Source organism: Hirundo rustica, chromosome 2 (assembly GCF_015227805.2).
Source record: "Hirundo rustica isolate bHirRus1 chromosome 2, bHirRus1.pri.v3, whole genome shotgun sequence".
In the NCBI taxonomy this organism is placed as follows: domain Eukaryota; kingdom Metazoa; phylum Chordata; class Aves; order Passeriformes; family Hirundinidae; genus Hirundo; species Hirundo rustica.
In genome coordinates this window covers 116,452,378-116,707,494 of record NC_053451.1, presented here as the reverse complement: position 1 = coordinate 116,707,494, position 255,117 = coordinate 116,452,378, and the positions used below count along the sequence as shown (strand labels likewise).

General features: G+C 45.0%; 1 protein-coding gene and 1 long non-coding RNA gene across 3 annotated transcripts; one reads left to right on the top strand and one right to left on the bottom strand.

The window, feature by feature from the left end:
* Nucleotides 1-13,026: 13,026 nt before the first annotated feature.
* Nucleotides 13,027-172,184, bottom strand: KCNJ6 (potassium inwardly rectifying channel subfamily J member 6). Of its 2 annotated transcripts, XM_040055395.2 has the most exons (4): nucleotides 172,102-172,184; nucleotides 120,349-120,397; nucleotides 47,814-48,734; nucleotides 13,027-16,104 (listed from the first exon to the last, which is right to left on the bottom strand). In XM_040055395.2, exons 2-4 carry the CDS (start codon nucleotides 120,371-120,373, stop codon nucleotides 15,779-15,781), a joined length of 1,272 nt encoding a protein of 423 aa, XP_039911329.1. In that variant the 5' UTR covers nucleotides 120,374-120,397; nucleotides 172,102-172,184; the 3' UTR covers nucleotides 13,027-15,778. The 2 variants fall into 2 exon arrangements, with proteins under 2 accessions (XP_039911329.1, XP_039911330.1); XM_040055396.2 differs by lacking the exon at nucleotides 120,349-120,397 and having other exon boundaries at nucleotides 172,102-172,163.
* A 14,722-nt stretch (nucleotides 172,185-186,906) lies between these two features.
* On the top strand, nucleotides 186,907-188,595 carry LOC120749249 (uncharacterized). Its single transcript, XR_005699592.1, has 3 exons — nucleotides 186,907-187,007; nucleotides 187,267-187,354; nucleotides 187,524-188,595. It is a non-coding gene; the product is annotated as an uncharacterized LOC120749249 (long non-coding RNA).
* The last annotated feature ends 66,522 nt before the right edge of the window (nucleotides 188,596-255,117 follow it).

Here is a 255,117-nt window from a genome sequence, read left to right as displayed (position 1 = left end):
GGGGAAGGGGAAGGGAAGGGAATGGAAAAGGGAAAGGGGCAATTGCTTTCCACCTTTCCCTTTCCCTTTCCCTTTCCCTTTCCCTTTCCCTTCCTTGTAACTCTTCCTGCTTATTTTCACTCCTTTGCAGGTCTTTTTCTCCCTCCATCCTTTTCTTTATTCTCACTTCTGAGGAAGGAAAGAACATCTTTTTTTGGTGCTTTTTCCCCCCTATTTAATTCTAATTAGATTCTACTGGACCGGTAAATGCTCCATTAATTCTCTTTAGTTCTCTTTCAACTATTTCCCCGTTTTCTGTTTAGTTTCTCGTCCTTATAAACTTTTGTTTTACAGGTGCGAAAATGGTTGAGAGAACTTTTCTCCCTAAATTGAAAATTTCCTAAGGAAAAGGGGATTACCCAGGGAAAAGATTTGGGAGTCACAACCTCTCCTGGTGCAAAGCAGAGCTGTAATTTCCCCTCCTGGGCGGTGCTGAAATCCAGACTTCTCTCATTTTCTGTATCCCCACCAGACATTTGGGAAGGGGGTGATGGCAAATCCCATAAATGACGTGGCGAACTGGGACAAAGTTCAGGAAAGCTGGGAGAAACGTGAGAAACCTCCCCAAGGCTGGAATCCAAGGAATGGCACGTGGGATATCTGCAGCTCCATGGAAAGGCGCAGGGGGGAAGGACTTGGAGAAAAAAGGATGAAGGGAGTGGAGACTGGAAAGAGTCAGGCTGATAATGACAAAAGACAAAAAAAAAAACCCCACAAAAATTAAAAATAACCCTGGAGTGGTGTAGCCAGACCTTCTACACAACTTTATCTTTGTGAGGTGAAGTTTTGCTTGAAAAGTTGAAGTGGGATCAAATTTGTGAGTGGGAAAATGCAAATTTTCCCTCATCCCATGTGATGTAACTCGCTGCCACGAGTCCCGCCGGATCCACTGGAAAAGCGTGGGAGAGCTGATGGATGGATAAAGGCCAATCACAATTAACACACTGAAGAGAACAGGCACCCTCAGCCCTAAGGCCATCAGTCCTAATTATTGAAGGTTAGGAAAAACTTCCTGGCTACTTCCAGGCACAGAAAATGCACAAAAAGCCACTGAAAGCATCCTTGCTCCCTTTGGAATTCGGCTGCGGCTGTGGCTGGGGAGAAGATCCCGCAGGAGATCCAGTTCTGTGGCCGTGGAAGGGTTCCCAAGGGCTGCCTGTCCTGCGGCTCCTCCTCATCCCAGATCCAGGTCCAGCCTCAGCTGCATCGCAGGAAAAGCTCCTTGTCCCTCTTTTTTTTTTTTTTTTTTTGAATATTGGCCTGCTGGGAGCTGGTGCGGGCGTGTTTTAAAATCCAATCAAGGATTTCGGAGGGGTGACAGGAGGAGGAGGAAAAATCTGAGCAGGCCCATTTCTCCCCACTTGTTTTTCCTCAAGTTCGGAAAAAATTCTGACCAGTAACTCTCCATCATTCATTATCTAAAATAAACTTCACTCTGGCTGGGTGGAAGGGCCTACTTGAAAAACATCACAAATATTTAAGTTGCACTGGGTTCTTGACACATCTGACATGGGCTGTCCGGGTCTAATTTTAGCTGCTGCTCTTCCAGCCCTCATCACTCCCAAATCCTGAGGCTATCTTTAGAAGCAGCAGCCTTCCAAATTCTAATGGGCCTCATGCTTTGCATTGAGGCTGCAGAAGTTAAAGGCAATTAAAACAAGTTCTTTTCACTTTTAGTTGGTTTAACTTCACCTGAAGGGAAAATTGGAATGAGATCTGGTTTGGCCCTGGACACTGACGGTGCATTTTTAAATTGGGATGATGTTTAATCCCACACAAACCTCGTGGGATTTCCCCTCAAGTATTAATTTAGGAGAAGGAGAGAATGTTTCTTAGCCGTGCCTTCATCCAGAGCAGTGTGAGCAGCAGGAAGGGGATTGGGATTGTGCCCCTGTGCCCCTGAGGTGAGAGCCCAGCTGCAGAGCTGGGATCCAGCACAGGGAGGACGTGGAGCTGCTGGAGAGAGCCCAGAGGAGGCAGCAGGATGAGCAGAGGGATGGAGCAGCCCTGCTGGGAGGAAAGGCTGGCAGAGCTGGCATTGTTCAGCCTGGTCAGGAGAAGCTTTGGGCTGAGCTCAGGGTGGCCTTGCAGGGCCTGAAGGAGCCCCAGGAAAGCTGGAGAGAGACAATTCCCAAGGGCTGCAGGGACAGGACACAGGGAATGGCCTCAAACTGGAAAATGACAAATTTAGGTGGGATCTTGGGAAAAAATCCTTCCCTGGCAGGGTGTTGAGGGCTGGGCTGGAATTCCCAGAGCAGCTGTGGCTGCCCCTGGATCCCTGGCAGTGCCCAAGGCCAGGTTGGACACTGGGGCTTGGAGCAGCCTGGGACAGTGGGAGGTGTCCCTGCCATGGCAGGGGTGGCACTGGGTGGGATTTAAGGTCCCTTCCCACTCAAACCATTCCACGATTCTATGAAAGGAAATGTCTTTGGATGCATCCCCTCATGGTGGGCAGTGTGAATTCAGTGTGTGCAGCCCCTTCCCCTCTGCTCAGGAGCTATGTCACCCCTGATTTTTGTGTGTGTGGGAGAAAGTTCAAGGCTCTGAGCTGATTCTTGACAATGAAGCTTCAGACAAACTCCTATGTCCGAGTTACAAACCCAGCTGCAAAAATCTGTGTTCAGGGAGCTTTTTATAAAAGGTTCTTTCAGTCCTGCGTCTTTCTGGTTGTGTTGGAATAATTTCTCTTTTGGGCACAAGCTGACCCAGCAAATAAGGCCAATTATTATAGTTCTGCTCCTTCCCTGTGGAAATGGGGAATATACTGAGGAGTTTGTGACTTAAGTAAAGAGAGGAAGGAAAAGCTCACAACGCTCTGCTGAAGAAACAAAAACCCCAGAGTGCAGCAGTTCTGGACTTCATCTGGGAGTTCCACGGGCAGAGAAACTTCACAAGGCTGAATTCCACAACTTGGGAAAACCAAAAAGACGTTCCGATGTTCACGAGGGAATTTCAAAAGCTCCAGTGCAGCAAAAATGGAAATTGTGCTGTTTCTGGGGGCAGGAAGGCGAAATCTCTAACTCAGACCACGACGCATCAGCAGAACGCAATTCCAGAAGGGGAAAGCCACGCTCGATGGATCAGATAAAGTGCAGAGGCTGCAACTGTCAACACAGAAATAACTGAGAGTGGATCTGAGGTAAGAGATCCGAAGGAGGAGCAGCTATTAATAATGAGGAGACATCGAAAAAAATCCCGCAGCCGCCCGGGGAGGGGAAACCTGAGAGCACAAATGCTGCGGGAAGGATTTGTGAAAATAGCAACGGCATCTTCGCAGGGGAACGCTTCTGAGCCGTGCCACGGCAGGAATGGAATACGAAATGCAACTTTCTAGAGCTGGAGGGTCCCTTGAAAGATTCCTGGTGCTGACCGAGCCCACAGCAGAGGAAAAACCTCGGAGAAACAGCTGAGCTGCTGTATCAGGTGACTGGATTTGATCCAGGGTGGAGAGCAGCAGCACCTGGGCACATCAGTCAAGAGTGGAACGTGACGGGAAGAGAGCGGAGGGGATGAAGATCAAAGAAAGTGGAGAATTTAAGGGAGCCACAAAAAAAGAGGAATAAAAACCCTTCTGAAATCCGTCCACCCTTCTCGTGCAATTAGGATTTTTAATAGGCAAGGACAGGGGTTTTCCCGGCCTTTGAGACAGGATGAGAATGTGGAAGGGAAAAAAAAAAAAGAGTGGAAAAGGGAACACCTGGCTGGCCTGGGTGGTAACAGGGATTTTTCCATCAAGTGCAGCTGAAGGAAGAGTCTGGCTGAGAGTTCCCTCTTTTCTTCCCAGTCAGGGTTAAATCTCTTTGCATGATTTGAGCTTCTCTGACTGGTTTGCACTTTGTAGGAGAAACATTTGCCAAAACCCCCCCACTTTCCTCTCCTTTTCAGTATTAATATAAAAATCCAGGATGTCAGGGAGGTGATGGAATCACTGGCTGTGGGAATGTTCAGGAGTCAGGATGTGGCCCTTGGGGACAGGGTTTGGGGTGATGCTGGTGCTGCTGGGGTGGCACTGGGCGATCCTGAAGATCTTTTCCCACCTCGATAATTCCATGTGAAAACGGTAAATTGTGAACCACGGGCACTTCCAAATACTCCAAATCTTAAGACTTTTAGAGGAAAACAACAATTTTCATGGATCAGAACAAGACCAAACATTAAAAAAAACCCTTAGAAATTAATTGTTTCACATAAAATCTCCTTGTATTTCCTGCTGTTCGCCGAGAACCACCGGGACTTCTCCAAACCAGCAACGTTTTCTTTATTTTGTTGTCGTTGCTCCAAATAACCCAAATTTACCCGGAATGATTTCAGCCAGCTCTGCTGGTGGCTCCTGCTCCTTGCATAACCTCCTCTCTCAGGGGCTGATCCCGTGGGCACAGGGAGCAGCCTGGCCCTGGAATGAGGCTGGAATTGTTCTGAGGGGAGCAAACTGGCGGCTCTGCAGCCCACCCAGCTCCGTGGGATCCAGGGATGTGTCATTCACCAAACCAGAAGCGTTTGAGGCCATCCCACGACGTGCTGAGCAGCTCTGGTGCCACTCCCAGGCTCTAATTTGGGAAAGGAATCCCCACACCCCCCTGATCTCAGCGCACCACTCCGCTCCCGAGCCTGAACACCAAATTTCCCGATTTGGTGTCACAACCACTTCAATTCCCAGAGGAAAAAAAACCCCAGAAACCAAAACCCCAAAAGCAAACAAACAAAAAACCCAACAACCCCCTCCCCCCCAAACTCTCCTCAAAAAACAAACAAAGACCCCAAAACAACAAAATAAACAGAATTGAAATACTGATTGAAATGTTGCTTTCTTGTTCTTCTTCCAGCACATTTTAGCAAAACATTTAACAGCAACGTCACTGTGTTAATGCAAATAACAAACCCCTGTTGTTTGGAGGGGGTGGGTTCATGATCTCTTTGTATAAAGGCAACTTTTCCCTGAGTTTTGTGCAAGATGATAATTTTCCATGGAAAGTTAGTGATTCTTTTTGCCGTCTTTGTCCCTTTTTCCAGGAGCTAATTTATGTGATGTAAAAGTCAGTGTGAAGGGATTCATAATCTGTTGACATCATATAAAACTATATCGGAGTGCACTCAGTTCTTTAATACCACTAGGGGACTGAATAATAGAAAATGCTGTTTCTCCTTTTTTTCCACCAAAAAAACCCAAAAACAAACCACTCAGAGCCTTATTTTCAGTTATTTTTATTTTGAATATATTAAGACCTTGGATGTGGGGCTCAGTTTGTGTTTTAATGATACGTAATCCCAAGATTGAGGCATTTTTTTGGTAGGTAGAATTTGCTGAAATTCTTACCCACTTTTCATGATTTTTATCAAGAAGGGTTTGAATCCAGTCATTCAATCTGAGTATTCAGTGTAGAGGGGATGTGGTGCTGTGCAGGAGTTTGATCTCCATTCCTATGGCATCACAGAATGGTTTGGGTTGGAAGAGACCTTAAAGCTCGTCCAGTTCCAGTTCCTTCCAGCTATTAATTTTTAAATATTATTCAAGCCCCCAGCTTTGTCTGCTCTGGCAATTATTGATTATCAGGCTGCCAGCTCCAGGTTTCTCTCCAATCCGTCTTCGCCTTGTCCGGCGCTCCCCTGTAGTTCAGATAAAGTTCAACCTCTGGCCTGGCAATTCTTACGTCAAGCAAACTTTCAAGCAATCCACAATTTTCAGCGTTTAGAGAAAGCTGAAAAGCAGCCAGAATTTTGGAGAACAGAAGAAATGGAAATGGAAAAGAACTTTTTTTTTCCCCCCCCCCCCTTTGTGTCTTAGGTTGCAATGCAGGATGTGACCAGCAGTTTGTGTTCTGTTTCCAGCTGTTAATCCAAGTGTGTCACCGCTCTTTATCCCTTCCAGGACCCCTCCTCCCTGCAGGGATCTCTGCTGTTCCTGGCCCATCCAGGCTCACTGCAGGGCTGAGACAATTCCATCCTCCATCGGGAGATGCTGCAGCCAGGGGAGGAGCCCGGCATTCCCGGCTGGATCACACCTGGCCTGGGAACAGCAGCACAGCCCGTGTGCACGGGATTGCCAGAGGAGCCCCGGAGCCATCCCAGCACCACGGGAGCTGCAGAGGGAAACTGCACCCTGCTGCAGGATCCCTGCTGCCAGAACCACATCTGTCACTGCAGGAGGCTGGGCTGGGCTGGGAGCAGCGCCCTGAGCAGCAGCGTGTCGGCTGCGCTCTCACCCGGGCAGGGCTCGCTTTTGGTTTGGTTGGTTTTTTCTACTACTACATTTTTAATTTCTAATTTTGCTATTAAATAACTGTTATTCCTATTTCCATATCTTTGCCTGAGAGCCCCTTAATTTCAAAATTACAATAAATCAGAGGGAGGGGGTTTGCATTCTCCATTCCAAGGGAGGCTCCAGCTTTCCCTGACAGACACCTGTCTTTCCAAACCAAGACACTTTGGTTCCCCTCCATCCCTGCCCCTGGAAGGGCTCCTGGCTGATCCCTCAGTCAGTTTTTGTTCTGACTCCTCCTTGTCTCCCGAGCTGTGTGGGTTTGGTGACATTTTATCCCAGCAGGAGCTCTCTCCACATCTCCCTCCTGCTGTTCCTCCCCGTGCTGTCCCTTGTCCCCTGCTCTCCCTGCAGCAGAAGGGAAGGGGGATCTTTCCCTGCAGGAGAATCCTGGAATGGTCCTGCGTGTGCCCCAGGTCACGTTGGAGCCTTTGGAACCTCCTGGTTTCTCCTTCCCTCTGGATTTCTGCAGTGGCGCCTCCTGGAGATCTTCCCTCTGGAGCTGCTCCTTCAGCTTTTCTGCAGAGGATTTCTCTCCAGAGTGTGCTGTGGGAGCTTCTTTGTTCTCCTGGATCCCTTCTCCCCTCCCCACCTGTCCCCGTTTCTGTCCCATCCCTCTCTCTCCTCCTACCTGGTCTGTTCCTACCGCTCCACTCAGACCTACGGCCCAACAATTTAAATGGAATTTGTATTTAAATGCAAACTTCTACAGTACAAATTAAAAGTGTAAACTATCAAAAGCCTTCTTTTCTTCCTCCCGTTTCTCTTCTGCATTGGAGAGTAGCTCTCCATGAATAATAAACATTTCAGTTTTATGTATAGGTTTAATTTTCCTCCTTGGAACTTCTACTTTTTTTGGCGACTGTTACAAAAACCTTAATAGTGGTGTTCACTGATATTGAAGCCTCGGCTAATGTAACAAAAATTCTCTATTACTGCCTTTTCTCTTCATATTGTTCTGTTATCTCTGTCTCTCTTTGCAGCTGAGATTTGTCTGCTGAGGAAATTTATCTAAATTTGCTGCTGGAACAATTTGACGTGGATTTGTTTGATTGCACAGCATCAGTTGGTGGCACTTCACTCAAAATTTCAACGGCTTCAATTCGGTTTATTCCACTCCAATTAATGATCAAATAAGGTTTAGACTTCGTTCTTATGGGCTTTTCAGGGGTAAATTCTAGAGGATTTGTACAATGAGGAGCAGGGATTGGCCTTGGGATGTGGTCCAAAGGATGGGCAGGATTTAGTGCAGGACAGGGACCAGAGAGACAAAAGGCTGAGTTCTCATTGAGAAAATGTGTTCTGGTAAATTAAAATTAAAATTTTCCCAATTATAAAGCACATTTAAAGAAATATTTCATCATTTGAAAGCTGATTATAGTGTTACATGATAACCTGGTGGTGCAACATTTAGAGGAGGTATAAAGAGAAATAAACATTGATGTAATGTGAGCAAAAGCTCCCTGAAACTGTGGAAAAGCAGCTTTCGAGATGTCCCAGAGACTGAGATCAACTCATTTTAAAGTAAATTATTTTCCTAGAACACATTTCCACATATTTTTTTTTGTTGGTTCTCTGAATACATTATTTCTATGTGCTTTTTAAATGGAATACTCTGATCTTTACCCACTGCCGGGTGTATTGGAATTATTTCTGCCTCCTCTCTGTTTTTACCTGGCAGAACAGTGCCAGGGACACAGCCAGGAGGTGACCTCACCTTCCCTGGAAGGGTTTTGCTGATTCCTGTTTATTTACTAAGATGATTTGAGCAAATAAAGCCCTATTGCTTCATCCCCAAACTTCTCTGTGAGCATTTTAAGGCAGATATGATTTCCCAAGTTTCTAACCTAGCCCTGTTAATATCCAGCTTCTGGGATTCGGGCAGAAATGCAGACAAAATGAGTTCGATATTTGGTTATACATTATTATTTCTTACTCTTGTGGGAATGAGTTTTTCTCCTTTGCTGTCTTCCCTTCTTTCCTTTCCCTTGTTTTGCATATTTTCATTTTTCCCTTTCCCCCTTCCTGCCCTTTACACCTTATTCCCTTTATCCCTTTTTTCCTACTTACCCCCCTCCCTTATTTCTCTTTTTCTTCCCCCCCTTTCCTTTTTTCTCTTTTCCTTTTTCCCTTTCCTTCTTTTGCTATTTTTCTTTCCTTTTTTTTTTTTTTTTTCATTTTCTCTTTTTTTTTTTTTTTTTCTTTTTTCCTCTTTCCCACCCTCCCCCTTTCCCCCCTTTTTAATTTTATCCCTTTTTAAATTTTCCTCCTGTTCTCCCCCCGGTCCTTTACCTTTTCTCTTTCTTTTTTCCTCTTTCCCCTTTCCCCCATTTTCCCTTCTTTTCTCCTTTTTCCTCCTCCACTTGGATCATTTGTACCCTGCCGGGTAGAACCTGCCAGGCGGGGAAGGAGACATGGTCTGATCATCTGCAATTCCATATTTAAGATAATCTAAGATTGAAAAACTCTCTCTGAGTCAGTTCCAGCAGGAATTTGAGCCTCCACTTCCTAAATCCCGAGTGGGTCCTTGATATTTTGGTCCAAGCCCTTCCCAAAATCCATTTTTTGGGGGGATGAAAATGTACGGCATGTCAGATTGGGAGTAGTTTAATTTTATCTGTGATCCAAGTCTGGCAGTGACTGACTCATTGAAGGGCAGATTTCCTAATTTCCAGATATCTCCAGCAGTGTATTTTATTAAAATAACAAATATTAATGCCTATTCCATTTTGCAGTAGGGAAACTGATTGAATTTGATGCCTGAATTCGTTCATTATCTGCAAAGTTGAGCAAAAATGGCTTGTTTCAACTTATTTCAAGCAAGTCTCCAGATGAACAAAACATTTGTTCTCATAGCAAAATGCTTCATTAATTTAATTTGGAAATGTGAAGGGGGGAAAATAAACCTTGTGAATGGAAGATTCTGTTCTGATCTGTGAAGTGCTGGGATTTAATTTTTGGGATTTTTTTTTTCTCTGAGACAGTTCACTGGATTGATCTTGCTGTAATTATCAGTTCTAATCCACGGATTCCTCAGTAATTAATAATTAAAGACCTAAAATAAATGACTTCTTTTTTTTTTTTTTTTACAAAACTAGAAATACTCTTGGAAGGTCGTATTTTTACGGCCGTGCAGATTTTTGGCAAATCAGTCAGAGCCGACACAAAGAGAGAACAAACACTCCCTAAAAAAGAAGATGGAATTCGTTTTTTGAATTTATGAAATAAAGCCACGCTTTTCTCTGCCAGTTTCCTGGGAAATTTCAGTCCCATTTTTGGCGACAAAAGGCAGTTGGAGTCTTGAGGAGAGCCAATGATTTTTGTGCATTGAAGATACCCCTCTTTCTTTTGAATCCAGGGAGTTTGGAGATGATGGCATCTCTCTTGGAGTTATTTTCCTGCATTTCACAAGGGGGAAAAAAATTCTGCTTGGGGTTGAAATGACGAATTTTCCCCCTTGCCTGTCCTCATCATGGAGATTCCACGGTGGTGATTCGTCGCGCAATAAATTTGGCCGTGCTTTATTTAATGCATTTGTTAATCGTGATTCTGTGGTGATGATTTGTCTGGCCAACATTTTTAAGGAATAATTCTGGTCATGCTTTATTTGGTATATTTATTAATAGGAGTTTTCTGCATATCAGAGAAATGACACATTAAGCTGTTAAAAAATGTCTCAGCGAGACCGAGCTCCAGACTCCTGATTCCACTGGCCCTGCCCTGTGCCCAGGAATTTTGTTGGCTTCATCTGTGGACTTTGCACTGTTTTTATTCCTCCTTTCCAGGAATCTTTTGTATTTCCATCCCTGGCAGTGCCCAAGGCCAGGTTGGACACTGGGGCCTGGAGCAGCCTGGGGCAGTGGAAGGTGTCCCTGCCATGGCAGAGGGGACACGGGGTGGGATTTAAGGTTCCTCCCAACCAATTCCAAGTGATTTTGGGAAGAGCTGGTCCATGTTCAGCATTCCTGAGGAGCAGGAGCAGAGATTCAGGAGGCAGCTCCATCATCCCATCCAGCTAAACCAAAAATGTTGCTGTGGAAAGGAAGTGAGTTCCACCATTATCTGAGCAGGATTCCTTTGGAATGACTCCAAAGTGGGACAGTTTGGGTTCCTCCGCCCGAATCTCATGGATATTCTCAGATTAGAGACTTCTCCTTGTGATAGCACAATCTTTTTTGAAAAAATGTCATTTTTAATTCGATCAGAGTTACATTTTGGGAAGATTTTGGAAGATTAAAGAGCTGTTGTGGGGATGTGATGCTCCAGTGAGGGATTCGGGGCAGTCCAGAGGACTCCAATCCAACACGTGGAGGAAAATTTGGTGGGATAACAGTTCTCCACCAGTTCTCACAGTTTAAATCCTCCAGGAAATTCAGTGCAAATGATTGCCTGTAATCATTTGAGGGAAAACAGCTTCAGCTGTGAGTTTCGAGCTGCTGCCCCTGATTCAAAAAAAAGAGAAAAGGAAAAACAGTCGGGAGAGCTCTCCCCATTTCTTCCCTCTGGGAAAAAAAGCCCTAAACGCAGCTGATGTTATCAGAAACTCTGAAGTTTTGACTCTGTGGGGATGACACATGAGCTGGGGAGAAGGAGGGACGAGCTGTGGTTTGTAGATTTGAATTTGCTTGGGATAGAAACCAGATTTCACACTTGAGGTGACACAGGAAGATCCGAGTCCCTCTGGAACGCTGTTTTTGGATATGATGTCTGTGGGCTCCCCATGGGAAACTCTTGGAGCATCAACAGGCAACAAACGGGGCAGTGGGAGTGGTAGAATAACTGCACCTTTGCACTGGAGTTGCCACTGGATTGTAATTCCTGGAAATCCAGAGGATCTGGTAAAATGGTGAGAATAAATCAGGAGGAAGAAGCTTGAGCTAAACCCACAAAATGAACTGTGAACATCTGACATCCCCTCCAAAATGCCAAACCCTAGGAGTTTAAAATCCGCTCAGGAGATGATTAACAAATAACAGCTTTCAGGTCTTGTCTTTAAGAATTATTTACAGCTCCAAGCCCAGGTTTGTGCCTGCTCTCCAAAGAGCTGTTTGGGAGCTGAGGGAGCAAGAGTGGAAGAGAAGCCAGCTCCTCGTGTTTTAGGTTTGATTTGTGACCTAAAAAGTAGGGAGACCTGGTGTTAAGGAGGCTGATATTCTGAAAAGGAAGAGGTTTTGGTGGGCAGGGAGCACCACGACAGCAAAAATTTGATGTGTGACGGCCAGAATCTCTGGTGGTGGCTGCTGAGGTGCCCAGAGCACGGGAGACAAATCATGTTTGAGCCTCTCATGCACACCCACATCGAAGAACTGGAGGGAGTGGCGTAAATTCACCACTTCAAATCTACAAAAAGCAGGAGGGGCAGATACCCCAGGTTTTTTTGGGAATAACACGGTGCATCCTCCCAGGGCCGTGCTCCGCTGGCCAGCGAAGATCAAACAGCTCCAGCTGAGGAGGTGAAAAACCTGGGAATTATTCCTGCCTCGGCCTGAGGGCTGTCACTTAGCTAGGAGATGCCTTGAGGGATCTAGGGTGGGCCCAGGGAATGAGGGATTTTCCATTCTCCCATTAAAAACCCCAAAGGTTCCACGCAATCCTAGGATTATAGGACTGTAGCATCCTAGAATGGCTTGGTTTTGAAGGCTCCTTAAAGATCCTCCAGTTCCAACCCCTCTGGCAGGGGCAGGCATCCTTCACACTCAAAGGTGGAAGTTGGGCTGTTGGGAGAATTCCAGAGCAAGCCAGCCCTTGGCAGAGGGGCTGGAGCCTGTGGGTGCTCTTGTGCCAGGGTTTGTCTTTTGGGAGAAGTGGGACGTGGCTTTGGACATCCCTGGGCTGAGGAGAGCCCTGACTCCAGGCCTTCCCCCTCCTAAACAGCCCAAAGCGGTGCCCTGTGGCTGGAACCAGAGCAGGGGTTTCAGGAATTTCATTCTTCCCGAGTTTTGGAAGGCCTGAACGACCTCTTTAACTTCAGCAGAGGAATAGGAGCAACCCAGAGTTGAAGCCAAACACTTGAAGTGAGCTTCAAACCGTCTGTTGATGCTCTTGGATTTTCCAGCACCTTGTCCCTCCTGGGTTTGGCAGCTGCTGGATTTGCTGGGATGGCTCCCGTGGGTTTGGTGTTGTAGGGTGAGGACGCAGATCAGAACAGCTATGGACACCGACCAGGACATCTGCGTTTTTTGGGCGATACTTCAAAATAATTTTGGTGACTTATTTTAATCCTGATAAGGTGGTATTTGTTGGGAAATGATAAACCTGGGGTGTTTGCTGAAGGTCACATTCTCACTCAGCAGCATTTCTGGTCAGTGAAGAAGGAATTGAGAGCTCCAGGAGATGACTGAGAGCTCGCCTTTACCTCTGGAAATCCTTTTCCTGCTAGGAAATCACAAGATATTCCAGGAAAAAAGCCATCAAAATATATTAGTGGATGGAATAGAGGTGTAATGGGTCTGGATTAATTCTGTAGCCAATTACATTAGGATGTTACATTATTCACATCCCTTAAATGTCCTTTGCCACAAATATTCCCATGGGGAATTGAGCTTTCCTCGAATGTTGTTCAGGATTAAGAGCTGAAGTTCCCTGGGTTAAATGATTTACCCTCAATGAAAACACCACTCAGGATATACGGCTTGAAAATCCATTGTTAATTAACAGCATTCAATTCTTAATTGTCTTTGTACCAATTCAGTTGAAATCATTGACATAAAATACATTGTTAAACTGCTTAATCAATCATTGTAGAAAAATAGAGGTGTTTGATAGGGACATTCTAGTACAAAGTTTACGTGAAGCTTCCCCGTTGAAAGCTTTGGAGGCTTCTATATATATATATATATTTTTTTAAAGCTTATGTTACAAAAAAAAAAAAGAGATCTCATAAACTTTACAGTCCGTACTACATGGATACCAAAGACAAGGAAATACAGGGTTGGGGGGAGAGAGAGAAAGAGACAAAACACACACACCTTAAGCTGTAAGTGCCCTATTCACAAAAATAAAGCTTACACATGCGCATGCCCCAGTGGCGGAAAGTCTCTTTTTTTTCCGTGCCGAAGGACACAAAAAGAAAAGGTTTCATCAGGGCCCTGAGCTGCTGTTGCGACCGACACAGAATTTTCTCAACCTGCAGCAACGACTTCTCGAGTGGCCCAGTGAATTCTGAGAGCGAAGAGCAGGTTTATCCTCCGAGGGAAAGCTTTGCTTTCGGCTCGTGCACCTTTGGCGGGATGGAGACGCTTCCAGAGGGGCGGGGGAGCCACTTTTCCCTAAAAACCCTCATCACCCCTCGTGGGGAGCCGTGGGGATGGTGGTGGATGGGCTGGAGCACGGGGCAGCCGGTGATGCTGGGGCGGGAGGACGAGCTTGGGAAGGGCTGTGGCCGAGGGGTGTCTGCCAGGAAGCGTCTCCAACCTTCACCGAGCATCCAGAATCATCCACCCCGGGTGGAGGGACCAAAATCCTCATCCTGCACCGTTCCTTGCATCCTGGGAAAGCTTTTCAGGGGAAAATGGTCAGCGCTGAAACCAAAAAAAAAAAGAAACCTCTTCCCATTCCAGCCTGATCTTCCCTTCGCCAGGCCCTGCTGTGCCCTCCTCACCTGGAGGCCACCCCCGGATCAGCCACTCTCTGAAAATTAGCAAGGGGCAGTTGTACCAGCAAAAAAAAAGAAAAAAATATTTAAAAAGAAAGGAAAAGAGGTGTGAATTTAATGCCAAAGCTATATCACAGTGCAAATTTTCCACCTGCCCGTGTTTCTCCTGAGGTTTATTTATTTTTTTTTTCTCTCTTTTATTTGAACGTAAATTTTTCGGTTTAAAAAAAAAAAAAAAAAAAGAAGAAGCTTCGGGTTCTCTTCAGTGTTTTCTTTCTTCCCGGAGTAGGCAGGCGTGAAAAAAACACCCAAAATTAAGGCTGCAGCCTCTCCTCCTTTGCTGGCAGAAATGCTGTTCTCGGTGGGGCTGAGCTCCCCCACTGCCGTGGGTGCTGCCGTGGAAGCGGTGCGAGTCCTCCCTGCCCCGTGGATGGAATGTCCCGGGCTTTTCCAGGGATTTACAACAACCAGGGAGCTACCCAAGGTGGAGAAACTCACTGAGGAGTCGCTCCCCTGAGCGTGGGTGGCAGGATCCGTGTGTTCTCCCGGGAATCCTGGCGGATGGACGCCCTCTGGGATGCTGCGCCCCCCGCGCCTCAGCACCAGCAAATTGCAAATCCCATGGATTCTGGCTCCACACAAAATCCAGTTGTTTCTTTCCCAGCTGGAGCAGCTGAAATCTACTGGCTGAGGTGCAACATTCATTTTTCAATGGCTTGTGTGTGGGAGTTTGGTTTCTGTTTTTTTTTTTTTTTTTTTGCGTGTAGCAAAGGACTCCTCCGGAATCCCGCGGTTCGGGTGGGGAGGAGGGAGCAGATTCCCTGGATATTGCGCGTTAAGGACAACACCTCCACACGACACACGCTCGTTATATGAAGAGTACACAGGAAATCCTGGTTAGCCACGAGTTTGCCACAGCCTCAATTTCTCGGTCGGACTGCCCCCCAAAAAAGAGTAACCGGGGAAGGGTTTTGCCTTGTGTGTAAACATTTTCACAGTATGTCAGGAGTACAATTCTCTACCCTGCCCTCTCCCAGACTTATGGCTTTTTAGAGTGAGTGAAACGATCTGTTTGGCCAACAGTGAGGTACTCTAAATAGCTGCCAGTCTGGTACACCGAAGAAAATGTTATGCACTAGAAGAGTCGCAGGGGGGAGGAGGAAAAAAAACCCAAAACCCCAAAAAACCCCTAAAATCAATTTTACGCTGCAAATATTTGAAGAGAAATGCCTACTTGATGGGTAGTTGGTTTTTGCATCCCAATATTTCTACAGCTCTGTTTCTAAACCTACATTAATTACACAGCTGTGTGCATTATTTAGAAGTCCTTTACTACAGTACTTTTGTACATGCGGCGTTTATTACTAAATGTAGAGAGAAATAGTTACATAAGGCATATGTACAGGGTCGTGTGGGGTTGCAGGTCCCTCTGCTCACCTTCCTCTTAAAGCTGCAAGGCCCAGTCTCTGAAACTGTCCTGGAACACATAAAAACCTCAGTCAAGGCCCATTGCTTTGATGAACATTAGTTCATTAATTAGTCTTTCCTTTTAAATCCCTCGTGGTCGTTTCCTTTTGCGTTCAGGGACTGGGTTTTGTGTTGTCGATGTGGATAAACCTGGAGGTCTCCACCGGAGAGGTGCCCTCAGTCAGTGCCAGGGGGAGATTCCACCGTCCCTGATGGGTGTTGCAGCTTTAACCCACGCCTTTGCTCAGTCTGGGAATCTCTCGGGTGGAAGTTGAGATCTGAAGTGTTTATTTCCTGCGAGTTACCGATAACAGGAAGAGAAAAAAAAAAAGAAAAAAATTAAAGGCGTGTCGCAGAAAGGAACAGGGAGCAGAGAGGGAGGAGACAAAGGAGGTGACGTGGCCTTTGTTTCTCCTCTGGTTCTACACTTTGGACTCGTTCTCCAAGTTGGCCACGTCTCCGTTTCTTTCGTTTTGGTCTTCTTGGTTCTTTTCCTCCTCCTCCGTTTCCAGCTCGGCGTGTTGGTCCAGCTTGCTGGAAACAGACCAGGTCAGGGGCAGTTCTGCTCGGCTGGCCATCTCTGCCAGCTCTTTGGCACTGTAAACGGGGGTGTTGGTCTCGTAGGTTTCATGAAAGCTGTTGTAGTCAACCTCGTAGAAGCCGTCCTCCAGCGTGAGCACGGGGGTGAAGCGATAGCCCCAGAGGATCTCGCTGGTGATGTAGGAGCTGCGAGCCTGGCAGGTCATCCCTGCAACAACAGAGAAGGAACAAGTGCTGTCATCAGGACCCACTGCTTCCCCAGGTCTTTAATTTATTATTATTTTTTTTTCTTTTTTTTTTTTTTTTTCTGTCTGTAAGAAGGTTGATGCCAGGACAGGACGAGGTTTGACATCGCACGAGGTGGAGCTCAGTTTTAGGGAGCATAAACTGTGGAGGATAAGAAGGGCTCAGCCTGTCGGCGAAGGTTTTGATAATAAATCGTTTGTCAGACGCTGCTGCTCTCCCTGTGTTTCACCAACTCACCTGCTGCCGGGTCTCAGGCGGCGTGGGGCGCCGTGCCACCTGTCCCCTGGCTGTCACAAAGCCAGGGCAACGGGAATTGTCACCAAAGCTGCTCTCTGCTGGAGCCCACCCTGATCCCATGATCCAAGGGTTCCCTTGGTCCCCTAAAGGTGGGAGTCCCCTTTTAGTTACCCTGACCTGAGAGCTGGGTTGGTGGGCAACGCATAAATGTCAATAAAACTCCTGCAGGATGTTGGGATAGTGTCTGGCGTAGAGCTGGGATAACTGGGATTAATTTCTTCGTTACCTTCTCTTCACTGCTCTGCTGAACCTCACCCTGCAGAGCAAAAATAGACCGTGCTCTGCCCAGAGGCACAAAAAGAGGTGCTGCTCCAAGCTCACTTCACATTCCAGAGTGTTCTCTGGGTGAAGAAATCCCTGGCAGTGGCAGGGAACTTGGTGACTTGGAACCTGCTCCATCCCAGACCCACAGCTCAGGGAAGCACTGCAATAAAATATGGATGCTCAGGAGTGGAAGGGAAAATCCCAGCTGCCCACGGAAAATCCCAGCTGCCCAGGAAAAATGGGAAACCCGGCTGCCCAGGCAAAAATACCAGGAGAAGCGAATTTAAGAGGCCAAAAATGATGCCAGCTTTAATTACTGCACATGGTTAGCATTGTGCTGCTGAGCTGAACAGAGTATATGGAATGTTTGGTAAATAAAATTGTTTAAGCCCTGGACAAGCCCGCCACATGTCAGATACTTAGAAGGCAGTCATGAACAGTTAAAAATGATAAATCTAGAGAGCACAAATGGCAGGCTGTCGAAATGCCCATGGTCTCTCTGCGCTGGTGGCACCATGGAAAGTCACGTGGAAGGTCCTGTGAAGAGCCAGCACTGGGAGTTTAACGTCCCAAATATTTCTCAGGGCTGTGATTACTGTTCCAGGTAATTCTGCCCTCGGTTTTTAAAGCCTTCCCTCCCAAGGTCTCATTTCTTCCTTCTGATGGCTGAAAACTGCTGCTCCTCTGTATTTCTCAGAGCCACCTTTAGGAAGACATTTACCAGCTGTCACCACACTGCGACATTGCTCCAGTGTTTCCCTGCCCTTCCTGCAGCACCTTGGACCCTGTGGAGTGGTGACTTCCAAAGAAAAATGTGGGAAATCTGCTGCCCTGGACCTCCCTGCTGCAGCCAGGCAGGAACACCACCTCAGCTCTCTTCCTTTAGGCCTGACACAAATATTGAAGCCTTCATTTTTCTCTTTGTTCTTCCAGGACAAGTTTGCATTTCAATTCTCAAATGAATGCACACGTGGAAATAAAAAGATCTTCCCGTTTTCCCGCTCTTTCACAGGTGAGAAGGGTGGGAGAAGCCAAGGCCTGTGACAAAATCACCTCTTGTGACATTTCCCCTGCGATTTTGAGTTCTGAAGGATGCTTTGTTTCAAAATGATGGAGGGTGAGGAACGTGGCAGCTCACAGGGCACTGGACACAACAGCCCCGTGGAGCTCCAGGCTGGGCAGAGGGGCTGGAAAAGCTGGAAAAGCCCTGGGGGTGCTGGTGACAGGGGCTGGACACGAGCCCAGGGGTGCCCAGGTGGGCAAGAGGCCCCTGGCACCTGGGCTGGATGAGGAATTGTGTGTCCAGCAGGAGCAGGGCTGGGATTGTCCCTCTGTGCTCCAGGGCTGTGTCCAGCTCTGGCTCCTGCAGGAGAGCCCTGGAGGGGCTGGAGCGTGTCCAGGGCAGGGAAGGGAGCTGGGGAAGGGGCTGGAGCCCCAGGAGGGGCTGAGGGAGCTGGGAAAGGGCTGAGCCTGGAGAAAAGGAGGCTCAGGGGGAACCTTGTGGCTCTGCACAAGCCCCTGACAGGAGGGGACAGCCGGGGGGGTCGGGCTGTGCTCCCAGGGAACAGGGACAGGAGCAGAGGGAACGGCCTCAGCCTGGGCCAGGGGAGGCTCAGCTCGGACAGCAGCAGGAATTTCCCCATGGAAAGGGGGCTCAGGCCTTGGCAGGGGCTGCCCAGGGAAGGGCTGCAATCACCACACCTGGAAACACCCAAACCTGTGTGGATGCGGCACCTGGGGACAATGTGAAGTGCTGAACGTGGGGCTGGTGCTGGTTGATGGTTGGCCTCGATGATCTGAAAGTTCTTTTCCAACCTAAGTTATTCCATGATTCTCTGATTCCCTGATCTGACCAGAGACCCCTGGATGGGTTTCCCCAAAGGATGGTGCCATTCCTAAGAGCCATCTTTTCCTAATCCCTTTACTGCTGAAATTCAGCTTGGAAGCGAGTGGGAAATTTGGAATTTTCATTACAAGGAAAACAAGTACTCAGGGATCCTGCTGATTTGGTTAGGAAAAATTGTTCTGCCTGGTGGGAAAGAGGAGGGACAATTTTCTGCAGAAATCAAGATTAATTGGACTGTGTGAAAGTTACAGCTCATTAAAAACAAACCCTCCTCTGAAATGTGGATCTCCATTTTTAATTTAGGCTCCCATTCAGCAATGATTTAATTCCCGTTCCTTTTCCACAGCTGGATGAAACCCTCTCAGTGCTAGAATGGAAGTTAGGATTTTTCAAGTCAGTGAAACCAATTTATGGGGATTGGCTGAAGGGGACTCTTAATTTTAGGCAGCCAAGCTACCTTGGCTTTTTGTTGTTTTATTATTATGTATTATTATTTAAAAAATTGTTTTGCTTTTAAATGGGACCAAGAAAGGTCTTTGCTTCTACAAGAAGCACTTAATTGAAGATTTCAGCTTTGACAATAAAATGTTGTGTCAGGCACTCGTGCCATGCAGCGTTTCCCTTTGGGACGGGAGCCATCGAAAATAAAATTATCGGAAATAAAATTATGGAAAATAAAATTATCGAAAATAAATCAGGGGGAAAAGGTTGCTTCAGAACCCAGGTATCAAATCCATGTTTGGGCTGAAATACAGCGATTTTCCAGCCCTGCCGTTTCCACACTGCGGCAGCCTCACGCAGCTTTTGTTTTACTCGAGACAGGCCAATTTTCACAACGGCACCTTTCCTTCTCAAATTCCATTTTTTGAATTAAAATTAAAAAAGGGCTCTCAGTGAAATGAGGAGCCAAGAATTATGGCCCACGACTGGCTGCGCCTCTCTGACACCTCGGGGTTCTGCAATTCGCTGCCGGCACTTGGCAGGACCAGGCAGACTTCCTGCTGCACCGAATTATCCGGGATATCCCGCAGGAGCGGCTGTTCTCAATCATTTCTTGGGAATTCTGCTTCACCGCTTCAGCCTGGAGTAAAACTCAGCAGCAAATCGTGCGTGGAGCACAGGGGTGTCCCCGTTTCTGGGCTGGGTGGGGTTTCTCTCGTGTGCAGGAGGACAAGATTTGGTCTGGGGTCTCCATTTGGGAGCTGAGGCTTCCGTGATGCTCCTGTCGAATTCCTTTCGCTCTGACTGTATCCGTAACAGCCTTTGCTGAGGTGTCCCTGCAGAGGTTTTGATCTCCTTCGTTAAAAGGCTCATTGGGATCATGAGAACCTTTTGAGACCACAACTGAAGGTGGAGGAAATTTGTGGACCCTCGGGACAAATTCCTGCAGCCTCCATGCGCTCATGATGGAGCTGTGGGAAGCAGAGAGCAGCAGAGGCACTGTCCTGAGGCTTCAGAGCTGAGCTTTGCACCTTGTCTGGGGCAAGGGGGAGAAGGTGGGAGAATTCGACCTCAGCACTGTGATCATAAATCAGATTGGTTTGGGTTGGAAGGGACATCAAAGGGGCATCAAAGATCTTCCAAAGGTCTGCCATGGGCAGGGACACCTCCCACTGTCCCAGGCTGCTCCAAGCCCCAGTGTCCAACCTGGCCTTGGGCACTGCCAGGGATCCAGGGGCAGCCACAGCTGCTTTGGGTATTCCATCCCAGCTCCTCTTCGCCCTGCCAGGGAACAATTCCTGATTCCCAATCTCCCATCCAGCCCTGCCCTCTGGCACTGGGAGCCATTCCCTGTGTCCTGTCCCTCCAGGGCGCTGTGAAAAGTCCCCGTGCAGAAAAGTCCCTCTCCAATGACACCAACATTGAGGGAACTGGATTGTAGCTCCAGGAAACCCAAGTGGATTTCCAGGATTCCATCCAGGATCCACCAGCGAGGCAGGGCCGCGCTCTCTGCCCCGGTGACCTTTTGCACTCCAGTGTATTTGGTGAGGGATTTCTCACTTGGCTATTTTTGGGGTGTTCAGGAGCAGAAGAAAGCAGCGTGGGCTATTAAAAACCAGCCAAAGGCTCGGAGTCAAGACCCCCTGCTTGATCCCTTGCTTCTCCTGCAGACACTGCGTGGGTTCTGGCAAATTCCCCAGCTCTGTTTCACTGCTGTGCCACCAGGAACACGCTGAGATGGAAAAGCAGGAGACGTGCTGGCAGTAGAGTCTCTTCCTCCTCTAGGATTTTTTTTTCTTTTTTTTTTTGCTGTCAAATTTGTACTAAACAGCTCTCCCTGGTGTGAAAATGATTGCCTCACAAAAAAAAAAAAAAAAAAAAAAAAAAAGGAGATTTGGCGTAAGATTTCCAGAGTGCCACCAAATCAGTGTCAGAAACATTCCATGGGAGTTAATTGGTCCTCCTTGATCAAGCTAAAAAGATGGAAGCAAAAAAGTCATGTTGGACCCTGAATTCGCTGCAGGATTTTAAAGCTGGAAGCATAAAATGGTAGAATTTAGGTTCAGCTGACAATAAAGCTGTGGTAGTTTTAGTTTATTTGAGTAAACACCTCACAAATATATATTTTATATAAATATTTATATATAAACTCTCATTCAGAGGTAGCAAAGGGGAATTTCCCAGGGGTTCTGAGAACTTGGTTCAGAGCACACGTGGAAACCGGATGTTTATCTCACCAAATGCCAAAACCTCCTGAAAGAAATCAAAACTGCGCAGGTGTTAAAAGGGAGCCTTTTCAATATTTTAAATATCTTTTCTGCAGCATGCCTGGCGTGAAACCCCCGTGTTGTGGGGGTGTGAGCTGAGTGGGGGAGGAAGGGAGTGAGGAGAGATTTTTTTTTTTATTCTTATAAGAATACAAGGAGTTAACTTTTGCTGGGTTTTGTTTGTTTTCTTCTCCCTTTCATAAGGTTAAAACTGGTGGGGTTTTTTTTTTGTTTTGTTTTGTTTTGTTTGGTTGGTTTTGTTTTTGCTTGTTTGGTTTTTTTCCCCCCTTGCAAACGATTTGTGTAATCCGGTATTTCTATTTTCACCTTTCCTACTCAATCAGCCTGAGGAGCAGACCACTAATCTCACTCTAGTTGAGATTTTATTCGCTGCCACCATCTGTGAATGCTGCTCAGGGCTCTCTGGGGTAGCTGAGGAGGGAGCAGGGACCAGCCCAATCCACGAAATCCAAATTGCCACGGAGTGAGTGGGCTGGAGCAGCTGCTCTGACCACCCCACCCCGCAAGAAAATCACAGCTCTGCAGGAGAACACGCAGATTATCAGCTCCCTTCTGCACAGAGAGGAACATGCAAAGGAAATTGAAGCCATAATTTCAAGTCAATTGAACTTTCTGACGCTCCGAATTCTATTTCTTCCTAAAACAAATAACGGGCATGGAAAAAAAAAAAAAAAAAAAAAAAAAAAAAAAAAGGAGTTCTTATTAAGTTAAATTCTAAGCAAAATCTGACTTGAATCAGTCAGAGCATTCTGGTTTCATTCTGACTTCTTCAAATGTGATGTGTTGTGTAATGCAACACCTAAATAAGGAAAAAAAATGGACACGCTTTAGTCTTTTACAAACTGTTAAAATGCATTTTTCCCCCCAGCAGGAGATTTCAATGCCGGTGAAATGATATTTCCTAGTGGAAAGGTGCTGAAGTAGAAATGTTTGATTTACTTGGTTACTGTTTCTCCTATCCGGAATTAAACACTGGGTAATTTGTGTCTAATTTCTTGCTTCTTGACAAGAGGGACCTGCTGAGGCAGGAGGGTTTGTCTGACCCAGCCTCGAATGCGCTGTCACTTTTAGCAAACTGCACCGACAGATTCTCAATAAACTGCTTGTAAAGAGATGGTAATTTTACAAAAAAAAAAAAAAAAAAAAAAAATTAACTGCAATTTTTCCATAAATCTACAATTCAGCCAATATTTAACCTCTACTTCTCCTCATATTCAGGCCGTGCCCAGCAAATCCTGATGTGACTGAATTTTGATGTTGTCTTTCAGCTGATCTTTTTCCAGCGGGTGATGATTTCATTTTTCCTGTCACCTAAATCTGGGACTGTATTATCTGTATTAAATCTGATAATGTCTGACCAGAGAGACAGAAGCTGATTCCAGAACTGGCACTTGGAGTCCTTGGAAACGGGGAGCTCAGTCCAGAGGAGCTGGAACATGAAATGCCAGGATTTTGTGCCCCGCTCTGTGTTTGGCTCTTGGGATACATTTACAGATCCAGACATCCGATCAGCATCTCACAGGAGCTTTATTTTTCCTACTGGGTGCCCACCACGGGGGGATTTATGGGAATTTTTGGTTAAAAGGAGCTGCAGCTCCGCTTTCCAAAGTGCTGAGCATGGACAAAGAGATGTCCTGACCTTTTAAGAACACACTGCTCCCAATCCAAGGGCAGAGGGGATGTTCTCCCCTGTCATGGTTCATGGGCATCCTGTTCCACAATTCCTTGATGATCAAAGAGGAACAGGCAGCCAGGCTCTGATTCCAGCTGCTGCCTCCCTGGAGAAGGGTCATGGGGGGGTTTCACTGAGCAGTGAGAGCTGAGCCACCAGAGTGAGGAGCTGAGATGATCCCGGGTGGATCTGGATGGAGCTGAGAGGATCCTGGGTGGATCTGGATGGAGCTGAGATGACCCTGGGTGGGTCTGGGTGGAGATGAGAGGATCCTGGGTGGATCTGGATGGAGCTGAGATGACCCTGGGTGGATCTGTTTGGAGCTGAGATGACCCTGGGTGGGTCTGGGTGGAGATGAGATGATTTGGGGTGGATCAGAAGCAGGTTTCCCTCTCTCCACTCCTTGCTGGGGAGCCAGCAGATGGGAACTGGGCACATATGAAATACAAGTAGGAAGTGATAAATAGGAAATACCTGACCCAGAAATGTGCATTTGCATCCTAGAAAGGCAAACGTGTCCTGAATCCAAATCAGGTGGGCAGCAGGAAAGGGATTGGGATTGTGTCCCTGTGCCCCTGAGGTGAGAGCCCAGCTGCAGAGCTGGGATCCAGCACAGGGAGCACCTGGAGCTGCTGGAGAGAGCCCAGAGGAGGCAGCAGGATGAGCAGAGGGATGGAGCAGCTCTGCTGGGAGCAAAGGCTGGCAGAGCTGGCATTGTTCAGCCTGGCCAGGAGAAGCTTTGGGCTGAGCTCAGGGTGGCCTTGCAGGGCCTGAAGGAGCCCCAGGAAAGCTGGAGAGAGACAATTCCCAAGGGCTGCAGGGACAGGACACAGGGAATGGCTCCCAGTGCCAGAGGGCAGGGCCGGATGGGAGATTGGGAATCAGGAATTGTTCCCTGGCAGGGTGAAGAGGAGCTGGGATGGAATTCCCGAAGAAGCTGTGGCTGCCCCTGGATCCCTGGCAGTGCCCAAGGCCAGGTTGGACACTGGGGCTTGGAGCAGCCTGGGACAGTGGAAGGTGCCCCTGCCATGGCTGGGGTGGCACTGGATGGGCTTTGATGTCCCTTCCTGTTGGAGTCCAGGGCATTCCTTTGGCTGCCCTGGAGGGTCAGGGACCTGGGCAGGGGGGTCTGGGACCCCAGCCCAGAGCTCAGAGAGACACTGGCTTTGATCTCAGTCCATGGGAGAGGATTCTTGCACTGCAGGAAGCATTGCAGGCCACAAGAGAGTGAAAAATAGTAGTTTAGTACATCACAGGGTGAAAAAACAGTGAGTTTGGGATTTTTGGCATTGAAGTGAATGGGGGCAAGATGGAGAATTTGGGGCGTTGTCTCCTTCTTCTTCCTTCTTGTTCCCTCACTCCATTTCAGCAGTGACGTTGGCACAAAGTAGTTAGTGAGGATTGGGTCAGAGTAAAGATGACCTTTTTAGTAATAGCGATAGACATTGGTAAGAAATAGTAAATAAAGAATACGTAGCAATTAGTATAAAAGATAAGGACAGCCCAGAGACAGGAGGAGTCACCAGATGTCCGAGCCGCGGCAAACATCTTTTGGACACTGAGAAAATTGTAAGATAAGAACTACTAAACGAAGCATGTGACCTTGAAGGCTCCGTCTTTTCCCGCGTTTGGCTCAGAGCTTTGCAGAGGGCCAGAACTCTAAAACCACCTGAATGCCGGGGAATTTAAACTCCTGAAAAGGAGCCCCCGACAACTGCCGTCCCTGAGTGGGCAGAAACACCTTCCAACACAAATTATTCTGTGATCCTGGGATTCTGTGAAATGCATTTGGCCTTGAAAAAAGATTGAACTTTTTTTGTCCAGGAGCTCTTCCAAGATGGCCTCCTTCAGGGGACGTGCATGGAGAGTCAATCTTTTGTGGGACAATCAACATAGCCCTCAACATCTGCACCTCTCCTGGGGAACAGGCACTGAGCACAGGCTTGGGCACTGCTGAATTCCCACTCATGGGAATTAATGCCAAGGGATGGCTGGGAGAAGAACTCTTTTCCTTGGAATGATGTTCACGGCGAAAGAAGCATTTTCTGTGACTCTCTGTGCCTGCTGTCACTTGTGGGATAAACATTCCATGAAAATAGAAGTGAGATCTATCCTGCCACTTCTTCCACACCTAATTCCAGTCTGCACGTTGGGATGGCTTTTGTTCCTCCCCTTAAAACGCCGGACATCTAAGGTTTGCTCCGTGCTGAGCTTCCCCGACTTGGAGCTTTTTATAAAAAAAAAAAAAGTCACATTTTTCCTGTGGAAATGTTTGCCACGCCAGGATTAAAGACAAAACAGCGTGAACACGCAGCTTGGCACGCTGTGAAATCCAGGGGATAAGGCAAGATCGGGAGCTTTTTGACAGCAAAATCTGTGAATCACCCGCTAAATATTCTGGGGGCTGTTTCGAGGTTTGTGGCTGAAGCCCGGCTGCTGCCAGAGCAGAGGGGGAGATGAAAGAGAGCTCAGGGTGAAACACTTGCTCCTGCCTGGCAGATGCTGCTGAGAAGTTTGGAAAAGCAGCGCAAGCAAAGGCTCCAAAATCCCTGGAATTCTGGGGAAGCAATGGCCCAGTTCAGTGGGGTCGCCCGGGTGCTTTCGTAATGCTGCATCCTTTTAGGTGGGCTGGGACAAGCCGCACGTGGGTGGGTGGAACTTGATTTTGGAAGAGAAAACTCGAAGAACTCGGCTCTTCTAAAGATATCCCGTGTTAAGAGATGATATTTTTGACTTCTGTTTCACCTGAAAGAGCAGCAAGAGGACTGGGGGAGAGGAGCACCACGGTTTGCAGAAGAAAGCTCCTAATCCCAAGTTCTGGGAGGAGGAGGAATATCTGGGCTGGTTTTGTCACTATTTTAAGTGATGGGCTTGGGTAGTTGATCTTGTCCCCTTTAATTTTCTTAGTGGGAGAGAATTTAAGCAACCAAACATTCGTTCATGTCATTATTTAATGCGATTGATCCAGCCCTTTATAAAAATCTCTTTAAGGGAAACCATTGAACACGTTAAACCCCGAGTTCATCTGACACAACAATGGTCTTTAATTAAAATTTAAATGAGGGCTTACTGATATCTCGATCATAACAAAAGACTCAGCCAATGCCAGGCTCCCTGCAGCTCTGATTTTTGATGAACTTTTGCAGGCCTTCTTGCAGTTCTGCACAGAAAATCATCTGAGCTCTAAAATTCTCCCACTGAGTAGCAAGTGGGTTTTGATTTTCATTCTGAGTTGGTTTTTTTTTTTTTTTTTTTTTTTTTGATTTGATTTGATTTGTTTTTTTGTTTTTTTCCTGTTCATGGGATGAGACTTATTTAGTTGATGCTTCCAGGTTAATAATATTTGGCTACCTGACAACTCGAGCAGCATATTTTTGAGCGGCAGGAGGGAGCAGAAGGTGGCTGCCTGGGGGAATGAGATGCAAAACCTTTCTGAATCGCTATTTAATATTTGAGTGACGTCAGATTTTGTGTCCATATTTGCCTGCTTGGCATCCTGTCCAGGAGAAGGGGCTATCAATGCTGGTAGGCCAATGACCGTTCTGGAAAAAAATTAATATTCATTTGGTTTTAATTGATTTTGGTTTTCTTGGAGGTGGTGTGTAAGAAGTTGATTGGGATCTTTAATTACTGCCTGCATTTAGTGGTGGGTCCAATAAGAGAGAAGAGCAGAAGTAGGGCTGGGATTTTAGGAAAGCTTCAGTTCTACTCTCCTGATATTTCTATTCTGGGAAAAAATTAGGAACAAACGCTTCAAGCTCTGGGCTTTTCAGCCTGGCACTCTCCTCAATGCCTGAATTAATTTAAAGCAGGGGGAGAGGGGACCAAAAACCAGCAAAAAGCTTTTTTTTTTTTCCTATTTTTTCATATTTAAACTGATAATATTTAATTGTTTCTGGAGGAGCACAGACAAATCAATCTGTGACAAAATGTGTCAGATTTTCTTCAAAAAGTCCAATCTGGTGATGGAGCAGAGAAATTCTAAGTCTGTTTGACACCTGCACCTCACTCGTGGAAGCAACAAAGAGTCATTTCGGACTTCTTGATCCTCCTTAGTTTAACAATAATTATCTCAGATGAAAAATTTAAGGAAAAAACTTGTTGGTTTTAGTAAGGGAAAAATAAAGGACTTGAGAAGAGTGTGTGGGGAAAGGGAAGCAAGGTGAGGGTGCTCACATCCAAACCGCAGAAATCCCAGAGGGGAGGTGCTTTAAGATGATAGAAATGAGTCTGAAATTAAATGAGGGGGCTTTCAAAGTGGGAAAAACTGGGCACAAAAGCCTCCATAACGTCAGCTCTCCCGAGTGATGAACCAACTCGTGCTCAGCGCTGGGTTTTGCGCTCAGCACAGCACCCAAACACGAGGTTTGGAGGGGGCTGATGGTCTCAGGGTGCTGGAGGAAAAGCTGCTGGGAGCCCAGGGCAGGAGCTGTGCCAGTCCTGCACGATCCCAGCCGCGCTGCTGGGGCTCAGCTCCATCCTCAGCATCAGTCATGAGGTGGCACTCTTCTCCCAGCAGAGATGCCTTGGAAGTGAGCCTGTGTCTAAGGGAAAAAAAAAAAAAAAAAAAAAAGGGGGAAAAAAATAGGGAAAAATTTTTTTTAAAAAGCATTTTTAAAAAGCAGAAATGCCTGGAAAACATCGCTAAGAGATTATTGCAAAAGTTGCTTTCGGAATGTCTGGGCAGGGGGGCAGTGAGGGGTCAGCAGGATGCCCTGTGGTGGAGGCAGGAATGGAGCATTTGAAGGATGTGCCTTGCTGAGCTCTCTCTGAGCTGTAGGATGGTGCTTTCCCTGATTTCCTTCTGCTTCCCACGTGGATTTGAGGAGTCATGGCACCAGCTGCAGCCCATAACCTCCTGCACGATGCCACAGCCTCTCTGCTGTAGCTTTTATTGCTGTTCCCAGAGCACTGCTGGCCTGGAACCCTTCCTTGATCCTGACATTGTCCGAGGAGCATTTGGCTAAATTTGGACATCCCTCACTCCCAGGTGTCCTGCCTCCCCAAAATCAAGGCTCCCAGGCTCAGAGGCAAACAGGGAAAGAACCAAACCTGGGCATTTCTGGCTAAAACCATCCATCTCTAACCTTTCATGCCAGTGTTTAATAAGAAGTTTTTAAATTTCCTGACTCTAGCCCCAGTCAGCAGCAGCTCAAACCAGCAGCATCTTCCACAGGGATTTCGCTGCTCCACACTCAGACCTGACTCAGCTTTAACTCAGTGTAAACTCCACAGTTTTACACCTCTTTCCTAAGTCCCAAGAAACAGATGTCTGCTGGTGGGGCAGCATCCCCTGGCTCCTGCTGCGCTCCCGAGCTGTGTTTAACCTCCAGGGTGGGGAAGGGAAATAACATTTGGCAAGGTCTCTTTGAAAACTTCCAAAATCTTTAGACAGGACAAGGGGAACGACTTGAAACTGACAGAAAGTGGGGTTAGATGGGATATCAGGGAGAAATCCTTCCCTGGCAGGGTGGGCAGGTGGCACAGGGTGCCCAGAGCAGCTGTGGCTGCCCCTGGATCCCTGGCAGTGCCCAGGGCCGGGCTGGATGGAGATCTGAACAACCTGGGATAGTGGAAACTGTCCCTGCCCATGGAAGAGGCCGGAACAAAATGATTTTCAAGATCCCTCCCAAGCCAAACCGTTCGGGGATTCCATGATTGTAAGCACGTGGTGAAACTGGACACAAAAATCACCACAAAACACCGTGGTGTGGCAGGATGAAACCAGCCAGCCCCATGAGCTGCGCCACCACAGCGCAGACACGCTTGGGGTTTTGTACTTTTGGTGAAGTCTAATGGCATTTCCTCACTGCCTCCCTCTCCCCGCTCACTAAAAAACCCCACATTTGTAGCGCTGAAGGCTTCGCTCGATTTCTAATTTGGGAAGGCGCCGTGGCAAAGCTCATAATTCCTTTTTTTTCTGGGGTTTAGCAGGGCAGTGTTACACAACTTGGCTACAAGGAATCCCCGTAATTAATGACAGCTCCTTCAGCCTCCTGGCAGCGTAAGGCCCAGCCATCAGTCTTGTGAATGTTCCCATAACCATCAAAAAGTTGAAATAATTTGGAACTGTGGCCTAACACATTATTATTATTAATCACAGAGCAAAGGGTTTGCTCTGGCCTCAGCAGGAATATTAATGTCCCCTCCTGTGAGTCTCTCGGATGGCAGAGCAGGGATAAAAGCCCGGCCAAGCAGGGGCTGCTCCCATGATTGGACACCGAACTCAAGGCCAGCGTTTCAGGGAGCATTCCTCAAAATCTGGTCAGCTCTGAAGGCTCTCACTTCATAAATCCCCTTGGGAACGTGGAGAGGTTGTCTGTGTGTCCATGGGGGTGTCTGTCACTGGAAGAGGAGGTGATGAATGCATTGTCCTGTGAACAGTGAGCCCAGAGGAGGCAGCAGGAGGAGCAGAGGCATGGAGCAGCTCTGCTGGGAGCAAAGGCTGGCAGAGCTGGCATTGTTCAGCCTGGCCAGGAGAAGCTTTGGGCTGAGCTCAGGGTGGCCTTGCAGGGCCTGAAGGAGCCCCAGGAAAGCTGGAGAGAGACAATTCCCAAGGGCTGCAGGGACAGGACACAGGGAATGGCTTCAAACTGAAAAATTACAGGCGTTGCCATGTTATGGGAGGTTTTGAGATGTTTACAGCTCTGTAGCTGGGTTCTCACGGTTTGTGCTGTAAACAATCGTGTTTTCCACATTCCTCTCTGATGAGAATCAACTGATGGACTTCTAGCCTGGCCAGTGGGGTGGAGAGGTGGTAACCTTGTTCTCCAATCCCTGGTCATTGTTCAGAATCTATATAAGCAAGGTCTCTGTAAATAATAAAAAGTTCTTCAGCCTTCATCTTCATAGAGTCAGACTCTATGAGCATCTTTTGTGTCCAGACAGGTTTCGGTGGGATGTTGGGAAAAAATCCTTCCCTGGCAGGGTGCTGAGGCGCTGGCACAGGGTGCCCAGAGCAGCTGTGGCTGCCCCTGGATCCCCGGCAGTGCCCAAGGCCAGGTTGGACACTGGGGCTTGGAGCAGCCTGGGACAGTGGGAGGTGTCCCTGCCATGGCAGGGGTGGCACTGGATGGGCTTTAAGGTCCCTTCCCACCCAACCATTCTGTGGCTCTGTGAGCTGTTTTTCCCTGTGCTCTGAACTGGGATTCCCATGTGAACACGCTGCTGGTGGTTGGCGTTCCTGGGCCCACCAGTGATTCCAGTGGGCCCTCCAGGCTTCCAGCCAGCCGAAGGATCCAAAGTTTCCAACAAGGCAAAGACCCAAACCAAGCCTCACAGAAGCCCAAAGTATCTTCCTGCTGCTCTACTTGGCTTTCAGAAGGGAGTGGATTCGTTCTGGATGACATCAGGCAGCAGAGCTCTCTACAGGAATGGAATCACTCCTCAGGATCCCATTTGGGATCTTTGGGGAATTCCTCCAGTTTTTCCTGTGGCTGCTCGATCACATGGATGTTCCTGAATACAGATGTGTCAGAGTGACAACAGAAAGAACCTTTCAGAGGAAATAACCCCAAGACGAGGATGCCAGGACTGGTGTCATTCAGCCCTGGAAGGTTTAATTCACCTCAGGAATAACGTGGCAACAATCCCACAGCTTTCCACTTTATCCTGTGCCGTGTTCAAGCCAAACCAGCCCGGCCTGCTGCTCTCGTATGGTACCTTGAACTAAATTGCTGTGAACAATTCTGTCCAAAGAGGGAGCACAGCCAGAGCCCTGACACTGCAAAACTCCGGGATAATGCTGGAGCTTGTTGCTAACAGGAGAAAGACGGAGATTAAGATGACAACCGCAGGAGAAAATCCACTTTGCAGCCTTTTTTCACCCTGCCATCTGTAGGAGAGAGAGCTCCGAGCACAGCTGATGAGGTGTGATGCTTTAGAGGAGGAGAGTTTGGATTTGCAAGGAGCTTTGAATGTCTTGTTTTCCCACCAGCGCTGCCATCTCCATTGATAAGCTCATTTCAGAAGCTAATGGACCAGATCCTTCCCTGTGCTAATGCTGCGCTGTGCCACTTCCGAGGGGCAAACCAGCCTCAAAGCAGCCTGCTCCTGCTCCTGCAGCTCTCCCCCTGTCCCAGGAAATATGGAACAGCCAGAAGGGATCATCCAAAAACCCAGAGTCTGGAGCAAACCCTTCTGGGGAAGGAGCGGGGTGAGAGGTGTCACCACCCCCTCTGATTATTCTCAGTGGCTGCTGCTTTGGGGCTCTAGGCTGAGGGCAAAAAAGATTTTATAAGCTTCTGATGGAAAAAATATTCCCAGGACTGGAAGAGTCCAAGTTTGGCATCACCAGCACTCCTCCACCCAAAGTAGGTCCCTGCTGCTCCGGACTGTGTGCTCAGAAGGAGGCGTGAAAAACAAGTGAGGGATAAATTCCTAGCTGAGGGTAATTCCCTCAGCTGTGCTGGCTAAACAGAAAATTCTCTCTCTTTTTTTGGTGGCTGTGGTCGGCACTGAGCAGGGCACCAGCAGCTCTGGGGTGTGAGGGGGAGGAGGATGACCCAGCAGGGCACTGCCTGCGACAACTTCAACTGGACAAGTTTAATTTTAACTTTAATTTTAATTTTAACTTTAATTTAAATTTTATTTTTAATTTTATTTTAATTTTCTGCTCTAAGTCAGACTCCAAGCCAGGGAGAGACGCTGAAAGAAGGGACTGTGAGAGCCCAAGTGCTGCTCTCTCTCTCTTTGGCTCACCCTTCCCCTGAGGACACAAACCAACCTGAGCACAGCAGCTAAATCAGGACACAGCAATGGGTCAAACCCCCTGCAGCTGGATTCTGCCTCTCCAGAGTCACACTGGATGTTTTCCAGCACAAGAGCTTAGAGGTTGTTGTTGCTGCTCTTCTACAGAAGGAAGAGTTCCATTGGAATTAGTCCAGAATTAAAGGTTTTGGGCAGGTGTCACGGACAGCTGGTGGCTCACTGCATTTCAGGTGAATCTACTGACTTTGGGCCCTTCTCCATCTCCCACCTGGGCAAGGCAAGACAGGCCATGAATCCAGGGGTCCAATCCACGCTGAATGCCAAACACCTCACCTGCCACTTCATCTCCAGAGAGAATGAAAACCTCTGCTTGTTTTCAAGCTGATCATTCCCTGAGACCCAAACAACTGGGGATTGTTTCCATCCTGGGGAAAGGTGGTCAAAATAGAACTTTTCTGTTTGTACACAGGTGAGGCTGAGGAATAAGCTCCTATGACAACTAAAACTCAATAGTTGCCATCAGAAGTGCTAGTTATTTTTGACCTTGTCTTTTTCATCCGAACGTGAAATAGAATGGATCAAAGTTTTAAAAAAAAAATATAAATAGCCATCACAACTAGCATACAATTCTGCTGATGAAGGGAAGGACCACTTCTGATATAAAAAAGCCCTTTTTTTCCTTTTCCTTTTTGTCTCTTCTTTTCTCTTTCCTCATCAGAGGGTGACGGGATGTCAGACTGAACCACCATCAGGTGTAATCCCGAGCTGAGTGAAGGCTGTCGTTTGATTAAGGGGCTCTGACAGGTTTTGAAACAACGAATGAATGAACCTGGAGGATTGAATTCATTCCGAGTGTAGGTGCTGCATAATGCAGCTCTCATAAACCTCTCCCGCTGCAGCAGCTGGGACATCCCTCCTCGTCCCGATCCTGCAGAATTCAGAGGGACTGAGCAGGGTTTGTGAAAGAGCAGCTAACGAGGGGACAATTCAGGGAGCTGGATTCAGCAAGCAAAGCCCTGCAGTGATCTGACAGCTGCCGAGAAAGCTGCTTGGAAAAGGAGCTGAAAACTCTCCCAAAACACTGAATTGCTTTGAGATTAATTCCTCTTCTCTCAGCTCCGATCTGTGGCACAAAATGAACAAACCACCGTCCCTGGACAAAGCCTGTGCTTGCACGGGAGGGGAAGCTGCAAAAACTTGTTGAAACTCAGTGAGGTTGATTAAAGCCCACGATGTGTCAGCACAGACACAGAGCTGGAGGTGAACAGCTGTAGGTCAGCACTGAAGGGATTTTTTTCCCAATTAAAGTATTAAAATTTCCTTCTTCTGTGTCCAATACGAGGGGCTTAGCAGCTGGGTGGGAATCAGGCAGTGGATTAGATCTAATTACTCTTGGCTGTAATAAATCAGGGCTCTGGATGGCGGATAAGGAGCCTCCAGGGGGACATTTGGATCATGCATCGCCTTCAGTGTTTTGGCTAGAAGACTTTGAACACATCAATACCCAAGTGTTTTTCCATTCATCCAGCGCCAGGAAGGACTGGTCCCCTGGTCCATAGTTGTTTCTTTTATTTCTTTCTTTTATTTATTCTTTTTCTGATGGAAATTCAGGTTTGGATCACTGGCCTCACTGTGGAACAGGCAGAACTTTCTGAGATGCTTTGCACACAGACAAAACATCACCATGAATACAGGTGTCTCCTGGCCCCAGAGAGAAGGGAGGCTCAATCCTCTGTTAGAAGCGAAGGAATCTCTTCTTCATTCCTGAGACTCGACTTCAGCAGCACCCACGCACCGCTCCTTGTGTTGGAAACTTTAATAACTTCACTTGAAAATCCTGCCTTTTTGACGGCAGTGGAAATAACATGACTTTTAAACAAGTAGAGGAGACTGTCATTGAAGTCGAGCCAGCTATGTGGGAGTCAGATGATTAAGGTAGATGTGGTGTAGGAGGGGAGAAATACTATCATTTGGGAAAAAAAAAATATACTGTATTTTGAACAGGTTTAATGTTCTCTTCCAGGAAAGTGGGGTTGTTATTATTAAGAGCATTACCAACATTAGATGCAGGGCTTGATTCTCTGTTGATGTGCCTTGGCTGTAATTGTTCCCATCCATGCAAATTGCCTAAAAACGAGTCTCAGCTACCGCTGAGCTGTGCAGCTCAAGTCTGGGGGAGCTGTGTGCTCACTTTTTTAGGTGTGGAAACCACGAGGCAGCAGGTGAGATGGGAGGGAGGGATCTGCTCTGTCCACCCAGGCCATGGCTGTGTCACGCCCAGGATCCATTCCTGATCCTGTCACAAAGTGTTCCATTCCTGTGGCCCCAGCTGAGTTTTACCCCAAGGCTGTGTGATGCTGTTCCCATTTTTTTGGGCAGACAGCAAGGATAACTGAGCACCTGCCCAAAGCTGGCTCCAGAGGAGCTGGAGCATTGGGAGGGCAGAGGAAGCAGTGTTGGGTTGATGCTGAAATGTTCTGTTCTTGTCTGAAGCAGGATCCACCTCTGAATCCACAGCTCCTTTGCTCTTCTCTTGGCTGCCCATCCTGCTTTTTGGAACACCTCCTCTCTCTTCTCCCCATCCTCATTTTTGCAGAATCTCCTCTCTTTTCTGTCCATCCTTTTTGCAGCATCTCCTCTCTCTCCTCCCCATCCTCCTTTTTGCAGCATCTCCTCTCTTTTCTGTCCATTCTTTTTGGAACATCTCCTCTCTCTCCTCCCCATCCTCATTTTTGCAGCATCTCCTCTCTTTTCTGTCCATTCTTTTTGCAGCATCTCCTCTCTCTCCTGCCCATCCTGCCTTTTGCAGCATGGCACCTGCACTGGGCTTGTCCCTATTTTCTCTCTTTGGGATCAGCCCAAGGCCAAACGAGGCCAAAAGACTCTGATCAGAGCATTTCCCCTGCTCAAAACCTTATTCCAATGTGGAAGAAAAGCGCTTTGTGCAAAATCTGTGCATTCACAACTTGAAGTACTGCTCACCTGGTCTCTTTTTTCCCCCCCCTAATCCAGTGATCTTGCATTCCATTGAGACAGAGGGGAGGAAGTAGAAAACCCGCACCAACCCCTAATATACAGAATATCTGAGAGAGATTTGGTGGGATTTCTTTTTGGTCTGGATGTAAAATCTCAGTGCAGTGATTATGCAAAAATCCCTGGCGATGACGTGGTTCGACTTGACTCAGAGCAAGGAATCTTTCTGCTGATTTGATGAACTCAAGTGCTCTCACATGCCCTGAAAACTGCTCCAACTCAGGATCTTGGCATCTTGAGACAAAACGTTGCAGCAATATCTCGTGTTTTACCACCAAAAACACCTTCTCCACCAGAAAAATTTCCTTTTTTTTTTTTTTTCCCTTCCTTGACAGACTTGTACAACTTTTAAACAGGTAGGAAAAGAAGATAAATCCTAATTTGTGCTCAAAACGCTTTACAGTGAGCTGACACTTCCTTCCTCAGACAATTATTGGTCTCTGAGCCTGCAGTGGAAGAACTGGTTGACCTTAAGCCATAACCCAAGTGACAGCCCCAAGATGCTCTGTGCTAGCAAGTGAATTTTGATTTACATCAACCCCTCTGCCCTTCTCCAACCTTTCTTCCCACACACCCACAAAAAAGAGTTAGAGGACCCTGTTACTCATTTTTGCTGGGGATTTGAGTGACCATGGGTATTTGAGTGCCCTCAGCCCAAGCCCTTTCCTGGTATTTATTGCAATCTTATGAACTCAGAGGTTTTCCAGCAACTTGTGTTTCAAAACTCACAGAGAAAATTACGTTTCTTCCTTGACAGATCCATACTGTTCCCAGGGTCTCTTTAACACCAGGCCTTCAGGCTCAAAATAATGAAAAAAAGCAAGATTTTACAGCCTGAAGAACAGAAGGGAACTACCCCAGCACAAATAATATATATATTTTTTTTACAAGATTTCCCAGCCTGAGCTGACTGTAATTACACGACATCTATGGAAAACACAGTTGCTGCCTAATGCCACCACCTGCTTGGAATATCCTCTTTATATCAGCATGGTTTCATCATTTCCTCGTAGTGTGATGCCACGGGGTCTCATGATAAAGACTTCATAACACATATTATAAACACCAGCACAGATTAATGGCACAACCTGCATTTTCTGGGCTTTCACAGTCCCCATTTGCAAACCAAGTGTCATTTCTGTGCCACTACACCTGCTCTCCTCCTGCTATTTCCTTCTCTTTTTGTCCAAACAATCTACAGGTATGTTGTGTATTTTTGTCCATTTCAGGAAGTTATGGCCATCCTCTATGAAATTGCTTTAAGATGGATTTTCCCTTATCTTCTCCAGCCCTGCAGTAAGTAGAATAGTGCAGATAAGGTCTCCTGTGCTGCGTGGTGCTGTTTTCACCTGGAAGGCGTCAGGCTGAAGGGCACTGCTCTCCCTGTGATATCCCCGTGCCGGTATTTTTTTTGGGGAATGGGGCTGAAGGATGCTGCTCCAGCTGCCTCAGCACTGCCAGGAGTTCTGAGGATTCCCAGGGGTGTGATCCCTCCTGCATCCCTGAAGGACAGGGCACAGATTTTGGTGTCCTCCCAGGTGCCTGGGGGAAACTGAGGCTGTGCTGAGGGAGGAGAGAGGGCCCGGTTATGTGACAGGGATGGTGTGAATAAAATATTGAACAATCATGGAGTGGTTTGGGTTGGAAGAGACCTTAAATCCCATCCAGTGCCACCCCTGCCATGGCAGGGACACCTCCCACTGTCCCAGGCTGCTCCAGCCCCAGTGTCCAACCTGGCCTTGGGCACTGCCAGGGATCCAGGGGCAGCCACAGCTGCTCTGGGAAACCCTCCCAGAGAACAATTCCTAATTCCCAGTATCCCATCTATCCCCACTCTCTTCCTTTTATCTTTTAATTCTTTTACCTTTCTCCTCAGCCACACAGAGATCCCCTTTACTCTCGGTGCAAATCAGCCAAGAATTTTCGCCTCTGCCTTGGCTGCTGCTGGGGATTTGTTTCTGCCCCCCAAAAGATGAACAGGCTCATTTGGTGCTCCCCTCACTCTGGTTTCCATGTCCCAGTTTCCAGATAAACCTGGAAATCAGGACTGGTTGAAGGGCGAGGGTTCAATGGCACCAGCTCATCGTGCCCTGGCTGTGGTGCAGACCTCGGGGGGAAGGGGCTGGGTAGAAAATGCTCTGATTATTTAAAGCTTTCCCTGCATTTGATTCTGCTCACTCTGTAGACATCAGTAAAGCCTGACTGGTGTATTTCCAGCATCAGAGGTAATTTCCAGCATCAGAGGCTCTTCAGAAGACTACTTTGAAATATTAGGATTCTCTGTCTACTGGGTCCTGCTAGCAAGAAGTGAAAGAGCTTCATCTGCACAAAAAAAAAATTCCAGGGCAACTTCTGGAAATGTTTTAATTTTTTGATTTTTTTTTCCTGCCCCTGCTATTCTGTTCTGCTGGGTGTGATATTTACACAATGTAATGAAAAGAGTTTTGGGAGAGACGTGATCTCTGTCTTGGCTGCCATGAAGAGAATCAGCCCTGAGATCTCTGCTTTCAGGGGTCTCTGCTCCCGTCCTGTTATCCTTCCAATGGAATTCTTAGCCCACGTTTGTAATGGACCTGCTGCACCTGCTGGAATTCCGGCTTTTTGGTTCCTTTCTTTGTAACAGGTTGAGCACCGAAGCACAGACGACAGGTGGAAAGTGTGGTGGGAGGGATGAGCTCAGAACCCAAGGAAGGGAGGCAGAGGAAGGAGAATTTCCATGGACTGAGAAGTTCTGTCCATTCCCGTGTCCCTGTCTGCCACGGACAGTTTGTACAATGAAACATTCCAGGTTTGTTGGGTCTGTCCCTGTGGAATGGCTCTTCCCATCCGTCTGCAGAAGGGACAGTGACTGCAGAGAGGAGAAAACTCAGGAATTCCTGAGGGCAGGATGCCCTGCATGGATCCACCCTTCCTCCCATGGCAGCGAAGCCACCTCAGATGCTGCAGAGCCAAAACTTCCAGTGTGGGTGCTTTATCTAAACAATAAACATTCATCTGCTTCTAATCTTCCGTTTGCCTCTTAATTAGAGCCTTAATTGCTTCTTCTCTGAGACCATTAAGGAGCTGACAGGCCCTGCACAGCTCAATTCAGCTCTTTGGGGTCCTGATTCAGAGGCCGCCAGAGACCGAGTCCCACTGCACAGGTTTGGGAGGGCTTTGGATCAGGCTCAAAAATGCACATTAAACCTCAGACCCACACTGAGAGGGGATGGCTTTGGACTGAATTTCTACCCCTGGTGGTTATTGAATGCTGGATGGTTGGTTGATATCCCTTTGGAGGGTAAAGGAAGACGTAGCAAGGTTAAAATTTATGTTTTATGCCTTAAAACTCAAACCTTGACTAATTATGAGGGGTTTAAAATCCTGGTGTGATCAAGCCCTGATGGGAGTGTCTGAGGGAGGAGATTTAGCCCTTGACTCATGGTAGGAGAAGACAGAAGAGCATTTTCTTTAAAATGCAAAGCCAAACCTCCTCCCCTTCACAGCCGTGGAGCTGTGGCTGCTGCCTTTGAAGCCGATTTTTGGCCAGACGGGAACCTTTGACTGCCTCAAAACCTTTGGCTTTGGACTTTTCAACAGTTTTTCACGGCATCTGTCACAGCCCTATTGGCATTTAGAGAGTCATTGCTGCACTTAATATCTGAAAGTGTGGCTAATTTGTTGTCTTCCCACTGGAGAAGGAGATTAATGGAAAAAGAATTGGAAAACGACGAATATGGATGGGGAGGGGCTTCCCACTCTGGAGATCTGGGTGTAATAAATTAATACTTCTTATGCAAGGTTGGAAAAAAAAAAAAAAAAAAGCTAATGGTTGGTTAAAAAAAAAAAGTAGTGCCAGCACAATTTAATTGGAGTGGCTGACTCATAAATATTTTAGTCTTTTTTTTGTTCTGGTGGTGCCTGGCAGCTCTGCCACAGTCAGATGGATTTTTTTTTTAAGGGAAGCCCCTCTCTCTCTCCCTCTCTCTCTCTCCAAGTCACGCTGGTCTGCACCAGCCAGAAATGGGGAATAAAAGCTGCAAACCTTGATGTTGCTTAAGGGACCCCCACAAAAAGTCTGGAATGTCCTGTTAGACACAAGTTCTGACGATGATAATGATGATGATAATAATGATAACAATGACACTAACGACAATTCAGCAGTTGTTTGTAGCTGGGTGTTTTGCTGGCAGCTGTTCCAGGGAGACAGGAGCAGGCAATCCATGGCCAATCCGTGCTGGACACTCATCTCAACCTCCAGAGGGCCAGGAAGATGCCAAAGATGCACAAACCACAATTTCTTCAGTGGTAACAGAGGACAAAAATAAAAGCTCTGAGCTGGGCTTAGGAATTTTCCCAACCATTTCCAACCAGCCATCCAATTCTTCACAACTATAAAAAACAAGGAAGAGCCAGCTTGGAGTTTTATAATCACAGGTAAATTTAGATTGGAGGGGACTTCTATCCACTCTTGTGAGATCAGGCACATCCTGATATCCTCTTGGATATCCTCACCCTCTTCCATCTCTGTTTGTTACGTCTCTGAATTCCCTGACAAATCTCCCCTTTTAGCCTTGGCCACTGCCATGGAGTGTCCTCCAGAAGAGATTTTGGCTGCTCTGACCTCACTCTGCTCCTGCTGGCAGATAAATCCTGATCAGACCTGCCAGTGGAAATCATTTGTCCAGTTCATCACTTTGTAAATTCAAACTGCTGGGAGAAGCCTGGGAGGAGCCCACGAAATACCTGAGTGTGAGTTACTCCCCCCACTACTCATTTCTGAGAAGTTAATGGCCTTCAGCCAAATATTCCCCCTGAATTCATTTTTCTAAGCCAATTTTAGCATTCCTCAGATGCCTCAAACACGTTCCTCATAACCGCTGGAAATTTGGTGTTGGAGATCTCCTTCCTTTTTTGCTTTGTTTCGAATGTTTCTTTAAATCAGTGTTGTGGTTTTTATTTTTTTTCTTTTTCTTTTTCTTTTTTTTTTCTTTTCTTTTTCTTTTTCTTTTTCTTTTTCTTTTTCTTTTTCTTTTTCTTTTTCTTTTTCTTTTTCTTTTTCTTTTTCTTTTTCTTTTTCTTTTTCTTTTTCTTTTTCTTTTTCTTTTTCTTTTTCTTTTTCTTTTTCCTGGTCTAAGGTGTAAGAATAGGATATCTCATATTCAACAATCCTGTTTTTATTAAAATCCCATTAAAAAAAAAAAATAAAATTAAGGGTTTATGTCGCTCTGCAGAAATCCCAACTAAAGAAAATTGCCAAAATCAGGAAGAAAATAAATCTTGGAGAGCATAGTGACGTTCTTTAAATCATTCTTGGGAATATTTGGAATGAAAGAGAGGGAGTGAGAGAGCAAGAGCATGGCAGTGAGCCCAAACTTTGTCTGATTTTCTTTGGGATCCTGCGATTGAGACCACTGAGATCACTGCGATTCTTTGTGAATCCTTTTTCCTTAAATCCCTTAAGGGCTTTTTTTTCAGTGGCCTTGGAAATCCCAGGAACTGTGCCATGATGGGAGATTTTAGTGCTGGCAGCTGCTCTCTAGGATAACAAATTTAGAACTCATAAATTTTCTGTATTTTTTTCACGTCCTTTGTGTAGCCAGAGGTGTTTCTACAGTCCATAGCCTTGTTCTTTTTTAATCTATCAACTGCTGAGTTTAAATTTCTGGTTCAATTCACAGCTTTGCCCATTCCTTAAACTTTTAGGTCACTTTTGGCTTTACAGTTGCTGCTCTGTTCAATTTTGTGAAAACTTTCTGCTGAAGGTGAATAATCTTTCTGCTCACATTCTTTAGGAACAGATGCGAGTATTTGTAATTTTAGAGGGACCTTCTGGTTATTGGGGAGTGCAATGCAAAATGTTAATCCTTAATTACAGTTCACGGAGACAGGAGGAAAAAATATCATACAGCTGGAAGTAGATAAGCGGCAAGGGGAGAAGTGAAAAGATCTTTTAGAAATATGGGAGGGAACAGAGTTCTCCAAAAAATACTTCCCAGGGTTTTGAACTGCAGGCTACCCAGACTGACTTCACATCTGAAAATCAAACTGAGCAAAAAAGGTAATCAGCATGAAAGAATCAGTTCATTCCAGCAAAATTCCGGGGGTGAGATCCTGTCCCGACTCAAATCTGTGCCTGCGATTTCACTGCCGTCGTCTCCAGGCAGGTAACAACCCTGGATGACCAAAAGTGAAAGTCTAAAATTAGAAATACCGGCAAAATATCTCATTTTCCGGGAAAACATTTCAGTGCTGACCCTTTCCTTACACGGTTCCCGGAGCAAGCTGAGCGTGCCCGAGCGGAGGCTGAGCACGTTCAGGTTCCTGGTGTCGTCTTGGGAAGCGCTCTGGAACGGAAAAGGCGCTTCAGAGGCCCCCAGCACGTCTGCGAGGGGCTCAGGAATGACATCTCCACTTGGAGAGCAGGTGGAACACTGCTAATCCTGCCTGGGGAACCCTCTGACCTGGCTGAGGCTGAGGTGCCCTTTGCAGAGAATCCTCCAGGTGCGGACTGTCCGTGCTGGACCCTCCTGTCGTTCCTGAGGGTTTCAGCTGGCTCTGGAGCTCCAAGGATTGAGCAGCAACACCTCTGCAGAGCCGGGATTCTGGGCTAAAACTGATGGGAAACTCGCTTTGAAAGGATGCTGGAAGCAGAGGAGATCAAGTGTCTGGAATCATGGGAAAAAGGAAGAGTTTGAGTGTCTGGAATCACGGGATACAAGGGAGAGTTTAAGTGTCTGGAATCACTGGATTCTAGGAAGAGTTTAAGTGCTTGGAATAATGGGATTTTGGGAAGAGTTTAAGTGTCTGGAATCATGGGGTTTTAGGAAGAGTTTAAGTGCTTGGAATAATGGGATTTTGGGAAGAGTTTAAGTGTCTGGAATCACGGGATTCTAGGAAGAGTTTAAGTGCTTGGAATAATGGGATTTTGGGAAGAGTTTAAGTGTCTGGAATCATGGGGTTTTAGGAAGAGTTTAAGTGTTTGGAATCGCGGGATTCTAGGAAGAGTTTAAGTGCCTGGAATCAGAGGATTTTAGGAAGTGTTTAAGTGTCTGGAATCACTGGATTTTAGGGTGTCTAAGTGCCTGGAATCATGGGATTCTAGGAAGAGTTTAAGTGTCTGGAATCATGGGATTATAAGAGGAGTTTAAGTGCCTAGAATCACAAGATTATAGGGAGAGTTTAAATGTCTGGAATCACAGGATTTTAGGAAGAGTTTAAGTGTCTGGAATCATGGGGTTTTAGGAAGAGTTAAAGTGTTTGGAATTGCGGGATTCTAGGAAGAGTTTAAGTGCCTGGAATCACGGGATTTTGGGAAGAGTTTAATTGCCTGGAATCAGACGATTTTAGGAAGAGTGTAAGTGTCTGGAATCAGAGGATTTTAGGAAGAGTTTAAGTGCCTGGAATCGTGGGGTTTTAGGGAGCCTCTGCTGGTCAATGAAGAGGGTGCCAGCCCAGCTTCCCACTGTGTCTTTCTTCTTGGAAAACAGGAGCAGGACCAGAGTTAAAGCAAATTTTGGGATCCTGTCATTCCTGTGGCCATGGAGATCAGGAGCCCTGCAGGGAATAAGCTGTGTGGGCTCAGGAGAGATGAGCAAGGACAGGATTTGGGGGCACCCCTCGGTGCCTGTCCCTGCTTTAGGAAGGAGCAGTGCTGGCAGTGGGACTCTGTGGGAATGTGGAAAGAACTGGGATCTGCCCTTTCTCCCTGCCCAGAGAGACTTTGGAGGGATTGCAAAGACGGGACGAGCAAAATGAAGATTTTCTTGTGCAAGTCTGATATGTGGCCAGCGCAGAATTATTTAATGATATCCCATCTGTTAGACACCTGTCTTTTAAAGATATTACCTTTTAATCTGAGTATTACATTTGAACGTTTCAGGGTGAGGGAGCAGCTGGAGTTGTGAAGAGCTGAGGAAGTATTTGGTGAGAAAAGTGTGAGAGATGGACAAAAAGCCATTATCAATCATTCATAACAGGTTTGCAAAGTGCAGCACTGCCCAGAGAATAAAGCTGTTGAACAAATGTGCGATCTCTTTCCCCTGAAAGTGAGATACAGCAAAATTTTTGGTTGAAATGCTCCTAATCGGCGTCTCTTTTTTATTTCCCACAAACGTTGCTCCCTGATTTCTTGCTATTCCTCGTAGTTTTGACTATTGTGAAATCGTAATTGCCTCCTTTATGTCTTCTGCTCCTCTTCAGCAGTAAAACTCATCTTTCCCACCTGTAGAGAAATCTTCCTTTAAGGAAACATCCCAATGGGATGGGAATGCCTTTCCCTGCTGGCATTTGGAACTCTCCCCCTGCTACTGCCTCTAATTTTCTGCGTTAGAATAAATAACAATGAAATGTTTTGTAAGAGGCAGTAAAATGAAAATGGGACAGAAGTGAAAGGAATTGCTGGCAGCTCCAGGGAAGCGGGGATGTGTGAGAAGTTAAACCTTGTCCAAGTCTAGCACCCAGCAGCAGGAGATGTTAAAACTCTTAAAATAGAAAGGAAAGCTGCAGACTGGAGAGCTCTTGGGTTCTGATCATCCCTGGAATGAAGATGAACCAGTTTGGAGCAGAAGCCACTTATTCCTGACCCAGCTCAAACTGCATTTCAATCAATTCAATTCAGCCGACGTGCTTTGGTCACATCCCGGAGCACAATGAAATCCACTTCTGTTCTTTGTCTTGCAGAAACACTCGGGTGGGAGAAATCCCGGCGTTTTTCTCCCTTTCACCTGCACCCCCCTAAGAAGCAGCTGGAGAGGATAAATATTTCTTGTCTGAAGAGCAGTAGAAAATTCAAGTGAGAAACTCTAACCCCAGCAACGTTTATTGAGAGAGAGAGAGAGAGCAAAGACTGCTGAGAGGTTATGAAGGGTTGAAACTGCTTCAATCCATATCAGAGGGAGATATTTGCTAGGGCTGGGTGAGGCTAAGGGGTAAATATTGCAATTCATCCCAGAGAAATCAAACCCACAATAAATCAGCCGGTCAAAGGGGCTGTAGGGAAGAGGGGAACAGCTTTAGATGATATTTGTCTGGTCAATAGCAGTGTTTACTGTATAAATAACCATCCGAGTGAACATTTTATTGCTTTGCACACATATTTTCCACAGCTGGCGAGTGTGGTTGTTTCTGTAGCTGTAAAACCTTCCGCAGACGCTGCTCTCAAATCTGCCCGTGTGTCAGGATTATAAATGCTCCCTATTCCAAGTTTATTTGTAAAATTATCCCTCTGAACACAAAGTTCTCCATCTGGCTCATCTTTCTGACAGCTATGAATGTGCAAGATCATTTCCTTCCCTTGGGACTGTTCAACGCTCAAATGTTTATTTTTAGTCAGAGGGAATCGCCAGAGCGTCACCAAGTGCACCCCACTGGGCAGACACAACTTCACAAGACTTGTTCAGAATTTTCCTCTTTTCTCACCATCTCTGTCTCTCTTTGAGTTTCTTTCTCTCGGTTTCTCTCGCTGTTGTAGCCTACCTGACCTTCCCACTGCACCTCCCAAATTTAAAAGGTTTTCCTTTTCTTCTTACAGGTCTATTTCCTTATCAGGATTATACACTTGCAAACCTCGCTCAATTTTTTAAAAATACCTACTTTGCTTATGGTGATAAGACTTCCCTTAGAAATAGCTTTCAGCAGATGAAAAAGGCTTATAAATTTTAAGCCTATGGCAAGGATTCAATGATCATAAAAATATCCCTAACTGTAGATTATTTTACATTTAAAACTCTGGGAAACGGGGGCTGCAAAATGTGGAAATTCCAGACGTGTCCTCCAGCTGCAGTGAAGTTTGGTTGGATTTTTTTCCCCCCATTCCTCAAGGCTTCTTTGGTGCTTCCATGCAGCCTAAAGTGCTTTTATTGTCCCGAGATCAATGTTTTTGGATGCTTGAGAGACATGCACCACCACCAGGAAAAGAACGGAGATAAGTCTTTGCAAAAGTTTTATCCTTCAAATCCAAAGAGATATTTTTGAATGTTGTTGTAAATAAATAAATAAAGAAAAATGCATATTGGAAGGGTCCCTAACAAATATTTTTTTTTAAAGCTTCCTTGTTTTGAGTGTTTGGTGGGGCTGGATGAAGGAGTCAGAATGACTTTTTGGAAAATGCCTTGCTGGGGATTCTGCCCTCAAAGTGATCTCATGGTAGAAAAAATGGGAATAACCAAGGTGTAGGGATTCTCCCGGGGATAATACTTTGCTATGTGCCATAGTAAAGACACATCCGCTTCTTTTTGCATCTCAGGAAGTTATGGCAATGCTTCCATGGGGAATTAAGGGGTCCTTGATTTGAACTTTCTGCTGAATTTTAATTTGGTTCATTATTTTAATGTCATTTAATAAAATGCATTATTCTCGATCTCCTGTCCTAACACACAATGCACAATTCCCATGACAATCCGTAAAAATTGTGCTTCCTACAACAGATAGATGTGATTCTGGAGCACTAAGGGTGGAAAGTACTATAAACGCATTTACCTGCCCAGTCAAATTTAAGCAGAATCAATAATTAATGACAGTATTAGCAAACGTTTACCCTCATCATTTCCCATTTTATTTCTCATCGGAGCTGTATCTGAGTGGGGGAGCTCTGAAAACAGGTAAAGGATTGTTTTCCCTGGTCAGACTTGGGAGTGGTTTTCTGATGGATGACACAATCTGATGACCTCAGTCTGGTTTGGATCCCTCAGCAAAGGTGCTAGATGAGGACACTGCTGTAGCTGACATCACGTTTTCCTGGCTTCAGCTCTTATAATTTTGCATTTTGTAACTTTGTTGGCGGGAACGCCGGGCTGGAGCTGTGAGCCGCTGCTCTCGCTGCTCTCACTCTGCCTCAGGTGGAGGGAGGAAAGGTGAATATTTGACTGCCTAAATTGGCCTTCAGTGTTTGCCAGGATGCAACTTGTAAATATTTATCAATTCAAAGAGTGAAAATTCTTGGTTTTGGTAGAAGGTTGGCCTGATTGTACCTTCAATAAATATCACTCAATGCATGGGGTCAGAGCACAGCACAAGAATCTACTTCTGCACCAACGTGTTTTAAAAATTTTGCTGGTAATTCTGGCATTGTTTGATGCCCTCTGCTCATATCTCACTCAGCAGGAGACTCTATCCAAACAGAACAGTTTAAAATGGGAAATGGACCCATCCAGGGCAGGGAAAACTCTTTAATCCCAGATATCTTCCGTGGGTTTTCAAATCACTGCGTTCAGTTTCTCTCTTGATATGGACTGGAAAGGTTTGAGATAACGAGAGATTTGATTTTTATCTCAAACTTTGCCAGCCCAAGCAGTCTGAGGGGTTTTGTGCTGCAGTGAAGGCTGCTGATGGCTGAGTGGGAGAGGGGGTCAGGCCAGAGCAGCAAAGGACACCCCAGAGAGCCCTGGGGTGTGCAGGGGAGAAAATGAGGTGAGGGAAGGGTCACAAATAGAGAGAGATGAGACTTTAAACCAACAAATCTACATTTGCTGCACTGCAGAAATATTCTGTGTTTTGATCTTGTAGGTGGTTTTGGTGAGACATTTTTTTATTCTTCCACTACGTGCCAATCACTTTGCTGGAAAACACGGTGTTCAGCAAACCTGAAAATATCCCCCGCCCCCTTGGGACGTCAAGTTCCTTCAGCTGCAGTTCCGAGATCTCAGGATGGTTTCAGGGAACAAACAGCAATTTCCTCATTGTCTCACCCCAAGGTGATGCAGATGTTTGAAACCTCGGTGCCTGCTGCACAGATCAGGAGCACTAAACATTTCATCTTGATTTCTCTTCAGTACCACCTACTTCCTGGAAAATTTGGATGCCTTGCATTTACCACTTCAACTTCCCTGTCAAGATCCTTTCATTTTTTTTTTTTTTCTGTTGTGTTTTTTTTTCCCCCCCTGCTCCATTTTTGTCTCACACGTTTATTATATGGTGACAAATGCAGTTTTCTTCTGACACCACATAATAGATGTGTGAAACACACACACATGTTCTAGTAGGAGACTGCTCTTTATTTCCTGGCTCCAGTTGCAAAACTTGAGTCAGGGTTGGAAAGGTTGTGCCTCTGTCAGAGCTGTGGGATCCACGCGCTCAAACCTTCCTGGGTTTTGCTGCAGTCGTGGGGAGAAATGGCAAATCTCATTCTTCTGTTTCTACAATCAGAGTTTTCTCCTCCCCCAAGCACATCAAATCTTCGTGATATTTAGTTATTTCAGGCATTGATGCTGTTATTAACAGTAAAAAAACCACCTCCAGCTTCTAAAACACAGATGAGAGTACCCTCCAATAATTCTGGCTTTAATACAAAAAAGAAACATTATTTTAGTGGCGCATTTGCTGTGGATTTTTTTTTTTTTTTCTCTGCACCAACTGATTTCTGCTGTTCTGTTGCATAATTGCAGGTAACAACCACCCAGCATCTCCACAAGACTCTGGTGACACAACATTTCTTGTTCATCCACCCCAGCTTCCAGTGTTGTGTGCGCTTCTGTGGGGGCCCCAGTGAAACACAGAGTCAGACGAGATCTTTTGTCAGCTAAAGTGGAACAAGCCCCATGTTACAAGTTAAAACATAAAAACATGGAAAACAAGCAGGCAAAAAAACCCACCCCAAAACAAAACAAACAAACCCCCAAAAAACCCAGCCCAAAAAACCCAACAAAAAACAAAAGAGAGAACCAAACACATCATCACTTCCTACTGGATCCAGCCTTGGAATGCCACAGGGTTGGCATTTGTTCTGCAGATGCCCGTGGGTGATTGGAAGCAGCAGGACCATGGTGCTTCCATGTTAATCACAAACAGAGTTTTGTGTAGATTTTTCCCCCCTCCCTAAGCAGTTTTTTTCCCACAGGGTCCCTGTGGTTGAGCTGCTCCTGCAATAGAATGACAAATAACGGGGTGACATGCTGTGAAAAATTTAGGAAATGAGAGATGCTATCCCATTTTCCAAACAGAGCAGAAACGACACTAATTCCGTTAGGCAAGATGGAACAGACAATTAAACCGGGCATGCTTTTAATTTTGAAGCTCACCAGAGAACGGACGCCTTTTTCAAATGTAACGAATGTGGAAGTGATTCCTTTAAAACGAAGCAAAACCACTGATTTTCCTTGCTAAAATTAAAGCATTTACCTTATACAAAGTATAAGAAATGTTACCTGTTGCCTCCACCATTCCTTCTAGGATTACAACAATTTCTAGCTCCTCTTTGGGCAACTGGGCTTTGGAAATCTCCCAGAAAGGACTCTGCTGGTTAATCTCATGGCTGATGATCAGTGGTGAAACCAAAAAGAGACGATCATCCCCTGTGTAATAACCTACGTTGATATCTGTCTGGTTGAGTGGTATAAATTCCCCCTCCTTTGTCTGTTTGGATTTGATCAACTTGGCTCGTATTGATGCCTCTACAATGTGTGAATTCCTAAGGTCTCCTACTCGGAACATCAGACACAGCTTTCCATCCCGCATGGAAATGACTGCGTTTGTAGAAAAAACCAAGGTTTCTGCCCTCTTCTTGGGTTGGGATATTTTCACAAACATGCAGCCAACCATGAAGGCGTTGACGATAGAACCTAGGACAGACTGCACTAAAAGCAGGATAATTCCCTCGGGACACTTGTCCGTGATGACCCGGTAACCGTACCCAATGGTGGTTTCGGTCTCGATTGAGAATAAAAAGGCTGAGACAAACCCATTGAGGTTGCTGACGCAGGGGGTCCACGTGCTGTCCCCTATGTGATCCATGTCCCCTCGCATGTAGGCAATGAGCCACCAGATCATGCCGAAGAAGAGCCAGGTCACCGTGTAAACCATGACAAAGATCAGCAGGTTGAACCTCCACTTGAGATCCACCAAGGTGGTGAAGATGTCAGTCAAGTACCGGTAAGTCTCTCTGACATTCCCGTGGTGGACGTTGCATTTCCCATCTTTCCGAACGTACCTCTGGATTTTTCTCTTGGCACATTCTTTGCTGATGTTTTTTGGCAGATCCTCTCTCGCTTGTTTGGGCAACTTTGGTTGATGGATAGCGACAGGGCTCTCGATGTCCTGCTCCATTGAGTCTTCTTCCAGGACGTTGGCTGCCACGGAAAGCAAAAAAACCAAGGAAAAGTCATTATTCCTCTAATTATTGCTCTAAGTCAATGCACAACCTTTTCCCGTATTAATCAATAAAATGATCATCCTTGTTCTTCGCTAACACAAAAACCAAATGATGCCGAGCACCCCAGAATTATTGCCACGCAGAAGTAAAATGAAAGCAAACTCTCGTGCCTTATCAGGTCATCCTATCCACACCCGTATTTAAATTCCATAAGGTGGGTTTAAGCAGATACTCCTTACCCCCTCACCCCTCTGCAGTTTAATGAATGAAATTTTTTATGCACCAAAAAAGATCTCACGGAGATAAAAGATATAAATGAGGGAATGGATTCACTTGGGGGTGAGCAGAGAAAATGAGCTATTGCTGAGCTATTTTTTTCCATCAGTTGCATTGCTGCGGGGAAAGTATTAAATAAGCACAAGGAGCTTTTTTTTAAAAAAAAAGGCCAAGAGGTTTTAGCAAGAACCAATCCTCCTCTTGTTGAAGGAAAGTTGTAATATCTATCAAGAGCAATTCAAGCACACTTCCACAGAAAATCAATGTCTTGCTGATAATGAGACAGGGAATCGTGTGTCCTTCTCCCAGCAACATAAAACCTGTGGCGCTTCAGATTTCATTTGAATTCACCGTGCCTGCGGCCTTTAACTCAAGTGTACCTTGTCCTCTAATTGATCTGGGCCTTTTTTTTTTTTTTTCGTTTCCCAGCCTTTGAAGATAAATAGCTTTATTATGGTTGTGTGCCAGAGAAATAAAGAGTGTACTGAGGAGGAGAGTGGTTTAATTGAATGTGTTTTGCATGGAGGACATGGTGAGGTCTGGGGTAATTGTTGTTTGCAACTGAAATCCTCCTGTTTTCTGGGGCTTCTTCCTGCAGGAATTTCAGCTCTCGAATTCCTAATTCTTTCCCTTCTGGCTAGCTGCTGTCATTCTTCTGCCAGACTGTAAAGGGAAAAGTCTTCTGGTGGGTCTGTCCAGCTGCTTGACTCTAAATACAGAATCACAGAATGGTTTGGGTGGGAAGGGACCTTAAAATCACCCAGTCCCCACTTTGTGCCATGGCCAAGGACACCTCCCACTGTCCCAGGTTGCTCCAAGCACTGTCCAACCTGGCCTTGGACACTTCCAGGGATGAGGCAGCCACAGCTTCTCTGGGCACCCTGTGCCAGGGCCTCATTACTCTCACAGGGAAGGATTTCTTCCCAATATCCCATCTAAAAAGCAGCACTGCTGCGATTTTGTACCATTCTTTATGGAGTGTTGCCCAAGGGGCTGCTCCCAGTGGGTCAGTGTGGCTCTAGAAGCATTTTTCACTCTTAGAAACATGTGCTGGGCAGCAGATCCTGTGTGGAGTCTCACAGCACCTGCAGCTTTTTCAGGATACGCCGGTTCATCCCTGTAGAGAAAGATCACAGACCCTAGAGTTTTACTGAAACACCCAGGATGGGAAAAAAGGGGTTGTAGCCCGGTTTTCTCTCCTCCTGACCCGCTCCTCTTTCAAAGAAAGCCTCAAAGCCCTGCAGCAGCACAGAAACTGAGAGCAATGCCATGTTTTAAGGCTGTGCACCCCATCCTGCCACCTTTTCAGTTTGCTGTGTGTCTCAGGAGAGCGTTACCAGGGCTGATGGCAGCGGTGGCAGTGGGAGCTGCGTCACAGGGCCCTCAATTCTGAATGAACTCCCCCAGTCAGCCACCATCTGCCTGCTTGCATTGTCCCTGGTGCTGGGGAATGCATGACAGAACACAATCAAAAGGCATTGCAGGGCCCTTGTGAGGCAGACGTAAGCCAAAGCCAGAAAATCTGAAGTTGAGGCTTCACACTTGATGCCCAGCTCTCCGTTGTGCCTAAGGAAATTCCAGTCCCCAGGAGTTATCCCATCACTGCAGCAACAGAATCCTCAAATAATTATGAACAACTTATGGAAGCTCTGGCTTTTGAGGCTTAATGTTAAATTGCTAATGCTGCTATAATGGGGTTCATTATCTTTCAGGCATTATGAATGATTTGCTTTCCCCTCTCAGTCAGAGCCTGGCATGAACACAGAGACCAGGAGTGGGAGGATCCTGTTGGTTCAGAGAATATTCCTTACTCCTGGCCCTGCTGTTAAAGGGAATCACATCCCAAACCTCCCTGTCTGAGCACCTCTTACCAGAAATTACCCTGGGAGGGGACCCAGGTGCTGATTTTATTCCTGGCAGCAGGAGGAATGTGAAGGGACATCCAGGGCTGCCCTCCCACCACACCACTCCTGCTTTCCACAGTGTTTATTTCCTATGGAAGTACTTTGAGCAGTGAAGCACCTTTTATTCAGACAGCAAATTCTTACTGATACTTTCCAAATGCTTTTCGTGGATTTGTGCATCACAACCAGCCTGACCTGTCTGTGACAGCGTGAGGGAAGAGCCACATTTTGTCAGGTGTCCATAGGTTCTGTAGGAGCAGGGAGCTGCTGTCACAGGAAGTGGGACCAGGATGTGGCAGTTCCAATGTGGGAGGTTTTTTCTTAACCTGCGGAAGTTTTAATGGAGCTGATTCTCGTCTGGCTTTGTAAGGGGGCAGCTTTGGGCAACACACCCAGCATTTAACCAAGGACTCTCTCATTACAGCGTTTATTTGACATTCTTGCAGATATTTCAATCTTCCTGAGGGCATCTGGCCATTTATAAACTCTCCAGGCTCTTCCCAGCGCTGTCATTTCTCAACTCTCAGTCTCTGAGAGGAAAAATTAAGGTCAAGTTTTTTGTCTTTTTCTCTTTTTTCTTTTTTTTTTTTCTTTTTTTTTTCAAGATGCCCTTTCCTTCTTTCCCTCACCCAATCCTGCTCTGAATGAATTCCTTTGTGGAGAAGTTTCTAGATCAGAATCACAGTTTGTTACCCTCTCCTGGACTGAGTTTTCACTCCAGAGAGAGCCTTGGGAGCAGCAATTCCCGAAATAAGTGATCCAAGGGTTATGCATCTGTGTGTTTCCATGGAAATGCTTGATGAATAAGTTTTAAACACATGGCAGGATCCCTGCTCACCGCCGAGGCTGAGGAACAGCCACATACTGTCAGCGCCTTTGCCGCAAAATACTTTGACTAATTATATTTTTACTTGATATCGACCCAATTAACTTCTGCTGTTTATTTCGTCCAATTTTCCTTTTTGGTTACATAATGGCTGTCTTGGATCCAGGAACAGGGGAGTGAGTAGCAGCAGCCTCACTCGAGAGCTATTTTTGCTCTCTCTGCTTTTCTTCCTGACAAAAATATATCCATATTATTAATCTGCGCTGCAAAAAAACCCAAACCATCAGGTATTTCTGTGCTCTTCCTCCTCTCCCAGTAAACATTATGTTTGTTTGAACACAACAGCCAGGTAACGAGCCAATTCAGGCCAGTTTGGAGGATTCTGTTCAAATTATCTGCTTTGGTTACTCTCCTAGGCATAACCTACAAGACACATGATATTTCAGTGATTTGTTTAATTTCCCAGCAAATGACAAGGAGTTCTCCTAAGTAAGTCCCTGAATAGTTCACTTGTGTCCTGGCTGTGGCCAAATTAGCAAATTAAGTGTTCCCAGGCCTATTATTTAGATTGGGGGGTAAAGAGTGGCACAGCCCACACTTAGGTTATTGAACTCCAGTTGTTTTCCAGGTTAGTGTCACACAGTCGGCCAGACAGGAATAATCTGTGTCCCGAAATGGAGCCAGGAATCGTGTGCGCTCAGTTCTTCACTGGTCCAGACCAGGCCTTTTCTAGAAGTTTCACCTTGCAGGGGGTTGTGTGCCAGCGCTCAGAATGTTTTATTTTCTAGCGAAACTGCAGCAAATGTTGTTGTCATGTTCTTGTCTGCTCCCAAGCAGCACTGGAAAGGCACGGTCCTGATTTCCCAAGCACATCCTTTTATTTAGAGCCTGTAGAACAACACGTAACCAGCGTCGACAACAAAACAGGACAGGGCTTGCTCTCATGCTCTCTCCCTTTGAGGCTGTGAATGTAGCACATCAGTATAACCTTTAAGCAATCATTTTACCGTCAGCAATGTGATTTTTGGTGTATTTTGGTAGTGCTGCAGAGAAGTTGCTGTGGTGCTGTGCGAGCACAAAGCAAAAGGAGGAATATGAAGGGCCTGCTTGCCCAGTTTAAGTACTGTAAGCCTATTTCGGTTGTGTAGGATTTGCCAAATAATGAGGTGCTTCAACAGAGAATACTGCGATTTATAACTGACCTTTCCGGACCAGAAGCTGACCTAGAAAGTCCAGTGGATGTTTCACAGTAATTTAGTGACTTTAACTCTTGTAACACAGCTGTGAACATTTTGTGTGCAAATCCATTGGAAACGTCCTAATTTCCAAAATCCGTTCCAGTCTAGAAACTGCTCTCATGGGCTTTACTGCATGTAGAGAAAATGTTTCGAGCAGACACTGGCATTCCTGCCCCTTGCCTGGTGGGATGAGGGCCACCTTTAAGTGAAGAAGGTGTTTGCATCTCTAAGGTCCAAGTTCGGCTTTTGGGAAATCTTGAGCGTTTTCCCCATTGTTTGCCGGGGTCCCCAGTCTCCCTGGCACTGCATCTGTGGGATATTTGGCAGTACCTGGTGCCTGTTTGGGGTTGTTGGGCTTTGCACAGCACAAGGAATTCCTTGTAGCCTTCAGCGCCCTAAATCCGCGTTGTTCTGTCCCTCCTCTTGATTGCAATGGAAGGAGTCAGAGAAGGGATGGAGAGATTTTTGGGACGCTTTTCCTCATCTCTGGCTGGCTTTTGTTTCAGAGCTCTGCAAAATCTTGTTTGTGATGAACACAGAAGGCACAGGAACACAGGAGCTCTGGGAATAGCGGGGGATTTGTCTGTGGGACGAGCCCAGCCAGATAATCCACACCGCAAGGAGCCGTCATCACCACATGATATGAGGAGAAAGAGTCTTGTTTGGAGAAAAAAAAAAAAAAAAAAAAAAAGTGGAGTCTTTTATGATCAGCTAACAACTGTAAGCAGTCATTATCACAGAGCACAGATCCTTTTTTCCTGAAAAAGAAAGGAATTAGGTTCTGGTCCTGTCCTGATTTGTTGAAATCTATGCAAGATTGTCTATTCACTCAGCTGGAAGCATTGCTAGGCCGCACTTTGAAATGCTGGAGTGCTCAATAAACACTGACTTGGCAAATCTCAAGACCCAAATTGCTTCTTTGCACCCATGGAATCATAAATCTAATTTCAGAGGGAGCATGCGTGTGACTGAGATTTATTTCAGCAGCAGCTTTCACTAAAAAAGGCAAGAAATGAGATATATTTATGACTAGAAAAGAGACTGTAAGGATGATACTTTGTTTTTTTTTTTCATGTTACCTGCTTCATCATTGCCTTCTAATCCAACTTGATAAGAATACTGTTCTACTGTTTTCATTTCTTTTAAGGCTCTACAGCTGCAAGAAATCAGTCTGAGTAACACTTTGTGTCTCTGCAGTACAAACATTTCCATTCATTCCTGATTCTTGGCCCTTTTACTATGGAGGGTGGAAAAATGAATCTGATAACTCGAATTTAAAAACACATGACTCCCATTTTTGGTAGTCATTTGACCTTGTAGTTTCTGTCTTGGATTCTAACCAACTTCATTGCAGAATTCACCACCGAAGGCTCCAGAATGCCGTTTTTACATCTGCCTTGCTAAATTTATCTTCATTTGAATCACGGCAGAGCCAAAACAGCCTTGGCTTGGTAGCATTTACGGGGCAATGTAAGAAAGCTGCACCTGGCTGCGAGAAAGTTGTGAACCTGCAAAGACGTGCAGAGACAATTGATTATCAACATCTTCAGCCTTTCACAAGGCTGTGGGTCCCAAACTGGACTATGAAACTTGTTTGCTACCTGAAGTCTGATCTCTTGGAGCTGGTGTTTGTTCAGAGCCATGTCCAGAGCAAATGCCTGGCACTGAGCGCAGATTTCTGGAGTAAGGAGAGGTTTCCTGTCAGATTAGTCTTTTACCGGGTTTTTGGCTCCCAGAAAAGCCTGAGCTCGAGATTCAGAGCAGGAATTTCTGTGTCCAGGGCCAGGCTGGACAGGGCTTGGAGCAACCTGGTCTAGTGGAAGGTTCCCTTGGAACTGCATGATTTTTAAGGCCCCTCCAACCCAAACCATTCTGTGATTCCGTGATTCCATAATGTCCTTGTCCTATCCACAACCACTGCAGAAATCAGCCTCCCCAGAGCATTGTTTCCTCTGAGAAGGTGACAAAGCTGAGATAAAGCGCTTTTTTTGCACTTAGAAAATGCTTAATATTGTCAGTGCCTCTGCCAGCAGCGGCGCAAGGACAGCAGCAGAGACAGCCCAGGTGTCCCAGCCTGAGTTTTGCCACCTGGCAACACCACAGCTGGGCTCTCCTCTGGTATTTCCACATGCCAGGTGCTGCCAGAGGGACAACAGGGATCACTGATGGATCATGGTGCTGCCTGAGCAGCTGCAAATCCTGGCCACACATTTTCCTGCTGATGCTTCTGGGCCTGATGTGTCCCCTGACTTGATGCAAGGTGTCCTGGTCTAAAGTGAACCCCGAGACTTCTTTTTCCAGTTAACCCAAATAATTTCTGCCAGTTGCTATCAGGCATCTGAATGCCAGAATTTTTGTCAGTTACAAAATTTCTTCAAAAATCTCCCGAGAACTCGGCTTTTCTTCTCCGTGGGGTGTACCAGGAAAAGGAGAAAGCATGAAAGACCTGTGTTGACCTCATTGTTATCAATTTTAAACAGTGTTTATATGCTTTAATGGCTGGAAATAATAAATGAATTAATTCAAAATCTGCTTAGATCAGTGAATATTCTGGGTGGTAAGGAGCCTCTAAAGGTTTCAATGTGGTGCTCAGCACAGAACCGACTTCTACAGAGCTGCCCAGGGAGGTTTGCAATGCCCATCCCTGGAGGTGTCACCCAGTGGACAAGGTGGGCATCGGGCACAGCTCAGATTTGATGGTCTGGGAGGGCTTTTCCAACCTCAGGGATTCTGGGATTCTGGATTACCCTGCCTGCTCTTTGTTTTTCCCTCTGCACCTCTGAGAAGAGCAGGGCTTCATCTTCTCTGCAGCTTTTTTTTTGCCCCTGAGCTCAGCCTTCCACAGAAGTTACAAGAGGGCTGATTAAATCCTGATTTCTCCATGTATTCTCCTTACTGATTACATGGAAAAACAGTATTCCCAACTTTCATGAGAAAGAGATTCTCAAGATTGTGGTTTTTTTTTTTTCTTTTTTTTTTTCCTTTTTTTTTTTTTTTTGTTTTTTTTCTTTTTTTTCTTTTTTTTTCCCATTACAATTTTCCCAGCTGAAAACTCTGGGAAGGAAAATGAGCTGAGCTATTTTGTATAGGTAATTGTGGCCCAAGCATTTCACGCAGACAATTCTGACTCATTTAATTCTTCACTGTGTAATATCACTGATACCTGGGGAGTTTCCCTGGTTGTTTCTGGGGGTGTAAATAGGAGTTTAGCTGCCCCGTCCAGTGGTGATTGCACTGCTAATTTAGCAAACTGATTGTTTGGCTTTGGCCCAATTAGCGCTCCGGGCAAATACCTGGGAATGGTTTGGGAGACAGGATGTGCTCCCATTCAGCAGCGTGGATGAGATTGAACCAGATTTATCTTTTTTCACCCTCATCTGCCAACACAGTTCCACCTTTGCTCCCTCAGACACCTCCACAGGCTCTCATCTCACCCCTGCTTAAAGCAACACAAACCCCTGGTCTGCAGCACAGACCTCACCTTGCTCCAGATAATTTGAAGTGGCAAAAAATCCCCACTGTTAATAAACTAAATATGTCTCAAAACCAAGAGAAAGTCCCCACAAGGCTCAGGGCCAGGTGCTCTGCAGTATGGCATGGACATCCTGTACTGCTTGGTCTAAAGGCTGCAGAACAATTCCAGGTTTTATTTAACGTAGATGGAGTCAGCTTGGTGGTGAGGCTGGTGCATGCTCCAACACTGGGAAAGTTTGGAAATCAAGGCAGGCAGCTTGTCAAAGTCTGTGTGTCCAGTTTAGTCACCAGAGAGGAGAGAAATGCACCCTCTCAGAAGGAGTTGTCACCAGTTTTCAGGCTGGCAGGAGAAGCCAGTCCCTCTCTCCTTGCCATGTTCTATCCCAGCTCTGTTCCTGTCCTTTCCCCCCGCTTTTTCCCTGAACTCAGAGTGTTTTCACTCGAATCTTTGTCCTTGTCATAGCCAAATTCAGTATTTTCCTGCATTGCTGAACAACCTTGAGGCACCCTTGTGCCTGAATACTCACAGAGCTCCTTGGGCAGGTGCTGGAACCACCTTGACGGCGCCAACACATTCTGACAGCTCCTTTGCTTTGATCAATGAACTCTCAGAAATATAAGGCAGAGGAATGATGGAGAGGAATATTTTTGGTCAGAAAGGAAGGACTTGATCCAATCAAGATGCTGAAGCAGTCAAGTGAAACAAATAACTCATGCAATGGTCCAAAGCTGAGGAGCAAGGCCAAGAGCTTCTAGCACTTTCTTAGCAAAAGGGGCAGAAGAGTTTGTGTTGATAACGACCTTGGATCTGATCAGTTTAAGGTTAGAGGACATGAGGTGGCTTTAAGAGTGTTCACTTTTGCACTGAAAAACATTGTTGGCACCGAATAACATTTCCCTAGGTCAGGATGGTCACTGGCTGGGGAAAGCCTGGAGCCCTGGGTCAGGTGTGGGTTTGCTACGATGCAAAGCAAATATTCACACATTCCTGACTGCACTTTGATACCAATTTTGCAGCTTCCTTGGGCAGCAAAATTTTGGGAGAAAAGCTCAAATCCCACTGGTAAAGACAAAGTGTTTGAGCTAAGAAGAACTGTCAATTCCTTTTTTTTTTTCCCCCCCCCAAAAATACAGACTACAGGGAAGAGAACGACTTTGGAATACAGATGTGTGATTCCTCCTGCCCTCCAATTCTTGAAAGAAGAATGAAAAAGTGTCAGAAACTTTTCTCCTGAAATTATATTCTTTTCCTCACTCAGTTTCCAGCCAATCTGGCTGCCCTCAGGTCACAGACATTGCCCGAGCATATTGGTTTTCTCGCTGCTACTACTGTTCCACAAAACTAAAGAAGGGGTTGAAAAATTGAAACAGAGAAGGATTATAATTACTTTTTAAATCTGCTAATGGAGATTTCTTTCCTGACAACTTCCCTGCAGCCAAAGGAGGATTTTGATGGGTTTTGCTTTTGTTTCAGGAGGGCAGGATGCTCCTCCTTTACAAAAATCAGGCAGGATTTTAATTTTTACGCACTTGAGAAGAAAAATTACTGAAAGGTTCCGCATGGATGCTGGGGAAACAACATTTCTGCGGCTTCTGCTGTCCCTCGTGGTGGTGGCTTGCTGGATGTTCACAGTTTTCTGTTGGTTGAGGTGGCCTAAGACACAAACCCAAACTCTGGCCTGCAAATGTTGCCTCAAACAATTATCTCAGGGGCCAGGCAATTATCCCTCTTACACTTAGCTTATCTCAACAGCCCTTGTGTTCTTTCCATGTTTCTCCTTCCCCTTTTTTTGCAGGTGATAACAGGATTTTGGCTGCTTTCTTTAAGCTAAATAATGAAGCCATCACTGCCTTCATCCCTTTTCCCTGCCAAAAGAAGTCACGGTGAAATACAAATACCTGGTTTCTTGCTGATGATTTCCCCTTTCGTGCAGTTTATAGACTGCAGAGGAGAAAATAACTGAGAAATCAGGCTGGAAGCGACATTTAGAAAAAAGATTTTAAAAACTTTCCATAATTTCAGCTGGGTCAATGTTTGGTTTCAGGCTGTGGTGTTTTGATAACCTGGAAATTTTAAGTTCAGAATGGCACTTTAGCAATGTTTCCTAAGGAAATGAGCCTTATTCATCACCCTGTCTGGCCTCCTCTGAGTCACTTCTGAACCTGTGGTTGGTATTTAGGCTTTTGGAACTCTTTCAGAACTTCAGTGAGATTTTGGAGCCCTCAGAAATACTAAATTCCTACCAATGGTCATGAAAACAGGCTGAGTTAACCACACCATTGGACGCCAAGAAATCCATCTCTGTAAGAGGGAGCTGCAAGAAATGTATCTTTTTTTTTTCATGAGTGTTGCTGCTCCCAAAACTCCAGTCAAATATTTTTTCAAATCACTATTCCCCTCCATGTCCCTGTGAAGTATCTTCAAAAGGAAAAAAAAAACCTGCTCCTGCTTTATGTGCTTGGATTTTCCAGGCTGCATCTGCCTGATTCTAATTTTCCATGCAGGGACTTCCACCTTCAACCACAAGTTAGGTCAGGTCAGAGTTTGTGGGCTTGTCCACAAAACATTTGGAGTGCAAGGAAATAAAACTGACTCAACTCGTGCTTTTTATTTTTAAGCAAGAGTTTGAGTAAACATGTGTTTGGTCCCAATCCAGATTTTTTCTTACTTTCGTTTAATCTGAATGAAAATCCTCGTATATTTTCTGCAATGAGCATCAGCTCCACAGGATTTTATGCTCGTTTTATAACCATCTAAAAAGTTGTTCAAAGATGTATTCACGCAAGGACAATATCAGACCCAACAAGAGTAGAAATATAAGTTAATATCACCAGAGAAAATCTTTCCATGTTAACAAATAGCAACATTTTCTCTTGAAATAAGCAATTCAGTGGTGTCTAAATTACCATTTATTGTGTTATTTCACTGAAGATACATAATAAAGTAAAAAGGTTTATAAATTTGTTTGAAGAATTCTCAAAGGAGTTGCTGTGAAATTGCTATAATTGCTGTAATTGCCATTATCCTTTTTTATAGGGACATAAGTAGAGGGGAAAAAAAAAGAACTGGAAGCATGGAAATATTTTTTGTAAATTTGATTCAATTTGACCAATAACATTTTCCAAAATACTTTATAAGAGAAAATACATTTAATTCCAAATTTTCAAAAGCGTTTTATTTTGGCTGTGAAATGCTGAAATTTTGGTACTTTTAACAATAGCTTCATAATTCAGGTTTGCACTTCTTTTTCACAGAAATATTTTACCCAACCTTAGGAAACAAAGTTTTTCAGAAGAATGAAATAAACTCAGAATGGAGGGATCATATGAAAAACTCTGTGATCCCTATTTTGGCCGAAGTAGGGGTTTTCTGCTTATTTTTCTTACTTTGCTACAAAGCATAAAAGACTTTTTGATTGCCCTTGATTTTTCCTGTAGGCTTTTCTAATCTGGCTAAAAATAATCCATCATTCCCCGGGATTTTTCCATGCACGAGTCACCAGTTTCCTCTCTAAAAATAAGGTCCTTTGAGGGCTAACTGGAACCTTTTAGAAAAAGTAGAAAGATCTGGCAGTGCTGGACTCTGCCATTATCCCAGATTGCGGCACACAGTTTCTCGCAAATATATAAAGGAGTCTTGACGGCCTTTGATTCTGGGTGGTTGAATGGAAAATCTAACACAAAAATAAAATGTTGTAGTGGGATTATGTTTTATTTCAATGGTATGGATGGATCTCGCCAGAACAGGCCACGCTGGTGTTACCTTTTTTTTAAATAATTGAGATTTTAGATGGTACATTCAGCTTGCAGAGCCCATCTATCCTTTCCGGAGTAGGCAAAGCTCAGCAGGAGCACAAATAATTCAAAGCTTTCGTAGCCTTCAGATGTCTTGAGAGAAAAAGGTGAGTTTCTGCTTTTTCTGTCTCTCCGGAGTTGTGTAGGGAAAGCGAAATGAGCGAGCTGCCTTTCAGGGATGTGGCCACGGACAGCAGAAATACAGATTGCTCTTGTTAGAGCTGCTGCGTGAGACGAGGGATGCGCTGCACTAAAATGTGAATTTTGTGTCCTTTTTAGACAGGTACAGACTCATTTAAAGAAATAGTTGATAAAGGAGCTGACCTTTTAAAGAGAAAACAGTAAATAAAAGTACTGAGCCACAGAGGGGAGCTTTTGATAAATGAGTAGACTGGTAAGGAGTACTCGCTTCTTATGCATCCAAACCCAAAATTAAATGGAGAACTGAGGTGGTAAAAATAGACATTGCCTGCTTCAGAGCAGCTTTCAGTGCATGAAATAAGGCTTGAGCATTTGCAAACAAATGAGGGTGTGTGTTGGGGAGGGTTCTGGTTTTCTTCTGTGTAAAGATAACTCATCAGAACATTTAAGATAACTCAAAGGCCCATCCGTGAGGTGGAGGCCAGTGGCAGAATGGAAATGCTTTTCTAGGAATGATCACGGAGTCTCAGAATCTTTTGGGCTGGAAAAGACCTGCAAGACCATGGAGTCCAACCTGTGACCCATCCCCACCTTGTCCCCAGCCCAGAGCACTGAGTGCCACCTCCAGGCCTTCCTTGGACACCTGCAGGGATGGGGACTCCAAACCTCCCTGGGCAGACCCTGCCAGGGCCTGAGCGCCCTTTCCGTGGGGAAATTCCTCCTGGTGTCCAACCTGAAGGGACTGGTGGGGCTTTTTCTGCCCTCCCTGGTGCCCAAGGACCGTGAGAGCCCACCTGGATGGTCTAAAAGTGGGAATGGTGGCTTTGTAGATGCCCAGACTTTCTCAATGTGGACAAGTTCCAAGTGAGATCTTCCAGATGTACCACGGCAGAAATGCACCTGGATTCATTTTTAGCGACATGGCAAAAGCTTCAAAGGGCCTTCCCTGGAGGTCTGGTTGTGCTCTGGGTGGCATTGAAGCATCAGAGGACATGGATGTGAGGAAAGAAATAAGGGTGCTGGAATGACCAGGACCGGGGGGAACGGTGGGCAGAGTGAAATATTTGGTACTGAAATGTGTATGTTTTAACAAAGAGAAGGAGAAAGTGCAGGGAAGCAGCTGGAGAGGAAGGAGGAAGGGGGGAGGAGGAAGGAAGAAGGGAAAAGAAGGAAGATGGAAGATGGAAGATGGAAGATGGAAGATGGAAGGAAGGAAGGAAGAAGGAAGAAAGAGGGAAGAAGGAAGAAGGAAGGAGGAAGAAGAAAGAAGGAAGGAAGGAGGAAGGAAGATGGAGGAAGGAAGAAGGAAGAAGGAAGAAGGAAGAAGGAAGAAGGAAGAAGGAAGAAGGAAGAAGGAAGAAAGAAGAGGGAAGAAGGAAGAAGGAAGAAGGAAGAAGGAAGAAAGAGGAATGAGGAAGGAAGAAGGAAGAAGGAGGAAGGAGGAAGGAAGAAGGAGGAAGGAGGAAGGAAGAAGGAAGAGGGAAGAAGGAAGAAGAAAGAGGGAAGAAGTAAATAGGAAGAAGGAGGAAGGAAGAAGGAGGAAGGAAGAAGGAGGAAGGAGGAAGGAAGAAGGCATTACAGCAACAGAAAGAAGGCACTGTGTTTGTATTTGAGGGGTGACAGGAAAGAATTTGCAGGCTCCAGCCCAACAAATTCCATTGACTATAAATAACAGTTTGGGTTTATAACCCAGTGTTCAGAAAAAAAATGACAAAGGGAGGAGCAAAAGCTGAGTATAAAACATATTCCCATTTTTATGCAGCACAGACTTGGAGTGAGAAACCTTGGATCTACCTCTGGAGGAAAGCAAAGACAGGATTTGAACTCGGGCTGTCCTTTATCGTTGATGGGAGTGAGGAAGGGTGAAGGAGAGCTAGGAAGGGTCTTTACTCTCACTGACTCTTGGGATTATCACCTGAATTTCTTTAATAATCCAACCCACCAATATGACTTTATTTCAGTATATAATATCTATATGTTCCTCCTTAGAAAACTGCAGTTTAGTTGAAAAGTGTTTCCTAGTTTGATGAAAATATATAGATTTTAAGCTAGAATATTATGTTCAATAAAAAGGCTTTTTTTTTTTTTTTTTTTTCTTTTTTTTTTTTTTTTTCTTTTGGGATGGTTGGTTGTGTGTTATGGAGAATATTTCTATTCAATTCCTTTTGAATCTGGTGGTGAAACAGCGTTTTATCTTTGAGCTGTAACTTCCTTCTCTTTGTCCAGGATGAAGTTTTTCAGGCCAGGTTGGATGGAGTTTGGAGCAGCCTGGGATAGTGGAACAGGCCATCAAATAAGTGTTAAGGAAAGCCTGGGATATTCAGCATAAAGAGAGTGAAGGCTGAAAGGGTTGACATGGAACTGGAAAATGGAAAAAACCCACAGATCTCACATAATGAGTTTGTTTTAAAAACAGCTGATTTTTTCTGTTTTGTTTTGTTTTAAAACAAGTGATTTTCCTTTAACAGCAGGTAGTGACTTCTGTAGCTTGTTGCCCCTTGGAGGCTGTGGATTTGGATAATATCAGGAAATCTGGAAGTTTGGCAAACCCATTGAATAGCCTGGGCTGAAAACGACCATCCAGTGCTACCCCTGCCATGGCAGGGACACCTTCCACTGTCCCAGGCTGCTCCAAGCCCCAGTGTCCAACCTGGCCTTGGGCACTGCCAGGGATCCAGGGGCAGCCACAGCTGCTCTGGGAAACCTCTGCCAGGGCCTCACCAGCCTCACAGCCAGGAATTCCTTTCCAATACCCCATTTAACCCTTCCCTCATTCAGCTTAAAGCATAGAAAAGGTCTTTGAATAAACAGGGTTAGACCCTCCAGGGGCTAATGCCAGGTTGTTCTCACAGGAATAAGTGAGGAATGGATCCCCAGGCTCATGTGCTCCCTCTGTCATGGCATAGGAAAGCACTTCTTACATATTTTCTATATTTTCCCAGCTGCCCAACACACATTTCTCTTTCTGAAGCCATGGGCACACTCACAGGGGGTCCATTAAAAGTGGACAGATGCTTGGAAAGATATTTTGCCTCTCCTCTGAGAGAGTGTTGTTCATGTAAATACTATGATCAGTTGACATCAGAGATGATTTGGCCCTAATTCAGTGCTAAAAAAACGATTTCTGAGTTCAAATATAGAGGCTTACATTTATTTTTTTCCTAGCCTTGCTAGTTTCCAAGGAGATCTAACCATGTAGATTGTCTGCAAAGGTGGTAATTAGGCAGCAATGAACAAGATGGACACAAAGAAATTATTGGCAAAAATCAAAATTTCCAAGCAGTTCTATCAGAGCATTCCTTTTCAGACATCCTAATTTGCCTCACACCATGGTTTTGTAAACAACTGGCTTTCAGATAACTGCTTGTGCAGAAAAATGGAAAAATGTCCTCGGATTGATGCAGATGGGATTTAATTTTTTTTTTTTTTTTTTTCAGGGTATCTAGCAATTAAAAATAAGATCCAACAAATTCCACTGACTATAAATAACAGTTTGGGTTTATAACCCAGTGTTCAGAAAAAAAATGACAAAGGGAGGAGCAAAGGCCAAGTATAAAACATGTTCCCATTTTTATGCAGCACAGACTTGGAGTGAGGAACCTTGGATCTACCTCTGCAGTAAAGCAAAGACAGGATTTGAACTCGGGCTGTCCTTTATCGTTGATGGGAGTGAGGAAGGGTGAAGGAGAGCTAGGAAGGGTCTTTACTCTCACTGACTCTTGGGATTATCACCTGAATTTCTTTAATAATCCAACCCACCAATATGACTTTATTTCAGTATATAATATCTATATGTTCCTCCTTAGAAAACTGCTGTTTAGTTGAAGAGGGTTTCCTAGTTTGATGAAAATATATAGATTTAAGCTAGAATATTATGTTCAGTAAAAAGGCTTTTTTTTTTTTTTTCTGTTGAATTTCCTCATAGTCTCTATCGCAGTGAAACTTTCAGGCGCATCTGGAATATGTTAAAGGAGAAGCCTTAGAAGAGAAGTCCTTTGAAATATCAGTAATGGAAAGGTCAGTGTGGCTGAGAGTTACCCGGACACAGCCTGTGTGGAAAAAAGGGAGAAATCCTCCAGTTTACAGCTGGATTGTCACTTTGAGAAGCTGGAGTGAGGTTTGGTCTTTTCTGCTGCATCCCAAGGGAAAGGAGGAGAGGAAATGGCCCAAAATTGCACCAGGAGGGGTTTAGATTGGAGATTATAAAAAAAATAAATTTCCCTGTCAGAGTGCTCAGGCCTTGGGCTGAGCTGCCCAGGGAGGTTTGCAGTCACTGTCTGTGGCAGTGCTCAGGAGCAGTCTGGATGTGGCCCTTGGGGACAGGGTTGGGGTGATGCTGGTGGCACTGGGGTGGCTCTGGATGATCCTGGAGGTCTCTTGATGATTCTGGGATTCTGTGGTCATTATCATGATTTTCAAAAGGCCTGGATGAAGTTTTTGACCTTGTTTCTGACTTTCACACCCCCATGTATCCCAAGATGGATCTTCTTTGTGTTAACGAATGGATATTTATTTCCATCTACACAGAATGTGTGGGAATCATGTGTGAAATGAATAGTGAGGACCTGAGGTATGTGGAACACAAAACAACGAATGTGCATTCAGGAGGAGTGGGGGAGATGCACAGAAAACTCTCTTTTTTCTTTCCTTTTTTTTTTTTTTCCCTGTATACAAACACATTTTTTTTTTCCCCCCCACTGGATACTGAGCTCTGAAATGGAGACTAAACCCTTTATTTTGGGGCTGTTACTCCTCCTCCAGCTTGTGAGACTGATATTTTGTACTGTACGTGAAGCTGCATCAGAGACATTTTTATCTGATGCTTCCTCGAGCCGGCAACAGAGAGCAGCAGCAGAACAAACATTTCCCTCTGGCTGCTGGACACGGCCCCAGAGCCCAAGAGGGCAGGGAGTTTGTAAATCAGGATTTGTGCTGGAAGCTGAAATGATCAGCAGCACCAGAGTGAAGTGGAGAAAGAATTGTTTTATATAATCAGAGCCTCTGTCAGTGGAGGGGGTTGGAGGGAGCCAGTAGGATTTACCTGCTCACATTCACAGCACTGGGAAGGTGGCCTGGATACAGAGGTTTTTGTCACTCTCTTTGCACCTCTGCAAACGTTGGAATAAAAAATTATAACGGCCTAAGGGCTTTCTGTGGATTATTATGTAATGAGATGTTGGGAAAATGAGATACTGGGCTCCTCACATTTCTCACTCTTGGTCATGTACAGGGACTCCAAAGAGAGCTACAGCAGACAGTCCTCAACAAGATTCCTTGAAGTTTCATAAATTTGGGATTGGGAGCAAAGACAATTCCTCCTGCATGGGCACCTAGACCTTCCAGAGCCTCAGAGATCACCTCTAAAAGAGAGAGGCACTTATGGACCTTCAGAGTGACAGGATGGGTCAGGCTGGGAGGGACCACAATGGGTCACTGGTGCCACCTCCCTGCTCCAGCAGGGCCATCCCAGGGCACAGGGCACAGGGCACAGGGCTGTGTCCAGGTGATGCCTTCAGTTTTCTCTTCCCTGTGTTCCCTGTTCTGTGCTGCCCAGGCGCAGCTCTGAGCTCACACTCAGCGTCACTCAGCTCTCTGCACACAGCAGCCACACAAAACAAATCCTGTTCCTGCTGCACACCAAGGACAACTGGGACAAGTGTTCAGCCCAAAAGCACAAACAGCGGTGGCTGAGGGGAGAAAACAAGAAGGATGGGACTGCAGAACCTGGAGCTGGAATTGGACAATGAAACCCCAAGGTGCAAATGGACCCAAACTTATCAAAGTGTGAGACCTCATGACTGGGGCTCCATTTTGTGTCCATTTTGTGTCCACCTTGGGTGTAGCCCTTGCCAGGTTCTTGTCCTGCCCAAGGTGTGTCCTTAAAGGCCTTTTAATAAATATCTACTTTATTCTCTTAGCTCTGTCCAGTTTCTGTTCCAGCCTTCCCAAGGCATCACAGATGGCTCTGGAATATCCCCAGGGAGAGACTCCCCAGCCTCTCTGGGCTCTGCTCAGGGCTGCTCCCTGCCCAGGGCACAAGTTGTGCCTCCTGTGCAGGGGAATTGCTGGGCTCAGTCCCTGCCCGTGGCTCTGGGGCCATTGCTGGGCCTGGAGCAGAGCCTGGGCCCTGCTCTGCCCCTCCCTGCACACAGGGACACACAGGGACACACAGACAGACAGGGACAGACAGGGACACACAGGGACAGACAGAGACACACAGGGACACCCAGGGACAGCCAGGGCTGAGGCCCCTCTCAGCTGAGCTCCTCTCCAGTCTGAGCAGCCCCAGCTCCCTCAGCCTTTCCTGGGCACGGAGCTGCTCCAGGCCCTTCCTCAGCTCCAAGAGCTCCTGTCCCTGCTGTGCTGAGGAGCCAGGGCTGGACACAGCACCCAGAGGTGCCTCCAGGGCTGGGCAGAGGGGCAGGATCAGCCCTGACCTGCTGGGAGTGCTCATCCCGATGCACCCCAGGACACCATACATAGTGAAAGAGAAAGGAAATGTGTAACCATCCCCGCTGGGTGTTATTTGTGTGGGTACCAAAGAAACTGCAGCCTTGTTTCTAAGTTAATCCTAAATTTGGGGTCGATCCACACAAGGAGCTGATGGCCTGACCTGCCACACTTCTGTCCCCAGGGCACCACACCTTCCCCGTGGTAACCCTTTTATTTTTTCTGTCTTCTTACACAGAGCGACATCTCCGGGCCGGGCCGTCAATAAAGCTGATGTGATAAATGCCCATCAGTTACGAATGATTTCAGGCTGACCCCAGCAGGCACTCTGACCTCAGTGCCATTCGCACGGATATGAAATACAAGCTCCTATTGCAGGGACGCTCTGGCTAAATGGGAAACATCTTGCTTTTCTTCTGTGATCACTTTTAACAAATTGCCTGACTCGCTGGCTTTCACCTTCTTTCTCCTGCAATTGCCTTGATTATTTGCTTTTATGTTTAGTATTGGTACGAGACACTTCGCTGTGGAATCAATGAATGAGTCAATCAATTTCTCACTCATCCTGCTCATCCTCTCAGTCCAGTTTGAGTGTGCTGGTGTCATTTGGTCCAGACAAAATTAATAACAGGAGCTAAAAACTGCAGCTGGGTGCACTGGCGTCTTTGTAGGAGGCAGAAATTTATTATGTTATCTCCACATTGGTAGGGGAAAAACAGTGCTCAGTGTTGTTCACAAAAATTCTCACTCTCTTTGGCAGGCTGAACACATTTAATCTTCTGTGGTGTTATCCCAGGAACATTAATGCAAATAAAGCTGGCCTGGAATTTAGTCTAAGGGAAGTAATGGCTCAGTCAGGGGTGGCAGAGTGACATTTCAGGGCCATACCATGGCCGTGGATCAGATCCAGCAATTTTAAAAAGACCTTTTTGACCTTTTGATTAAGAAGACTCCCAGCATTTGTTCTTCCCCACCTCCTCATAAAGCTGTCACTGTTTTCAGTCCTTCTGTTGCGTTCTCTTCCTGCTTAAAATAAAATGAAACTGTTGGCCTGTGGTCAAGTGCCTTGGAGCTGGAGAACCAGCCTGTACCCATGGGAGTGCCCACCTACACCCTGTTTTCCTATGGAAAGCGAAACCACTGGACAAACAGGGCACTGGAATTCTGTCCATGGCCTCTCTGGCCTAGCCAGGCACTTAATGCTGGGCCCAGTATTGGTTTCACATCCAGGTTTACTTGGCCAAGTCCTCAACTTGTCAGATCCTGAAGCACAGGATGAGCTTGCCGTGGACACTTTGGATTCTTGGCAACCTCTGTAGAATCACAGGATGTCCTGAGCTGTGAAGGACCCACAGGATCATCGAGTTCAGCTCCTGTCCCTGCCCAGACCCAACAATCCCAGCCCGGGCATCCCTGGCAGCGCTGTCCAAAGGCTCCTGGAGCTCTGGCAGCCTCGGGGCCGTGCCCATTCCCTGGGGAGCCTGGGCACTGCCAGCACCCTCTGGGGGAAGAACCTTTCCCTAAAATCCAACCTCAATCCCTGCTGGAACAGCTCCAGTCGCTCCCTGGGTGCTGTCCCTGGTCACTGGAGGTGAAGCTTTTGTCCAAGTGGCCACTGCTGAAGTGGCCTAGTGCTTCCACAGAGGGCTCAGAGAGAATCAGAGATAAAATATAGTAAAAGCTTCTCTAATTCAGTAAACTCCCGGCCAGATTATTTACTAGAATCTCAGAATCATTAAGATTGGAAAATGCCCCCCAGCCCAGGCAGTGCCAGCTGTGCCCCGTGCCCACCTTGTCCCCAGCCCAGAGCACTGAGTGCCACCTCCAGGTGACACCTGCAGGGATGGGCACTGCAGAGCTCCCTGGGCAGCCCCTGCCAATTTCCTACAGCTCAGGCTCTGCCAAGCTCTCTGCTGGGGAGGTATCAGGGTGCTGGGGGGAACTCTTGAGATCTCTGTTCCTGTTAATTCCACTCAGTGGCTGCACAGGGCAGAGAGGGTTGCCAGGGAGGAGGAGTGGGAAGCAGCTCCACCAAGAGCTTGAACAGGGGGGGCCCATGGTGGAGGGACTCGGGGGGGGGACAATTTTCCACCGAGGGAGCTGGGAAAGGGGCTCAGCCTGGAGAAAAGGAGGCTCAGGAGGGACCTCACTGCTCTGCACAAGTCCCTGACAGGAGGGGCAGGGACAGGAGGAGAGGAGATGGCCTCAAATCGCACCAGGGCAGGCTCAGGGTGGAGATTGGGACAGAAAATTTCCCTGTCAGAGTGCTCAGGCCTTGGGCTGAGCTGCCCAGGGAGGTTTGCAGTCACTGTCTGTGGCAGTGCTCAGGAGGAGTCTGGATGTGGCCCTTGGGGACAGGGTTTGGGTGATGCTGGTGCTGCTGGGGTGAGGGTGGGACTGGATGATTTTGTCTCTCTTCAAAGGTTGAGAAGAAGCATCCAATTAGTTCCTCAGTGGAAAACCAAAGGGAAATACAGCTGAGGAAGGACAGCCTTCTTTTGGTGTGAATATTCTGATATTCCAAAGAGATTATGCATTTACAACATTTAGAAATAAAAATCCTATTCCTACTACACAGACAGGTAAAAAGATCTGATTTCTGTCTCTTCTAAGTCCATCACTGTGCCCTGAATCCCCAAGGTTTTTTCTATTGCAGTGATGTTCCTCAGGAACTATTTCAGTTGCCTTTGCTCCAGTTTACAAGTTTAGTTTTTGGTTGGTTTTTTTTGGTTGGTTGGTTGGTTTTTGTGGGTTTTTTGTTTTTGTTTTTCTTTTCAGAATGAAACTCTTGGGGTACATCTTCCAGGATGGGATCTGTAATATCCTGACCAAATTTTTTTTTTTTTTTTTAAATTGCATAAATGTAACACATTCACTCATTTTTTATGGATGTGCTGATATTTATCTTTAATAAATCCACTTCCTGCTAGCTGCAAATTCCAAAGAAACTCCTCCTATGGAAAAGGACATTAGGAGGATTGCATGCATTTAATTTTTCTCCTGACCCTTGCAAACATCAGTATGAAAGGAGAGTGATGATCACACTGTTGACAAGGGGTATAATTAGCATTTGCTTACACTTCATAGTTCCTGCTCTGGGTGAAGTGGTGGATGGAGGATAAATCTTTGGAATGGAAAAGAGAGGCTTTGGAAACGGAGAGAATCCGTTGTTATAAATGAGGGAATTTAAAGAGGGCAAAACTATAAGTAGAGTTTAATAGATGTGGGAAATAATAACAATTCCAGTTGGATTAGAATAAAGCAGCAAAGGAAACTTAGGCTGTGTGTCAGGATTTGGTTTTTATTTCTCTTCTCTAGGCTTTTCATCCTCAATAACTTCTCTGTCTAAAATAAAACAGGAATACAGTTGATTTCCCAGTTGCTCTGGGATGTCTCTGAATGTAAAATCCAATTTTGATGTTTGATCTTTTTTTATTTTTTGCATTTTTTTTTAGTGCTTCTTCTAAATTTTAGGGCTTTCTAGCACAGGGTTTGTTACAAAAAATGGTAGAAATCAATACCACGGTAATACCTTGTTTTCTCAGGTACTTTTTTGGATTGTGCACTGTTCTTCCATGTTTTCAAAGGAGCTGAAAAGGCCACCAGGATGAGCAGAGGGATGGAGCAGCTCTGCTGGAAGGAAAGGCTGGCAGAGCTGGCATTGTTCAGCCTGGCCAGGAGAAGCTTTGGGCTGAGCTCAGGGTGGCCTTGCAGGGCCTGAAGGAGCCCCAGGAAACCCGGAGAGAGACAATTCCCAAGGGCTGCAGGGACAGGACACAGGGAATGGCTTCAAACTGGAAAATGACAAGTTTAGGTGGGATGTTGGGAAAAAATCCTTCCCTGGCAGGGCGTTGAGGCCTTGGAATAGAATTCCCAGAGCAGCTGTGGCTGCTCCTGGATCCCTGGCAGTGCCCAAGGCCGGGTTGGACACTGGGGCTTGGAGCAGCCTGGGACAGTGGAAGGTGTCCCTGCCATGGCGGGAGGTGGGATGAGATGATCCTTTGATAACTCATGGAATCATGGAGAGGTTTGGGTTGAAGGGACTTTTAAGTTCCTTCCAACCCAAGCCTCTCCATGGTTCCATGATTCCATGATTCCACGATTCCATGATTCCATGATTCCATGAGTTATCCAAGTCCAAGACTGGCTGATGTCATTTATCAGCACGAGAACCTGAACAGTTCAAGTTATCAGGTGTCTCCTCACCAAAATAATAATCCAGAAACTCTAGAACTTCACGGTTGCGGGTAGAAAAGGAGAAATTTGAAAGAGTCTTAACGGTGTTAATTATGGAGGGAAAATGAGTATGAGCCAATGAGAAATCAGGGAAGCCACAGCAGAGACGTTGCTCTGCCTTTTCAGAGTTCACTGACAAAATCCTGTGTAAAAAACATCTTCCAGCACTCAGTACCTCACATTAATGAAATTATTCACTCCAGTAGTGGAATTTGTCAGCATTTCAGGTGAGGCAGTTGGCAGCCTCAGGCTGAGCACTGGCCAAATGTCCAGAAAGCAATAAATCCTCCTACCAGTCCCACTGTTCTCTCATGCTTTTTCAGGAAGAAAAAAAATAGCAAACTATCCTTTCCTTCATACAAGATTTTTTTTTTTCACCCTAAATAATATTGTTTTTTTACCAATATTCCGCCCCCCCCCCAAAAGCTCCCAGAATAAGGAGGCCCCCTGGATTGGAGTTAAACAGGACATTTCACTCAAGTGGATGCACAATTGTTCATTTCAAACTGGAGAGGGACAAGGGAAGATTTTTCCTTTCCATGTCTGATGTTTCCTCCTCAAATAGCATTTTGTATTTTTGAACTTTTTCTTAGATGATCCCACAGAAATTCAAGCTTTTCTATTGTGAAAGTAATGAGAATGCTACATTTTTTTTCTCCTCTAGCTGTTACTTTTTGAACTTCAATTTCAAATTAGTGCTTTCCCCAGAATTTTCCTGAAAGTTTCCTTCCCTTCCCTTCCCACAGTTAAAACTTCAGCACCAACAAGGGCACTCTGAAGGTTTTGTGCAGGAACTTTTCAGGAAAACCATTCCTATTCCATCCCCGTGTTTTCCACTCTGCCCTTCCAAGAGCTCTCTTTTTTTGTCAGATCTCTTTGCCTCTGTCCCCATTTGTGGAGTTGGTAAATGGAAAATTAAGGTGCAGCTGAGCAGACGCTTTGTCATGTGAGGTGATTTTTATTCAGGAAGGAGTTAAAGTTCTTCCAAACCCATTTATTTAATAATTGCTTGTTTTTGCTAACTTAAATCTAATTTTTTAAATATTGCTTTGATTGCACTGTCCTGTCTTGTAAGAGCAGATTCAGCTTTTGTGCTGTGTAGCTAATTATTCTGGTTGAGTTCTGTTTGTCTAATCGTTTGTCATAATAAACAATTTTTATATAAATACACCTGATGTGCCATCATTAAAACCTGCTGTAAAGGCTGTAAAACTCAAAATAATGGGAAGGTTTTGGGAATATTTTGGAAATACTCTCCCACATCCAATCCAGCTCACCCAGCCCAGCTTTCCTGACAGGGATGTTCGAACATTTTGCCTCTTAGTGAAGCCTGTCCTGACAAATGTCTGCTGAGTATTTTTATTTAAAGAATTATTTAATTTGCTTTTAACAATCTTCAGCCTCAGGATGCTGTTTAGGAAAAACCTCAATCCCACTAAAATGCTACCAGAAGCTGCTGCTCCCAGGCTAATAAAAGGCACAACAAATGGACCATTAACTGGTGGTAACCAGTGATTTAGAAAATCTTACACAACTCAGTGTTGGGTGGATTATACAGTGCTCAGTCGTCCTTTGTGCTTCCTGAGCTTGGGAAGATATAAAAAATTTAAGCTTAATTCAAGTATTACCTTTAGGCTGCAGGACTTTATCGAAGCGTCTTAAATTTTGTTTTCCTAGCACATAAAAATCCGAAGACTTAGAGGGACAGAAATTAGAAAGATGAGGGAAATGAAGTTGATTTGCTCTGTTGATACTGATTTCTAAAACTATTTTGTTTCTGTTAATGGTTTAGTTGAGCCTGTTCGAAATACTGGAAAAACACCAATGAAATTTTTCACTGTGGTAAAGTTTGAAAGAAAACCCCACTCCATTTAGGTTTTTGTACCTTTATGTTGACTCTACATTTATGACAGAGAAGAAATGCCCCTTTTGCTTTGAGATCCTAGGAAGTGACAAACCCTAACAGACCTGTGGGCAGGACAGTGAAAATTCCTTTTCAGGAATATTTTCCTTTCTTTCCCTTCCTGCCGAGTCTCCCAGTCTGAGCTGAGTCATAGAAACCTGAATGTATTCCTGCCTGCTGTCCCCATCTAGACCTTAATTTTCATTTGTTCTGTAACCTACCTTGGGTGGGTGATTACACAAATGAGTAGGAAAGCTGTGTAAGGTTTTGTCTCTAAGCATGGCTGGCTTGCAGATGAAAGAGGAGATGTTTAATGGGCATCCAGCACCACCAAAATGTATCCTGAAAGCTGAGTGTGGGCTCATTCTAAAAACACGGTAACAGCACTTGGAAATTGCCCATCTATAAAGTGCTTTGAATCACACTTTTTTTTTTTTTTTTTTTTTTTTTTTTTTTCCCCTCAGTTGCCTAAAAAACCAAGATTACTTCTTTAAGGTGTGTTTTATCCTGCACTGGATCTTGGCAGTCAGGTGCCACTCTGTGCTGAGATCGAGATGCACTTTTAAATTAAGCGGATAGGTTTAAAGCCATAATTTAGCAAAGCTGGGAACCACAGATTCCATGGAAACCAGAATGACCATAATCAATACAGATCTAAAATTAACTCACAGAATCCTGGAAAACCCCTCCCAGCCCAGGCAGTCCCAGCCGTGCCCCGTGCCCACCTTGTCCCCAGCCCAGAGCACTGAGTGCCACCTCCAGGTGACACCTGCAGGGATGGGCACTGCAGAGCTCCCTGGGCAGCCCTTGCCAAGGCCTGAGCACTCTTTCCATGCAGAAATTCCTCCTGAATGCATATTTCTTTGTTGCAATTGTGCCTAGCAAGCAATTTGCAGAGTAATTTTACCTGCTGTCTTTGGAGGACCTGGAAATCAGGTACGACTGGCCAGATTTAAGCAACAAAGCAAAACACTTCCCCCTCCCCCCCAAAAAAAAACCCAAAAAACCAAAAAACCCAAAAAGCTAAACCTCCAAGAAACTGAGAAGTAAAATAGATAAATTATTAATAAGTCAATGCTGAAAAAATTTAAAGCTCTTGTTTCAGCTCTGTGCCCATCTTCCCGACATGGAAAGGATTTCTTGGTCTCAAGTGCAGTGTTAGTTAGGGTCTGTAGCTGTTCACCCATCACCTGCCCACACCCATCCTGTGAAATCCCAACCTGCAGGACACTTCCTGACTTTTCTGCCTCCTTCCCAACCTAAACTTTGATCCTGTGCCTGTTTGAAGACTTTGCAGGTAAAGCTGGCCAGGGAATAATTTGTGTTTTATGACAGCTTCTTTGGTTTTTGTGAGGTTGTGAAGTTTTAATTCTGCATTGCAGGAAAACCAAATTCTCAGAAACACTTTTTGCAAAACATCCCCTATGGAAAACATCTTTTTTTGTCTTGGCAGGATCAGAGTTTTCAAGCTGGCTTCCCTTCTGCAGTCCCTCTGGTGTGATATCCCACCTTAGAAACCCCTTTTCCAATGTTGTTCTTCCTGGACAACTGGAACTCATCTTGCTAAACATTTTGGCTTGCAAAGAAAAATATTTTTCAAGATTTTTTTTTTTTTTTTTTTTTTTTGGTCAGAACCATTGCAGCAGGTTTGACTTCCCAGAGTGCCTGTCCCCTGCTTCCCTATGTGTGAGAACAGTGTAAAATACTTAATGGGATGCAGGACTTTACTCTGACTGTCCTCATGTTAATTTATTTGGAGCATGAAGCTACCATAGGAAATGTAGGGCGGGATAAAGATTCTGTGCAAATTCTGCAGAAAGCCCTGAAGTTTTGCACATCTCTGGACTCGGGGAGCCTGAGGAGAAATCTGGGAATGAGGGGGAGCAAGACTGAGAGAAGTGCAAAACTTTTCCACAACTTTCCTGTGCCTTTTCCCTCTCTTGTTGAATCAAGCTGGTACTCACACCGAGCTGTTTGCTCTTCTCCCATGAGAAGCACCACCTTGTACCAGAATTTTGAGAAATAGTGTCCTAGGTTACACTGTAAGATGTGCCCAAAGTTTGTATTCTATCACCATCTACATGAGCTGTTGAAACTACGTTGGGCAGTGTTTCTCTTGCGTTGCTGCGTATTATTTGGTTTCATATTGCATTTCATTTTTATACTGGGTTTTGTAATGGTTTCTTCTCTACGCCCCTGTTCCCCTGGAAAATTTAACATCCCGAGGGTTGTCCCTGACCCTTTTCCCCGCCCATTCTCCCACACTGGAATGTAATCCAGCTCTGTTGCACTCCCACCTTATCCCTGACTGGGGAGTGGCTTGTCCCCACCTCTTGCCCCTTCCCTGGATATAAACCAGAGCAAGATGGGGGAAAAATCCTCTTTGCTCGGGGACTGGGAAGGTGTTTCTGACTCAGGTGGGGGCAGGACCACAGGAGAAAGACTGAATAAAGCCTTGGTTTCTGTCTGGATCAAGTGCAGACCTTCCTTTGCCATCAACGGGGATTTGTTCTCTCTAAAGGAAAAGGTTCACAGCCACTCCTGGGTTTTTGGGACCCTGAAGAAAAATCCTTCCAACTGTGGTTTGTCTCTCGAGCTAGCCGGGGCTCAGAGAGGGAGACAAGCCACACCCTTGCCCCCTCCCTCCAGACTATCCTCTGTTAATGGCCCATCAATGCCCTGCCCCATGACTCCTCGGTAACTCCCTGCAGGAGCTATCTCTGTTTAATGGGCAATCAAGGACCACAAAATGCTATCAGCCCATTGTGAGATGCTCCGCCCAGGGGGAGGAGCCAGGCATTCCCACCTGGATAGAATCTGGGATTTGGGACAGCACAGGCAGCCTTACCCACTGGATTCCCAGAGGACAAGAGCTACCAGACATTTCTACGGAAACACTGCTTCAACAAGAGCACTTCATCTGGACTGCTACCACTATGGTGTCAGGTTGTATTCTGACTCTGTCACTGATCTTTTGTACTATTACATTTATTTTGTTTTATTTTATCTTTTTTTATTTTCCTCCTATTAAATTGTGGTTTTTCCTGACTTGGAGTCTCTCGCTGGTTCTGCTTTCAAGCCAGCACAAATAGCCAAGGTCTGCACGAGGCACAGCAGTGCTCGGAACATTGTCTCCCACCCAGGAACTGCCAGCTGTTGTGTCCTGCATCATGAACGAACCACTGGGGACAAGGGACCAGAGGAAGATATTTTTCTGGGACAAACAAGAGTAATCAGTGAGGGAGCTGAGGTTTTTCTGGGTTACCTCTGATTTGAGAAGGCGCCAGTGTGACTATTAAGCACTGAGCAGCCTTTGATCTGGGAGTCATTGCTCGTTCTGGGCCCGAGCAGGGAGCATCTGCTCTCTTTGATCCACGGGGCACGCTCTGCTCTCATGATCTGCTGTCCCCAGGGCTCTGGGGCTGCCTGCAATCTGTTAAGTGGACACAAGGAAGTTGCCTTGGCAAAGGCTGGGAGCTTCACAGAATCCCAGAAGTTTTTTTTTTGGCAGCAGATGCTCTTGTCAATCCAATTTGCCGTCGGAGGCTCCTCAGACAATTGCAGCGTGTGCAGCACGTTAGACAGGATCTAAAGCAGAAAATTTGTGCTGTTTGGTGGCACCAGAAGTACAAATCAGTCTCTGCTCCAGCTGGGACACTGCTGCTCCCCCTCTGTCACATCCACTCTTTCAGTCCATTCACTGCAGGAACCTGTCACCTCCCTGGTGACAATATTCAGGCCTCTTCTCTCTTGGCACCATCCCACTGTGCTGTGTTCCCTCCTCCATCTCTCCTAGTCCTGCTTGGTTTTCCCTACCCAAAATAGCCCCTTTTGTTTGCTTTGAGGGAAAAATACAGAATTTTGTGCTAAATAAAGCCTATCCAAATTTGTTCTGTTTGGTCCCACCCTTCTGTGGAGGGGGGATGGGTTAAAGGCTGTTTACACCCTGAAATAAGCCAGAAGTATTTACTGATTTTTATTGCTGGTGCTGCAGTGAGTCAATGTATTAGGACAAAATGCTATTTAGAGCAATGGAAGGAATGGATACTTCAGTGACAGCATCAATTTTGATCTAACACAGACTAATATCCCGTGCTGGCACAAGGCAGATCACAGTCAGACGAGATCTTTGCTTGCTGCAATGGCAAATTATTAAAAAACAGCCCTCAGTGAATGCATTAACATGTGGTGATGTGGCTGTGGCTCTGTGTGTACTCCACAGGCTCGTGGAGAAGGTGTGAAGCTCTCCTCACCCCCAGCTCCTTATCCAGACATTTCCCACTTGGAGAAGAGCAAGTGAAAAGAGGCCAGAGCTCCTGATTCAAACCTCTGTGCTGGACAGCGGTTTGGACTCTTCCTCCGGTTGCCCAAGGCCAAAACTGGATCCATCTTTCCCATTTACACTCCAAGAAGGGGGTGGCCCGGAGGAGAACAATTCCATCATTGGAGGTGTTCAAGGTCAGGGTGGCTCTGAGCAACCTGGTCTAGAGAGAGAGTTCCCTGCCCATGGCAGTGGGGTGGGACTATGTGACCTCTGAAGGCCCCTTCCATCCCAAACTGTTCTGACTTATTTTCCTTTCTTGACAACATTATTATTTAAATAAACCTCGTCAGCCGTGGTTACCACGCTGTGTTTGCCAAGCAAAATAAAAATCCTCCACAGGCCCACGTGCAAGATTGATCTGAAGGTAATTTCAGTTCTCTGCCCCATCTGTACACAGAATTCCAGCGCTGCTGAGAGCCAAGCCAGCCAGGACTGCACTCTGCAGCTCATGGAAGGAATTAAAAAGATGTGATGTAAAGCAGGAGAGCAGCAGCCACAGAACCAGCCTTGACTTTTGACTTCCAGTTTCATACTCCAGGTATAAATCATAAAATCAGAATAGATTGGGTTGGAAGGGACCCTTAAAGATCAATTCCCACTATCCCAGGTTGCTCAGAACCACATCCAGCCTGGACTTGAACACTTCCAGGGATGGGACAGCTGCAGCTTTTCTGGGAAAACTGTGCCAGGGTCCCACCATCTTCATTGTAAAAAAAACCCTAAAACCCCAAAAACTTATATCTAATTTAAATTGAGTCTCTTTTATTTTATACTCATTATTCCTTGTCCTACTGCAGCAGCACTTGGCCTTGTTGAGCTCAAACCTCATGAGGTTTGCATGGCCTCACTCCTGAGCTTGTCCAGAGCCCTCTGGATGGCAAACAAACTCCTAGAAATGACTCTTAAATGAGATTCCTCTTGTGATCTCAGCAATGATTCACCTGCTGAGTGATTTTCAATTTTTGGCTCTCCAGTGAGAAGCAGGTACATTTGGAGCACTGGTGTTTCCTGACATCTGGATAAACACCCAATGAATTTTAGGTACATTCACCCAAGCCTCAGAAACTTCATGTGTTTAACGTTATTAATGTAGAATTTCTGAATTCTGGTGGGCTCAGGATCTGATCAAATCCCTGCAAACCCTTTAATCATGTGTAAAAGTCATTCAGGTTCTTACTAAAGGCTCACAGAAACACACAAGAGAAAAACAACAACAACAAGAACAAAAAACAAACAAACAACAACAACAAAAAACCACACACACACACACACACACACACAAAAAAAAACCCAACCAAAAAACCCCCAAAACAACAAAAAAAACCACCCCACACCCACAAACAAACTAACAAAAAACCCAGAGAAAGTAGGACAGTCAAAGACAACTATTCTGAGAGTTGGAGAATAAAGCAATTAAGTAGATTATTTCTTTCTTGCTGAATCTCCAATCTTAGGGAAAGACAAATAAAAGGAAGCGCCTCCTTCATATGTAGCAGAACCAGCCTGTCCTAATCCATTGTACTTTCCACCAGACTCCTCAGCTTTCACAAAAGCATTTTCAAAAACACAGATGAACTTTAGTCACGCTACAGTGCAAGGCATGTTTTAAAGTTTTAGGTCTCCCAGCCACTGAGGACTGTTTTAGGGGAAATCTCTGGTGTGCACAGCGGTGTTTCAGCCTGGGGCAAAGGAGAGGGTTGCAATGACTCCTCTGGAGCTGTGCATTTCCCACCACTGGAACAAAGCAGCTCTTCCCAATCTCCTTCTGCAGCAGGATTTGCAAACTGCCCGGGGACGGGGAGCCCTGGAGAGAGAGCTGGGAGTGAGGAAAACTGCTGGGAGAGGAGAGAAACCTGGGAGAGAAATCACAGAATCGTGGAGTGGTTTGGTTTGGATTGGACTGGAAGGGACTTTGAAAATCACCCAGTGCCACCCCTGCCATGGCAGGGACACCTTCCACTGTCCCAGGCTGCTCCAAGCCCCAGTGTCCAACCTGGCCTTGGGCACTGCCAGGGATCCAGGGGCAGCCACAGCTGCTCTGGGAATTCCATTCCAGCTCCTCCCCAGCCTGCCAGGGAACAATTCCTGCCCAGGATCCCATCTAAACCCACTCTCTGTCAGTTTGAAGCCATCCCCTGTGTCCTGGTGATGCCTTCAGTTTTCTCTTTGCAGTGTTCCCTGTTCTGTGCTGCCCAGGTGCAGCTCTGAGCTCACACTCAGGCTCACTCAGCTCTCTGCACACAGCAGCCACACAAAACAAATCCTGTTCCTGCTGCACACCAAGGACAACTGGGACAAGTGTTCAGCCCAAAAGCACAAACAATGGTGGCTGAGGGGGGAAAACAAGAAGGATGGGACTGCAGAACCTGGAGCTGGAATTGGACAATGAAACCCCAAGGTGCAAATGGACCCAAACTTATCAAAGTGTGAGACCTCGTGACTGGGGCTCCATTTTGTGTCCATGTTGTGACCATTTGGGGTCCATTTTGTGATAATTTTTTGACCATTTTGTGCCCATTTTGTGACTATTTTGCGTCCACCTAGGGTCTAGCCCTGGCCAGGCTCTTGGCCAAGGTGTACCCTAAAGGCCTTTTAATAAATATCTACTTTATTCTCCAGCTCTGTCCAGTCTCTGTTCCAGGTCAGCCTTCCCAAGGCCTCACTGTCACCCCATCCCTTTCAAATAGTCCCTCTCCATCTTACTTGTGGAATCCCTTCAGGTCCTGGAAGGTCACAATGAGGTCACCCTGAAGCTTTTTCTAGGCTGAACAAAACAATTCAGTTTAGATGATCCATAAGGCCCCATCCAACTCAAAATTTTACCTGTAGGCGAGGCTTTATAAAGGGAAAGCCTGAGGAACAGGCCAGAGCCATGTTACAAGTCCTTCCCTTTTTAAACCCACACCTCTCAGTAACACCAAACCATTCTGGGATCCTCTGGTGACTCAGCCACTGCCCTGGGCCACCAGTCCCTGTGCTTGAATGCCTATTTCATGAAGAAATTTCTCCTAAGAGCCAAACTCAGACTCCCCTGTCTGTGTCCAGAGGTGAAAGTCAGCCAGTGCTCAATGTCCTCTAGGGCCAAGTCAGAAGGTTGCTCACTCGATGCTATCCGGGGAGTTTTGAATTTTGTTAAAAAGCGATTTTCTTTCACCGGGTGCTGCTTTTTGGCTGCTTTACACAGGTGGAGGGAGGGCTGTGAGCTCTCTCTCTCTCTCTCTCTGTGTTCCTGTGGCCTGAAGGGCCAGGGCAGCACTTGGTGGGTGAGAGTGGAAGGAGGGAAGAGAGAAGGAAGACAAGGAGGGAATGAGGGAGGGAAGGTCTCTGTGCCCAGGGCTGGCACTCTGCTGTCCTGGGAATGATTGAAACCCCCCTCCAGAACTCAGTGCCTCGATACTTTCCTGTTTTATTTTGCTTTTCTCCTTGTGCCAACTGTCTGACCTGACAAGGCTTCCCTTCGCTTGCTGAATTACACAACTCCCTCCTTTGCCTGCCTGCCTGCCTTCTCGCCTTTCTCCCATCTTTTCCTGGGAAAGATATATTCTCTCCTTTTGTGTCCACATCTTTGTGCATCCTCTCTGATTGCCCAAACTTTCCCTCATTCAGATCTGTTCCCAGATGTTTATTTGCATATATATATATCCACAACCCAGCACTCCTCCCCCCCGCCACCCCGACTTTTGTAAAAACATATAAATATTTGAAGCAGAAACCCATGAATGTAATTTCCCCACTTTTGTTGTTTTTAAGAAGCGCTTCAAACATTGCTGTGGTGTGGTGGGGGGTAGAAAACAAAACCCTGCAGAGCCCACAGTGGGCTGGAGCCTTATTATTGTGCATTAATGGGGATGGGCTGTGCTGCTCCTTCAAAATGAGTTTAGTGCTACGTTCCCTCCCCCAGCATATGGAAGGTTGGTTTGATTAGGGTTCTCCTGGGATCTATCCCACATCCTGCCCGTTTGTTTCCTGAGGCAGAGACGGTGCATGAACCCCCTCCCTGCCCTCTGGGGATGGCGCAGTGCCCTCAGCCAGAAGGGATCGGGGATGACAAAGGCAGCGCTGATGCCAAGCAGGGAGCTGCTCCTGGAGGGAAAAACGCAGCCTGCAAGACACCCTGAGGAAGCTTCTCCTTCATCCCCCAGCCCTGACAAATGTGCTGTCGGGCACATCTTCCTCTCGAAGCGCTGGGCTTGAAAGCTGAGACAGGTGCAAGGAAGGATGAGACGCACGGGGAAATTAGGAGCTGTGGGTACATGTGGGCACGGAAAGGAACACTTCAGCAAAAGAAAAAAAAAAGAGCTGGATTTCTATTCTGGGGGTTTGTTGCTTTTTTGTGTCTCCTTCTCTCAGAGATAGTGCTCAGATGTGTTTCTGCTTTGCTCGTAATACCAACAACTTTCTTTCGGGCTTGCATGGGAATCAGAGTGAGAAACAGGAGGAAATTATGGGGCTGCCAAGGATGGGAGCTCTTGAAAAAATGCTAAGCAAGAAAGGAGCGGCTTATTTTTAACGGGGTAGGAAACTGCTCCTGGAGTTACCCTCACATGGGAGGTAAGGTGACTCCACACTGCCTGTGGAAGGTAATTCTATCTTCTAATAGATCAACTCACATAATTGGGGTCGAACCCAACCAAACAAACATGCTTATAGGCAGAAACACTCTCTTTTAGTTTGGAAATGGAGCGTGGGAGGAATATATTAGCAAAGTAATAACCTCCCTACAGGGGCAACTGGATGAAATATTCTTGGAAGTGTTACACAGAACCTTTGGTCTCTTCTGGCCTTAGAAGCAGGAGAGAAAGTAGAAAAATAATCCTCCTTCCAGCGCAGAATAATCTGTATTTCTTGCTGATGTGAAGCTGTGGGTTTATTGAGAAGGGCGACCTGCACACCACTTGTTTTCTGAACTGCAAAAGAAAATCCCTCTTTCTTTCCCCTTGACCTCCCTGTGGCTGCCTCACCCCCTACCAGTGCCTGAATGTTTGCAAATGACAAAATTTCCTTTTCCATAGCCAGTTTTCGTTTGGTTTGCCTGTTTTGCAGGGTTGTTGGGGAGCTTCCTTTAATGAGAGCAGGTGGATGTTTCTGCAAAAACCTCCTAACTCTGTTCTTCTCTTCGCCGTCCTTTTTGCCAGGCCTCAGTTGTCTCCTTCAAGTGCAGCAGTGCAAGAAAGGCCCTTCATGGGCCTGTAAAATACAGGAACACGGGCTGTGAAAATGGTTTTATGGAAGAAAAGGAGAGAGTTGGGGCTTTGGTGTGATTTTTTTTCTGCTGTGAATTGCTGGGTGTCTGGTGGCACACGGTGTTCTGCTGGGACATCTTGGATAGGAAGAGAATGGAAGATCAGGATATGCAGAGCATAACAAAGAAAAGTTCTGCACTTGAATTACAGCAACCCCATGGGGCTCCAGGCTGGGCACAGGGGCTGGAAAAGCCCTGGGGGTGCTGGTGACAGGGGCTGGACACGAGCCCAGGGGTGCCCAGGTGGGCAAGAGGCCCCTGGCACCTGGGCTGGATGAGGAATTGTGTGTGCAGCAGGAGCAGGGCAGGGATTGTCCCTCTGTGCTCCAGGGCTGTGTCCAGCTCTGGCTCCTGCAGGAGAGCCCTGGAGGGGCTGGAGCGTGTCCAGGGCAGGGAAGGGAGCTGGAGAAGGGGCTGGAGCCCCAGGAGGGGCTGAGAACAGGTCTGGTTTTAAATTCATACTGTGTAGGTAGAGTGATTTCCTCTCCTTCAACTCTACCTTGCCTTGTTGAATTCAGCAGAGGCTGCTGCAGGGGTCACCATGAACAGAACAAGCTGCAGAGTCACCACCCAACTTATTCTTATTATAAGGAGGAAAAAGATATTAAGAGGGAGGAGGCCAGAGGATGCAAAACCCACATGATTTTAGTTAATGTAACCAGCTATTTAGAGTGTAACTGAACCATTAAGTGGACCTGGGTGTTAATTGAGAGAGGGATATTCTTTGGTAATATAATTATCTACTGCCATTTCTCTCTTGGCTGTCATGCATTCAAGCCTGGCTCAATTATCTGTTGTTCCACTGAGTTTATTACTAAGGTCAGGCTCTGCAACGCAGAGCAAATTTCTGTCACTTTGCCTTTGTCTGGTTGTGCGGCAGAGCCCACGAGGAGTCAGTAATCCTGTCTGCTGGGCTGTGGGGAAATGCTCCTCAAGAAAAAAAGAGTGAAAAGCCACACTGAAGCATGAGAATAAAACAAAATCCTGCCCATCTTCTGGTCAACTGAGCACTGTTCATATTTGTGCAGTGAATGAGACAGGGCCCAGGGAAACAAGAGATGGTGTTGGCGTTTAATTAATTGATCCTCCATAATTAATGTGCTCGAACAGGTGGAAGGGCAAAGTTTTCCTGTACCTTCTGAATAAGCACATTTCCTGATTTCTCTTCTTTTCTCCCTGCCACATCCAGTAAAATATTTTGCCTGAAGCTGACCCTCAGCGTGGGAGATTTCAGCCCAAGCAGTGACTCTGATGGGAGTTAAGCTGAAAACGTTGCTGTAATGAAAATTACAAGGCAGTTTTAACAATAGGTGATACAGCTGGGAGCTCCAATTAGGTTAATTTAGCCACGTTTAAATCCACTGTGAGGAGGAAGAGGTGTCCCTAACTCCTTGTGTTTGCCCAAAAGTAGATTAAGGATTAGGGCAGGAAGCCCAAATATTTGCTTGCCCCCAGACAAGCAGCAGTGGCACATTCTGTCCCTCTTTTAGCCTGAAGAAATTTGTATTAGCAGAGGGTAAAATATCAGGCTGCAGCCAGAACTGCAGAATGTTCTGGCCTGGGAGCCACAAGTGAGGAGATGCCAAAATGAAGACTTTAGCTGTCACAGCAGCCCGAGCTGCCTGTCACCCTGCTGGCCTGGAGCAGGCTCTGAGCTGAGAGAAACCTCCAAATGAGAGGCTGCTGCAGGTGAAGAGAGCTCCTGGGGGGTGACAGGGGCCAGGGGGCTGGAGGATGCTGCTCAGAGCGTGATGCACTTTGAGCTCAGTCCTGCTGCTCCACGGGGATGGCTCCTGGCTGACACTCTAGCTTTAGTAAATCCCAAATGCCAATGACTTGTGCTCCTTCTGGTGTCTCCACAGATCTTAAAACTCAGTAATTCTAAAATTTGAACAAATCATCAGGTTAGTGCTGCCTCCAGCCCTGGGGCCCGGCACAGGGAGCTGCTGGAGAGAGCCCAGAGGAGGCAGCAGGATGAGCAGAGGGATGGAGCAGCTCTGCTGGGAGCAAAGGCTGGCAGAGCTGGCATTGTTCAGCCTGGCCAGGAGAAGCTTTGGGCTGAGCTCAGGGTGGCCTTGCAGGGCCTGAAGGAGCCCCAGGAAAGCTGGAGAGAGACAATTCCCAAGGGCTGCAGGGACAGGACACAGGGAATGGCTTCAAACTGGAAAATGCCAAGTTTAGGTGGGATGTTGGGAAAAAATCCTTCCCTGTGATAGTGGTGGGGCCCTGGGATGGAATTCCCAGAGCAGCTGTGGCTGCCCCTGGATCCCTGGCAGTGCCCAAGGCCAGGTTGGACATTGGGGCTTGGAGCAGCCTGGGACAGTGGGAGGTGTCCCTGCCATGGCAGGGGTGGCACTGGATGATTTTCAAAGTCCCTTCCAACCCAGACCATTCTGGGATTCTATGACAGATTGGAAAATCCAAGTGCCAGGTCTATACTGTGCTCTGAGGTGAACTGAGCCAAACTTTTTCCTTCATGATCCATGGATCTGCCTTTGACAGGGAAGAGCTGAGTGTGGATTGTTATAACCAGGCCTTCTGGAAACGTGATGAGCTCTCCTTCAGAGGTGAAAGACGCTGCCAGTGCAGCTGACCCTCTTAACAACACTTGTGGGAGTGCTTTATTATTCAGTTTATTCAGAGCATGATAAACATCCTAAAACCCGTTGTTCTGAATAATGAGTTCAACCTCGACAAGGTGCAAAAGGCAGAGATCAACTCTTCAAAGATAACCCAGGAAAGTACTTGAATGAGGAGCCACCTCATTAATTCTCACAGTGCCTTCTGAAAACAGAGCCAGCACATTAACAGATATGTTTGCCATTAGCTTTGCATTTTCCTTCTGTTTAATTGCGTATTAGTAGCTTTTGTCTGATATAAATTGTTTTCAAGTAAGAAAATGATTTTTTTTTGATGTGCGAGGTGTGATTGATACGTAAATACGGCCACAATCCAGGAAATGCAGGAAGAAGGATGAAGTGAAGAACTTTGGGTGATGGGAGATTGAATTAGAAAACAATCATGAGATGTGAGCTTTCTTTCCTCCTGCAGGAATGGGAGATGAAGATAATAAAGGAATTGCTGCTTGTGCTGAATTAATTTAATTTTTCTAATTAGGGTAAATTGTCAGCTGCTGGAAAATTCCTAATGCCGCTCCATATTTCTCCTTGCCACTTCCCTATCAAAACAGCTCTGTTTAGTGTGATAAACTCCCTGCAAATCTATTTGCCTTGCCAATCTGGGCTTCCCTCAGCTCCTTCTTTCTCCATAATTTGGAGATTTTAGGCAGTGCTTAATCAATGCGGGATAACGCCCAAGGTCTCATTAGCGTGGCTTGGCTCTCCCAGTGGTGGCCCTTCCTAATGAAGCAGCTCCAATTATCTCACCTTTCCAAAGGGTGACTGGGGCTGAGGCTGCTGAGGTATCTGCACTGTCCCTTCTTCCCTTTCGGGGTTCCCCAGAGGCCACACCACTCCCAGGCGGCAGAAAATGGAAATGGAAGTGTGCTGATCCAAACTGGGAGGACGCAGAGAGAGAGACAAAAAGGGAGTGTTCCCTCTTTAATGAGGAAAAAGGGGAGGAAAGAGGATGCAGCCTCTTCAAGGGAGCCGCAGCTCAGAGCATGACGTGGCTTTTGGCCAGCAGATTGGTTTCGGTGGGTTATTCCTGAATTTGGAGCGTGCAGCTCTTGCTCTCTGTTTTGAAGTCGCCCTGCTCTGGTGGAATGGAGCAGAGATATCGGTCAGCAGTGTCGCAGGATCCTGCAGGTGCCTGTCCCTGCTTTAGCTGCCCTGCAGCAGAGGAAGAGAAGGGGCAAAGCGAGACCTCTCCCCTCTGTTTAGCAGCTGCAAAACCTGTGCAGTGCAGAAGGAAATGAAGCAGAGTAGAACATCAATCTCCTTGCCTGAAGGTCTTTCTGCTACGTGTCCAAATAATTGGGAAGGATGAAGGAAGAGAAACTAAGAAGCCCTGGGAAGAAGGTGGTGGGCAGGTTCAGCCTGAAAAATCCCCTGCTGTTGAAACAGAATTTTGATGCACTTTTCTTTTGATAAACTGGTATTTGGAAGTTTTAGAGATGTGTGAGTGTGCCTGGTCAGGAAAAGTTGCTCTGTTTCCTTGCTGAATTACCAGCAGTGAGCAGCTGTCATGAATGGCTCCTATTTCACAGAATCATGGAATGGTTTGGGTGGGAAGGATCCTCCAGTGCCACCCCTGCCATGGCAGGGACACCTCCCACTGTCCCAGGCTGCTCCAAGCCCCAGTGTCCAACCTGGCCTTGGGCACTGCCAAGGATCCAGGGGCAGCCACAGGAATTCTATTCCAGGGCCTGCCCACCCTCCCAGGGAACAATTCCTGATTCCCAAACTCCCATCCAGCCCTGCCTTCCTCATCTTAAAACCATTCCCTGTGTCCTGGCACTCCATGCCCACGTGAAAAGTCCCTCTCCAGCTCTCTTGGAGCTCCTTTAGGTTCTGGAAGGGGCTCTAAGTTCTCAAAATTCCCATTATTTCTCCTTGTAGAGCTGTGTCACCCTGATCCTCCTTCCTGCTGCAGAGAGGAGAGTCACAGCCAAGTGACAGCAACCCAGAATAATCTGCATTTTGTGCTGAGGCTTCCAAATAAGTGGGGAAAAAAAAAAAAAAACCACAACAAAATCAAAAAACAACAACAAAAACAACAACAACAACATCAAAAAAAAAAACCCAAAAAACACCTTAACACTTAAAGGCAAGGTTCTAACTTCCCTCTCTGTTCCCACCACTGAAGTGCACATCAACACTAAGTTACTATGTCTTTAATTAGGTTTTGTGTTATTTTGACAGTTCATCAGCCTCCTCATGGATTATATAGGAATTTGGATATGCTCTGCTTGTTTCTGAGGGCAGAAATTTAATTGCAGGAATTTTGTTCTCAGGTTGTCTTGAGAGGTTTTTCTGTCAGTGTGACTTACCAGCGCTTTCTCTGCAGTGACAACTGTTGAAATGTATTCCTAGTTAGCCAAAAAAAGCACTTTTGTTAGGAATAATGAGAGCAAAGCTTTGACATGCAATGCAAACCTCTGCTGGTGGCAGAGTTAGGGTTTGTTTTACCATGGTTTGCTGTGAAGTTGTTTAATTTTCACATAGAATCATTAAGGTTGGAGAAGACCTCCAGGATCATTGAGTCCAACCTTTACATGGGCCATGAAATTTGAACATTTAAAATATTTCTTTTGACTCTCAAGTGAGAAGAGCTGGAGATGAGACTTGCAGGTACCTTGGCCTGCTCTAGATGGATTTAATGGATTTAATCTGTGTGGTTTAGGGGGTCTTTAGGTCCCCTAAACTCACTCTACCCTTGCAAAGGCTTTCCCAGATGCTGCAGAGCACAGTCAGAACTGTAGAAATGTGCACTGCTGCCCCAAAACTACCCGTGTGGGTTATTTCTCCCTCAGCCAGGTCTCTGGGGCACCTCAGATCTCACTGCAGCAAGCAGTTTTCATCTGCTCAGAGGGGTGAGATCATGACTGATACCTGCAGAAAATGAGAAAATTTGCATGACACAGAGAACAACTTGGCTTTTGATCACTTGGAGGGAGAAAGGAGGGAGCAAAGAGAGAATGTGAATAATTAAAGCCCATTGACTAATGCCTTCCTGTAGTTTCAAAGTGCTAAGTCTGATATAGCTGTTTAATTTCAAAGGCAACAGAATTAAGTTTCTTCTGCTTGTAGGGCAGAGCTTGGAACCAAGAAGACAACAGCAGGCGAGAGCAAAATGAGTGATTTTCTCCCAGGTCAGCACTTAGCACCCTCAGAGTTAAACATTTGCTGGAGATTATGCTTATAAATCATTTAGAGCCCGAGTTCACTGCTAATCCTGAAACAGAAGCAATGGAAGCCCTTTCTTTGCACCGAACATTTTAGACCTAGGACCCTCGGGGGAAAAGAAAGGGTTTCTTTCTGCAGAAAGCCACAAAATCTCCACAAGAGAGCTGTGCCTTGGTGGTGGCAGAACACATCCCACTTCAGACTCATTTTGCAGCTGCACTCCCACTGTTTGGTCAGGATTTGCTTCCACCCCAGGAACGGGAAGAGGGGTGGCAAAGAGGGAAAGATTCTCATGAGATTGTCTGCTTTTAAGTTGGAGTTCAGACCCTGGGGTTTAACTCCTGGTCTATCCTATTCCTTTCTGCTGTTGATGATTCGGAATGTAGAAATTATATGAAGGATGTGAATGGACACAGGTGAGTGAAGGTGAAAGGAAAAAAAAATCCCTGGAGAAGATGTCAGTCTTCTCCAGCACAGGGAGGACATGGAGCTGCTGGAGAGAGCCCAGAGGAGGCAGCAGGATGAGCAGAGGGATGGAGCAGCTCTGCTGGGAGGAAAGGCTGGCAGAGCTGGCATTGTTCAGCCTGGCCAGGAGAAGCTTTGGGCTGAGCTCAGGGTGGCCTTGCAGGGCCTGAAGGAGCCCCAGGAAAGCTGGAGAGAGACAATTCCCAAGGGCTGCAGGGACAGGACACAGGGAATGGCTTCCCAGTGCCAGAGGGCAGGGCTGGATGGGAGACTGGGAATCAGGAATTGTTCCCTGTGAGGGTGTTGAGGCCCTGGCACAGGGTGCCCAGAGCAGCTGTGGCTGCCCCTGGATCCCTGGCAGTGCCCAAGGCCAGGTTGGACACTGGGGCTTGGAGCAGCCTGGGACAGTGGGAGGTGTCCCTGCCCATGGGAGGGGTGGCACTGGATGGGCTTTCAGGTCCCTTCCTACCCAACCATTCTGGGATTCTTCCCTCTGCACCTCTCCCAGGCTGTAACCTGCCTTTTAAAGTGAGGAAGTGTACCAAAGCACATATTTGAGGTCACCCAACTCTGGTTGGTTCTGCAAACATCCCTGTTCCAGCAGCATCCCCTTAGACAGCAGAGCAATGATTTACATGGCCAGGAGATTATTTCCCTGTGCTGGAAAGCCAAACAGATTTGTCTGGTGTCACTCAGTGGACAGTCCTGTTGGCCTTGTCAGTCAGCTTGGAAAATTGATTCCATTCTCCTGGTTTTAGCTGTTGGGATTTTTCCTTCTCCCTGAAAGTCTTGTGAGGCTCTTGGGGAGCTGCATGGTCTGGGGCTGACCTGACTAATGCAGGGATGGAGCCAGCCATCCTTTCCAAGTTTAAGAATCATCTTGGCAAATCCTGAAAATGGTGCTTCCCTTCTAATAATAAATCCTGTGAGGATGTGGAGCTGGGTCTTCCATCTTTTATTGGTGATCAATGAAAGGAGGAGGAGGAGATTCCAGACAGTTCCAGCCTGAGGGCAGGGCTGATGGCACAGCAATCCTGATGGAGAGCCTTAGCTTTCCATGAACAGGAATATCAGTATTACCATGATTCGTAAAGCAGTCACACGGAGAGAGAGGTTTCGCAGGGCAGAGGTTCCTCCGTTCCTACTCAAGGCTGAGTCTAGGTGGAGAGAGAGCCTCTTTGTTTATTTCTTACTTTTTATACATTCGTGGGTCTAGCAGAAGATTGGCTTTTTTGGGGTTTCCACCCTTCAGCCTCAGTGGCCAGACCAGTTGTCAGTTACAATTGTTTTCAGGTTAAAAATATGCAAACAAAGGACAGAAAATGAAAAACAAAATATTTGTTTATGTTACATATGTGGGAAAAAGGTAGAAAACTGCTCTTAATATTGTGCAGTAACTAAAGATCTGACTCCATTTTATGAAAATGCAAAAGGCTATAAAAAACTCAGAAAAACCAGGTTAACACATCAGCTCCCAAAGAGTTGACAAGCTCAGAAATCAGCACCTTTTCCTTCTGCCCAGCCCTTGGTTTTCCCTCATTGAACAAATCTTGGACACCAAAGGAAATATTTTGCTGCAGCTGAGGTTGTGCCCAATTCCCAGCTCTCACAGGACCTCAGGCTAAGCTGCTGTGCACAGAAATCAGATATTTCACCTCTCAGTCAGCCAGTGTGGCTTTAGCAGGAAAGCAGAAAGGGGCTGGGTGACAAACTCGAAGGAGGGGACTCTGCTCTGAGATCAGTGTGACAAGAAATGTGGTGAAAACCGCAAAATAGGCTTCTGCTCCGTGTCAGAAGAGGAGGGTAATTCAGGGAATTGATGTTGCCCCATAGTCCTGTGCCTTCTCCTTTCACCCCGAGAGCTCTGAGTCAGGCTGTGACACAACCTGTGCTATTAAAATGGAATTCCTGGCTGCCTGAGTCCAGACAGCCACCCAAAGGATGTCACTTCGCATCCTCCTCCCTGAAACACTTAGACTTACAAAGAAGTCCTGATGTGTTTTCACATGAAATAAGCCAACCCTAATGACTGCTGAAGGGTTCAGCCAGCAGGCTGCAAAACTCTTAAAAGAATTTTTCTTTCTTTTTTTTTTTTTTTTTTAAGGGCTCTTCAGGAAAAGACTGCTGGGAAAATGACACACGTGGGTCTTCCTTGGCTCTTGGTGTGGAGTCACAGCAGCTGCTGAGTTTCCTTCTGTATTATTTAGGTGAGCTCTCAGCACAAATCTTTCCTCGGGAGTCTGCTCCTCTCCGTGGAGGGGGAAGTTGGCTATTAATCGGAACAGAAACCTTAATTGGCTGCGATACAAATCCCAGGACACAGAGTGTGCTGCGCTGCATTTGCAAAACACGGTAACTACCAACAGGCTTTAAGCCGAAGCACTTTCCAGTTTTTAAAAACTGTTCTTGCGTTACATTGCACTTTCAGCACCGCTAGGAGATGACACATCGTGAAGATCCCGTGGGCTGAGCTCACTACGCTCCGCGGGCTCTCTTTGTTCCACCGCTACATTCCTCTTCCCTGCAAGGATTGGGATTTCCCTCCCTGCCTTGCCTTCCCCTCCTCTGGCTGGTCCACAGCAAACTGCATCCGTGGCTCTGTGCGCCGGTTTTGACTGGGGTAGAGGTAATTTTCCTCGCAGCAGCTGTGTTTGGGATTTGTGATTAATAACCCGGGGATATCTCAGCTGTTCCTGACCAGTGCTTGCACAGCGTTGAGGTCTGTATTTCGTACTTACCAAGGCCCTTAGGAGCAAGCTTCATATTTAAAGGTTTTGGAGTTAATTTAGTGCAGGAAATTATTTTCACTCGACAATATATTAGACGTAACTGCTCGATTTCTTTCTTTTATTATCTTCCCACATGGAGCTTCTTTTTCTGTCACAATAAATGAATGGCTGGACAACTCTGAATATCCTGCCTAGAAAGCTGTAAACTACAGGGCTTTTTGTATGTTTGGCCACAGTTTTCCAAATTTTCTGGGTTTGGTTAGGAAGGATAAGATAATTTTTAAAGGCTTTTTACCTCTAAGGGTGACAGAGATGAAAGCAAACCTTGGCTTCACCAGCTTGGATGCCAATCTCCCCAAATTCTTTCTGTTGGCAGTGAAGGGAAAGGGTTTTCTCCAGAGCTCCCTAATCCAGATGCCCCAAATGGACATTTTAACCTATGCAGAAGCCTTGGAAGAGAAGTTTTCTGACACAGCACTGGGAGTTAGGTGGTGTCAGCTTTAATGTTTCATTAAATGCCCCCTGGAAAATGTTAGACAAAGGGAAACAGCTGACAGATGTCAAGGAAAGGCTAAAATTAAATTCCTTAGTAAGGAACACGGGTGGATTTCCCAAGCAGGCAGTGTTTGATGGTGCTGCAGGAAAGTTTTCCAGTTGCCCATATTTCATGGAGGCAGGAAAATGGGGAGAATTGATTCCTGTAAAGGAATTTAAGGGACTACGGATTCAATTCTCATTTGCTGGCTCTTGTATGAAGCTGGGGAAGGGTTTGCTCCTTTCCTGGAGCAATCCCCAAGGACTGATCTCCAGCCTGGGCTCCTCTGTTCCCATTGCAAAGATCATGAGAATATTTGAGACCAAACTACAGCCTCGAAAGCCATAAGGGCTCTGAATGGAAGGAAGATGGAATATGTGCACGAGCTTGATTTAGCTCTAAAATGCAGATTATTAAAGGTGCCTTCTTGATGACACAATCCGAGTGGCATTTAATGAAAAATGGGATATTTTGAAGTGGAAGGATTGGAAAATATCTCAGTGACAGCGATGAAAACAAGACACCAAACTGCCCTGCATACGAGGATCACGTATCACTAAAATAGATGAAGGTAATAGGAATAAAGGACTAATTGTATTTTGGAAGGTGAACAAAGGAAAAAAATAACTAATATGACACGCTTTGAGGGTCTTCTTGTTTTTCTCTTTTTTTTTTTTTATTTTTAACCAGCAGGAAAGTGTCACAATAATGACACACCCAAAGCCCCCTCACAAAATATGGTGGTTGAATTTTGTTTCTGAGGGCTGTTTTTCTCAGTGGCTGAATCAGTGTTTCAGTAATAACCATTTTCAGTAATAACCATTTTCAGTAATAACCATCAGATAAAGACTCCCAGGGATCTGAGGTCCTCTTAATATCTCATGTCAGGGAAATTTGGGGAAATCTGCCAGGCTCTTTCTGTCTATTCCTTCCTGGGGAGGGAGCGTCAGGCATTTATTTGGCTTTTGTTTCTGTCTCTGGGAAAACTCCATGTCTGTCTGTCCATGTAAATCTATCCTTGTATCCATTTGTTCGTGCCCATTTGTGTATCACTCTTTTTCCTGATAAAAGCAGGCACAAGGTGCTGTTAATTCAACAACTTGGAACACTGAAATCAAAGAAAATGGATGTATTATCATTACTGCTCATGGCAAGCAAGACCATATGCTGAAATTTATCCCCATTTTATTAGTATCAGCAGGTTCCTTGACCCATTTGGTGCTGTAACTTAACAAATCAGTTTTATTTGCATTTTGTGGGCACCAACTCAATTGCAGGAGCTGCTCTGCCAAGCATCATGAGGTGCTTGGGGGGCAAGGTTTGATTTGGATCTCTGCTTCTCTGTCCTCAGTGCTGGTGTGGTGCCTCAAAAGCTCTGCTTGTGTGAGCGACAGATTTCACTTGGTCCCAGCTAGAGGAGATAAAATCACTGCTTTCCTTCAGAAAACTTCCTTCAGAAATGTTACCCTGGTTTTTCTGAACCTTTTGATTTTCTTAAATGGAGTCAGATCTTTTTAGTTATTGTACAATATTAAGAGCAGTTTTCTACCTTTTCCCACAGATGTAACATAAACAAATCCTTGGTTTTTCATTCTTTGTCCTTTGTTTGCATATTTCTAACCTGAAAACAATTGTAACTGACAATTGGTCTGGCCACTGAGGCTGAGGGGTGGAAACCCCAAAAAGCCAATCTTCTGCTAGACCCACAAATGTATAAAAAGTAAGAAATAAACAAAGGGGTCTCTTCTCTCCTCTCTCTCAGCTGGGAGCTGGTTCGGAAGGACCTCTGCCTTGCAAAAATCTCTTGTCTGCGTGTGACTGCTTTGTGTGTCTTAGTGACACAGAAATACTTCTTGCTATGAGCTGGCACTGACAGAACCCTCTTCAAGCACTGAGTTGTTGCAGCACAGTGAAGGAAGCGGGGGTTCGGGTTGTTTGAATGCTCATGCTTGAGAGGGAAGCAGAAATTCTGGATTTTCCTGACATAACATCCACTTGTCAGTGACTGCCAGCTGTATTGTCTGCTGGCTCTGCACCCTGAGACTCAGTGCTATTTCTGGGTTGCCTTCAAAACCCCTCAGTCCCCACAAAGGAACACTGAAAACCTCTCCCTGTGCCTGAGCAGTCTTTGGGAATTCAATGAAAGGATCACCCCGGGGCGTTTCTGGCTGAAGGCAGTTCGGGCAGCTCCTGTGGATGTGCTGCTCTCTGAGCAGTTAATGGCAGCTTGGCACATCCCTGAGGGCCTTTTCTGGCACCAGCACAGAGCTCTGCTCCTCTGGCCCCAGGGGATCTGCCAGGGTGGTTCGGGTGTTGATGCTGGGGAGCTGAGATTCCTCTTTACCCCTTACCTTCTGCTCAGGGCTGCCTCCACTGCAAATACGCAGAGAAACCCTCCTGGCTGGAAAATTTCATAGAATCATGGAATGGCTTGGGTTGGAAGGGGCACCTTCCACTAAATTTGGGTGCTCCAAGCCCTGCCCAGCCTGGCCTTGGACGCTTCCAGGGCAGTGGAATTGTCCAAGCAGCCAGAGCTTCTCTGGGTGTTTGTTTGAGATGAGCAGCCAAGAGAAGGATTGCTGCTCACGCCCTCATCATGAAAAACAAGACTGGGCTTCTGAACTGAGTGTTTACTGGTGTTTTTTAGTCCCATCTTAGAGGCCAAATGGACACCAGGCTGCTTTCAATCCAGCAGAGGGGTGGAGAGCCCCAAAACCCGAACAGCGCTTGGACTGCAGAGCCAGATTTTGTCCTGGAACAGCAGATTTTCTTGTCAGCCCTAAAAAACCCTACTTACACATGGAGGAGGTACCACTTTCACAGGAATAATTCAATTCTACCAGTTCCCTGTGTTCCCAGGTGAGAGGATGTGGAGCTGCTGCCGAGGGTAAAGCAGGGCAGCGCGTTCCTTACGTGTGAGCGGAATAACGGGATTAGGCTCGAGTGATCAGCGCTGCCTTGGCTTCCTGTCCTGGGTGTGCAGATGAGGTGAGGATTCCTCTCAGGAACACTGGGATATTGACACGATTTGGGGTGCTGGCACTGAGCACTCAAGGTGGCCTGAGGTGTTTCTGTCAACAGCCTCGGTCACGTTTCTACCGCGATGTGTCTCCAAAGACGACTCTACTTCTGCCCCAGGCACAGAAATCTGTTCCCAGCTTTTCCCTAAATATCTTTTGAGTTCTCCAGCAAGTCTCATTAGCAGATATATTTGACTCTGGCACGTGACCATCGAAACCAGGGGCGCTGGGCTTTGTTGCCCCCCAAACACAGGTCGCTGCAGTGCCCCACGGCTCTTTTGGAAATACAAACCCACGTCTGCACCTCGGGCAGCAACAGTGTCGCCCTGAAGTCCTTTGGAGAGGTAAAACCAATGTTTCTGAGGAGCTGAAATAACGTGGCAGTGCCTTTAAACGGCAACAAAATGAAATAAATGGAATTCTTATTGCCAAACATTCTTGGTGAATTGGCTATTTTCTTTTTGCCTGCAAACAACTAAAGAGGGATTATTCAATCTAAGGAATACAAATGCTAAGTAATATGAAGAGCTTGAATCAGACCTGGAGTTCAAACTGGAAATAATTCTGTCCCTAATCCACTCTGTGGTGCCCTGTGGTAAGATTGGTTGCCATGCCAAGATCTAATAGTCTACTTTCATCCTCCTTAGATAGCAGGAAAAATTGGCCAGGGCACATTTTCACTGCATTTGGGCTTCTCATTGCACTCCTAGTCGGCTTTTAGAGGAGCATTTCAAATGCTCTTATCATTATCACCTGAAAAGACATTTTCTCTCTGTATAAATGCTAAATGGAAGTGGAAGTTCAGGTTTCTTATGGAACACACAAATTTTTAATTTATTTTTTTTAAAAAAAATTATTTTACTCTTGCACATTTAAGTAAAGCTTAAGGTGTTATCAAAAGCTTCAAACTGCAGGCTCTTTCGTCTTTTGTTTCTCTTCATGTCTTTTTTTTTTTTTTTTTTTTGCTTTAATCAGTGAATTTCTTGGCTTGGAAAACTTTCATGTAGCAACACCTTCAAACTGTGCACAAAATATATTGATACAGAGATGTGTGGAAGGCATTTGGGCACTGAAATTCTCTTGAAATATTTTTAAACAACCTTGGAAATGTGTATATAACATATCATACCCCTTCTTACACCTACTGGTATGGAAACGGATTAACTGGGAGGGATTGGGAGGCACTGGCAATGAAATTACTGATACCAAGTTCAGATTCCCTGTGAGATCTGGTGATTTTTAAAATTTTTAAATTTTTTTTTTCCCAGCCAACTGCAAATAAAAGGTGTGACCTGGGACTGCTGCAGTGATTCATTGATTGACCTCTCCAGAGCTGGGTGGCAGCTGCTCCAGCAAATGTTGCTGTTGCTGGTCGATAGCTGGGAGGGCTTTAGACAGTCCCTGCTGTCCCTGGTCACCCAGCCCAGGCTTTTGTTTTGTGCTAATTGGTGAAATTGGCTTGGGACCAGCTGGAGAATCAGTCAATGGAAGAAGTGGGTTGGATACCTTCGATTAGTTCTTGAAGCAGAGAGGAATTTCTCCCAGGTTTTCTGGCTGCTCCCCGCAGTCCTGCTTATGGCTGGCAGTTGACAGGAAGGAAATAATTTCCCTGGGTGTGTGACTGCAGTGTGAAACAGGCAGAAAGTCGGGAATGTCTGCAGGAATCACAGAATGGGTTGGGTTGGAAGGGACCTTAAAGATGATCCACCAGTGCCACCCCTGCCATGGCAGGGACACCTTCCACTGTCCCAGGCTGCTCCAAGCCCCAGTGTCCAGCCTGGCCTTGGATGCTGCCAGAGATGAGGAGCCCCACAGCTTCTCTGGGAAAACTGTTCCAGTGCCTCTCTACCCTCACAATGAAGAATTTCTTCCTAATATCTCATCTAACTCTACTCTCTGTCAGTGTGAAGCCATCCATCCCCCCTTGTCCTGTCACCCCATCCCTTGGAAATAATCTCTCTCCATCTTTCTTGTTGGCTCCCTTCAGGTACCAAAGTGAGTAAATAATCAATAAAGAGCATAGGAAAGAAAATTCTAATACTTTTCTGCTAAATTATCTCCTGCTCTGAGTTGCATAAGTGGTTTTAGTTTCTCTGATCCTGTGCCCTGGGGCAGGGACTGCATCTTTAATTTCTGTAGAGAGCACAGAACATCACAGTTCTCATCAGACAGCTTTACAAACAAGTGATGTCGCTGCCTGGGATTCTGTCAAAACTGTGAGAGCAGGAACGGCTCAGGATGGGGAGTTCACTGCACTTAAAAATAGATGTGTGCTCCTCAGGGATGCCTTTCCCCGAGTTTTCTGGTCCAGCTGTGAGGGAATTGCTAATCCTGGTCTGGTACAGAGTTGAGTCAGTCAGATGATCCCAGGAGGGCCCTGGAAGTGGATGGGTGAAGGGAGGGATGAACCTTGCCAGGAGGATCCACAAAACCCCACAGGCTGAGCTGCCTTCGCTGCCCCTGAAAGGGAGAAGCTGGCTCAGCTTAGTCCAGGCGAAGTGCTTGAGTGATTATCAGCTTCTTAATTGAGACTGAGCCTGAAATGTCCTGGAGACTGCTGATTATTCCCTTAAAACGCCCTGCTGTGAGCTGCAGTGCTTGGAGAGCCCCAGAGGATGTTCAGAACACCTTGGGGCGTCCTGTTTGCCCAAGATGAGCCTTCCCCACCCTCTGCCAGATCCCTCACCTGATCAGGCAGGTTTTGTGCCTGGTGTGACCTCCCAGGCTGGTTTTTGCATGAGCCAGGTCTAACCCAGTGGGTTTAAAACCAGCAGGGAATGCTGGCAGGAGTCGTGGCCACAACAGGGAATGCACTGCAGATGCATCCCGAGGCTCCAGCGATCCACCCACACCAGCTGAGCCTGTTGCATCATGAGGACTTTAAAGTTTGTCCTGGAATACTAGAGGGAAAAAAAAAAAAAAATCCTGTAATGGCTGATTAGATAAAAAATATATTGATGTTTTCCTGGCTTATTCCAGATAACCAGAACTGTGATCTTCCATGACCTTCATTTCTCCAGAAAGGAAGTTCTTCTACCTAGGAGGATTAATTTCAGATGGAAGTTATGGAATTAAATGAATAATTAGAAATAGAGAAAGGGTAGATAAATAGCCTTAATAAGTTGGTGTGTTCCTGCACGCAGATCATGGAATCATGGAATGGTTTGGGTTGGAAAGGATCCTAAAGTTCATCCAGTTGGACCCCAGGGACATCTTCCACTGGACCAGGTTGCTCCAAGCCCCATCCAACCTGGTCTTTTCTGTCTCACATCCTTCCATCCACTTCTACCACTGACAATTATTATTTCTTTTTTTTTTTTTTTTCCTGGGGGCAGAGTCAATTTCAAATTTCTCATTCAGAGAATTGCAAAATATCCCTGGTTTGAATGGACCTTAAAAGACCACCTGGTGTTCCCCATTTTGTGGGGAAGGGAACTCACTGAGATTATTTATCACTCTCTCTAATCACCTCCAGAAAATCTCCAGCAATTCATGTCCCTGGGGATGTTTTTCCAGTGATTGGTTATTCTTACTGTAAAAAACCCCTTCATTTTAGGCCAAAATGACGTTGAGATTTTTCAATTCTGCTTCAGTTTTCAACAACCAATGCAATGAGGTGCTCAAGATCTATTGCAGCAGGAACATGGATATTTGTTGGCTGGAAAGATTAATTCTAAACCTCTGTTTTACACTATTTTATTAGGAATGTAGGCATGAAGTCAGGTAACACAGTTTAAAACAACAAAATCGTGATGGAGGAAGTATCATTAAGCATCTCACAAGCAGGTGGATTTATGCTACGATCTGCTCCAGAGGGATTAAGGTATCACATGACAGTTGGGATAACAAAATTCAGCCTGAACCTGGCTATTTTAGCCTAGAGAAAAGCACAAATGTGCTTTCAGAGAGAAACTCCAGGTGCCCAGCGCCGTTCTGGTTGCCCTGTGAAATGTTTGGTTTCAGTTCATGAATGCCGTTGTTTGATGTACTTCAATTTGCCTTATTTTTTTTTTTTTTTAATGTAATGGATTATTATCAATATTCCACCCCTCCCCCCCTTTTTTTTTTCTTTTTTTCCCTTTTCTTGGTGGTTTCTACTCCCTGTCTGCATTTTGTGCAATATTGCTGAGGGTTTTTTTTTAATTTGCCTGGTTTGTGGGTGGGATTGAAGTGGTCAATTCATTGATCAGGATCTGAACAGGATCTACAGGCAAAGGTGTCCGTGTGCATCAGGAAACAACCCTGACCCAAACTGTTGCCAGTACTGCAGATAGCACAGGGTTGGATACAGAGTTTTTCGGTCTTGCAGGGGAAATTTTGGCCTTCCAGAGGTAAATGAGCTGTAGCTCTGCTGAGGAATACCTGGTCCAAGGTAACCATTCAAATGAGAATGTGCTCTGATTCTTTATAAATTTATTTATACGTAATTTTATTTTCTCTGTTAATTCATTCCCAGATTATAGCTCTGACCTTGTAATATAAAGTATAATGGATTTTGACTTCTTGTTGCACTGACTTCAGCATCAGTGACCAGAAACCTGCTCCCAAGCTCCAAAACCAAATTCCCTGTGGGAAGAGAGGCTTTTGATAGACCCATAGTTCTTTTTTAATAGGCCTTGCAACAGGTCCTGAAGAATCTTTGATTTAAGCAGCACCTTTTATGTGCTGTGTTACTTCTGCTGAAGAGAATGTTTACTTTTCAGGTATTTTCTGGGGTTTATTTTCAGGCAGGTTTTTGGGGTTTTTTTGGAAGGACTTTAGGTTTTTGCTTGCTACTGATGTCAACAGGATATTCTGTTTTCTTTGGAAAACCTGGAATTCCTGTAAAGGGAGAATAGAGGATTCTGATGTCAACAGGATATTCTGTTTTCTTTGGAAAACCTGGAATTCCTGTAAAGGGAGAAAAGAGGATTCTGATGTCAACAGGATATTCTGTTTTCTTTGGAAAACCTGGAATTCCTGTAAAGGGAGAACAGAGGATTCTCTTGGCATCTTCACCTCCGGTCTTGTCTGTGGTGTGACAAGGAGCTCTCAGTGAGAGGACCATGGAGAAGACACAGAGAGCAGGGGTTTGAGACATCGAATTCTGGGCGGAGGTGGGAGATGTGGCTCCCTCCTGCGCGAAAAACGCTGGAAGAGGAAAGAGGTGATGATTCAGTTTGCGTGTTCCAGCTGAGGGCAGAACCCATCCTGGACCAACTGGAATTTCTGCACTTGTCCTTAGGAAAGAGTGTGGGCACATGGTGGAGCTCCCTTGGTGCAGGAGGGAACACACAGATGGAAAACCACGGGAGAGGGTTGTTTTCCCTCAGGAAGCTCGGTTGGTGGAGCCATCCTGCCCAGCCACCCTGTGAAATGAGTAATGCCACCCCGGGAGCAGAGCGAGGCGTGGTGGGAAGGAAGGAAGGCACTTGTGCACCTTGTTTGGTTCTGTGAAGCAGCATGGGGGGGGATTCATGCTGAGCAAAGTGTGTGTGTGTGCGCGCGCTGAAATTCCTGTGAATTCTCCGGGAAGAGATGGAGCTCCTTGGGAGATCCCACATTAACAGCGATCAGCTCCCAGGATCACAGGCTCTGCCTGTGCCACACTGCTTGTGCGGGGCTTGTTTGCACCGCTGAGGAGTAATGACAGCCCCAAATGCTGACACGGATCTCCCAGGGCAGTTCAGGGGTGAAGCTGCAGAGACTTGGAGCTGGGAGAATCGACTGTTCTTGAACATGTTTGAGAGAAGCAGGACCTGCAGGACCAGGAGGGATATAGTGGAATCGTTGCATGGTTTGGGTTGGAAGGGACCTTAAAGATCATCCCATGGGCAGGGACACCTCCCACTGTCCCAGGCTGCTCCAAGCCCCAGTGTCCAGCCTGGCCTTGGGCACTGCCAGGGATCCAGGGGCAGCCACAGCTGCTCTGGGCACCCTGTGCCAGGGCCTCAGCACCCTGCCAGGGAACAATTCCTGATTCCCAATCTCCCATCCAGCCCTGCCCTCTGGCACTGGGAAGCCATTCCCTGTGTCCTGTCCCTGCAGCCCTTGGGAATTGTTTCTCTCCAGGTTTCCTGGGGCTCCTTCAGGCCCTGCAAGGCCACCCTGAGCTCAGCCCAAAGCTTCTCCTGGCCAGGCTGAACAATGCCAGCTCTGCCAGCCTTTCCTCCCAGCAGAGCTGCTCCATCCCTCTGCTCATCCTGCTGCCTCCTCTGGGCTCTCTCCAGCAGCTCCACGTCCTCCCTGTGCTGGGTCCCAGCTCTGCAGCTGGGCTCTCACCTCAGGGGCACAGGGACACAATCCCAATCCCCTTCCTGATCTCCATGCTGGAGCTCAGCCCAGGGCATGGGGGGATCTGGGGCAGGTCCAGCTCCCACCCACCAGCACCCCCAAGTCCTTCTCCATCTCCAGATGGGAGGGATAGGATGGGATGCGCTGGCAAACTTGTCAGGGGAGGCTTGCAAGGCATCGTTCTCCCATTCTCTGCTGCTCCTGGCTTTATCCCTGCATTTGTGTTTGCATAAAGCACCGAGTCAGAACAGAAGTTGAAAATCTCCCAGACAGCAGCGATTTGAAGCGCTGCCTGTACAACTTTGCTGAAATATGCATGGAAGGAATTTCAGCTAATACATTATGAATTTTGGAAATGCCATGTCCCTGGCAAACTCAGATACAGATCATGAATATGAATATTTAGAAAATATTCATGTGCTGAGGGCTTGGGCTCTGCTCCCAGGGAACAGGGACAGGAGCAGAGGGAACAGCCTCAGCCTGGGCCAGGGGAGGCTCAGCTCGGACAGCAGCAGGAATTTCCCCATGGAAAGGGGGCTCAGGCCATGGAACTGCCCAGGGAGCTTTGCAGTGCCCATCCCTGCAGGTGGCACCTGGAGGTGGCACTCAGTGCTCTGGGCTGGGGACAAGGTGGGCACGGGGCACAGCTGGGACTGCCTGGGCTGGGAGGAATTTTCCAGCCTCAGGGATCCTGGGATTCTGTGAAAATTTGTTGTGTGTGTCTGTCTGAACCCCTCTGTGCACACACCTGTGTGTCTCACGAATGAGATTCTGTTTTTTTGTAATCACTCCAGGGTTTGGTTTTGTAATCACAGATGATTCTGTCTTGATGCACATTGGAGATAAAAATATTTGTATCAATTTTTCCTTTTATCCCTTCAGTTCCTGTTCAGTGACTCTCTGTTCCTAATGCATTTAAGGAATGGAAATGAATGATTTCATGAGCTATATATAGGAAAAACCTTTAAAATAATACTTAAGGTTTTTTTTTTTTTAATGGAAGATTTTATTTATGTTATAAAATTGGAATAAATAATTGCAGACTGTACAGAGCAACAATTCCTTTCTGTCATGTTGTTACAGTCCTCATAATATTCATATCGTTTAAAAATTTGAGTGATAACTTTCCTCTGGTGCCTTCCATCAAGACTAGCTAGAACATATATTAAAATGACAGTTCATTAGGGTGTTGCCAATGTAGCTGCAAAGCTTTCTATCATTTTCTGAACTGTTATTGCTTATATAATAAAGCTACCAGCAAATAATAATCTTCATGTCACACGCTGCTCTTGGGATGGATTTATTGAGGTGAATATAAAATAATGTGAAGTAATGATTACAGGAAAGAAAACCAAGGAGTTACCCCATCAGTCTTCTACACCACTAAAGATGAAATGACTGCTGCAGTAAAATAAGACTGTGACAACTTTGTCACTCTATTCTCAAGATGGTGCTAAAGGACTGTGATCCTTTTAAATTTGGGGGATAAACTAAAAAAAAAAAAAAAAAAAAAAGAAAAAGCTTGTTTTCCTTTGTGTGAATTGATGTAACAGGAAAAAAGAACTGAATAATTTATTTTTTTTTTTTGTTTCAAAACGTGTGTGTGCTTGGAGCAGCACCAATTGACTTTGTTAAACAGACTCTCCTCACACTCAAATACAGCTGGGTCCATCAGGTGACCAAATTTCACGATCAATTTAAAATGAAACTCCTAATATATACAAAAAAAAAATCTGCTCCACTAATTCAAACACGAGCTAAAACCACATGAATAGCCTGGATTTTTAGGTGGAAATGCAGCACAGGTTGTAATACTTGAATAACTGCTGCATTTTACCACAAACGCTGTGATAACGAGCAGCTCTCAAACCTTGTAGCTCTGAAGGTTCTGGTGCACCGCCCTCGGGAGAACCCATGGAGAGGGCAGATCCTCTGGCAGCTGGTTTAGCTTGGGTTCGAGGAAATTTCTGGCTGTTTCTCCCTGTAAAATAACAAGCTGACCCGCTGCTGTTGGGTTTTTTGGGAGCGGCTCTGGAATGGCGGATAAATCCCATCCCATCTCCAGGGCCGTGCTGCTGCCTGCTGTGAATGGAGGCCCTCACCTCGCTGTGAGGAGGGGGTGATGCACTTCCTGCCTTGGAAGCAGGGAGAGATGAAAATTTTGAAAAATTCAAGGGTTTCCCTGCTCTACCTGTGAGAACACGTTCCCAGGGATTCTCCTGGATGGCTTTTCAAAGGCAAACACGTCTCCAGGTCGCCTGCCTTTGATCTTCCACCTCCAACAGGCGTTTGAACAACAGCCTCTTGCCACGTTGATTTATTTGAGTTTATGAAGGCTGTTCTCTTTATTATTACAGCACTACTACTGGGTAGAAGCAGCCCAGAAATTCTGCCAAAAGTGAAGGAAGGGGAAGACGATTTTCTCTGTGTGGGGAACATCGGCCACCGCAGAAGGTGCTGAGGGCTTCTCTCCATCCCTACAGCAGGTGCAGGTGTGTGTCTGAGGGAGATTAATGACCTCTGCTGCTTCCTTCCTCCTTGGTTGCCACTTTCTGCCTGTGTTTTATACCCCCACAAAGAGGCAGAGTTCTCCCCAGTCCGTCAGCACTGGGTGCCTTGTTCCAGCACCCTGCTAGAGAGGATGAGGAGTCTGATAAGGAAAAGATAAGGTGGGGATGTCTGGCCATGAGTGCCGTGTGCTTTCCACTGCCAGAAACCAAGCCAAGAAGGAAGGGAATTCCTCAGGGCTCTGGGATTAGGAGTTGTTTCTCAGTAAAGGTTCTTCATTAATGGAAGCCAGGCCTTGCCTTCCGTGGGCTGGGCCAGAGCTGAATCCGATCATGGGTTCAGCGGCATCTCTGAATGGGTTGGGTTGGAAGGGACCTTAAAGATCATCCCATTCCACCCCTGCTATGGCAGGGACACCTTCCACTGTCCCAGGCTGCTCCAAGCCCCAGTGTCCAACCTGGCCTTGGGCACTGCCAGGGATCCAGGGGCAGCCACAGCTGCTCTGGGAATTTTATTCCAGGGCCTCAACACCCTCCCAGGGAAGGATTTTTATGCCCCTGGCATGTCCCTAACAAATCTCCATCCTGAATTCAGCCCGTCACCACCTCCTCCAATCTAATCAAGGGTTGTCCAAGATACACGGATATTTATACAACCCCGACTATGTGTGTTTGTACAGATCCATTTCAGACACTGAAGAAAAACTTGGTGGATATGGAAAGAGCTTCGTTTTAAATGGAAAAAAAAAAAAAAAAAAAATTGAACCAGGTCTTTAATCCCTAGTACATCAAATATTACCTCTAGTTATGCAGGAGGAGAACTGAGGAGGATATTAAAGCCTGAAATTACTGAGCTGTTTGTAGAAGTAGTTAGCGAACGTGGGCAATAATCTGTTGTTTAAAAAGCAAAATCCCCAAGGATCTGGAGTCCATGTGTTCGGCGTGCAGGCATGGGGTGTCTGTTTAATAGATTAATATTTCACAGGCCGAGAGCAATTTGCATGACAGACTGTAAATTAGAATGGCTCCCAAACCAGCCAGTACAAATGGATTCTGAGCAGTGCGAATCAATAACAGACAGTTCTCTAACAGCTTCCCCTCTGCTGGGGGCACACGAAAGCTCAAACACCACATCTGTCGTGCCGTTGCCACCTTGGGAATGTCTGATACGACACATCCCACCCACATCTTTGTTCTCGTCAATTCTTTGACATTTTCAGTTGAAAATCCTGGCATGGAAGATTAATGTGGAAAATTAAGCTCCTCCCAGTCTATACATAAGAATATATATATATATATTAATATACAGGTGTGCAGCTGGCATTTATTTGAGCACAATGGCCTCATAGCCATGGTCAGTGATGATCATGGAGAGACACTCTGCAGATGAGGATTTCCAAAGGGACACCGATTCTCTGTTTTCCTGTGTCCTGCCTACAAAGCATTCACTGGAGCTGCCCCTCTGAAAGTGCTCCTGCTCAGTTTGCTGTTGGCATCTTTAATTTATTTGTTCTCACCAAGGGGACCATGAATCCCTCCTATGCTTTTGTAGATCTGTAAGGAGTTTTCTGTGCTCCTCTCTTGCTGATCCTCAGCTCCTGTGCTGCTTATCCTTGGATCTCATTTGTAAGCACTTTTTATTTTCTTCTTTTGCTCTGTTTGTGTTACAAGCTCATGTTCATTCCCAATGATCCTACATCCTTCTTCTATGATAGGATGAATTTTTTTGTCATTCATTTTGCGTGAGTTATTATTAAAAAAACCCAGCTTTTCTCTCTCAAAAAAAAAACCCCAACCCAAACCAAAATGCCACAAAACCAACCAAAAATTCCAAAGACCTCCTTTGATTGCCTCCATCCCTGGGGTGACTGCTTATTTAGCTCCACTCTCATCAGCCTCATCCCTCTGTTCCAAAAATCATGGGATCCCAGAATGGTTTGGTTGGAAGAGACCTTAAAGATGATTCAGTTCCACCCCCTGCCATGGGCAGGGACACCTCCCACTGTCCCAGGCTGCTCCAAGCCCCAGTGTCCAACCTGGCCTTGGACACTGCCAGGGATGTGGAATCCAGAGCTTCCCTCCACTTTTGGCCCCTGTTCATTATCCCTCACCCTGAAGCCTGATGGTTTTGAACAGTGAGTGATTCAAGGGCATACTTTTAGTACCTGTACTTTCAGAGAAATGTGGATTTGAGGGGGCTGTCCATGTGGAAATAGGATATTAAGATTCTCACCTTTCTCTTCCCTCCTTGCAACTTTTCTCTGTTTCTGTTGGACTGTAATTAATTTTCTGATTTTTTTTTGTCTTAATTTTTTTCAGGTTCATCTGACAGCTGGAAGTTAATATACCTGATAAAGGATTTTTACTCTCCTCCTCTCTTCCAAAGCTCTCTCTTGTCTTCATTCCCAGCTCTGGCTGTTGGTGTGAGCAGAGGGCTCTGTTATTTCTGTCTCAGCAGCACTTCACCATCTCAGCATCATCTTTAATTCCACTGCTTTCCCTCCTTCACTGCTTGGTTGGGTGTTCTTGTAATGGTCTTGTATTTCTTTTCTACCTGATCACATCCCTGGAACTGCTGTAATACAAACTCTGTGTGACACTCAGAGAGTGAAGCACAGTCTGCAAAGCTGCTGACAAAATATCCCTTTCCTGCCTCTCTCATCCCCCTCCTCTCCTCCCTGCTCCAGTGGTATTCCCACTTTTTTCCTACCCTCTGCCTGTATTTTTTTTTCTCCACTGAAGTTCCTTCTGCCTTTCAGAAAGCACGAGGGATCAGATCCTGGTTTTAGACCTGCTCTTCTCTCCTGTGCCTCTCCACCTTGCACCTTTTAAGAGTGGAAAGTCCCAGGAAAAGTCCCATCCTCAGGGAGTCTCCAGGTCCCTGAATTACACATTCCTGGTGCTCTTCCTTGTGAGTGGGAACTCTCTGCTGCAAGAGCTGCAGTCATGGCTTGCCACAGCATGGTGTGATTGCTAAAATTATCCTAAAAAATTGAAAACTCTAGTGGATGACTGGCATGGAAAGGAGGAGGAAAGAGTGCTTGGGAAGTGAATTATCCCCAGGGACAGTCACAGCTGCCTGGTCAGTCTTATTGAACTGGTTCTCTCTGAGCCTCAAGGCAAACACTATGAATTTATCAGTGCATTTCTGTGCATAAGAGGAGTGCAGAAGAGGAAGAAACAAAGCAGCCTTTTTTTTTTTTTTTTTTTTTTTTTTAACTCTGCAGCATTCCATAGCTGCTTGGCTGAGATGGGCTAATATTAAAAAGAAAGCATATTGTCACACTCTTCCTACACCTCTGAGCAACAGGCTGAACTCTACAGAAGAGACAGTACTCCCTAACATCTGACTGAAGCACATTGGCTCTCCCTGTGCCAAGAAGAGGATGGAAATGGTATCAACACCTTGCTTTAGAAACACTGTAAGCAAAGATTAATAACAAAACCCCCAAACTACTACCCCAAAAAACAGAACAGAAGAAGGCGGCTTATATTTGGAGCTGAAATTGTGATTTACGCTGACAATTTCAGTGGTAAGCAATTCCATTGCTTTTCTTTTTTATTTTTAAAATTAATTTTAGTGGATTTTTTACCTCTTAGCTGTCTCTGAGACTATAAATTACCTGGAGCACAGCAAACCACCAGCAGCTCTGGGGAGCACTGCCCATTCTCCTTTCCCCAGCTCTAAAAGCAAGATATGCTCTGAAAGTGTGAGATAAGAACCTTCCTTCCTTCCTTCCTTCCTTCCTTCCTTCCTTCCTTCCTTCCTTCCTTCCTTCCTTCCTTCCTTCCTTCCTTCCTTCCTTCCTTCCTTCCTTCCTTCCTTCCTTCCTTCCTTCCTTCCTTCCTTCCTTCCTTCCTTCCTTCCTTCCTTCCTTCCTTCCTTCCTTCCTTCCTTCCTTCCTTCCTTCCTTCCTTCCTTCTTCCTTCCTTCCTTCCTTCCTTCCTCCTTCCTTCCTTCCTTCCTTCCTTCCTCCTTCCTTCCTTCCTCCTTCCTTCCTTCCTTCCTTCCTTCCTTCCTTCCTTCCTTCCTTCCTTCCTTCCTTCCTTCCTTCCTTCCTGTCCTTCCTTCCTATCCTTCCTTCCTTCCTTCCTTCCTTCCAGTGTCCTTCCTTTCCTTCCCCCCTGTCCATGTCCTATCCTTCCTTCCTTCCTTCCTTCCGTTCCTTCCTTCGCATTCCTATCCTTCCTTCTTCCTTCCTCCTTCCTTCACTGTCCTTCCTATCCTTCCTCCATTCCTTCCTTTCCTTCCTTTTCCTCTTCCTTCCTTCCTTCCCGTATCCTACGCTTTCCTTCCCTTCCTTCCATTCCTTCCTATCCTATCATGTCCTGTGCCTTCCTTCCTGTCCTTCCTTGGGTTCTTCCGGATCCATTCCTGCCTTCCTGTTCGCTTCAAATATCCTGTCCTTCCTCCTTCCTTCCTTCCTTCCTCCTTCCTTCCTTCCTTCCTCTCCCCTATCCTTCCTTCCTGTCCTTCCTTCCTAGCCCTTCCTTCCTTCCTTAGACCTTCTTATCCGTGCACTTCCCTTCCTTTCTTCCTTCCTTCCTTCCTTCTTCCTTCCTTCCTGTCCTTTCCTTCCTAATCCTTTCCTTCCTGTACCACTTGCCTTCCTTCCTTCCTCCTCCATTCCTTCCTATCCATTTCCCTTCGCGTTCCTTCCTTCCTGTCACTTGTATTCCTTCCTTCCTTCCTTCCTTCCTTCCTTCCTTCCCTCTTTCTCTCCTCTTCCCTCTCCATTTCTCCCTTTCCCTGTTTCCCCGTTCCCCTCATTCCTCCCCGCTCCACATCCCATTGTGATTCCTCAACACTCAGAAATGCCAGTCCTTCCCCTGATCCTCCCCCCCAGCAGATTCTGCTGTTTCAGTTCCCCAACATCCCTGGCTATATTTAGCCAATTTGTCTAACTGAGTACAGGGGAAAAAAAAAAAAAAATCTCCTTTACTTTCTGTAGGGAATACCAGCAAAGCAGCAAATATTGCCATGGCAACGAGCCTCTCAATCCATCAGGCTCCTGCAGTATCTAATACATAATCTGGAAGGCAGGGACTGGCATGGAAAAATGAACATAACATATTGGCACTTCGGGATTTAATGTCCCTTCCCCGTGGCCTTAATTAGCTCACCTTATTTGGGGTAATTACCCAATTTTGGCGAGAAACTTCTCTTTTATTTGGCTTTCCTGAGGAAAGCCGATGTGTGATCTGCCTTCATTAAAATGCAACTTTTGACTTTTTCCCCACAAACATGCCACAAAATGGGAGTTTCTATAGTAACACACAATGCAGGCTCCATTTGAAATTATAATCTTTTGATAAAAATGAGTTTCCCCCAGCCCCTTTCTCTATATATTTCCTTTTTCTTAAAAATTTCGTTTTGCCACTCTGGTTTACCTCTTCTTTGTTCCTAAGAAAGTTTGAAAAGAGTTCCTTAAAATTAAAAATCTCTGCTGAACATAAAATTACACATTGCCACCCCTCATTTTCATGTGTACATTATAAATTTTGTATAATTTGGTAACTTCTTCACCTCCTCTTATTCTTCAATTATTCAACTTGTTTGCTATGGCTGTTTTATCCCATGGGAAAAAGAGAAGTGGATTTCAAGGATTGTTAGAAAGGTCTTTATTGAGTTTAGTGATAGGCCTTGGATTTTTGATCTGGTGGGTTTTTTTTTTTTTTTTTTAAGACAAATTCTGTTAAGGGGTCTGTTAATCACTCATTCAATTTAATAATTTTAAAAGGAATTAATCCCTGACTGGTTTGAATAACATTTAAGAAGCATTTCCAGGCCTTCTGCTGCTGAGTGGGAAGATGCAGATCCATAAACTCTTTTGTCAAGGCTTTGGAAGTGGAAGTGGGAGGGAAGGAGAAGAGAAGGATTTGATTGGAGCTGGGGTGTCCAAAATAGGAGCCTGCAGGAGTGAAATGTTTCACGGAGAGCCAATTCGGCCTTAAAGTTTTCCAGGAAATCCACAACTTTTCTGGATAATCTCTTGTTTCCTGATATACCTGAGTCACACCTCACTGGGATCTACCCCCTCAAAATTATTGGGATAAAGAAATAATTCAACTGCATTCATGAGCCTCTCCCTTTCCTTTTCGTGCTATGATCACAGGCACCTGATAAAATTAGGAGGCAGAGAAACAGTAGGAGTTTTTCTGTTCACTTTCAGGGGGTTTGTACAGTGCTTTTCAAGATTTCACTTTGAAACATTACAGCCCAGCACACATGATTGAATGGATTCTAAAAATACACAGCCTTCACCCACAAATTTGTGCACCAGCATGAGTTACTTGTGCCTTAAATAGCAATACTCCCCTAAATAATAATGTTATCACCAAAAAGACACTCGACTGCATGCAAGAGCAATATGCCATAGGAAGCTGACTTAGCAGGAGGTCTGGAGATAGTTCTGTTCTGCTTTATTAAAAAAAAAAAAAAAAAAAAAAAAAATAAAAAAAAAAAAATAAAAAAAAAATAAAATAAAATTTGCCAGTACACCATCCAGGAGATCTTAGAGGAAATCGTTCTTTACCTGTCATTAAAAGAACTACTCAAACAATACTAAAACACGGAGCAGAAGGAGAAATTTAAACTGCCACCCAAACTGTCAAGTGAAAGTACAGGTTTTAAACCTCGACAAAAATGTGCCATTTCTAAGGACGGGGAATGATTGTTGTTTGTTGTCCTTCAGTGTGCAGGTAGGTGAGCAAACGTTTCACGACACATGACACGACTTCATTGTGTAGGATCCCGGGAGAAACAGAGGAATCCTGTGATGTAGAGAGAGCAGGCTCAGCCTGACAATGATAAATATGTCAGACGGTGACAATCATTGTGTGATTTAGCTCTTGTGAATGAAGGAAAATGGTAATTGAAAGTGTCATGGTTTGGGATGCATAATCACCTCCCCATCACTCATCCTCAGGCAGTCGGAGGAGAACAGCAGCTTCCCTTTGTTCCACGTGTGAGGTGTGAGCTGCCTGAAGGCACGGATAGAGACATGGAGTCAGGCAGGAGGGTCAGACCTGACCTCCCAGATCATGGAATCACAGAATCCTTAAAGCTGGAAAAGACTTCCAATATCACAGAGCGGTGCCCCATGCCCACCTTGTCACCCTGAGTGCCACCTCCAGGTGCCACCTGCAGGGATGGGCACTGCCAAGCTCCCTGGGCAGCCCCTGCCAAGGCCTGAGCCCCCTTTCCATGGGGAAATTCCTGCTGCTGTCCAAGCTGAGCCTCCCCTGGCCCAGGCTGAGGCCGTTCCCTCTGCTCCTGTCCCTGTTCCCTGGGAGCACAGCCCGACCCGCCCGGCTGTCCCCTCCTGTCAGGGGCTTGTGCAGAGCCACAAGGTTCCCCCTGAGCCTCCTTTTCTCCAGGCTCAGCCCTTTCCCAGCTCCCTCAGCCCCTCCTGGGGCTCCAGCCCCTTCCCAGCTCCCTTCCCTGCCCTGGACACACTCCAGCCCCTCCAGGGCTCTCCTGCACTGGGAATTTGAGGTGTCTCAGCACCTCACAGGTGTCAGGGGGACAAGGAGAAGTGCTCCTATCTGAGGTACTTTACCACCAGCTGTGCTGCAGTCACCTGTGTCTGCCCTGAAGGAGCACAGGGTTTTATTTTGGATGAACCTTTCTGTTTTGCACTATTTTTTCTTGCAGGTACGTGGATTAATGAATGTACTTATGGAGAGTGAGGATGGCAAAGTGGGGGGAGTTCAGCAAAGAACAGCCAGGACTGGAGGCCCTGGATGCTGATGTGGATTATAAAATCTAACAGGGTGATTAGAGAGAGGTTCTGCAAGCTGGCAAATGTTTGAAGAAGAGAGATAGGGGAATTATTTAGGAAGAAAGAGCAATCTCTCATTACATGGCAGAATTTCAGTGCCGTGCTAACAGTGAGGATCAGCAGGTGAACACAGCTGTGTCCTCCTTTTCCTGCAGAGAGACGAGCCTGTGAGACATTCCCGGGCAGGAACAGCAAAGGGAGTAATGCTGAAGTCAGGGACTGACTGATTTTGAGGAGCAGAACAGCCCCATTGCACAATCCCTGCCACCCCTGGCTCTGGAAACACTGCTGGACTCCCTCAGAGAGGACAGACCTTGCAGGTCTCTGCCTTCTTTCTGGTTTATATTTTATCAGCTCTCTCACTGTCGGCAATGACTCTCACTGGAGTCTTTCTGGTTTTCTCCTCCATGTAGTTCAAGATATTTTATGGTGGAAGGAATAGTGGTAAATAAAGTTAGAAGAGGCTGAGCTATGTGTTTGGGCACTCACTCAGCAATAACACACTTTGAATTAATGTGTTCTGTGCACACACTTCCAGGCATTATTTGCCTTTAAGATGGGTAATACTGTCCCTGTTATCCCCTGTCAAATGTTCGGAGAGCAATGAAGGCAGGTGAAAAATACAGGGAGAACATAGTCCAGCTTTAGGCATTAATTTAATGCCTGATTAAAAGGCAATTAAAAGACATCTGTCCAAAACACCCTGAAAAACCTTTCTCTCATTGTTCATATTGGAAAGTGCAACTGGGCCCTTTTTTCAATGAAGCTGGATATTTGTCTTTCACATCAAATAGTTTATTTTGCCATGCTGTATGATATTTTCCAGTCATTGATTCTGGCCACCTTTGCAAACAATTTTCCAAGTGTAAGGTTTTAAAAATCCAATACATTCTGGTATGACCTGTTTAAAAGCTGTACTTGTACATCTCAAATCCTTATTTTTTTCTGGATTGTTTTTCACTTAGCTGTTGACCAGCATTCTTTGCTGTCCCTCACATTTTATTTCCTAGAACTAAAATCCATTATGGTCTCTTCTCTGCTTGATAAGGCTGATCCAGGACAGAAAGGTTTCTATGGCTTTCAGAGACATTGATCCTTTCTTTCACCCTCGAATTTGACTCATCTGCTCTCTGTGGAGACAATTGATTAGACATTTTTAATGACTTTTTTTCGTCCTGAGTGAATGTGAACTTCCTGCTCTTTACAGGTGGAAGCTGCTCTTCCAGCTCTGCATGATGTTCACTTCTCCAGCTGAAGAAGTTAGTTGGCACCTCTGGAAGATTTAAGTGGTTGTTAAATAAATGTAGAAAAAGCTCTGCATTGGAAGAGCATTAAAATTATGAAACCAAACCCCAAATAGCATAATGGAATGGTTTGGGCTGGGAGAGACCTTAAAGATCATCCAGTGACACCTCTGCCATGGGCAGGGACGCCTTCCACTATCCCAGGTTGCTCCAGGCTGGATTTGAGCACTTCCAGGGATCATTAAGGGGGCAATTCTCCCTGGCCCACAATTGAACATACACTATTATTTGGGTATGATGAGGAAATGATGTCTTAGTAAAGGTTTAAACCACTCAAGTGACATTTTTGACCAAGGTCCTCAAAATCTGGTCCTTAAAATCTGAAGTGACTTCGGCTTTCAATACTCAATTTCTGCTCAAGCTTAAATTAATTATAATTTCCAGCTCCCAGGGTGTATATTTGCCCTCTGAAAACCATCTAATTCCTAAATGTATCTCATGCCAAAACTCATCCAGAGTCACAAATTTTTCCTCCAGAAGATGTTGCAATGGGACCATGGATTGGGATCTGTAGAGAGCAGTGTCCTGGGAAGCCGGGAAAGCATTTTATCTAAAAGGTTTGTACCTAAACAACTTTGATGCAGTGTGGAACCAAATCCCACTTTGCCCTGGGAAGGATGGGACTGGAAAACTCAGCTTGACTCTGCTGTGGGCCACAGGAAAGCAAAGGAATGCTGAGAATTTTTAAATATTGGCAGCCTGACTGCAACCTCTGTTTTAGAAATGGGTGATTTAGCAATGGGTAACCTGGAGCTAATAAAAATAAAAGAAAAAAATATACAAAAGTGGAAGGAACAGGAAATACTCTGTTTCAAGGAGAAGAAGTCCAGTGTAGCCTATATGTAATCACTGTTCCTAACTAGAAAACCAGAAATTTTAACTTCATTCATAATTCAGCTCTTGGTTATCTCATCCCTGAGATTTGGAATTTAATTTTCACAAAGATTTTTTAGCTTAGCCAAGAAATATTAGCAGTGCTATCAAAATTTAATATGTTTTTGAAAACCCCAAGCTTCTAGAATCAAGTTACTTTGTGAGAGTCTTGGTTTTCATTTGGGAAGAAAAAAAACCAATTTTTGTCCTTCACACTTGCAGAAAAAAGATAAAGATAAGACCCTTAAAAGCTCAGAGAATGCCAAGAAATGCTCTTCACAATGTTATATACCCAGGACTGGAAAAGATGTCAATCATCTTCCTGCCTAAGACAAGTTTCCTTTGTTAATTATGGCATAAATAAGTTCACAGCTCTTCTAGGCCCCTGTCAGTGCATCACTGAGACAATAAGAATTCTTGCTTTCCTGCATAATGAATTCCTGCTTTAGAATTACATTCTCCCCTCAAAACCTCACCTTTGCCACAAAGAATAAACTGTTTCTTCATTTAATGATAGCAGTGTTCTTTCTGTTCTTTTGATTGTATGCATCAGCTAATTTCTGCTGAAACAACCAAAACAACAACAATAAAATCATACATATTCTGGTTACTTGTAATTCAAATTCGACCAAAGATTTAGGGAGTTCAGTTGGAAATAAATGTTATCAGCCTACATAAACAGTATTGAATCAACAATAATTAGATGTATCACTTACATCTGTAGCTTAATATTTGGTACAAAACTGCTTCTCCAATAATAACTGTAACAACAGAACGTGAGATAAGGAAAATGCATATTGTGGGAAAACCAGCCTTCCTATTCTGCTCTTGGCACACCTCATAAAAAAGGATAACCAGAGGATAGCTGGATATTTTCAAAATAAATTACTCCCCCAAGCACAGGCAAATGTCTTTCTTGAATGAGTCTTCCAAGTGCTTTGGGGTTTTTGCTTTTGAATTTTGCATTTTGAGAATCTGCACTTTGTAACAAATGGGTGGCACTTGATACCAGTGTAAGATGTTGAACTGGAAGTTTGTCCTTGGAAATGCTTTCTGAAAGTGAATAATCAATGCTCTGGACTGAGGAGGTGAAAGTCAGGCTTTAGGATCAGCTCTCCAGGGCCTGACTCTGTACCTGCACTAGGGGTGGTGTGTTCACACAGGGCAGCTTTGCTGCACCGCTGACTCCTGGTGTGACTACAAAAAGGTTAAAATCACAGAATCCTAGAATGGCCTTAAAGAACATCCAGTGCCACCCCTGCCATGGCAGGGACACCTCCCACTGTCCCAGGCTGCTCCAAGCCCCAGTGTCCAACCTGGCCTTGGGCACTGCCAGGGATCCAGGGGCAGCCACAGCTGCTCTGGGAATTCCAGCCCAGCCCCTGCCCACCCTCATGGGGAACAATTCCTAATTCCCAATCTCCCATCCAGCCCTGCCCTCAGGAAGCCATTCCCTGTGTCTTGTCCCTGCAGCCCTTGGGAATTGTCTCTCTCCAGCTTTCCTGGGGCTCCTTCAGGCCCTGCAAGGCCACCCTGAGCTCAGCCCAAAGCTTCTCCTGGCCAGGTTGAACAATGCCAGCTCTGCCAGCCTTTCCTCCCAGCAGAGCTGCGCCATCCCTCTGCTCATCCTGCTGCCTCCTCTGGGCTCTCTCTAGCAGCTCCACATCCTCCCTGTGCTGGGAATTCCAGAGCTGGGGCAGCTCTGCAGGTGGGCTCTCACCTCAGGGGGCACAGGGACAGAATCCCCTCTTAAATTTCTGCCAACAATTCCGTAGATGCAGCCCAGGAACCTGAACAAAAGGCAAAGATAGAAGGTGTAGTATGGGAGGGGGAAAAAAAGGTGGAAGCAGGAATGTTAAAATGTCCTATAGCAAGAGACAAGGCTGGATTTTTATTTACTGTAACATACCATATGTTTTTCTTATGTCATAAAGCACTAATTCAAAATCATCGGATCCGCTCAAAAAATTCCAGACTACCCTAGCACGTATAAATCTGGAGATGCTGTGACTTTCAAGTAACTCAAGGCAGAAACATTTTTTCTCTTTATAAACTCTCCCTACAAGTCTGAGGGAGCAGTAGGCACACTTCAGGCTCAGACACCGCAGACAAGAAAAAGAAACCTTTAGGGAAAAGCACTTCATGATAAAACAACTCTCTCCTGGGTTTTGTCTGCTCCTGAAATTCCTTCAGGTTGCCTTATATTCTTTCTACCTCTCCTGAGTAAAATTTGTGGCATCCATAATTCAGAAGATTTTATCTGGAGTCATCTGAGGTCTCAGTATTCATTATTTCACTGTCTGGGGAAATACATGCACGGACATTTGGAGCTCACATTTTTGTAACAAATGAAGGAACATCCTTATTTTAGACCAGCTCTCCTGCCTCTGGCTGTCCTCAGGCAGGTGTGTCTGTGGAGTGACTGGACAGCAGAGCACACAGGGCTGGGCACTGCTGTGTGCCTGCTGCTGGAGCAGATCTTAATTGGATGTCAGGGTCAGACATCCAGCCCTGCCCGTTTTCCATCCCAGCCTGGAGCAGCTTCCCTCTGCTCATGTCACACATCCCACGGCACACGAGAGCCACATTTCTGCAGTTCTCAGAGCTGAGAACTTTGACAAAATGACTTTTCCTAAATACACCAACATATCTGGCTGCTCACTAAATATCTTGTAGCGCTCATTCCACAAAGCGTTCCCAATGAGGATCATTCCCGAGGACTGGATAGTTCTGTAGAGGATGTTTCTCTAAACAAATTTTTCATATTGGCCAAATAGGTTGGGATGAACATTTGATTCCTTCCTCTGCTGTTAAATAGTTGCCCTCCTACCTTCCCCGCTGGGCTTTAGCCATTTGCAGGCCTGGTGATGGCATTTGGGTTAAAAATGGTCACCAGGGCATGGGGAGCTTGAGAAAAACAGGGAGAAAACAAAAGTTGCAAGGAAAATAATTTAATTCTTGGCTTCATGGGCAGGCTCAGCTTTTAAGTATTCTGAGGTTATTATGAGGAAAATTGACTAATTCAGGCTATAAAGAAATTTTAAAATGCGTATGGATTTTAAGGCATTATAAAGGAATTCTTGGACATTTCCCTGGGGCTCAGTGTAATTGTGGTGGCTTTCTATTAATTCTGTGCAAGAGCTGTAAAATAATAACTTGAGGCAAAGAATGGTGTTATTTGGTATTCATTTCTCCTTCTGTATCAGCTCTTAGGGACTATCCTGAAAAATTTAGCAGAACATTTCTTGCTAGTTTGTACTTCAACTGTTGTATTAAAATTATTTCCCCCCTCACTTTTATTTTTTTCTTAACTTTCAAGGAAAACGAATCTCAAGTACAAGGCTCTGCCATGATACATCATCTCTTTCCATCACCATGAAAGTTCTATGGAAAGAGGACAGAAAATAACAATAATGTGATTTTTTTCCTTACCACTGTTCCCTACAGCGTGACAGAGCCTCTGAGAATGGAAATGCAAAAATGTGACAAAAATACGGACTGTTATTCTTGCTGGGAAAAAAAAAAAAAGAAAAAGAAAAACAGCCTTGGAACAACCTCTGCATCAGTGTTCCCTCAGTCTCCCTCTTGGTGTGCGGTGTGATGTGAATCTCAGGTCCAGGGCTTTGACTAGTGCAGAAACATCCAGAAAATCTTTATGGAGGAGAAGGGGCAGAGAGCAGTGCTTGGCAACTTCAGCAGGGTGCTCTGATGGAGAGAAAATACAGAGCAGTGGAGGGAAGGGGATTGATTTTTCCTGGGGCTGTGCAAAGATGTGAACAGAGGAAAGAGAGGAAAGCAGCTCTTGGGTGAAACAGGAAGGCAAGTAATAATTCTCTTATATTGGTACTGTGATCAAGCCATTTCTCCAGGTCTTTGAAACCCTCTCAGGCCTTGAATGCCCTTCTTCATTTCCTTATTTCCAAGAAAAATACCCTGCAGTCCAAGCCAGAGGCCCACCCTACTCCATTTATCTCATTTTACTCTCCACCAGCTTTAAAATAAACACTGTGGTACATTTACTAAGAATTTTACTTACAGCTAGCAACGCTGTCTAGAATTTATTAAAAATATTTTTAAATGCCATGAAATGATGTGAAAATGAATGACGAAAAGATCCTCACACAAAGCAGCAGTAAACCCTTTAAGCATCATTCTGTCTCAAAGAAGTAGAATAAAATAATTGGCAGGACAAACATGCGCCACAAAGGTACTGCACAGGGCATTTCTGGATTTGTTCTCTCAGTGAGTTGCAAAACGTTCTGGAGGCCTCTCCTCTTGACTCTTCAGAGCAGTCAGAGGGTCTGATTGCTTTCCCCTAACAGATTTTGGCAATATTCCTTCACCTTGTTCCAGAAGGGTTGTGCTAAGTCCAACAACTACCTAACAAACAGGAGAGATATTATTTATCTGCTTCCATCTTTGATAACAGGTTCCTCCTTTGTTCCATCCATCAAGACATAATTACACATCTATCCAACATCCAGCAGCACCAGATGGGGTCCCAGGATACTTCTAAGGCTGATACTGAATATCTACAGAGATTAAAGGAGCAAAATTACCACTCTTACAGCAGAGGGTTCCTCTGGGGCCTGGTGTCATTGTCCTTTTGGGCCTTGCTAAGCTGTAATGTTGTGATTTCCTCTGTTATCACCCTGGCTTGGCTGCACCATGGAGAAATACTTATTTATATATATGCATATTTATATATATACTGCAGCAATATAAAATCAGAGAGTCCCAGAATAGTTTGTGTTGTAGCAGCCCTCTTGCTAGAGAGTAGAAATGAGCCAAGACAGAGACTTCTTGTTTATCACAGCATGGAAAGGGTCCTGGTTTATTCCTCTTTACAGCTCAGCCATCCTGACTCCAACCATTCACTGACTCTGGCTGCAGCAAGCTCCTGCTGTGGGTTTCCCTTGCACCTTCTGACTGCAGGCTTTCCCCTAGATAGACTGTGACTGCATGTGTCAGTTTTCAGACTCTGACTGCAGGCTTTTACCCAGCTAGATTGTGACTGCAGGTTCCAACAACAGGCTCTAACTGCAGACCCAGGCTGACCCCACAGCAGTGATCCTCTCTCCCTAGAATCCTTCTCCCTGCTAGTTAGCCCTCTTGCTTTTATCACACTTATCTTTATTGCATATGGCTGTGACTCATCAGGGGCCAGGCTGTATTGGGTAATTAACACGGCTGTTACTAATCAGGGATGAGGTCACCTGTATTCCCTTCTCCAAGTTTGGGTTGGAAGGGTCCTTAAACTCATCCAGTGCCACCCCTGCCATGGGCAGGGACACCTTCCACCATCCCAGGCTGCTCCAAGCCCCAGTGTCCAACCTGGCCTTGGGCACTGCCAGGGATCCAGGGGCAGCCACAGCTGCTCTGGGCACCCTGGGCTTCCCCACCACCTTTGGAATAAGGGCTGGAACAAGAAGATCTTTAAGATCTCCCAGGCCTGCTGCACATTTTTGTGGGATTGGCTGTTTCTGATGCTGAAATAATTTTTTTTATAGCTTGTAGTGGTGGCTCTGCCCTGCAATGACACAGGGAAGGAGACACAGGGAATGATTTCAAAAGGTAACAAAGGGATTTGGGAGAGTAAAAAGTCAGGGTAGTGCTGCCCTAGGAACAGGCCTTCTGTATACAAGCAGAAAAAAGTAACTGGAAAGAAATTTTTGATATAAACAAGTTGTGCATATCTGTGTTTCTGTCTTTCTATAGCCTCTGGTTAAGTAGAGTAAAATATTTCTCCCTTTTGAGCCAAATTATTTAAGCTTCCATAGGCTTTGGAACTGATAAATTTTGGGTAAGAAGCAGCAGTCTACCAGGATCTCACCCCAAATGGTCTCCAGATTTTGTCCACAAATAAATTATCCAGCCTGAGTCTCCCAGCTACAAAAGCTTACAGCCTCTACTCCATTCCCTAGATCCCAAAATATGGCAAAAATACAAACTGTTTCTTGTTGGGCACACATTTAAGACAACACAAATCTCTCACAAACCAGAGAAACCAACTGAAAGCTTTCCAGATACGTCTCTGGGCATAATTCCTCTTGGATGAGTGTAGCACAGGGAACAATCCTGAATAATTGCACTGGATTTAGAGTGACCTTCTGTAAGCTTGTAAAGGAACACATGAATCAAGTAAATTAGGCACTTACTAAGTCCACAATTAGTTACATTCTATTTAAAAAAAACCCCTCAGGCTCACAAAGTCAAACATGGAGCAGGTTCTTTGCTGGATTTCAGCCCAAACAGATGTGATTTAAGCAGTGCATGAAGAAAATCCCCCAGTTCTGGGGATTCCTATTTTCTTTTGTTTTTTGTTTTTTTTTTAAGGAGTAGAATGATTTATGATGAATTTGGGAGGGAAGACAGGGCTGAATGAGATCCCTGGATGCCAGCACTGCGTTCTGGGTTTGTGGCTTTATGAGAGAGAGGGGGACAAATGGAAAAAGGAAGTGGTTGAACTTCCTATTTGTACTCACTCATCGACTCTGTCAATTTGGCCATCTCTGTTTCTCTTTGGGGCTTCTCCTGGGGGAACAGACAAAATGAAAAACAAATATATATATGTAATATAGAAATAAAAATACACCTGAGTGCAAGTGGCATTGTGAGGGGAGGACATTAATCCATTATATATTTCTATTTTATTTAGGGATTTATTTCACTCCTAAATAGCCTGAACCGCTGTGGGCTTTTTTTTTTTTTTTTCCTTGTAATTTCTCAATTTTTTCCTACTATGAAGTGTGAAGCTTGTATTTATTTATCTGTGTGTATCTAGCTGGAGAAATAGAAATTATTCAACCAAAGTGATAACGGAGGAGGAAAACCTCCTCTGGTTTTCACTCTCCGCTAAAATACTCAAGTGTGTTAGGCCTTCCTGACAAAAGAGCAACCCACAAACCACTTACACTGCAGGAAAAAAGGAAAAAAAGCACTTATTTGGAAAGAAATAGATTTTGTATAGGAGATGGAGTGTGTGGTGGGGCACTGGGATGATGCTGAGATGAACTGAGACACTTGAGGGACTCCCAATCAAACCTGCTGGTCTTTGTCTCTTGTTCCTTATGTTATTTTTATTATATTTTATTTTATTTTTTTAATTTCAGACACTTTTAGCTGCTGTAACCAAGACAGGGTTGGTAAATCAAGAGCCCTTGAATTTGGTGTGAGTCCAATATCCCATTGCACAGCTCAACCAGAGCAGCGGAGGCTGGGGCCCAATCTCCTGATTTGAGAGCCAAAGTTTGGGCTGAATGAAAGGTGCAAAGCCCTTGAAACTCCAATTAAGTGGTTTTGAGAGGATGTGGTGAGGCTGTTGTGATGCCTCTGATCCCTCCGGTGATTGAGCCCCACCTCCCCACCCTGCACCTGTGCCAAGGCTGTGAGAGTGGCTCTCCTGGGCCATGGGTGAGCAGATCTCAGCTCTTTTTTCCTCAAAAAACTTTAGCAGAGGGAGAGAATTTCCACAAAAATTACGACTTTAGTTGGCAGTATCCCCAAGCAGAAGCTCTTTTGTCACCTTGGTTTTTCTGAGTTTTTTAAAGCCTTTTGATTGTTCATAAAATGGAGTCAGACCTTTTAGCTACTGTACAATATTAGGAGCAGCTTTCACTTTTTCTCACACATGTAACATAAACAAATCCTTTGTTTTTCATTCTCTGTCCTTTGTTTGCATATTTCTAACCTGAAAACAATTGTAACTGACAGTTGGTCTGGCCATTTGGCTGGGAGGTGATAACTCCAAAAGCCAATCCACTGCCAGACCCACAAATGTATAAAAAGTAAGAAATAAACAGGCAGAGGGGCTCTCCGCCTTGTTCTCCGCCTTTTTCTCCGCCTTGGCTCAGCCTTGAGCTCGCTCGGAGGAACTCTCTGCCCTGCGAAAATCTCTTGACTCCGTGTGATTGCTTTGCATATCCCAGTCACACTCTTTATCTCAGCTCTGGGACAAGGTAGAGGTTTTTGGGCAAAGTGACCTTCAGTAGCTGCTGGAATGGCTGGGGATGGGAGTCAGCATGGTGACGTTTTTCTTTGACTGAGTCTGTGCTAAAAACAGCACCGGAGAAAGGCACAGGCTGAGAATTGCCCCTGCCAGGTGTTACTTGGTAGGAAAACATGGTTTTTCAAGGCTCTTTGGGTGTGACATGAACAGACCCTGCTGCAGGGGTGCCAGGCTGCTCAAGGGAAACCCTCTTGCTTTATCTAAGACAGGATCAATTCCTAAGTCCAGAGGAGCTGAAGTCTGTCCACCTCTGCTTTAGAATCCAGGATCCCAGAGGTTGAAAAAGCCCTCCCAAGTCATTAAGTCCCAGCTGTGCCCCGTGCCCACCTTGTCCCCAGCCCAGAGCACTGAGTGCCACCTCCAGGTGCCACCTGCAGGGATGGGCACTGCCAAGCTCCCTGGGCAGCCCCTGCCAAGGCCTGAGCCCCCTTTCCATGGGGAAATTCCTGCTGCTGTCCGAGCTGAGCCTCCCCTGGCCCAGGCTGAGGCCGTTCCCTCTGCTCCTGTCCCTGTTCCCTGGGAGCACAGCCCGACCCCCCCGGCTGTCCCCTCCTGTCAGGGGCTTGTGCAGAGCCACAAGGTTCCCCCTGAGCCTCCTTTTCTCCAGGCTCAGCCCTTTCCCAGCTCCCTCAGCTCCTCCTCACAACCTCTCCTCTCTCCTCAGTACCTTATCCCAGTCCTGGCTTTTATCTGGTAAGAAAACCTAAAGAACTATTTTTTATATGGAAAATGCCACTACTTGCACTTCAAAAAGTTGGATTTATACTGTAAAAAAAAAAAAACAAAAAACCACCAAACCAAAAAAGCTCAAATGTCACAGTAATAACAACCACTGCCATTCATGAAACAAGCAGATAATGCTTTAGAACTGCATTCATACACCCCTGAGAGCATTTTATAAGAAAAGAAAGGTTTAAGGTTATGTCCTGGATCTGAGTGAGGACAATGCCCTAAGCCATGCTGATAATGTAGCATCCAGCAGCAAATTCATGCTTTGCTATGAAAGGAAAAAAAGGAAGGAATGAAGAAAGAAGTAGTGCAAGAGTGTAAATTTTACAGACGGAAAGGTCCTCTATGAAAGTTTTCTTTGCATGGCATTAATCATCAGAGGAAAGCACAGCACTCTGAAAACCATCAGGAATTTGTGTCCGTGGTGATTTATAATGTGACCTTAGAACACCTCCTTTTGCTACAGAACTCAGATTTTATCGGGAGTGAGCAGTTGGGAAAGATCAAATTGAGCCCTGAAGATGGAGGGCTGGATTTATTAGACTAATAACAAATGGGTATTAAATATCATTACTTTGCTCTTGTTTATTATTAAATACTTTTTACTAATGATGAAGTCTCTCATGACAAAGGAGACTTGAATCGCATTTCATTTGAAAGTGAATTACTAAATATAATATCTAAGGGAAAATTTTAAAATTTTTGAGTTTATTTTACTTTTCTTAAAAGAAATACCTAGGACTACTGAAGTTCTGGTCTTCCTTCTTTAGTAGCTAGAAGTTTGTTTGTATGCATGTAATTTCTGAAAATTAATGTTTTTTAATGACATCTGATTTCCAGATATTTTTATTGAAAAATTAACCTGTCTACTGTTATCAATGAACTTAAGACTCTGTGAAATTATGACGTCCTTTTGCCTTTCTCTAATGATCACTAAGATGTGCACACATGCACCCATGAAGGTCTGAAAATCAGGAAAATTTTTCCACTCATCTGTTTCTTCAAAATGGAATGTTTTGAGGGAGCTAGAACACCTCTAAGAAATTTGTTTTTTGATGGCAGATAAAGAAGGAATCCCATCCTCTCTGACAGAATGAGTTCTAGCAGATTAACTTGGGGGAGAATCAAACAGTAAAACACACTTTTGTTCTCTGATTTTAGCAGATGTGAGTTTGAACACAGACTGACAGCAGAGTGAGATTTGCCGCCTTCAAAAAAACCCCCAAATCCAAAACACAAAACAAAACAACAAAAAAAAAAGCAAACAACAAAACAAAACAGGATTGGAAAAAAAAAAAAAAAGGCAAACAACACCGTGTTTCATTTCAGGACAGGAGCTGCCTTTAAGGGCTGATTGTGGTTGTGTTTCCTCTGGAGATTACTGGGTAAACAAGAATTGCCACCTCAGAAAACACATCAGGAAATGCAGGACTCATTTTTTACCTCTCCTAACACAGTGATGCTCACTTTTCAGGATTTTTTCTTAGCTCTGTAGTCATCATGGAGTGATTTCTGCAGGGAATTTTGAATCCATGGGCTGTTGCTGCCAGTGCCTGCTCTGAGCTGAAGAACCCAAACCTTTCACAAACTCAGAGGAGCAGCAGAGCCCTGCTCTTCTTATGTGTGGATGTCTCACATGGTCATTGACTGCCTGGGCACCTAAAACGCAGCAAATTTCTGCTTTTCATACTTGGAATGATGTGCACTGTCCGAAGTGCCAGCAATAGGTGACGTTGTGGCGCAAGGAGGGATGTATGAAAGTTAAATTAAGTGAAGAATGATAACTTTGTCTAGCAAAAAAGGGCCATTTAAAATGCTGCTTTGCACTTTTTTTGTGTTGTTTGTGAGGTCTTTCATTCAACTGAGGGTGTAAAAGAAGATGCAAACTGTAGTTTTCTAATGGAGGGGTTTTTTTTGGTTTTTTTTTTTAACGATTTCCTTTCTATCAACTTCCTTCAGACAAAAGAGTGGTTGCCCAATCCTACAACATCTGAGGCTGTGATGTCCTGCCTGGCACTGAATTTAATCTTAAATTATTATCATGCTGTTGCCACATTTATGGGCTTAAAGGGGCAACACAGAAAGTGTGGCCTTCATGTCATTCTTTCCCTCCTTAGCCAAAGAAAATCAGGCACTTGTGGATAAAACTTTCCTTGTTTGATGTCCTGCGCTGCAGAGTCTGCTGTGCTTCTGTCACAGGGGTACAAGAAGACATCAGGGGCGCCAGCCAGGCAGCACAAAAATAACATTTTCAATGTCGAGCAGGAGACAGTTGGATCAAATTCCAGATGGGAACCAAAACATTGAGTTCCTAGGTCAGTTGTCTCAGAATGTAATATTCTTGGACAAGACAGTGGATGAACTCCTCGTGATTTTTCTACTGGAAGGACAAGGGCACATCCTAAAACTCCCTCTCCTGTGGCTGTTGGCTTCAGCTGGCACTAATTAATGAGATCATTACATTTATTTTCACAGGGTCACAGGATGGGTCAGGCTGGGAGGGACCACAGTGGGTCACTGGTGTCACCTCCCTGCTCCAGCAGGGCCATCCCAGGGCACAGGGCTGTGTCCAGATGGCTCTGGAATATCCCCAGGGAGAGACTCCCCAGCCTCTCTGGGCTCTGCTCAGGGCTGCTCCCTGCCCAGGGCACAAGTTGTGCCTCCTGTGCAGGGGAATTGCTGGGCTCAGTCCCTGCCCGTGGCTCTGGGGCCATTGCTGGGCCTGGAGCAGAGCCTGGGCCCTGCTCTGCCCCTCCCTGCACACAGGGACACACAGGGACAGACAGACAGACAGGGACAGACAGACAGACAGGGACAGACAGGGACAGACAGACACCCAGGGACAGCCAGGGACAGCCAGGGCTGAGGCCCCTCTCAGCTGAGCTCCTCTCCAGGCTGAGCAGCCCCAGCTCTCTCAGCCTTTCCTGGGCACGGAGCTGCTCCAGGCCCTTCCTCAGCTCCAGGAGCTCCTGTCCCTGCTGTGCCGAGGATCCAGGGCTGGACACAGCACCCAGAGGTGCCTCCAGGGCTGGGCAGAGGGGCAGGATCAGCCCTGACCTGCTGGGAATGCTCACCCCGATGGCCCCCAGGATGCCATTGGCATTCCTGTCCCCAGGACGCTCTGCTGGCCCAGGGACAGCTCGGTGTCCCTCAGGACTCGCACATCCTTCTCCAGCAGGTCACCCCCAGGCCATGCTGGTGCCTGGAATTATTTATTCCCAGGTGTAGGACCTGACTTTGCCCTGGCTGAATTTCAGGCAGTTCTTCTCTGCCTGTCAGGGTTCCTCTGAAAGCCTGCACAGCCCTCAGGGGAGGTTTTTTTGTTTTGTTTCCTGCATAGCTAAAACATCTCTCGTACCTCTGTCAGCTCAGAAGTGCAGAGGTTCACCAACACACCGAGAATCTGCTGAAGTAATCCAGAACTCACATCCATTATATCCATTACACAACATTCTATGAAGCTTTCTTACTTTTCAAGTGGCAAATCCCTGGTAATTCAATTGACACATCCTTGAGGGCAATAGCTCCTCAATCACTAAGTACAGATTCAATGAGCAAGAAGCATAAGAAGAACCTTTTTGGAGATTTTAGCTCAGAGTGATCTATCTTGGGATATCTTCAATTACTTTTCCAACTACACGAAAACGGTTTCACGTTCGAAACGTTATTAAGTGGGAATAATAGAATTTAATTTTATGGAGTGTCTTTCCTCCTCATGACATCTCAAAATGCTTTGCAGTAATGAATTAGACACAGGTTCTGGGGCTATGGTGTGTAGGCAAATGCAGCTCTCATTATGTGCTATTCATTCCAGCAATAGATCTCAAAACCGGGGTTCATTTTAAGTGGAGAGGGACTGTTGGAAGGAGCTGGAGCTCATCCTTTGGAAAAACTCCATAGGAACTTCCATTTCTATCGGCAAACCTATCCAACAAAGGAGAAGAAAATAGCTCAATAGCCCATCTTTGGGGCTTTGAACAATGAGATACTCTCTGTTATTGCATTATTTTACTGTTACTAGAATTGAAGCTTTATGCAAGGCCTGCCTAAGCCTGTGGGAGTTGCTTTTCCTGCCTCCCTGTCCCAAAATAAGATAGAATGCACACCTTGTTTATTTTTCCTTTTCTGTCTTGCCTGTCCCAAGAAAGTAGGTTGGTCTCAACTGCCTTTTTTTTTTTTTTTTTTTTTTTTTTTTTCTCCTGGTTTTCCAGAATCAAGTGTTGGGGCAGGGCCTATAAAGACAATTTTGTGCAGGGCCCAGCACTGCGTGATCTCCAGCAAATTGGCTTCATCCTCAACCTCAAAGCTGAGCACTAATCTGCACTCCCTTGCAGCGATCCCAGCACTTGAATGGCTCAGAATGTATTTCATAGGAATATCCTGCGCTTCGCACAAGAGACAATTTCAATTTGCATCAGCTGGAATGAGCTTAAAATACAATATTTGAATGGATGGAATGAGCAGAGTTCAAGGAGGGAGTGCCTGAGCCAGGTTCACTGGGGTTATGGAGCAGCAGGGGTGAGTTGGGCTCATTAATGTGTTCAGACCTCATAAAACACTCTCAGAAGCTTTAAGGTGTCTTACATGGAGGAAATTTGCATTAGCAGCAGGAGGAACTGAATTTATTTCCCTGGGTTCTAGAATTGAAGGGTTTTTTTTCTTTTTTTTTTTTTACATTTATCATAATTTTTGGTGAACTTACTCATCATTCACACTTGGTCTGTGAAATATGTATGGAAAAAAAAAATCTCTGGGTTTTTATATTTTTTTTTTTTCCGGGCAGAAAATCAAGCAGCAGTTCTAGAGGAGCTGGTCAGGTCCTCTCAGAGTCAAGGGACAAAACTCACAGAATTGTGGGTTCAACCCATATAAAATGCAATGTCATTCCCTAAGTGGGAGGAACAAACATTCCCATATTAAACAGTGGGGATGGTGTGTGGTGGTTCTGAGTTTAGGAAATCCTTTCAGGAGCAGAATCAGCAGATAGATGTTACTGTCTGCTGTGCAGTAAGCAGGAACAGTTTTTAGTGCTCTTGTATCTACCAGACCACAAATAAATAAAATATAATTTGAACAAGATAAGGGAAAAAAAAAAAAAAAAAAAAAGTGCATTTGCAGGAGAGAGAATATTCATATCTATGGGAAAAAAAAAAAAAAAAGAGTGAGTGAGAGAGAGAGAGGAACAGACTTTATGGTTTTGACATTTGAAGTAAGATCTAAGCTGTAGCAAGTCTCAGGTTTTCAGTTTTACTTAACCTGAAGAACTTCACAATTTTTAGACTATAAAATTCTATTGCAGAGAACATGAAACTGAAAACTTATTAAAAAATCCAGCCTTTGGCAGTGAAATCTCAGAGCTGCAGGAACTTGAGTATCCTTGACTTACAGCACTAACAGTGGCAAGGAGATGCAGATTATTTTAGCAACAGTTCTGGCTTAGGTTAATAAAATAAATAAATTTGGGTATCTACAGGGCAAAAGCGGGAGCAAAGAAAGGTTGTGGTGTGATTGCATGATTAAAGGCAGCTATATTTTCTTAGTTCCTTTGCTCTAGAGCGTGAACTCTAACAGCTGAATTTTCCTCTCCCACTACAAAGATCCCACAGGGAGCCAAAAGATTTATTTGATTCCCTCAGGTTCCAGTAAAAATACATCTGTTCCAAGACAATGAGTTGGGCTGACTGAACACCACGAGAGCTTCCAATCCTGTGTTTTCCAGCCAATGAGCTGCGTGTTCTGCCTGCTTTTGAGAAGCTCAGCTTGGATGTTCCGACAAATTATGGATGCAGGTAATTGCAGCGGAGGATTTCAGCCTTACGCCCGGCATTTCCTGCCTGCACTGTGAAATCAAGCAAGTGTAAGTTCACCCTGGAAATCAGGGAGAATATCTTGGCAACAAAGTGAGGCAGGGATGCTGCACTGAGAAGGTTTGGAAGCTTTTTACTTAGGCTTGGACAAACCGGCATAAATTACATCTCAGCAAAAGGTCTTCAAGGCAGAGTGGATAATCTTACGTATGCTCTGCCATGGAAATCTGCAGGCTGCAGGTGGGGTGGCTGTGTGCAGTTAATGCATGGTGAAAAGCTCTATTTTCGGTGGAAATGTTCTTACCAATGCAGGGACCTTGGGATCAAACTCTTAAGAAACTGCTGTTTTTCTTTTTAATGAATCATGAATGTATTCTGAATTGTAATAGGAGAAATGTAAGTTATCTTGAGATAACAGCAGCTACCCTGTTCTTAAAAAAAAAAAAAAAAAAAAAAAAAAAAGAGTTGGTAGAAACCCAAAAGCTGAGATTTTCTACAGAAAAGAGACTTAAAAATGCTTATCCAATCTATTCAGCTGTTAATAATGCATATGTAGGGCTTTTTATGGGCTCATAGCTTCTGTGTCCCCCAAAGGGAAAATCTCAACTGGTTGGTTGTATTCTTGTAGCATTAAATTTCAGATTTCAATAAGAATCATTTAAGGATATTTACAGACTGAGGATTTTCGATGAAAAATATAAGTAGAAGCATTGCCTGAACTAATCTAGAAACCATTATTTAAACTATTTAAGAGAATAATGATCTAGTAAAAGATGTTTTGTTTATTACTTGCCTTGATGCATTATAAAAATAACTCATAACTGCACAGAGCAGATCAAACATCTCAAACCTGAACCTATTTCCTCGGGTACCTTGTGAGACTTAAATGATGAACACAGAACAAGAGGAACTGACATTTTCCTTTGTTTTGTGCTGTGATCATGTTCCCTCAATGAAAGTTCTTAAACAAGAACTGTCTGCAGTGTCAGGTTTGGCTCCGATTGAATAATACCAAAGTGTCTCACACAGTTTCCAATTTTAGCAGCCTTTTGTTCTTAAATCTATCTCAGAAAAAAAAAAAAAAAGAAAAAAAAAGAAAAAAAAGAAAAATCTTCAAAAGCAATGAGATGTTGGAAAAGAACAAGTAACGAGTCAGATGAATGCAAAAATGCTAATAATGATAATACCTCCCTGTCCTGCTGAAAAATACCTGAAAATACCTCCCACTTACTACTCCCTGAGAGAAAACAGAATTTTTTTGGTTGCTTGCGCAGAGGTTTTTTGGGCCAAACTGAAAAAGTAATAAAAAAGGAGAAATGCTGAGGTAAAGCAGCTTTTGGTTTACCTTCACCATTAACTTTTCAGAGCTAATGAAGGCAACAATGGGATCTGCAGTAGGAACAGTGCAAGTGTGGATATTTGGACATAGCTTTGGGGTTTGTGTCCCCAAGTTCGGTCCACTGAAAATTTGGATGCAGGTTCTAAGCAGGTTTTTTTGGATGCCTTGTAGCATCAACAGAGGGAAACCAGCACCTCCACGGGGGAGTTATCCAGGGGGATCAAGCAAAGGAATCACTGGGGGGAGTGCTCAGCTCATCAAGGATGGAGTTGAGCTGATTAGGTGTGCCTAAAATATGTGTTAGATGGGTAAGACAGGGGGTGTGAGGCCACCTTCTCCAAAATCCCCGAGTTAACTGTGCTCCTTGTGCCGTGCCAAAGGCTTGCTCCCACCCCTCATCTCCCGTTCTCCTCTCCCCCACCTTCAGCCTCTTCATTTCCCTCTCTCTTGTTTTACCCAGCTCATCACCTTTCCTAAAAGAGCCCCCCTTTCCTTTTCTCTCCGTCTAACTTTATCCCTCACCTCTCCCCTGCCTCTCTTCGCACTCCCACACTTCCCGAAGGAGCAGGTGTGGAAGGAGCGTGTGGCTGGGAGCTGTCACAGGGAGCATCCTCCTGCTCTGGCCCCAATCCCACACATGGGATTATCCTCCCTAAAGAGCCTGAACGGCCTCAGGGCAGGGGCTGCGCTGCCTGAACCCCACGGCTCCGGCACAGCCTCACCTCCTCACTTCAGACTCTGGAGATGTTTTAGTAATGAATGTGTGCAAGAAATTATCTCAGAATCACAGGATGGGTTGGGTTGGAAGGGACCTTAGAGATCATCCCATCCCACCCCTGCCATGGCAGGGACACCTTCCACTGTCCCAGGCTGCTCCAAGCCCCAGTGTCCAACCTGGCCTTGGGCACTGCCAGGGATCCAGGGGCAGCCACAGCTGCTCTGGGAATTCTGTGCCCAGGCCTCAACACCCTGCCAGAGAGGAATTCCTGCCCAAGATCCTGACTAACTCTGCCCTCTGTGAGTTTAAGGCCATTCCCTGTGTCCTGTCCCTGCAGCCCTTGGGAATTGTCTCTCTCCAGGTTTCCTGGAGCTCCTTCAAGGCCACCCTGAGCTCAGCCCAAAGCTTCTCCTGGCCAGGCTGAACAATGCCAGCTCTGCCAGCCTTTCCTCCCAGCAGAGCTGCTCCATCCCTCTGCTCATCCTGCTGCCTCCTCTGGGCTCTCTCCAGCAGCTCCACGTCCTCCCTGTGCTGGGTCCCAGCTCTGCAGCTGGGCTCTCACCCCAGCACTGACACACAGCATTTATAATATATCATAGATATGGATGGATTGTATCGTAAATGACAGAGAAATGTGAGATGTCCACGAACAAAAAAGCAGAACAGGTTGGAATTCATTGCCCTGTGGCTCTCCTGGTGTTCAGACCAAGCTGACCGAGCTGTGACTGCTCCAGGAGGCTCCTGCCAGCTGAGGATAGAAACAGAATCCACGTTTATTGTCCAAACCAGCCCCAGGGGCTGTTCCCTGCGAGGCAAGGCCAGCTCAGCACTGTGAGAGGCTGCCTGGAGAGCCCTGAGGAGCCTCAGGAAGCACAATCCTCATCAACAAGTCAATCATTCTGCAGGAGCCTCGTCCTGGTGCTGTTCCTGCTGCAGCTCCTCACCTCAGCATGTCTTGTACGGCGCAGACGTGTGGCGTGTCTGGGGGATTGGGATATATTTTAAGGATATATTTTAACTGGAATTTCCAGACAAGCTCTGGGTGAGTCAGACTAAAGATTTACACGTCGGGCGCAGCAAATCCGTGTGTTCTTCAGGCAGTGCAGCTGATGGCACTTCCACTGTGCAGAATGTGCTTTAGATGCAGTGCCCTGTCATGGAGATGTTTCAAACTGTGCCAGCTCGAGTTCTTCCCGACTTTCAACACCTCCAAAATAATGGATAATACCAGTGATTAAAGGTCAGCTCAGGGAGCTGGCCACTGCTGCTGCTTTTAATCTTGTTAAGTGTTAATAATGATAAAATATTCATAAGCTGCAAACTTAGAAAGGGGAAAATTGTGTGCTCAAATGGAGATAAAGCATTTTATTCCATTGCAGACAACAAACAGAGATGGGGGAAGCTTCTGGCAGCTCCTCAGAGGAGCTCCCCTGCCACCAAAACCTTGCCATGCAAACCCAAACCCAGTACAAGCCCCATCTCCTGCATTTTAAAATTATGAGGAAGCTCAGTATAACTCAGGATTACAAGTATATTTCCTAGTTTGTGAAACTTTAATCAAGAGTAAATGTAATCAGAAGTACTTAATTTGTTCCTCCGTTTAAAAAAATCCTTCTTATTTCCTATTGTAATGCCGTCTTTTCTCCTCCCCAAATTCTGGATTATGCCCAGAATTCATTCAGTTGTGTGCAAACCTGGTTAATAAAAAGATAAGCACCTGACAGTTCTTGTGCTGTCCTGTTAACATAAGTGTTCAACCACTCTGCAGACTGGATGCACAAAAATCTCCTGAGTTTTGCAGCTTGACTTGATTTTAATGTCTGCAGCATAATTCTCAAATGTTTAACACTTGAAAACTCTGTGTGATTTAAGGGTAAATTAATCTTTACTCACTGAAAACGGGAGCAAGATTTAGGTAAGATATTTTTTGCCGTTCCTTGATGCCTTTTAATTAAAATTCCTTCTTGTTTGTTTTGAAAAATTCAAAGCTCTGCTTCAAGGCATTTGTACTAGAAGAGATCAGTTCCAGGCTTTCCTAAGTGTTCCATGGAACAGCTCACTTTGCTTTTGCTTTGCAAGCCTGGATGTGCAGCTTTATGGATAATTTCGCACCTCTTTCCCTTTTGCTGCTGTATCTTTCCAGCACAATTTCAGCTGCGCTACCTGGAGAATGTGAGCCAACACGGGCAGGTACACTCTGACTGTGAAATTATGCGCAGGCAGACCCATTATCCATCTTCATGGAGCTCTGCTGGATGTGCCCAGACCATGTGAAGGCTCAGTCTAGACAGAAATATCACAGTGCAGGGCCAGGGCTTGAAGCTCCAAATTCCTTCCAAGCTCTTCTCTGGTGTTTGAAGAGCCCCAAATTAAAGTGACTACCTTGGCTTGCATTCTACTGAAGAGAAATCTCCTTTTCGGACTTTATTAGTGGTAAGATGTCTCTATTTTCCTGTCCACCCTCTGAAATCAAGGCTGGTGATGCGATTCCTCAGATCAGGATGATTTCCACTTCACTAAACTGATTGCTGTGTAATTATTAATTCGATGCTGGTGTAAAATGTGGCTACGAAAGGTTTCATAGCCAAAATATTGAAAGAATGAGATGAGCAACACCAGGATGAGCAGAGGGCTGGAGCAGCTCTGCTGGGAGCAAAGGCTGGCAGAGCTGGCATTGTTCAGCCTGGCCAGGAGAAGCTTTGGGCTGAGCTCAGGGTGGCCTTGCAGGGCCTGAAGGAGCCCCAGGAAAGCTGGAGAGAGACAATTCCCAAGGGCTGCAGGGACAGGACACAGGGAATGGCTCCCAGTGCCAGAGGGCAGGGCTGGATGGGAGACTGGGAATCAGGAATTGTTCCCTGTGAGGGTGCTGAGGCCCTGGCACAGGGTGCCCAGAGCAGCTGTGGCTGCCCCTGGATCCCTGGCAGTGCCCAAGACCAGGTTGGAGCAGCCTGGGACAGTGGGAAGTGTCCCTGCCGTGGCATTTCAACATCGCAGCCTTGAAAGTCTTCACCCAACCCTTCTGAGGATCTGGTTTAATCCCACCTGCCCTTTCCATGTCCTTCCACTCTTGCTGACAATCTCTCCTGGTGAAAAATACAACTCACCTCCAAATTATCTAGAAACCTCATAATTCAGTTTTATTTTGTATTTTTGTTTCTACTTCTGAACAAGGTTGCTGATGCAACTCCAAGAAAAACAATCTATTTCTGCTTTTTTTTTCTTTTTTAGTTTGTGTAAAATGAAAGAAACCAAAACTTTTCCCCTCTCACATTTCCCTCTATTCTAGTTTTTATCAAAATTGTTCATTTAAAATTTGGTGATGCTCTTCATCGTGCCCACAGTCACATTGTGGCTCTCACATAATTCCTTCTTGGCAGTTTTCACTCTAAAATTATGATGAGTCCAAATTTTCCAAGCTACCAAAAGTTCCCTGATCCCAGTAATGGTTCTGATTTCTTTAGGAACCAGGCCCTGAGCGCTTCAATAGAATCATTATCCCTGTGTGTTGTCCCAACAACCAGAGCCTTTCAGTGCTTTGGATCCAACTGGAAAATCACATCCCAAATTACAATAAATATGGGGACAGGCAATTACCATCCCAGGAGGCACTCCAGTTTCCATGCTCATTTATCCATGTTTTCCCCAGCTGAGCCTGCCAGCCAGGGCATTAATTAATGTTTTATTCTAATGGAGACACCTGCCCATTAGGAGCTACCAATTCTTTGTCTACAAAGAAAGTTGTCAGAGGGTAATTTCCTTTTGTTTCCTGCTGCTCAGGTCTCTGAAAGACAAATTTTTCATTATCAGATGGGAATGAGAGCTCTAGCACCTCTGGATAATTTTAAATTTTCTACTTAGGAATGGTTCCTTTGGTTGGTTTTTGAGGGCTTTTTGTTTGTTGGCAATTTTTTTTTTTTTTTTAAATTTGGTCTCTATTTTGCCTTTTTCACAAGTTGGCCTCTTTTCCAAAATCACTTCTTTTCTGATTTTAGGAGGGTTTTACATTCAAGGAGACAGAAATTATTGACACACTACTAAACCGGCCCAGAAAATTACTTTGGCTTGCTCAAATAAATAATTAACAGCAGTCAACAACTACTGGATTTATCACTTCACACTCCAGAAAATGCACAGAGAATACTTAACCCCAGAACTTTGTAATTAACTTTTCCTTGATGGAACGCAGAAACACCCCACAGCACATTTTTAGTGACTAAAATCTGTCTTGCTTTAAGATCCTTCAATGAATTCTTCAACACATCCTCTATTATTATGATTTAAGTACATTTTTTTTGTTGTTGTTCTGCCTGGCACAATGCCGCGCATTCTTTATTCCAGATGTTATGGGTGTAAAATCTCCAATTCTGCAAGTCCTGGTGGCCGTCTGAGCTAGAGCAGAGGAATTCAGAAGAGCCACAAACCATCACCCAGGGGTTTATGTCACCGTGTCCCCTTTCTCGGTGGATGTACAGGCGAATACAATTTCTCTGTGTTTACATCATGATAGTGGACACGAGTAAACACTCACAGATTTGACTCTACAAAATGAAGGTTGAAGAAGAAAAGACTATATTGTTTACAAAGACCTGGCTTTTATAGGTTTTGAAGAATGACCAGGGATTGGAGAACAAGGCTCTCCATCCCACTGGCCAGGCTAGAAGGCCATCAGTTGACTATCATCAGAAAAGAATGTGGAGAAACAAAATGTTTACATCAGCAAGCTGTGAGAAAACTCAGTCGGAGCTGTAAACATCTCACATAATATAGCAACAATGTAAATCTGATTTCTTTGGTGTCTCCTGAATCGGAAGGTCTCTGATCTACAGGATGAGTTGGGTTTGAAATTTACAGCTTTTCCCTCACTTCTCCTTCTTGCTGTTGCTGCTGCTGATTTTAGTGAGCCCAAAGCTTGGACTCCTCAATGACGGAGCCCCATGGAGGGGGACTTTGTGCCACAAGAGATGAGTGGGGCCGCCCTCTGTGGGAAGAATTTGGCTCTCTGTGCTCAGCAGCTCAGCCTGGAGAAGAGGAGGCTCAGGGGGAACCTCACTGCTCTGCACAAGTCCCTGACAGGAGGGGCAGGGACAGGAGGAGAGGAAATGGCCTCAAATTGCACCAGGAGGAGTTTAGATTGGAGATTGGAACAGAAAATTTCCCTGTCAGAGTGCTCAGGCCTTGGGCTGAGCTGCCCAGGGAGGTTTGCAGTCACTGTCTGTGGCAGTGCTCAGGAGCAGTCTGGATGTGGCCCCTGGGGACAGGGTTTGGGTGATGCTGGTGGCACTGGGGTGGCACTGGGTGATCCTGAGGGGCTCTTCCCCCCCTGATGATTTTGGGGTGTCCTGCAGCAGCCAGCCACCCTGCAGAGGAGTCTTTTTCTGGCTCAGCCATAGCTCTGTGCTGAGTTTGGGACCTGGCCAGGAATTTTTGGGAGATGCTCTTTGTGAGGGGACGTCTCCTGCTCAGACCCATCTCAGCAAACTGGACACTGCTGGATGGGTCAGTGTGTGACATGGGAGGGAAAAGGGAAAAATCACCTTTTGGTGTTTCACTTTAGACCTTGAAAGTCCCAAATGCTTCCACTTCTTTGATGGGAGCGTATGAAAACAGTTTAATAGGGAGGAGACCTGAATCAAATCACTCCAGAATGAGGTAATGTGCAGTTTCAAGTCGATTACGTGGACATGTGCATCCAAGGAACACTTTTTTTTTTTTTTTTTTTTTTTTTCTCCCCCCCCTCCAGGACTTTTATTTCCCCTGCCAAAACACTGGCACTTAGATGGATGAATCATTGGTCTTATCTGGCAGTGCTGAAGGAAAATTTAAACTGGTGACTTCTTCTTTGCAGTTTAATGGTGTCATTACAACAAAGATTTGTATTTGATGTGACTGAAAAAAAAAAAAAAGGTCTAATCTCTCATGTTTGGACATACTGATGGTAATAACTTTATTCGCTAACTTCTGTATTGTTTTGTGGCCTTTTTAAAAAAATTTAAACATTTTGAAACGCAATATATTTATAAATGACCTCGAGGCTATCTTTTTTAATTCTGTTTTTCTGCTGCAACAAGTCTGTTGTGACTGTGGTGTCATTTTTTTACCCCTTCTAGCAGCGTTTCTACAGTTTGGAGATCAGTTTCAACCCCATTTATCAGCGCAGTTGAAAGTTTCAACCACATTAAGAATTTTATTGGAATTTCACTGAAAATTGGCAGCTGAGAAGGAACCATTGCAATTAAGCAGTGGAGGATTCACATGGGACAGTTCCACAGGAATTTGTGCCTTCTGCTGCTCCAAAGAAATTGTCCACAAATGGTGAGTACCCAGCTTCAGGGGCTCAAATGGTGAAAGTTCTGTGATTCATTAAATTTCAGTAGCTTCCCTGAAGGTCTCAGTAAGTTGTGAAAATCAATAAATTTACTCCAGGGCCCAGTTTCAGCTCTAGAGTAAGAGTTGTCTTTGGTTAAGTTGTAAATTTTCAGGTCTGGGCTGAATTTTTTAAGGAGAGAACGATTTCTATGGAAATGTTTCTCAAGGAGCTTTGTTTGTGCAGCTTCCTCTGGCTGTGTAGCTTTTTGTATTCCTCATTTTGCTACTGCAAAGTTGCATCCTCCTTACTCTAGATGTGATAGGAATAACTCCCCGTGTAACTCTCCTGATCAAAATGGTTTGGATTGTTGGTTTTCTTTTTCTTTTTCTTTTTCTTTTTCTTTTTCTTTTTCTTTTTCTTTTTCTTTTTCTTTTTCTTTTTCTTTTTCTTTTTCTTTTTCTTTTTCTTTTTCTTTTTCTTTTTCTTTTTCTTTTTCTTTTTCTTTTTCTTTTTCTTTTTCTTTTTCTTTTTCTTTTTCTTTTTTTTCTTTTTCTTTAATGTTTAATAGATGTTTCTCAGAATTTACATCACCCATGGAAAAATTAGTTTGATTTTCCATTTTATCCATCCCCATGTAAAGTTGTTCACTAGTAGAATGAGAGGACCAGCTTGATGTAAAAAGGGCATTAATTAATTAATCCCCTTCAGAACTTATTGCTATTTTCTCCCTTCTTTTTTAAAAGTGTAAATTCTGTGTTTTAAATCCCTTTGGTGCTTCCTGGTGTTGATCTGCTGCTGACTGCACAATGACTGTGGCACTTTTGGCAAAACCAAGTTACTGGTGGTCTAAAATCCTTGACAAAGCCTGTTCAGCTGCCTGCCAGCCTTAATTATAGACTTAGGCAGGAATAATTTATGGATTTAGTCAGCAATAGTGCAAACCCTCTGCAGTCAGGGCAGGAATTGCACACCTGTTCCAGCGGCTGCTTGAATGCCACCGGAATTGTTTTGTGGTGGCATCATGAGGGCTTGAATTGATAGAACGCTTCCATTATGGATAGATGGTCCTAAAATGAGAAAGCTCCATGAATTTACGAAAAGCAGGCGCAGATGGATGAAGGAATGGATGAGGAGAGGCAGGGAACACACCTTGGTGTTTTATCCCCTGTTGTGCTCAAAGACCAGTCCAGTTGACTCTGGATCAGAATTATAAAGGGTGAATTATTTTTTTTTTTTCCTCCCCATCAATTTGGACTTTTTCTGCTCATCAGGACAGCTCCAGACAGATTGTGTGATGACAATCTTCTGTGTGCTGTTTGAATATATAATAGGAATGGGATCCAGCAGCATGTGCATACGTGGTGCAGAACAGAATGTTCTGCAAACCTTGACAGAAAAGTCTGTGTCCTTGCCAGAAATAAATACCCTTGAAAGACATAAAAAGCTGTTAATTTGTGTACAGTCTATCAGGAGGGGAAATTGAGAGGTGAGACAGGGGAGATTTGGTGGCCTCTATTACCTTTTACCACTTTTTTTTTTTTTTTTAAATAACCCACCAAGATCCCCAGTCTCTTTTTGGGAGAGTTGCTGAGCTTCCTGCAGGGAATTCATTCATCCCAGTCCTTGTGAATTATTTAACTCCTTCAGGGCTGCTCAGAAGAATGTTGCTTTGGTTTAACTTTGATTGGAAAAGGCACCTTCTTTTACCTTCTATTTGTGGTTTCTTTTGGGCTGTTCTTTCACACCCTGCCAGCCTGGTGAGCACTGTGCAAATTATAAAAATCATTGATCTGCTTGCAGCACAGATGGAAAACTGGCGGAAAATTCACCCAGGCAGGTGCTGGCGCACTGAAATAAAATGGGAGTCGATGTCCAGCCAGCTCTGAAAGCACCTTGTGGGACACACCTACTTATTTTGGCACCTCAGCACCTCCAAAAACAACTGTCGCTCTTTTATTTTAAACACTGAAGACACCAGATTCGATTTCTATAAATGATGATGTATAAGAACCATAAAAAGGTTGTGTTGCTACTCCTGTTAGTATTAAAACACTGATTTTTCAAAGCAAGACCTTTAATCTATGCTGCGAGCAACACCAAGTGTGCACTGGCAGTGCTGAAAAATCAGTTTGAAATATGTTTTGAGAGGTCTTTAGGCTATTGTTGCACTCTCTGTGTTACATATTTTATTCTAAGGGCTATATTTACTTGAGGATCTCTGCACTTGGCTGATGATGCTTCGCATTTTAGTGGAAATTACTTCTGGAGTTGTAGTAAAAGCTGCCACCTCTGTGGCAACTTCATGTGTCCCAAGTGGAACGAGGTGTCATATTATGGAATTTATTAGAGTGGATGTGTCTGTCCCAGGGTGTCCTGCTAGGAGAGATCTGTCAACACATTGTCACATCCCCAACAGGTGCAAAAATAGCCAATAAAATGATGATACAGCCTTGACAAATGTTCTTTGTTATCACACTTCAGCGTGGATTAGGGAAATTGCATCCTTAATTCCCGTGTTCAACATTCCTTATCAATTACCCAACACCGTGTCCTGCATTTCTCTTGCTTGTTGGAAAAATCACTAGGTTAAAACATTGATTTTTAATTTTTTTTTTCCCCCAAGCTGGGTAAATTAAAATTTAATTGTAGCAAATGCCAGCAATGCTTCCTACTAAGCAAAGATTTCAGAGGTAAAAGGGGCCTTTGAAATATCCATTTTATTTCTGCCCCAAAGTCATCTCTTTAGGCTCCGAGCCAAATATCTGAACTGGCTGGAACTGGAACCAATCCACAGAGCTTTTCCATGAGAGCTCCGAGGTTTCCAATTGCGTCTAAAAATAAATGAGCTGATTGGGATGATGGACAAATCATTCCATTTGGATAAAACAGGGACTTAAACTTCTCCAAAATTTTTTGGGGGTTGGGTTATTTTTGACCTCGAGTCCAAAGACAATTGCACTGAGACCTGTCTTCTATCCCCAAAAAAGCTTGCATCCAATTTCTAATTAGCAAAAGCGAAAACAGTGGTATGAAAAATCCTAATTCTTTTATCTTTTTGGCTGCAGAGAAGACCACAGACAGTGCTGGAACTCATCTGCAAAGTTTAGTTTATTTTGTTTTTAAAAAGTAGAATTATAAATGTGTCCAAAGAGAATATTTTTGCAGTTTTCCTGTCTTTTCTTTGGGGAGATCAATTTTGTATATTAACTTGTATTTTAAAATTGTTTCAGGAACTCTTGTTGCTTTATAAATTAATTTTTTTTTTTAAAGTTCTCCTGTCTTTGAAGGAAGGATGGTGACATCATGTTTAGGGTGTTTGATGTGCAGATTTTCTAAGCCTATGAGGGAAAATTGCTTTGCAAAGTGAGATAGATGTTTTACTTTGGTCAAAATTGTGATGCATCCCCTCATAATACAAATTACTTCTTGTCTGCAAAGTGGCAAATCTCTTCCTTTTTGTTCTAGAGACTTTTGCTGGTTTTCTCTTTTTTAAGATTTTTAGTCTAACTTTTCTAGATTTTGCATTTTTTGCTTGCTTATTTCTTTTTCAAGGGAAAAAAAAAAAGGATTAATTATCAGAATCACCTATCAATAATTCATTGACTGAAACCAAAATGTATTAAAATAATACCTAAGAAGTGAATCTGACTGCATTTAAGGCGGGAGGAAATACCCACAAAATCAATTATAATCTAAAATCAGTGATTCCTTCTACTTAGAACACATCAACTATTTTTGGTCACATTTATTTTCCTGTCATGGTCAGCTCAGTCTTCTGCACACAGAGCTGGTTTGTAAGTCAGCTTTGGGATTCAGATGTACCATTCATGGACCAATTTGTAAATTAAAGAATAAAATAAAATAAAATAAAATATAATATAATAATAATAATAATAATAATAATAATAATAACAACAATAATAATAATAATTCATTAATATGCAGATTGACTCCTGGTTCTGGTTTTTCTTTTATTGCTCATTGGGACAGATTTTTTCCCAGCTTGTGCTCTCGTGTTGTTGTTTTATGGCTGGTAATGAGGGCATTCTTTTATTTTGATTAAAACAGAATTACATTTGACTTGCCTGGCATGTGGAGCTCCAGCATTCCAGGGATTTAAATTATTTGCCATTGCACCACTCTCCCCTAATTTAACTTCCTCCTTCTAGTCAGGCTGAAGAGGGTTTTAAAAGTTGGCAGAGTCCACGACTTCAAACTAACTTGTGCAGTAACTTGATAAATAATTCTGACAAATCCGTGTCTCCTGCCCGCTAATCCCCTTTTTGTGGGAAAAGAACATGCGTTTCGCAGCTTAAGAAATTGCTACAGCAATGGGAAGAAGATCCAGTTTTCAGCCTGGGTGGTTTCTCACGTGTCAGTTTTCTTGCTGCTTGCGGGATTAAGACCAGAGTGAATTGTGCTCTGTGATTTTGGCTCCTGGGTGAGTGAGTCTTCTCTTTTTTTTCCTTTTGACTGGGTGTTAACATATTACCCTGTTTCCTCTCTAACCTGCTGACTCAGAATACAAGGGAGCAAGCAGATGTTGCAAGGGCAGGCTTTGATTTATTTATGTTTTGTGGCAGGGAAAAGGCGTGGTGGCTCCAAAAGCGGCGCATGCAGGCAAGGCCCCGGACAGCTGGAATTCACGCTTTTAAAAAAGATGTGAAAAACCAGGAGCAGAGCCCTGAGAATCAAAAGTTCCATTCTTCACGCTCCCATTTGGAATAACCTTTTGAATTAGGCTTGTTTTTTTTTTTTCCCTGTGATGCCAATGTCCCAGCTTTTGCAGTCGGCTCTGTCACCGCCTTTTTGGAGTGACCTCAGGAACAGGCACAGACTGCGGTGGAGGTCAGCCCGCACTCCGAGGCTGAGGAGAATATTTATTCCCTCAGAGCTAAGCTAATGTCATACAAATGGCTAAAGGATCCAAAAGAAAGCACTCGTGGAACTTTAGGGACAAATATTGAATGCAACTAGGGATTTTTCTGTTCTCTGCAAACTGTTTATCGCCGAACCAGTCGGGATTCTGAGGTAAAGTTCTAAAATATATGCCATATGCACTTCACCAACCTGTGGCAGTCCCCAGTCTCCCTTGGAGTAGAAAAAAAATTGTATCCTGCTATCCAGACAAAGCCTCCCATGTTCCAGGTTGTGAAAAGCACCTGGGGCCATCCCCTTTGCACCCTCTTTTCAGTTGTTTGTGGACGTTGGAAAACCCTCCAGGAGTTTCTCTTCTCCAGGCTGAACACACCCAGGGAAGAGAAGTTCCAGTCCCTTTTGCAGCCCTTCCCTGGACTCTTTCCGGTGCATTTGTGTATTTTTAGGACTGAGGAACCCACAACTGGATGCTGTGCTGCAGGTGTGCTGAAAAGAGGGAAATTTTCATTACTTCTCCTTCTCCCACCAGCGTCAGGAGCAGCACAAGAATGGCTGGGCCCAGCTTCCCCCAAGCCCTCTTGACTTATTAAAGAAATATGGGTATTGATGTGGTATTGATACCCAACTGTGACGGACAAAAGCTCTCTAACAGTTCAAAGTTAGAAAGTGTATGTTTATTACGGCCGGGCAGCACGCGGGGTATTTCCCTAATTCGCCCTGCGAAATTCACAGGTAATTACAAAGTCTTTTATTTACAAAAGTGTTGAATACCTAAAATACAAATGCATATTCATACTCCTGTCACCTCCCATTCCTCGCTTTGTATGCTAATTGGCAAAAAAAGCTATTAATCATTGTTTCCTAAAATGAGTCGGGGGTCTCTTCTGGGGAGGGGTCACCCAAAACGAGGAAGTAAGATGAGTCTTCCTCGTCCTGACCTTTCTACCTTTTCAATGCATTTGTGACAAATGAATCCTTGGTAGAACTTAGAGTTTCCTGTGTTGAATGGGTTCTTTATGCAGGAAATCTGCAGTTATCTTATATCTTATTTACAGCATTTTGTTTTTTGTTTCCAGCACAGCTACGTAAACATAAAGCTGACAAGCAATGAGTTACTAAATCTGGGATAGCTTATCTAAGATCTGGCTTCTGTTAACTGCGAACAGAGCTCATCTACCTACTTCAGCTAATTCAGCAGCTATTATCTTAACTTTCCTAAAATCCCTAATTCTTCAAATTTAATGTCTCACTCTCTCTACCATTTCATCCATTAATCCTTCTCAGATCAAGAACAGCTTTCATGTATCTCCTCAATTTGAAGTAACAACCTCTGACTTTGCTCCAGAGGAGCTCTGGGCCAGCTCTGGCGCGGCAGCATCCTTCAGCCAGCCCTGACTGAGAGCAGACCGTGTATTTAATGCTGTCATATTTACACTCCACGCACTCAGAGCTGCTCCAAAGCCATTTGAAACCAGTGGGAAGCTTTCTCTTGGCTTCAACGGGACCTTGATCAGGCCCTTAATTAGTTATACTTCCATTATTGCTCAGCAGGAGTCTGAAGGCAGAACCTTGCACATTCCTCTCTCTTTTTTTTCCCCTCCCTGTTATTGGAACACAGAGTGACGAACCAGCCTAAGCTACAGTAAAAAAGTGGTTTTTTTTTTTTCCCTTTCACGGCTTTATAGAAATCCACAGCTCCTTTTGTTTTCCTTTTGGTTGCTCCCTCCCACAGTTAGCACTTTAATTACTCGCTTTTTCAGCCTTTCTCCTTCCAGTTACAACAACCTTGCTGAAAAGGGCTGCCGAGGAGAGAGGACCTGGATCCAGACTTAAGCTAAAAGCAGCTTAATCTAGAAAATCGTGAGGGTGATCCCGGTTCTGTTATCCCAATTTGAGAAGCAACGTTGAGCCTTATGAGCCTAAAATTCCTAATGCAAGCCTGTGGGTGTTTGGAGTGCAACTCAGGCTAGAAAGTTCTAGCAGAGTACAATCTGCAGCCCTGCAATCCCACACAGCTCTGCAAAGGTCGCTCCAGGAGTGAGGATTACTGCGGAAAAAAGATTTGGAAAAGCAGAAGTGAGTGTACCCTAAACTGCGCTGAAACAATTTCAGATAGAACTCAAAACATACATTGTAATGTACAGGCTGAGGGATTTTTTTTTTTACTTCTCACCTGTTGGATTTCAGCCACCCCTGAGTTAAACCTCTCCTGGGTCACCCTGTCACTACAGGAAATTGGGATGAAAAGTACCTGATTTACTCCCTCCTAAAGATGGCACAGGGAGCCATCCTCTGGAGGTGTCTGCCTCCTTTAATAGGTGACAAAACATACCCAGATAGGGGCCCAGCCTGGAAATTTAACTTTTTGGTTAGAACAAACCAAACTTTTTGGTTAGTCCTCCCTTTCACTGGGTGGAGTGAATGTTCTCTGTATGTCCAGTTCTGGATTTCTTGCTTCCAGAGAGCCCTGGAGGGGCTGGAGCATGTCCAGGGCAGGGAATGGAGCTGGGGAAGGGGCTGGAGCCCCAGGAGGGGCTGAGGGAGCTGGGAAAGGGCTGAGCCTGGAGAAAAGGAGGCTCAGGGGGAACCTTGTGGCTCTGCACAAGCCCCTGACAGGAGGGGACAGCCGGGGGGGTCGGGCTGTGCTCCCAGGGAACAGGGACAGGAGCAGAGGGAACGGCCTCAGCCTGGGCCAGGGGAGGCTCAGCTTGGACAGCAGCAGGAATTTCCCCATGGAAAGGGGGCTCAGGCCTTGGCAGGGGCTGCCCAGGGAGCTCTGCAGTGCCCATCCCTGCAGGTGGCACCTGGAGGTGGCACTCAGGGTGACAAGGTGGGCACGGGGCACAGCTGGCACTGCCTGGGCTGGGAGGGATTTGCCAACCTCAATGATCCCTGTGATTCTGTGATTCCCTGAGCTCAAAGCATGGAGCCTTCTCAGCTCTCTTTGACACAGGCTAAGGCAGCACCAGAAGAGGCCAGGGTGCTGCAGGCTGCCTGGGGGAAACATGAGGACAGAGCTGGAGAGCACAGACACCTTTGTCAATAAAGTGTAAACTCGCCATCTCCGCCCTTGGAAAGCTCCCAGGCTCTCCCTGGCGTTATCAATACCGAGCGCAAGGACTGGCAGTGTGTTTCACCCAGCAGAAAACCACCTCAGCCCCCAAAATCCATATGCACCGTGGTATTTGAGGCACAACCCGTGAAAGCAGGGAGGGATCCATCTGGCCCGTCTTTTATGGGCGCTGCATTTTTACTGTCACTTTTAAAAAAGTTACGTTAACACCCACCTCCAGGCGAAGTCCTTGTGTATGCCGCAGCTCTGTGCTAAAAACATTCCCTCTCCCAGCTGGAGAACCTGCTCCTGTCTCCCCAGCCTCTCCAGCTATTCTTTCATGTTGCTGGTGCAGAGCAAGACGCTGAAAATGTCTGCATAATGTCTGTGGATCTTTGGGGAAGGTGAGGAGAGGCGACGGCTGAGGCTGAAGTTCTTGGAAGACGGATTTATGTGACACTGCCTGAATGTAGAATCACAGAATTCCAGAATGGTTTGGGTCGGAAGGGACCTTAAAGATCATCTCATTCCCACCCCTGCCATGGGCGGGGACACCTTCCACTGTCCCACGTTGCTCCAGCCTGGCTTTGGACACTTCCAGGGATGTGGCAGCCACAACTTTTTTGTGCCAGGGCCTCCCCACCCTCACGGGGAATGATTCAAAATGAAATTAGAAGCTAAAGTAAAAGTTACATTAAAAGAAGTCTTTTGATAATGGTTTATAATTGACCTAACAGGTCAGTTATATATTTATATATATTTATATTTTTCAATTTACTTTTATTACATTTTCCATTTCATTTATTTTTGTTATAATTTATATTTATTTATGTGTAACATAAAATACATTTTCGTAGCTCGGGCTTAATCTGGCACTTCATCTACCACCCTTTCTCTGTGATTGCATATTGCCTGCTTTCCATAAATAATACACTGCTCTTTTCCTGCTGACTAAGGACACTGCTTCTTAGGAAAGGGCTTTCATGCTGCTCCTTATCTGATAACTCCGCTGAGGGATCCTGGATGAAAAGAGATAACTTTGCCATTGTTTCAAGCCCCGAGAATTTGCAGGCAATTCTACTGCAGTAAATTCCACTATCTACAATTGTTATACCTAAAAAAACCCCAAACCAGACATCAGCCTGCACTGTTAGGGTGGAATTACAGTTTGAGGTGTGCTAATTATTTCTTATTAAGATGTGTGGGCAGGCAGGGGAGATTCAGGGACAGAAAACAACTGGAAGTGCTGCACCTGACCCACAATAAATTATCTGTGGAAGGTTTTATGGACCCCATAAAACTTCCCTGGTCTTTTAGGGGCCTCTCCAAACGTACAGAGTTAGACAGTGGTTGTTGGATAAGATAAGGGGTCACAGAAGCTGAGCTCTGATAACTGGCAGAGCTAATCAGGTCATACTCTAACATCTTAGCAGAAAATGAAGAATTTTAATTGGAAACACGCGCTGGGGCCTGGCATCATCTATGTTTCCATTTTAATGCACCTTCCATGGCAGCAGTGCACAATAAGGATTCAACATCCTACAACAAACACTTTCTTTTTAAAAGCAGACCCCCCCCCCCCCCCCCCCCCCCCCCCCCCCATATTAGTCATCAACTGGACTTATTAGATTTTCCTTAATTTGGTTAAATTTCCAAAAATTCAAACATTTTGCAACATTTGTCCCTCAGAGGTGCATTGCTTGCTTTTTAATTGAGGGAGTAGGAGGATGATCTGTTTAGGAGAACAGGGCGGCAGCGCTCCCTTCCCCCCAGATTTACAGGAATTGCTCCAAGGAGGGAGGAATCAATCAGGGCAGTGGAGCTGTGAGTGTTGCAGTGTGTGGTGCAGGAGGAATCCTGGCAGACTTGGAGTCACTCAGGTTAATTTTCCTCTGGTTTTTTTTTCTCACTGTGCCTCATGAGTGCCCTGTCTCCTTCATGCACACTGTGATGGACTCACTCACGTTTATGAAACAGGAATGTTGGAATAGTATCACAATGTTGTGACCAGGAGCTGTGGAACAGCTGAAATTCTCTCCCCAGCACCCGTTTGAACACCTTTGATCACCTCAGTGCTGTGCTTTCACCTCTTCACACAGGTGATTCACACCCCTGGTCAAATCCATGCCACCAGTGAGGTGACTCCTGCAAGTCCATTCACAGCCAAGCCATGGAATTTGCTGTCCCTCTGGATTTGCACTCAAAAGCACCTGGTTCCAAATGCAGTCCTTTAATTTGCATTTTAATTTCACTACATTTATTTTCCTTGACGATCCTCAGTAGCGACTTTAATGTCTTAAACAAGAACTTTAATTCTTAAATAAGAACTCCTTTCTTCTCTCCTTATTGACACCTTCATGCCAAAAGAATAGAAAAGACAATATATGGAGAAAGAATTGGAGCAAATCCTTTCTCCCCAGACAGCAAAGTACCCTTTTTGATGCATTCTGTGTGTTTTACTCAAGTGGGGGCCTCCAATGTGCTTGCAAGTGATGTTGTGCTGACAGAAGCAGTGGAGAATGTGAGTGTGTATTAAGTTTCAATGCAGGATGTGACCAGCAGTTTGTGTTCTATTTCCAGCTGTTAATCCAGCTGTGTCACTGCTCTTTGTCCCTTCCAGGACCCCTCCTCCCTGCTGGGATCTCTGCTGTTCCTGGCCCATCCAGGCTCACTGCAGGGCTGAGACAATTCCATCCTCCCTCGGGAGATGCTGCAGCCAGGGGAGGAGCCCGGCATTCCCGGCTGGATCACACCTGGCCTGGGAACAGCAGCACAGCCCGTGTGCACGGGATTGCCAGAGGAGCCCCGGAGCCATCCCAGCACCACGGGAGCTGCAGAGGGAAACTGCACCCTGCTGCAGGATCCCTGCTGCCAGAACCACATCTGTCACTGCAGGAGGCTGGGCTGGGCTGGGAGCAGCGCCCTGAGCAGCAGCGTGTCGGCCTGCGCTCTGACCATCAATGGGTTTGCTTTTGGTTTGTTCGCTTTTTTTGTACTACTACATTGTTATTTTCCTAGTAAAAAACTGTTATTCCTATTTCCATGTCTTTGCCTGAAAGCCCTTTAATTTCAAAATTATAATAATTCGGAAGGAGGGGGTTTGCATTCTCCATTCCAAGGGAGGCTCCTGCCTCCCTTAGCAGACACCTGTCTTTCCAAACCAAGACAGAGTGATTCACAGTGAAAACCGGGGAGGAAAATTTGCTATTTTCAGTCAAACAAAGTTCTCCATAGACTTCTGACTACATAACCTTTAACAGAGAAAAACAGTTAATAACAGCTGCTTAAAGATTTGCAATGTTGAAGCAGAGGTATGGAAGTGTGTATCTAGCGGGACTGGGAAGCTGACATCGTTTTTGAATTGACAAAAATTACAGATATTTAAATATTTAAATATTAAAAAATTCAACTGTGAATATTTAAGTATTTTCATCTGGATATTTGTTACGAAGGTGGCATTTCTCTCTACTTACTACTAACTGAATGTGCTGTGGCTTGGGAAAGTTTGGATGCAGACAACCTGGAGGTGATCCAGCTTGAGAGGAACCTCTGGAGGGTGTCCTGGCTTTGGCTGGGAGAGAGTTAATTTTTTTCCTAGTAGCTGGCGTGGGTTTAGTATGAAAACCACACTTAGGTTTTGCTGGAAAAACCCTTTTTCTGACCTAGAGATAGGACTCCCAAGTTTGAAAGTTTTAAAAGTTTTGAAGACTTTTATTCCGTTTTCAGTCTCATGAGAAGGGTGAGATGGTACAGATGTTACAATTCACGCCATCACAATCAGAAGCCAAACTATTTCCTAATTACAGTACATTATAAGTGGTTTTTGGCCTATCAACTTTTGCCACACAGTGCTGAGAATGCTTCTAAGCCAATCTTCTATTAAAATACCTCACATGGGTCTTGCTACAACACATCTTTCATAGTTCTATTTCTCCAAAATATTTGGTCTCTTTGCAAGGTCATAATTTGAAACTTGTTTCTAGTTCAATTTCTCTCTCGATGTCTGTCCTATTCCATGGCCTTCCTAAGTCAACATAATCTATCTCAAAGTTTTCATATGAGTGCAGGAGACTATGTGAGCCTTCTGTCAGGCTTTGAGAATCCTCTAAAATCCACTTCCCACATTGTTTAGTGCTGTGAGAAGTGCTTACCCTAAATCCAGGGCTTTTCAGTGCCTCGTGCCCTGAAAGTGAGGAGATGCACACAGAGCTGGGAGCAAGCAGAGTCAGGGCACTGACCTGGACTGGCCAAAGGGATTTTCCTCCCCAGAGGTCACCATTCCCAGAATAAAACTGGGAAAGCTCACTGGGAGCGAGTGCTCAGGAACAGGTTGGGAATCAGTCAGAGGGTGGTGAAAATTGTGTTGTGCATCACTTCTGTCTCCTGGGTTCTGTCACTCTCTCTCCTTTTCATTACTATCATTATTATTATCAGTAGTATCAGTGTATTATTATTATTATTATTACTATTATTACTATTATTGTTATTTTATTAAACTGTCCTTATCTCAACCCACAAGGATTACTTGTTCTTGCCAATCCTCCTCCTGCCCACTGATGGGGTGGGAGTGAGAAATTCAATTATTTGTCAGCTGGGGTTAAACCACGACAGAAGGGGAAGGGAGATTGGTACAAAGGGCACCTGGATGTGGATTAACAGGTCAATTAGTTTGGGAGAAGTGACAACATGATCTCCTTTTAAGCCTCTGGTTTAGACTGAGGTTGAGCCAGTCTGAAAGTCTCAGTCTATATGGAATTATCTGAAAGTTTAATTTCAGTTCTGTAATTAATCACAGTTTCAGTAGTGCTGCAAATACAGCTGATGCAGTGGAAAAAGGTGCAAGGAGAAAGGGAGAGATGAATTTACATGGATGGGGAGGGACTTTTACAAGGGCAGTGAGTCACAGGGCACAGAATGGCCTTAAACTGGAGGAGGACAGGGTTAGATGGGATTTGGGGAAAAAAATTTCTCACTGTGAGGGTGTTGAGGCCCTGGCACAGGGTGCCCAGAGCAGCTGTGGCTGCCCCTGGATCCCTGGCAGTGCCCAAGGCCAGGTTGGACACTGGGGCTTGGAGCAGCCTGGGACAGTGGAAGGTGTCCCTGCCATGGCAGGGGTGGAATGGGATGGGCTTTAAGGTCCCTTCCAACCCAAACAATTCTGTGATTTTTTGATTCTATGAATACCAGCACAAATATTTAGTGATGTTTACACCATAACCTGTGGGTCCAGCAGGCAGGTGTGACATGCATTTACCATCCCTGGAGTTCTCATGACAAGACTGGGACATCACCTGGAAAAATCTGCTTTTTCCAAAGACAAGCTCCTCTCCTGGGGTTGTGTGGTGAGGTCTGCAGGTGTGAGAGGATATCATCTGACCCCTGCTTTTGGAAACATCTGAAAAATTTATCTTTGGGTCATGTTCTTCCCTGGATTTTAAGGCTCTGCCCCTCAAAAGCGGAATTTAGCTAAAGGCTGAACAGACCTGAGAAAAAAGCAGTGGCTGCTACTAATGCAGGGGGTTTGTCTGCACAGGTCCATGGGAAACATGGAATTTGTGCCATCAGATGTCCTTGGGACAGCCAAACATCTTTCTATAGATCCACACTCAACAGAGAAGGGAGCAGAACTTCAAATATTGTTGAAATTTCCTTTGACTCACCTGCTTTTAATGAGAGTGTTCTAAAATGTGTAACTGTGGAATGCCTCCTGCAATGCCAGCTCTCACTTTGTTAAAGAGCACTTCCTTCTGTGTCCCTGTGTGACACACTCTTGGTTTTTTTCAACTAATTAATCACCTATTTCGTTAAGTAAATATATATTTTTTACATTTAAACTCATTGAAATTCAACTTTCAGGCTCTGAGCAACCTGGTCTAGTGGAAGGTTCCCTGCTCATGGAAAGGGGTTGGAACTAAATGATCTCTAAGGTCTCTTCCAACCCAAAAAATTCTCTGGTTCTTTGGTTTGGTATTGAATCACCCATTGGAAGAGCCTCCAGCTTCTGGGGGTTTGAAATAAATGTGGTTACTCATTTTAAATTTGGATTAAATTTAGATGCAAGTCACGTGAAATCATGCAGTAATCTAAAAATATCTCATGCAGAGTCCTGTATATGACTCCCAAAGAGATATAAACAGCATAAACAGATATATGATAATTCTAGTGGAGCTTTTAATGTGGGTTTTCTATATTTATGAGGAGAATATTCAGTTTGGATATCTATGCTCGGAGCAGTTATTCTCTATCCTACGCATGTCCAGTGAAATATGAAAAAGAGTTTGAGCCTATCCTCACATCAGGACAATTTTGCTTCAAGTTCATCCCATAAATTCTGCCTGGAAACCTTTGGAGTAACATAAGCAGATATTTCACACATGATTCATGAAGCTACATAATACATAATCCAATGTATTCCCCCAAACTGCTTTTTCAGGAGTTTTAAAATTCCTGCTCCTCCCAAACGCTGAAGGTTGTCTCTGCTGGCAAGATCCAGAGTGCAGAACAAAGGCTAAAAGCCATAAAATCCTTCATTCCCCCAGGAACTTGCCCTGTCCCTTTAGTAACACATCCCTTCCTTTTCAAGATGATGCACCAATTTAAACTTCCAGTGGAATTTTCCGTGCAACCGCGTTTCCCATGGATAATATATTCACCCAAGCTGCAGGAAGCTAAAGAAATCTTAGGTGGCAATTGTGGAATTAATTTCAATTACTTTTTTTTCTTTCTTAGGTGATTCCTTTTGCTTCCAGAGATCTTTTTATCCCACTGCAAACAGGATTTGAGGCAGGAAATATTTATTTCCTCTTCACTGGCTGGGAGCAGTCCAGCTCAACTCACCCTGCATGCCTGAGCTGTTGACTGCTGGCAGGACTTAAATGGCTGATTTTTATGAAGATATCTGGAAATTATGGCAATTTTGGACCACTGTTGAAACACTGCTCCATGCAGCTTTTCTCCTTCTCCTTGGAATCATGACTCTCTTCTCAAGTTGCTGAGTACATCTCCAATTTTCCTGCTGGAACTCCCACCCAGAGGATTTGCATTCTATATTATCTAGTATTTTATTGTGTGATCTCACAGACAAACTTTGTTTGGCTTTGGAATATTTTTTTTTTTAATAATAATTAACCAAAACACAGAAAAAGTGACATCTGATGCCTAACCAGGTGTACATTATTTCTATCTTTTTATGTTCTGTCAATGACATTCCTAATACCTTGCACTTGACCAATAGGTAGATAATTTTTAAGTCTGTTTGGAGGTTTTATATTAATTTTTTTTTTTTTTCAACAGAAGACATCACATTTAGCTTCCAGCAAAAGAAGTGTGATCTATAAGGCATCATTTTTCTCCTTCCACCTGTCAATGCTGGATTTAATAGCGCTCATTCTTCCAATGATTTATTGCCAATGACTGCACTTTTCACTTTTAAATCGTATGTCTGAAGTCAGAATTATTCTGCATTTTGTGTAAAGTTGTGTATTATGTTAGACATCCAGGTAAAAATGCATCACGCTTAAGTCTTTTTCCTGTTTTATTGATGAAGCTTGAATTCAAAAAGATCCTGAGAAGTTTGGCTGCAGAAGGAAGGACACTTTCAAAACTGTCTCTGCAGTTTAAGTTGAAGGGGTGTCACGGATTTCACATCTATTTTTCATCAGCATTTATGGTGCAGAAAAGACACATCCCAGACTCTGTAAGGATTGGGGAATACCACGTCTGAGCAAGGGGGAGTGGAGGAGAAGCCTGCCAAAATCCAGACGACAAAGGAACGAGGTTTTAGGCTCCAAGGTTGTTCAGCCCGGCATTGTGTGAGAGAAGGAAGCCGCCCAGCTGCTCCAAGGATGCCAACACTCGTTCGAGTCCTGCCAGGGGGCCGGGTGCCAGTGACAAAAACGAGCAGAGTGTAACATCTGCTTTTTGTGACTGCTGCCCAGAGAAACCAGAGAGGAACATTCTGCCGCTTCAGTGCGCCGGGCTGGAGAGCCCTGAAAGGCTTCTGGAGTGCTGTACGTGCCTCTGTGGTCTGCTGCTTTCCCCACCAGCGCCAGGCACCTCCACACAGCGGCTTTTTGGTTCAGGCTCTTCCTGTCCTGCCCCTCTCCACCACACACAGCTGGAGCAGGTAGAGAAGAGATGACCCATGCAGGAATGCACCCCACACCCAGGCAGGTGTTTCCATCTAGGGAAAGGTTTAAGACACCCCTTGCTGTTCTTACAAGGGAAAAGGACCCAGAAACTTCTTTGCTGTCCTGGCACTAATTGGCTCAGTGCCAAGATAAAAAACCACTGATTGGTCTCTTTAGCTCTTCCTCAGAAAAATAGCTGGATTCTATTGACAGCAAGCCAGTTTGTCCCTCCTGAAACATTAAGTATTTAAGAAGGAGCACAGAGGTGCTCAGGGCTTTTTGGGGGTGTCGTAGTCAGGTGTCGGATGCTTCTCTGGGACCTGCACATGGTTTTGTTCTTTTATTTCTGTGCTCTTTGCTGTTTTCTATTTTATGAAAACCTTTGCTTTACAAAACAAACCCAAGGAGCCATCTCACAATATTATGAAGCCACTCTGGGAGGCTGCAGTTCAACCCTGAGACTTGACACATCTTCAGGGGGCTCATTACACTCTGATGTAATTAGAGTGCAAGACTGCATCAAAGCCAGGGGCTGAAAGGCCCAAAGGGGTCTTCTCTGGTGCCAAAAAGGCTCTGGTCCCAGCTGAGAATCAACATCTTAGCCTGGAGAGCAGATGTGGGAAGAGATCAAAGAAATATTCTTGACTGAGAGACACTGCTTTACAAACTATAAATGACACACGAATTACGGAGTCAGAAGCCCTACACACACACACACACACACTGAAAGCATTCAAGACTTCTCCCAAAGTTTGGATGCAGATTCTGCAGTTACTTTCTTAGGAATTGAGGGAAAGGATCTCAATGTGTGCCCCACCAACAACTGGATGGTAAGATACACTGAATCCCAAATTTTATTATTTCTTTGCTAGCTGCAACATTAATAGGTACCTTTAACCCTATGCTGTATACATATATACCTACAGGTAGTTTTCTTTTTGTCTTTACCCCTGTGCAGTATTTAGTTTAAGTCTTATGTCTGTTTTGTGTCTATTAAACAAATAATCCATTCTATAACAGACCAAATCAGTCATTATTGAAGACTTGTGAATGAGAGTGAGTTCAGTGGTGCTGGCCACCTCAATAAAGCTACAGCCTGCTGCCAGAGGCCTGGGAAAAAGGCAGGGACTTATCTAAACCCCCACATCTACTCATGACACTTCCCCAGTCCTAACTGCTTGGGGGGTCCTGAGCACGGGGTGACTCAGTCAGAGCTCTGGAGCCTTCCGTGGTAAAGGCCTCTCTTCCTTCTCCTCCTCCTCTTCCTCCTCCAAATGTCTCAGCGAGGCAGCCAAAAGTTTCATTCTCCCTCCTGGCAGACACAACCAGGCTGTTGGAACCCGCAAGCAGCTTGATAAAACATCTGTCCTGCATTCCTGAAGCGCTGAACACCTTGAGGAAGCGTTTGGCTCAGAGCAACGCCGAACAGCTTTGGGGGAATTTAAAATAGAGGTTCCGTGGTGGCGAAGAGTCTCCAGGCACGAAGAAAGGCAGGTGTTGGATCCTTGTTCTCGGGAGTGGGATGCTCTGCTTCTCCTGGGCCTGATTCGCATATTCCAGGGTGGAATATGTGAGATCTAGAGCATGTTTGGGAATTTTGTTCTCTAGCTGTTTCCAGTCCTTTGTTATTGTAGCCAATTACTCTTGGGTGTTTTGTTATTCTTTGTTTTTTTTTAGCCAATTAGTCCCGTTTTAGGGCAACAGTCTGTGTTGCTACTAGAGTTGAACCTGGTTTTTCAGACCTGTTCTCCATTTTCTCGAGATCATTTTGGATGCTAAACTTACCCTCTAAAATACTAAAACCATTATTTTATCTGACAGAATTGGGCGCTCCGCAGACCCAGCTGGCCACATCCTTCCATGGTGTCAATGCACCCCTGGTAGCTCCTCCTTGGCCTGTTTTACAGTTAATTTTATAGCCATGAGAAGGTAATTTTTCCTAGACCAGCTTTCCCTGCTTCCTGATTAGAACACTGTGGCAGATGGTGTAACGTCTTAATAAAATCAAAATATATGACCCTCCTCAGCTTCCTTCTTAGCCTGTGTTGATCTGCTGTGGAATGAAATGAGGCCGATTTGATGCAACGTGCTGTTGATAAAGCCATTTTGTCTTATATTTCCTGGTGCCTAAAGCAGTTTTTATTTTTTAGAGAGCTCAGTTCAAGGTGAGTGGTCCACCACTTTCTCTTCCTTTTTCTGCCAAACATCCTTCACGTTTAAGAAAGGCACCACGTGTGTTCTTTCCAGCTCACTGGAATTTCCCTCGTTCTCCATGAATCCTCAGGTAGATTTGATGTTGCCTCAAATTGGATTTTAGTGTATTCTTCAGGTTTAACTGATTTGAGAACATCAAGATTTATGTTATGTCCTATCCAGTTTTAAGGAAGGATCTTCCTTTTTGGTTCGAATAGTCCCTTGCTCCCCATTGGCCTTTATCCTACTAAATATCATCTCCATCTTTCCTTTCTGTTGAGAAGTGAGACAAAACTCTCCCAGCACTTCCTTCTTGCAACTGATTTCCTCACAGATAAATTTCCTGCTATTAGTGTTGCCTCTTCCAGGCTGAATTTCTCTTTGTCTCTTGGCTTCCAGTGTTAACCCCTATTTCTTTTGGAAATTATCTTTAATGTTATGCCACAATCTCAGTGTTTGTTCTTGTGAGGTCAGGGTGAAACTCTCCACTTAGCTCAGTTAATCTCTTGTCTTTTAATGCTTGATACGGATTCCTCTGGGTGTGCCCTTCCTCTGGGGGACAGCTTTCCCTCACAGCTGCAGTTTTCTACAGAATTCCCCCAAATCCCTACCATGGACAGCTCCTGGAATCTCTGGGATTCTTCTAATAGCTCACAAGAGTTTTGACGTTCTGATCCTTTTAGATCCGTGATCTATTTTCAATCCCCAGTGTATTAGCACCTTGTTCCTCTCCTGTCACTACCTGGAACTTGTGCCAAATCCTTCCCTGTGCAAAATATACCTGGAAAAGCACTGGACAAACCTTCTGTGCACAGGGGTTGCACCAGGAACTCGTCATCTTGATCATCTCACCTGTTGTCAGTGCTGACCTAAAAATACAGGAAGTACAGGGGAATAAGCGGATTTATTCAGTGGATTGACTTCCTCCCACTTAGAACCTTTCCATGAATGATTCTAAGCATGGTTTTGATTCCAGGCCCTTGCCAAAGTCACTGGTGTTTGCACACACCTGGAAACTCAGAATCACTTGGGTTAGAAAAGATTCTCAAGGTCATCCAGCCCAACCACTCCAACCAGTGCCAAGGCCACCACGAGCCCACGTCCCCAGGTGCCACATCAAAGTGTCTCAAAGATGAAGATGCCCAAGCCCATCCCTCCTCTTTCTCTACGCTGACGCTGGGTCTGTGGTAAAAGCTTTGCAATCATCTAAGGATGATAATACTGATAAAGGGAGATGGCAAGAAAGATGGAGAGATACTTTTCATGATGGCCTGGAGTGACAGGATGAGGGGGAATGGCTTCAGACTGAAAGAGAGTGGGTTTAGATGGGATCTTGGGTAGGAATTGTTCCCTGGAAGGGTGGGCAGGCCCTGGCACAGGGTGCCCAGAAAAGTCCCTGGATCCCTGGCAGTGCCCAAGGCCAGGTTGGACATTGGGGCTTGGAGCAGCCTGGGACAGTGGGAGGTGTCCCTGCCATGGCAGGGGTGGAACTGGATGAGCTTTAAGGTCCTTTCCACCCAAACCATTCCATCATTCCATAATTCCAACACCTACTGCTTGGTCTTTGAGGTGTCCTGTGTTAAAATGTCCATGCTCTTGGTTATGTGCATTGAATTTAACTTAAATGCAACATGTTATGCTAAAAACTCCATCCTGTAACTTGTGTTTTGCAGTTTTTGAGAGCTGGTGGGCCAGTGCCTTGCCGTTATCCCAAATGAATTCTGCTGCTTTGTTTTAAGGCAGACACTGGATCCTGGGGTGAATTAAAGGTGGGACATTTTCTTGCAGAGGATCGCTAACCTGGGCTCTGCAAGTTGCATAGCAGTGTTACTGTGAGTGCATTCCTGTGTCTGGAGAAGCCCTGGCTCTTGGTAGGAATAATTCTCCAGGCAACAGCACCACATTGAATTTTGGGTATAAATGAAGTGTTTGCACTGCATTTGTTCCACTCTCTGTATGCCCAGAATGGAGCTGAGGGCCTTTTGTGCATGTTGAATAGAGGGATCTTAATAAATAACAAGTATTGCTACTCATTTAATGTTTTCTATTAATCCCTGTTCAGGCACCTTGAGAGAAATTCACACCCTTACTGAAGGAAAGACTGGAATTCTTCCCTGGAATATGAGCAGCTTTACAGAGGTGCTGTATTCTCTTGGACTCAGCACATCATTCTCTCCTCTCTCCATCCCAGCACCGCAATTCCAGAGGGGAATTGGCCTACTCTGATTTTGTGCCTCTCTCCAAGGAGGCACCTGGACGTGGCTGTGCTGTGCTGGGCTCTTGAGCTGGCTTTTCCTCCGGCTTTGGCACAGGGGTGGTTATGTAATGCTGCAGCAGCATGGAGAGACAGGGATTGCTCGGTGAGGAAAGTGACAGTGGGACGGAGCACTGAATTCCGCGAGGAAGGTGAACGGCCTCGGTTTGTGACAGCTAAAAGAACAAAGTTCTGTAACGGGGATTATTCAGATTAGAGGATGATTGTGCCAGGCAAAGTCTCTCTGTGTGTAATGAGCTGCTGCAGCCCGAGGATTTCATCCAGAGACCTGATGCAAACATGGATAACCGGGTACTTAGCATGAGATCTTTGTTTGGTGCAAATAGGTGACAGGAGCTGGCCATGGAATCCTTCCTGCATCTCTTTCCATCAGATCTTCCTTTCCTGGCCCTGTCACTGCTGTGGAGCTGAGAGATGCCGTGTGCTGCGTCTACTGGAACCGTGCTAGGCTCCAAATGTTCCTCTTTCTGTGGGAGTTGCTAGAGGCAGGAGAAAAGCTTCTCTTTCAGATGCCACTTAAGAGTTCAAAATGCTGGGAATTAGGAGAGAGCCATTATTTGATTTTGCACAGAAAGGGTGTCCACTGAACACTCTGAAGATTTTGATGGGTCTGAGGGAGGACAAACAGCCCTGCAGCATCACCCTCCAGGTCCCTGTCCTGAAGCCACAGGTTTGTTTCCTAAAATAAACTCTCCTTGTGGTTTTTTTTTTTTTAGTAAGGACTCTGTTCTTTCATCTTGGCCCCATGCCTGTAGAAGAGGCACAGGTTAATAAGGGATAATTGCTTTTTTGTTTAGAAAATGGCATTTTCTCTCTGCCTGTGGTTTGTTTTCTGAAGGGTTTCTTAGCACCTCTTAGCCCCTCAGCCTCATATTCTGAGGACAAAATATTTTTTCCTCATATTCTGAGGGCAAAATTTATCATTCCAGGAGGAAACAGAATATATATCCAGTGGGGAAACAACAACCATTCCAGAACAGGTGAAGGGCTGTGCTAAAGAATGGAATTTATGCCCTGAGCAAATTAAAATTTTCCTACCCCTCAAAACAGGATAATTCACCCCCTTGTCAACACATTTTTATGAGCCTGAGCTTTGTCGTTAATATTTATTGAGGGAAAGGGAAGAACAGCTTCAGGAGGGATGTGGGGAATCCATCCAAGTGTGGAGGGTAACTATGGCACATTTACAAAGGCACAGTGGGGATAAAAGGCTTTGTTCAGCAGCCTTGAAAAACTGAATGGAAAAAGAAAAGATCTGATTTTTTTTTTTTTTTTTTTTTTTTTTTAACTTTGCTACAGATGCAAGGAGAAGGAGCAAAGGGAAAAGAAGGTGAGACAAAGATCAGCCACTTGATGGGGAGTAAATAATGAATATTTAGTTTATTTCAGCACCTGAAAGAGCTCTGATGGCTTTGGGTAGAGTCTATAGATGTGTGTAGCAATGAAGCCGAGAGAGAAACTGGAGAAAACAGTTTGTACGAAAGCAGAGTGGAGCAAGGATTTATTTGTTTCAGAATTCCCTGTAATCCTCTTGCTCTGCTTTTAATGGCAAAATGGCAGCTGTTTAATTCAAGTCACTGCTGTAGCAGTTAAGTCAATCAGAAATCTGACTGTCTTAGAAAAAAACCCCCTGATTATGTGATAGCTAATGCAGTTAACTCACATTTTCAATTATTATCCCACAAGGATATGCCTATGAGGAAAATATCACTGTGCTGAAGTTCTTCCACAAAGATTGATAGAGATGACAAAATGTAATTAAGGGTTTCAATTTATTCCCACTGAAACGAGTTGGGAAACTCTCAGTCACTTCAAAAGCAGCCGCCACCTTTTATGTTTGGCTGGGATCAAAAATACCCACTTGGAAACATCAGAAGAAAAACAAGGACGGCTCAGAAGCAACTAAAGCAAAATTCCTGAGGAATTGTGTATTCTCCAAGGGCTCCAGCAGTGCAGAGCTGCTCAGACAACAAATATTTGCCAATTGAATGATTAAACTCTTTCACTGACCTTTATTTTGTTGCAAATTACTTAAAAGTTTCTCAAATTACTTCTATTCCAGTGCCGGTGCACATGGAAAGGATAGAATTGAAATATTTAGCGAGGGCAGGAATTTCATAAATGTAACACTTCATGAAGGAAAATTCCAAACCCATTCCTGGACTGGGATGCTGTGCTCCTACTTTCTGCACGAGAAGGCTTTAGGAATGAAATATAAACCTTCTAGAAATGTGACACAAATCTGAAAAAGATTGCCAAGAAATCATCCGGTGATGGACTGTTCGCACAGAAAATCAAGTTATACCCTGAGAATCAGCCAAGTTAGCACCAAGAGACGAGGATGTTCCAAGTGGAAGGAATTACGGAATCTGAAAATTAGAATAACGAACGTGAAAACATTTAAAATGAAACTACATTAAAAAAAAATAAAAAAATCCCCTATGGCTGTAACAGGGAGATGATTTATTGTCCTTTTAAGGAAAATAAGAAGGTAGATTTAGAGAACAACAGGCTGATTAACTTTCCTTAACTCCTTGGGAAAGCTAGTGAATATATTCTCAAAAAAAGCTATTTCCAGAAAGACGAAACACAGGAACACAGTCAGGAACAGCCAGCTTGGATTTAGAGCTGTAGAATGTAGAATAATAGAATGTTTTGGGATGGAAGGGACCTTACAGCTCATCCAGTTCCACCCCTGCCATGGGCAGAGACACCTTCCACTGTCCCAAGCTGCTCCAAGAAAAAATCCAACCTGGCCTTGGGCACTGCCAGCGATGGGGACTCCACAACCTCTCCAGGCAACAAATTTATCCATGGCTGGCCAATCTGACAGATTTTCACCACAAATTGTCTGCGTCTGTGGGTGAGGGGAGAGCAGCAAGTTTTTAGCAGGATTTTCAACATTAACTCACAGTTTTGCTGGCCAAAAAAAAAAAAAAAAAGGACAAATGGAGTGGATGGATGGACTGTAAGGAGGAGTGGGAAATGGGCTTGGCCTTTGAAGGGACTGCAGATTCCAGTCTCGCAGCTCGTGGTGCCCCTTGGGGGTCGATTCCTTTTAGGGCACCAAAGGAATCTCAGCCTCCAGGTGATCCCAAACTGGAAGGAGCAGTAGAGGCACAGGGATGTCACTCAGACTAAAAACAAAAAACGGGCTGTCAAGAACCTCACGAAGTTGAACAAGTTAAAAACACCAAGTCCTGCACCTGGAAAAGAGCAGCCCATGCATCAATACAGGCTGGGAACCAACCCACTGTGGGATAAAATCTGGGAATTCCAAAAACCTCCACTTTGACCTGGATCAGCTGCCCAGCCTCCAGCAGTGAAGGCTGAACGTGCACTGGGATGCTTTGGGAACAAATGGCTGAGGAATGGGATTATTCCCCCTTCCTGGCACCTGTGAAAGACCTCCAGAGCTCCCTTCTAATCTGTTTTTCTATAATCCTGTGAAATTATATAACAGCTCTTGTATTTGTGTTTTCATTCTTTTTTTTTTTTTTTTTTTTTCCCCTGAGTTCATTTAAGATCCGTGATGGGTGCTAAATCAGAATAATAACTACACACACATGCTGGGCAAGAGTCTTTCCACATCCACCTAAATCCTGGAAGTTGGGGGGGACACACGAGATCAGGTTCTTTACATTGGCTCAGAGGAAAGAATCACGGGCAGCATAAAGATAAAGCATTTTATATTCCAGTTAGTTATATGAACATTTCTATTTGGGGAGAGACACTTTGAAACTTTTTTTTTTTTTCTTTTTAACTTTGAGTTCTAACAGTTCTAATTTTGGCCTCTCTGCTAATAATTAATTCATGTTTATCCAGCTGCATCAAACTACACTGGTCCCCTCCTTCTTGCCTCTCACACTGGTGTGTGAGATTGAGCAGGAGGGCTAATTCTAATTTATTGAGTATGGCTTTGATAAATACGATTAGAACTGGAGAGCTAGACCTGAAATTTAGTTTGGGTTTTTTTTTTTTTTTTTTTTTTTTTTTTTTTTTTTTTTTTTTTTTTTGTTTTGTTTGTTTTTTTTTTTTTTTTTTTTTTTTTTTTTTTGTTTTTGTGTGTGTGTGTGTGTATGTGGAGTTTTGTTCTGGTTTGTTTTTTTGCTTGTGGCTTTTCCTGATGGTGCATCTTCACTAAAGATGCTCAATTCATCTGAGGCCAACTCACAAAAACACAGTTTTTAGACTGTGGCTGGGCTGAGATGCGGAATATGTGCTTTTGGATCCAGCCTCACTCAACTTCAGATTTCACTGAAATGAGAAATTCACCTGAAGCCAGAAATTGTTGTGGGAATTTAAAGTTCTTCCTCTGTGTAATTTGCAAACGGTGAAGTCGCGTTTTTCCCACTGTTCTGCTCATAAGGAGGGTGCTGCCTGAGGCGTTGTTTTCAAGAACAAAATGAAGATTTTTCTTGCCATTTCAGCTGCCACTGTTTGCTCCCACCTTTTCCAACTGCACAGCCCAGCTCCTGGGCTGGCTTTTGTCTTGAAACTTATGGGGTGGCCCTGCCTACACATTTGATGGTTTGAATCTCACTTGTCCTTTTAACAGGCTTTTTATGGACTGGTTACTGCCATAAATTGTCAAGAGCCTGTTAGTGCACTACTTATTTCTGGAAAACTTCATTAAGGGGAAGTAGGAATAAATCTGACTTTTTTTTTTTTTTTTTTTTTTTTTTTTCACTGCATTACTAAAAATAATATGTAAAATATAACAGATGGCTTAATATTTTTATTTCACCATTTCAGCTGTGCTCACCTCGACCGCTCTTGACTGACGTTCCATGCAGGTGCCAACAGTCATTAATTTTAAAATAAGCTGCTTTGAAATCTGTTTTCATATTTACTCACAAATCCATGCTTTGGACTTAAGGCAGGCTGTTCTTAATTAAAGATCCTGCAGAAACACTCAGGCTGCAGCTCCTGGTGGATGTTTGGGTTGATGCACATCCACCTCTGTCGATAATGTGCTTTTTGATCCTGGGGAGCAGCAAAACTCCCATGGGAGCACCACGAGCTTGCATTGTGGCCAAATGTGAGAAACTCCATCTGAAAACACCACAATGGGAAAGGATTGGGAGCATTTGTAGAAGTTTCTAGAGTGTGTCGTTGGATCAACTCTGCTGGATCTGCGTTTACACTGACAAAGCACAAAGAGGAACAGAGTTGAGGCTGGATTATACGAATATTTCTGATGCCAGTCTGAAGGGATGAAGTCATCCTGGGATGTGCTAAGGAAGCTGCATGCCAGACCTCTCTCTCCCACCTACCAGCCTGTTTAAAATAAATTTACATTTAAGGTCTGATACGAAGCCCCTTGAAGTGAACGGAGAGACTTTAATGCTCTTTGACTAAAATGCATTTAGAAGATCTCATATTTTCTGTGATTCTATTTCTGTAGCAGCTTGGTGGGTTTTACTATTCCTGAGCATTTCCTGCAAGGCTCCCTCCACTTTCTTTTGTTATTATTATTTCCTCTCATGTTAATATCATAAATCTTTTCTCTGCTGTAATTCCAAGGCCCTACCTGATTTTCCTGCTTAGTTCTCTTCTAATATTTAAGTTGTGCCCAACCCCACCAGTCTGGCTTCTGAAAGCAGCTGGAATTAAAAGCAAAACAACAAACAAACAGTGAGTTCTGCTCTTTACAAACATAATAATAATAATAATAATAATAATAATAATAATAATTATTATTATTATTATTATAATTATTATTATTATTATTATTATATTTTACTTTATATGGTATTTGTGTTGAAGTTCTGGAGGCAAATTGGTTTCATATCTGCTGTCCTTGTGCCTCATTCCATGGAAGAGCAAAAGCTCTTTCTTGCAGCAAACACTGCTGGAATGCAGCGTGTCAATACCAGGCATTTGCTGCTTATACACAGAGAGTCCCCTTTCTTTTCTGGAGAGCAGTTTATAAAAAATAATTGCTCAAGGAAAAATATTTCCCATCTACCCAGAAGGCAAAGGCTTTGGTAGTATTGTGTCACTGAATTCACTGCTGTAGCTTAGACCACAAATCTGCCACTTGCAAGGGGTAGAAAATAGTGACCAGCAACATCCAGATGCTCCAGGTCACCTAAATTCCAGGGAACAATCCCAGAACTGTGGAATGGACTGCTCCAAATATGGGAGTCTTTATGATCCAATTCTAGGGCTTTTTTTCCCATTCCTTTTTTTTTTTTTTTTTTTTTTTTTTTTTTTTTTTTTTTTAATGTAATTTTCCCTTCTCTCTCAAGCTCTTCTCCTTCCCACCCCTTCCAAATTTTAACCATCTCATATTTTGATATAGCTTTCCTTCCTCTGGCTAGACCCAGAATTTGGAACTGCAGCACAACTTTAGGGTCACCCTTAAATCTTCAAGTCCTGTTTTATGGAAAAGCTTAGTTGTGGTGAATGTGTGGGAAACATCTACAGTAAATCAATCCTTAATATCCTGTTGCAAATGTCCAACGTGTAATTACAGTCACCATCACTAGAACACTGCAGATACTGCTGAAATATTTTCTTGGTCACTACAACGTTCTGTTTGTTTCTCTTGCAGGTTTTAGTGGTAACTTTGGCGTGTTTGGGGGAAGTGGGTTAGCACTGCTTTGTTTGTGATCAGGGAAGGCTTGGGATGCACTTTATGCTTTAATGTAATTATGCCTCGTAGTCAGAATCCAGCAGCGTCCCAAGGATTGCTCACATCCCTGCGGGATACTCGGCTGGGACAAACACGTATCTAGTTTATTGAACATGATTATCTACCTGAAGTATTGGAATTCTTGTGCAGTGAATCACACCAGCCCTGGATTTTGAGATGACTGGAGAGACGCTGGGTTTGTGCCCAGCTTGTGGACACACCATGCTGGGTGGCACTGATGGGCTGGGATCCAGCTGCCTCCTTCCCCTTCCTCCCCTCTACAAGTGCTGCTGGGTGCAGGTTTGATAATCCCCAGCTCCCATCCAGTGAAGAACTGAGACATTTTATGCGTTTCTCATCTAACAGCTCTGCTCTCCTGCACTTGTACCAGACAAAGCCAGCAGCACACTCAGGAGAACACACCAAAGCTGGCACAGCTTCCCTTCCCTTCCCTTCCCTTCCCTTCCCTTCCCTTCCCTTCCCTTCCCTTCCCTTCCCTTCCCTTCCCTTCCCTTCCCTTCCCTTCCCTTCCCTTCCCTTCCCTTCCCTTCCCTTCCCTTCCCTTCCCTTCCCTTCCCTTCCCTTCCCTTCCCTCTCTGCACTGACACTGATCCACAGCCTGCTGCAGTCGACAGAAGTCCTGAGATCATTAAACAGCCTCTGGTTTTAATCAGTTCAAAAGGACTCCTTCCATTCCCTTTCCCACCTGTGCTCTCCCTGCCCCTGCTGTTGGTTCCACCTCTGAGACCAGGGAGCTCTGAGAGTGTCGGGAGCCGTGTGAGAGAAGAATAAACCTGACTTCCAGGCAAACTTGGTATTTTATATGAGCCAGGCAGGAAGAGAGAGATGCAGGACAGTGCAAAGAAGTTTAGTGGGCACAGTTCTGTGAGGGAGCTCTGCAGGCAGGGATTCATCTGTGCAGGCAGGGATTCATCTCTGCAGACAGGGATTCATCTCCCACACCTGCTGCACCTGTAGATGGCCACGCTGATTTAACTGCTGGAGAGGCATCCCAGGAAACTTGAGGCACCAAACTGTGCCTCATCTCTAGAAGCCTCCTGAGGCCTTTGATGGAATAAAATGACTTTCTTGAAAGTTTCCCTTTGGAGTTGATGTTCATCAGCTCTTTTCATTGATGCTCTGAGGGGAGACCTCACTGCTCTGCACAGCTCCCTGACAGGAGCGGGCAGCCGGGGGAGGGGGTGGTCTCTTCTCCCAGGGAGTAAGGGACAGAAAAAGGGGAGATGGCTTCAAGCTGTGCCAGGGGAGGCTCACGAGCAATTTCTTCCTGGAAAGGGTGCTCAGGTCTTGGAAAGAGCTGCCCGGGGAGCTTTGCAGTGCCCATCCCTGCAGGCATCACCTGGAGGTGGCACTCGGTGCTCTGGGCTGGGGACAAGGTGCAGAGCAGTCACAGCTTGGACAGGATGATTCTTGAGGTCTTTTCCAACGTTAATGATTCTATGATTCCATTCTAAGACACTCGAAGAAGCCCAGGGAAGCTGCACTTCCAAAGCTGGTGTTGCCTTTTGAAGATCACCCTGTGAAATCCTGGCCCCATGGAAATCGACGGGGAATTACCTCTGCGTGCCCAGACAGCTATTGAGCTGTAAGGAGGTTCTTAATTACAATCATTTAACATAAATGCTTCTTCTCAGGAATGAGAAATTGATCTGGCAGGCTGATGGAAAGTGCAGGCTCTGAGTGTAAGCAGGAGATGGTGGGAGAAAAAGCAGGAAGGTAGGAAATACTCTTTTCTCATTCTTCGAATAACTATTCAGAGAAATAATTTGACAATTGCTCATTGTTCTAATGAACCCCTGCTCTTGATTATGATAAATACTAAATTACACGTTAATTCCTCCTTTGCTTTCATTGACAAAGTTGTCTGTATTGACAAGGCACAATGAGATTATGTGGTTTTTTTTATAATGGGAAGCAAAAAGCAGAGGATTTCCTGCAATGCTGCAAAGTGCTCTGAGCCGGAGAGGCTGAAGCAGGGCTGGCTGTGATAAAGCACTGCAGAACACAGTTGATTAGAGCATTGAATTAACGATGCTCTCGTGCCGGCTCTCATCATGCCATTCGTTCCCTCAGCCTGCTGTTTCACCCTTTCAATCTGCACATTATTGTTTTCTTGTCCAGAAGTGTTTTGGGTTTGGTTGGTTGGTGGTTTTTTTTTGTTTGTTTTGTTTTGTTTTTTTTTAAGAGAAATCAGCACAAATGCCAGCACTTGGCTTTTCAACAGGAAGCAAGCCCCAGTGTTCTGCTCCAGAGAGTCCCCCAGAAAAACTCCTGTGCATGGTGACTTCCTCAGGTCAGCCTCCAACAGTCCCTGCGGATGGGAGGAAGGTGGGATAATCCAGACCAGCTCTACAAACCTCTGATCCTCAGAGTTTATTTGCCTCTGAAATGCCATGGCTGCTGTGGCAGTAGCAATCAGACCTGGGACTGCTCTTCCTGAAGGCACAGCTGAGTTTAAAGACCCAACACGGGTCCAAGGGTATGAAATGGAATTAAGTCGTGACTGAGGCTGTTTCTGCAGGCCTGGCATGGGTTGTGGAAGCACACCCAGGGGTGTGTTGGAGCCCCTCTCCCCACCCAAAATGTCTCTAACCTCCTTTAGCCAAGGGGCACATGAGGGTCAGGCCTCAAAGCCAAACGGCAAAGTTCACATTTACATTTGTGCCAGCACCCCCAAACTCATAAAATCCCAGAACGATTTGGGTTGGATGGGACCTTAAGATCATTCAGTTCCACGGGCAGGGCCACCTTCCCCGATGTCCAACCTGGCCTTGGGCACTGCCAGGATCCAGGGGCAGCCACAGCTGCTCTGGGCACCCTGATCCTCAGTTTTAGGAGGAGTCAGAGGCTTCCTGTGCCTGAGAGGTTTTTCTGAGGGTCTGGACGTCCATAGAGAAGTCAGAGTCTGAAGCTGAGCTCCCTCAGCACGGACGTGGCCGGACAGGGTGGGGATTAACAAGAGGCTCCCTGGTCTAAGTGTTTGAGCCTTCACTGTCTGCACTCACACACAGAGTTATTAATGCAGATACTTCAAAAAAAAACCCTTAAATCTCTGTGGAATCGTAATTTACTCCTGTGGATTGCAAGCAGTATGTGCAAATGATAAGGGTTTTCTGATGGCAAGGCAGGCTCTGCCCTTGGATAGACTCCGTTGTTTTTGTACCAGAGTGAGACAAGAAAGTAAATTCTTCTTGGAAGTGAGTAATTTCCAGCTGGAGATCGGTGGCTACTGTGGGCATAGACATCCAGCCACCATTAATGTCTAACCTGAGGTTGTAACTGGAAAAGAGCAGCAGAAGGGGCTTTTGCCTTGTGGCTATTTTTTAATTCAAAGCTCTATTGAGTAATACTCCGGAAAAAAAAAACCAAAAAAAACCAACGAACCAAAAAACTTCTCTGACCAGCCCTTGGCACTTCTGTTAAAACTTCTTGTGCAACCTCTGGCAGAAGCTGGGGCTTGTGCAGTCAGGGCTGCGGAGGGCCCTTGCACTGTGAAGATTTTCAGTGGGTGTTCGAGGCCAGGCTGGGTGGGGCTCTAGGGGAAGGTTCCCTGCTAACATCAGGGGGCTGGAACAAGATGATTTTCAATGTCCTTTCCAATCCAAACCATTCTGTGATTCTATAATTCTTCAATTTTACTGGGCATTGTGTGACTCTGAGGGCAGAAATTGCCCGGTTTTGAAGAACTTGAGAATCTCCCCGCTTTGTTTATTTTTTGTCCTGTGTCTGAGGACAGGATGTTCTGCTGGCCATGTGCAGGAGCTGGTGAATAGAGTGCAAAAATCCACTTTAATGAGCTTTTCAAATGGTTTTCTCAGCTGCCAAATTCCCCTGGCCCTGGGGGATATTCTGGGAGGCAAATCGTGGGTGAGGAGTTAAATGAGGAGGAGGTGAGGAGTTAAACGAGGAGTTAAAGGTGCTCTGAGCCTCCTTATGGACAGGATCCATACCTGCCAGACTAAGGACGGAAAAATTCCGGGCTCTTCACAAGAATTTTTGCCACAGAGGTTTTTCTCCTCCAGAACCTGCATGGGCAGCACTGATCCCAGTGTTGTGCTGCAGTGTGTGGGGTTGGGATGGGCCGGTTTGGGATGTCCTTTTGGCAGAGACTCCACATCACAGTCATGAGGCTCTGCCAGAAGCCTCCAGCTTCCACCAGCCAGTGTCCTTGGGCATCATTAAAAATTGCAGCGCTGTGTGGAAAAACTGGATTCAATAACCTACAATTGTTCAATACTTCTATCCCAGCTATTAATAAAACATAAAAATTGTGCTTTCAACATCAGCAGCATTCTAGCAAAGCATCTGGAGAAAACCTCCAAAAACCAAGGAACTAAAAGCCAAAAAAAAAAAAAAAAAAATCTTCCAGAAAGTCAAGTGGGAATGAGATCAAAACTTTTCCCTTGGGTTTGCTGCTTGGTAAATTTGGGGTTTGTTCAGAAACATCACACTCTGCACAATCTATATATAAATATTAACACTTAATCTATTTGGAATATTGTTTTCAAGCTGCCTCCACCAGTTAAAACTGAACATCCCTATAAATGTAACACATTAACCTAAACCTTGTATCTTTTTAAAAACTGCCAGGGCTTAATTGTCCCATATAAAAAGGAACATCCTGGAGCAGGGAGGTGATGGAAGCGCTGAAACTTTTAACAGCAATGAAAATCAAGGAAATTATACAAGAGAAATGGGATTTTTACAATGTGGCAAGCACTGCTGCTTCAGACATAAATTAATTTATTTGGGAGAGCGTTAATATGAATTATTTTACTTCTTGCTTTTACAGAAGGAGGTAGGCAAGCCCTGAATAAAACAGCTTGTATATGTAAAAATACCATGAGAAGATCGTCACAGACACAGTAACCCTACACCAACAGTGTCCAGAGTTCCTGAGAGGTGGAAGAAAGAACATGAGGCTTATACCTAAACCTATTGTGAAATACTTGAACATATCCACTGTGATGGAGATTTTATGAAAATATAAATGAAATCCTGCTTCTCTTACACAGTTTGAAGGAGAGATCTTATTCTCCTTCCAAAGTACCACGTTTCAACCAAAAGGACTACAAAACAAGGCTCCAAACACATGCTTGTGAAAAACAAGTCTTTTCAGCAGTGAAATGATGTGTCTTGGGAAGCTCAAGCTGAGTGTGGCGCAAATGCACCGGCAGAAATTACACAAAGAATTGTTGCTGGTTTTTTTTTTTTTTCCTAATTGAGGCTGTGGTCGTGGGGCTTTCGGTTGGTGCTGCTGTAATTAATTCTCTCCTTATTTGCTTGTGAGTCAAAATCATTTGGTAATGATCTGATAGCATTGTTGTGGCACTGCAGGAGCCCTGCCTTATGTAAGGAAATCAATAACTTCAAGTATTGCAAATGGTTTGGTAACTGCCCTGAAGAGTTGGCTTCTGTTACTTCTCATTTTCCCACAGGAAAATTATGAGTTCCTGAGCTTGTACTTACAGTTCAGGCCTTTATTCCCATATTCCCTGGGACACAGGCTTGGAAATGGGAGGCCCAGCATTAAAATATCCAGGTCTCCGTTTCCATAAAGGCTTAACTCATTAGTACACTCCAGGAGTGGAGTCGGGGTAAAATGTGGATTTACACTAAAAAAAGGATTTGTTATTCTCAGCAAGGAATTTGCCTGGAGCCCCTGCAGGGAATCACAGGATGGTTTGGGCTTAAAGGGACCTTAAGGATCATCAGGGACACTTCCCACTAGAGTCCAACCCTTAAATGCCCACCCTGGGCATCACAGGAATAAATAGAATAGAATAGAATAGAATAGAATAGAATAGAATAGAATAGAATAGAATAGAATAGAATAGAATAGAACAAAACAACAATCAAACAAAAAATCCACAAAAAACCAAACAACCCAAATTAACACATACTTGGCTGGGACTCGCCCATGTGTTTGTCTCATCCAGAATTCTTTGAGACAGAGAATTTATAAGCAAGAAGGAAGGCAGGCAGAGCAGGAAACCAGTCCCGGTGTGGTTTGACAGATTGCTGATAGCTAAAGCACAGCCCAGAGACGCCGGGGATTCGGATTCCAAACCAATAACTCTCCATGTACCTATAGTTTACTGCCTATCAGCACCGAGGCAAGACCAAATAAATTCCGTTTGCTTAATGAAAAACGAACATCCCGACACAGTGAACGGCCCAAAAGTGACTAATCCATCTCTATCTCCCCCAGTGAATAGTATTAATTATGTTGTTTGCTTTCCTAGACCGATTTTTTCCCTAGTCTGAGGTAATAACTGCATGTGTAACTGCTAGAACGAGACAGGTAAAGGCGAGCTGAGCCAGAGATTTACAACCCATCAGGGCAAGAAATGTATCCTGGCTGTTGGTGCGTTTTCACTAACCCCAACACTTCCCCCCCACCCCGCCCCCCTTTCGCTTTTTACATTTATTTAAACTGGTCTCCAGCTGTTCCGAGGAGAAGAGGGTGTTTTTGCAACGAGCTGACCACGGCTGACCCGACACAAAACTCCACCTGTGCAATTGTGCCCCTCAGCAGTGGGATGACTCCCTGAGCCGAGAGAGCGCAGCTCCTTCCAAAGCGCTATTTCCTCCGCGAGTTTCCTGCGGGCAAACCAGCTGAGGCCGGGCATTCCTCACGATTTCTGCAGGGCTCCTTTCACAGGCCTTGTGCCCGTGCCAACGCTCCTGCTGGGGGATGCATCTACCCGTAACAGCTTACGGAGAACCGCCGCAAAACAGCCCGAAAAAAACCACCCCGAGCTCGCTCGTGGGAAAGACGGGTTTTTTTAAAAAACGTCTTTGCTCCCGGCTCCTGCCGTTCGCTCGGCTCAGGAAAGTTTAGTGGCCCTGGGGGAGTCTTCCCAGCCCAGCAGGGAGCGGCTCGGGGCGGATTTTAACAGCGGGGACATCGCTCGGGGCTTCTCCCGGTCCTCCCAGCGCAGAATTCCCGTTTCAAAGCCGCCGAGCCGCGCGGTGCCCGCGCATCCCCCGCGCTCCGCCGGCGCTGTCCGCGGTGCTGGAGCGGGGCCGGGCCGGTCCGGCAGAGCCCCGGGGCTGCCGGAGAGCTCGGGGGAAAAGAGAGGCGTCCGAAGCATCCTAAACAGCCAGGAGGCAGCTTCCCTTCCCGGAGAAGATGCTCCGGCCACGGCGATCCGGGAGTGCCCGGCTCCCCGAAACTGCGGTCCCTTCCCCAGCGCGGTGTCCCGGCCCTTCGCCTCCCGCTTTCACCACGACAGGAAAGTTTTGTCCGCGCTGTCTTTGTCCCCCCCTTTGGCACCGGACCTGGCCCGGAAGGGACGGCGAGGGCCGGGGTGTGGGGGGGAGTGGAAGAAGGGGGGGGTGTTATCTCCTACTTATTTATTTATTTCGCTCTTTCCTCCCTCAGGTCGCCATGGTGATACCGAGCTCGCTCTCCCTCCGAACAAGAGGAGACGGGCACCCCTCCGTGACCGCCCCCGTCCCCTCCGCCACCCGTGTCCCTCGGGGGAGGCTGTCCCCTCCCTGACCGCCCCCTCATCCCGGCTCCGGCTCCTCTCCGCCGGGCCCCTGCTGCCTCCAGCGCTACCCCGGCTCCCCTCAGCCTCTCCCCGGCTGCCCCCGGCCACCCCAGCTCCCCGCAGCGCACGAGTGAGACGGCAGCGGCCGAGCACAGCCCCGTCCCCTCGCTGCTTCCTTCCTGCCCGCTTTGAAGTTCTCCCCAGCTCGGGCAGCGCCGCTGGGGAGGGGGCGGCCGGGCGGGACGCGGTCCCCTCTGTGCCGGAGCCGAGCCCCGGAGCTGCCGGCGCAGCCCCGGTCCCGTCGCGGCGGCGCCGCTTTGACCCGAGGGCGTGGGGATGGGGCTCCCACCAACTCGGGAGGCTCCCGCGACGGCAGCTGGAAACCTCGGGACCGCCCGCCCTCCCCACCGCGTCCCCCTCGGCCGCGGTCTCGCCGCTGTGCCCCTCGCCCAGCGGGAAACGGCCGCCTCTGCTCGCCCCCGGGTTACATAAGAAACGCACCCCGGATCCCTCGGCACCGCCGGGGGGCCGGAGGAAAGGCTTTTTTTTTGTGTGTGGGGGAGATGGAGAAAGGCGTGAAGGCACTGGCAGCGACCCCGCATCACCTGCGCAGCGTCCCCTCGGGCAGGGCAGCCCCGCTTACCTGGCGGCTGCTGTCACTCCATGCCGGCTCCCCGCGGGACGGGACGGGGCAAGGGCGGCTGCGGGGCTCCTGCTCCGGGCTCCGTGCGGGCTTCCGAGCGCCTCTGGCTGTCACACGGCCCCGAGGATGCCGCCGGGCGTCTCCATTCCCCACGCCCGCTCGCCCACCTCCCGCCGGCCGCGCACCCCGGGGGGGCAGCGGCACCCGCCGGCCGCGGGGCTCCGGGCCGTGCGCGGCTCCGTGCGCGGCTCCGTGCGCGGCTCCGTGCGCGGGGGCTGTGCGCGGGGGCTGCGCCGGGGGCTGCGCTGGCCCGGCGGGCGCGGAGCGGAGCGCGGAGCGCAGCGCGGGCGGCGGCAGCGCCCTCTGCGGGCGGCGCGGGGCGGCGGGGGCGGCGCGCTCCTTCCGCGGGGGCGGCCCCGCTCCGCCTGCGCCGCCCCCGCTGGGAGGACGGACGGACGGACAGAGGGACGGATGGATGGATAGATGGATGGATGGACGGATGGATGGATGGATGGATGGGGGGAGCGGAGCGCGGAGCTGAGCGGGGACCCGGCGCTGTCGCTCCCGCCTCGGGATGCGGCTGCCTCGGGAGCGTCCCGCCTACCCCCGGCGGAGCCCTCCCCGCGCAGGAATCAGGGAATCGTGGAAGGGTTCGGGTTGGAAGGGAGCTTAAATATCGATTAGTGCCAACCCGCCTCCCCGGCCGTGGGCAGGGACGGGTTCCTCTAGCCCCGTTTGCTCCGAGCTGCGTCCAGCCTGGCCTTGGACACTTCCAGGGATCCAGGGGCAACCACAGCTTCTCTGGGCACCCTGTGCCAGGGCCTCACTGCCCTCAGAGCAAAGAAGAGAACCACAAGTGTGACCAGGGAACACCAGGGTTTGCGTCCCACAGTTCTCTGGCGCATAACAAGGCTTGCTCGCACACCACGAACAAACCTCCATCCCCTTTGGAGCACTTCCCAGCACCTTCACCCCCTCCTCACTGATGGAGACTTTGGCGTTGCTTTCCCCACTTTCAGGCTCGGCTGAAATTGGGGACAGATCCCACATTCCCGGTTGGAACAGCTGCCAGGCAAACGGGCAGGTGCTCACCTTCAGACATCGGCAGATACTTTAATTCAACCTTCTTTGCTGAGAAAAACCGGCTGGAAAGTAGAGCCCAAAGTCCTTTCCAGACATCGTCATAATCCTCCTTTCCACTCCACCTGCTGAAAAGGTGAAACGCTTCACCTTTGGTGTCTGCACTGTGATAAATTACCCATATTCCAAACTTTCGCCCCATGCCAGTGGGGAGCAGTGGGACTGTGGATTTTCAGGTAATGTAAATGATAACAATTTGCACTTTCAAAAGTCCTGTCAGTGTCTCTGTAGTTTTTTGTCTTAGATTAGCAGCAAGCCCAGCTCCATACCCCATCCGTGCTCTCTGACCATGGATCATCCATGATCTAATTTTTTTTCTCCTTCTGAGAAAAAAAGTGATACTTTAAACCAGGACCGCTTTAGCCTGTAAAATCTCCTTATTTGCATTTCCTTTCTCACCTCACTCTTTCTTCACACCTTCCTACATTTCCTAATGTACTTTCTGGGAATAATTTTTTTTTTTCTCTCTCTGAAATCTCATTTGAGCCCATGCAATTGTGAGGTGGATGCATTACTACATCATGTTAAGTTAAAAAATGGCTGCGTTCTTGTTCCTTAAGCTCTTCCCATAAAAGAGGACCTGGCTGAAAAGAGCAGCATGAGGCCTCTTCATCCTGGAAGATTTGCACAACTCTCAATTTCTCCCTGCAAACTACTGTTCTTCAAATCTCTTCCCTTGTGCTAGGACCAAACCTCCTAGAACAGGAGCTAAAGTTGCTTTTCTAGAGCCTGCTCTACTTGTTACTCATTTTTCCCGCTTTCATTCACCAACAGAGCAGGAGAACTGGGCACATTCAAAATGGAGAAAGGGGCTTATGTGAAATGAGGATATGTAGGATCTCATCCTTTCTGCCTTCACCATCCTGACACAGTGTGATGGGTTATAGGCCCTTTTAACTCTGTTAATTGTTCAATATTCCAGGAGAAGCAGCATATGAATGGTTAGGTTGAGCTTGGAGCCGCAACAGCATCATTTGATTGCACAAACCCTCGTGCTTTCCAAATGGCACTTTTTCTCTTGGGGCACAAAACCTGAAACGGCTCTGGAACAGGTGCACAAATAATTATTTTATACTCAGCCCACTGCCCCCCTGTGACCTGTTTGTCTCAGTTGCAGCTCACTCGGTGTCAGCTCCACGAATCTCCCTGCAGAGCCTCTCGGAGGGAATTAGTGCTCGTGCCAAGACACGCTGAAAAGATCCCTGCTGCTTTCTGAAGGTCCCAGGCAAACGCCTGACTGGAGAGCTGCTGAGGTTTCCTTTCCCTTTCCATTCCAGTCGAAGGCCAAGGCAGAACTTGAACTGGCAGTGCCTAAATCTGCTCGTCCAGGCTGATTCCAGTTAATGGGCTTTGACTCCGCTCCCTCCCAGCTCCCTTTGGGCACACAGTCCCACAAACACCTTGAATTGCCCAGACCTGTGCCGTGCTTGAGGGAATGGTTCACGTCAGGAAGCAAAGTTCGGATCAGCTGGAGGATTTTGGAATTGGTTTTGGATGGTTAGACAATGGGAAAAGCTGAGGAATGGGTTGGTGGGAGGGGATGGGCACGTCCTACTTTCAATGCTTAACTTTGGGTTTTACATTTGGTGTCTGCTCTACTTGGGGCCATTGAGGAGAGGATCCCTCAGTGAGGAGTGCTCCTGAAATAAACTTCATTTCTGACTTGAGCTCTGGAGGGTTTTGCTCTCCCTCACCTCCTGTTAATTCTCTGAGGGTTGTGCAGAGAGATTTTATGGGGACAAACTGCCCAAACCAGGCTCTGGCACATCCTTATCCCCCTCCAGTTTCCATTGTGCCAAAACAACAGAGAAATCTCTCACCACCGCATCTCTAGGAGGGATTTTTGGGGGATATTTGCCACCGGTATTTCAGTGAACCCACAGCTCCCAGGACAAAATGGGAATGCAGGTTCCCACGACCTTATCCTGCACTTTGTACAGATTCATGCCAATGTGATTTAATTCAGGATCACTGAGGTTGGAAAAGAGCTCCAAAGTCATCAAATCCAAGCTGTGACCCATCCCCACCTTGTCCCCAGCCCAGAGCACCAAGTGCCACCTCCAGGCTTTCCTGGGACCCCTCCAGGGATGGGCACTCCAAACCTCCCCGGGAAAATGAATCCAAGCATTTGGGCTCTGATGGAATTGAGCCAAAGGCATTGGTTCCTCACTTCAAGTTCTGAAATGCTGACTTCCCATGGCGCACATTCCTCCTTTTTTTCCAGAGAAAGGCATAAGTAGTTAAAAAGTGGTTAAAATGTAGGAGTTACTACTACAACTAGTAAATACTACTACAACTAGTTGAAAAGTAGTGAAATCCAAAATGTGTCTGCAGAAGAATTCTGGCCACAGAATAGTGCTCGATACATAAACTCTCAGCTTTAATTATTTTAGAGAGGCTGAGTTTTTATCCTGTCTCAAAGGAACCCTGTTTATCTGCAAGCCAAGAATTTCCCGTCACCCTCAAAATTACAGCATTTACCTGGAGATATCAAAACAACTCATGAGCACATCAAAAAATCAGCTGTTTTTGTGATTAAAAATGTGCACTTTGCCAGTCCTGGGGCTGACCTGTGGCTCCTTAGGTGCCACCATGAGCCAAAACCTCACGAAAACGAAAAGCTGGACCTGATGTTGGAGGTCTTTTCCAACCTAAAGGATTCTGTGGTTCTGTGATCAGGCCCGGGGGTGTTTTGATCTGCAAAGGGAACAAATCATCTGGCAGCCTGGGAGAAGCCTTGCCTAGAGCCTCCTTTGCTCCTCCCCTTGTTATTACACTTTCCCTGCCTGGCCTAAAAAGTGTAAGTCTAGATATTGCCTCAGCCCATATGGCAACACTGAAAGCTTTTTACTTTTTTTAAATTATTTTCCTGCACAGCAGCAAGGGAAGATGTGGCTGGAAATGTCTGCTTGGAGATCAGCTGAAACAGTTTTGGTTCACACAAGCTGACAATATTGTCTAAGGGTCAACACTTGCTAATCTGAGGGGAATTTGAAATCCTTGGGGGTGCTGGAGCTGGGGGAATTTTGCAGAGCCAGCCATTAGGAACTGGAGGGAAGATAAGGAGAGACCAGTGGGTGGAAGCTGTCTGGTTTTGCTTTCTGGCAGGAAGAATACCAGAGGGAATTCTCTTTCCCAGCCTACCACCCCCATTTTTTTTACCCCCCTTATTTGCACTTCAAGGCCTGATTTTTTTGGTGTCTAACATTTCCATGGTGCAATCTGGTAAACCTGGCCCAGCTGTTTTGGAAAGCTGCCTGATATTTAAGATTGCTTTCCTCCGCAAAAGCTCCTCTTTCACTTGCTAACCTTCCCATTTCTGGATGTCAGGCTAGGGAATGGCTATAAATACGGAGTTAGGTGTCACAGCTGCCAAAATTTATTATGGAGAGGTTGGCAATAACCTTCTCCCCTTTGCCCTTTCCCTCTCTCCAGTATTTTGCAAGGTGAAGTCTACCTTTCCTGATATTTTTGGATAGAATCTGACACAACGAAACAACTTTCCCAGCCTGCAATCGAGTACTTTGGTAACAGGGGAACAAAACAAAACAAATAAGTCAACCTAAAGCTATTGATCTTCATGGAACATTATAAAAAGCTGCTTATGTAAAGCTGTTCTGCAAGCAGAGACTCAGTGGCAAGCCTGGAACTTTGCTGCACACGTAGGAGCAAAATCTCCCCATCTTTCTCCCAGTATCCCATTTGCTGCGCAAAAAATCTCCCCTGAGAATGGAGCTTTTGTGTTTTCTCAGTATTCCTCTTCCTTTGCCACCTGCAGGGCAGGTACCAGTCATGTGGAGCTTTTCTGTTTCCTCACATCCAATTTAATCAATTAAGGCCTGTTTACTTTAATCCCCTTCTACTCCTCTTGTGAGTAATCATTTCGACTCTTTAAATCCCAAGTGGCTCCTCCCAGCCCTCTTCTTTGGCTGCAATCTCTTCACCAATTCTGAAATTTAATTTTCAACAGGTAAATTTTCATTATGTGGGACAGGTAAAACACTGAATTTGTGGTCTTAATTTTATACATGATAAAGAAGTTACAGAATCACAGAATTCTTGGGGTTGGAAGGGACCTCTGGAGAGCCAATCAAACTCCCAAAGACCCTGTCACTGCTCCTCTGTCACTGCATCTGCTCTTTCCTCTCTGTTTTCTCTTCCTCCTGTTTCTATTTCAGCCTCCCATTTCCTGAAAATTCATCCATAAAACCTCTCAGCTCTGCTGTGCTGTTCTGGATTAGGAATACAGAAACAATGTGCAGGGTGATGGGATCATGTCTGCACTGGGCTGTGCAGTTCCTTCCTTCCAGAAATACCGGTGATTTCTGCTTACCATAAACCCAATGTGGGTTTTTTTGTTTTGTTTTGTTTTGTTTTTTTCCTTGTTGTTTGGGTGTTGTGGATTTGTTTGTTTTTATTTTTTTTTATTTTTTTTTACTTCCTGCTACAACTCCCAAATAATTACTTGCTTCTCTGATGTTCAGAAATTCCCTTTGACACAGCACTTTGCTTATTTATTTGATTTTTTTTTAACCCGTGGTGATTTTCCCACTAATTTAAAACCACGATTACCTCCTCTTCTCCCTCTCCTTCATCTGATCCGATATATTTTTAGTGAACAACTTCATCCCCACTCCACCTTCATTTTGCTAGAGTTCAACTGGACCAATCCTTGCTATTTTTCCCTTGTGCCACCGGCTCTCCACATGATCCTGCTGGTCTTCCTCTGCTCAATATCAGTTCAAATTCATCTGCCTGGTGCAGAAGGGACCAGGATTATGACAGTATCCCTGCAAAGGGCTCATCAGTGTCACGTCCAACAGAAACAATATTCCCCTTCCCCTACAGGAACATTCCCAGCCGATGAGATGTAGGATCACATTTACTTCTTTACAGTTGCATTGCACTCATGGCTCTGTTCTCCTCTGACTGAGGGACATGAAGTCAATTCCTTCTCTTCCCTTGTCAGTCCAATCATGTTCATAACTGAGGGCAGGAGTTTCTGTTTAATTCCTGACTCTGCACTTTGTCCTATTAAGCTCCACTCCACCCATCCCTATTGCTTGACTCCTGTTTTCAAGGTCATGCATTGGGATATTCCCAATCTTCCTGTTACCTCAGTTTGGGTAATGGACACATTTCAGAGCCACTCAGAAATATAAAACGGTTTTGGCCACGTGCCTCCTCCTCTGTTAGCTGAGTTATTGTTTAAACTGGAGAAAGCAGAAAAGTAACTGCAGAGGCAAAAGCTAAAAAAAAACGTGAGGAATCTCATTGCTCCAAATCCAAAGGAAAGTATTGGAAATGGAAAGCAAGTATTGAAAATCAGAGGATCACAGATTGGGTTAAAGAACATCAAGTTCCAGGATGGGACAGAGACACCTTCCACTGTCCCAGGCTGCTCCAAGAAAAAAATCCAGCCTGGCCTTGGGCACTGCCAGGGATCCGGGGGCAGCTACAGCTGCTCTGCGTTACCCTGTTTTTTCTGAGTTTTTTAAAGCCTTTTGAATTTTCATAAAATGGAGTCAGATGTTTAGCTATGGTGCAATATTAGAAGCAGTTCTATCTTTTTCCCACATATGTAACATAAACAAATCCTTTGTTTTTCATTCTCTGTCCTTTGTTTGCATATTTTTAATGTGAAAACAATTGTAACTGACAACTGGTCTGGCCACTGAGGCTGAAGGGTGGAAACCCCAAAAAGCCAATCTTTGTCCAGACCCACAAATGTATAAAAAGTAAGAAATAAACAAGGAGGCTCTCTCTCCACCCTGTCTCAGCTTTGAGTTGGAACCTCTGCCCTGGAAAACCTCTCTCTCCGTGTGACTGCTTTGCGGATCACGGTAATAGCTCTGGGAATTCTTTTCCAGGGTCTGCCCACCCTGCCAGGGAACAATTCCTGATTCCCAATCTCCCATCCAGCCCTGGCCTCTGGCACTGGGAAGCCATTCCCTGTGTCCTGTCCCTGCAGCCCTTGGGAATTGTCTCTCTCCAGCTTTCCTGGGGCTCCTTCAGGCCCTGCAAGGCCACCCTGAGCTCAGCCCAAAGCTTCTCCTGGCCAGGCTGAACAATGCCAGCTCTGCCAGCCTTTCCTCCCAGGAGATGTGAACTCCTTCCTGCTGTAAAATCAGTGGGATTTTGTGCTCCTGGCTCCAATTCTGCAGCTGTTCCATGGCAGGACTGACTGGCTGTGCCCACGAGACATTCCATTAATTCCTCCGCAGCGTCAATAATTCACTCTTAGCGACTCAAATTGAGTGGAATGGGTTGTACCTTGCAGGAAAAGCTGCCTGAAAGGAAGGTTTGTGTTTGGCTGTGGGTAAGAAATGATGCTCAGCCACCTTCTATTGTGCCTGGAAATCTGGATTCTTGCTCGGGGTCGCTGCTGGCGGCGCTGTGAAGGGTATGGGAGCAGAAAGGGCAAAAAGGCTTAGTGAACGCCATCAGTCATAAAAGCAAACAGGAGAACTCGCTCCTCCAAAGTGATGATTATAAATGGCTCAATTAAGTAAACAAAGAAGTAGTTAAAAAAAAAAACCCCGGCACTGACAGATATTAGATAATAAAATTAATTATAAACAGCAGCCAAAATGCAGCAAGTACGAACTAATCAAAATACTTAATTAGGCTTTGCAGCAGCTACTTTTCTCCCTACCACTGTTTATTCCAAATTTATCTGGGGGTTGGTGTCTTTGGTAAGGCTCCAAAGAGTTATAATAACTGGTTTGAAAGCCTTATGCTCCTACAAAATAATAATATTTTGAGACATGGTGCACTTCAGGCTGATTCAGTATAGCAAGGAAGGAGCCCCTTGCCCTAAATGGAAATATCTGATGTTGCCTCTGCCTCTTCTGTGCCTTTTGTGGTGTTCAAGGGGCTTCAGGTACTTATAAATATGTGAAACCTCAGCCTGACAGCTTTGGGTCACTGCAGGTGACTGCTCCAAGGAACACAAGGTAATCTGATACTGTATTAAAGGAGTTAAAGATCTCCATGAAGAAAAGGAAATCTGAGGGCAGGAAATAAACTGAAGAGGCTGCTGGCAATTCAGTGAAAAGGTCTTGTAGACTGTAATGGATATATTGGTGTCCTCTGAGGTAAAAAGGAAAATAAAAATAAAAAAAAAGGACTAAAGGAAGTTTTATTCTGTTGAATTTGGGCGGGTAAGAAACACCTACCCTGACTTTTTTTGGCTCCTGCCCTAGGTTCAAGGGAGGTAGGACAGGGTGGTGACTCTACAACCTCTCTGCCAAGGTCTGGGGAGAAATTTCCCTGGGGAAATTCCTGCTGCTGTCCAAGCTGAGCCTCCCCTGGCCCAGGCTGAGGCCGTTCCCTCTGCTCCTGTCCCTGTTCCCTGGGAGCACAGCCCGACCCTCACCAATGAGAAAAGTGACAAAAGTCAATGAAGGGATGGCACTCTGGGGAGAGCTAAAGCCAAACTGGAAAAGGATTCTGGAGAGAATGAAATATATTCATTTATTCAGATATAAATGACAGAGAAATGGGGAGATCAAAATTCAGAGCTTGTGCTTAAAAAAACCCACAAAAATCAATTCTCTTTAATTGTTTTGTGCCCAGCTACATCTTAATGTGAAACTTCACAGATGTGAAGAAAACCAGAATTTTGGTTGCCTGTAAGAGATCTCCAGTGGAGTTGCTTGTTCTGTTCCATGTATGCCAAAGGATCTGTAGTCATTAGCTTCACTGGAAGATTTGCCTTTGCCAGAAAGTGCTCAGGCAAAAAAAAAAAAAAAAAAGCCAGACAGCTGAATTTCATCAAATTCACAGATCCAGTTCCATGGAGATGTCAGAACAAGCAAATGGATGAGTTAAAAACGATCACAGCACAAAATTTACATTTTTATTTTTGCTTGAGAAACAACAGAAAGCTGTGTACATCCTGCTTCTGGGGAAGGCAGAAATTATAAATCCAAAATAATAAATGCTGCATAAAAATAAAGCATTCACAGCCAGTTTGCTTTCGTACTGCTTCTACAGCCAAAACTCAGTAGCCAATGCTGTGAGATTTACTTCCAACAGAGAAGGCCGCTTGTAATTCAGGAACTAATGGGATTTAATAAAACACGGTGCAACACACTCCCACTTTCATTTTCACAAATGAACATGAACCTCAGAAAATAACAAAAAGGCATGTAATCACTCAGGCTCTCTATCTCACAAATAAATTCTGTCTAAACAGAACCACATCACTGGGTTTGGGAAATTCCTATTTGGCTTAAATGCACAGGCATTTTCAGAGGAAGGAAGGATGGGGAAACATTTCCATGAGTTTTGATGATGCTGTGGGCACTCAGTTAATAAATAATCCTGGCTCCCTGGGAAAATGCAAACCACTCAAATGCACGAGAATACACAGAGTGAGATCGTGGTTTTACAAATGTCAGCAGTAGTTTTGCCTTTGATTCCAGAGGGTTAAGACTTCATCCAGGAGATTTCTACCCTCCAGCACTTCCCACTCCTAAGCAGTGATAAGGGTTTATAATTTAATTTCTGTCACAGCAATAACAGGGAAAAGTGACTCTCTTTCCCTGAGCACACTTTTTTTTTTTTTTTTTTTTTTTTTTAATTACACCGCAGGCTCCTAAATAGAAACCTGAATAACCACAGATCCCAAAGCTCTCCAAACCTGAGAGATTTGTGCACGTCTCCTGGTGGAAGTGGTTGGTTTAGTGACGCGGGTGGAGTGGGAGCTTCAGGAAAAGTTTATTAAAGAATCCCAGCCACTGAGTCACGAGTGTTGAAAGTGCTTTCTAAACTTCTCAGAGAGGAGCCTGGAGGGGCTGGACCCAGTCCCAGAGTTTGTCAACAGTTGAAATTTTACAACTTTGTCCTGCAGGTTTTAATGATGGCAAAGCAGATACGTTATATAAAAATGAGTTCTTTATTGTGACAAATGATTAGATGAAAAGGGCTCCATCAGAATAATTTATTACAGAGTAAGTACAAAAGCTACAACTACATTAAAACAGTTCTATTAAAGCTGGGAAAATAAAAACTATTGTTAAGTAGAGATTGATGTGACTCACCCATAACAACAATTGTTGTCCTATTCTTTTTTAGCCTTTTGAGTTTTCATTTTTGTAGTGGAATTTTCTCCTGTATTGTAACATGAACAAAGTGATCGTTTTCGCATTCCTCTCTGAGGAGGGACAATTGCTGGATTTCTAGTTTGACCAGTGGGGTCGGAGAGGTGGCAACCTCATTCTCCAATCCCTGGTCACTGTCCAGAATCTATATAAGCAAGGTAAGGAAATAAACTCCCCTTCTTTTTGCCCTGATGATTTAACTGTGTGAGTATAATTCTTTTCGTGTCCTCTAGTGACAATCATGGCATTTCTCTCTCTTAACCTCCGGGACTATCCCTGGTGGGCATCCCCAAAGTCCCATGGGAGAGAGCTCCAGATTCCAAGAAGGAACACGTTAGCAGAACCTTCCAGAAGGGAAGCAGACTGGGCTTCCATAGTGTCTGAGTGCCAGCCAGAGGCCTCCAGGTGGGTGTAGCAGCTCATCTGCCAAATCTTTGCAAAATTTTTGCCTCATTAACAGGATGTTCATCTGGGGTTTAATTGCCAGGTCGAATTTTACCGTAATTCAAAACCAAAACAACACAAGGCCACCTCTCGACCCCACCCTGATGCATTTGAAAACAGGACATTTTGAGTTGCTTGACCGCATGCACTGGCTTGAAGGCAAAACTAGCAAGAGACTCCAAGTCAGAAAAAACCAATTTAATAGGAGAGAAAAAAAACGTAAAATAAAATAAAATAAAACGCATGCAGTAGTACAAAAGATCACTGACAGAGTCAGAATACAACTTGACACCATAGTGGTAGCAGTCCAGATGAAGTGCTCTTGTTGAAGCAGTGTTCTTGCAGAAAGGTCTGGTAGCTCCTGTCCTCTGGGAATCCAGTGGGTAAGGCTGCCTGTGCTGTCCCAAATCCCAGATTCTATCCAGGTGGGAATGCCTGGCTCCTCCCCCTGGGCGGAGTATCTCACAATGGGCTGATATAATTTTATCAGTTTTGTAATGGGTCCTTGATTGCCCATTAAACAGAGATAGCTCCTGGAGGGAGTTATCTGTGAGCCATGAAGCAGGGCATCGATGGGCCATTAACAGAGGATAGTCTGGAGGGAGGGGGCAAGAGAAACACTGCCCAACCTGGCTTCAACAGCTCATGCAGATGGAGATAGAATACATCGGGTACATCTTACACTGTAACCGAGGACACCACATTCCAGAGCAGAGCGCCCAGGTCAAAGCATCCTGCCAGGATCTGTAGGGTCAGAACTACAGCCACACGTGGAGCAAGTGCTCACCTGGGCGGGGACACAGGCACAGCTCGGCTGACCAGCAGCAGGGACAGGCCAAGGCACGGATCCCCTGCTGCCTCATCTAAGCCAGCCACGGAGCTGCCCTGGTTTTGTGGGCAGATCGACGCTATGACAAAGCAAAAACACAGGCAGAGGGTGAAACAAACTCCTCACCGTGGAGAGGGCGCTTTCAACGGGTCCTCTGGCGTTAAATCTGGCATGGGCTGAGTCAAAAGAAGTAAACGAGGAAAAAGTGGGTGTGGAAATTCTGCAGGATCAGTGGTAGGCAGCATGAGATTGACCTCTCAGTGTGAGGTGAAAACAGGAGGCAGCCAAGTTCTATTCCATATCGCACAGCAATGAGAAGGTTGGTGTTGCTTTGGTTTTTTTTGCTTAATCAAGTGCCTCTCCAGGACTTAGTGCAAGGTAATACATAATAGATTATGTTTCCATGGGAGAAACAATTGGTTGGAAGGAATTAGAAAACAAGCTGGAAATATTTTTTTGCTGCTAATTCACTGGGTCAAAGCCAGTCCACGTTGGTTGCTACCAAAAGTTGGCACCATCTGTTGTTTGGTGGCCTCGGTGAGTGAGCTGCAGCTTGGTCTGCCTGTTCCTGGTGTAGAATTCCATTCTCCTGCCTGGGAAGAAGCACAGGAAAAGGGACTTGAGTGTGTCCAGAGAAGGGCAGTGGTGCTGGGGAAGGGTCTAGAGAAGAATTCCTGTGAGGAGAGGCTGGGGGAGCTGGAGCCTGGAGAAAAGGAGGCTCAAGGGCTTTTCACTCTGCCTGACAGGAGGTTGTAGTGAGGTGGGGGATTGGATTCCTCTTCCAGAGAATAAGGAGGGATAGGAAGAGAGGGAAAGGCCTCAAGCTGTGCCAGGGGAGGTTCAGGTTGGACGTCAGGAGGAATTTCTTCATAGAAAGGGTTGTTAAGCATTGGAAAAAGCTGCCCAGGGAGGTTTGTAGCGCCCATCCCTGGAGGTGCCCAGGGAAGGCCTGGAGGTGGCACTCAATGCTCTGGGCTGGGGACAAGGTGGGCATTGGGCACAGCTGGGACTCAATGGTCTTTGAGCTCTTTTCCAACCTAAAAAATCCATTTCTGACTGCTTTTGCCCCTTATCTTCCCTCCTGCCCCTCTGCTGGCTGTTTTCTCACTCTAGTGTTGAGCCCTGAGTCTTCCTGGCTTTGTTTTTCCCAGCACCTTCACCCTCCAGAGGGAAGCCTGTAAGGTCTTATTAAAAAAAAAAATAAAATGCATATATGAACAACGCCCCCCAAAAACAACCAACCAAAGACAAAAAAACCTCCACCCCCAAAAAACCAAAAACAAGCAAAAAACCAAACAACAACAACAAAAAACCAACAACAAAAAAACCCCACAAACCACAAAAACCCCCCACAAAGCCAACAAAAACAAACAAAACAAAACAAAAAAACCCCACAGAAAACAACAACAACAACAAAACCCACCCCAAAAAATTCCCAGGAGAGTTCTAAGTTAACAATCCTCTGATAACCTTTCCAAATGCTGCCCAGTGGCCTGAAGCAGTCTGGGCTTCTCCAGCACTCTGCAGTTTAAGCTGCCAATAATTTGGTGGATTCTTCCTGATTTGACAGGGTCTAAATTACTTCCCTGCTACTGCAGCCCAAGTGCTGAAAAGCAAACAATTTGTTTTCAAGCAAAGCAGCAGCTACCACTTCTGCACTCCCCTCTGCCCCTCAAAATGTTTAAAGAATTTAGCAAGGGGGAAATGCACTGCACTGAACCAAACTGTCAGGATTTCTGCTTGAATTGCAGCAGTAAAACTCCTGAAATATGAGAGTATGAAGGCCCTTTCACTGGAAATGCTTTTTAATTCAAACTGTTTTTTTAAAAGAAAGACAATTTCCCTCTTGGTGCGTGGGATCAAATGGAAAGCCAGTTGAATAGAAATAGAAAGTTAATAGAAAGAGTCTCATTTACTTAATAGGTTTGAATCAGGTCCTTTGAGATTACTGATGGTTTTGAGAGGGAATTTTTCACTTTTCTGTCTCAGCAGCCTGTCCTGAGTCTCTGAGGGGTCTGGACAAGCTGGATTCATGGGATGAGGCCAAAGGTGTGAGGGTCAACAAGGTCGAGTGTTGAGTCCTGCCCTTGGGTCACAACAGCCCCGTGGAGCTCCAGGCTGGGCAGAGGGTCTGGAAAAGCTGGAAAAGCCCTGGGGGTGCTGGTGACAGGGGCTGGACACGAGCCCAGGGGTGCCCAGGTGGGCAAGAGGCCCCTGGCACCTGGGCTGGATGAGGAATTGTGTGTCCAGCAGGAGCAGGGCAGGGATTGTCCCTCTGTGCTCCAGGGCTGTGTCCACATCAGCATCCAGAGCCTCCAGTCCTGGTTGTTCTTTGCTGAACTCCCTCCACTTTGCCATCCTCACGCTCCATAAGTACATTCATTGATCCACATACCTGCAAGAAAAAATAGTGCAAAACAGAAAGGTTCATCCAAAATAAAACCCTGTGCTCCTTCAGGGCAGACACAGGTGACTGCAGCACAGCTGGTGGTAAAGTACCTCAGACAGGAGCACTTCTCCTTGTCCCCCTGACACCTGTGAGGAGCTGAGACACCTCAAATTCCCAGTGCAGGAGAGCCCTGAAGGGGCTGGAGCGTGTCCAGGGCAGGGAAGGGAGCTGGGGAAGGGGCTGGAGCCCCAGGAGGGGCTGAGGGAGCTGGGAAAGGGCTGAGCCTGGAGAAAAGGAGGCCCAGGGGGAACCTTGTGGCTCTGCACAAGCCCCTGACAGGAGGGGACAGCCGGGGGGGTCGGGCTGTGCTCCCAGGGAACAGGGACAGGAGCAGAGGCAAAAGTCAACCCCCCTAATTTCCTGCTGAAAACCAGGATTTGGACACGTTGAGGCAGCTTTAGTTTATCTCACAGCTGGCTCAAAAGCCCAGCTCGGTCTGTGGACAGGCCAACCCTGCGGCTCCAGTCGAGCTTTAATTGGTCTTGACTTTGCAAAAGGCTCTGTGGTGGAGCAGGAACCACCTTCGATCAGCGGCCCCTGTGCAGCCCTGGCTCTGAGGGGAGCTGGGTGTAAATTGGTGAGGTTATAAATCCCCAGGCCTGCCCTCAGAGACCCCTGGCTGAGGGTTAATGGCCGCTGCTAATGAGGGAATGTTTGGATCCAGCTCCGTGATTTAACTCCCAGTGTGGTTTGTGTCACACCAGACCACTCCGTTTGCACTCAGCAGGGGGAAATAAAGAGACTGATTGTCAATTTATGGGGATCTTCAACCCACATTCATTGCTAGAAACCTATTAACTCTCCTAATTAGCTGGGGATAAAAACCTGTTAACAGAGACCTTCTCCTGGCCTGGGGAGCTCAGCGGAACTTTGCAGCTCCTGCTTTTTTCTGTCTCCTTTTTTGTGAACTGTCAGAATTTCCCCTCACCCCTCCATGGTCGTCTCTTTTATGGTTTATATCGATTCCTTTTACTGGTTGGCTATATTTAACTCCCTTTGACAAAGTGTTTCTTCAGTGGGGTTGAGATGAGTTAAACGTTAAGGATTTATGACCTTGCTCATTTTTTTTTATCAGTTCCTTGGGAAGATTTATGAAGTATTTTATCATCTCTGAAATGCTCTTGATTGTTGATGGGGGAAACTTGTCAGGCCGCTGGATCTTGATAAGGTGTTTTTTTTCCTCTCTAACCTAACAGCAGCAAAATGGGTTCAGAAGTTCATCTGTGCTTTATTCCTGGTACAGAAAGGAGGAACTGCTTAATATAGGGCTGCCGTGAAAATATGGTACTGTATTAAAATATGGTTTATGTACATCAATAGCACAAGTTATTAAACGTTAATATACAAAAGTTAATTGCAGTATGTACTTGCATACTGATATACAGATATATAAAATCCCCACCTCCTGTTTATATAAGTAGTTACATCTTTGATTCTCGTTGAAACTTTTTAGGTTCAAACCCAGCTCTAAGTTCTTCCAACTCTGATTTCCGGCTGCCGGAGTTCGCAGCATCACCTTTATTTCAGCCAAAGACATTTTGTTCCCTACTTGGCTTTGGGCTTTTGCACCCTGAAAATGCTGACTGTTTTCCACTTCTGACTTACTGCTGAGACTTGAGGTATCCAAATAATATTAGAAAACAAACCACTGGCTCGGAAGATGGAGGGAGACAGCCTGAACTTGTGCACCTTCTATGCTTGTGACTCAGTGAGCGAATGGTGGCAGCTTACTCAGCACAGCCAGCTCCCCGCTTTCTCCTGGTTGTACCATTTTCTGGCAACCAGTCACTAAAATCAGCAGAGCTCTGGTGATGTGCTGAACTGCCGGGGACGTGGAGACAGGGGACGTGCAAACGTTGAGGGAGTCTTAAGTCACAGTTTCTCAGAGAGTCTCTTCATTTAGAAATCAAACTCTTACACTGAACAGTGAAATCCCGCTCTTTGTCAGTGTTATAAATACACGTTACATTATTGGCTTTTTGCAAATGTTAAAATGAGTGCTATATGTAAAATGTTGGAATAACTTTCCTGTATGAATAGAGTTTTTAATTTTGCTGTTAACAGAACTTAGAAAGAGTAGTGTGATAAATATATATCTTAGGCCACAGCACAATATTAAAGTAGAGACTATGTGATGTTAAAATTCTCTTATTCATGTAACTAACTCAGAGAATGGTAAAGGCAATTAGCTGATCCCTCACATTTGTCAATTATCCTCTCTGGATGAAGATAACAGTGACAGAAACCAGAACCCCAAAGGAAGAATTTATTAACTCTCCATTATCAAGGCGGGTAAAAACAACTGGATAGAACCACAAGGAGAAATAAAATATATTGATTTAATCTACAGGGTGGCATGAAGACGAGTTAAAGGTTAAAACTAAGCAAAAGAACATCTAAACTCAAAGGAATGTTTGAATAATGCGTAATAGTCTATAAATATGCAACAGGCTGATGCAACAGAGAAAGTATTTAAAGGGTCCTTCCAAGATAGTACCCGTGCTCTTGGCTTAGTATGCCAAGCACCTGGCTGTAATTTTTTTATATTCCTTCTGCTTTATTTCTGTTTCCTATTGTCTTTTTATTAAACTTTTAAAATTTTACCAAGAAAGTGAACCTCATCAGCAAGACTCTTTCCCTGAAGGCACTGTCACCCTCCCATGGTGGCTTTCTGGCCCTGTTGGTTATAAATTAGGATCCTTTGTGCTCGAGGATGGCCCTGCTTGGGCTTGGACCCCTGTGGTCCCTCCCAGTCTCACCCGTTCTGGGATTCTCTGGGACTGTATTGGATTACGTAACCTAAAAATGTGTATTCTGTTTCATCTGTTGAAGGCTGTTTTTTGGGAGATGTGTTATCCTCCTTACTGGGTGGGGAAGGAGGAGGATGCCTCCTGATAACGGCCCAGCCATTAAACCCAGGTGGGGCAGTGTTTCTTATCTCTTTCACCACCCCTCCAACCTCCAGGAGGACATCTTCTGATAATGGGCCATCAGGGCCCACCAATGACACGACACATTCAATCATCCCATTGGGAGATGCTCCACCCAGTGGGGAGGAGCCAACTGTTCCTAACTTGATAAAAACTGGGAATGAAGGACACAAGGGATCCGGTTTTTCCACTGGATTCCCAGAGGAAGACCAGACCCATTTCATCACCACTGGACTTTCTGCAGCACCATCTCTACTCCACAGAACCACATCTGTTACTCCAGGAGGATTTATTTGGACTGCTTCCAACACCCTGACCACCAGGGTGCCAGGTCGTATCCCTGACTCTGTCAGGGTTTTCCAGGATCTTTGTTTGCTTCATTGCTTGTTTTTTTGTACTATTACTTTTTCTTTTTTTTTTTTTTTTTAAATATTCTTAGTAAAGAACTGTTATTCCTATTTCTCATATCTTTGCCTCAGAGCTCCTAATTGCAAAATTATAATAATTTGGAGGGAAGGGGGTTTACATTCTCCATTCCAAGGGAGGCTCCATCTTTCCCTGGCAGACAGCTGCCTTTCAAAACCAGGACAGGGATTCCTGGGCTCTGTTTCCAGCTCTGTCACTCACTTGATGCCTGACCATGGGAAAATTGCACCTTTTGCAATGTCTCAGCCAGAAGAGAATCTCCTGCACGGTGCTGCAGGCTGAGGCTCAGCTTTAGCCTCAGATGGTGCCGAACCCCCTCAGGCCTGGCTTTGTCAGGCAGGTGGTTCCACACAGGCCGGAGCTGGAGACAAATCCCATCTGCTCTGCCAGCAGGTGACTGGAGCAGCCACGTGGGAGGGCCAACAATCCCGATTTTCTGGGTGTCAGGTTCTTGTGTGACAGCTCTGGGATGGCAGGTGGGATGTGCTGCAGATGGATGGATTGGGAAAAGCTCACAGAGCTCCCCTGCACCTTTGGGTGCCTGCCCAGCTCTGGGCTGGAGTGTCCCTCAGCCTTCCAAGCTGGTTTGCCCTTTAAATTGTCCCTGAATGTGTTTCTAAGGGCAAATGGCTGGTTTATGGTTTAGCAATTTGCATTTCAGCTCAACCCTGGAGCCACTCTGAAGTGACCACAGAGGTGGAGCCCTGGAAATGCAGTGACAGGACAAGGGGAATGGCCTGAAACTGACAGAGAAGGGTTAGATGGGAAATTGGGAAGGAATTGTTCCCTGGGAGGGTGGTGAGGGGCTGGGATGGAATTCCCAGAGCAGCTGTGGCTGCCCCTGGATCCCTGGCAGTGCCCAAGGCCAGGTTGGACACTGGGGCTTGGAGCAGCCTGGGACAGTGGGAGGTGTCCCTGCCATGGCAGGGGTGGAATTGGGTGATTTTCAAAGTCCCTTTCAACCCAAACCATTCTGGGATTCTACGACAGATTGGAAAATTCCCAATCCCAAAACCACCAGGTTAGTGCTGCCCCAGCCCTGGGCCCAACACAGGGAGGACGTGGAGCTGCTGGAGAGAGCCCAGAGGAGGCAGCAGGATGAGCAGAGGGATGGAGCAGCTCTGCTGGGAGGAAAGGCTGGCAGAGCTGGCATTGTTCAGCCTGGCCAGGAGAAGTTTTGGGCTGAGCTCAGGGTGGTCTTGCAGGGCCTGAAGGAGCCCCAGGAAAGCTGGAGAGAGACAATTCCCAAGGAATGGAGGGACAGGACACAGGGAATGGCTCCCAGTGCCAGAGGGCAGGGCTGGATGGGAGATTGGGAATCAGGAATTGTTCCCTGTGAGGGTGGGGAGGAGCTGGAATGGAATTCCCAGATCAGCTGTGGCTGCCCCTGGATCCCTGGCAGTGCCCAAGGCCAGGTTGGACACTGGGGCTTGGAGCAGCCTGGGACAGTGGAAGGTGTCCCTGACCCTGTCTCACCCTGGAACTGGATGATGTTCAAGGTCCCCTTCCAAAATCCCGTCTCCTTCTCTTTCTCCTTCCCCAAACCTCTCTATAATCCCACGATTCTCTGATCCCAGGCACTTGTAGGAACATCTCTCACTTTCAAAACAGGCACTGAAGTGAAAACCGCTTGCGTGCGTGCTTATAATAAAACTTTCTCTGCCTATTTTAAGCCGAGTATTTGAAAAAAGGAATCCCATAGCTCGCAAAACTTTCCGCTTCTTACCCAACATTTTCTGGTGCCAAAGGTTAAAGGCAAAGCATATTATTGTTTTCACCTTCGCTGGACAGGTTTGCAAACAATCACATATGTTTAGGGGATTTTGGTGCCAGCTGTAGCCGTACCAAACGATACAATATTTCATAAATAAGCTGTCACTTATTCAGCATCTTTATTTAGAGGTGCTAAACAAGAGGCTTCTTCTCCCTGCCTGGTGGAACGCACATGGAGAGAAAAATGTGAGCAATGTAACCCGTGGAATCATTTCACTCCTCAGGGTTGTTACAAATGAAGTCCTGCAGTCAAACAGCCGAGCTCAGGGACTCCTCCTGCTTCTTAAGAGACCTGTGTGGGTTTCTCAGGGTCAAAGCAGCCCTGACTGTGGCTAAAACTGATCCAGCAGCAGCTGGAATGAGTCACTTGGAGGTCAGGATTTCGTTCACTCTGGGATTGCACTTCTGACTCGGAGAAAACAAGTAAATATATATTTATGATGCCCAATAGAGTTTTTAGAGCAGCACAGATACCACAGCTGACATCAGGTATTTGCAGAATTTTTGTCCCATACTATTCTGTGTGTCTTCATAGAACAGCCTGCTTGGCACATGATTAACAAAAAAATTTAAAAATCGGTGTTTTTAATTGAAAAAGATTAAAATCGATTGAAGAACAAATGTAAGAAAAATAAACTGTATTAACTGTGCTCAGCATTGGGCTTGGTATTTCCACAACTTGAATTCTGGAGGAATATATGTTTAGCCTGTTTTTTTCTGTTAATTACTTTTTGCATATAACATGAGAGCTCCTCATTGTTCTCAGGGTTTCATGTAATACAAACAGAATTCTAGCAATGGAATTGGTGAACGCTCTGCCACAACTTTTTAGCCTTTCCTTCCATCTCCACGGCCTTGAATTCCTCTTCTCACACACAGGAGGCTCTCCAAGTCCCTCTTGTGCTGGAAAGCCTCTGCATTCTGCATTGTGGTACAATTAAATGCTGTGGTAAGGATTGTTAGAAAAGAGCTTTTCTCACTGTCGCTGTTGTCAAAATTATTGTGAATCACATGCACTGTAGCAAAAGCACCTCCAGCCTGGATTTAAAGCTGGAATTATAAGAATTCCATGCTCTCTGAATGGAGTTTGTCTTGAAATGCAGCATGGGAGGAAAGTGATGTTTTTCCTCAGCGGTGGCAAACCAGGAAAGAAACCATTTATTCAAAGAGCAATTTTATTCCTTCTGCTCACAGAAAATACGTTTTGGCCTTGTCCTTTGTGCCACAGAATCATCACTGAGTTTATTTCTTCTGAAATCACAAGTTGAGAGCAAACAAGTTGTACTCTCTCAGCAGGGCTTGGAACAGTGAAGAGGTGTAAACACGTGTTGGGTCCTGAGCATTATTCATAATTAGAATGTGTGACGAGAAAAATTAGAGAGCACCCAGATGGAAAGTAAGTGTTTCAATACTTCCACATGACACAGGGTACCGAATTACTGATTGATTTATTTATCTTCCACGTGGGAATTCAGTATTTGGGTTCGATGCAGTCGGTGCAATTAACTCAGATCCTTCTGAGATCTTGGGTTGGGCGGAATTAGAAATGCCAGCTGTGCTTTTCGTGCTCATTTGCACATGCACAGCCCCCACAACTTTGTTCCCAGGGACAACAGCCTGATGGGGCTTTCATGGATGGACTGGGGAGATGAGTCAGCTTTTCTTCCTTTTTTTTTTTATGGCTGTCTTTCCCCAGGATTAACAGCCAAATCCTCCAGCCTTTGTCGTGTTTAGGGAGTTAAGGGGAATCCGGGGCTGCGTCCTACGGAAAATCCTAATTTCCATCAACAGCTTGAGTGGTGAGCACCTCTCGTAGTTCAAATTACAGAGGTTTCACTGGAGGTGGCTGTGTGAATAATAACGAAGGGAGAAAAAGTTGTAAGCACTCCCTGATATTGACTTCTATGGAAAAATTGGGTTTTAAACATCGTAAAATTGGGAAAACTCATACATTTCCTATCTCTGTGGATCGAAGGGATCCAAATGTGACATAGTCCAGTTACTTAAAATAAGCAACATCTTTGCTTTGATTTCTATCTCTCCAAGAGAATTTTGTCTGTTACTTCTGGGTCCATGTTGAGATTTTAAGGTTCAAAAAGGTCACCCAAAAAATCGAATATTGCATCCTTTAAACAAGAATCTTCAATTAAAGCATCTATTCCAAATAATTCCCCTCATCTTCTTGTGAATGGAAGGCATCCTGTTATTTTTCACACAAGACCTATCGCACTTCCGTTAAAAATACATGTCTTAAATCTGCTGCCAATTTATTTATACACCGTTCATAAGACCCATTTGCAGACCCAGACTGAAGTTTCCTTTATTATCAATCCTTTTCTCATCCTCAAGATATTTAGCAACGTGAGCTGGGTCCCTTCGTGCATCACACACAGATGGTCCAGCCAAATACCCACACCTTACATGGTGCAGTTGTTTTCCCAGCCACTGGGTAAATTTATTTTTCCTGTAGCACTCTCTCACTTTTCATTTTCTCCTTTTGGAATGTGGACCAAGGAGCTGATCATAACAAACCCATATCACTCTTGCCTCTGCCATTGTAAAATCATCTTTTTCCCTGCTTCTCCCCATGGAATTACAAAGATTTATAAAATTTTAACGTATTTTTTGTTGAGCTCCATGACTGTGACTTTGAGACTGTTGTAAAAGCTCTGGCAGTGTCTGTTTTTGAGGTCTAAGTTTTCCTGGCAGAACAATACAAGCTTTGCTCCTACAACTTTGCTTTTTTTTCCACTCTTTACCTGCAGAACACCTCAATATGTTCAGCTCAGCATGCAAATCAGGTGGCTTTGTCTAACTGCTCAGTCCTCGATGTTATTTGCCAGACATTGTGCCTTCCACAAATTTCATAAATAGTTATTTTATATCTCCACATCAGTGAGAGCTGAGCAGGCAGAAAAGTGTCCTGTATGAAGAGCCTGAATTGCAACGATTCATTTGTAACACTCCTTTGTTATTTCTCTCTGCTGATTTTCCAGCTTTTGCACTCCAGGGTTTTGTCCTGAAATCAGTGCTGGAATGCAAAACGCACTTCACAAGCGAAGGTTGATTTTATTTCAGTCCAAATCCATCATTTATATACCCACTAAATTCTACCAGGGCACCATCTGGTGAGGAGACAACGGGGTTGAATTACACATAATGCAATTATGGTGTGAAAACACAGCCGTCTCTGCTATTCATTAGATTGTGTTCCTAAAATACTTAGTAAAGATTAGGATGTAAACTAATAATACTTTTCATTAGGCCCCTAAAAATATCTCTGCAGATTTCACAGTGTGTGCATCTCTTAAAAATGTGAGGCAGTGTTCATTGAAGGCATGAAGGATGGGCCAAATGGGAATTTTCAGCACTGCTCCTGAAATGCAGCTTCTTGACCTTCCTCCCATGCTTGTTTTAATTTTAATCCATTAATTTTAAAGATGTATCTGCTGGGCGTCATCCCCGACACGTGACACAGCATCAAAATACAGGTGGGATTATTTCCTGCAGAAGTGGCAAAGCTTGGAGTTCATCACGAAAAGGAGCTGGTGGAAGGTATTGATCAAAACATTTTGGCCTTCACGGGGATTTTTCTGTGTGCTGGGATTTGCAGCAGGAGCGTGTTCTGCCTCATGTCCCTCTGTAATCAAACAATTACTGCACACAGGCATTCCTGCAGTTGATGCAGGGTACACTTCCATCTTGTTCCTTATGCTTTAAAACATGCCCTGAGAAATTTTTCTGTTGCTATTCCAGATTTTCCCCGTATTGTATCAGACTGGATTCTGTATTTCCAGAGGATTTTCTATAACCTGCTTGGAGCCACCTGGTCAAGTGGAAAATGTCCCTGGTTGGAACTGGATGAGCTTTAAGGTCCCTTCAATCCAAACCATTCTATCGTTCTATTTCCATATATTTGTTTAATTTGAGCACAGCTTTTAAAGGGGTAAACACATAAAGATGATGAAAATATAAGATAAAGACAGAAGCTGGACTTCCAACATATTAATGGGATTTTTTCCATACATGCACAAATATTTGTATGTATTTATCTCTACGTGAACATGATGAGGAAGTCCTACATTCACTCCCCGTATTTATTCAAACCTCTAATTCCTTTATATGCATTTAAATACGTAAAATATTTATATATTCATTTATAAGTGCTCATATTCTGTTAGGCTTATGTGAAGAACACATAAGTTGTGTTCTCTGAATCAGATCTTCAATGCATTTTATGCAGTGAGAAACGACAAAGCTCCAAGTATTTAGTGGGAAGGGTCATGGTCAATATCCATCCTGGAATTATTCATCTCTGAGGGAACAGATTTCCTGGTTAAAAGAGACTGGAATTGGGAACATCACCTTAAGTTTTTATCTGTCAGGCTATGATTGAGATTCTGATAAAAAATCTGCTTTTTTTCCCTTGTTTCTGAGAACAAAACCTTTTAACTAGAGGATAAATAATGGGAAAGAATACTGGGAAGGGATTTTTGGTGGTCTGTTAATGGATTAATCCTTTTAAATCAAATTAAAGTTCACTTGGAGGTCCCTGATTTTAATATTATTTTATGAGCAGTGAATATGTCAAGAAAAACAAGAATAGTGGTGATTTTTCTTCATGTGACAGTGTATCCACACAGTATAGGAAGCTTTCTTGGAAATAAAAATAGAATTTTTCTACTAAGTAAAGGAAATTTTGGATCCATGACCAATTTTTTTCTTCCCTAGGAAGGGTGAAAGCCTGAGCTGGATTTTTTCACACTGCAGTGGGGGTGATTTTTCTGCTTTAATGGACTCACAGAAGATCCTAAGGGTGGCAAAATCAACAATACTTCGAGTAAATGCTATGAAATCCTGACCTGAAAAGAGCAATGCTCTCTTTTAGTAAGAAGAAATTAGATTTCTCGAAATACAGATGTCTCATTTTGGTAGATTATACCTGGCAATATCTATCAAACATAAAGTGGTTCTTGATTGGAAGGAATTACCTCCCAGAGCCACAAGTTTAGGTCATTGAAATTGCTTTAGTCCGTGGGCTTCATTTTCAACAGCTGAGCCCTCATCTCACTGAATCTCTCCTTGCTGCTGAGGTTAATTTATCAGAAAACAAAAATAGACGTGAAGTCTCACCCAGAAAAGCCTGTGTTTGTTTAAATTCTGCTAAGGCTTTTTTTTTTTTTTTTTTTTTTTTTTTTTTTTTTTTTTTTTTTTTTTTTTTTTTTTTTTTTTTTCCTTTTTTAGTCATAAATATTGCTGGCCTCCAAATGAGTTTGTGTGGGAGTAGGATTCCTATGTGTCCATATTGCCTGCAGGATAATTGAAGTTGATGTGTTTTTTTTAAACTTCACATCACCAAATGTAAATGAAAGATGCATGGTCGAACTCGTTAAGCTGGCTACAGACAGGTTTGCTTTTCTTCCCGGGTTTTATTTTTTTCCTCAATCTTGCTACTGCAGAAGTTGAAAAGGTTGGCATGGAAATTCTGGTCTTGTTGGTATGGAATTCTTTTTCAGCTTCAGCTGGGGATGTTGTGGTTCAGAACCTGTTTGGGTCCATAAGTCTCGGTTTTTTGTCCCAAGATTCAGGTGGTTTTAGAGTCTTTTTGCCTCCTGCAAAGCCCTGAGCCAGACGCAGGAAAGAGACGGAGTCTTCAGGTTCTGATTTTTCAAGGTTGCGCGCTTTGTTTATTGTTTCTTATCTTACAATTCTCTCAGTGCCCAACAAAGGTCTGTGCAGCTGCTCGGGCATCTGACGACTCCTCCCACACTGGGCTGTCACTGCCTCTTACACTAATTGTTACGTGTTCTTTGTTTATCATTATTTGCCAATACCTATCACTTATACTAAAGAGGTCATCTCTACTCTGACCCAATCTCCTTAAACTACTTTGTGCCACCGTCACTGCAGAAAATGGAGTGAGGGAAGAAGAAAGAAGAAGCAGGAGACAACGCCCAAAATCTTCCATTTTGCTCCCATCCACTTCCATGCTAAAAACCCAAACCTACTGTTTTCTCACCCTGTGATAAGCTAAACTCCAATCTCTCACACTCTTGTGGCCTGGAATCCATCCTGCAGTGCAGGAAGCCTCTCCCATGGACTGGGATCAAATCCAGTGTCCCTCTGAGCTCTGTGCCAGGGTCCCAGACCCCCCTGTCCAGGTCCCTGACCCTCCAGGGCAGCCAAAGGAATGCCCTGGACTCCAACACATAAGGACCTAAAAAGCTCTGCCCACTTTTTTTGGTCCCCTGGACAAATTAAAGCAAAACCCCATCTTTTCCATGCTTCCCTGGCAGCTGTTACTTGGAGGGACCATTTATGTTTGCAGGGATAATTTGTTCACCACCTGAGTTTCAACTGAGGCTGGTAATCTGTGACAGAGGGGTGCCCTCAGCCACTCCTCTTTTTTTTTTATTATTTTTTTTTATTTTTAAGCTCAGTGAACCAAAACTTGCCAATCTTTCGAAGAAGAGAACAGCGTTGACAAAAATTCTCTGCTGGCCTGGGAACAACATCATCCATTGCTGGCACAGCTGCAGAAGATTTTCACACTGCTCCCCTGACTCATCCCGTCCCTCTGCAATTCCCTGCGTGCAGGATCCGTTCCTTAGGAATCGGAGGGGTGATTTTTCACTCCGTCTTCCAGGAAATGGCTTCACCTAGCAACAGTAAATAAGCCAGATGAGGAACAAAGCTGAAGTTACTGCACAGGTTCAGCGCTGCCTCTTAACAGAGCTTGATGGGCAGAGCTGAGAATGTATTTACTTCATGTGAGCTGGAAGTCAACTCAGATACAAATCTTGAGATCCTGAGTACAGCCTGATCCCTTATGAGCTGCGGAGTTTTGATAGCTGACTCAGGGTTTAGACTATTTAGCATCAGCAAAAGCCTAATATTTACAGTGGAGCTGACACGGAAAGGTTCTAACCAGGGATTTCAGCAGCTTGGTATTTAAATGTTTGGTACCTGCAGGTACCAAAGCCCGAGGCAAGAAAAAGAATTCATCACAGCATTCGTTTCGAAGCCTATTTCATATTCAATCACAGCGTGAATTGTCATTTGTGGGAAAAATCAAGAGATTTCGAAATACATATTTTGGGATTTGCTTGGGGAAGCTGTTAAAAATAACTGCATTAAGACCTAGGGAATGTGAAAGGAGGAAAAAAACGCAAAAATTTTTTATAAGATGGGTACCCTGTCCAAACTGGGACCAACAAGAGGAAAGCCAGTGTTTGCTCAGGTAGCCAAGAAGGCCCCTGGCACCTGGGCTGGCTGAGGAATTGTGTGCCCAGCAGGAGCAGGGCAGGGATTGTCCCTCTGTGCTCCAGGGCTGTGTCCAGCTCTGGCTCCTGCAGGAGAGCCCTGGAGGGGCTGGAGCGTGTCCAGGGCAGGGAACGGAGCTGGGGAAGGGGCTGGAGCCCCAGGAGGGGCTGAGGGAGCTGGGAAAGGGCTGAGCCTGGAGAAGAGGAGGCTCAGGGGGAACCTTGTGGCTCTGCACAAGCCCCTGACAGGAGGGGACAGCCGGGGGGGTCGGGCTGTGCTCCCAGGGAACAGGGACAGGAGCAGAGGGAACGGCCTCAGGCTGGGCCAGGGGAGGCTCAGCTTGGACAGCAGCAGGAATTTCCCCATGGAAAGGGGGCTCAGGCCTTGGCAGGGGCTGCCCAGGGAGCTTGGCAGTGCCCATCCCTGCAGGTGGCACCTGGAGGTGGCACTCAGTGCTCTGGGCTGGGGACAAGGTGGACACGGGGCACAGATTGGACTCGGTGATGCTGGAGCTTTTTTCCAACCTAAATCATTCTGTGATCCCATGAAGGTGGAGGGTACCTGGTGCCTTGTGAAGGAGATTCCTCAGTTCTGTGGTTACAGTCTGGCATTTTAGAAGTTTTCAGCACAGTTGCACTTAGACAGGAGCTGCTCAGCACCGACCCTCACAGAGACCTGGCACCAAGCTTGTCTGAGTTTTAAAAGCTGCAAGGTGTGCTCTGGTGCCAGAGAAATTTGAAAACCAGAAAACTCCAAAGCACTCAGAGGCTGCCTGGTAGCTCCAAATGATTATGGAAATATCAGAGAAGAAGCTGGAGGATCAGCAGAGACAGAAAACTTGGTAAGGAGCAGCTCAATGAATCAGGTTGGGAGGTGGAAAAACAGATCATCTGGAGAGGAAGGGAACACCTTGTCTGAAGGGAAAAATAATTAAATATTGGGAAAACAAATGTCTTTGGCGGAGAGATGGGGCCAGGGCTTTGCTCCTCATGGAAGGGACACCAGTGAAGGAACAGGGAACCTCCGGCCACTAACAACTGGTCTGAGAGGAGCTGTGATTTCACAGCAGAGTTTGGATCCTGAAAATTTAAATGGATGGATCATGGAGCTTTTCCAAGGAGTTGCACCCCTTAGAGCTGGGAGTCAGTCCTTTCTTTGGTTCTGCAAACTGCTCTGAGGGAGGCTGGTGCAATTATTTTATCCAACAGTCATGTCAGCCCTCGGGGTGGGATTTCCCTCACTTAACTTCAGACGGATCCCAAGCAGGCATCTGCAGCTGTACAATTCACCTGGGACTCTGTGCAGTCAGTGCAGACAGCTGCACTTTTCCTGGAAGGGATTCTGCTCTTTCAAACCTATCTGAAATATCTACCTGAGGAGGAGATGAGTGATGCTGTGGCCCTTTCCTGTCTAAACCCACCTACACCGTTCACTGCCTGCTGTTTAGGGCCTCATGCATATTGAAAATTGTTGTTTTCCATTTCTCCCGCTCTAGTGAAAGCTTTCAATGAGTTGTCTCTGGCACAGGGATTGTTCTGGAGGATTTCTTGGCTATTCTCTCAGGCAGAAGTATTCTCACAGCAGTTTGTACGGCCGTCAAGTTTGGGGAAGGCAGAAGAGGGGGAGAGAGCGAGTGAAGGGGATTAAATTCATTATCCTAGTAAACAGAAATATATGTTAAACATTTCCCGTGGATAACAATAATTTATTCAGTCCAAAACTTCGAAGAGCTAATTAAAATCACAGTTTTACAGTGCAAGCTTCCAGCAGAACTATTTTTTTTTTTTTTTTTCTCCCCCCAGAAGGTGGGAATATCCGAGTATTTTTAGGCAGGGAAGAAATTTTGCTTGAGCTCGTAATTACCTGGGATCTTTGCTGACATGGAGAGACTGGCAAAGTCAAGATGTGCAGCCAGTAGTTGAGATCGTCCTGCAAAGAACTTCCACACAAAGCAAAGTTTCCTTGGCTTGGTGATCAGAACTGGTGGCCCAGAGTTTTTGCTGCGGGTTTAGGTGTTTTGCTGGGTCTCTCAATCCAGTATTCCCAAAGTGGAAGCTCGGGATGCACTGCCCAGCTTTTTTTTATTGTTGTTGTTGTTTTTAAGGACAGAGATAACAGACGTCACACATTTTCATCTCTCCTATCTGAATGATCATGGATTTATATTTATTTATTTATAGAATTATTATATCTTAACAGATTTTATATAGTTATTAAATAACTATGTAGAAAATACAGTTATATATTTATTCTTTTTATTCTCATGGATTTATTTGGATTGGAAAAGGCCTCTAAGAACATCAAGTCCTGTTAGCCAAGGACCATCGTGTTCCCCCTAAACCACATCCCCCTGTGCCACAGCCACACAGATTTTGAACTCTTCCATATCACGCCCACTGCTAATTCCTCTGAATGAAAAAAAGGGCAACTTGACTTCCTAAAAATCCTTAAAAAGCAAAATAAAATCCCAAAAGGTCATTGCAAAACCTCAAGCCTTACAAAGACTAAAACACGCTTATATCCTCTTTCAGATGTTAAGGGCAAGGAATAACACAGCAATAAACAGGACTGGAAATGAAATAACCTAAACAAGCTGGGCAAATTCGTGGTCCTGCAGACCTACTTTGTTCTCTTAATAAAATATCTCTCAGCTCTCTTAATAAAATAGCTGCTTAACAAGATAAGAACTTAGACCCATCAGGGAATTTTCCATTTTTATTGTACGATCTTTAAAATGAATGTTGGCACGTAGGCATTTTCAACATTTGGACAGTGTGGAAAATGCTGAGATGTAATTTTGGGGTTTTTTTTTGCCTCAAGACTGAGATTGCATAGCCTGGAACAACCTTTTTTTTTTTTTTTTTTTAATCTTTGTGATCAGAGTTGGAAGCCCTATTTTATGAATGTGCACTCACACCCAGTGACTTCCAAAGAGCCAGCTGAAATCTTTAAAGATCTTTAAAATCTTTAAATCTGGTTTTAATAAAGGCAGGTCAGAGCAGTGAGAGGCAGAGTAGGAGGCTTCTGAGGTGATTGGTGGAAATATTAAAAAATGAATGCTTAAGAAAGTTAAGAGAAAGAACTTTAATTTCTGTGCATCAGGGAGATGTGGAAACCTCAGAGAGAAACCAAGGATTTTCCAGTGTGTGATTAAAAAGAAAAAAATCCAAATTCTAACCATTCAAAAGTCAGTAGCATGATAGAGTGACATGGCCTTCTCAGGCAGGGGTTTATCTTTTTAAATTGTAAAGGCTTCTTTACATTTACCAGGTCTTCCCTCTGGGCAAAACCTATTCAGTTTTGAGAGGACAATGTTATTCTGGAGATGGTTTGTAGCAGTTTTGAGGGTTTTTTTAGGGAAAAAAAGGAGAAAAGTTTTTAAAATGCGCGTTTTTAAAGTGCAATGCCTTGTTCTTTCAGCATTTTATGGTGCTCAGCAGGAACCTGGCAGTTTTAAAAAATATACTGAGTGAGACACTGTAGTGAAGTCTTATTATTTGGACTGTGGTATTTGCTACTAAATTTACTGCATTTCATTTATTAGGAAAATCCCCTGGATTATTAAGACAACAGAGGGATCTTCAGGATAATGAACAAAGTATTTTACGAGAAGCTTTTATGCTTGCTTACTGCTTGTCTTTGATTATTCATCAATTTGCAGCCCTTGGTCATTCACAATTCATCTGCCAACCATTAATGTGAATTACTGCAAGGATTGTGTCTGTTTGCTGCATTTCTTTGCTATATGAAAGAGAATATTGAACAGTCAATTGTCCAATATGTGTCTTGACTATGCGCATAACCAGAAAAAAAAACATAAGCATAGGAGCTGGGGATGTGCTTTAAGATCTGTCCTGAGTATTGTTTTTATTTTATGAGCCTTAAGGGAAAATCTGTTCAAGTATTGCCTTTACATTTGGTTTCCCTCCTAGAAGAAAGGGGAAACAGAAAAAAAAAAACCCCAATTAATTCCTTCACGTACAAACCAGCCAAAGGGAAAATGTCATAAAATCACGGAGTCATTGTTGGGAAATGTGGTAAAGCTCGGTGTTATCCTTCCTTTATATTAATTAGCTGATTTTTTTTAGGTGTTAAAACGATGAGCATCCACACAAATCACTGTCATTCAGTTATTTAAATAACCAAGTTTTATATTCTTGACTCAATATACTTCCTTTTCTACTTGCACATTTTACAGTTTTATTGCTTTTTTCCCTCTGGTTTTTCAAAACTTGAAATTTTGGATGAAATTGAGGAAACTTGGCTCATCATGCTGATGTCAAACTTCCTGTTAAGTTATTGAAATGCATTTTTGTTTTCCTTAAATCCCCTTCAGACAAATGGAACTCAAGAAGATTTATAACCACACCCTGGCCTGACACTGAAGTGTAGAAGTGATTTCACTGAATTGAAAATTTTACACATCTTACATTGTTTATTTTATTAAGGCTAAAAAGAACAGATTTCTATTCCACTAACTGTGCAAATTATTTCCAGAATCTGGACAAGAACGCTCCCAATATTTGTCATTGTCAAGCGTAACTCACTAATTACTAATTAACTTCATTAAGTAACAGCTGCCACAGAAGGAGGGAAAGAAGGAAAGTGTAGCTTCGTGGGCTAAATCAAAATAAAAGACGGTTCTGTGTGTGTCCATTGTGCAGTCAAATTACTTCCTTATTTTCTACTAGGGGCAACTGTGGCTCCAAAACTCTGCTTTGTAACAATAAATGAAATTTAAACCCCCAGATGTGGAATTTTCACATTCCTGCACTGCTCCACAATTTACCCTGCACAGGTAGCTTGACTTAGGCATTTAAAAATAGACTAGGTGTGTTTTAATTAAAAATTACTGCGTCATAAATTCTGCAACTCTTTGTCACAAGGGCCATGGCACATTAGCAGGAGTTTTTTTTAAATGAAAACTGCATTTCCAGCATTTTCTGGTAGGTCCTTTCATCACTTGGTCAGCTGCTCTGTCTGTTGATTCCAACAACAACAACATCCAGCTCAGTGAGAAGGAAATTAAATTTCAAATATTGAGTCCCCATAGAGAGAGTCTCCTCGTGGCTCCCTTAATCAAAATATGCTCCACTTCAGAAAGGAAATTAAATCAAGGTGGCCAACTTCCCTCTCCCCTGTCTCCCCCCACGAACGAGGCAGCCAGAACTGCAGTGATTTATCGAGGAAAAGAGTCATGTCCAAGGGGTAAAAAGTGCATTTGGAACAAAAGCCCAGTGTCCCTGCAAAGCAGAGCAGAAGACAATTTCTGCTCCTGCTCAGGTTTAGTAGAAAATCTCTTTGCAATATTACCAGAGGTGTTACAAATACCCCACGTGGAGGGGGATAAACAGTCGTGCTCTGGGCTGTGAACCCAGCCTGAGCTGACACGTGTGGCTGGGAATGTAGGGATGGATACGGATGAAAAACAAAGTTGGTTTTCTGGCACTTGCTGAGCTCAGTGTGGGAAGTACGAGGTGCTTGGAATGTCCCCGGTCTGGGAGGGGAGGTTGGACTCTCAGGATCTCCTGAGGGAGTCAATTCCCACTCACAAGGGAAATCAGAAAGGATTGGAACCAGGAAGATAACCAAAAAAATTCCAGGGATGACCCTTATCCAGGTGCTAGACATCCCTCAGAAGTTTTATCACAGGCTGATGGCCACCAGTTGTGTATCAAACCTTCGTCCATTTTTTTTCCCTTTCACCGTTTCCATGAAAAGTCTCCAACACTAGGAGCAACGTTTTCAACTAATTTTGTGAGAGAAGACTCAGGTAGGAAAATAAAGTTCAGAAAACAAAAGGGATTTTTTGGTGCTTGATGGGAAGGTGTAGTGGGAGATATTTAATATCTTGTAGGGGAATGAAACACCTGAATCCTGCTCATTTTCTGCGGGACTCAGTTGCCATCTGTGCCTCCAGAGTCCAGCCCTTAACATTTTAATTTAAAAAAAATCAGTCTACAGTTAAAACAGCTCAAAATCAATGTAGGCATTCCACCAGCTCACTAAAGGAAAATTAGTTTGAAAACTGTAGCACCTTTTGTCTCGGTTCTATGCAAAACCATCCTCCAAACTAAATATAGCCGTTTTTATTCCCCAGCAGAGAGGAAAACAAAGAGACCTATGTCTGTGCATAGGATTAGAAGACTGGAGATGGGATTTATTTCAAAAATAACCAGCCCCTGGGCTGAGAGCTGATCACTGGAAGTCCTGCTACTCTGTTCAGCTGATTCAACAGAGCACGAGCTGGAAAAGGCAGCGCACAGACGCCAGACTAAAGTCTAACAATTAAAACACCTCCTAATGAACCAGCAGTGCAGCATATGTCTCCCCGTCAAAAGCAAATGGTTTAACAAACGTTACCTTAGGTAATTTATGCTGTTCTGAGGGTGACTCACGGAAAGTTGGTGATTCAATGACCTATCTGGGTCTTGCTATTGTTAGATTGCCAGCTCCAGCTCCTTTTAAGTGCCACTCCAACAATGCGACTGATTAGGAGAGCGAAGCCTTATCAAAACGAAGCTATAAAAGGATTATTTTGCATGTTTGTTTGGAAATGGAGGCTAAATCCTAAATCTGGGCCTTATCTCAGCACCGAGGTGTCCAATCAAATGGTGTTTTACCCAGCAGCAAACAAAGTGGCCTTTACACTCACCATTGCACCCCTGACCTGCGTCCCCAAAATCTACAGAACTGCATTTTGGGGCATTCTTTCCTAGGGGGAATGTGCCAATTTAGCAATTCTATACAGAGATAATTATTCAGATAATTTTGTGTACGGAAAGCTTTAATTACAGTTCAGGTTCACATATCCCTGCTCAGTTCATGTTCAGGATCACTCCATGCTTGTTTCTTAGCCCCATCTGCCATCACTGAGATAAATTACTTCTTGGAGACTTTAGTCTTGAACTTCTCTCTCAATCATAAAATCATGGAATGGTTGTGTTGGAAGGGAATTTAAAGCTCATCCAATTCCACTTCATGCCATGGGCAGGGACACCTCCCACTGTCCCAGGCTGCTCCCAGCCCCAATGTCCAGCCTGGCCTTGGGCACTGCCAGGGATCCAGGGGCAGCCACAGCTGCTCTGGGAATTCCATCCCAGCTCCTCACCACCCTCCCAGGGAACAATTCCTTCCCAATATCCCATCTAATCCTGCTTTCTGTCAGTTTGAAGCCAATCCCCCTTGTCCACTCCATCCCTTGGAAATAGTTTCTTTCCATGTTTCTTGTCAGCTCCTTCAGCTATTGGAAAGCCACAATTAGGTCACCCCAAAGCTGAATAACTGCAGCAACAAGTTTTCTTGCAGTATATTTTTCAAGACAGTAGGTAGATGCTGTAAGGAAGACTCACAAAGTAAAAAAAAAAAAATATTAGTGTTGTCAATAAGAAGTGTAAGAAGTCATTCAAATGGCCCCATGCTGGAAAAGTTGGCTCCTTAGGATTTAATTACCATTTATCCTGAAGCAGCAGCAGACAATGACAGTGAGCAAAATAAACAAATTTCTCCTATTTTCACTGTTCAGTTCCTGGTGGAGATGTGGGGACACTGAAGTATTTCCACAAAGGGCCGCAAGGATCATCTTTCTTTCACTGTTGTGAAATACAAATTGTCTGCTGCAACACCCTGTACAGCTGATGGGTTGTGATTCCTGCTCACAGACCCAACCCCAGCTCCACCAGACTCACCTCTATATTTTATATAGGAACATCCTTTGTGTTTGTGTCAAATAACTGCATTTGAGTCAAGGTGGAGGAGCTGAAGAGAGATTTTACACCACATTAAACTCAGGTGTGGTTTCTTATTTTTAATTTTTTTAAATTAAAATTAAAATTAAATTTTAAAATTAATATTATTATTTATTTTTTATTTTTTATTTTTTATTTTTTATTTTTTATTTTTTATTTTTTATTTTTATTTTTAATTTTTCATATTTTAATTTTAATTTTTAATTTTTCATTTTTATTTTCTATTTTTTATTTTTCATCTTTTATTTTTATTTTTATTTTTTATTTTTAATTTTTATTTTCTATTTTTATTTTTCCTCTTTTATTTTTTATTTTTAATTTTTTTTATTTTTAATTTTTAAGTTGTTTTTTTTTTAATTTTCAATTTTTTATTTTCTGTTTTTTTATTTTTCATCTTTTATTTTTTATTCTTTATTGTTATTTTTAATTTTTTATTTTCTGCTTTTTTATTTTTCATCTTTTATTTTTTATTCTTTATTGTTATTTTTAATTTTTTATTTTCTGTTTTTTTATTTTTCATCTTTTATTTTTTATTCTTTATTGTTATTTTTAATTTTTTATTTTCTGTTTTTTTATTTTTCATCTTTTATTTTTTATTCTTTATTGTTATTTTTAATTTTTTATTTTCTGTTTTTTAATTTTTCATCTTTTTTATTCTTTATTGTTATTTTTAATTTTTTATTTTCTGTTTTTTAATTTTTCATCTTTTTTAATTCTTTATTGTTATTTTTAATTTTTTATTTTCTGTTTTTTAATTTTTCATCTTTTTTATTCTTTATTGTTATTTTTAATTTTTTATTTTATGTTTTTTATTTTTCATCTTTTATTTTTTATTCTTTATTGTTATTTTTAATTTTTTATTTTCTGGTTTTTTATTTTTCATCTTTTTTTTATTCTTTATTGTTATTTTTAATTTTTTATTTTCTGGTTTTTTATTTTTCATCTTTTATTTTTTATTCTTTATTTTTTCTTCTTATTTCTTATTTCTTATTTCTTATTTCTTATTTCTTATTTCTTATTTCTTATTTCTTATTTATCATTTCTCATTTCTCATTTATCATTTATCATTTATCATTTATCATTTATCATTTATTATCATAGAGGGCACAGAGAAACAGGTTATCGCAGGGTAAGAGCCCTCCAAGCAACAGCTGATACAGGCTGGCAGCTCGTGTGTGCTTTGTGTTCCCCTGTATTCCCCCTGCAAAGCAGGATGTGATTTATGCAAATGTGGCTTTTTCAATGAAAGCTGGTTGAGTAAACTCAAGTTACCTTTCCTTTCCTGCCTGCAATGCGCACGTAAGAGCAGCAGATGAATATCAAATTCTTATTGTTTCTTGGTGTCCCAGGCAGGGCAATATTTGCTTCTCTGGCAAGGCCTGACTGACTGGACTCTCTCTAAAATTGGCAGCTGTCACTGACTTGAACGGGCTTAAAATTCAAACTAAAGATGTCTCTTTATGTAAATAAGCAACATATTTTATATTCTCAGCCAGTATCCTCTAGCACAGCCTGAATGTGTTTGTGAACAACCCATCACTACATTTAAAAAAAAAAACCCAAAACCCCAAACCCTCCACATTTGTTTGTTTGTATAACATTTGTTTTAACTCTGTGAATTGTTTATGCTTGGTGGGAAGCCATCACAAAATCTTAATGATTTGGGATTATTTTGGGGATATCTACGGCAGCGCTGACTCTTGATTCCTCTCCTTGCACACACGAGTCACTCTGAGTTTCTGTGCTCTCTAAAACTGGGCTGCAATTATTAATCTTGATCTGGAGTCCGATGCTGGTGTTTGGAAGCAGCAGAATTTCCAGGGCTATCATTACAGGCCTGTGAGTCCCATCCCATCCCATCCCATCCCATCCCATCCCATCCTATCCCATCCCATCCCATCCCATCCCATCCCATCCCATCCCATCCCATCCCATCCCATCCCATCCCATCCCATCCCATCCCATCCCATCCCATCCCATCCCATCCCATCCCATCCCATCCCATCCCATCCCATCCCATCCCATCCCAAAGTTTTTGGGCTGTGCCGCTTGCCGTGGGTAACATTTCCAGTCAGCCTTGCCACAGAATGCTAATTCCTGCATGGTGATCTCCAGGAGTAAAATATTGTGCAAATATTCTCTACCCAAGCCTTGCAGAACATTTCCTGTGGGTAGATACGTTGTATTCCTCGGAGGGGCAGGGAGGAGAGAGTGGGAGGGAAAGGAGAGCTCTCCTCCCTTCCTCTGCAAAGAGCAGGAGCAGTTTTCCCTCCTCTCACTGATGTGTGTGAACTGCTTCCCTTGTTTCCTGGACTTTGCAACACTGATTGCCTTTTCTGTCCACTTGAGCTTGGTTTTGTCCTTGTTTCATAGGGAAGATGACTGAGGGAAGAAGGGGATTGCACAGAAACCGTGCAGTAACTCTGGCACGGATTCATTCCGACCAGGAGCACCCACCGTGGCACTGCCCCTGGCCACACCTCTGTATTTAACTTTCTCCTTGCCGAAATGTTTTTGCTCGATGGTTTTAACGTGGAGATTTGCACCGTTTTATAAGAAATCCCTGTTAAGCAAGCACTCATGGATCTAAATATCAGAAGGAAAAAGAATGAATTCACATTTGGCTGCTGACACACCTCTATGATTAATTGAAAGAGAATCTCCGAATTTGTCAGTGAAACTGTATCATGTTTCCTTCAGGTACAGAAAAGCACTTTGAATACAGTTCTGGCCCAGCATAGGAGCAGAGATTTTATGTTTTCATCCTAGGCCTTGAGAGGTGTTTCTGTTCTTTTTATTCTGAGTGGACGTAGAGAAAATTACAGAGAAAATTTCATGCCCTTCTCTGTCTGGAACTTGAAGTTGCTCACACTGCTCCCAGTACCACAAACACAGGGAAGGTGGAATCACTGGAACCGGCGAGTTGACATGAATGATTCCTCAAATTCTTGAAGACAAAGAGTGCTCTGACGCTCTCAGTGCAACACCTGAAAGTCAGAGAGGGAAAACAGAGTTTCACAAAAGTGAATCTTTATTTTCTTGCTCTGAGTTGAACAGGCTGAAAACGAGCAAAGCCACTGCTCCAGGAGGCAGAGATGCTGGGCCAGGGTTTGCTGTATCTATCCATGGATCTCTGCCAAGCACTGAAAAATACCAAGGACTTGTTAAGTGATTTATTTAAAGTGATCAGCTACACGGGCTCCACAGTCACGCACCTCCTACGAGTGCCAGTGATCCATCAGCTCTCCAGCACGCAGGCATCTCATTACAATGGAGAGCACGTGGAAATCTACTCAGATTTGCCAGATTTGCCAGATTTTCCACTCAATGTAGGCCCTTTGTTCATTGCTGTGTGCTGGACTTTGTGCGCTCTATCCCATCCTCTTCCCAAATCAACCAAATCCTCGTTTTCCTGATGCTGAGTAAGTTGCAAAATGCGGCCTCAGATACAACCCGAGTTGTTTTATTTTGCTTATTTTGTTGCTGAGGCCTTTCCTGCTCTGAAAACACTTTTATATTATCACGGATAGTATAGATATATAGATATATAGATATATATATCTTATAGATATCTTGGTTCTAAAATAGAAACCTTATAGAACCCATCCACCACTTGATTAATCTATCGCTTTCATTCAAATCTGAAGGTTTACTTCTCACACGTTTTCCAGTCCTTCACCAAAAATGCCAGCTCTAAGAGTGGCAACAGGAAAAAAAAGGTGAATTTTTCCTTGTAAAGAGTCATTTCAAAGGTCTGTGTCACCCGACTCCTCATTTCAAATCAGGACTGGGGTAACGAGGACAGTGGTGAATCACTATAAGAAATGTTTCTGCTGTTTGTTAGTGTTCTGAGCCAAAGGAATATAATATTTTTTGCCCTTTCACTGAAATCCAGAGGAGCCTGTTAGAAAAAGGGCTCTGTTCCCATCTGTTTTGAGCATTCAAGGCACAGCAGCCAATGCCCATGGGACGACATTTGCTGTTGTGTAGACTACAAGTACAATGCCTCCTCCCCAGTTACCCTCCAGGCTTACATGCTCCAGGAGTACTCAGGATTTTCACAGTGAGTTGCACAACAGCGGATTTCAGCCAAAAAGCGAATTATAACAACTGAAGGCAGCATCTGTGAAGCTCTACCTGAGTAACTCATGACAATGCCATTTTCCTGCCCCCCCCCCCACTGCTCAAATGCCAGACTTGTTGATCTGCAAAGCTTTGCAAATGCTGCCACAGATTTTGGAGGAATCTGCCCTCTTGCAACGCTGAGAAAAAGGCATGATCTTGTCATTTGATGCAGAGGCGGGTGCGAGGCTGGACTTGATGACCTTGGAGCTCTTTTCCAGCCTAAATGATTCTGTGAAAAGGGTAGAAGTCTGTTGTTCTTAGAGACAGAATCCCACATTTAGCTGCTGTCCCTCACCCTTCTCCTGTACCTTGACCCTGTGGGGCACAAGCACCACCTCAGCTCTTGCTGATGGCAGTTCTAAATCCTTCCCACCCAGTTATCCCAGGGCAAGAGTTTGAAATGAATTCGTGACAGCAGCTAAGTGTCACGCTCCTCTAAAGTACAACGTTAAGAAAGTGGATTTAAAGTAGGTGGCTTAAACGCTTTAGTGGGGACCGTGATGAAAGGAAATGCCTTGGCAGATCTGCAGGGCTGTCCCAGTGATTGACACCCTCAGGTATTACTGCTGCTGCAGCCAGGACCTGGAATTTCATATCTTAATCCAGATTTGACTAATTTTGGAGTTCTCAGGGTTTGGCAGTCACTGAGTAGAGCATGAGCAGACACAGAGGGAGAATCAGCTCCTGATGCACCACTGACCCTGATCGTCCATGGGGCGGCTTCTAAGGGGCATCTTTGCAAAGGGGGACACTTCTCTGGCAGACAAAAGTCAGAGCTGAGCATGGAATGAGAAGGGGGAGAGCCTGAAGAGAGTTTTTTTCTCTTTTTGTAAAGGGTTGCCCAGCGGAGCTGTTACTTCTCCCTATGAACATCACAGAATTAGCACCATGGTGTGGTCAGATCAATACATCTTGCCTAATATTAGGCTACCAAAACTGATACTTGTCATATCTGCTGCCTTTTTAGGCAGAGGAGAGAGGAAAACCCCTCCAAGCAATTATTTGTCCCAGATGTTCATGTGTAAAGCGCGGACAGCTCTCAGAGTGCTCTGAGGGCTGGTTTTTTTCCTGCTGGAGAGAGACTTTCACACAACTGCCATGAGCCCTACATATAAACCACTCAGAAAGGCAACAATTCAATCTTCAGTCATGATTTTGCAGGGTGGGCTGGGCCAGAGACTGAATTACAATCTTTCAACGAAAGCTGTTTGAGTAAACTCAAAAAAAAAAAAAAAAAAAAAAAAAAAAAAAAAAAAAAAAAAAAAAAAAAATTGAGGAGAAAAGCCTCAAAAAATTGAGTAAACTCACTCAAAAATCACAGAGCAACCTCTTGGGTGATTGTCCTTCTCTTTGTATGTGGAATGAAATAGGGATTCCCTGGGGAAGAAAGGAATACTTGCCCAGGTAATTATCAAAGGAATTATTAATGTAATTATAAAAGGAATACCTGCCCAGGCACACAGAAAGGCTTAATTGGAATTACACAGGAAACAGCAGCTCTGTTGTCTCCTTGCACATGACGACTAATTTTGCAACCTCAGTATTTTCCTCACCCCTTTTTTAAAATACGAAAAATTTATTTTTTCACTGCTTGAGAGTCTAGGAAGAGTTGAATATCAAGGGTTGCAGGCAGCAGCGTGGGAGTTGTAACAACTGATTTTGTGGCCAATTTAACCATGTCAAAGTTGGAACCTGATGTCTTATTTTGAGCGTGGAGGAAGACACAGAGGGAAAAAGGAAGAGTGACTGAGGGATAGATAGATATGAGTACCTGAAGTAAATTGTTCTACCACGATGAGATAAAACTGCTGTTAAATACAGAAACCTGAAAGGCTGACAGGCAGCAAAGTTAGGAAATATAAGAGGCACTGGGAAAGCATCAGGTCTCTCATTTAGTCTGGTACAGATGAAGTTTTTCCCACATTACTCATTTAAGCATTATGCAACAAAGCCGGAGTTGCTTCCTGCTCCAGAAAAATTAATGTTCTATAAAACTTGCTGTCACTTTAATATTTTCCTATTAAAGTGGCATAAAACGCTGTTACATCATTTTAAGGAAATGGATGGATGTTGGCCCGGTTTATTATCAATTCTTGTCACCAACTGTTTCTGCAAGCTGCAGGAAAGGGAAATGATAATTTGCAAAGCTCTCTGATCCAATGAGAGTCTGTAAAATATGCTTCTGGATGAACCCTGCCCTTCAGATCCCCAGGGTGGTCATGAAATTCTCACTTTACATCCGGACAAAACCTGGAAATTCACCTTCTCACATCTCTGAAAGGCCTGTGGAAAAGAGGGATTTGTGTTTTGTCTTTTGTTGTGTCCCTCCTGTGGTGCCAGCATCTCAGCACATCTCACAAGTGTCCTCAGCTAAAAAAGTAAAACAGGTTTCAGCAATGGCAATGGGCATTTTTAAGAGGGCACACCTGAGTTACTGTGTGAGCAAGATCTGAAAAGGGAATGTAACCCAAATTTAAGTTTAATACTGTTTCAAACCCCCATCCTCGTATCCTGTGCCCTGCCACAAAATCCACTGGTACCTTCCTGGTGATCAAAACTGCTTTAAAATCAGGCTCAAGTCAAACGGATTTTAAGGCATTTGCACACTTTATTTATTTGATTAAAATTCTGGCCCACATTACTCCAAACCCTTCTGTGTTGCTATTTGTCCCAAGCATGCCTGCAGCTTTAACTTCATCTGTCACAGATGCATTTTTCATGCAGGGATTCATCCAGACATGGTGTAATAGCCTTGCCCACCATCTAGGCCTACATTTATTATTTGGTTTTCATTAGACTTTTTTCCTATTTTCTCCTTAAGGCTCAGCAAATTGAAGAAATTGCACTATGCAAATACTTTCTGAGAGTGTCAGCTCTCTCTATTTTTTCCACTCGCTGTAAGTAAAAATATTGCTGTCATTTTTCTTCAGTTGCAATTTCATGAAGCCCAATATTTAGTTTTAGGATATTAAACCGCCAAGAGGTTTCATTTTTGATTAAATAAAATCCCTCTCCATGTAAAACACGGCCATTTTTAGGAGTTTCCTGGAGCCTGTTTTCGGTTTTCGGGAGGGGGTTTAGTTTTTTTCTTTTAATTTTTCTTTCTGATTTGCTGCTCTAATCCACAGTGATTTTCTAGGAACAAATAGGAAACCTTTCAACCACTTCTAATCAGTCCCAGCTGCATCTCCCATCCACGTTGCCAAGGACTGTATTCCCTGCTGGAAGTGAGGAATCTGTAGCAGGCACTGGAATTTTTTATAACAACCACTTCTTAAACACAACGGAGTGGAAACAAAGCTGGTTCTGTTCTCCCCCGAACAATTCCTGCTAAAGCTGCTCCATTTCCCAAGGACAGGGGAACTGTGTCCACAGGAATGGATTCCTGTTCCACAGGAGATGTGGAAGTGTGGAAGGCGAAGGGGAAATGTCTCATCTGAACCATGGTGCTGTCCAGAGGGACCTGGACAAGCTCCAGGAGTGTCCCACGGGAATCTCATGAGGTTTAACAACACCAAGGGCTGGTGCTGCCCCTGGGTTTGAGGCAATCCTTGGGATCAGCCCAGGCTGGGGATGAGCAGATGGAGCAGCCCTGGGAGAAGAGTGTTGGGTTCATGTGAGAGAGATGGGACCACCGAGTGTTGGAGCCCTGGGCACTGAGAATTCCAGGCTTTCTGTGCTGCCAGGCTCTGAGCCCCAGGCAAACACTGCACTGACCTGAGGCCGTGGAACAGCTCCCAAAATGGAGCACTGGGATTGTGGGTGTTTGGATAGAAGTGTGTGACATCACAGGGTAGAAAACGATAAGGATTTTAAGGTTTTAGTATATAGTAATATATATAAAGCAAAATGGATGATTTAGGGTGTTGGCTAAGTTCTTTTTCTTTCACCTTCTTCTTCTTGGGTTTGGGTGGTTTCTTGTAATTGGGTAGAAAAATCTGCATTTTGGATCACTGGTGTTTGGTTATTGGGTTAAAAGTAAAAATAATTTAGGTGTCATTTCAAATCTGGAAAATTTCTGCTTAAAAGACGTTGGAAAGAGTTAGAGACACAGCCATTTTTTACTTTGTTAGCTAGAACTCACAACTGGTGAGACTCTACTATAGATAAGAATTAATAAACATCTGAATCTGAACATGAAAACTGTGCCTCTTGAGCATTTAATCCCAGCTCTAACAGAGGAAAAGAAGATAAAAAACCCTCAACTAAGAGATGTTTGAAGCATGAATTATTGCCTCGGTCTCATGAAGGAGTGAGAACATCTTCACCGCATGAGATAGAGGTCAGGTGTCCGTGGTCAGTGGTCACAAGAGCACGGATGACCACGGGGTTGTAAAGGTTTATTAGCCAATAAAATATTGCCACACAGATTGTTTCTATTTCCACACCAATCCCTAATTAATTTGTCTTACATGTTTTAGCCGCAGAGCAGACTTTCTTAACCAATCATATAATGACACACAAAGCTATTTGTTACACTTAAAACTTTTTACTATTTCTGTAGTTGCTTCTGTGTGCAACTTTAAAACCTTAAAACTTTCCACCACCTAGCTTATAAGTTTCTTACCTACTACAAGCCCACAATCTTACTTATGGTCTCTAAAGCAGGAAGAATTTTCCAATGTCTCAAGTCGAACCCTGTATTCATTTCTATATTTGGGCCTGCATGAACAGGATTTTGAGAATTTTCTGTAACTGCAATTCCCACAGAGAAGGATTTGGGGATGCTGGTGGTGAGAGCTGGATCTGCCCCAGCCCTAAACCCCACAGTGAGGGGGGAATTCTGTCCCTGTGTCCCCTGAGGTGAGAGCCCAGCTGCAGAGCTGGGATCCAGCGCAGGGAGGACGTGGAGCTGCTGGAGAGAGCCCAGAGGATGCAGCAGGATGAGCAGAGGGATGGAGCAGCTCTGCTGGCAGCAAAGGCTGGCAGAGCTGGCATTGCTCAGCCTGGCCAGGAGAAGCTTTGGGCTGAGCTCAGGGTGGCCTTGCAGGGCCTGAAGGAGCCCCAGGAAACCTGGAGAGAGACAATTCCCAAGGGCTGGAGGGACAGGACACAGGGAATGGCTTCCCAGTGCCAGAGGGCAGGGCTGGATGGGAGATTGGGAATCAGGAATTGTTCCCTGTGAGGGTGTTGAGGCCCTGGCACAGGGTGCCCAGAGCAGCTGTGGCTGCCCCTGGATCCCTGGCAGTGCCCAAGGCCAGGTTGGACACTGGGGCTTGGAGCAGCCTGGGACAGTGGGAGGTGTCCCTGCCATGGCAGGGGTGGGATGAGATGATCTTTAAGGCCCCTTCCAACCCAAACCACTCTGTGATTCCATGATCTCCTCCTCTTAACAGTTCCACTGAACCAGAGCCCACCGGGGCTCTGTGGGCTTTGGGTCCGTGTGTTGCAAGAAATGCATTTTTGCGTTGCTCAGTGAACGAGCTGGATAAATGTGGGAGCAAACAGAACTTCTCCCTGTCCTCCAGACCAGCTCTGCAAACATTCCAGCACTGAAAAGCAGCTGCAAAACTTTACCAGGCGTTCACTCCAGATGAAAACCGCTGGAATAAGCAGCCCAGTGACTGCACACAATGGCATTTGACCCTAATCGTGGAGAAATGTGGAGACAGAGGTCACCTGTATAAAGAGAGTTTGGCCAATAGATGAAACATCCCCAAAGCATTTGCCTCTGCCCAGCACCCCCTCTTCCTTTCCAGGATCCCCAGGTGGAATATACTGAGGACTTGGATTTTTTTCCCTGTGGATTTGACTTACACAAGCAATATTTTATTTTTTTAAAGATTTGACTTGTGCTAATTCCTTTTAAAAATAGGCCCTTCCTTGCATGCCTTTCATGCCCAAATGCCAGCTCCACTTTCAGTAGACTGGAAAGTTTAATCTTTTTTTTTTTTAATATGAATTGAAGACTGGCTGGTCAGCTTTCACTACTGATTGAATCCTTCAGCTTTGTTCTGGATCATGATTATGTTTGATGATGAATCAAGTTAGTTTTTATGCTTGACAGCCGGTAAAAAAACAAAACAAAACAAAACAACACCCCCCCCCCCCCCCGCCCCACACACACACACCTAGTTAAAAATATTATTTCAAGGGAAATGAAGTTTGGAGAGGGTGGGAAAAAAACCCCCAGTCTGATGAAAACCAGGTTCTTGGAAATAAACTAGGGGACAGATAAAATTTAAGTGAAATGCAAATTATAAAGACAGTTTCTTTGCTGAATCAGGCAAGTGTCCAATTCACTGTTTCCATGAAACATGGTGCTGTGTTCACTTGTCACAGACGATTTGTGAGTTCCAGCAGGTGTCCTGTTTATTCCAAACATTGCTCCAGCAGATATTACATATTTGCTGTGTTTTTAATATCACACTTAAAGAAATTAACACAGATTTTGGGCTGGCAGGGAAAAAAAACTCCCTAGGGAGCTGCAGGTTCGTACCCTGCCTTGGGTAAATGAGTCAAACCCCACCTCCTCTGCCCTCTGGCACGGGCTCTGGGAAGCAAAAGCTTCAGCTCACACCTGCTCATCAGGACATCTCTGCTGGAAACCTTGTTCAATAAATTATTGTGGGGATGCAAATGGGAAATAATAATAATAATAATTTCACCGAGACGAGAGGCCACCAGTTACTTTGAGGTAATTATGTGCTGTGTAATTATATTACACAACGTGCAATCGTGTATTTTGGGACTTTATGTCATTTAGGTGTTGCACAGATCATCTCTTCTTGCAAAAGCTGATTGACGTGGTTTTTCCTGCTGGTAAATGTGGTCTGTAGGAAGCATGAGGGTGGCAAAGCTTAAGGCTGAGCACAAAATACCTGCAAGGAATTCTGCAGTAGCCACTCAGTCACTTTCAGGGCACCCCCAAAACGCTCTCATTCCCCTCCTCATCTCTTATGGACATCACGATGATTTGCAGCATTTGATTGTTGCAGCTCCCTGGTTATTCATTGGCATATTCCTTCTTGTATGGGAAAGACAGAGCACAAAGAATCCAGTGTCAAATTTCTTGCCATTTTTCAGCTCGAAGCGCCCGAAGTACTGCCACGGATTTTTCCTGTGGCGCTGGCTGTAGGACGCTATGATAGAATTACGCTGGATTTATGGTGGCAAAACACTGGCAGAGCTCTGTGCAGGTACAGGTGGGTGGAGAGCTGACAAGAGTCTCTCTGCAGGCCTGGTGTGATGGTGTTCAGGAGAGGTTTGATGGCAGTGGGGTCTAACCTGATAAAAACAACCTCTCTGTGTTACAGACTCCTCGAATTCCCTGCTCCTGCAGCAGGGGACACAGGGTTATCCACCAGCACAGATGCCCTCTTTGCCTGCCCAGTGCCTCCAAATATGCTGATCTCATGTGAAAGGCTCAAAAACAATTGGACAGAAGGATTAGACAAGAAGACAGATTATGTAATTTCTTTTTTTTTCTTAAGGAAACTATGGGAACAACCCATTAATTGTTAAAAAAAATTCCCCTCTCCTCCTCCCACCCAGTGGATCTATTTATTTACTGGCTTTCCATGCAAAATATCCATAGGATCCCATCAAAACTGTGTCCTGTGACTGCAACTCAACGCTATTTAGCTGTGCTTCAGACATGGGGTACACCAAAAGATGCACCTGAGGTGGGCCCTGATTTCCCCGAGATGTTTAAAAGTCTGAGTCCATTCCCTGCTCCCATTGTTGTGGTGCCATTTATTTTCTCTCACCAGGCTCCAGTGTCCCAGGATTTTGTTCATTTCCCGCACCCTGTCTCCGATCTGGAGCTGCAGCCCCACCAGGACACCAAACACAAACCAAAAATAATTTCTTTTGCATTCCTGGCAATTTTGAACGATGTTTAATGACCTGCTCCTTTCCCTTTGTGTTGCAAAGACCTGGGGACTCTCGCCAGATCCTGGGGTCCAGAATTCCTCCTGCACCACTTCCAGCCTGCTGCAGTCACCAGGGGAAGGAAAGCAGCTGTCACACGGCCACAAAGCAAAAACCACTGCTTGTCTTTGAAAGCATTTTCCCTATTTTCACAAGTTTTTCTTTAAACCATCCCCTCCATCTTGTCCACACTTGGCATTCCACTCGAATCTTGTTTTGTGCCTTGCTCCCAGACTCTCTTGGCCTGGAAATTGTGCATTTTTTTTTTCCCAAGGGGACCATACAGACTTTCTCTCTGAAATCCGCCTGGAGCGTGGCAGCAAAAATCCTCCATTGTCATTTCACATTCAGGGAATGAACAGGGGAAGGGAGGTTCTTCACTCCCCGTTTGTTGCAAAGTGGAAAAGGGAATATTTTTGTCAGTCGTCCACACTAGGTGGGTTGTTTTTTTTTATTTTTTTTTGTTTCACTGCTGGGCACAGAACTTGTGAATTCATTTCTGTCTTCAGTCATTAGACAGGTACTTCCAAATATTCAGCCTGGGATTTGGCAGCGTGCTGGAGCGCTGGGTGCATTTTATTAAAATCATCTGCTCTGCAACGAGGCAGACAAGGCGTGAAATTCCCTCACATTTTCACTCTCTCAGCCTGGAATAGCCATTCCCTTCTTCACAGTGGACAAGGCACCAACTGGGAAGTCTCAATTTCAGCTGAATCAGCAGCAAAGGGCATTTCCTCACTTTAGAGTTAGTACTGGACATGGATTTGTGCTGGATTCCACCTGGCTCTGGTGGACAGATTATTCCTAGTATTTATAAAGATTCCTGAGGCAAACATACTTTTCTGACACCTTTTTGAAAAAGTTTCAACTCAGAGTTATCTTCTACTGGCTTGGCTTTTTTTTTTTTTTTTTTTTTTTATTTTTTGTTTGTTTGTTTGTTTGTTTGTTTGATTTTTTTTTTTCCCTTTTTTCTTTTTTCTTTTTTTGGGCATTTTTGGCATTTTTGGCATTTTTGGCCTGGTTTCTCTATGCCCCTTAGTTCAAATGGTTTTCATGGAAATACTCTCCTTGTAGCACTGTAGAAATGGGCAGGTTTGGCTGCAGGATATTGATGAGATGTGATGCAGAAAACATTGAGATGTTGGGGTTCGGCTATTTCAAACAGAGCTTGTCAGCAATTGCTTGAAAAACTCTCATTTCATTTTATTTTTCTTTTATTTTGGAATTCTGGCGGGGTTTTTTTCCCCCAAATATTCCAAACTCGGTAGAAAGCAGATATGGTGACGACGAGTAACCTGGCTGTAAATGGTTTGGAAAAAGCTTTCCCAATTGTCAGTACAATTTTTATCACAGAATTACAGGATTATTTGAGTTGGGAGGAACTTTAAAGATCCATTTTCAACATCCTGCCATGGCAGGGACCCCTTCCACAAGACCAGGTTGCTCAGAACCCCTTCCAGCCTGGCCTTGAACACTTCCAGGGATGGAGGTGCTCCCACAGCCACCCTGGACAAATACAAAATAGTGTTTTACTATTCTGTTCTATAAAACTTCATTTTTAGTGACTATTTTGCATTTTTCCGCTTAAAAAAGCTTCAAGAACTAACTAAAAAGGAAAAAAAAATCCAACAATATTAAGAAAAACATGTATTCTTATAACTCAGAAATACACAGTGTGAGTCAACTTTTTTTTTTTTTTTTCATTTATGGAATTGTTTTTTTAAATTGCTGCACTCTACTTGGCAGAGGAAAGACAGGATTTTTGAAATCTCAAAAGATCAAGTGGTGTAAGGAAAACACTTTCAGCTGGTCTCAATCATGACAGATTTCATGAGAAAACATTTTGTATTTAAATATCATTCAGAAATCACTGAAACATCTTCAGGTCTTGTGTTATTTCCTTCAGAATTTTTGATGATGAGGAGCAAATGGAATTCATTATGAGCCTTGTGTATTTGTGCCTTTGAGTACAGAATAGTTCAATGTTAATCGTGGACTAAAATGTGAAATTATGATCAGAAAATCTCCACTTTGCTTCTCACAGTAAGAGAAAAGACACTGCCCATGGCTGGAGATTTATAATGTCCATCTGTGTTATGTTCTTATATAATTTATGCAGTAGATTTGCTGACAATAAAATGGGATTAATATTTTGAGAGGTTCAAAGTGCCCCAAAAGGAATCTGCTAAAGAATTCTACCCTCACCTCCCCTGGAGCCTGAAGTCTGTGAGAATGTGAGACAGAGGGAGAGCTGAATGTGTGGGAAAACAATTTACCTGGCAACCTGTCTCATGTTTGCTGACTGTTGAGGGTGAGAAACCTACAGCTCTGTGAGGAAAAGAAAAATTCCCCCCATTAACTTCGCTGCCAGAAGAAATCAAATTTAAATTCCACTGTAGGTGCTTTTTAAATAAACCTGTAATTCTAACTCCAACAAGTGCAGCTGAGAAGAGGAACCTCAGCAGAATCTGCCCACTTTTTGCTGGGTTTTTGGACGGAGGGGATGTGTGGGAACATGAGTGTGAGGGGGCTGCAGCCCCATACGGGTGGGCATCCAAATTCTTGGTGTGCTCCTGGGGGTTAATAAAGCAGCAGAATGGGAAGTGGTTATGGGATATGGATACAGTGAGTGAGTGAGGGATGAAGTGCTGGTTATCCCTGTGATTTGGGTAAAAAATCCTCCTGAAAGGTTTCATGAATTGCATTGTGGGGTGACAGAAGAATGCTCCCGGCCTGCATCCTCATCTTAATTTAAAATGACCCCTCTTTTCATTTATAAGGGTCTTCTCTCATTAGAAAGTGACCATTCGAGGCTGCTAACATTTTCAAAGATTTTTCTTGTCATAAATGAAGTGCTGCAGGTGTTCTGTTGACCTGGCAGGGGAAAGGATGAGTCTAATTAGGACACAAATGCAGGTGGATTTAGGAGGGAGGCACGTCAGTAGTTTAGTCCTTCACTCTGCTCACCTGATTTTTCTAGACCACTGAGAAAGAAACGGAGATATGTAGGCCTCTGACCCCAGATTTGCTCATTTGGCACCTGTCCATCCTGTATATGGCTGGTATCACATTATTTTCATTTCCAGACAAGGAGTGCCGTCAGCAGCCTCACCTTCACCTTCGTGGGCAGGAGAATGGTGGGATGGTTCTTTTGTGAGAAAAGGCAGCAATTTTTTTCCCCTCAATTCTGTGCCAGTTCTAGTGAGTTACTCTTATTTATTTCTTCATGGCTGGTGTAAAAAGGGCTTTGTTGCCACCTGGCAATCAGACACTGATCGCTGACCCAAAACTGTGACCACGCCACAAAGTTCAGCTGAAACTGGAGGGGCTGAGAGAGGGTGGGAGCCTGCAGGCTTCACCTGGGGCTGACCAAAGCTGAAGTGCTGAAGGGCACTCCGGCTCTCCAAGGTGTTTGAGTTGGTTTTATAGGATGGGTCAGGCTGGGACGGACCACAGTGGGTCACTGGTGTCACCTCCCTGCTCCAGCAGGGCCATCCCAGGGCACAGGGCACAGGGCTGTGTCCAGATGGCTCTGGAACATCCCCAGGGAGAGACTCCCCAGCCTCTCTGGGCTCTGCTCAGGGCTGCTCCCTGCCCAGGGCACAAGTTGTGCCTCCTGTGCAGGGGAATTGCTGGGCTCAGTCCCTGCCCGTGGCTCTGGGGCCATTGCTGGGCCTGGAGCAGAGCCTGGGCCCTGCTCTGCCCCTCCCTGCACACAGGGACACACAGGGACACACAGGGACACACAGGGACACACAGGGACAGACAGACAGACAGGGACAGACAAGGATGGACAGACAGACACCCAGGGACACCCAGGGACACTGAGGGCTGAGGCCCCTCTCAGCTGAGCTCCTCTCCAGGCTGAGCAGCCCCAGCTCCCTCAGCCTTTCCTGGGCACGGAGCTGCTCCAGGCCCTTGCTCAGCTCCAGGAGCTCCTGTCCCTGCTGTGCTGAGGATCCAGGGCTGGACACAGCACCCAGAGGTGCCTCCAGGGCTGGGCAGAGGGGCAGGATCAGCCCTGACCTGCTGGGAATGCTCATCCCGATGTCCCCCAGGACGCCATTAGCCCTCAACATCAGTGCTCAGGGAAGGAGAAAGCTCGGCGTGCTCAGCCCTTGCAGCCGCTCTGCACTCCCTGTTCCTGACACTGATTTATGCTGCGGGGGAGCAGACAATGCCTCAGAACACAATAATAGACTTTGGGTTTGTTTACTGACTTTCATGCCCTGAAATGCTCTGAGCAACCTCCAGAAATGGCAAGTGAAATGTTAACAGCTCCGCGTGCTGCGGAGCTCCGTGGGTGAGTTAACCCCCGTAGACTTTCCACTTGTGAACCTGCAGCCCACCCTCTGCTTGAGGCCCTGCACCCTTTTCAGCTGCGCTTCTCCGGCAGGTTTGGTGGCAGGAACCTTCCCCTGGTGGGTCTCACTCTGTTCCTCCCATGCTGTGACCTCCAGGGTCCTCCAAGCCCAGACCCTGCTGTTTTGGTGGCCCTTTGTGGGCAGCAGTGTCTGCCAACAACCGTGGGCTTAGCTGGTAAAGCTTTGGGGTATAAACCTGTCTCAACACCCCGTGTGCAACAAATGCCTGAGAAGACAAAATTCAGCAGCCAGTCTGAACTCATCCTGCCTCAATTTCTGTCTTAGAGCATTTCCAGCTGCAGAAAGCACCTGCTGGGCCAGGGTGTAAAAGATCACCAACCATTTGTACCAATCCTTCCTCTTCCCCCTGCTTTCCCTCAAACTTCTGTCCCATATTTCAATTAAATATCAGAATCCCAGCAATGTGTTCCATCAAAAGCAAGTGGCATTTATCTTTCTCAGCCTGGCTTCCAAAATAAGTGAGGCTGGTGTGACCCATCTGACAGCCAAACCCTCTCTCTGGTATCTCTTAAATCTGTTGGGGAAATCACCCTGCAAGTCATTAAAATAATAAAAACGTTGTAAATTTGCTCCACCAGGGGAAAAAAAATAGTATTCAGGTGTGTAATTCTCATATCCATCTTCCCTTTAGTTGGCAACCTTGCCAGTTGTCACTCATTTAATTCTTTGGCAAGCTTTTAACATTAATTAATGTACTGTATTACCATTTCTGTTCAACTGTTTCTGGCAATATTTGGCAAGCTCTTGTTCCTCCTTGCCAATCTCCTTGTTTCAGACTGTGTGAGGAAATAATGTATGCACAGATCGGGCTGTGACTGGGGAGTTATTGCTTGATAAATCCGGTGACTTTCTTTTCCTGATTATTGTGTTTTAAGCTGTGTTTGTGACAGACTGTCTGACATATTAGACATAATAAAGAGCCTAATAAACAGTATTATTGAAATCCACGTAGAAGATGGGTCAAAACTCTGAGAAGAAGAAGAAAGCACTGTTAATTATAGATGGAAGGCTGGCTTCAGAAAGTGCTGGAGGGCCTGTTTTAAGGATGTTTATCTCTAGTAGGTTATGAAAAAGTCAAAAGATCAGATCCTTATCAACAAATATGTATAAAATACATTTAGAAATGAATATCCATTATATTCCTTTATCAAGTTATGAAGATAAATGAGATGCCAGGAACGGAACTTTTATCTCCAGTGACATGATGTTTTTCTGTTTTCTAGTTTTATTTCCTTCCTCAAGTTTTCTTTTCCCCTCCAAGCCAAAATGATTTTTTTCTTCCCTGTGCTCAGCTGAAAGTAAATGAGCCTTTAAGTGATTTTACTGATCCTTGCTACTCCATAGTTTTGTAATCAAAAATATTTCAAGTGTAAAGGAACAGAGTCTTGTACAGCAACACCACAGGCTCACTTTAGGTGGATGTGTTACTTTTGCTACATCTTTAGCTTTTCCTGACAGCTGTAAGTTATATTAAAGCTTGAGCAATTCTTAATGTGTTAAAGATATTTTTTTCCTTTCCCAGTCCCTTAACAGTGAGTGATGGCTTGAGCCTCTGGAGCTTAATTTTATTTGATTGGAATGGGTCATCCCCAGGTATGTGACAGCGGGCAGAAGTTATTTCCATAATCCAATAATTTTCAGGTTGTGTCAAATAGGAAGATACAGCAAAGGGCCATGGATCTGTCACAGCCTCTTGCCGAAAAATTTGGGGGAGGGTACTAAATATTTATGGGATAATTAGCAATGTTTAAAAGGCACCAGGAAGTGTATGGATGCGGGAGAAGCTCTGAAGGGACACATGGGATGAAGAGAGGTACAGAACCACGGAATTACTTGGATTGGGTGGGATCTTAGAACTCATCCAATTCCACCCCTGCCATGGCAGGGACACCTCCCACTGTCCCAGGCTGCTCCAAGCCCCAGTGTCCAACCTGGCCTTGGGCACTGCCAGGGATCCAGGGGCAGCCACAGCTGCTCTGGGAATTCCACCCCAGCTCCTCCCCACCCTGCCAGGGAACAATTTCTGCTCAAGATCCCATCCAGCCCTGCCCTCTGGCACTGGGAAAGCCATTCCCTGTGTCCTGTGTCCCTCCATTCCTTGGGAATTGTCTCTCTCCAGGTTTCCTGGGGCTCCTTCAGGCCCTGCAAGGCCACCCTGAGCTCAGCCCAAAGCTTCTCCTGGCCAGGCTGAACAATGCCAGCTCTGCCAGCCTTTGCTCCCAGCAGAGCTGCTCCATCCCTCTGCTCATCCTGCTGCCTCCTCTGGGCTCTCTCCAGCAGCTCCACGTCCTCCCTGTGCTGGGCCCCAGGGAGTTGGTTTTGGAAGTTGCTTAGGATCTTTTGCAGGTCCCTGTAAGACAGAAGAAAGCAGATTTTTTCTTTACTTACTCAATCCACACAATATGAGGTTGTGCAGAAGCCGGAGAACCCTGGAGACCAGTGACAGTGGGGATCACTGACACTGGAAGTCAGTAGCACTGGCTGCCCCTCGTAGCAGGAGCCTTCTGCACCTGCCAACACCTTCACAAGGTGTCTGGAGGTGGGAAGTGCATGAAGAGACAGCTGGGCAGGGCTCTCACCCCTCTCCTGTTTTGTCTTGAGGTTGTTCAAGCTGTAGGCCACCAGACTGCCAGATTTCATGGAACTGCACCTTCCTGTGGCACTCCTTGTCTGACCTAAAACTCCCCACTGCACCAAGGCTCCCAGATGGATTTGTAGCACCCTCTACTATTCCTTTGCAGATGTCAGGCAGGCCTGTGGAGTCTCCCATGGTGAGGGTGAGATCCTTTAACACCTGTCTCCTCCTTGGATACTGCTGTGCCACGTCTGGCACATTCCCCGAGGAGTGTCCCCTCCACACACTCCTGTCCGACAGCTCTGCCTCCTGCTCCAAGCTGTGCCTGGTGCACCTGGCAGGAGAAGCTGTTCCTGCTCCAGACATCCCTACATTGCCCTCTGGCAGCTGAATCCCGTGGTTCTGGAGCAGGTGTGCTCTCCTGTTACCTGACTGGACATCTCCAGCCTGCGGCCCCACGTGTGATCCTCACTTTTGGGGATTTGACTGACCTGCGGGAGGAACAAGTGTGCCAGTGGGAATGGTGACACTGTATGGAACCTGGAGCACCTAGATGCTTTTTCTTCATGGGAGGGGTGCTCAGGCCTTGGCTGGGGCTGCCCAGGGAGGTCTGGAGTCCCCGTCCCTGGAGGTGTGCAAGGAGTAATTGGATGTGGCACACAGCTGACAGGCTGATGAGAAGTCAAAGACCGGACTCGATGATCCCGGAGGTCTTTTCCAACCTTAACGATTCTGTGATTCTGTAAAAACAGAGGAGAGACATTAATGGAGACCGGGATAGGAACTGAGCTGTTGGTGGGCTGAGACCACTGCTCACGGCTGGAGAGATACCCTTGTCCTTGATTTTCTCCACTGGGAGAGCAGGGATGGAGTCTCCGGAATCGTTGATGATGCTCTGCTTGGGGTGCCAAGAGAGGCCGAATGGGAGTTGCTGTGGTGGAGAGGTAAAGGAGGGAGTTGCTTAGAATTCCCTTGAAGGACAGTAGCCAAACCACCACAAAAACTTTCATTTATAGTTCCTTAGATTCAAAAGGCTCTTTAAACACCACATTTGAGTGCATGGGTGGAAACCGGGGTCGGAACACTTATTTTGTACTTCCCTTCATTCCTCTGAAATGTAAATAGATTTCTTTATGTGCTGAGTGATTTACTTTAGTCCACACAGGTGCTTCCAAACTCTGGATTGAAGGGCTTGCTGGGCACTGGTTTTCATTTCGTGAATTGTATTCCCAAAGAGAGGGACTGGGATCATTGAAAGGTATTTATGTCTCTAATGATGCCTTGGAAAAGCAGGTCACAACTGAGGTCGTGTTGGCTGCCAGGTGCTGAGAATGTGTGAAAATGCATCTCTTGGGCTGTGAATAAATATCATATTTCTGCAGAATCATGTTTTACTTGTACTTTAAAGTATTGGTGTTTTCACCTTTCATGAAACTTATATTTAGGGATTTGCAGTTTGCATTTTAAGATATAAAAACTCTTGCTTTTCCACACTTTTCTACAGTGGTTGGGTTTTTTTGCATTTATTTATAAAATGTTGAGGTGTTTTTTCACAGAAGGCGTAGGTAACAGTCATTTTTATTCCTTTTTTCCCCTATTAAGCGCTTGAGTTTAAAGAATTACTAATTAAGTTCTTCATTAGCTAATTTGTGTTGCAATTTAACTTCACTGAGTTGGTAAAAGGTGCTGTTACTTCTGAGAACATTTGTGCTACAAATTAATTTTCCTACACTTCAACAGAAAGTGCCTGAATATATGAAATAATAATTTTGAAAAATATTAATTTTAACATACATTGAGTGATAAGTCCCAAACCTCTTCTTTTAGGTCATTATAAATCAACACTTGATTGCCCTACGCAGATGCGGTAGGAAATGTGACACTAAAGTTAAATTTTAGATCCAAGTACCTAGAGCAATACTGGTTCACAAAGATGGCCAGGAGATTTATGGACACAGAGCTTTCTTTTTCATGATCAAACAAAACATTCACAATTGTTTCTCAGCTGTTTCTTAATTTGAAAAAAAAAAAAAAAAAAGGAATTTGGTGTTGACAAAAGCCTGATCTTCCCGGCAAGCTGCTGGGGATAGCGTAGTTCCTCCTACAACTGCAAGGAAGTAAATTGGTATTATTAGCGGAGGAGGAACCATTCCCTGTTATTCAGATTGTTTAATACTTCCCACATAAGAGCCTGTATTTAATTCTAATCTTCTTACTCAACTTGAATTCCACGTGGATGAAACTTTTCCGGAAAGCCACGTGCCCTCGGTGGAGATTTTTGAAGGAGAGAGGAAACCTTCACTGAAATAATTTGTATTCTGTAAAAGACTCAAAGAAAACATATTTCACTCCTGTGAAACCTGCAATAATCTTTTCTTCAAGTTAATCTTCACCCCATGTGCTTGGGACTTAAACACAGATTTTAGCGAGAGGAATCCTTTTGCTTATCCATGGCCATGTTCCAGCTGAGCAGGATCTTTCCTGGAACTGGGATTTCAAGAGACCTCGGTGTTGCTCTGTCCATGATCCTTTAGGGAGAGGAGGAACGTGCTCTCAGCTGAATCCAGCACCTAGAACCTATTGTCCACTGATGAAATCTAATTTAAAAACTGTGGGGAGAACTGAAAGTGGATAAAGACACCAGCACACAACATCCATGCTGGGACTGGAAGCAGCTCTGAGGAGGGAGTGAGGGGAGACGCCCTTGGATCCTTGATGGAAAAACTCAAGGGATTGCAGCGCAAACCATTGGCAATAGAGTAAAAATACTGACATTTTCCAGGCGTGGAGTTTCCTATGACACAAAAAAAAAGTGAAAGCACTTCAAATGTCATTGTTGTGATGTAGAACTTTGTGACATCTGAAGGTTTTCATGCAGGCTAAATTAATTTAGCTACCACTAAGTCACCTCACTGAAATTGTTGCTTCTTGGTCTTTAAACACCTCTGTGTTGTCATTCAGTCTTCTGACATTGTAACATCACCTCTCAAAATGTCCTGCACAACCTTTCTGAGAGATTAACTGCTTTTAATTCAACGATTTTTCCCTGACTTGAAAGTAAAAGTCCACTCTGTTGTCTGCAAGTGGGTGAAATGAAAATGACAGTAAAGACCTGCAGCTTTAACTCCCTGCCCCTGTCAAACTCTTGAGGAAAGTGCTCCTTTTCCTGCTCTCTTCTAATGTTATATTCCCTGAATCCTGAGCCTCAGCAAGATTGATGCATTCAGTCATTACAACAATTTATAGCTTCCTGCAGAATCCCGTGGAGGTAAATACGAACAAACTCAGTAAATGAGGTTTTCTCACGATGGTCGAGTTGATTTTATTAGCGGCAAATCAAAACTTTTCTGTTCTCCATTTCCTCCTTGCTTTGTAACAGCATCTTTATCAAAGAACATCAATTTTTAGGTGTCCAGTGCATTAATTTTCATTGTATTTATCTGACATCAGCTGACACAGGGATTCTGTTGTGCTTGTGAGAGATGATTCTGTGAGTGAATCACATTAGGCAAAGCCCAGAGTAAGAGAATAATTGTACAGGATGATGCTGAAGCCTTGTGACTCTGAGATCCACGGTGAAGCACTTCCATAATCCTTGCAGGAGTCAGCAGTGTGTCAGGAATTCATGGATATTCAGAATCAACATTTCAGAATAAACAAATTAACCTCAGTTTATTAATTTTCCTAATGTTTTTGAGAGGGTTGAAAGGTGGTCTCTGAGAAAATAGGGAGGATGTTGTCTCCTGTTGCAGAGATCTGTCTGCAATACCATAAATCACTCACCAGATTAAATTATTAAAGGATATAACAAAATTTAAATTGAAATTATAAATCAACAAGGAAAAAGTCAAGCAGATTAGATTACTGAAGTCGTAGAGCAATGCTACTCTGACAGAAATGAATGGAAAATGGAAAATCAAACAGAATGATGAAAACAGAATGATGGATCCACAAAACAGAAGCAAAGAATATTAAATTACTCTCCTAAAATATTAAATTAAGCCACTAAATTAAAAATGCTCATGTGAAAGATATGCATATCTCTGTATTACATTATTGCCCTCTCTTAAAGGTGATCAATTATTTTATCTTGTCAACTCTATTAAATCCTGCCGTGGGTAAAGAATGTCTCAGGATATGCGTTGTTTGTTCAGTCATTCCTTAAACAATCTGTCTTGGTCTGACCTCAGACTGGGCTGTACAAGGGATAGATGTCCCCAGAGGTGGCTGGGAGGTCCAGAAACAGAGTCCCCTCTGCTGTTGGATCTCTCAGATGGGGCTCTGATGGTGAATTTGGGCAATAGGGGACAGATTTTAGCACAGTCACCGCCATTTACAGCCTTTCTAACTCCCCAAGTGAGCTGAATGAAACACATGATGAAGATGTCGCTTATGAGGATGGGTGGCTGCATCCCATCTTTTTGTTTTCTCTTTATCAGTGTTTGGATTTGGTGGGGTTCCAGGATGAGCATTGTTTCTTGAAAAGCCCTTTGACAAGGTTACTTCTTGGAAATGAAGTTTCTAGGCATTATTGGGAATAAATAATGACAACAAAAGTGATGATTTCATCACCATAGCAACTGAGGTAACAGCACAGGGTGCCCAGAGAAGCGGTGGCTGCCCCTGGATCCCTGGCAGTGCCCAAGGCCAGGCTGGATGGGGCTTGGAGCAACCTGAGATAATGGAAGGTGTCCCTGCACATGGCAGGGGGTTGGAAGGAGATGATTTTTAAGGTTCCTTCCAACCCAAACCATTCTATGAGTCCATGACAACATGTCCTGGTTTGGGACAAATTTGGGAGAAAACCCCTGTATAGGATCCCTCTAAGGAAGCAAACCCACGTGGCCCCTCCCTCCAACCGGTCCGGAAAAAAAAAAACCAAAACCCTCTTTGGAGAAAAGTGGAAAAAACTATTTTACTAAACAAATGAAGTGCATACAAGTATAAAGAATGAATAGTATGAAACAATAAAACCTCTCCTTCTGGAGTGAGATGGCAAATTGAGAAAGTCCTTGCCGTGGGTGTAGCTCGGCTCTCTCTCAGCGTCTCCTCAGTCTCAGTCTCTCCGGCGCTGCTGGAAAATGCCGAGGTCCAGGCCCCGGTGGGCCGCAGGTGCAGCCCCCAGTGCTCCCCTGGGTTTTCAGTCCAGAGCAGGTTTAAACAGTTCCAAGAAAAAGGAAAAAAAACAGTCCAGGGAACTTCTCTGCCCTAGCTAGCTGAAACTAACTAAAAGCAAAGGAAAAAAAAGATCTCTGTCCTGCAGTCTCTCCAAGCCTCCGCCGGACACGCCGTCCGCAGAAGAATGTGGAGGAGTCAGGTAGTTTTCTCAAAACAAACTCCGCGCTTCTCCTTGCTCTTAGAACCAGTCTTAAAGGCACAGGACTCCATATACAGCACAAACAGAACAGACGATTGGGGATACAAGCATCATAAAGTTACCCTAGGACACAACATTTTATTTAAATATTTTAAATTTGAACCAGATTGTATCCTGGTTTCTCTGTCCATGGAAAGGATGCAGAGTAGATATAAATTTCTTGTATCCACATGGAGGATGAGTTGACTGCTGGCAGTGCCTGGTTTTCCGTGGATTTTGGAGGAAACGCTGGATTTTCTTTGGACAAGTTGATACTTTTATAGAAGCCAGCCAGGCTTAGCCACAGACCAAGGCAGAAAACTCTTGTTTTAAACTGCCATGGAAACATTTGGGAATTTCCCCTGTGAAAAAACTCCTGTCAAGGGTGAACTGCTGAGAAGCTGTTCTGTAGTAACACTCTGGTTTTAATATTGCAATTTTCAAACTTGAGGGCTTCTCCAGCTGGTCAATCTTTTAAAGCGGGATTAGAAGGAAATTTCTGCAGTACATTCCACTGGGAAGCAGGGAAATGTTAGATGTGTAGATTAAAGAAAAAGGAGGATATTTATGGGGGGGGAAAAAGGTCTTTTTCCCTTTGCAAATACACTGAGAAGCCTATGGATACCTTTGAGGTGTGTGAGCCAAAGGCTGATCCTTTGAGGCTAATTCAGTGTGACAACAGGGAAGGACTGAGCCCACCAGTCCCAGAAATCACTCACTGTTCATGTTTTTTACCAGAATGAAAACATTTCTGTTCAGATGAGGTCTTGGCGAGTGCAAAGCCTGCAAACCTTCTTCCTGTTCCCCTCAAGGGAAAGGTTTCCCATAAAAAAAAACCCCATGAAGAGGCCATCAAAGACATTCTGTACGTTCTCTCCAGCCTATTTTCTCTTCCCCCTCGTTGTGTAAGCGACTTAAATTAGAGCTGATTCTTTTACCAGCACAGATTGGATGTGTCATGAAGGAGCTGAATCCCAGCTGGGTGGTCCCAGCGTGGAGCATTCACGCAGCTCCTCAGAGGCAGGTGAGACTCGGATCCACACGGGCTCCACACCTGCCATGTCAGCATCCCGTCCTGGAGAACCAGATTTCCTGGATCACAGCTCCCGCATTCCTGCTCTACAGCACCTCTACCAAAGAGATGTCATCAGCACTGAGCTTATTTCACCCTTTGAAGTTATCTGGAAATGGGTTTTATGGTAACCTGCAAGCAAAAAAAAGAAAAAAAAAAGAAAAAAAAAAAAAAAGAAGAGTGTTGAAGCTGGGTTTGATAACGGGTAGAATTTTATTTAGGCTGACTTAAACTTGGGTCAGTACAGAGAAAATGCACCTGGAACAATGGGAAACATTTTAACAGAATGTTCTTCCACTCGTTCTGTGATTCTGTGACTTGCTAGAAAAAAATTTTGGCAGAACCTCCAAGTCTGTACATGTAATATTTAAAATATATTAAAAATTTTGTATTTTATAATAGAAATTATAATTATTTTTATAAAATATTAAAATGTTTTAAATTACATATTTATATAGGTTTTAATATGTATATATAGCGCTATATTTTTAATCATACTTTAAAACTGTAAATTTGGAATGTTTTCTTGTACCTGTTCTGTTACATTCGTACCAAATAATAAAATTTCAGCTTCGTTATAAATTGTTTAACTGCTCAGTTTTGTGCTTACCAAAAATAGACAGTGAAGAATCAAATATCCTTAAAAAAAAAAGGCAATTGATAAACACTTCCCATGTCATATCTGTCTGGTAACACTTTTCTAATAACTTTGGCAAGTCATGGAAGTGCAGAAAATTATGCTTCTTAATTGGGGAATGTATTTTGAACCTCACGAGAGTCTTAAATCACACCACTATTTTTGAAAACCCCGTGTATGCGAGCTTAAAAGCCTAATTTTAGATTTGCCATTTTGAAAATGATAGTCTGTGTGTATTAAAAACTCTCTATTAGCCTATTGAAAGCCTAATCATTTCACTCTTTCAGAGTGACAGATTCTCTGCCACTAAAAGGCTTTAGTAGGAAAATAGATACTTTTCTTTGATTCACGTATTTCTTTATAATTTTAATGTCTATTAAAACAGAACATGAGCAAAGATCTCTGTTCTGTTGGCTTTGTGGGCCAACAGCGTTACCTGTAATATTTTGGGCTTTTTTTCCTGCACAGTTACTGTGACATGGCCTTGCAAGACTTGGTTTTGAGTGGGGTTGAACTCCAGCCAGCAACTCCAGCCCTCGCCCAGTCCCCTCCAGGGGGACTGGGGAGAGAATTGGAGCGTAAAAGGGAAAGAATTCATGAGTTGAGGTGAAGACAGTTCAACAGGTAAAGCAAAACCCATACCCACAAGCAAAGCAAATCCCAGAATCCACTCCCCAGGGCAGGCAGGTGTTCAACTATCCCCAGAAAAGCCAGGATCCATCACACTTAACAGTGACTTGGGGAGACAAATGCCATCACCCCACCTTCCTTCTTCTTCTCCCATCTCCAGACTCTGAGCATGATGCCACCATATGGGTGGGACATCCCTTGGGTCATTTGGGGTCAGCTGTCCTGGCTGTGTCCCCTCCCAAATCCGTGTGCACCCCCCGTCTCCTGGCAGGTGGAGTGGGGTGAGAGGCCTCAGCTCAGTGCAAGCGCTGCCCTGCAAAACATCTCCCAATTATCAGCACTGATTCCAGCAGAAATGCAAACCAAATGCAAATCGTCTTCATTCTCCCATCTCTTTGGATCTGGGCTGGATGAGGAATTGTGTGTCCAGCAGGAGCAGGGCAGGGATTGTCCCTCTGTGCTCCAGGGCTGTGTCCAGCTCTGGCTCCTGCAGGAGAGCCCTGGAGGGGCTGGAGCGTGTCCAGGGCAGGGAAGGGAGCTGGGAAGGGGCTGGAGCCCCAGAAGGGGCTGAGGGAGCTGGGAAAGGGCTGAGCCTGGAGAAGAGGAGGCTCAGGGGGAACCTTGTGGCTCTGCACAAGCCCCTGACAGGAGGGGACAGCCGGGGGGGTCGGGCTGTGCTCCCAGGGAACAGGGACAGGAGCAGAGGGAACGGCCTCAGCCTGGGCCAGGGGAGGCTCAGCTCAGACAGCAGCAGGAATTTCCCCATGGAAAGGGGGCTCAGGCCATGACAGGGGCTGCCCAGGGAGGTTGGTGTTTGTTTTTTTTGTTGTTGGTTTTGGTTTTCTTGTCGTATTTTTCCTGGCAGCTCTTTCACCCTCTGATCTGACTGAATTTGAATGTTGTTGATCCGTGCTGCAAATGAGCAATTAGTGCTTAATGGTTGTCAGACACCGCTCTCTTCATTTATCAATCTATTTAAAATTGGAGGAAGTGGTTGGAGACAAACAAGCGGAATTACCATGCAAAGAAAATAGAGTTAATTGAGCTCAAATATTTGCAGTGTATCAAGGTAAGGATTTACAAAATACAAGGATGTAAACAATGATTTTCCTTCATCTTTCCCAGGGCTGAATGGAATATTGAATGAGGCTTTGTTGGTTGAGTCTAAAGGTGCCAGTGACTCTGCAAATGAGACATTTTTAATAGCAGCATTACTCTCAAAATACAGATCTGTTTTGATTTCCTTTCTGTTTCCAGCCTTGTTGTTACTCTTAAGTATTTCTTGCAAATGTTTCTATGAGGGCTGAGTGTGAGGAAAAGGTGTGTTAATCCTCCTGTGGATTCGCGGTCCAGGGACAGTCAGTAGGAATCTCAGACTTTTGCAGGTAGGGTAGCACAGAACCCTTGTGGTTTCTAAAAGCACTGGATTGAATTGCTGTGATGAGAGGGGCAAGAGCGTGAGAGCACCACACTGAGGTTTGGTGGGAATTGTCTGGAAAAAGAGAGCAAAGGAGGTGATCTGACGTCAGGCTGGAAAGAAGGAATCCTAATAGATGCGTGACAAGTCTGGTGGTTCCAAAAAAAACCCCCAGAGACGCGCCTTGTGGGATGGAATGCCTTTGTTCCTGTTTGGTTCTCCACATGGAACACCCTTTTTCTGATGCCAGCCTGGCGGCACCACTTTCCTTTATGGGAAGTGATGGAAGCAGCGGTGGAACAAGAATGCTGTCAGCTTTTACAGGATTGGAAGTGCTGTTTGCCCTGCTCAGCAGCAGCTGAATGCAATTTTGAACTTCGCGATGAGTTCAGTAAGAAGTGAAGGATGACCAGGGTGCTAAAATAAAACCAAATAAAAATTTGTCACTGTCTAGTGGAAAACACAGATGAACACTGCCTGCTGGTGGATGGACTGCCTAAATTCCCACATGGACATGATGAACTACACATTTGGGATGAGGAAAGACATTTTTCTCTTCACTGGCAAAAATCACAGAGGCATCTCAAGAAAACATTTTCTGTGCTAACACTCTCTGCCTCTCCTTTCTTTCTGTCGTTCTCCCTTCAAGGAAATGCTGTCGAGTTGTTTTTTTTTTTTTTTCAAACTGGAGAGAATCACGGTGACTGTGATGACATGGATCTGCTTTCCCAGTTCAGAAATAGGAAACGTGTAGCAGCTTTTCCCCTCCTCTCTGATAGCAGTGGTGCAAAGTGAAAATTTGTCTCCTTTCCCCGTTTCCAGGCTTTCCACAGCACTTCTGTTCCGGGTCTCACTTTGGTTTTCACCTCATTTGCCCCATGCTTGAGATAGTGATGGCTCAAATCCAGCAGTAGTTTCATTTCTGTTTCCTGCTCTGAACAAATGGACAGAAACGGAGCCAATTCCAGTTGGATGAGCTCTGGACAGTAACCTAATAAGTTCCATGTGCAGAGTTAGCAAAATCCACACCAGCAGGGCTTTGACAACCGCCCAGCACCTCAAATTGTATCAACTTCCCAACCTGCTGTCACAATTCCTCTCTATTTCTCACGCAGAATTGACGAGTTTAACATCATAACTTATTTCTGAGTTTATTTTTTTGTTTGCCTGTGTGTGTGAGAGGGGGTTTCTGATGTCAGTTTTGTTGGTTTTGTAAAATTTTGGGTTTTTTTTCCTTCAGCTCAGGATATTTGATGATGGAGGCTGGTAATAAATTTTTACCGTCTTGGCTCCTCTTGACCTAAAATTACATTTTCAGATAAATCTTGATATTTTACACTAAGGTGCACAAGAGGTGGCTACATCTTCTGTTTTACAATCCTCTTTCATTTCCTCCATCTCCTATAAAATCATGTTCTCTATTTCCTTCTTGTTTATCTCTTAGTTTACAGCATTTGTTTAAAAATGCACAAGAAGACAAATGTTTATTTAGAATTTCAGCTTTTGTCAGAATTTTTTCACCGAGTTTTGGCAGCTTTTACCTTGGAAAAAATCCACCCTGCTCCTCCTCACCTTCAGGTCTGAAAATCTGCATTTCTATCCCTGTTAGGTTCTGCTGAGCTGCGTGCAGGAATATTGGCAGGAGCAGAGAGATGGATTTGAGGTTGTCAGTGAATTTCACAACCTTTCCAACAAAGCCTTGGAGAAAGGGAGCTTCTCCTTAAATTTGCAATTGCTGGTGAGTGGTTTAAAGTAGCTTTATTAATAGCTGCAGGCTTTTTAATAAGGTGACAGCTGGTAGAATAATTTAATGGACAAGCTTGAAAGATTATTTCTTTTTCCTATTCTCTCAGAAACAAACTGTTCAAACTGCAAATAAACACTAGTGGGTACAGAATCACACATTGCTGAGATGGTGATGTAGGTTTGATAATTTGCATATTCAATTAGGAATGGCTAAGTAAGCATTTTAACCATTGCAATTGCTCTCAGCTATCCTCAGCGCTGCAGCCCTGGAGTACCTTGGACAGCTCAGGAATGCCACTGCCCACCCCAGGAGCAGGGTGAACACAAACGGCCTCAGCTGGGACCTGCAAAGGTTCCTAATTTCCAGAATTTCACCCCAGGCTGCACTTCAGTGGTATATTTACCCTTGAAGGAAATGGAAAAGCGGTGATGTCAAAGATGGAGAAATCTGAGTGGAGTCTGTGTAGAAGGTTCGGGCTTGATTTCATGGACTGACTGGAAAAACAAATCTCCATTGTGGTAGAATGCAATGAAATAAAATAAAATAAAGAGTGCTCTTCAAAGTGAACGGCCTGCTGTGCTTCCTAATGAGAAAGGTCAGGAGAACCTACAAAGAGTTTAAAATCACATACAATCAATGAACACGAGACTTAATCCTCTTCCTCTCTGGGACACCAATTTAGCAAAGGATTTAAGCACATGTTTATCTCCATTCCTGTGAGTAAAGCACTTGCAAGCACTGGAGTTGACAGAATTGATTTTTTTTTTTCCTGTAAATCTTGCTAAAAAAGAGTTGGATACCCTGCCTGGGGCTCTGGCATATCCAGAGCTGAGGTTCCGTGCAGCATACAGGACCTGGTGACGAGCAAAACTGGCTCAGAATGTAATGCTTGGAGATTAACAGCCAAATAATTTTGTCTTCCTCCAACTGGTGTGAAAAACAAGAACACTGATTGAAGAGAGAAAGGAAGTGGTGTAATCCACCAGGATTCAGCGGTGTTGGCAGACTCCTGTTGCTCCATGAAGTCAGAAGGAGGGAATCCAGGGCAGCTGGGGAGTGTGGACTCGGCTGTTGGAGCCCTGGGCACTGAGAATTGCAGAATTCCTGTGCTGCCAGGCACTGAGCCCCAAGCAAACATTGCACTGACCTGAGGCCGTGGAACAGCTCCCAAAATGGAGTGACAGCACTGGGATTGTGGCTGTGCAGTTGGGATAGAAGTGTGTGACAGCACAGGGGGCAAAACTCAGAGCTGAAGGGTTTAGAACACAGGAATAGAGAGAAAGCAAGGTGGAGGATTTAGGGCAGAGGCTGAGTCCTTCTTTTTCACCTTCTTCTCCATGGCTCTGGGTGGGATTTTGTACTTGGGTAGAAAAATCCACATTGTGGGCCACAGGTGTTTGGTTATTGGGTTAAAAGTTAAAATAATTTAGGTGTAATTTCTTAATCGGACAGTTTATCCTTAAAAGGCCTTGTAGAGAGATAGAGACAGAGCTTTTTTTTTTTTTTTTTTTTTTTTTTACTTTGTTAGCTAGAACTCACAGCTTGTGAGACTGTAACCAAGATAAGAATTAATAAACATCTGAGTCTGAACACGAAATACTGTCTTGAGCATTTAATCCCAACTCTGGCAGAAAAAGAAGATTAAAAAAACCAACATTAAATGGCACCCCATGTGAGGAGGATGCCTGTTAGAGTGTTGGGACCTCCCTGAAGAAACGGAGACAACAAAAGCAGCTGGAAGCTGGGAAAAAAAAAAAAAAAATAAATTAAAAAGCCCCATGCAAGGGGCCAGAGGAGAACTTGGTTTTTTGACGTGCAGTATTTCCCCTGTGTGGCCATGGAATCACCTTACAAGAAAGTGCAGACTCTGCACTATCAATCCAGGATTCCCAAACTGCCCTCCAAAGGATTTTGGAAGCACCTGACTCCCTGTTTTTCCAGGATCACATAAGTTTCTAATTTAGATAGCCTGAATCACTCTGGCGGGGTGAGAAGCCTAAATTTTAGGTGCTGCAATGCTACACTTAAGGTGTCTAAAAGGAGAAGCCTGAATATAGGTCTCAGTATCTAATGTGTGGGTTAGGTACAAATCACTACCAGGTTCTAAATTACAGGGTGAAGATAATTTCAGGCTCCCATCATCTCACTAATTAGTGCACATTACATTTCATCCTTGTCAACTGGGAAGAGCAGTGACAAAATCAGCCAGTTTGGGGTTTGTTGGAGTCTCTTTTCTGCAAGGGATCACACGAGGCTCGGCTCTAAGGACTGGGCTAGAGACTTTTCACCACAAATATATGAGGAGAGGATTTTAAATATATGAGGGGAGGATATAAAATATATGAGGAGAAGAATGCAGCCTTGGCTTAGCCTGAACTTCCTGATGTCCAAACATCCTCTCTTAATCTGAGTGACAATCATTTACATCTTGTTCTGTGCAAGGAGAGATCCTCAACTGATGTTCAGTGTCATTGCACAGTAGGGGAAAGTTGCAAATTTGTAAGTGATAAGTCCTAGGAGCCCATGAGGTCTGGTGACTTGGTGTCTCCCTTGACTTTAGGGGAGCTGGAGAAAGATTTTGGTTTTTAGGAAGTTGCCAGCAAAATTTAATCATTCCGTTTAACTGTACTCCCCTGTATATTTAATATATATAGATACATGTATATATGTGTGTGTGTGTGTATATATATATATGTAAATAGATATATTTAAAGACTGTAGTTCCCCAGCACATGTCCTTATCCCTTCAAGCAGCTACAGAGCTGCAAAGTCTGAAATAGAAGTGGGTTATTTTCTCCTTGCCTAGGGAACACTAGAGCTGCTTGTGGCAAACATGCTATCCCCAAAAACCATAAGTAGGCACAAAAGAAGCGGGGAACAACCTCTAAACTTGGACATTAGAAGTCTTTTGTGTGTGAGAGGATTTTTTTAATATTTTTTTTATTTTTTTTTATTTTTTTTTTTAAATTCTCACAGGAACAAAGGAGCCCCACAAGTGTTTGTAACATCAGTGAAGCAGAGCACCAGAAAGTCCCTGAGAGATTTTGTCCAAACCTCAGAAACCACATGAGCACTTCACATCCTCAGGTACAAATGGACCAACGAGGATCTTTGGAGTGTAGGGAGGACCTGCAGAGGGATCTGGACAGGCTGCATGGATGAACCAGGTCCTGCCCTTGGGTCACAACAGCCCCGTGGAGCTCCAGGCTGGGCAGAGGGGCTGGAAAAGCTGGAAAAGCCCTGGGGGTGCTGGTGACAGGGGCTGGACATGAGCCCAGGGGTGCCCAGGTGGGCAAGAGGCCCCTGGCACTGGGCTGGATGAGGAATTGTGTGTCCAGCAGGAGCAGGGCAGGGATTGTCCCTCTCTGCCCCAGGGCTGTGTCCAGCTCTGGCTCCTGCAGGAGAGCCCTGGAGGGGCTGGAGCGTGTCCAGGGCAGGGAACGGAGCTGGGGAAGGGGCTGGAGCCGCAGGAGGGGCTGAGGAAGCTGGGAAAGGGCTGAGCCTGGAGAAAAGGAGGCTCAGGGGGAACCTTGTGGCTCTGCACAAGTCCCTGACAGGAGGGGACAGCCGGGGGGGTCGGGCTGTGCTCCCAGGGGACAGGGACAGGAGCAGAGGGAACGGCCTCAGCCTGGGCCAGGGGAGGCTCAGCTCGGACAGCAGCAGGAATTTCCCCATGGAAAGGGGGCTCAGGCCTTGGCAGGGGCTGCCCAGGGAGCTTTGCAGTGCCCATCCCTGCAGGTGGCACCTGGAGGTGGCACTCAGTGCTCTGGGCTGGGGACAAGGTGGGCACGGGGCACAGCTGGGACTGCCTGGGCTGGGAGGGATTTTCCAGCCTCAGGGATTCTGGGATTCTGTTTCTCCACTGGGCTGACTGAGAGCATCCCACAAAAGTTGTGCCAAGCAAAGCAGCAGCTGCTGCATGCAGCAGCAGCAGAGAAGTGGTTACAGGGCTGAGCTGGAGGCTGTGTCAGGCAGGGAACACTCCTGGGGTTCTTTTAGGAACTCACACTGCACACAACTTTACCAAGGTTCTGGATTTGTCCCTTCATGTGTCTCCACAGAACAAGCTCAGCACATCTCCTATCACCCTGTGTGCACGGATTTACAGGTGTGTGTGTAGGATTGCACAGATTTACAGGTGTGTGTGTAGGATTTAGGGTCCCTTGATTTACTTCAGTGATCACTGCTTTGATGGGGAGGACTGGGCAGTGAGAAAAGCGGCACAGACATTTGTACTTAAACAGGAGTTAATTGCAGACAAATTTGATTTCATGCACCTTGGCATCTCTAACTGAAAAAGAACAGAAAAGAATTAGGACACAAGGGAAATCTGGGGCTGGGGATTAACCATTACTAGTGCAGAAATGCACAAGGAGAAACAAGGGAGACTGCACAGAGGGGAATCAATTTGTGTGAGGAACATTAATTATTTGTCTCTATTAGAGATTCTTAGCATTCCTCCTCAAATTCTGATTTCTGGAGACTGAAGAAGATGCCAGGCTAAATCCAAAAGCACAAAATTTGCTTTTGCATCCTCTGCCTCCAAGACACAGCATCTTCAGCAGCCAGAGACAGGGACAGAGCCCTGCACTGAAAAAAAGAAAGATTCCCTTTCTCCTGGTATTTTATTTCACGCTGTTTTTGCAGGTGGCCTTGGTCCTGTCACCATCCAGTGCTTCTCCTGTAATGAATCACAATATCTCTGACCTTGCACTGGAAATAATAATTTGAGGGAAGGAGAATTTATACCTGAAAGTGCTTTGGTTTGGGTTTTTTTTTTTCCTGATTATATCTGCTGTCTAGTAAAATAACAGTAAGGATAATGGTGGTGATGGTAATAATAACTCTCCTTCCAAACTGCACCTTGCTTTGAGCAGGGCAGCGATTTTTAAGGTATTTTGTTGGTAGTCTCTGCTTTTCCTCAAAGCTGTAGGATGCAGGGTTGATGTGAAAATGTCATTGCATGTTATTAAGAGAAAACTGAATTATGGCAGCGACAATTAGGAGAGCCTGAAAATGTGTCTATTAAACTCTGTTTTACACTTCACATTTGGGTGAACAGCTCTCAAGGGTTCTGTCTGAGCACAGTAATTAAATTTGTGCCTAACTTTAAGGTTACACTTAAAGTTCTAAACTGAAAAGGGAGTATGTGCTCAACAGATTTGGTCGTTTGCACTTCACAAGCAACTTTATTTGAACAGTTCTGAAGCTGAAGTTTCATCCTTTCGTTTTCCCTTGGTGTATCTCTTTGTTTTTATCAGCCTAGTCTGTAATGTCCCTACACCACCACAGCCACAGTGCTCAGATGCTTTCCTTGGTTTCTTCTGGCTGTCTTTTTGCAGTACTTTGCTAACAAATCATTAAACAAACACGTTTTGAAGGTGTGTGTGTTGCTGTCTGCGCACGATTGTGGATGAAGGTGGAAGAAATGTGCCTTCATCTTTGAGGAGGAAATGCCATGAGTTGGAGGAGCAGGATTGTTACAGAAAGCTGAAGGTTAAAAGGTGCTGAATGCGGGTGATTGATCGCCTTTGAAGAGGAGGCCAAGATTTTCTGGGGATGCACAGAATAGTTCCTCATGGGACTTGAGCAAACTGGTCTAATTTTGGATGTCCCTGCCTGTTACCCTGGTTTTTCTGAGTTTCTTTATTAGCCTTTTGATTTTCATAAATGGAGTCAGATCTTTTAGTTACTGTAGAATATTAGAGCAGTTTTTCTACCTTTCCCACAGAAGTAATATAAACAAACCCTTTGTTTTTCATTCTTTGTCCTTTGTTTGCATATTTCTAACTTGAAAACAATTGTAACTGACAATTCGTCTAGCCACTGAGGCTGAGGGGTGGAAACCCCAAAAAGCCAATCTTCTGCTAGACCCACAAATGTATAAAAGTAAAAGAATAAACAAAGGGGTCTCTTCTCTCTGCCCTTTCAGCTGGAAGCTGGATCAGAAGAACCTCTGCAGAAATCTCTTGTCTTCGTGTGATTTCTTTGTGTTTCACGGTGACACCTGCCCATGGCAGGGGATTGGAACTGGCTGATCTTTGTGGTCCCCTCCAATCCAAACCATTCTGGGATTTATGAGCCAATGGAGTGTTGTTATTTCTGAGTAGAAAAGTACCTCTCATTAGTACCACATCATTGCAGTGAACACGCACACTGTCAGGCAATACTGCCTTTTATCATTTTATAATACATTGGGAACTTCAGCTCTAAAGGAAGTTTAATGTGTGAATTGTACACGGTTCAAAATTAAGCTGCCAACAGAACCAATTATATCACTTCATTTTTCAATCAGGGCAGCATTTTTGCAGCACTTAATTAAAATATATTTATAACATAATGGCTGTGAGTATTTAATTTTCAGGCTTTGCTTGCCTAGGAGCCAGTGAAGAGATAATTCTGTCTGAGTATTTGGATCTATCCTTCCTTCTTGATGATACCCAGTTCACACAGAGGTACGGGAATTTGCAGCACCAAGTATTGACTTCAATAAGATGTGAACAGAGATTTGATTATTTCTTCTTCAGCCTATCACCGTCCTGATGATCCTTGCAGTTATTGCTTTGGGCCTGGTTTCCTCTTTTGGCTTTATGGTGGGATCTCATGCTCCAGAGAGTGATGGGGCCTTCCCTAAGAACCATGAGTGTGTGGATCCCGTGGTCCCAACCCGTGCTTGCACTGAAGGTGAAATGAGGCTGCAATCAGTCTGTCACTCCACAGAGTGCAGTGGTGACGCTGGAGAGGCTGTATAAAAACCTGAACAGCTTCTGAGGATATTTTCTCCCCCCTCTGTAATTCTCCCTAGGATCCTATGAAATAATTGACTTCTCACATGGACAGATTGCAGGCTGAACTCTGAAGTGTGCTCTCACTGCAATATGTGCTCAACTAAAACTCACCAGAAGATTATTTCTGTGTTTCTTGGCCAAGAGCCTTTTAATAACAGGGTGATTTGATGGATAATATTTGGATGAAGATGTCACAAAGGACAGTTTTTGTAAGGTTTGCTTCAAACTGAAAAGAACGAGAGTTTTTGGTCTTCACAGAATCACAGATTGGGTCAGGCTGGGAGGGACCACAGTGGGTCACTGGTGTCACCTCCCTGCTCCAGCAGGGCCATCCCAGGGCACAGGGCACAGGGCTGTGTCCAGATGGCTCTGGAATATCCCCAGGAAGAGACTCCCCAGCCTCTCTGGGCTCTGCTCAGGGCTGCTCCCTGCCCAGGGCACAAGCTGTGCCTCCTGTGCAGGGGAATTGCTGGGCTCAGTCCCTGCCCGTGGCTCTGGGGCCATTGCTGGGCCTGGAGCAGAGCCTGGGCCCTGCTCTGCCCCTCCCTGCACACAGGGACACACAGGGACACCCAGGGACACCCAGGGACACCCACAGGGACACCCAGGGACACCCAGAGCTGAGGCCCCTCTCAGCTGAGCTCCTCTCCAGGCTGAGCAGCCCCAGCTCCCTCAGCCTTGCTTCATCTGCAGTATTAATAAACCCATTAGGTTCCAAATCAAGTGTGCAACAATCGAGCTTCAAAAGTTACAACGAAATGATCATTTTGTCTGCCTTTCCTGCTGCATGATCCATGGAAGCTTCTGTTTGATAAACAGTGCAGCTGTTAAGAACGTGAGGAATACGAATGGCAGCAAGAATGGCAGGCCCATATCTGCTTGCATGCTAAGGGGCACAGGCTGTGCTTACGGGGGGATTTGGGAGAAGCTGAGAGGGAAAGGAAACCTTATCATGCAGAACATCTAAAGTTTAAAACTTGCAGAGTAAAGGCAGCCACTCGCTGTCACAGCTGATTCATTTCTGCCCCTCCTGACCCTGACTCCATCCTGCACATTATATATCAGGATCTGGGGATGGGTAACACTGATGGAGGGCTTGTGCCTTGCAAAAAAAAAAGGACAGAGATGGGAAAGAGCACACAGAAAGCAAAAATCTGCTCTGGTGCAGAGGTATAAATGTGCAGTTCTCTAAAACGGGGGGAAAAATGGAATGGTTGCAGGTTTACACCAGAGAAATTGGGACCATAACATGTCCCAGAGGTGTTTTGATTACTGGCTCACCCTTATTCAGGGGTGGTGAAGGGGACACAGCAGGGAGGCCCTGGTGACAGTCAAAGGAACACAAGCAGCATTGCTTGGGCAGTTTGCAGACTGTATCTAGATTTTTATGTGTTTTTCTGGAAACATTTCCGCATGGGATAGACCCTCAAAATAACTGTGCTCCCCTAGATGGCCAGAAGACAACAATGACCAGACTTCTAAATTAATAAAAAAGCTTTTTGGTGGGGAAAGGAAAAGATGAAGACTGAATTTCAGTGTTTCAGTACCTTGGAACAATCTAGGCTTTCATTCTGGTCTGTGTCTCATAGTTCAAAAGATCCCTTCTGGATTCTTGCCATTCGATAGTTTTGTTCAAGACTTTAGATCCCAATGGATTTTTAAAGCCCTGTAAAAGAAGTAAGCATAGCCACTGGGATCCATAGCAGAAATACTACCCCATAGCCTCAGAATATGAAGAGGATTTGCTCCAGAGGAGAAGGAGATGTCCCAGGCTCTGAAGTCCAGACCGGGAGTTCACATCCCAACATTTGTCTAGGCAGTTACACCCCCAATGAATCAAAGCAGCCACGGCTCCTTTGGCTGATTGACAGTGCTCTAAAATTAGGCTGTGCCCCAGTCATTAGGAGATATTTAAAACTCAGACTTTCTGGGTGTTCCTTACCTGAGCGCCTCTGCTAAATTTGACACGGCTGTTCCTTCAGCTTTTCTTTATTTTTCTTTATTTTTCTTTTTTTTCCCCTTATTTTTCTTTTCATGAGTCTTATAGCAGTAACAATGTTCTAATGAGATGTCTAAAAGTTGTTGCATCGGCAGCAGTTGCCCAAGAGCCAGGAGCTGGTGGTTGTCCGGGCAACACCAAGAACACCCGGAACAGTACCCGAGGAGAGGCTTCTGCTGAGTCTCCCTTGCTTCTTTTTGTTGGGGAATGGATGCCCAAGTTCATTTTCAGAGGTTATTTAAAATATCTCACTGATTTAACTGTCTAAAAATCTGGAAATGGGCATTAAAATTGTTGGTTTTGTAGTACTTCACTGTATAAATGACACAGAATCATGGAATCAGGGAATGGTTTGGGCTGGAAGGGACCTTAAAGATCATCCAGTGCCACCCCTGCCATGGCAGGGACACCTTCCATTGTCCCAGGCTGCTCCAAGCCCCAGTGCCCAACGTGGCCTTGGGCACTGCCAGGGATTGGGATCCACAGCTTGTCCGAGCAATATGAATATAAAAATGCATTATTTATTGTTTTCAGTCTCTATCTCACTTTAAACATCAAGGAGGCTTTTGCAGGTCTTCCTCTGGAGATCATTTCTTTCAAACACTCCTGAAGCTGGGCAAACTGAGTGTCATCCCTGCTGAGCTCTTAGACCCTGGTGCCAGACACTGCAGAGTCCCAGGGCTGCTGCTGGGAGCCAGAGGGGAAATCAGAGCTTTTGGTCCTGCCTGTTGTGATCAGAGGGGAAGGAGCATGAAGAGGAGGAGGAGGAAGATCTCCAGGGCAGAGAAATGCTGGCTGCCAGCTCTGGAAGAGTGCGAGAAGTGTCTGGATGTGGCCTTGGGGACAGGGTTTGGGGTGATGATGGTGGTGCTGGGGTGACGGTGGGACTGGGTGATCCTGAAGGGCTCTTCCAACCCTGATGATTTTGGGATTCTTGATGACTGTAAATGAAAGTTTACAACAGAAATGCTGTTTATGGCGGGGATGGAAACATGAGGCTGTGCTGCGGTGATGGGGACGGGAATGGGGATGCTGTGCTCTGGAATATGAATTGTATTCAAGGTTGATGTCCCAATCCAGGTGATATTTACCTGTTGACTTACTTTGCCCAGTTTCTGCAGTCTGTGAGTTCAAGGTTTGCAATACCTGATATTTTGATATGCTGATACAAGCAAGAAATCATGGTTAATGTTGCACTGCACCCATTCTTTTGATTTCTGAGGGGCAGCAAGATTCCCAGAAACAGCAACCAGTCAGCTTCCCAGTTATCCATCAGAAATACAGGAGATACTTAAGGGATTTTAACCCTTACAGCTGGAGCTCTGATCCCAGGGCAGCTGTAACTGGGGTGGTGATGCCTGACTGCTCCCAGGGCAGAACTTCTGTGTTATGGGTGTTCCCTCCTCCTGGAGGATGGGGCTTTCCCCTGAGGTGAGACTCCTCCAGTTCCTTTCTCCACCTGATTTCTGTTTCAGCCTCAGCTCTCCTTCTCTGTTTTGCTCTGATCTCTGTTCTAGGGGGATTTAATCACAGCGATCCTAATAAACACCCTTGAACTTCTGAGTGGGCATCCAGCAAGACAGGAGACCAATATTTCCTCTCCTGCTCTGGAAAGAAGAGATCTGAGGGGACAACACACAGAGAGGACAAAGCTGTTATTAAAAGTGACATGCAAAGTATTTTTGAAAGATTTGGCTTTTTCTGTCACCTCACCTTGTTTAAGAAACGCCTGGGAATGTTTCTGAATTATATTTTGTCCTCTATTCCCTGGTTCTCCTTGAGAGCAGCATGAGTGGGAGTGTTGAACGGATTTGATCTCACTTTAGAGGGAGAGTGTTACATCTTCAAAGAGGGCTGTTTTTCTTCAGAAAGGTTAATCAGTCAATGAAGCTAAAGTAGTGCCAGTGAACACCAAACTGTAAAGACTGACTGTAATTTCCATGAGGTGTATTAATAGATGTGGTAAAAGAAATTGTAGCTACGTTGCGATTTTGGTGCTAATATTTGTTCTGTGACATGTCTAGAGAGCTGGGTGAATTGGAGCTGCCAGGAAAGATGGGGAGAGACAATTTATAAGGGCTGGAGGGACAGGACACAGGGAATGGCTTCAAACTGACAGAGAACAGGGCTGGATGGGATCCTGGGCAGGAATTGTTCCCTGGCAGGGTGTTGAGGCCCTGGCACAGGGTGTCCAGAGCAGCTGTGGCTGCCCCTGGATCCCTGGCAGTGCCCAAGGCCAGGTTGGACACTGGGGCTTGGAGCAGCCTGGGACAGTGGAAGGTGTCCCTGCCATGGCAGGGCTGGCACTGGATGGTTTTAAGGTCTCTTATAACCCAAACCATTCTTTGATTCCATGATCCCATGATCCCATGATTCCGTTATTCCATGATCTCATGATTCCATGATTCTTGCCATCTGTAAGTGTAGTTTTACCTGCAGGTGTGAAGAGCCACTGAAACAAGGGTTGTCAATAAGTTAAAGATGATTTTTGCAGCAAATCTTTTGAAACAACTCCATGCCAAGCAACTTCAACACTTCTTGCAAAATGGCTACTCTTCTCCTGTCCTCATAGCCAGATTCTTCAACCATGCTTTTGTACATTTAAGTGCACCTGATGGAAAGGATTCTTAGCGTGTGCTAATTCCTTACCTGGTGTGAACAAAATCAGAAATCTATTACAGTATCCTACACTGTTTATAAACGCTAGAAATTACTCCGGTGACCTCTCAATCTAGGTTTGATTATTTGGGTTTTTCTATTTCTACCCATGACTTATGACTGCTTGCTGGGAGGTGGGAATGAGGGCATTATTCTCCAAAATTTATTTGTTCTGAATGAACTTGCTGAGATGAATCACTTGGTTTGACTCCGTCCTCTGCTTCCTTGTGTGACTCCAGCATCTCCAAGGGTCAGACATCCTGGTCAGGGCGACCATTGCTGTTAGAAAATCTGTTTTAGGGGAACCAAATGCTGTTTTGCGTAGCCCTGCCACATTTCTGTGTTGCACCCAATTCTAAATCACGGCATATAAATCACTCCCTCCTCCTGAGCTGAGTGTGTGCTGATGGCTACTCCACCAGAGAAGAAATGGCCAATTATTTACTATCAAACTTAATGGCTTGCCTGAATAAAACATGTGTTAGGAATTCTCTGTCCCAACGTTAGCAAGAACCTGTCACCAAAGGCAGTGTTTTCTCCCAGGGCTGCCTGTCACCAAGAGCAGAATACGGCGGCGTGCTCAGTCTCTGTGACTCAGCTGTCAAAGTTTTATCTCCTGTGCACACAAGAAATATTATTTGTGTAATGAAGTTAATAAGCACGTATCAGGGAGGTTGTATTTCTCCCAGAGATGAAGCAAAACAGTAGTTACAACCCTCACCATGGCAGTTCTGCGAAATTCCAGGCACAGAGGAAATGTTTCTTCTGCGGGAACACGTTGTAAAGCCGAGGAAATGCCAACTGCGCTGGTTGTTTCCAGGCCCTGAAGCCAGCTCCAGCTGAACAGGAGCTGCGTAAAAAAACAGTTTACACACCAAAGAAATGGACCTGGAGGTATTTCCAAGCTGGAGTAAGAAAATGTCCATGCTGCAGCAATGAATAAAATGCTGCAGCTATTAATGTTCATCAGTGGAGTGTGCGACTCTCGGTGTCCCTCGGTGTTGCAGATAGATCATCTTTATCCTATCAAAAGCACAGCGAAAGCAGGAATGTGCCACAACTCTTTAATGGGAATACATGGCCACATCCACAATCTCCACTCCCAGTGTCATTCCTGATCAGTTACTGAAAAACTCCAGTACTGAAGGCATAATGACATTTTATCCCAGGCAATTAAAAACAGCATTGACCCTAATTTTATGTTATTTTTCCATCTCACTTGTTTATTTAATTAATTTTTTTTTTTAATTTATTTAACAAGTGCTCCACTAGTAGACACCCCTGTCTTTAGGAGTGAATAATTTTGCATTTTAAATACTTCCTGGTTTAATTGTGTTTGTCATTAAAAGCAGCACACATAGATACCTGGGTTTACAGCTACCCACGGTATTTGTTCTGTGCAGCAGTGCACGGCTTGGAACAAGTCAGATAAGAGATAAGGGACCAAGAGGCATTAGACTGAACAGAAAATGCCAATGGAATCACCTGGGTGTCCCTGCCCATGGCAGGGGGACTGGAAATAAACAATCTTTAAAGTCCCTTCTAAGCCAAATCATCCTGTGATTCCATGATTTTATTCAAGCACAAGAAAAAATACTGCTACATAGGAATTAAAATCCGGGTATGATTTTAAATTTCACATTGACTTATTAAAGAAATATGGGTATTGATGTAGTATCAATACCCAGTTGAGACGGACAAAAACTCTCTAACAGTTTAAAGTTAGAAAGTGCATGTTTATGACGACGCCAGACAACGTGTGGGATAGCTCCCAAATTCACACAATTTACAGGTGATTACAGAGTCTTTTTATTTACAAAAGTATTGAATACCCCAAACAAAAATCCATACTGATAACCCTGGCACATCCCATTCCCTGCTTCATATGGTAATTAGCTCAAAAGCTATTAAGAATGCACAGTTTGCTCTTTGAAATGGGTCGGTGGTCCTTTTCATGGGGAGGGGTCCCCAAAATGAGGAAGTAAAGAAGTCTTCCTCATTCTGACCTTTCTACCTTTTCAATGCAAATGTGATAAATGAACCCTTGGTAGGACTCCTGTTTCCTGTCTTCGTGACTGTTCAATGGGTTTCTGGGCAGGGGAGGCCAACAATTGTCTTATGTTCCTAAAAGCTGTTCATCAGTTTCTGTATTCTTCATTATAAACACAGCTAACCAAATATAAAGCTGACAAGTAATCAGTTATTCTAATATGGAAGAGTGATCCCAAACCAAATTCTCTTAGTTAATTACTAACTTTTAATTTCAGCAAAGCCTACCCGTCTACTTTAGTTAATTTCAGCAAAGCTTATCTCTAACTAAAATCTTAACCCCTCGAAAATCCTTTGTTTTCTAAAGTTTATGTCTCAACATCCTAGGCCACAAAACATCTTCAAATTCAATGTTTTTGTGAGAAATCAGGTCCAGTTCTTCACAGTTTGGAACTTATATTTTGATGTATTGGTATTTTTAATGGGCAAGTGTTCCACAGAAGCTTGATTATCTGTCTTGTAAGAGTGCAGCAGGTCTGGGGATACAAATAATCCCATTTGAGAAATTTTAAATTTCCTTTTATCAGTACATTTTGCTTTTCTAGTTCCTTGAAGAAGACCTGGGATTAAAAATAAGTGTGGCAGCCAGAATTTCCTTCCTCTCCCAGTGTTGTTCAGGCTCTGTGCTCACTTCTTTTGAAATAAACCAGCTGTGGTTTTGTTGTAAAGCAGAATCCCATTAAGGAAAACTAATTGGTTCACCTTTTAATCAGGATTCATGGAAGATTATTGTTTATCAGTTCGCTACCAGGAACAGTTTTGACTTCTCAATAAATCCACAAATTGTATATGAGGCGGGGAGATGTTTTTACTTTTTCATGACTCAGGACAGCTTCTGCCTACTCCTTGTGGAAAAATAATGTAATGATGTGGCCTCATTTTCGCCTCATCCCTTTTGATTGTTCTGCTCATTTTAAATGGCAGACAGATGACCTGTTAACACCTTCCACTGGTCCCATTCTAGTGATCAAAACTGCAGCAACCTTGCTCAGCATTTTCCATTAGGGACGTGGTTCCAGAGGTTAATTCACTCACAGCCTGCAGCGCCATTCCTGCCTCTTTAAAAGTAAAAAATTAATGCAGTCATAACCTCAGAAGAATCAAATATGATCGTGAGTCTCCACTCCCACTCATTTCATAAGCCTGTCTCTTCAAAATATTCTTTTACTCTCCATCAAAACGCTATTTATTGTCTCTCTCTCTCTGTAGACACAGTTATTAGACATTTCATATATAATGCCTTATCCATTTTCCCACTCACAGGGGTTTAAGCTGGGGGAGGGCTGAATAACAAGTAGGAATAGATGAAACTAATGGCATTAACACTATACTGGCATAATAAAAGCTGTTTTAAATGTCTTGAGATGTAAAACAGTAAAATAACTTAATGTGAACTGAATAGAAACAGTCTTTATCTTTTAAAGCTGTTTTTATAAACGGAGAGACCTGTTATTTAGCAATTAGGCCCTACAGTAGTTTGCCATACCTGGTGATTTCTTGTATTTAACACTCAAATATTCTTTTCTTCCCCCTTCAAGATAATTAAGTGAACTCCCAGGCTTCAGTTTTCTAGATATGCCCAAATAAAGAATATTTGGTACTTCACATAGCCTAAATTTTGGGTTGTTCCCTACCTCTGAAAAGTGGGACATTCTGCCTTGAATATTTAACTATTGATGTCAGAATTGAGCAGGTTGGAGTATTTCAGGTTTTGGAAGTAGTTTTTTTTTGTCAAATGTGTGAAAAACTGGGACATTTTCAGGCATGCAGTGCTTTCAGCAATCACACGTGTTCGTCAGCCTACGTATCTCCGGTCCAGAAAGGGAGCTGGGGATAGGAAGGAGGTAAAAGGGAGGACACCACGAGCAAGATGCATCTCCTCCTTCCAAAATATCCCAGAGGATGGGAATTCTCACATCTACCCCAGAGCACAGAGAGTGGGGAAGGTGAACCCTGGATATTCTGCATGCCACAGGACACTTTCTCTTCTCTTCCCCAAAATACTTGAAGAAACCTGGGTTTACTCTGCTGCACAATGAGACCTGAACACGACCATGTTTCTCAAAGGAAAATGAAATATTTCTATGCCCAGCTATGGGTAGCAGGATATTGCTACACACTCAGTTTTCCCTGGAGCATGAAAACAAAATCAGGCTAGCAAGAGGGATTAGTTTTGGGAGTTGGTCGTCTTTTGTAAAGTGAGAGAGATTATTTCAGGGAACAATTCTGACTCAAACCCTGACTTAATCACTCTGGATCACCTGAGGGAAGCCTGTCTTTCTCCAGGAATTCCAGGCTAGCCGGAGAAGACCAAGCAGCAATGCTGGGTGCCTGCAATTAGCTTCAACAAACACTCCCCACCACACCTGTTGTTATTTCCCAGCGCACTAAAAGTGGGCATTTTCAGCTCCCCAGGAACATCAGCTGCTGCAGAGGAATCTGCAAAATATGAGCCACCAGTTTTGAGACAGAACTTCATGTAGGGAAGACGTCTCTTAAGAGGATTGGACCATATGGCCCAGCACCCCAGATCGACGCTATATAAACTTATATAAGCTTCTGCTGCTGCTGAACACCACACAGCCTCAGTCTAACTAAGGAACAGCACTTTGTTCAGAAAGAATTTGCCTGGATACATAACTGGCACTAATTTTCTCAAAAATGATGGGAATTGAGGTCAGTGAGGACTCCCATTTGTCAGGAACTTAGCACATCTTCCAGTGAAACAATTATCGTCTTTGCTCAGAACCCCCCAAGCAAACCAACCTGAGCTCCTGGAGGTGCAGTGTTTTCTGGATTTGGCAGCACTGGATCCTCAATTGTTACAAATAGGTAAGGAGGGAACAATTAATCTGTGAATTAAAGTTGGACATTAATCCCCATCTTCTAGGTGGAAACTGTTTGTTGGTTTGGAGGTTTTTTTTACTAAATTGAATTGAAATGGATCATGAATCACAGAATCCCAGAATATTTTGGGTTTGAAGGAACCTTGGAGAACACCTAGTCCCACCCCTGCTGCGGGCTGGGACACTTTCCACTGTTCCAGGCTGCTCCGAGCCCCAGTGTCCAACCTGGCCTTGGACATTCCAGGGATCCAGGGGCAGCCACAGCTGCTCTGGGCACCCTGTGCCAGGGCCTCAACACCCTCACAGTAAAGATATAGATACACTACAATGTATTTGATATTCCTGACCGAAACGGGCATCCATTTTCTGACTCAGCTTTGTCTTTTCGTGCTGATTCTGCTATTTTTTTTTTCCCCTTTCATTTTTGGTCTCAAATAAAAAGCTAAATCAGGATTTGAATTTACAGTCCGCATGCCAAATAATTAAGCAGTACTGGGGTGTGCCCTTGATCAGGTTGCTGAAGGTGACCTTGGCTCTTGCAAACCTGTATGAACATCTGTATGAACATCTGGAGAAACATCTGGAGAAGCAGGAATAGAGAAATGCATCTACCTATCCCCAGGAGCAGCTGAGGGAGCTGGGAGAGCTCAATCTGGAGGAGGCTCAGAGGAGACCTCACTGCTCTGCACAGTTCCCTGACAGGAGGGGCAGTGAGGGGGGGTTGGGCTCTGCTGCCGTGTCCCGAGGGAAAGGAGAGGGAACGGCCTCAAATTGCACCAGGGCAGGCTCAGGGTGGAGACTGGAACAGAAAATTTCCCTGGCAGAGTGCTCAGGCCTTGGGCTGAGCTGCCCAGGGAGGTTTGCAGTCACTGTCTGTGGCAGTGCTCAGGAGCAGTCTGGATGTGGCCCTTGGGGAGACAGGGTTTGGGGTGATGCTGGTGGCACTGGGGTGGCGCTGGGCAATCCTGAAGGACTCTTCCCACCCTGATGGTTCTGTGCTTCCATTTGCCCAGTCTCTGGTTCATTTCTCAGCTTGTCTTCCATGAATGTGTTTCAGGAGCCTCCAGAGCTTGAGACCCTGACAGGGAAGACGGCGCCTGAGGAGCCTGACATGGGCACACTGCTGCCTGTCCCTTTCCTCTTGCTTTTCTGGGTGTACCTAACTCTGCTTTGTGAAGATACACCCCCACAGCAGCATTTCCTTACTTGTGTCACCACATCCAGAGGGTGCAGTTGTTTTCTGGGCTGGTTCAGCCTGCAGAGAGTGCAGTGGCTCTGTGGAACCAGGCAGCCTGTGCTCTCAGCGGTGTTTATGGTACAGGACACTGGTTTTCCCTGCCAGCAATATCATCCCAGTGTTCTCGCACTGCTGGGCACACACAGAGTCAGCCAAATTTCCCTCCAAGGGCAGAGCCCATCTGCAGGAGTGTTTGTGCTGTTTTGAAGAACACAGAGGTTATTTTTTTCTTTTAAATGCCCTTATGAATTGAACCCAACCCAGTGTGTCCACTGGAGTTTTGAGGCACTGCTGGTGCTTTGTTTTCAGTAAGATCGTGCCTTTACTTCCTCTGTGTCCACAGTGTCCTTCTCATGGTTTTTGATGAGAATTTGACGATTTAAGATTTCATCTACATTGCACACTTTGGCTGCAAACCTTAGTGCAGCAAACCTCCTGCCCTGCTCTTACACCCAATCCATGAGGGAGGGATACATGCCCAAGGACCAGCCAAGCCAAGGCTTGCCCAGTTGCAGCTGCTGAGCTGTTCCCTGCAGGGGAAGGAAGATTCCAGCACAGATTCAGTCACCAAACCATATATGATTTGTAATCTTGTCCCAAACTCTTTTTTTCTGCTGGCAATTCTGGAAATTGCAGCTGTTAAGACAATTGGCAAAGCTCAGGCTTCACTTGAAACTGTCATCTGTTAATTTATTACTTCTGTTGGGATGCAGCTGCTGTGTGACCACTCCTGGGTTGCAGGAACCACTGCTGGAGGTAGTTCAGCAGCTTCTGGTGCACTTGACTTTGCATAAGTGTGGCAGTTCCTCGCCACTTCTCTGCTGCTGCGGCTGATCTTCATGTCCCCGGTGTCCAAATGTCTTTTGTCATTCTGTCCTTTTGTCCCTCTTCCTGGTGTCCAGGCTGCACATTGACGGGGAGAGAGGTTCACCCAGAAGGTGATGAGGTAATCTCGTTCCTCTGCAGAGATGTTCAGCTCTGAACAAATAAGACAAAATTGCAAAGGCCTGGAGATGGTCAGCAAATGGAGTCCAGAATCAAGGGCAGGGAGAACATCTGACAGCTTTTTGGCCAGGGGTGTAGTGCCAGGTGCTGATCTGTGATCTTCTGGAAATAGTCTCCATCTCTGACCCCATGGAACTGCCAGTTCTTAGGGGAGGGGCTGCTGCTCCTTGCAGGTCCCAGTCGAGGAGGGGACCCTGCTTGGCCAACCACCCCCAGCAGAAGGGGAACCCATGACCTGTGTGCAGGAGATGCATTTAAAAAACTCCTTGGAAGCACCAGAACCCTGGCTTCAGGCGTGTGCCACGTTCTCCTGTGGGCGTGGATGCATTCCTCTGCTGTCCCCTCTGCTGTCCCCTCCACCCTTCAGCCTCTGTGACCTCGCAAGTGCAGCCCAATCCATGGCACAGCAAAGAGGGCTGAGCGCTGGGCTGCTCTTTCAAGCCCAGCTGGATCCCTTTGCTCTCCCTTCCTCCCTGCACATCACATCCTAACATTTGCTCTGAAATTAC

Bases quoted from the DNA above. Each gene is read 5' to 3' on its own strand.
- KCNJ6 (XM_040055395.2), bottom strand. From the start codon at position 120,373: ATGGCCAAATTGACAGAGTCGATGA. The intron at 48,735-120,348 runs GTGAGTACAAAT...TTTCCGTGGCAG, and splicing joins CAAATTGACAGAGTCGATGA to CCAACGTCCTGGAAGAAGAC. The intron at 16,105-47,813 runs GTAACATTTCTT...CTGTTGTTGCAG, and splicing joins AGGAATGGTGGAGGCAACAG to GGATGACCTGCCAGGCTCGC.